The sequence below is a fragment of the Urocitellus parryii genome, chromosome 14, assembly GCF_045843805.1.
Source record: "Urocitellus parryii isolate mUroPar1 chromosome 14, mUroPar1.hap1, whole genome shotgun sequence".
Taxonomy (NCBI): domain Eukaryota; kingdom Metazoa; phylum Chordata; class Mammalia; order Rodentia; family Sciuridae; genus Urocitellus; species Urocitellus parryii.
Genome location: NC_135544.1, coordinates 65,296,901 through 65,584,240, shown reverse-complemented (window position 1 = coordinate 65,584,240; position 287,340 = coordinate 65,296,901). Strand labels below are relative to the sequence as shown.

At 48.0% G+C, this 287,340-nt stretch overlaps 2 protein-coding genes and 1 pseudogene across 3 annotated transcripts; 2 read left to right on the top strand and 1 right to left on the bottom strand.

The window, feature by feature from the left end:
- The first annotated feature begins 44,418 nt into the window (after positions 1-44,418).
- LOC144250154 (mitotic-spindle organizing protein 2B pseudogene) lies at positions 44,419-45,399 on the top strand (annotated as a pseudogene).
- Positions 45,400-74,145: 28,746 nt separating this feature from the next.
- Positions 74,146-265,283, top strand: Mcph1 (microcephalin 1). 2 transcript variants are annotated; one of them, XM_077792557.1, is made up of 14 exons: positions 74,146-74,218; positions 75,697-75,788; positions 80,192-80,310; positions 96,667-96,754; positions 99,626-99,740; positions 100,455-100,565; positions 103,024-103,119; positions 105,584-106,678; positions 114,964-115,061; positions 138,659-138,696; positions 141,097-141,259; positions 157,487-157,564; positions 252,373-252,610; positions 264,952-265,283. In XM_077792557.1, the coding sequence occupies exons 1-14, from the start codon at positions 74,179-74,181 to the stop codon at positions 265,002-265,004; spliced, it is 2,424 nt and encodes an 807-aa protein (XP_077648683.1). In that variant the 5' UTR covers positions 74,146-74,178; the 3' UTR covers positions 265,005-265,283. The 2 variants fall into 2 exon arrangements, with proteins under 2 accessions (XP_077648683.1, XP_077648684.1); XM_077792558.1 differs by lacking the exons at positions 74,146-74,218; positions 75,697-75,788; positions 80,192-80,310 and adding an exon at positions 98,049-98,115 and having other exon boundaries at positions 96,678-96,754.
- Positions 159,165-210,314, bottom strand: Angpt2 (angiopoietin 2). The gene is made up of 9 exons (XM_026380548.2): positions 209,502-210,314; positions 183,867-184,022; positions 180,631-180,752; positions 175,643-175,875; positions 173,696-173,823; positions 166,778-166,879; positions 166,111-166,277; positions 162,755-162,885; positions 159,165-160,423 (listed from the first exon to the last, which is right to left on the bottom strand). Exons 1-9 carry the CDS (start codon positions 209,787-209,789, stop codon positions 160,263-160,265), a joined length of 1,488 nt encoding a protein of 495 aa, XP_026236333.2. The 5' UTR covers positions 209,790-210,314; the 3' UTR covers positions 159,165-160,262.
- Positions 265,284-287,340: the final 22,057 nt, after the last annotated feature.

The following is a 287,340-nucleotide window of genomic DNA, read 5'->3' as shown; positions in this document are numbered from 1 at the left end:
ACAGTCCATAGATCCAAAGAGCCCATATGAAGCCTGTAATAAACTACAGACTCAATGAGATAGTGCAGGTGCAAGATAAAGGGTAATAAAAATTCATTACCTGATATAATAGTTTTCCCTGAGGCGCCTGCAGGTTCTAAAGGGCAGGTTTGTGTGTAATTAAATACCAGGGAGTGCAAGAGGCTCTTGTCGCCCCTCCTCTGCCTCTCCCTTCAACTCACTACTGTTAGGATGAGACTGTGTCTCCAAAACAACCATCTCTTCCACTTGAATTCTTTTCTCTGCAGCACAGTGAACAAAGACTCACATGGAAATCCAGGCGCAGTAGAGTGGGGAGTGGCCATTAAGATTCAGAATCAGAGCGTGTGACTGCATCACCAGGATCGCCTTGGCTAAAACGACTCCCAGCTCCACCCACAGCCTGCCCAAGACGTTTCCAGAAGGCCCCTCACCTGGCACCGAGAGTGCTTCCCCGGCTCTCCTCCAGCACCCCTCCCACGCGCCACCTTTTGCCCCTGGTGGTGCCCTATGCACCATCACCACTGATGGTGACCTTCCTGACTCTGCTCCAGGCACAGCGTCCTGGCTCCAGTCTGGACTTCAGCAGCCCTCTGTGCCCGGTGACAGTTCCTCCTCCCCACCCCCCTTCCAATGCCAGAGATTCCCACTCTCCTGGAAAGGGAGAAGGACAGCTGGAAGCAAGCGTGAGTCAGAGTCTATGAGTCCTTCAGTGTGTTTCCTGAAGCAACGGCTGCAGACTGCGCTCCCTGCAGCTGAGGGCCAACCTCAGGTGCTGCAGGGCCCCAGAAATGTGTCTTGACTCCAGTTCACAAGCTGGATTCGTGAGGGTTCTCCAGAACAACAGACCCAGTAGGGTGTGCAGATGGATGGCAAGAGACTTATGGTGAGAGACAATCACTCAGAGAACTGGCAGCCAAATGTTTACAGTGTGGGCTGAAGGCTGGAGACCCAGGAGAGCCCGTGGCTCAGAGGCCCTCCAAAGCTGGCTGCTGGGGAACTTTCCCTGTCCTTGTTCCATTCAGACCTTCCACTGATGGACGAGGCCCACCCACATTATAAAGGACCATCTGTTTTATTCTGAATCCATCGATTTAAGTGTTCATCCAAAATCACCTTCCAAGTTTGCACATAATGTTAACCAATGATATTATAGACCTAAAATTCAAACATAAGACAATAAAGGTTTTTAAAAATTGGAGACTTTCTCCTTGCCTTTGAAGTAGGGAACTATATTAAACCAGACACCAAGAAAGTGAAGTGCAAAGAGAAAAATAATTGAGAAATCATCGTATACTATTGTACAATGAAACTCAGCAAGCCACTGGGAAGGAGAAGATACTTGCAAATAAACATAGCCAGTGAAGTATTTGTATCAAAAAGATGTTTTTTAAATGTCTGTTCATCAGTAAGAAAAAAGGCAGTAGCCTAATATTTATAAATGGGCAAATAACTTTAACCGGCATGTTACAAAGGTTATATAAATGGCAGATATTCTCACATAATCCTACTATCCACTACCAGAGGGTCACCCTTGAAAAGGCTATTAATTCCAAGGCTGGGGAGCAGAGCAGGCAAAGGGAACTCTTTGTGGGGTGCTGTTGAGACGGACCCCTGCTACTGGAGCACTCTACCACTGAACTGCAGCCCAGCCCCAAAGGGAACTCTTCTGAGGTGGTGAGGAGGAAACGCATACCACTGGCTTTGGAAAACTGCCTGGAATGTACAAGCAGAGTAGTACCTTTGTGCACCCTCCATGTAACCCTAGCAGGTAGGCAGGCCTATCTGGGTGGAGATGTTTGTATTAGCACTTTTCATATTGACCAAAACCCAAAATGTCCAAATACCCAATAACAGAATAAGGAAATGAACAGCGGCACACTTCAACGAGAGCAGACCAACTGCAACCGCCAGCAGCACAGGGGTTCCTAGAAGGTGGGGGAAAGAGGCAGACACAGAAGCGTCCCTGTCGGAGGCTCCCACCCACAGGACGCTGGCCAGCAGGGAAGATGCATCGGCCAACAAGAGCCAGCCCCCAGCAGGATGCCCACAGACAAGGAAGGGCTGAGCTGGCCCCGGGTATCATGGGTGAAAACACTTCACAAAAATGCCATGAACTGTGCATTGATGATCTGGGCACTTTTCTGAACATGTGCCATAGTTGACTTTTTAATAAAATTATCAATCTGAGCATTATTGAACAATTCAGGGCAATAACTATGTTACCAAGGAACAAAGGCAACAGAGAATCTTCCTAAATTCAGGATAAATTACTTCGGCTGCTTCTGTAGCCCACAGGGTCCCACAAAGCAAGGGGAAATTGAATTAATTTGCATACAAACGGCAGGCGGTTCCAGGAGGCCTCACGTGAGACGCTGGCAGGTGAGTTAAAGGCCTCTCAGGAACTCCGTCCTGCTCCGCTTTATTTATTTTAATAAGACAACAAACAGAATTAATAATTTAAGGAAGAAATTTTCCTGAAGATAAGATAGTCTCCAACGAACTTGATTTTTAAATGACACTCACAAATTACCTAATTACCTTACCCCACTGAGACCAAGAGTGGAAATACCTGGGCCTGTGCTCAGTGAGTTCAACGTGGGCTGTGTGGAAAGGGGCCTGCGTAGGTACCAAAGCCTCAGAGCAGGGATAGGAGCTTCACCCTTGAGGAAAGCAGCCCTTACAGGAGACAAAGGCATTCGAATGCAGGGAACTGCCATCTTCTTATCCTGACGCCAGGTGTTCTGTTGTATTTGTGACAGAAAACTTACCGTCTTAACCGTCTTAACCGTGTTCCAGTGTGCAGTCGGGTGGCAATAAGAACATTCGCATGTTGAATAGCCATTTCCTCCAGGGCCCTCTTCAACTTGCAAAACTGCACCCTTCAAATAGGATCTCCCAGTCCCCCTGAGCATGCCACATGAATGGAATCCTTTAGTATTTGTCCCTTTGAGACTGGCTTCTGTCCCTATACGTGATGTTCTCACCATTTATGCATGTTGTAGCATGTACCCGAATTTCTTTCCTTTTTAAGCCGAAATAATATTCCATTGTACGTATGGATCAAATTTTCTTTATCCACCTTCCATCGTCAATGGATATGTGGAGTATTTCTACCTTTTAGATTTTGTGATACATTTTTAATTTGAGGTGTTTCATGATCAAATGAAGGTGGAAAGCTGGGGATATAGCTCAATGGTAGAGCACTTGCCCAGCATGCCTACCAAGCACTAGATTTGATCACCAGAATCCCATAAATAAAATCAGAGATGGCCAAGCTATTTGACACTCCTCCAATTGGAAGGTGGGATTAACCTTCTCTTCCCTGGAATCTAGGTGAGCTCCAAGCCCCTTAGACCAGTGGAGTACAGTAGAGCAGGAAGAAACCCAGTATCCGTGTCCAGCCCTGAAAACCCAGCAGCCTCTCTCCCCACTCACTTGGAGACCCCAGTGCTGCACCATGATACTGGAGTGACCACATGCAGGTGTCCTGTCCTCTGTTCTCACTGACCCTGCTTTCCCATCATCCCAGCCAAGACCCCCAACAAGTGAAGAAAGCCTCACGGGCCCTCCCAACCAGCCCTTCCGCCATAGACAGAAGGAAACAGAGTCAGAGCCAACTACAGCACAGTCCCCAAGTCGGCCATGCCTACAAAATCCCCAAGTATAATAAAATCTTTCTTCTAAGACACCAAGTCAGGGAGTGCCGCAGTCTGGCTGGGCACAAAATCACGAGCCACACCTTGTAGATTCAAATAGCAACTCTTTATTCTCGAACTGTCACCGGCACTTTACACACACGTTCTGGGGAAATCCACGCTTTCACTGGGCTCTGCATCCCGAATACTCTCTCAATCCCCCAAAATTTTGGAAGCTGTTTGAATAAGCCTATCTACAAATTCAGCATAAGGTTCATTAGTTCTCTGTATTACCTTAGATAGCTGACCTTGTAAATCTCCATGTCCTTGTAAAGTCTTCCATGCCCTAACTGCATCTGCAGTAATTTGTGCATATATAGCAGGATCATATTCAATTTGTTGCCGTTGACCCTCATAAGGTCCTTTTCCTAACAACATATCTAGATTTCTTTGAGGGTAACCAGCTGCTGCATTTCGCCTAGCTGTCTCTGTGCAAAATTCCTCATTGGCAACCTTCCATAACAAATATTGTCCTCCATTTAGCACAGATCTACACATGCTAGCCCAATCTGCTGGAGTCATGTCCAAGTTAGTAATGGATTCGACCATGCTTACGGTGAAGGGTGCATGAGGACCATAGGTTGTTACAGCCTCCTTTAACTGCTTCACTGTTTTGAAATCTAAAGCACAGTGAATTTGCTGCCCTACTACCTGTTCAAGTACAGGGCATGCTAATCTTTGAGGTCCTGTCTCAGGATCCCATTTATCAACTACGGGGGTTGAGGGCCACTCAGCTGTCTCCATAGGTGGGGCTGTTGGTTGAATTACGCCCTCTGGTGATAAAACGGAGTTAGTAACAGCCTCCTGTTGTAGCCTTTTTCCTAATAACCCCTTTTCCTTTAAATTTTCTTCCTCTGACTAGCTCGAGAGACCTTCTCTTTTGCTTGATCTAAAATGTCTTTCTCCATGGTCTGAACCTCTAACAATTTACTTAACACCTTTTCTGTTTGTTTTTTACTAATTTCTAATCTACTATAAAGATAATGCAACCCAATAAGATAACACAAAACAAAACCGAAACTGAATGAAACAAAAACGGAATAAAAAATCGTTGTATCAATTTTCTCTTCCTCAGGGCCGACAAACTTCAAACCTTGAGTCAACCATTTTTCCCAGTTTGCCTGAGAAAGTTCTAGGGATAGGCAGCTTGAAACAAAAACAAAATAAATCAAAACAAGAACATATTGTTTTTTGAAATGGTCACCCATTCTTTCGCCTTCCCTCAGGGGCGAGCAATTTTACTTACCTCCAAGTTTCAGACGTTCTGCGTACAGGCCACCAAATGCCGCAGTCTGGCTGGGCACAAAATCACGAGCCACTCACACCTTGTAGATTCAAACAGCAACTCTTTATTCTCGAACTGTCACCGGCACTTTACACACACGTTCTGGGGAAATCCACACTTCCACTGGGCTCTGCATCCCAAATACTCTCTCAATCCCGCGAGAACTCAACAGGAACTCAAGGAGCAGGTGCCTAGAGGCAGCAAGATACACCCTATTCCCAGCAGGATACACCTTAAACCTGGAACTGCCCTAAACCCAAGGAGTGCCCTAAACCCGGATCCACCCTGGTCCTTGAGCAAGGTCACCTTACATGCAATGTCACTGCAAATGACCTGGGTCATACCATGCGTCATTCCTACTTGGCAATGGCTCTCAGCAAGGGAGTACATTGTGAACAGTAATAGGTAACAGAACAACCATGACTGCAGAACTTCAGAAAATCCCCAAGGTTTGCAGGGAACCTCCCACCAAAGAAGGATCATGGGATCTTTAACCATCCAAGCAGCCACACAGGAAGGCCCACCCAGGGCCAGGCGATGAGACACCCAGGCAATCTGAGCCACCAGACCACAAGAACACTGGATTTCTATCCTAGGTTCTTAAACTTCCTCTCATTTAACAAAGCTACAACAAACACAGGCTGTAGGTAGACACTGCTGGGCACCAGGGTGGCCAGGGTGAGGTCACGGTGCACCTGCCCTCCCTACCGACATCTCCTGGTTCTCACCAGCACCTGAGCCCAGCCATTCCCTCCTCCAGGTGGCTGTCCTCCCTCCCCGACTTTCCATTCCCAAATCAAGATGTGCTCCAGAGGTGGAGACTACTGTGAGCCAGAGGTTCCGGCACTGCTAACACCACCGCTGGGTGCAGCTCTAAGACCACAGCTGTCTCCCAGGAAGAGTCATTTCACCTTTGAAAAAATTAAGTGAAGCAATGATATAGCCAGGACTATTTGCAATTGGCGTTTTCTAGTATCTGCTAACGAATTGTGCTCATTCATTTCAAACGTACATTCTACTAGAAGTTTCCCAGGGTGCGTTTTAGAATTCATGGGAGAGACAGAAACTCAGTGTTAACTTCTTTGGTCTAAGACAACACATTGAATCCAAAAGGAAAAGTGAGCAGAATACAAATAGCTCTTAGGGAAAAAGTTCTCTCTCTGCAGGAAGACAGAGCCAGCGATGGCTTCCATTAGGGCTTGGAGAGATCACGTTACCATGTGTAGATTTGCTTTATTTACTTCAGAAGGGGCCTTGCTCCAGGGGTTGGGGGTGGGGGCTCACTTACATGGTAAAGCAGAATGAGCTCATCCTGAAGTCACAAGAAAAGTCCACTCCCCCTGGCCTTCCACGGGGCTGTCACTGTGTGTGCACCCTGGTGACTTCAGTGCAGGGACTCAGCCATGCCTGCTCCTAGGCCATGTGGGTCCAAGCTGGGAGGAGACCCATCCCCACCAGCAATGCGTCTCTAGCATTCACCTTGGTGATATCAAGGGAGACAGGCCAGGAGGAGAGCCCCTGAGCTCTGGCACCCCCTCTCCTTGCTCTTACTTACAGTGAGTTGGGGTAGGAACCTGTGATGAGCTAAGTCCAGTGGAGTCCACACCACCCAGTAACAGTGCTTCAATGGTCTTAGAACACCCCAAACATACTAGGGCTCCTCATCCCAAGTATCCCCCCCCCAAAATGTGAGTAGAGCATGCATATTAGGGTTTTCCAGAGAAACAGAACCATGGGATATACAGAGGTAAAAAGCTCAGGGGCTGGGGCTGGGCCCAGGGGCAGAGCGCCTGCCTGGCATGTGTGAGGCACTGGGTTTGATCCTCAGCAGCACATAAAATAAATAACTAAAATAAAGGTGTCGTGTCCATCTACAACTATAAAACCAACTTTTAAAAGGAGGCTTATTGTCAAAGATTAGCTCATGTCATTATGAAGACCAAGAGTCCGACAGCCTGCCATCTGGAAGCAGAAGCCACAAGAAAACATGCGGCATAGTTCAGTGCATGACCTCAGGCCAGAGAACCAGGGAGCCAAGGGCACAAGTCTCCAGCCAAGTCTGAAGGCCAAGAACCAGGAGGGCATGGGGCTGGGGTTGGGGCTCAGTAGTAGAGCGCTCGCCTGGCACGTGTGAGGCCTTGGGTTTGATCCTCAGCACCACATAAAGATAAATGAATTAAATAAAGGTATTGTGTCCAACTACACCTAACAAATAAATACTTTAAAAAAAGAAAAAAATGAATGAAGGGGGCTGATGTCCTTGGGCTGGAGAAGATGTAGTAAGGCCTCCCGACTCTGCCTGGACTGGACGGCACCCTGTCACGTTGGTGAGAGCTCATCTTCTTCCCTCATTCTACTAATTTACCTGACAGTGTCCTCAGAAGACACCCTCATGGACACACCCAGAAAAAATGGGTTCCAGCCACCCTGGCACCCTTTGACCTAGTCCCATTGCCACCAGCGTGAGCCCATCCTGCTTCCAGCACCACCTCGGACCTCAGGCTTGCTCTGGTGCACAGCCCACCCTGCGGTCCCCTGGGATGTGACGCCCATCGTGGGCTCTGAACATGGATTAGCCCACTGCCCAGAGTCCCCCACACCCAGACTGACTCCCACAGCTCAACGTGCACCTCTCTACCTCCCTCCCTTTGCCCTGGCCCACTGCTGGGATTCTGTGCCCTTCCTAACAGAAGCTTCTGGAACCGTGACCGGTATACCCATCCACAGACGGGCTCACAGTGAGCCAGCTGGGTAGCGGAAAGCAATCACTGACAGTTCTTGGCTTGTTATTACACCACTGTGGTAGGAAAAACTTCTTAACATTGTGGTAAGATTCTCTTAGCCAGGTTCCTAGACTTGAAGACCTGAAGACAGGAAATGACTGGTTTCAGAGGTGTTGTGCAGCCTGGTTCTCCTCAGCGCCAGATATAAATCTCAGGAGTCACAAGCCACGGAAGCTGGGCCAGACAGCCCTGAGCCTCCACACTCCCTCTGCAAAAGAGGCAGAGATGCCTCTGGGGGAGCTGCTGTGAGGACGACAGGCAGCCATTTCTGTGAAGCAGATACACCGTCGAAGCCAGAGTGTGAGAGTCCCTGTGACTCTCCGCGTCTGCTAGTGGGTGGGGTCCGTGTACGCTGCAGGCCCCTGAGGCAGAGAGAGCCTGACTGAGTGGTAGCAGCTAATCCATGCCAATGCCTGCCAGCGTCACCTCCGAGCTCACAGCAAAGCCAAGCCTGACTCTCTTCCACTCCCATGAAGTGGCATGTCACAGTCTCCGTGTCATAGCCCTGAAGAGTGGCAACAGACCCCAGCAGCTCACCACCAACTTCTTTCCAGATTCTTGTCTCATAAATATGAAGAATGAAATTCCCAGGATCATGGAAAGTATGAGAAAAGAGAGAGAGAGAGTTACTCAAGTGAGACTAGACACAGAACTCTCACAGGGACGAGAAGCCACCTGACACCAGGCTGTCACTGGAGCATGCTAGTCTAGGGGTCTGTGTAGCACTTAGGTCAACACTGTTGGTCCAAATGTATGCTGATAGGGTTTGGAAAAGTGCCCTGCTTATGGTGAGCCCTGCAATCCCATTCAGCTTTGCCCACTACCATTCTCTTGCTGCTCCTGGAAAGTGTGGATGCTCAGGGCTTTGGGGCTGTGGTGCTGGGTGGAGCGGCCGCCTTGCCTTGCCAGGCCACTGCAGGGCGGTAGGTGGTGTCTTACCTCAGCTGGTGCTCACGCCCCCTTCCCCAGCAATCCTGGCCCACTGCTCCCTCCCCCACGACTTCTCAGTGGGGATTATGGCTTGGCTGCAGGGAGCCAGCTCACAGGAAGGAATCGCACAATGCAAGTCGTCATGTTGTCACTGTATCCTTATCAGCATTGGCCAGGTTTTTCTTGGGGAAACAATCTTAATTTATGAACCTCAACAAACTGCAGTGTAGACAGAAGGACCAAAGGCAATAAGAGCTCCAAGAAGGGACTTGGGTATTTTGCCTGTTGAACAGGATTACAGCAAAAGGAAAACTGATTGTGTAACAAGAACCAAAGATTCTTTTTTTTTTAGAGAATTTTAATATTTATTTTTTAGTTTTTGGTGGACACAACATCTTTGTTTGTATGTGGTGTTGAGGATCTAACCCGGGCCGCACACATGCCAGGCAAGCATGCTACCACTTGAGCCACATCCCCAGCCCAAGAACCAAAGATTTTACCCCAAACCTCAAGGAGGCCTCAAGGCCTTCTCATGGGAAAAACCAAGAAGAAGGAAAAATTGGTTCTGATGTAAAGGTCGGGCGAACGTCGGAGGAAAAGACCACCAAGAGACCGTCTCATGCAACAGCAAGGGGTTTATTGGGGGTCCAGCATGCTGGGGCTCAGAGCTCATTCCAGAGGAGCGCAGAACAAAGAGCCCTGAGAACCACTTGAGCAGAGTTTTTATACATTCTTTAGAGAGGGCAGGGACTTTACATATATCATAGCTTCCTTCAGCAAATAACACCGCAGGAAAATCAAACAACAACTCTCAAACATGATTAGCACATTCATTGGTGGAAACAGGTCGGGCGGGGGTGATAGGTCAGTCCTATGGCGGGGTATACATTCAAACTGATTGGTTTAGGCCCCGGGGTGTGTACGCGCTGAGCTGCACGGTGTCGGGTTGTTAAGCAACTAGGTAGTCAAGGGGGGGGGGGATTTCGACACACATCTAATGGGCAGTTCCGGGAATTGTCTTAACTGCTACAGGAATTTCAGGCTTTGAGTGCTGCCGCAGTCTGGCTGGGCACAAATCACGAGCCACTAAAGCAGGAACAAATTTTATTTTTTCTACTGCAAGAAAAAACCTCACACACGCTCCTGGGGAATCCTCCCGAAAAGCCACGAGGCTCCTCCAGCAACCCCCAGCCGGAAATAACTCTCCGGGAAAAACCCTCCTCCTGCACTTCGCCAACCAATGGGAACTCCCGGGGAATCCCCGTGAGAACTAAAAATAGCGCGAGAACTCAAAATTAGCGCTAGAACTCAAAAGTAGCGGCAGAGGCGGATATTAACGCCTTGCCTGTCAATCAATACTGTTGGCAAAATGCCAGGGGCCATACAGACTCGGCTGTGGCTCTCAGCATCTCCCCCCTTCTGTTTAATTAAACAACAAGTAATGTGGCTTAGGGACCGTGCCTGTTAGGTAGTCCAATTCAACATATGGTCCTTACCCGTCATCGGATGAACTGACCTCTAGGCGTCAGCCTCCTGTCTTAGGTTGGTACCACTGCAATCGGATCATACCCGTCACTGACTACCGGTCCAGCATACAGCCATACTTGTGGATAGGCCTTTGCACCAGTGGGGGGGTGAGGTTCTTTGCCTCACCTCTGTTGGCCCCCAAACTTGTCCTTGGTGCCAGTGGGGGGGTGAGGTTCTTTGCCTCACCTCTGTTGGCCCCCAAATTTTAGACCATCACTAGTAGAAGGGAGGAGGATGAAAAATGCCATGACACCAAGCCAATTGAGGGCTCCTTTGAAAAATTGTACCACCAGTGACACCATCAGCAAAGATGCCAGCATTACCACAATTCGCTGCACCAACAGATAGTTCACAATGCATACAAGTGATACATAGTCCAGGCAAGTTCTGCAAGCAGTTCAAAGTAGAGGAATCTGTCAATATGTCCATTTCCTCCCAAAGTAAATCTACTCCTTGATTGAGCATTACTTGTTGAGTTATTATTCACTGATGCATCAGTTTATACAGTTTGTTGATAGCTACCGAAGAAGCTGTAGTTTGGTTTTATCTTTGTCTTCACCGGCACTGGGATGAAGATAGGAATTCTGGCAATGATGCTAGGAAAAAAATTATGTAACATTCCAACAGGCATTAAGAAAACAATTTTTTGAACAATTTACATTATCCTGAACAGAATTATTAAATATAATGAGAAGGAAAGGTGAAAGCAAACAAACAGATCTGTTAACCTCCTTATTTGTTCACATATTAAAACAATTTTCAACAGCTGTTTACCCAATCTAAATTAAACCATAAAAATCACGTGAATAAAAAAATTCGGATCCATTTATTCATGAGCGCTCCTCATATAAGATATATGGACATACACACATACAGACATACAACACAAAACAGAAGTGTGCGCACATAACATACAACATATAAGACAATAATAAAGGCCTTGTAGCTTTACCTAGGTGAAATCTCCATTGCAATGTTTAAAAACTCCACAGTCAAAAAATAAAACACAGTCAAAAAACAAAACTGATCAGAAAAACATTAACCTAGGTTTGTATGAGCTCAAAAAATAAAATAGAACTTTATGATGTGGGAAAAATGCAATAATAAAATAGATATTGAAAAAAGGCACCGTGGTTAATCACTGTCGCAGATGTAAGAATAGCCAAGCTGGAGCTCTGGATATCAGCTGTTATGGATTTCAGTCAAATCATCTTCTTTTTCTGTAGAAATTGTTTTGGTTAACCTCTCTGGAATCCAAATCGGCTGCTGTTCTCCCTGTGGGAACACACAAACGGAACCCCGACTCCAGACAATAACTGGGTCGGGACCTTTCCATTGTCCTGTTAGAATATCTTTCCAAAGTACCTTAGGCTTATGTACATTTTTCGGATACATATGTCTTTCCGCAGCACTAAGTCCTGATGAATCCAAATTTAGAAAGTTTAGAGTAAAAAGGGTTATTTTAAGTTTATCTTTGGGGGATATATACCCCTTTCCAATTCCCTCTTTTTGCTTTAATAAGTACGTTTTAATAGTTTGATGAGCTCTTTCAACTATGCCTTGTCCCTGTGGATTGTATGGGATTCCTGTTATATGAGTAATACCAAAAGATGAGCAAAATTGTTTAAAAGAGTTAGAAGTGTAACCAGGACCATTATCAGTTTTTAACTGTTTAGGAACACCCACAGTGGCAAAATTTTGTAAGCAATGAGCTATAACATCTTTAGTTTTTTTCTCCGGCATGAAGGGAGCCCATCAAAAATCCGGAAGAAGTATCAACTGTAACATGTAAATATTTTAATTTTCCAAATTCTGGCAAGTGTGTGACGTCCATCTGCCAAATATGGTTAGGTATCAGTCCTCTAGGATTGACTCCAAGATTAACTTGTGGTAAAAAGGTCACACAATTTTGACATTGTTTTATTATATGCCTGGCTTGTTCCTTAGTTATTTTAAAACGCTTTTGTAAAGTATTAGCATTAACATGAAACCTTTTATGAAAATTTGTAGCTTCTTCTACAGTAGAAAAAATATGTATATCATGTGTAGTTTTATCTGCTAAATCATTGCCCAAACTAAGGGCTCCAGGCAATCCTGTATGTGCCCTGATATGTCCTATAAAGAATGGATCTTTTCTATCCCAGATTAGACTTTGTATAGTGGAAAACAAAGAGAAAACAGTAGAGGAAGGGGAAATCCTACCAGCATCTTCAAGGGATATTATAGCATTAACTATATACTGACTATCAGAAAATAAATTAAATACAGAATCTTTGAACATTACAAAAGCTTGTAAAACTGCATTGAGCTCTACCTTTTGAGCTGATTGTTTGGGAACTAAAAATGTAAAAGTTTGATCAGGGGTAACTACTGCTGCTGTACCATTATTAGACCCATCAGTGAATATATTTGGAGCATTCACGATAGGTGTTTTTCTTGTCATTTTAGGAAAAACTACAGGATGCTTAGACCAAAAAGACAACAAAGGATTAGATGGTAAATGATTATCAAATGAAACATTTGATTTACACATGATTATTGCCCATGTATTTAACTCATTAGCTAACTCATCAATTTGCTCCATAGTATATGGAGTAATAATTTTATTGGGAGAAATTCCAAACACTCCCTTTGCTGCTTTTATTCCTTTCAGTATTAATTGTCCTACAGCCTCAGGATACCTAGTAAGAATAGTGTTAGGAGAGTAAGATAAATGTATCCACAATAATGGACCTTCCTGCCAAAATACTCCTGTAGGAATATTTTTTGTTGGTATTACAATAAATAATAAAGGCAAACTTATATCAATTCTGTCCAAATGCATATTTTCCATATATGTTTCAATAATTTTTAATGCCTTTCTTGCTTCAGAAGTTAATATGCGGGGTGAATTTGGATCTGATGGACCTTTTAGGATATCAAATAAAGGTCCCAACTCTCCTGTTGGTATGCCTAGATAAGGCCTTATCCAATTTATATCTCCCAACAACTTTTGAAAGTCATTAAGCGATTTGAGTTGATCTACTCGTATTTGAATTTTAGGTGGACGGACCATGGTTGAGGATAATAGAACTCCTAAATAATTAATTGGAAAATTTAATTGTACTTTATCTATTGCTATCTCTAGATTATAATTTTTTAACAAATTTGTAAGTGTGGCATAACATTCCAACAATGTGTTTTTATCTTTGTGTGCTAACAATACATCATCCATATAGTGAAATATTTGTAGTTCAGGATTTTGATTTCTAAGTGGCTGGATTGCTTTATTAACATAAATTTGACACATAGTTGGGCTGTTAGCCATCCCTTGAGGGAGCACTTTCCATTCATATCTCTGATCAGGACCTTCATGATTCAGTGCAGGGATAGTAAATGCAAAATGTGGACTATCCTCAGGATGAATTGGAATTGAAAAGAAACAATCTTTAATATCTATAGCTAAAACATACCAGGTTTTTGGTAAAGCAGACAATTGAGGAATCCCTGATTGAGCAGGTCCCATAATAACCATCTCATTATTAATGGCTCTTAAATCTTGTAATAATCTCCATTTACCAGATTTCTTTTTAATGACAAAAATGGGAGTATTATAGGGAGATACAGAAGGTTGTATATGTCCCTCCGCTAATTGTTGTTTGACCAGGTCATGGGCTGCTTGTATCTTTTCTTTAGTCAGGGGCCACTGAGAAACCCATACTGGTCTATCTGATTTCCAAGTGATTTTTATTGCCTCAGTGACCCCTTCTGAAAACCCAGTCCATGTCTATTTATTCTTTGATCTATTTGTATTGGTGCTGCTATACCTTGTTCTTGTTTTTCTAATCTTTTTCCTTTCCTAAAACCTTGTCTAGCCATAATAGTGGGTGCATTTTGATTGATATTATTTGTTAATGTCAAACCTAATTGATCTAAGACATCTCGTCCCCATAAATTTACGGGAAGATGATCCAATACATATGGCTGTATAGTTCCTTCACATCCTTCAGGATCCTTCCAATCTAAGACCATTGCACTTCTATGGGGATTAGTTGCCACTCCTAGGCCTCGAAGCGTTTGAGTGGCTTGTTGTAATGGCCAATGTTTTGGCCATTCTTGACGAGATATGATGCTAAGGTCTGCACCTGTATCCAGTAGCCCATTAAATTCATGTCCTTGAATATTTAGTTTTAGCATTGGGTGAGAATCTAAATTCAAAGACAGCATAGCCCAATCTACACCTGTGGAGCCTAAACCCCTGGAACCTCTTTCCATAGTAGTACTGGAAAATTTATCATGTAGGCTGGATATTATTAATAACTGTGCTATTCTATCTCCTGGTGAAATTACTGATATACCCTTTGGAGAACTAGCTATAATTTTTATTTCACCTTCATAATCGGGATCAATTACCCCGGGACTTATCATAAGTCCTTTTAGCGTAGAAGAACTACGTCCTAACAATAAGCCTACTGTTCCTTGGGGAAGAGGTCCTTTTACTCCTGTGGGAATGATTTGAACTCCCATCTCTGGAGTTAGTACTGCTCTGGCGGAGGCGCAGATGTCCAACCCTGCGCTCCCTCTGGTTCGTCTGATGAGAGATCGGATGGATAATGTGTCCTGGGTACTACCCTGATGGGGTTGCTGGGTTCCTCCATGGTTTTTCTGGGTTCCTCCAGTGCCCCGTACATTTGTGGTCGTGGGCCCCGGAGCATTGGGCCCCCCTGTCCGTTTTTTGGCAATGGAGCCTGATGCCTTTCTCCACGATATCGTGGGTAACCACCTGGTCCTTGTCCATTTTTTGATAATGGAGTACCCTCTATGGTGGTTTGAGAACGGCATTCATTAGCCCAGTGTCTCCCTCTACGGCATCGTGGGCAAATATCTGGTGTTCTATTCCTTTGATACCTAACTTTGTTATACCTTCCTCCTATGGGGCAACTGCTTTTAAAATGTCCTGTTTGTTCACAATTGTAGCATGTTTTTGGCCTGGCATCTAAAGCCTGTTGTACTGCTGCCAAGACTTGTCCTTGTTCATTAATGTCTCTACATAATTTAATATATGTGTTTAAATCTTCATGTTTCCATGGTCTAATGACCTCTCTGCAGCAACGATTTGCTTGGTCATAAGCCAGTTGTTTTATAAATGGCATTGCTTGTTCTGTGTCACCAAAAATTTTGGAGGCTGTTTGAATAAGCCTATCTACAAAGTCAGCGTAAGGTTCATTAGGTCTCTGTATTACCTTAGATAGCTGACCTTGTAAATCTCCATGTCCTTGTAAAGTCTTCCATGCCCTAACTGCGTCTGCAGCAATCTGTGCATATACAGCAGGATCATATTGAATTTGTTGCCGCTGACCCTCATAAGGTCCTTTTCCTAGCAACATCTCTAGACTTCTTTGAGGGTAACCGGCTGCTGCATTTCGTCTAGCTGTCTCCCTGCAAAATTCCTCATTGGCAACCTTCCATAACAAATATTGTCCTCCATTTAGCACAGATCTACACATGCTAGCCCAATCTGCTGGAGTCATGTCCAAGTTAGTAATGGATTCGACCATGCTTACAGTGAAGGGTGCATGAGGACCATAGGTTGTTACAGCCTCCTTTAATTGCTTCACTGTTTTGAACTCTAACTCACGGTGAATTCGCTGCCCTCCTGCCTGCTCAAGTACAGGGCATGCTAATCTTTGAGGTCCTGTCTCAGGATCCCATCTATCAACTACGGGGGTTGAGGGGGTTGAGGGCCACTCAGCTATCTCCATAGGTGGAGCTGTTGGCTGAATTACGCCCTCTGGTGATAGATCGGTGTTAGTAGCAGCCTCCTGTTGTTGCTTCCCCCCTGATAGCTGTTTCTCCTCTAAGCTTTCTTCCTTTAAATTTTCTTCCTCTGTCTGACTAGCTTGAGAGACCTTCTCTTTTGCTTGATCTAAATTGTCTTTCTCCATGGTTTGAACCTCTAACAATTTATTTAACACTCTTTCAGTTTGTTTTTTACTAATTTCTAATCTGTTACAAAGATAACGCAACCCAAAAAGATAACACAAAACAAGACCGAAACAGAATGAAACAAAAATGGAACAAAAAATCGTTGTATCAATTTTCCTATTTTCTGGACATGTGCATTTGTGGTCTATTTCTATCTCTTCCTCAGGGGCAAACAACTTCAAACCTTGAGCCAACCATTTTTCCCAGTCTGCCTGAGAAAATTCTAGGGATAGGCAGCTTGAAACAAAACCAAAACAAATCAAAGCAAGAACATATTGTTTTTTAAAATGGTCACCCATTCTCTTGCCTTCCCTTAGGGGTAAGCAATTTCACTTACCCCGAAGCTTCAGACGTTCCCCGTCCGGGCCGCCAAATGCCGCAGTCTGGCTGGGCACAAATCACGAGCCACTAAAGCAGGAACAAATTTTATTTTTTCTACTGCAAGAAAAAACCTCACACACGCTCCTGGGGAATCCTCCCGAAAAGCCACGAGGCTCCTCCAGCAACCCCCAGCCGGAAATAACTCTCCGGGAAAAACCCTCCTCCTGCACTTCGCCAACCAATGGGAACTCCCGGGGAATCCCCGTGAGAACTAAAAATAGCGCGAGAACTCAAAATTAGCGCTAGAACTCAAAAGTAGCGGCAGAGGCGGATATTAACGCCTTGCCTGTCAATCAATACTGTTGGCAAAATGCCAGGGGCCATACAGACTCGGCTGTGGCTCTCAGCAGAGTGCAGCTTAGAAACTTTACAATACCTGGTCCTTTACATTTTAACTTCAGTTTCTTTTATCCTTTCACTGACTCCTATAAGCCTGGGTGTTTTTAACATCACAGTGACGAGGATTATTGTAAATACTCTGCAATTAGATGGAGTAAGAAAAATCCACCAAAAGAAAGTATTTAGTAAATTTTTGTTTACTAAAGAATATTTTACCTTTTAAAATCATAGCCAGATCTTGACAGAGGATGAGGAAGAAGTTTTGGGGGAAGGAAGATGCCAAAGTCCAAGGCTTGTCCTATTGGTCTGCATGCCCACCCCCTGCTGGACAGGAGCGTGGGCCTCAGGCCTCAGTCCTGCACTCTGCCCCCGGCTGGGCCAGCTCTGGGAGGAGGGGGCATCTTTCTCCCTGGCCCCCTGCTCAGTGTATTTTTTTCCAGAAAGTGTGCCCCCACTCCAACCAGCCTTTTAAGTAGTGGTGAGCCTTTATAGAAATGTGAGCACAAACCGGCACCTACCAGGAGAAGACGCAGGTCCTGCTCTCCAGATGTCAGCCTAGGAACCGACTTCCCCAACAAGACACCTAAAGCAAAGAAGTAAAATCAATCAATAAATGAGATGGTATCACATTAAAAAGAAAACAATCGCTTCTCGGCCTTTTGGCTAAGATCAAGTGTACAAAGGAAACAAGCACGTGAAGAGAGAGCCTACAGAATGGGAGAAAAATCTTTGCCGCCTGCACCTCAGATAGAGCACTAATCTCCAGGATATATAAAGAACTCAAAAAACTTAACAGCAAAAATCAAAGAACCCAATCAATAAATGGGCTAAGGTACTGAACAGACATTTCTCAAAAGAAGAAATACAGAGGGTCAACAAATATATGAAAACACTTTTAACATCTCTGGCAATTACAGAAATGCAAATTAAAACTATACCAAGATTTCATCTCCCTCCGGTCAGAATGGCAATTATCAGGAATACAAATAAGAGTAAATGTTGGTGAGGATGTGGGGGAAAGGCACACTCATACATTGCTGGTGGGACTGCAAATTGGCGCAACTACCAAACACTGTATGGAGATTTCTCAAAAAACTTGGAATGTAACCACCATTTGACCCAGTTATCCCACTCCTTGGCATATACACAAAGAACTTAAAGTCAGCATACTATAGTGATGTAGCCACATCAACGTTTATAGCAGCTCAACTCATAATAGCTAAGCTATGGAACCAACCTAAGTGCCCTTCAACAGATGAATGGGTAAAGAGAATGTGGCATATATACACATGGAATATTACTCAGCCATAAAGGAGAATGACAGTTGATGGATGAATCTGGAGACTATCATGATAAGTGAAATAAGCCAATCCCAAAACACCAAACCTCAAATGTTTTCTCTGATATGTGTATTTTGACACACAATAAGAGTGGGGGCAGGAACAGAAATTCACTGGATCAGATAAAGGGGAATGAAGGAAAGGGAGGGGGTGGGAATAGAAAACATAGTGGAATGAATCTGACATAATTTTTCTGTGAATCTTACCATCATGTGCATCCACAAGAATTGGGCCCGAGTTAGAATAAGATATACTCCATGCTTGTATAATTATATCAAAATGAATTCTACTGTCAAGTATATGTCAAGTATAACTAAAAAGAATCAATTTTTAAAAATAAAAGGAATATGAGCACATCTGAAGTGCTCCTGATAAAATTTTAGCTTCAGCCAGGCATGGTGGTGCATGCCTGTAATTCCAACAGCTCGGATGGGCTGAGGCAGGAAGATCACAAGTTCAACACCAGCCTCAGCAAAAGTGAGGTGCCAAGCAACTCAGTGAGACCCTGTCTCTAAGTAAAATACAAAGTAGGGCTGGGGATGTGGTTCAGTGGTTGAGCATCCCTGAGTTCAATCCTTGGTTATCCTACACCCCCAAAAAAAGTGCAAAAAAAATGAGCTACAAACATGAAGAAGGACATTTGTGATAAGCACCTCTGATTTCCTCTTTAGGGCTAAAGGAATTCAGACTGAAAAGACTCATAGCTATGACCCTATTCCTCTTGTACTCAACTTGACAGAGGAATTTTCATTTCCTCCACCCAAAACTCTTTATGTGGGAACAAGGGAGTAGAATGGAAAAAACAGTCATCTCTCAGTACCCACATGAAGTGGATCCCCTCCCCCCCTCTCCCCCCCCCACCCACCCACCCCTGGGGAAACCAGAATTCAAGAATGCTCAAATCCCTTATATAAAATGAAATAATATTAGTTCACAATCTCTATACATATTCCTGTACACTTTAAATCATCTCTAGGGCTGGGGATGTGGCTCAAGCGGTAACACCCTCGCCTGGCATGCGTGCGGCCCGGGTTCGATCCTCAGCACCACATACCAACAAAAAGATGTTGTGTCCGCTGAGAACTAAAAAATAAATATTAAAAATTCTCTCTCTCTCTCTCTCTCTCTCTCTCTCTCTCTCTCTCTCTCTCTCCTCTCTCACTCTCTCTTAAAAAAATAAATAAATAAATCATCTCTATATTACTTAATACCTAATGCAAAGGAAATGCCTTATTAATAGTTTTACACTGTGCTGTTTGGAGACTAAGGATAAAGAAAAGAAGTATGTACGTGTTGAGTACAGATGCAATTATGTAAAACATTCCTGCTCCATGGTCAGAGCCCATTGTCACAGGTAGACAGAGTCTAGAAACAGGGATGCAAAGCCGAAGAGAAGGAAGCCAGTCGAGACCGCCTCATCCCCACTGGCCGACAGCCTCCGCACCTGTTCCTTTTTGTCGAAGACTTATTGGGCATCTCTAGGATTCAGATGCAGGTGAGGCTCTAGAAAAGCAATGAGGTACAGTGCCACATCTGGGCACATGTGCCACAGCCTTGGGGAGGCTGGGCTCTGTGTCTGGCACCAGGAGACCCCACCGCTCGGTTACACACAACTGTCCCCAGTCAGAGTCAGCTCTTGGCGAGTGCTGAGAAGCAGTGGGGAGGAGAAACCACCGCCTTGGAAACATGGGAGGAAACAGAGGCTTAATTGGTGCTGCAATTTCAGCATTTTGGATTTTTTGCCACTAGATGTTTATAAGCTTTTAGATTTCTGGTGACAGATATTCTTTAACAAAATACACTGCAAATACGTGGGAATAGTTCCTGTCTCTTTTCCCAAATAAATGCTCGCCTTGATTCATGCCCATATTAACAGAAAGATTTTTCCCCATCACACTCCTGAACACCATGACACCTCAAATGAGAATTCTTGTTTTTATCAACCAGAGCCACTGCAGGGAGAATGTGTCTTTTTATTTAGCTTCTCGGGTGCTAATCAATTGCTAATTATCTTTAACCATATCGACCTTCTCCCACTGGTTTTGCCATATAGATTAATGAGTGACATTCTAAGGGGCACAATTTCATGCATTGAGAGGAATGGGTTCATGCATTATTCACTCCACATAAATACATGCACTTTTATTTGGAATTTTCAAAGATCTCAGAAAGAAGCACAGAGGAGAGACAATTTAACAAAGGCAAGAACTGGGACAGGAAGATTATACACAGTTGAAATGGAGAAAAATAGACCAATCTGTGCAGAGAGGAAGCAGCCAGGAAGAAGCAAGAAGACAAAGACAAACAAGTACGGACCTCCCGCGACCCCGGAGTCCTGCCTGGGCAAGGGTCACGTTTGCAGGCCCTCTGCTGGACCTCCTGGGTGAACACACCAGGACAAACCCAGGCACATGCAGGCTCTGTTACAGTCCCCACCACCCCCCACCCGGGGCCTCCTGCCCTCTGGCTGCTTCCCACCTTGCAAGAGCAGAGCCAAACCATCTTAAGCATTAAAAAAAAAAAAAAAAAACCTTCTGCCAGAACTGAATACACTGGCTTCTTTCCCCTGAATTTTCCTCTGCTCTCTACTTGGCCAACCACAGAAGGCAGAGAAGGTTGGTCAGAAAAGAGAAAACCCAAAATGAGAATCCATGGAGAACCCTCCAAAACAGCCGTGGTACGATGAAGAATGAAGCTGGGTTGGTCCCCAGCTCCTGGCCCAGAGCTTTGTGACCTTGAAATGCTGTTTTGGTACCAGAGTGTTCCTTACACTAATGGATGCCTCCTGGTTGCTGCCAGGAGTCTTGAAGGCCCCCTGGACTGGTCACCAGGAAGACCAAGATGTGACTAGAGTGTTGGGACTCTGGGCTGCCCAGCCTCTGGGAAAGAAAGCACAGCAGGAGACGGGGTTCACAGAGCAGCCAGTGAGTTTCTCAGTCACCGAAGCCCCCCAAAATCTTTGGCAACTAAGGCTCAGAGAAGCTTTCTGGCTGGAGCAAATACAGAAATGCCAAGGGTGTGACATTCCCTGATCCCCCCACCCACCCCGCAAGAAGGGGATAAAGGAGGTCTGCCTCTGTCTTCACTGGGCTATTCCTCGTCTGAGTCCTTTGTTATAAAGCTGTGGTCCTAAGTATACCTCTCTTTCCAGATTGCAGCAAACTCACCAACCTGGGCACCGTGAGCACCACAACTTGTAGCCAGGTGGCTGACAGTACCAGTGGCCTGGAGACGTCTGGAATGGGGCTGGACCCTAGCAGGGGCCGTGTTGTCGGGGACTAGGCCCTTATCTGGCAGAGGAGCCTGACACTAACTGTGAACGGCAGCTCAGAAGTGGACAGCAGCCCACCCACTCAGGGTGCAAGCAAACAAAGGCCCCGGACCCTTTCACCTTCGGCTTTCCCCTTTGACACCGTGGTACCCTTGACCTCGACTGCGGAGCACACGTCCCGTCTCAGAGATGGAGTGCAGCAGACTAAGGAGCCCAAGTTCCCCGTAAAGGGGTGGTTTCCAACTCTTTCACTGAGCACCAGGATCCCTTAACAAATAGAATCTTATGAAACCCATAATACATAAAACGGACAAACACACCATCTTACCAACACTACCTAAGAGTGATGCTCCACTTTACATCTGCACATGTGTGACTCGACAGTGATTCATGACATCAGCAAGCTAGTGTGCCAGTGGTCTCCAGGGTGGTGACACTTGCCTTGACTGTGCAGGTCACAGAGGCTGAATGGAGCAGCTCTGCCTCTAAGGTACACTGCCACATCAAGACGGGGGTCTGTCTTGTGATATGTTTAGGAATGAATGATTTTAAAAATAGACATTTGAAGAAATGAAGGATCTTTGACTTTTTCAATGGAATTATTTTCAAAGACTTGTGGAACACCCGAGAGCACTCTCCATAACAGGGCTTCAACACCCAGCCTCATCCTCATAGACAAAGAGGACTTGGGTGAAGTGAGGACAAGAAATGAGACCACAGGGGGTCATGATGACATCACAGCAGGACATTACAACATCGAATGGCATTGCGGCAGGTCATTATGACATCGAAGCAGGTCATTATAACATCGAATGGCATTGCGGCAGGCCACTATGACATCGAAGCAGGTCATTATAACATCGAATGGCATTGCGGCAGGCCATTATGACATCGAAGCAGGTCATTACAGCCTTAGGACTGAAAACCCCTAAGGATGAACACACCATGAGAGTCAGGCAGAAGAAACCACCCACTGCCACAAAGACACCACAATGAGATCGTTCCCTCCTGGAATTTGGTTTAAAAAAAGAAAGAAAAGTTTCTCATAAAAAACTGAAAACTGAGTTTATTTCTAACTAGAGCAAAGATGAGCCAGTATTTACTCTCCACCCCATTCTGCACACTTTGACAATTCCTGAACTAAAGCATGGGGGTTCCAACTCACTCTTCCTAGATTATTCAGAAGTGCCCAAACAGAGACGTTAATATATGAAAATTAGCCTCAGGATTTTAAGATCACTGAGATACGAGGCAGATGCAAACACAAAATCGTTCACAGAAAAACTCACAGCCTACACCACATGGGATTCCCAAAAACAAAGGGCCACTGAGGATGAGCTCACCATCAAATCCTACAAACTTGTGAGAAGGGCACCCACCCAGAGCACAGAGACATCCCGGGGTCAGTCACACATCCCCAGGAGACCCAGCAAAAGAACAATCCAAAATAATGAGAGGATTAAAATACTCAAAAATTCTTTTTAAAAGTTGAAAAACATGAAAAGACATTAAAAATAACCAAATAGAACTTAGTTGGAAAGAGGAAAAGGAAGGGCAAAGGGCCTACAGAATTCTAAGTTCCATCATTTATCCTGTTTGATAAACCATAGGAGAGAACAAAGAAAAAGAAGCATGCATCAAGCATATTTATTAAACTTTTAAAAGAAGAAAATACAGAATATTTTCAAAAACTAAGGGAAAACGTAAACATTCAGACTTTAAAGTTTCATGTCCTGGATAAGAGGATCGTCTGAATTGGCTCCTACTGATCCCTGTTTCTTGTACTCTCATCCTAGAGTGGTACCCGACCCTTGAGTGCAGGCTGGACACAGCTCCTCATTTCCAAGAAGCAGAAGGTTGCGGGGTGGTGGGGTGCCACTTCCAGATTCAGCCTGCCTGCATCTTCTCTTTGGCTCTCATTTGCTTATCCCCAGAGGGAGGTCCACCAAGGAGGAATTGTGGGTGGCCTGAGCCCACGGCCAGCTGGGAAGGAGGTCCTCAGCCTAAGAACCCAGGGGTAGGCGTTGAAGCAGGTCCTGCCCCGATCGGGCCTTGGCATGACTGCAGCCCAAGCAACAACCAGATTGCAGCAGAGGACCTGGAGAAGCCGGCTTGGATTCCTGACCCACAGACACAGTGACATAATAAATGTGTGCTGTTTTCAAGTGGCTAAATTTGGGGATAATTTATTATTCCATAATAGATAGCTCACATGCATCCCAATAAACAAAAATAAATATTCAAAAAGCCACTTCCTTGTGAAACTTCAGTTTAGCAAACACAAAAAGAACATGTGAAAAACAAACATTAAGGAAAACATGGTGCATGTACAAATGAACAAAGATCAACACTGAAGGACCCAGAAGATGACCAGTCCACAGCCCCCGCCAGAGCCTAGACCCAACTGCCACCTTCCTAGAGGAGAGGGAGAACGAGACACAGAAAAGAGCATGAAAAAAGGAAGTTATTGATCAGAGTAAAATACTCTCAAGTCTTCATATTGTCCAGTGGAAGGATGGAGAGATTTGAATAACTTCAGATTTTGTAAATACACTGTGCCTAAGTACAATCCCTAAGAGAATAGAGTACAGGTGTTACAAATCAGTAGCGAAAAGGAGGTAGACAAAGAAAGCCTAACCAATAGAAAGAAAAATCAATATAAGAAGGAAAATAAAAGAATGAGGGACAAGTTAAGTATCCCAGGTTGAGTGGGACTGTGTTTCAGATTTCAGAATGTTTTAGATTTGGGGACAGTTGCATCTACATAATGAGCTCCCTTAGGGAGGGACCCAATTGGAACACAAAATGCACTTGTTTCATAAATACCTCATACACATAGCTAAAAGGTCATTTCATACAACACATTTAATAATTGTGTGCCTGAAACAAAGTCTCACCATATGGAATTTTCTACTTGTGGTGACATTTCTTGTGATCCCTCATTTCTTCTAATATTTATTTTAAAAGTTACATATTCTTAAATAAAACTTGAAAGTTTCAGATTTTGCAGCATTTGGGATTTTGAATTTGGGGATTAGGGAAGCTCAATATGTATAAGTAAATGCAGAAATACCACATTTCTTTTAATTATAAAAATATTCTTATGAGTTCCACAACAAGAAACAGGGTTGGAACTAAGAAACTTGCTACTGGGCTGAGGGTGTAACTCGGTGGTGGAGCACATGCTGAGGATATATGCAAGGTCTTGGGTTCAATCCCCAGCACCAAAAATAAAATAACTCACACTGGAATTAAGGGAATAAAATTTAACAGATATGTAACTATACTGAAGTCTTCACACATCTTCCTGTGAAAATTGATAAAGATTGAATCTCTGCCGCAGTCTGGCTGGGCACAAGATCACAAGCCACTCACACTTAGTAGATTCAAACAGCAATCCTTTATTCCCGAACTCGCACCGGCCCTCTACAAACAGGTTCTGGGGAAATCCAAGTTCTGCCGCCCAATTCACGTCCCAAATACTTTCTGAATTCCAGGAGAACTCAACAGGAACTCAGGCAGCAGGATACGCCCTATTCCCAGCAGAAATAATCTTAAACCTGGAACTGCCTTAAATCCAGATTGTCCTAAACCGGGAACGCCCTAAACCCAAATTGTCTTAAACCGGGAATGCCCTAAACCCAAGGAGCAGGATACTTCCTAAAACCTGCAGGATACACCCTAAACCTGGATCCACCCTGGTCCTTGAGCAGGGTCACCTTTCTCAAACACACATGCAATGTCACAGCGAATTTCCAAGGCAAGTCCATTTAACATGGGGTACGCTGGCAAGGAAATTTCGATGCGTCATTCCTACTTGGCAATGGCCCTCAGCAAATCTCAGCCAATAAAGTTAGGAAAATAGAGAAAGAATGGTTGTCATTTAAGTATACAGCTGAGACTTAAATATAAGGATTAAAGTAGTAAACTGCAAGGTATGTGTTATATTCCTTGACACTGTAAAAAGGATTCAAAGTGTGTGTGTGTGTGTGTGTGTGTGTGTGTGTGTGTAGAGCAGAAGAAACAGTGCATTGCAAGAGATCAATGTCAGAGTCAAAGATTAAAGAGAGTCACACAAGAAGGAAAGAATCAATCCACCAAGCGAGTTATCACAGCCTGTGTGAACTCATTAACCTTAACAATGTTGCCTTGAAACCTATACTAACAAGATGTAAATTTTTTTTTAAGTTCCAGGGAAAAGGTTTAAAATCATAATGAAGAGTATAATGTGCATTCTCTTAGCAAATGACAGAACAAGCAGAAAAAATAAAGGATCCCAAAAATGTGAACTAAACAATAAATAAGCCTAATGTAATGAGTGCATGTAGAACCGGCTCCAAGCAACTGGAAAATACATTTTCAGCACACGTGGAACATTTGCAAAGATTGCCCACACACTAATTTGCACAGGAATTCTCAACCAATATAATTGAATCGATATCATATTGACCATGTTCCTTGACCATAAAGCAATAAAATTAGAAGTGTCCAAAAGCACAACCAAAAGAAAGCCACGTATTAGCACTGCCCCAGAAACATCAGGGCCAAGCAAGCCTGTGAGTCAGCGCGTTCCCCTTCTCCTCCTGGAAATCATAAGAAAAGCAATAAGAAGAACCAAAGTCATTTTGCAGACTACATTTTTTCAGTGAAACTAGGAGGCCCGCAGACTACAAATTAGGTATGGAAGCTGCCCAAAGCCACCGATTTGGGGCAAAACCACTCAACAGGGCCGAAGAGAAGACATGCAGCATCAATCACAAAACACCCCTCGTGCAGCCTTTCCTGGGGGAGGGAGGACAAGGGCTGGGAACTTGGGACCAGCCACAGCCTGGGCAGAGGGCCCAGCAGGGAGGGAGCACTCCTGCTCCCCTGGGCTCAGGGACTCCAAAGGCAGTCTCTGCTCCTGAGTCACGTTTGTCTCTGTGGCCACCACAATTTGTCTTCCAAGTCATAAAAACGAGAAACTGTAATAAACATACAAGAACCAGGGAACATTGTTCCCGTGAGTCTTCCCGAGAAAATGAACAAAGGAGGAATCTCAGTCAACCGAGGTAAGGAAATAGCAGGGAAACAAAAGAGGGCTGTGGTGTTTAAATATAGAACTAGGACACAAACAAACACCAGATTCAGGTGGAGCTGCAACACATCTGCTCGGAGTCCAATTAAAAATGCAGCAGGCAACGGAGAAGAAGGCGCGGACGGTGGAGGAAAGTCACTGAATGCTTAATTCCAAATATCCGGGAGTCTTAAATATACTTTAAAACTAATGAGGTAATTAAAGCATAAACACACATGATAATACTAAGACAAAACTACGCATGATAATATTAACAACCCTGAATGGGTGCTTAAGAGTGGGATTGGGTGAAAAGGGAAACAAGCCAATGTTATTGTTCTCAGAAGGAACTTAAAGAGGGCTGGGGCATGATGGGTAAAAGTACCCTTCGAGTAAAAATGGCAACTTTACTAATTATCCAAAGAGCTGAGCAAAGAAACAAACAGTTCAAAGTTCATAATACATTTTAATAGACTTTGTTATTAGAGCAGTTTTAGGCTCACAGCTAAACTGAAGAGGAACTGCAGAGAATTCCCATATACACCCCTACCCTGCATATGCACAGCCTCCCCCAGACCCATGTCCCCTCCAGAGGGGTACTTTTGTCACCATCAGAAACACATGGACTCATCATTACACCCAAGCCCCTGGTTTGCATGTGAGGAGCATCCAAGGCCTGCACCTATTCATCCCTCCCTCCCCAACACCTGGAGCCACTGATCCTCCTAACAGTCTATGCCGCTTTGCCATTACCATGTCATATGGTCTGTCACCTTTTCAGGCTGACTTTTCTCATTTAGTAATGTGCCCTTAAGATTCTTCCAGTCTTTTAGTGGCTTGATACCTCATTTCTTTTTATTGTTTAATGATATTGTGCTGTTTGAAAGCAGCATGTGTTATTTAACCGCTAGCCCTATTGAGGCATCTCAGTTGCTTCCAAGTTTAGGAAATTATGATTAAAGCTCTTATAAACATTCATGTGCAGGTTTTATGGACCTAAGTTTTAATTCCTTAGTGCAAATACCAATGAGCACAATTGCTGGATCTCCTGTTACATCGAATATGTTGGGTAAGAATAAGAATATATTTTGGGCTGGAGATGTGGCTCAGCGGTAGCGCGCTCGCCTGGCATGCGTGCGGCCCGGGTTCGATCCTCAGCACCACATACCAACAAAGATGTTGTGTCCGCCGAGAACTAAAAAAAAAAAAATAAATATTAAAAATTCTCTCTCTCTCTCTCTCTCTCCTCTCTCACTCTCTCTTTTAAAAAAAAAAAAAAAAAGAATATATTTAGTTTGGGGCTGGGGATATAGCTCAGTTGGCAGAGTGCTTGCCTCACATACACAAGGACCTGGTTTCAATCCTCAGCACCACAAAAGGAATTAGATTAAATTTTTAAAAAAGAATATATTTAGTTTTGTAATAAATTCCCAAACTATCTTCCTAATATTTTTAAAACAGAAAGCAAAAGATTAAATGCTCTGAGCCACGACCTAGCATCACTATCATCTAGCAAACACAAAAAGACCTCCCTCATGAGAAACAGATTTTCAGACCAGACCACAAAGCAAAACCAAGAAAGTGATAATAGAAAAACTTGGGTGAAGTTATATCCCACACACGTAATGCAGGATCGCCCCCTCGTGTCCAACGAGAGCTTCGGAACACTGAGAAACCACTGAGTGAGTGAGCAGCGAGGCCCTTCGCAGTGGCACGGGCTAAATGCACACTGGAGACAGCAGTCCTGACTGTCCAGGTCCCAAGTTCCCAGCAGCAAGAGAACACGCAAAACCAGGAAGTGCCAGGCGAGCAGGCAGAAGTAGTGGGTGCGGGACACTTTAAATTCATCTCTCTCCATCCATAACAGATAAAACACTCCACAGCTCGGTAACAGTGGATAGAGAAAATCCAACTTTGGTAATGAGTAAGGTACATCTTATTGATGTATTGGTATATGTTAAGTTCTACACCCCAGAAATAGAAAATAAATCTTCTCTCTGAAATGCTCATGAAATGTTTACACAAGAAAAGAACATCTAGTAGGTCTTGCTGGATGTTATTGATAATTAGTGCATTGAACATGGACACTCTACAAACAACACTAAAACAACTGGATCATTGAATGTTATCAGAAAAACCAAAATTTCTGAAAAATATGATGTAGATCTTTGTAAATGATTTCTTGAATTAGACACAGAAAAATCACAAACACTGAAGGAAAAGATGGTTAAATATACCTATGTTAAAATTAAAAATTAGAATTAAAAATGTAAACATACATTTAACAAAAGACATCATGAGCAGAGAGAAATGAATCCACAGATAAGAAAAAGATAGATTTAGCTCATATAATCCACAATGGATCTATATGCATAACACATTAATCATTCATAAATAAGTCAATATGAAAGAGATAAATGACCAATATTAAAATGCACCAATGATACCGCAGGCAATTCACAGAGGAACAGACCCAGAGAGGATAAATATGCAAATAGAATTTAACCTCACAATATTTAGAGAAATGCAAATGATGAGACAACATTCCAAGCTCTGCAGATTGGTTGACATTTAAAAATCTATGTGTTTCTCTCTCTTCTTACTTTCTCTGTCTTCCATGCTCTGACATCTTGGGGCATGGCTGACCAGGGAAGGACTGCTCCTCCCAGGGATAGCTGGTCCCTAGACACAGCAGACCCTCTCTGTGAGCATGCCTCTCATGGCAGACCAGCAGCTCCTGACCTCCCACTCCTGACGGAACACCCTCTTGGGTCAAGAGTGTCTCTTGCGCTCCAGGAGGCAACAGTCCTTCCTCTGCCAGGTCCCAGACAACCAGAGACAGACCCCGCAACTTAGAGTCCACTAGAATCATTCAGACTGACCACCCTATACCTGCTCGCTCTTCTTGCTTTGCCTTCCTCATGGAAGCCACAGTAAAGGCTCTGACTCAAGCCTGGCCCTCCCTGGTCTTCCCAGAGAGGACCCACAGGGTGTGGCATGACCCCATCTCAGGAGCTGCAAACTGTCTTTTCCATGGCAGTAGGTTCCTGATCCTATTTGAAAAATAATGAAATCTACATTTTAAAACATCTGCTAATACCAATTCTTTACAAGAGTGTAAATTGTTAAAAACACAAAAGAGCAATTGGCAATATCCAGGAAATCGACATACATGCCAGGCCTTCTCCCTGTCACTTGTACCTGTTACTTCTAGAAAAACTCATGCATATGTACTCCCCACCAAAAAATAAATAAGTAAATAACGTGGACAGGAAGAATCAATTGAGAGGCCTTTTGCAAAAGGCAAAATCGTGGAGACAACTTGGCTGCACCTGGGCAGGAGGAAAGGTGAACTGCTCCAAGAGTGCTGTGCCGCAGTGGAAGGGTGTGTTGATATCTGTAGCACAAATCTATACCTTCATGCAGCTCAACAGCCCTGATGCATGGTTCAAACTAAAACTTTGTTTATAAATGCATCCATGCATGAAAACGGCAGAGGTACTGTGGATGCAGCCTATCGCCTTCAGGCAGGCACGTAGCTGGGGAAGGGAGAGAGATGCCGTGAGACTCCTTTCTTTCCCCAAACAGGAGGAAGGAGAGCTCCCAGGCCAATTATCAGCAAACCTTAAGCCTAACTAGGTTCACAGACATCTCATATGATTTTCTACTTAAAATATTGCACAATTTTTCTCATTGAAATACAGAAACATTTTTTGCCACTTGAAATGTGTGTGGCTTATTATTTTGATCTTAAAGAGAAAACACATGTTTAAAATTCAGCATGGAGCCAACAGACAGACACTTCCCATAGGCAGCTCTTTGGAGACAGCCCTCTCCACTGGAGTGGCCACAAGCATTGTGATGTATAATTAAAAAGGGTCTGTCCTACTCACGTACTGTGGAGCGGACACAAAAGCCAGACCGAGGCACACCAGGGCAGCCCAGGAGTCAGACCCGGCCCCCTCCAGTTACAAGTGCTCACAGACCCTCCCCAGACTCCATGTCCACTCTCCCCAGACCTTTTTCCTGCCCTGTACTCATCTCCCAATCTTTCTGTGATCTCTTGGGGATCAGTTCAGAAATTTATTCCTCTCAGAGGCATGAGTGAGACAGTCTGTAAGAAAACTTGGACAATGGAATACCACTTCACACCCATTAGCATGGTTATCATCAAAAACAAAACCAAAATATCTATGTCCAATGGGTGTGGGATGTGAAGAAACTGGAACCCTCGTGCACCATGGTAGAAATGTAGAATGGGCAGCCATGGTGGAGAGCGGGGTGGTGTTTCCTCAAGGAAATGAACACAGAACTGCCACACAACCAGCAGCTCTCTTTCTGGGTACCTATCCAAAAAGTCTAAAGCAGAAGCTTGGCCAGATATTTCTTCCCTCGAGCTCACACAGCAGTTCTCACACACCCAAGGCAGAGCCAACCCGATGTCCATCTCCAGAAGCTGAGAAAGAGAATGTGGCCTGTGAGTCCAATGAGATACCACGACACTTTAAAAAGGAAAGAAATTCTGACATGGGCTACAGCAGAGATGAGTCTTGAAACCACTGTGCAAAGTGGAAATAGCCACACAAAGCAGCGGGCGCCAGTACTTAGTGGCAATGACTGGAGGACAGTGGGTCCTTGCTGTCACACTTAAAATGGCTAAAATTTGTACATACTGTTACGTATCTTTTACCACGATAATAAAAGAGAGACTTCAGGCACCTCAGTCTTGCTTGGTTTTTTTACTCCAGGCAGACAGAGGGAAGAGGCTTTGAACAGTATTGGGAATAGTGCAGTCTCCGTTGTTCAGTAACGGGCTTAAGCATCCACTCCAGACTGCATACCAGAATGGGAGCTCTGTAGTTTATTTAAAGAACAAATCAGCCCCCAAAAAGCAGGTATAATGCAGAGAGATAAGTACTGTCAGAAGATAGGCCCGGCTAGCACCCTGGAGATGCCTGACATGAGGACCTGCCCGGACAGCACCTGTGTGTGGAGCACAGAGCCCGGACCCACAGGCTGACCCTTCTGAAGAGCAGTCACGGGGGCTGGCAGGGCCCGTCCATCAAGCCACGTTTCCAAGCTTCCATGGGCAGACCAGACATGAGCTTAAAATTTAGGTCTTTGATATGAGTTCTGAGCTTGGTGTTTTCTCTGAAAGAAATAAGCAGAATCTTTTTCCTCTAAGCCACAGATGGAAAATCTCATGGATGATGTTAGTTGGCTGGTTGCTGTAGGCACAGCAGTGACCTGGCAAGGGCACAGTCCCCACAGCAGCAGCTTGTCTTCTGAAAAGTGTTGGCACCTCCCCCTGAGCCCCTTCAGATGGGTGGGGGTGGTGGGTGGAGCCGATTTCCCTTGACAGTTCCTGCTCCATTTTACTCATGGATAAAAATGAGGTTGAGAATGAAAATAGAGAGTTTGACTCCTCCCTTGGTTTGATACTAAAATCACTAAAATCATAGATGGCCCAGGACTGGGAGTATTTTTCTAGATTTTCATTCCAGCACTTCCTGCCAACTCTAGAGAGAAGAAGCTTGCGGGTCCAGGCAAGGCACGGGCCCAGCAGAGCTGAGAGGAACCTGGGCTGGGTTCAGGGGGCTCCGGAAGCTCCTTCTCAGGCTTCCAGTGTCTCCATGTTCTGAGCCACATTCTTTTTAGCAAGTTGGGCCTTGTTGCTTAAACCATTCCTCTTGCATATGTCACGTCTTCCATTCTTGGCACTAAATCCCCAGCCAGATGAGCGCTAGGTAGCCAAGTATTAAGCACCACTTTATATTTCCATTTCTCTGAGTGTCAGCACTAATAAGCCACAGCATCAATATGTGCTTTCCCGAGTCGATGGCACCAAGCAGAGGCTTCTGGAAAAAGCCATGGGGGGAAGATAAGTAAATGGTGGAGTGCTTCAGACAGTAGGAGGTTTGACACAAAACAAGGGCCTCTCCAAATAGCAGAGGAAACCCAAATTCCTGCAGTTGAAAGATGATCTGTGTAACATGGAAAGATTTTTAATCACATTTCAAAGAGGCATTTTTCCTCTTAAATTGAGTAATAGTATGTTCACTGTTAAAAAAAATAAACACAGAAAAACACTCCTTCTAAAAATTACTTTTAGTCTAAGCCTTGGGAAAAACATTATTAACATTTCAGTGTAGGTCCTTTTAGTATTTAAAATGTTTATGAGTATGTGTAATGGCATGTGCTTGTATTTTTTTAGAGATGTATACCTACAAACCACATTTTTCCAGTTGTTTTCTTTTCACTTAGCAATACATTACAAATGGTGCCCATCTCCAATAAGTCTCCTTTAAAAGTATTTTAATGAATGTGCACTATTTACAACCATATATCTGGAAAAGCAGCACCCAAATTTACTTTACCAGTTCTCCTTTTGCTAGAAATCTAAATTATTTCCAGTGTCTCACTTTCATAAGCAAAGCCAAGACAAGTGTACTCACACATACGTCTTTATGCAACTTCACAATTGCTTCATTAGGATCAAGTCATAGAAGTGGGGTGAGGAAGTCTCCTGTCTTTTATTTAGGAAATTGGCAAACCTATAGAAAAATGGTTACACTAGCACAATGAGTGTCCTTAGACCCTTCATCTGCAGTCTCTAATGGCTGACCTACACCCAAGTTAACTTTGCTTCTCTCATTTCTCACTTCCACCCTCCCCGGCCCCCTGACATTTCACCCCATGTACTTTAGCATCTTTTTTTTTTTTAAAGGATGGATTTCCTCCAAACCACAGCACATCAGTAAACTCAGGGGGGAAATGATATCAATGCTGCACGACTATCTAACCTGGCAACCATGTTCAGAGCTCCTCAGTTGCTCCAAAGATAGCCTCTGTGTTTTTCACCCAGAAGCCAATCGAGAATCGTGTTTTCGTGGAGCAGTTCCATCTTGGCAGTCTCTTTTAACCTTATCAGTTACCCCAGGCTTTTTGTTTTTCATGAAATTGATGGTTTCCAGGCCAGTTGCTCCACAGAAGGCCCTCAGTTTAGATTTGTTTGCTCACGATGGGATCCTGTTAACCCTTCGTGGCGGCAGTGTTCAGGAGCCGACAGTGTCTTTAGACTCCCTCCGGGAGGGGGCAGTCAGTTCCTTTCAGCATGCTTGGGATACATCTGATCGTTTGGGGAAGGTGTGTTGTCTGCAGCATTTTCTGATTATCCAGGCACCATTTTCCTTTGGAATTAGAAGATCGTGTGTGGGGTGACAACTTTTTTAACACTTTGCTTCTATGTTGCCAAGCTCCCTCCAGGAGGTTTGGATGGCTCCTCGGCAATAAATAGGAATTTGGGGCAAGTGATCGGGGAAGGACACCGGGAAATGGGTTGAAAACTCTTGGTGTTTCTAAAAGGTAAATCCATTGAATTTGTTTGAGGACGTGTACACACCTGTGTTTTCTTACCAAGGAAACAGGAGTTGCAAGAGCTCTGTCGCTGCTGTCTCAAGAGAGGTGAATGTTGGTGGGTGTGTGGTTGTCGTATCCATTTCCAATAATGTAAGAGTTTGACAATGAAAAGAACTCTGGGCCGCTACAGTTTGGTCTCAGGTTGATTAATTAATCTATTTTTTTAAATGCCTGCCTAAGGCACCTTCAAACAGCCTGTCTCCAACTGCCCTCTCCCCTTATTCTCCTGGTGACCCCAGCCAGCCGTGGCGTAGGGCCATTTCCATCTTGCTTCCTCTGAGGTTACCTCTCATCCCATCCCTGTCTGTCCCTCTGCTCTCCACCTGTCCTCACTTTGGATTGGTGCCTTGCTGCTCCTGTTCAATACTGCCCAGTTCTCATTCCTCGTGGTACTCCCCAGACCTGGAGTCCTGACCAGCAGCTTGCTCCCTCCCCCAGGAGGATCTGCTCTGACCCAGGATACTGAAGCTGGGCTGAGCCCAACTAGGATGGTCAAAGAGTACTTTCTATGTTATGAACTAAATAACATGGAATGAGATATGGGGAAAGGGCAAGGGTTTTCCAAAACTTGGCCCTAAGTTTCCCTTTTCTGCAAATAATAGGAACAGAGAGAAGCTTCCCGGTTGTAGAGCTGAAGTTCACATACTAGACCACAGAACTCCTGTGAAGTCGTCTCACCCTGGGCCAGGGCCAGGTTCTAACAGGGGCAGTTTTCTCCACCTCCTCCTCTGGGGTCAAGTGCTCTACCCAGAGCACCCTCTATTCTTTCCACCACCCCTTAATTCCCACTTACTTTCTCCTACTCAAGCCAACAATCCTAACTTCCAACTCTGAACCTCAGACTTGGAACCTACCCAGGTCCCTCCACGAAGCAAAGTGTAATAAGCTCAATGACCAAAGTGTGTCACGATACTCAACTCCCCTTCAGCGCTGGGGTCTCCAAGTCCCTGTGGCCTGACACCTGGTCCTTGGGCTCTGATCCCTCTTGTGCAGTTCTCATGCCGCTCTTCCTCCAGACTTCCCCAGCTGACACTGCCCACGTTCAACTCAGAACACACACTTCCCTAAGCTGGCTGGCGTCCTCTGATACGTGTGCTAGTGAGTGTTCTAAAAATAGGGGACTAACTCTCTGTCAGGGGATTAACCTGATGATGTCACTTTCATTCCAAGAATAATAAGCCAATACTTCTGGTCAATTCTCTCACACCCTCAGTAAATATGTGTTAGCGTCTGTAAAGGACCAGGTAGTAAATATCTGAGATTTTGCAGGCCAAGAGACAATATCGAGGATATCTAATAGGTATTATTTAACAAGAAATAAAACTGATTTCTATAAAATTTTTGATAAAATTCAAAATATAATAATTGAATACTTCTCTAATGTAGATCTACTATTGAGAAGAATGCAATTCTTCCATGAGGAGTAGGTAATGTTTCACTTAATTGAGGATCCAAGTTTATGTTCTCTATCACCCAAATCCATGTGAATGTTCCTCATTAGTGTTCGCCTGTACTATGATTGGATGTGTTTTGCCTTTGAAGATGTTGTTCCACATGGATAGGAACTATCAAATACTGAAATAAATCCATGGACATTCGTTTTAAATGAGGCTATTCATCACTTTAAATGATATTTTAGAATTCTATTAGAGTTTTCTCCCAATAGTTTTAGTATTTCGCTGCATTTCAGGTAGATCACTTCTATTGAATGTTAGGTACAAACTCCTCAACCTCACAGTTAAATGGGTTTTGAAATATGAGCATTTCCTTTACATTTGCAATGGGGCCTAAAAAATGTCACTGATACTATAACGTGATCTTAGAAATTATATCCATACTAGAACTGTGTAGGAATAGCATTTTCACTTTTTACTTTAGCTTCTGGTATCACTGCAAATGTATAAAGTAACTTGACCTTATTTGTAACCCAAAGATTAGTTGTTATCAAAATGACTTTACAGCAATGTAAGTTTCACACAAAAACATTGTTTTGTCTTGTAATTTTAGGTTTGATTCATTTTTTAAATGTTGTCAAGTCTGTAGCAAAACTAATTTAAAAGTCATTCAGTGTTCCATAATAATGGTTGAGAGTAGTTCTTCTCATTTAGAAAAATTTTAACCTTGACCCTAAAACTTTACTATTGCTTAGCTATTAAACTACTGCGTGGTAAGACAGATGAGAACATATCACTTTTATTTCTGACAACATTTTACAGAACTGATCTCTACAAGAGCAAATGTAATTTAACATTGACACTACTTATCCAACAATGCATGGTGTAGTTAGATATCATCAACATTGCTCCCCCTGATCATAATAAAATAAGTAACTACAGGGTTTGAACACTTTGAATTAAAAAGACAAGCTTTACAGATTCGTCCAACTAAGACTTTTCCTGCCCCCCACATATTTTTGCTATCATTAATTGTAACACATCTTATCAGATTCCACTTCAGATTATACTTAGTGGTTTCTCACTTCTTTAAACATAGAACACATCCTCAGATGTGCTCGAATTATTCATGGAGGCTAATTCTTCATTGCTTAAAAATTAGCTCAAATCCCTCAAACAACTGAACAATATTGGTAACATCTGTCTCTCCTCAAGAATGGTGGGGGTGCTACTCAAAATCACTTGTTTTGTTTTTTGACTATTGACATTGGTCCTAAATTCTTCAACTCTGCACACAACTCTTCCTGATCAAAGGATGATAGTCTTAAACAAGTTTATTTTAAGACTAAAATAAACAAGTTTATTTTAAGCCTAGTTCCTTAGGCTGTCGACAATTTAATTAATTTACCATCAGTAAACAGCTTACCTTGCTCGATGAATCAATGAGCAACTTGGAAACTACTTTGTTTGCAGCCTTATTTTCCTTGTTCTTTTTTGTGAAGAAATTCTTCTTTAATATTTTAAATTTTCTAATTTTTTGGATATTGTTTTCCTTCAAGTTAGGAACACTGTAATGACAGATTAGTCTAGTTATGATAATACACATTGGATTTTTTAATACAGCTTTAATCATCATTCTACCACAAACACAATCCTTTGCCATCTAATTGAATAAGAAAATAATCAACATTCTACTGTGTCTGAGGTGTAATCTTTCTAAAGTCCACATTTTCTTTCCCTTTTTTTGTTTTTTGTTGTTGTTAACATGATGACATGTATTTGGTAGCAAATGAATAACATTTGGGTACAGTGATATGTATGGCACTTGAGAAATGGTTGAGATTCAGCTGAGTTCACTGTGATTTGTAATGTGATGAGCAGGAGTGGGAACAATGAGAGTGTTCAGATGGTATGTCAGACCACACAAGTCACATAGTCACACATAGTCTGACATTGTTGCCCCAAAGCATAGATAGCATGTAAATGAATAAGCATTACCATACTTTAATAAAACTTTATCCACCCTAGAATGTGAAGTTTATATAACTTTCAGGTGTCACAAAATATTTTTTTATTTTAAATTTTTTTTCAGTCATATAGAAACTACTCTCAGCTAGATTTGGCCCACAGGCCATGGTTCACTGGCCTCTGGCTTAAAACAGAAGGCAAAAGCCAGCAAAAGCTAAAATTATGTGAGGTCTGGCGACATAGGATCTGTGCTAATTTGGGTTTTTAATAGTTCTGATACAAGGAAGCATATATGAAAGTCAAGATGAGAGAGGAAATGAGAGGGCTGGTGTCCAATCTGATTCCCACATTCAAGAAATTAGGCTGTGAACCTGCCAACAGTCCCTCAGGTCCCAGAGCCAGCAACTGTGGCTAATTAAGAAAAAAACATCTTTCAATTTGGGGGTTTTTACAAATGGTTGCTAAGTTGGTGGTTCATACATGTTTATTAATTCATTATAATATCTCTACTTAATAAACAGAGCCATTAAATATATTTTTGAGCTTAAGGACTCCATGAAAAAAAAATTACTGAGACATTTAGGGATCTGTGAACCTGCCAAGTTTGGGAACCTGTCACCTAGTCTGTGACTCAAGTTGGGGCCAGCTCCTTCCAGAATAGGTGGGGCCTCTTGGGGGAAGCCCAGAGTCCTCCCACTCAAGTCAAACCCTCTACCACAGAGAAGGCCTCGAGGGTCCCTGTGCCTGGGACTCCTCTTTCCTGATGACTTGAAACCTGTGGGTAAATTGAAACAACCAAAAGAAAGTAAGTACTAGGAACAGTCAGTACTAAGAACAGCGAGAAGCCAATGGAGAGTTGAAGACAGGGGCCCCATGTCTCCACGGCCGGGTTTTATTCTTTCTTCTCCAGCTTGTTCTCGGTGCACATCTCACCACCACTGCGGATCCCAGGCTTGTTTGTTGATTTGCTTAGGCTGTTACCGTGGAATTTGGTTTTATTGAATTCTCAGCATGAAAACAATCCTTGCTGAAAGCACAACTGTGTGTGAAAGTGTCTCTTCCTTCCAGAGGAGCAATGTGAGCCATCTCCCCGAGGGAACCGATCTGTTTCCTGTAGGTGGGCTGCAGGAGGCCAGCTGGCCGGGAATGGCCCTCCCCTGGAGTTGTGCACAGAGCCCAGCACACCCACAGCTGAGGTGGTGGGGGTAGCAGGTCTGACAACAACCTGTCAAGCACTTATTCCACGTCCTTTGTCCCTAACCCATGGAGGTCTGGCCACCTGCGCTATTGGGAGTGTCAGAGAGCCCTAGGCACTGGGCTCTCCTCAAAGGCCTGAGCGCACACCATCTTCAGCCTCATGGATCACCCTGCATCAGGAGCACAGCCAGCCAGCCCTCCGCCTAGACTGCCCACGCCTGCTGTCCATCTGATAAAAAGATATTCTTCTTCCCAAAGCAAGCACAGGGACTCCTTGACCCCCTGAAGTCAAATAAATGTGTCCTCCCGTTGCACTGCCTCTGAAGCCCGAGCCTCCTGACGGGATTGGCCGCAGTCAGGGCGCAGCGCGATCCTCCGCTTACATTTCTGTCCCCTCCACCAGGCTCCGGCCTGCTGGAAGATGAGCCTCTCTTTGATCTTTGTCTCACAGTTGCCCTGAACAGCTACTGACATGTAGGAGGCACTGGATGAATACCTGTTGATGGAACAAATGAATAATTGAGTGTGCTGTCCGCATCTTCAGAGCACAGTGCGGTCAGGGAAAGCTGTAGAGGGTCAACTCGCCCGCCCACGGCAGCATTTGGGCAGCATTTGTGAGCTTCACAAGCTCAAATCCATTTAGGTTTTCTAACTACCCTAGGCAAAAGGGTATTACTATGACCAGTTTCATATAACATCTGAAATGGAATTTGAAACAGTATGGGACCTAGCCAAGGACAGACAGTTATTAATTGGCAGATGTAGAACTTGAATCCAACCTCAGTGAAGACCAGTCCACATCCTTCTCTCAATAGTGATATTTGCTCTATCAGACGTTGAGCGCCACGCTCGCTGGCTCTTCCTCCTACACGGTGTCTGAGGGGGAGAGGGGAGAGTTCAGTCGGCCTCTTTGGCCATGAACAATAGAAACTGACTCCGACTAATGTATGTAAAACATAACTTACTCTCAGCATGTTGAGAACTCATAAAGTCATGAGTGGCTACATACCTGGGCAGACCCCCTAGGAAGTGGGGTGCCAAAGCCACAGCGTCTGTCTTGAAGCAGAACCAGACCTGGCAGGACATCCAAACCAGGGTGAGGCCCCCACAGTGACTCCATGCATCCTTGAGCTACGCTTTCAAGAGTCAAGTCCAGGGGTTGGTCCAACTGGCCACTGGCTCCTCTCTAGCTGGATGTGGTAGGAAAGGATCTAGCCACTTCAGCTTCCACAGAGGGAGAAAGACACCCACACTACTGTCCCCTGTGACTGCACAAAACATGGGGTGAATAATTCCCCAAAAGGAAAGGGGGGTAGACTGGGAGCTGGTAAATGCTGGACAATGGTAAACAAGTCCATATAACACTCAAGGTTAACATTACCCATGTGGAACACTTTACATAGACAAGAAACAGAGAGGGGAACATGCTCGTGTCGATTGTTCTCCTAACTACAACTACGATGATCCTAACAACCAGCAAGGTCATCTGTACCTAAGAGCCAGATAACAGGGGCTGGGATGGAGCTTAGTAGCTGAGCAGTTGCCCGTCGCAGGAGGACCCTGGGTTGCACCCCCTGCATTCTAGGCAATTTTTTTGAAAAGTAAAATTCAAATAACAGTGTTCTCAAACTCATAGAAAAAAAAATGTAAACATGTAAACATTCAGTCTGCTGTGCTGGAGAAACTTAGTGAGGTCTGCTGCTTTCCTCTCCCTTTTCCAGGCCTGCTGAGATAGAATGGACAGATCATCTCTCTTTTCAAGGACCTACATTCCATTATACAGTGTCGTTACCTACATTTGGGTTTCTCCAAAATCTTTCCTAATTTGATGGTGTCTCTTCTTATCAATAACATTTCCTGTGTGTCTGTCTGGCAAGTTTGCTTTCAGGATATCAGCACGCCCGACGACCAAGTTTTCTGGAAGCTGTCAGGAACAGTAGCCCTTGATACCCAGCCCTGGCAAAGTCCCAGCTCGCCCTCAGCCCCCTCCACAGGCGTGATTAGGTCCCTATTTCTCATGGACTTGTAGGCAGTTGTGACCTTCAATAATTTCCCATTCGAGGTTATTTTTTTCTTTGTTGGAAGGATTACTGTGGAGTTTGTTTTGCCGAATGCTGGTTGCAGAGACCGGCTACAGCAAATGAGTCCATTCTGGATGTTGCTCAAGTTTCTATTGATCAGTGAAATTTCAGGGGAAAATCAATGATTAGCAATTTCTTTTTCTTTCCGAAATATTGAAGAAAAGAAAGACATGGGACCAGTTATTTACTATTCCAGTTAGTACATCACAGTTAAAAGCTTAACCCATAGTCACTTAATCTTTCTCTGCTTTAATAAAGCTCCTGCACTGTCTTCAGCTTCGGGTCAGTCTGACTGATGGCCATTGGGACTCGCCAAAGCCACCTACCACTCAGTTGCTTAATTCCAGAAACCGGAGAATGACTCTGGAAGGCAGCTTTAGCAGGAGAACTGCTGTCCTCTAAAATCCAACTTCCACAACCCCCTTCACTTTCTTCCAGATGCAGGAGATAAGGCTGGAGGTAGCTAAGCCAAATCCAACACCTTCATAGATCCCAATGAAGGACCCATTAGGTGTTCAGCTTTTAGTTGAACCATATGAAACTGCCACTGTTATTGGTGGAAAACATTCAAATATAGGCAATTTCATATGTTCCAACCTACACAAGGCCAGCTAGGCTCTGGAAATAGAGCAGAGCGAGTTAGATGTAGCCCTTCCCTGTGGCAGGAAAAATAGACACGTTTTTCCATTACACATCCTTAATGACATCTTTGGGGTTTTCTAAGAGACCAAGTGAGAAGAACTTTGAATTAGGGGCTCGGGGACAAAGGTGAGGGGTGAGCTCGACTCAGAACTGGGAGTGAAAGCCCAGCAGAGTCAAGAAAAGCATCTCAGGCTGAGGGGGCCCCTCAGGAACTTGGGGGTGGTGATGATCAGGAAGACCTACCGTTAGGACACGCCAGGGACCACGTGAGTCCCCGAGACGCCAGCCCTCAGTCACTCTCCCAAGGCCATGTTGCAGAGCACTGAATGCTGTATACTAGCGTTGTCTCTAGAGGCAAGGAAACCGCGACAGCTGATGGAAAGATCAGGCCGAATCAGAGAGGACGTCAGCAACTTGGCACTAAACGGTCTGCTGGAACCCATTCAGAGTTTACAAAACGGGGATTTAGGTCCCACCTGACTTAGGAGCACTACCTCTTGCCGATTTGATTGTAGAGATTACCCAGGTGAGCTGAAGAGAACAGGAGGCAGCCAGGCCCACTCTAACCCAACTCACGATGCGGCTTTCAAGCGCAGGGCTTTCATCCAATACCTGCCTGGATCTATTGTTCCCCAGGCGACTTAATCCCCGTTTCCTGGTTTAAGACGGTTCCCTTCCTGCTCAGCTTGCGGATCTCTGGAGTTGTTTTATTTCTTGGCTACCATTATTACTAAAGATGTTGGCCCAAATGGGCCTCTAAACCAAATCTGTACACACTTCTTCCAAAATTCAGGTTCATTCTGGGGTCAGAAGCTTTCCTTCTTTAGAAGGCCCACAGAACAGAGTCATTGGAAATAAAAACCCCACACACACAAAAACGACTGTGCCTTGATGTTGACTGGGCTTCAGTCCTCAGTGCTGTGCCGGGGGCTTGGCACTTGACCACTCCAAGTCACACTACTCTATTTTTAAAAAGGAGGAGAGTAAACAATATCTGGGTAATAGTGTTTCACAAACAGCAAATGGGATAGTGTGTAAATTCACTTAATAGAAAACTTGGCACATAGTGTTTAAGAAACAGTGATCATCATTTTGTGGAGTGTTATCTGCAATTTCTCTTCATGATTTTTCTGAATAATGGAATAGTAATTACCTTTATTGAACCTGTTCTCTTAGTCTAGACCCTGCTCTGAAATTTTTACATTTATTGCCTCACTATTTTAAACCTCTCCAAGGTTGATCTTATTTTTATCAGTTTTGAGACTAAAGCAGTGAGGTGCCTTTTAGGAATAGTTTTTCAGAGGCAGAGAGACTTGAGTTCCATCGCCAATTCCATAATTTACTAGTAGGAAGACCTGGGTCAATTGTTCAATCTCTCTAGGTCTTTGATCCTCATCTGAAATTAGTTACATAATCACAGGCCTAGATGGATTGTGGGAACTGCGTGTGACATGTATGTAAATTACAAAACACAGCTCTTAGTGCATAACAAGCTTGAATGGACCTTACTCTTGTACATTTCCCCAGCAGGGGGATGCCAGCCCCTCTGCAGTTCTGCTCTCCAGGCTGATCAGCCCACACTGCCTCTGATTCACCCCCGCCTGCTTGCTAGTGCCATCACCAGAGTCAGCTCTTCCCTCTGGGGACTCCCAAGAAAAATGGAGTCTCTGGCCCTGTGGAGCTTGCCTGTGGCAGCCCTCCCACCGCCCTGCACCCTGCGCAGACTCCGGAGCTGGCAGCAGGCCTGCCTGCCCTGCCTTCACCCAGGTCTGTGTCTGTAAGATGTGTCTGCCTCACCAGTGTGAAGTCGGCCCTGGTGCTGGAGAGCACGCGTGTGCTCGGCACTTCCATAAAGAAGTCAGCTAAGGCTCACGAAGCGCCTCGGGGCCCAGACTCCAGGACACAAGGCCGAACACCGAGGTTTATTTAGCCTCTGACTCCAAGATGAATGGAGTCCCCCTCTACCCTCAAGGAAACAGCCATCTAGCACAGGAACTCCGAGTCGAGAGAGTGAAACCACCCGACAAATCAAGAGGGGTCTGTTTTGCTGTAGAACAGAAGGGAGCTCCGGGTTCACTAGTCCTAATGTGATCTGAAGCTGTCATGGGAGCAAACATCACACCCTGGGCCTAGGGAAAGGAACTGTCACCTTGCTGCGTGGGCACAGACACAGAAGCCTGGGCTCCCCACTCAGTCTCTGCTCATACCCCAAGGCAGGAGGGACCCCTCATTGCTGCTGAAGGCAGGACTGGGAGGCCCCTGGCACCTGATGTCCCTCAGGTCCTGAGTGTCCTAGCCATCTGCCCGCCCCCACCCTTCACAGTCTTCCTGTCTGTTTTGCGTATCATGTTCAGGGGTTTAGCTCACGAGCAGGAAGGAGAGAGAGGAGTACTTCTGCTCCATCCCCCAAAACCATGCCATCCAATGCCAGCCTGCCCCTCGGGCCTCCACCAGGGGAGCACGAGGCTCAGCTCTCTGCGATGAAGAGGCCCCTGTGGGCTTCCACCGCACCCCAACTCGGCCCTCCATTCATAACAGAACCACACACCACAGCTACCAGTTCCCAGAAAGGCGGACAGGACAGGAATCAGATGAGAAAACAGTCATTCGTCTCTGGACTCCATTCTGTGCTCTCCAGCCACCAGCATCACAAGCCACGTGCTGTACTGTGTTCCTGGCTAATAGCCAGCAAGAAGGAAATGAGCACATTTATGAATTACTCTGTTGATGTTCTTCAATGTGCAGATCCAAGTGTTATTTTAAGTATTATCTCTGCCAAAATAATCATTTCCCACCACTGATGTTTCATTTTGAAAATAACCTTAGAAACTGTCTTCTTAATATTACATATTCATCTTTTTACATTTTTAATCTACTTTTAACCTACAAAGTTTAATTTCACAATGACTACTGACTTGCAAGATTCAATGCAGCATTAGTTAGCTAAAAAAAATACAGTCATTGACCTGTACGCAGAGGAAACAGAAGACATTATTACCAAGGTCTACTCGGATAGTCAATGCCTTTTCAATATGTCAAATAATAGTTGTAGGGGGAAAATAAGCAAATTAACATTTGCTTACGGACTTGGCGGAGCGGCGGCCGGGTGGGCAGAGCCAGGGCGCGCGCTTTCTTACCCGCAGCTTACATGGCGGCTGCCGGCGGAGGTCCCGGACTCGGGGCGACCCCGGTTCTGGAGGCTGCAACTCTGCAGAAACTCGCGCTGCGGCGGAAGAAGGTGCTGAGCGCCGAGGAGATGGAGCTGTATGAGCTGGCGCAGGCCGCCATGGATCCCGACGTGTTCAAGATCCTGGTGGACCTGCTGAATCTGAACGTGGCCCCTCTCGCCGTCTTCCAGATGCTCAAGTCCATGTGTGCCGGGCAGAGGCTGGCGAGCGATCCCCAGGACCCTTTGGCTTTGTCTCTGCCCACGTCGGGCGTGTCGGAGACCCGAGGGAGAAACAAAGGCGGCCCTACTCTCAGTGGAGCACCTACACTGGCAGAACGTGGAAGCCGGGAAGGATCCAGCCAAAGGATGCCCCGCCAACCCAGTGCCACAAGGCTGCCCAAGGGAGGCGGGCCTGGGAAGAGCACCTCTAGGAGCAGCACATAGGAAGAGAACAGACTACATTGCCAGCGTGCTGGAACCATTGTTCTCCCAGCAAAGGCTATGTGCCATCTCCTTCCACTAAGTCTTTCTAAAAAGCTGAAAATCAAAATCATTGTTCTCCCCACAAGAAAATATCAGAAATAAGTTTAAAATGATGTAAACATTTATACCTCCCACACAATTTATTTTAGTAGGTATCTTTTTGACTTTAAAGGCGTCTTTTATTCTACTTTATTAGAGCTATTTTATTTTTAAAATTATAGGATAGATAGTATATGACATGGTCTCCCAAAACTTCCTTACAATTCAGTCCTTATAATACATTATAAACTAAATATGTCCCTTTTTAGGTCTTACAGCTACAGTAGTAGCACATGCCACCACACAAAAACAAAATTTTTATTGAAATGAGCCACTAGACTAAAAGTTCTGTTCAAACACCAAAATTGTCCTATATTTTCTCCATGTGTCAGCCCTCTGGGTCAACAAAACACCTATAAACATTGATTTTATTTAAATTGATTTGAATATATAAATATTGCAATCTCATGATAACTTTTATGGACAAGAGAACTGTGGAAATAGTAAAAATGCATATGTAAAAAAAAAAAAAAAACATTTGCTTACTAAAAAAAACTGTCTTTGAAGTAGAGGTCAATAGTAAATCCTGGCAAGCACATGATAGAACAAAACATTCTCATATATAAAAAATTTAAAAGTCAGAAACTAAGCAGAAAAGGTGGATTTGCTCTTCACCCTCCGGTGCCTCCAGGTCTCTCGGCTCTTCTAGGTGACCACTGGTGATCGTGTATCCTCTCTCACACGCTTCTGAATGAGGCCTCCTTTACCAACATGCTTTGTTAACACGGGAACCTCAGGAAGCAGCTCGCAACCTGAGACACTGTCACCTCCTAGCTGCTCATCCCCACAACCCCAGTGGTTAGACCGAAGACCAAGAGGCACAGTGAACACACACACACACACACACGCACACACACACGCGTGCACTCAGGAGTGAGGCACCCAGAGCAGGCAGGTGCAGCTTAAGTAGAGGAGCTCCGGGTTCACTAGTCCTAATGTGAGCCAGCCACTCACGTGCCACACGCCTTTCTAATCTCTTGTGAAACCTCCCAAGAGCAGTGGGTCTAGCTCAGAGTCCTGCAGCCATGAGAAGAACCCTCCAAAACGAAAGGCCTCCACTGCCAGCCTCCACCAAGCATAGCAAATTAACATCACCCTTCCTTCTTCGTAATGGCCACCTTCCCTGACCCTCGTATTTGCTCCCCACAAGGCTTCTCCCATGGATCAGCCATTGGATCCCCAGCACATGGCATCACACACTCCCTGAAGCATCAGCAGTAGGTGGGGTGCCGAGCTAGAAAGGGAGGGGGAAACCGAGAGCTGTCCCCGGAGCTGCGCACCTTCTGCACACGATACTGGTGCTCTGTGCCTTCCTCCCCGACACAAATCCACCGTCTCCAGAGGTTCTGTTTCCTCCGTGAGAAACATGCTCTCCTCCCCACTGCATGGTACAGGATGCTCTCCAATATGCCCAGTGCACCTGTCCCCACGAGCCTGCCACAGACCAGGAGAGGGTTTCTAGAGGGGGGTTCACGTCCCACAGCAGATTGCAGAGTCAAGGTCCAAACCCCGAACGCTAGGAGATTCTGGAGAAGTGGGATGGCCGTGTTTGCCCCTGGGAAAGGGTGAGGGAGTCCTGCAGGACTTTCTGTGCAAGTTTCAGTCCTCCTGAGCTTTGTCCAGGCCATTCCCCTCTGCGCTCCTCTCTCACTGTCCCGAGGTCAGCTCACAGGACAGCTTCTTCACGGGGCCGTTTCTTTCCCTCCTTCTCTATCCACGTGTTGGATTTCCTCTTCCTTCACTTCCTGTGGCTCCTTGGGAACTATGGCTGTGTCAGAGTCTGGTCTTGGGTCTGGTCCTGACATTGCACAGTGAATGTTCAATAAAAGAATTAACTCATGAATGACAAACAAGTGAAGAAGCAGAGGCAGCCTTTCTTCACCCCCACCCTGCCTGCTCTCCTTGAAGCCAACTGAGAACCACGCCACGTCTCCCCTGAGTGTGTTCCCACAGTCGTGCAGGAGTCGTTTCCATAGAGGCCGCGTACACTGCCACCCAGGAGAGCGCCAGCCCACCCCTCCTTCCCAGGCAGAGCCTGGCGCCATGCACCAACCGGACACACTTGGAATTGAGCATCTTGGTCACCCTCCCAGGTCATGCTGGATGCTGAAAGCCAAGGGCCAGTGCACGCGCTGCAGAAGGGCTTCGCAGGGCCCAGGCAGCTCCATGTGCCCTGAAAATGCAGCCCAGGACTTCGCCTGTGGGTGAGCCAGGCCTGTGCAGCTCGGCTCTGCTGCCTGGGTCTTTTCACTTGATTCACAATTAATGAATTTAAACACCTGCTTTGTTGGGAGCAGAAGGAAATCTTGCAGAGCACGTATAGGACATTTCTTTGCAGCTGATGCTAAATACATTTTAGGGGCATCCCGCACGCGTGCGCACACACACACACACACACACACAAAACACACACACACATGGTGATCATGTAAACCCCAGCATGTCATCCTCATAGCAAAGCATGGACCTACATGTGTGTGCTTTTCCTACAGATAGTCCCCCACATCCCTTCCCTGTACTGCCTTGGGCAGCAGAGCCTGGTGTGTCAAGAGAAGGGAATGTGGTCCTTCCAATACCCTCCATGGGCCATCTCAAGTCAAATCCCCAAAACATAATCGTATTATTATTTGATAGACCAATTAAAATATTCTTAATTTTATGTTGTGCAAAAAAAACATCTTAAATAGTTGCAATTTATGTTGATTAGTACCATGTGATCCAAGTTAAAAGTCTTCATCTTATTAGCCAATGTTTTTCTTTTTATTGGTGCATCATAAATACACATAACAATGGTATTTCTTGTTCCATATTTGCTCGTGCACAATAGTATAATCTCATCAATTTCTTGCACTAAAATCCAGTGTTACAACAGATCCACGAGCCCCTCTCCTCATCTTCCTCCATCCAAATCGCCATGTCACCGCACCAGCCCCAGTGAGGGCTGCCCAGGGCCAGGAATAGAGATGGAGATCCTGACAAGGAGCTGACAAAGCCTAGCCCAGGAGCCAGCCATTGCTTGATAGAGGAGGCCCGTGATGAGAGCCAGGCTGACTCAAAAGGCAAGGGGAGACAGGTTGGAGAAGACGAGTGGAGAGTGGGGCCCATTTAGCATGGGAGAGCCCACGGAACCAGAGTTGGCCCAGGAGAAGAGAGAGGGGTCGGGCTGTGGTCAGACAGGGGGACGTCTCACCTGAGGCCTCCAGGAAGCTGGAGCCCCGTGCCTGGCGACCAGGGAGGCTGTCCACACAGAGAGAATGAAAATAAGGAGCCACTCTGTGTCGGTTCAAGAGGGAAAAACGGTCATGAGCAGAGAAATTCTGAGAACAGAACTGTAGGACCACAAATGCCCAGGACAGAGCCAGAGCTGCAGGAAGCCGTGTGGGGTGAAACAGAAAGACAGCCTCACACAGAGATTCCAAGGGGAGCATACTCCCGTTTACACCCTCACACTCACCTCCAAAGTCTTCCCGTTTACACCCTTCACGCTCACCTCCAACGCACTTCTTAGTCTTCCTCACCTTGATAAGCACAGCAAGGACAGAGAAAAGTCAAAAGTCAGCTGCAGTGGAGAGAATGTGAGGTCAGCTGAGACGGAAGGGCAGGGGAATCAAGTATTCACAAACCAAACAATAAAATCAGAGCATAGAAAAATTATTTTGAGGGCTGGAGATGTGGCTCAGCGGTAGCGCGCTCGCCTGGCATGCGTGCGGCCCGGGTTCGATCCTCAGCACCACATACCAACAAAGATGTTGTGTCCGCCAAGAACTAAAAAATAAATATTAAAAAACAAAATTCTCTCTCTCTCTCTCTCTCTCTCTCTCTCTCTCTCTCTCTGTCTCTCCTCTCTCACTCTCTCTTTAAAAAAAAAAAAAAGAAAAATTATTTTGAGCATAAAATCCTTTTTTTAAAAAGTCATACCAAGTTGTTTTTTCATATCCTTCCAGGCAATATTTTTTTTTTTTTAGAGAGAGAGAGAGAGAGAGAATTTTAACATTTGTTTTTTAGCTTTCAGCGGGCACAACATCTTTGCTTGTATGTGGTGCTGAGGATCGAACCTGGGCCGCACGCATGCCAGATGAGCACGCTACCGCTTGAGCCACATCCCCAGCCCCTCCAGGCAATATTTTTAAGAAAAGAAAAAAAAAAAAAGAGTGTTTCTTAGCGATTCATTTTGGTTAAAATATTGAAAGAAGTCTATAACACAGAGAAAATTAGCTTTTGCCTTTATTCAGTTTAAGAATACAGATTGAATAATCACAAAGCTGTCTCATTAATGTATAAGTTTTTTAAAATAAATATGTCATGGGCTGGCGTGAGACTCCGTGGTGGAGCACTTGCCTGGCATGGGCAAGTTTATTTTTTACAGTCCTGGGTTCAGCCTCCAGGACTGTAAAAAATAAACAAATAAATCAAAAATGTTGTCCTTTGAGTTCTAGGCACAGAGCAGTAGGGACAAAGAGCTTGGCTGGCCCTCAGCCTTGACCTTATAGTTAGAGAAACGTGGACTGAAGGCCTTCTCCTCCGACCTTCTCCTCCCACCTGCAACACATGGGACCCTGGGCCACGTGGCTGTGCCTCCCTGGGCCAGGTCCACTGGCCTTGCCTGGCTCTCTTTCTGTGCTGGGGTGTGACTGTCAGCACTCAGCTCTACCACTCTAGACTAACACCGTGAGGCGGCCTCACGACACCATTATTCATCCCAGCTCTGGTGACTATGGCCTCCACTCGGTCATTTCTACTGTGTCCCCCCAGGTACCACAGCATGACCATGTCCATCCCCCAAACACACGCTAACTTGTCATCCTGAGACCCTCGCCCAGCTTTGAAGCTATAGTTTCAGATACGCCCGACTCACATGTGTTCATTCCCACAGCCACATCTTCACCCCGTGGGCCTCTAACCACAGACCCTTCCACCTCCTCCACCATCACCCTCCTCAAGGCTAATGCACTTCAAGGAGCAGCCCCAGGGGGCCGGTCACGTCAACCCCCTCCTCCAGCTGCAGACTCCCTACACATGGTGGTTCCTCCTGGCTGAAGGGCTCTGCCATCTTCAAGGAAACGCCTACTCACCCTGCAAGTCCCAAAAGGGTTCCCTGTGACTGTATTCAGATGCTCTCTCCTGGGAGGAGAGACTGCAGCTCATGGTTTCCCACCCATGATCTGGTTGCTTCTCCTTCCTTGCAATAAAGTGAGTCATCTATCACAGGCCACACAGAACGTGGAAGAAATGGGAACCCTCATTACAAAAACTCAGCAGGTCTCCATGTGAACTATTCTGGACGGTGTATATGTTTGCAGTTTAAGTGAAATTACAAACAACTTCAGTTCCCTTTGCAAAGGCTGGAAACTCAATCATATAAGGTAACTGACATGGCCAACATGAATCTCTACAGCTATACACGGGTGACAAATGAGGAGACATAGGCTAAGCGGTCCCACCCTGTTGAGACCAGGGGAGGAAAACAAAGTCCTCCCTGTCAGCAACTTTGAGTAAAGAGAGAGACTTCTCAACACCCCCTCTTTACCTGCAAACCTCTGATACAAAGACTAGGAAGAGCATTATTATTTAGTGTCCAGTGGCTGGGCCAAGCTCAGTCAAGCTAAATGGAGATTTCACAAATACCTCATCCTTGTCCTGGAACAGCAAAAACACTCTCTGCTTTGTCCAGTTCTTGCCCCAGAGCCTCACTCCCTGGGTAAGCACACAAGTCTCAGGGAGATACGGGAGAGAAGAGACCATTTGTTGGTTGCCTATAACTATGGGCCAAAATATTTCCATTTTCTCTAATTCTCAAAAAAAAAAAAAAATCTCAAATGCTCCTAGATGGATGACATTACCCCCATTTTTTTTAAATATTTATTTATTTATTTAAGTTCTCGGCAGACACAACATCTTTGTTGGTATGTGGTGCTGAGGATCGAACCCGGGCCGCACGCATTCCAGGCGAGTGCGCTACCGCTTGAGCCATATCCCCAGCCCACCCCCATTTTAAGGACATGGAAACCTGGAAAAGATTGAGCGACTTAGGTGAGACCAGAACAAGTTCCCTGGTGAATAAGGAGAAGGATTGGACCTAGAGCCATGGCTGGTCCTCACCCCACTCCCTGCCCTCGCCTGGTTGGCTCCCCATCCTGGAGGAGGATGTCCCATGTCTGCCAATCTCCAAATGCCATTAAGCTCAAGAAACTTCTGGGAAGTAAATTAGTCCAGGAATATCATCAAGGCCACGGCAGAGACCGACACCACACATCTCCTCGTGGACGTGTTTATGTAAATGGGACAAACAAGCCCGATTTGCATCAGTCTGCTCAATGAGCGCCGCCTGACTTTGCATAATGAATCTCAACCTTCAACTCTGCAGGTGAAACTCAGACACAGAAGTCAAAGCAGTGAAAGGAGGCCTGCCTCAAGGACAGGGAAATGCCAACGCGACCCTCACCAGGCTCCAGAAGACCAGAGAAGAAAGGCCACCAGTGTCCTCCAGGTCCCAAGAGGTGAAAATGAGAAAGGAGGTCACAGGTGACGAGCATGACAGGCCCTGTGGACCCTGGCCTGGTCCACTGCACAGTCCATGATGCAGTCACACCCAAAGGGACAGCAGAGTCCGGATTCCCGACTCGGACCACGAGCAATGCTGGCCCTCTGCCCAGTGGATTTTCACCTCTCAGAACCCAAGGGCACCTTGGGAAAGTCAACCAAGGGACAGCTCTTCCCAAAGGGGAGAGAGTACTGGCCAGGTTAGATTCCGATTCAGATGCCCTTGTCGCAGTTTGAAAGCCACGCTTTCACAGATGTTCTCATAATGATTCCAGATGACGAGCAGACCATTTTTTTCTTCCATAAATCATCTATATTAACATCCAATTTATATACAAAAAAAAAATGCACCTACTGAAGGTCTCACTTGAGGTGTCTGAGCAAATTCGTAAACCAGTGAGACCACCAGCAAGCCAGCGGGCGGGGTCTCTCCATCCCTCCAGGAAGCCTCCTGCTGCCCGTCCCAGCCCCAGGCGACTGGTCTCCAAGAGTTGCTGTTGCCTTCTCCAGGCCTGGTAAGGGATCCCATTGTATGAACGTGTTTGCGTTTAGTTTCCTTCACTCCAGTCTCCATCTGGAGGCTCACCCGTGTTGAGGCGTGTAGTAGCGACCGCTTGCTGCGCCATGTGGGTCTACTGTTGTGGATTTACCCGTCTGCCGGCTGCTTCTGGTTGGGTCTCCTGAGTTCACACTCCATCAGCATTTGAGAACAGTCTGTGTGTGAACACAGGTCATGATGTGCCCCAAGGGAACTAGGGGAGTGAAACTTCCGGGTCACGCAGCGTCTATATGTACAACTTGTAAGAAACCATTTCCAAAGCAGATGCACTGCACTGTACTCCTGCCAGAAACCACGGAGGCTCGGATCACTCTGTGTCCTCATCAACATTTTGAATTATTATTCATTTTAGCCACAACTCTGGCTGTGAAACGCCATCTCACTGTGGTTCCCGATGGCAAGTGATGCTAAGCATCTTTCACTCGCAGTTTACTTGATTTCTATTCAAATCTTTTTCTCAGTTCTTCTTATTGGATTGTCTTCTTAATCAACAATGTAAGTTATTTAAATATTTCAGTACAGGTCCTTTGTCTAAGAATAGAGAATAGTCTCTCTCCACTGTAGCTTGCCTTTTTCTTTTTTCCAGTACTGGGGATTGAACCCAGGAGTACTCTACACACCCTTAACCCCCTCTATTTATTTTAAATATTTATTTTTTTAGTTGTAGTTGGACACAACACCTTTATTTCACTTATTTATTTTTATGTGGTGCTGAAAATTGAACCCAGGGTCCCAAACGTGTAAGGCGAGCCACAACCCCAGCCTACCCCCTCTATTTTTATTGTGAGCCTGGTGCGGAGGAACATGCCTGTAATCCCAGTGGCTTGGGAGGCTGAGGCAGGAGCACCACAGTTCAGAGCCAGACTCAGCAACTTAGCGAGGCCCTAAGTAACTCAGCAAGACTCTGCCTCTAAATAAAATATTAAAAAGGGCTGGGGATGTGGCTCAGCGGCTAAGTACCCTGGATTTAATCCTGGAAACCAGGTACCAAAAAAAAAAAAAAAAAGTGAGGATTTTTTTTTTTTTTTTTGAGACAAAGTCTCAATAAGTTACTAGGCTCAGACTTGCAATCTTTCAGCCTCCAAGTCACTGGGATTAAAGGCATCAGCCACCATGCCTTGCTCTGCCTATTTTCTTAATGGTTTCTTTTGAAGAACAAAAATTTTAAATTTTGATGAAATCCAATTTATCAATTTTTTTATAGTTCATGCTTTTTGTGTCTTGAGAAATCCTTGCCTCCCCCAAGACTGCTAAAATGTTTCCGCCTTTCTTATCAACATTTCATCATGTTTATCTAGCTTGAGTCCATGTCCATACTCTGTGTATGGTGTGAGGGGGGGATTGGGCTCCATTTTTCTAAATGTACATCCAGTTGTCCCAGCACGCTTTGCTTTAAGACTCTTCTATCCACACGGCACGACCCTGGCTCCTTTAATGAAAATCCACTGGTCACACATGTGTGGGTTTCCTGTTAACAAAAACAAATTAGCAGGAGAAAAAAAAAGTGACCTATGCTGGGTCTCACCATCACCTTAACTTGTTTAATGATTTTTATTCCCAGTTTATGAAAATGCTTACAGCATAATAGCCAGAGGCTCTTTCCTTGTCTGAGACTGCCATGCTGTGCAGGAGACGATGCCCATGCTCTGTCTGCCAATCAAGTGTCAAGTCCCCACCATGGCCCAGCATTACTCCTGGGACTGAGGATAGAAAATTGATAGAAGTAGAGTCCTCTGCCCTTGAAGAGCATCTATTCTAGTAGAAGGAGACAGAGAATAAACACTCCATGGATAGATGGAAAGACAGGGAAAAAAAAAAAACAGGAGTAAAAATTTCAGGCCCTGACACATTCCCAGAATAGGATTAGGCCAAGCAAACCAAAGAATGATTAGAAAGGGCTGCCACCCCTTAGGAAGAGGTGCCCACGTGAGAAAGACCCAGATGGTGAGGAGGAGTGGCAAATGGCAAAGGGAGCAGGAGCGCAGGGTCCTACGGGAATTTGGTGTGCCTGTGTAAGACGCAGAAGGCAGGCTGGGCACACCCTGGCACACCCTGGAGACGGGCGACGTGGGCGAGGTGTGCACGAGCTCACAGGCCACAGCAGTCTTTGCAGTTTACTCTGACTCACGAGAAGCCACTGGAGGGTTTCAGACAGGCCGGGGGGCCTCTGACTGATGCTTCGGCAAGGTCACTTGCAGCTGTTGTGTGGAGGCAGGGAGACCAGCGGGAGCTGGTGGGCAGCGGGGTGGAGGCGAGGTCAGGCAGGAGAGTGTTTTGGCAGAGAAGAAAGAGTCCGGGGGATATGTGTTCAGGTGGGAGGGCCTTCGGGATGTGCTGCAGGTAGACGTGAGGAAAAGAGGGATCAAGGAGGCCGCCCAAGTAGTTGCATGCAGTCGCCATTCTGAGGAGGGGCTCCAGGGGGGAATCGGATGGAGGACGGGAGTCAGTTCTGTTTGGACTGGGTGAAGTTCAGGACACTCAGAGACATTTCAACGTGGATTCTGAGTAAGCAGCTCGATACACCAACAGGGCCCCAGGAAGAGGTCTGCCATAGAGCTGGGAACAGAGATGGGATGGTGGACGGAATCCCCTAGGGCGACAGCTGACAGAGGACCTGTCTCCTTATGTGAAGATGGAGGAGGGAAACAAGATGTTTGTGTGACAACTACAGATACGTCAAGCAGCATGTTCAAGATCTGCAGAGTGAATTGTGACTTCTCCCTGTGTCCACCTACTGTAATGTCTGACAATCAGTGACCCATCAGCACTTGTTGCCATATTATGTGACTAGAATGTCCCTAAGTGGGTTTCAAGGATTATCTCCTAAAGAGATAGCCTCTGTGAGGTTTTGTTTTCCTATGAAAGAAGGATGAAGACAGTGTCTAAGTAATGTTCCCAACCCAGACCGTGCTGGTTTGGGGTCCTACAGTACTGAAGTCAGGAAACTTAGCCACCACATTGTAGTGTTAGTATAAAAATCAGGAGCTGGGGCTGGGATTGTGGCTTGGCAGTAGAGCCCCCACCTAGCACAGGTGGGACCCGGGTTTGATCCTCAGCACCACATAAAAATAAAGGTATTGTGTTGTGTCCATCTACACCTAAAAGACAAATAAATATCTTTAAAAAATCAGGAGCTTACACCTGCTACCTCTAGTCCATCTGCTTTAAAATGCACCCTCACCTGACTGTAAGATGCATCTCAGAAGAAATAAAATTCCTTCCCCTTAAACTAAGACACAATCACTTAGGACACTCATAATTCTTGAAAAAACTCATTTAGACTTCATTAGACAGTTTTTTTTTTCCTATGTTAATTTGGTACATTACAAAAGAACAATTATAAGCAGAGGAAATTTTCTCTAAATTCTTTTCTAAAATTTTTTATGTTTGAGTGCAACTCTTCTGAAACACTATTTTTTTTCTCAGAGATGTCAATGTCAATGTATTTTTTTTTTATCCACAATCGTTAAAGAGTGGGGGATACCGTCTTTCTTGAGAGCATCCATGATTCAAGTTAAAGCTACTGGTGGGCTCGCAAGCCTGCTCTGCAAACAGCAGGACTCGGCTGCTTCTGGTCCCCACGCAGAATGTTGGTGACACGCCTGTTCTTCCGTCTTCCTGCACTGGACCTTTGGTCTAGAGGAGTCACAGACAGAGGCGTGCTTAGCCCTACAGTCTTTCTTCAAGCAAATGTCACTAGGGCTCTCCCATGCTCAGGCGATAACAGCCACCGCACCACTGCCACCTGGCCCACAGAGAGGGTAAAGCAGAGGGTCAGCAGGACGTGTCCCAGATTCAGAAACATGGATTACTAAGCCATGTGCATCCACGCCCACGAGACCTGTGCCTACGGCAGAGGTGAGGGGCACCAGGAGGCCAGCACAGGGCGATGTGAAGGATCAGCAGGGTCTACACAGGCAGCCTCCTGTTTCCTAGATGTCCATCGTCACCAAGACGCCAAACTCGAAGATTTGAAAAAGCTGTGTTGAAAGGCTATAGAGAATTTTGTTGTTTTTTTGACTATCCACCTTTCCCAACTTTCCTGAATGGAACCTAGGTTATGTCTGGGTATTTTGAGAGCAATATTCTGGGTGATGTTTTCTTGTTCCACCTAATTTCTTGTTCCACCTAACATCTCTATCCCCAGAGTATCCGTGTGCAGAATTACCTTATGGTGGGAGAGGCGGAAATGTGCTTGTGAGTCCCTTTGCACAGTGATCACCTGTTGCAGGTACGCTGTGGTCAAGCACCCTCCTCAAGGTGGCAGGTGCTGCTACCTGGCTGTGTCACTAGACTGCTGTTTGGCAAGTTGCGGTCCTTGACATTTTCACAGGGGAGCAGCGCCATCTAGTGTACAAGCCCGTACTGCTGCCCCTTCCTCCTGCCCAGCCTGGGTTTTGGCTTGGTGTGGCAATTAAACAAGACCTCTTGTCCAGCTTTCCACTTGTTGAAGAGAAGATTGTACAGTCCAGCTTCTGCTTCTGGTGGTGACACAAGCTTTATAAACCACCACAAAAATGCTAATACTGCAAATCTTCATCAGTTCTGGCTGTACATCTTGTGAAAGTTCTCAGTGACTTTTCAGATCTTCACAAAATTTGGATTCTGTTGGCAAGTTCTGACACATTTCACCTAAAGACAAATGCATTTCAATGTTTTCTTATAGAATTATATCAGAGAGTGAATCTTGGTCTACAGCTCTCCTGTCCTTATTAAATTATTTTTCAAATTACCATGAGAACCCTATCACTAGATTTATTTTCTTATTACTCATCCATTAATTAATCTTTAGAAAATTTTAACGGCATAGGGGTTCTGCAGAAAATATCTCCCATTTAATCCTTTCTTGAGCTAGACCCTTCCTGGGAGTTTAACAAGTGGCGCTTCTGGGTGTGAAACATGACGGATCACCAGTTCTGCACAGGATGTTACACTGAATGAAGTTAAGCCGCTTGCCAACAACACCTGCTTTGCTTCCATTTCAGTTTCCTGGTTCTTTTTGGATTCTTCACCACAGCTTTGTGCCTTTAATTATCTTCCTCTCTTTTCTGCAGTGAACAGCAGCAACAGCACTGCGAGATTTGCTGGAAATGTCCGTTCCTTCCCTGTTTCCAGAGTGATAAGAAGGGTGCTCATGGGCATGTTCCATGCCAGCAAGACCCCACGCTGCTCGTCCCCCTTACCACACGGCCCAGGGTTACTGTTTCTCTGCATTTCCCACCAGCTAGCAATCTGGAAGTCACCAGGCGGAGGGCAGCGTTAAGAAAAGTCATTCCAAGCTGGAGTACAAGACAAAGGGCGAGCAGCACATCCTCATGGTCAGAGGAGAGTGAAGGCCACAGGTCACTCTGATTATACTGAGTAAGGTTCCCAGATTTGGCGAAGATGTGTGACATCATGGGTCTAAAAGTGACTTACAAATATGAAAATAACTTCTGTCCAGAAGGAAAAGTAGTTACCAAAATACCCATTTACTGTCCTGCACCTTTACTAGTTTGGGGTCAGGCTCTGGGATCTTATCCTCACACCTCTCCGCTACATTGTTCCAAAACACATGGCTTCCCAAAGGGCCTTTGGAGCAGTTTTAATAACTTACTGTTTTCCCTGCTGATTAGCAAGTTGAGTAACTTCTCTGAGAGGTGTTCAGATTTTAGATTTACAGAGTTTTGCCTTTTGAAAACTTTGTTAGCAGTTGGGACTGTGATTGGGTCCACCTTCATACCCTGAGATCAACTCTGTGTGTGAGGTGCAGATGGAAGCTCCAGTAAAGGCATGTGGGGTGGGACCGTACAGCTGAGGGGGTGGTCGCCACAGAGAGCCCTGCTCCCAAGGTCAGGTCTCCCTAGTCCACTTTCCTGCCTCTGTGTTAGTTTCTGTTGCTAGAGTAACGAGTTGCCATACATGCAATGGCTTTAAAGAATTCAAATCCATTCCCTTCCAGTTTCAGAGGTCAGAGATCCACCAGGGGTGTCCCAGGGCTCAGGTCCAGGGAAAGTGTGGGCTGTGGACTTTCTGCAGGCTCTAGGGGAGGACCTGCCCCTGACCTGTTCTGGTATCTGGATGCTGCCCACACTCCTGGCTTGTAGCCACATCGCCCAGCCTCTGTGTCCATCGTGAGTCCTCTTCTGACTCTGACTAGCCCCCCTCCTTCATGCAAGCACCCTGTGATGACACTGCACCCACCCGCTGAAGCTAATCCAGTCTAATCTGCCCAACTCAGTTCCCTTAACTTAAATCCTGCCGCAGTCTGGCTGGGCACAAAATAACCGAGCCGCCACAAGGCACTTGTAGGTTCAAACTGGAACTACTTTATTGCCCGAACCCTCACCAGCACTCCACTTGCGCTCCCTGGGAACTTTCCCAGCCCTCAACCGGCTCCGGGAGAACTCAAAAGTAGCTGGCGCCAGGAGGCAGCAGAGCCGCCCTATTGCCGGACAGCAGGGGTCTATATAGAAATGAATACACAGCCTGTTTCAATCCAGCATCATCCAGTCACAGCAATTATACACAGCTTAACTGAATTTCCATCATCTTAATGGCTCGCTGGCATCACCTCTCAACCACTCCTTCTGGTAAAATGCCAGGTGCCACTCGGCTGTGGCTCTCAACAAAGTCTCATCTGCAAACCCCATTTTGTCATAAAGGCAACACCCAGTGTTCCAGGAATAGGACGTGGCCTCTTTGAGAGAGCTATTACATGACCTGCCCACCACAGGTCCTAACACACTGACAATACTCATGGTCATGCTTTAGAAAAGAATGATGGGTGCCTTACCTGTCATAGGCTATGGCCTTTAAAAATTCCAAATAATTTAGTTCACCCATATAACAGATAATTTAACACACCGTATTTAGTGGTTAATTGCTGGCTTCTGACCTTAACAGCAGTTATTACATCTCTCAGTACCTTCTACAAATTTTCTTTAATTTTGTGGAATGTGGTATAACATACTTATGGAGGCAAAGGTCTGAGGTCAAGCAGATTCCATCCAGTCCTGGCCGTAGCATTCCATCTTGGTCAAATTAACTAACCTCGTTAGCAGCAGTGTCACCGTCTATTCAAACAGCAATGATGGTGCCCACAGGAAAGGCAAAATGAGCTCGAGCATGCAGGTGCTAACCAGAGTGGCCAGCGCACAATGGACTGTCGGGAAGTCACTGAACTCTGCCCCTCGTCCACTCTCCACCACCACCACGTCTCAGCCATCATCATCCTTGTGCAATAACTGCAATATGCACTTGCTTTTCCACGCCTCCTCCCACACACCTGACAGTCCATTCTCAAACAGCAGGTGGAATAATCCTGTTCACACTTGCGTCAGATCTCACCACCTCTGTTTCACACTGGGCTCTGACTCTCCATTTCCCTCAAAGTCCTCCTTGCTCTCTGCCCAGCAAGCCAGGTTTGCTCCAGCCTTAGGGACCCGGGAGGGAGTCTGTGTGCCCTGCGGAGGCTCTGTTCCCACCCACCAGCACCCCTGAGAGGTCCAACGCCACTCCTTCTCTTGAGGTATTTTCTTCATCTCCTTTGCTCAAATGCCCGTGGACCCTGTGCTTACTGCCTTTGAAAAGTGCAGACCCCCTCTTCACCTCCCTCCACCAGCATGTTTAACCCCTTTCCTAGTTTAATGTTCTTGGTAGGATTTCTCACCACCTAATAGCTTACATTCCACTTATTTATTCTGATTACCACATATCAACCTTGGCTAAAATATAATTTCCACGCTAATAAGAATGACCATTTTTTAAACTAATGAATATCCACAGTGCCAAGACCCTGACCAGCACATATGAGGGGCACAAAAATGTACTTCCAGAATAAGTGAGCAGAGAAATCTGTATTCTGATTGCCGAGACCATCTTTCCCAGTCTTTCCTTCTTGCCCACCCCACCCCACCCCACCCCAGACACTGCACAGGGCCCCATGACTGTGGACATGAAACCCTGGACTTCACCTGGGGTACTCAGGGGATCTTGGAAATGTAAAAAAAAGTCCATGTCTCTTAGAACTGCAGTTCTTCCACCTGAGAGGTACTGGCCTGGGCATCGATAAGCGGAACTGTGTCACTTGGAAGCCATATGTGTTTAACTGGTCCCTTAACTCCACGGTCTTCATTTCCCCTGAGGAGTGGAGACGATGCCTTTGCTTAAATCTCACCATCCTTGTTGCATCAGGTCCTATGTGAGGTGCCTTATGAATATTAAGGTGCTATAAAATAAGCTTTTCAAAACCATTTATTGTGGAAGTTGTCCAAATTCACACACACATACACACACACACACACACACACACACACACACACACACTGACCCACTTCACACTGCCCACAGGGCTACGATGAATGAGGTGGACAGGAGCATCGTGCAGGAGGACGTGGGAGACGAGAGCGTCCACACTCTGGGGTGGGAATATGAAGCCACATGCCCTGTGGGAAAAGAGTTTCATAGTTTGTCTATGAAAAAGTCAAACACAAAACTCCAAGGTAAGGGTAAAACCATGGAAATAAGACTTGTATTGGATCATTTCAAGAAGCACTATTTCTGAAAAAAGCTGGAAACCATCCATCCATCAAATGGAGAGTGGGTGGGCAAAATGCATACCCACAGGATGGAATACTACCCAGAGATGAAGCCAGTGAGCTGCTGCCAGGTGCCACACCACGGGCAGAACTCGGGAACACTGGGCCAGGACACTAGCAGAAACGGTAGAGGGAGGATCCCCAAACAGCTGCGTAAAAGCAACAGAGAAACTGGCAAAACTGCCAAAGATCAACCTGTTCAGCACTGTGCAAATTAACCAGAGACTTGCAACAATCTGAGACAAGTTTATTCAAGAAAAACAGCTGAATCTCAGTAAGAACATCTGATGTCTTGTCACAGTAACCAGCCCTATTCCCAAGCCCCTCGCTCCAGCTGTGCATTAGCCTTGAAAACCAACGGCCCCAATCAGATAAAAACATCAGCATAGCAACCAGTGGAGAGGAAGAATGGGCTTGGAGCTTCCCGAGTCCCCATTCCCAATAGGTTGTGATTACCTGTTCCGTATGGCAGTTCCCTGGGAGCCTGCACTCACAGGGTTTATGTTTACTCCATTTCATTCAGAACTGGCTCAGTGAAATGGCCTTACTCCAGGGCTTTTGTTGAAGATGATCAGAGACAATTTTGATATGTAACTCCTATTTTTTTAACTATGTAAATGTATGAGGCAATATTATCAATTGGTGCTATCTGGAAGCCAACCAAAAAATGTAAAAGAAAATGGTTATGAAACAATATTTCCACAGGGGACTTTGAAATGCTCCGACAGTATTCTTAGTTACCCAGGAAGCTGCAGGGAGTGCTTTGCCCATGACAAGGACAGACGGGAGAAAGCCCTGACCTCTCACCTCTGAGCTGCAGGCTGAGCCAGCAGGAAGGGAACATGAAGGCAGAAACAGGCGGAGGGCCAAAAGCAGGCTCCAGATGTGCACAGAACACCTCCCCCCACCCCCAGAAGGAGAGCCGCTCCACGCAGGCAGGCAAGCAAATCTCTGTCCAACTGAAAGCTGACCACTAGGCTACTCGGGTAGGGAGAAGGAAGAGCAGGAGGAGAAAGTGGGAGAAGAAGAACAACTTATGGATTTAGTTCAGAGAAGTCCCTGAACAAATAACCATTATAACAACCACAACAACCACAAACAACCTTGAAGAGGGAACAGAACTCGATTTCCATAGTGATCACATTATATAACATAAAATGTTCACTTTTAAACAATTGTTAGACACACGAAGAAATAAGAAGCAGAACTCATACACAGTGGTAGGGTAGACCCTTAGCAGAATTTGTCCATAACGAAAGCCCAGATGCAGATTTATTAGGCAAAGATTTTATCAGTTATTTTAAATATGTTCAAAGAACTAAAGGAACCTTTGTCTAAAGAATGAAAGCAAAGGATGAAACTTCTGGGTCACGAAAGGAAATATCAAGAAAGAAGTAGCCACTATAAAAAGGCACCAAACCGAAGTCTGGAGTTGAAAAACACAGTGATGGAAATGGAAAATGCCCCAGAAGAGCATGATAGCAGACTCCTACAGGCAGAGAAATCTGGACAACTGAAGATCAACTGAGTATCCAGGAAGGGGGAACAGAAACAAAATGAGCAGAGCCTCAGAACCTTATGACTTGCCAAGGTTAACAATGTGTACACTGGAGGGCCAAAGGGAAAGGGGAGGAAAGGAGGCAGACACAATATCTGAAGAAATAATGGCTGAAAACTTGATGAACTACATTAATCTACATACCCAATCAGTTCAACAAATTCCAAGTAGCATAAACTAAAAGAGATCCATGCCTAAACCTGTGTCAGTCAATTGTCAAAAGCCAAAGGCACAGAGAGAATTTTGAAACAGCAAAAGAGAAGAGACTGGTCACACATAGGGATCCTCAATAAGCATAACAGCCAATTTTTCATCTGAAATTGTGGAGGCCAGAAGACAGGGGGACAGGTTCAAAAATTCTAAAGAAAATGAACTGTCAACCAAAAAGTATATATTTGGCAAAACTGTCCTTCAGAATTGAATAAAAATTAATAATATATTTGCTAATAGCTTAAATATTTATTCACATTTTACATTGTATAAAAATTGGGGGAGAAACATTTTAGAAAACATAAGATTCTAACATGAGTTAGATATACTAGTTAAATATTGATATTAAATAAAAATTTTTACTTTAGTGTAACAGACACTTCTTTCAAAAAGTAGAGTACTGAACACCAAAGTCATTTCAAATCATAGAGGAAGGACCAGGCATGGTGGTGCACACCTGAAATCCTAGCAGCTTGGGAGACTGAGGCAGGAAGATCACAAGTTCAAAGTCAGCCTCAGCAACTTAGTGAGGTCCTAAACAATTCAGGGAGACTCTATCTCTAAATGAAACACAAAAAAAGGGCTGGGGACGTGATTCAGTGGTTAAGTTCAATCCATGATATTAAATAAATAAATAAATATCAAATCACAGAGGAAGAAATTTCAACATTCACCCACTTGTGGCTTTCATAAGTCCCAAATAGAGAGAAACAATATGCTACCTGGTCCAAGTGTTTTTGCCTCAAATCAAAATCAGAATTCTTTTTTGTTGGTGGTGTTCTTTTTTTGTGGTGCTATGATTTGACCAAAGATTTGTTTGTGTTATTTAATTTTTGTACTGACATTATTCAAGTAATTCCTTGTGAGATAGCTATACCAATATACTTAGAAGTGTTTTGTATATCCTGAATAACACACACACATACAAACACACTGTTATTTCCTGTGATATTATATCTAAATAAAAAGCAACTGAGTTGACAAAAACCTGACTCGAATATAAAGCAGCTGATAAACTTTTTTTTAAAAAATGCCTTGGCTGCTATTGATTTAGTTAAGTGTATTTTCACAGACCAGTAAATTTAAATTCCAAAGCTGAACTAGATTATCACTACTGTTACTATTTATTGAAGATCTCCTTGGGCAAGATCTGCAGCATTCATTATTTCTAATTTTCCCAATGACCCAGCAGGTGGGTTTCATTATCATTCCCAAGTTGTAGAAGAACAGAACACGGCTCCTGTCAGTGGCTGAGGTCCTTGCCCAGGAAATGGGAAGGTTCAGGTCTGAGCTAGGCCACGAGCCTGTGCTCACTCTCCCTCACCACACAGCCGCCATGAGAGGATGTCCCCCTGAGGTTTGCCCCCACGGTCTCCCTGCCACGGAGCTTGACGTGGACACCCTCCATCCTGCCCTTGGCTGGCCCTCTGGCTCTGGCCACAGCTGGCCCCTCTCTCCTAGGCACCTCCACCTTCCCCTGTGCTCCCCAATTCCAGCGCTCCTTTGGCTTCTTCCCCCCCTCCCTCGGACTTTGCCCGCTGCACCTGCTCTTCCTACCTGCGAAAGGTTGAAGTGCTGCAGACATTTGTTGGAAGCTGTTGTTCTCACTGTTTCTTTTTTTTTTTAATATTTATTTTTTAGTTCTCGGCGGACACAACATCTTTGTTGGTATGTGGTGCTGAGGATCGAACCCGGGCCGCACGCATGCCAGGCAAGCGCGCTACCGCTGAGCCACATCCCCAGCCCCCTTTTTTTTTTTCTCACTGTTTCTTTGTTCATCTTGTCAATAAGTATTTGTGGACCCTCTGCTGGGGGTGAGCACGGACCCAGCCTGTGGGTCTGGGGGTGGGCACCGAGGCCAGCGTGACCAGAGGACAGCAGGAGGAAGTGCTTCCTTACGGCTGAGGAAATGCTCCAAAGACTGGGAAAGAGCTCAGGCTTGGACAGTGCCAGAGAGGCCGCTGCTTGAGGGCCGCTCTCCTGAGGAAGTGATGCTTAAGTGGACGTCTGAAGTTACCAGGGGGAGAGAAGGGGGTCCCAGCCCAGGCTGAGGGAAGCAGTGGGGAGGCCCCAGCAGGTAAGAGCTCAGGAAAGGGCAGAGCCTAGACAGGAGCCTGAGGTGAGCGAGGGAAGGTCAGTCCAGCCTCAGGCGGCAGTGAGGACCCTGCATGTTCCCTAAGGACGGCAAGGTCAGTGAAGGACTTAGTTGTGTTCTCGTCAGACCTCTCTGGCTGCAGCAGTGATGGATGGGGCTTGAGCTGCCTTGGCTTTCGTGGCCTTCAAACGGTTTCGTCATCTACATTATTGCTCCTCTCCAATGTGGCCATCTACATGAACAGGTGGATATCAAAACCCAGACTCGCCTCTGGACTGGACACAACCTTTGGTATCATATCAGCTGTTCTGCCGAGAGCCTCTGATCTTGCAATCAACACCTCTCCACCTCTGTGGAGTCGCAGAGATGCAGACTTGGAGAAGGACTCCTGTTCTTGTCCAATATCAAACGACAGGCCTCACCTTTCATTTCTGCCTACTTCTCAAGTCAGCCCAACTGGTCGAGCTGCCAAGGGTTCCATGAATCATGCATTTCCATCTGCAGCTGAATGCTCCACACTAGAAGGGCTTCGGGGCAGAGCAGAGGTGCCCTGAGTTGGCCTGTCCCTCTGATAGTCTCAGGGGCTGATAGGCTTGAACTTCAAAGTCTCCATTCTGATGCGTCCCTCGTTATGTATGTAATCAATAAGCCATGTTTTGAACAGACCCTTCACTAAAACCAATGAAACTTTGCTGCTCTGATTCTTCAGTTATAAGTTTTCGAAGGATTGGTATTAGAGTATGAATTATCTAAGTAATTTCTCTTCTGGAAAATACAAGTGAAACACTACCAAATGAAATTCAGATTAAAAGAGCAAAAAAAAATTGAAAGCACCGTTGACCTGTTCAGCACTTCTGCGCTGGAGGAGAAAATGAAGACAGCTGCTGGCCCCGCGGGCTCCGAGAGCCTTAGGAAGAGCTCGGTTTTTAGAAGCACTTTTATATTACTTTTTGATCCAAATTTTATATGAAAAAGTCACCTAAAAATTTAAATGGGGACATAGATAACACTTCCCTCCACAATTGCAAGGTAGTGTTTTTATCTTCTCTCATTTTTTTTTTTCTCTTTCCAATCATTCCATTTTCTACCCAGTTTTTATTTGGCTGCCTTTAGTTCCTTGGGGCTGTGAAAGTTAGCATTGCTCGCTGAGGTGTGGTGTTTATAATCCTCTTCCCTGGTTGACTCGTGAACTCTCCTTTTCGCTACTGAATTGTCAAGAGTAAAGAGGCTCAGCAGTGGTGACCAGAAGAGAAGAGTGACAAGATAGCCTCAGTATTGTACCTACGTATAGCCTTCGAATCGAGGTTTCTGCATGAATGAATAATGACAATGACGGTGCCCTGTCATAGGCAGAGTACTTTCACAACCCTAAATACCCTCTGGGCGCCACCTGACAAAAGGCCAAGAGAAGGTGCAGACCTGCCGCAGTCTGGCTGGGCACAAAGCACAAGCCACTCAAGCAGGAACAAAGTTTATTTCCGAACTCCACCAGCAAACTCCACACACGCTCCCCGGGAACATCTCCCGAACACCACCCACGTGGCTCCTCCCGGAACATACCACACACCAACCAGAACTCCCTCCCCTGGGCTGCGCGCATACTCTCCGATCCCCACAAGAACTCAACGGGAACTCCAAAGTAGCGGCCCCCCAGGCAGCAAGAGCTTCCCTATTACTGGTGTAAAGGTCTAATATACAATTGAATCAATCCAGCATCATCTTTTTATTTTTTATTTTATTTTTTTTAGTTTTCGGCGGACACAACATGTTTGTTTCTTGTATGTGGTGCTGAGGATCAAACCTGGGCCCCTATGCATGCCAGGCGAGTGCGCTACCATCTGAGCCACATCCCCAGCCCCAATCCAGCATCATCTTAATGGCTCCCCTCTAAACCATTACTTCTGGCGAAATGCCAGGGGCCATTCCGACTCGGCTGTGGCTCTCAGCACAGACCCAAGCAAAAGCACCAGACTAATTCCACAGGGGGGCTCTGTACTATAAATTGAACCTCAAAAATTGACCCCGAGAGCCAGCTGCAGGTGAAAGGAGCCCGTCAACCAAGACCAGCTGTCAGAAGAAAGCACGGTGTGCCTAGACTCCTGCTGTTGAAAGCCCACACCCTCCCCCATACCATAACATACACGCTCGCACACAGGAAAACAGGAACGAGAGGTGACCTGAGAGCACCACAGGGCCCGGTGTGGTCACATGAGTCAGTCAGTGGGCATTCACACACCGTTGCACAGTGTTTAGTAGAGCAATAATGATAGCATCACATGTGCTCGTGTGCACATTTTCATGTAAACATGCACACGTAGTATCTTTTAAACGGAGGCAACCATTGCACTAGTTCTCCTACTTGTGTCCTGCTTGCCCGACCAGTTTCTGAGAGGGGTACATATGAATCTCCCACTAGAGCTGCTCATTTATTTCTTCCTTGCAATTTTGAAAGTTGTCATTTGGAACATTTTGAAGCTGTATTTTTAGGTGCATATTATGCTCATGGGAAATGATCTGCTCCATTTCAAGTCTTCCTTGGGTAACCCAAGCTTATCTCCCTTATCAGGAGCCCATTGGCCTTTGGCACAAGCCATCTTCCATGACCAGGTGGCTGCCACAGTTAAGGTGTATGGCCTGGTGGAAGCATCTTGCTTCTGGGAATAGAGTTGGGGGGACATAGCATTTAGTGGAGTAAGTCAGGCATAGAAAGACATCTACAGCACCCTAGCACTCTACAGAATCTAAAAAGAGTTAACTTCAGAAGTAGGGAGCAGCGTAATGGTTACCAGGGGCTCGGTAGGGGAGGTGTCGGGGAGATGAGACGTTAGTTAGTTGGCAGAGCTGGAGAGGAGGAGGAAATCTTGGTGTTCTACTACACAAAATGGTAACTATACTTGACAATATTGTACAGCTCAAATAGCTTAAAGAGATGATTTGGAATGTTCCCACCACAAAGAAATGACGAATGTTTGAAAGAAATGATGGATAAGCTAATTACCCTGATTCGATCACTGCACAATGTATACATGTCACATCAGACCCCATAACTATGTTAAACTGATTATGTTAATTAATTTTTTAATTTAAAAAAATTAAAGTAGGAGACAAGAGCAGTTGCAGTTAATTTTGTTTTACAATTGTTTCTGCATATAAGCAGACATAATTATACAATACTTAACAGCTACTATGGCACAGGCAGTGACCACTCAGAGGAGACATCTGGGGCCAAGTGTCCTAGTCTCTGCCTGGACAGCTGGGAAACTGGGTGAAAACCAAAAGAGGCCTTAAGGTGGCTAGAGCAGCAGATCCATTCATATCAAATGACAGTAGCAATCTTCAAATGGAGCAAGTATTGCATATTTTAGCAATGCCCTGGCTTGAAATTGGGGGATAAATGTTGAATTTTACAGTTGAGGTCCTACCCTTCCTAACTAGGTGCCTTACTTTGTTCAGTTTCATACCGTTTGGGGACCCTTGTCCCACAGCTGGCATTTTCTACGTTTATCTTTTTGCTTTGGGAACAGCAATTGGGGAGGCGTGTTTTTACCATGATTATTCCCTTGGGAAGATATTTTTCTTACAGTTACTTCCGGTTCCCTGGACCTTTCCCTAATCTATTTCTGGGTCTTTACAATTCCTTTCTCAGGATCCTCTAAATTCTTAGGAAAGCCCTCTAAACAGTCTCCTCACAGCTCCAAGGCATCTGAGAAAGAATGCAGACTCTGGCCCTGGGAGGCCCAGGCTCCCTTTGATGTGGTAAGGAGGCAGCCTTGAGGTGGAGGCCAGGCAGAGTCTGAAAATGGATTTCCTGCCGGTGTCCCGCTGCACCCCCTTCCCTCCGTTCACACAGAGGGAAGCTGTGGTCTCATCCGTGGTCCCCAGACCCAGCTTGGAGACAGCAAGTTTTCCTCTGCCTTCCAAAGCCAGCTCGAAAGAACTTGCCTCCGGATCTTGGTGGGGTGCAGCAAAGCCTGACTCCCGGTGAAGGGGATTTAACCAGAGCGTTGAGGAACAGTTGCCTAGGCCTCGGAAAACTCTTTCCACCACCCGCACAACAGGGGATCCTCCTCCCTGGCCCTGGGGTGCACTGGTCCCTCCCTGCCCAGGGCCCAAGGGAGGAAGTGGGTAACACTAGGAATGAATGCAGGGACAGAGGCCTGGTAAGTGCAGTAGGAAACAGGAGGCAAAGAGCTCACTCATGTTTTTAAATTCTGGTTACCTGGGTAACCCAAAAGCTAGCATTTGCAATTCAACCAATTCCCTGGCAATCTGTCTTGCAATTTTCCTTTATTATACCAAAGGGTAACAGTTTCAGTTTTCCGAATGAGTTTCACATAGATCCTACCGGGAATATAGAATGTGGGCTGCGCATTTTTCAGCATCTAAGTGAAATGGCTAGTCAAAGTAAAAACTTCTTTCCTAATAAGCCCTAACTGGAACTCACATTCCACTTCAATAGGAATCACAACTCCACTGTTATTCATTAGGAATAACAACTTGATTTAGGTATTAAGTTCCATTTTTTAAGTGCTGTGACACATTGAAAACCAAAATTCATCTATTTTTTTTTTCTAGAGTGGAACACACTCCTACGATGTGGAAGGTGCTCAGTAAATACCTATGGGAAGGATATCGACTAAAAAAAAGATGGAGAGAATGAGCCTCGTGGCAACATTCTGAGTTCCAAAATCATCACATAGCATCCTCATTTTAGAACATATAAGACCTTTATTTTGCCAAGTAAGTGGCCCACACCTGTGATCCCATCGGCTGAGGCAGGAGGATCACCGAATTCAAAGCCAGCCTCAGCAAAAGTTGAGGCACTAAGCAACTCTGGGAGACCCTGTCTCTACATAAAATACAAAATAGGGCTGGGGATGTGGCCCAGTATTCAAGTGCCCCTGAGTTCAATTCCTAGAACTCCTACCCCCCAAGAAAACCTCTTTTTAAAAAATTTAAAACAAGGGTATTTTGCTAGTATTAGTCAGAAAAACTGCTAGATAAGCCTCTAACATAAATAGCAATAGAAAGCTGTTATTTTAATATAAAATTTAAGTTTTCTATCAGATTTAAGGTCTAGGCTCTCAGCTGGCTGTCTTCCTCCCTCGATGTCTCCCTCCTTTGCTTTTTGTTTTATTTAAAAAAAAAAAAAAAGTAAGGGAAAGTGTTTTTGCATGGTCTGTGCCTTACCTTTGAGATCATGACTCCTAGGAACCCAGAAGTACCACCGCCTTAAGTGTTTATGCTGCTGAGGTTGAGAATGAAGCTTCTACGGGGCACTTCAGACTCCAAGGCACCAGGATTTTCCTTCTGAAGCTGAACCTTTTACCTGACTTGTTTGCCAGGACTTCTCAGAGATGTTTGCATCCTGACTCTGTCCAGTGCTGTCAGCTTGTTAGGAAGAACTCTGAAAGCCTTCCACCTGCTGAGCCAAAGCGGGTGCCTCACAAAAGTCAATATTTCCAGCTTTTTCTCTGCCTGAATCCACTTGAAAGGACTTTCTAGTGTACAGTCCTTTTATTGCAGGTGAGTATTGGTAGAGAAAATGGCTTTCATCTTTTTTCCTTCGGCAGAGAGTAGAGAACGTATGAACAGAGTCGCATCATTTTAGTGTTCACCCGGTCCCTTTTTAAATGGGATTATTTTATTAAGATCCTGAAGGGAAACACAATGACAAAAAAACAAAACTGCAGCGTATCAGCGCATAGTCAGATTTCTCGCATGTATTAATTTTAATTGCCTTGCTCAACACTGTTTCTTAGTCTTGTGCTTTGAAGATGGATAGTCCTTCTAAAATAATGAGGAAGTCAAGTTAGCTTTATTGTCACATATCTGAAGTCTATCACAGCTCCTACGGTGTAGGGAAATACCTATGGAAAGACTATGGAATGAAAAAAAATGGGCAGACTGAACCTCATAGCACTATCTGAGCTCTAGAACTGACACTTGTCATGGGAGAAGAGATGTCTCTGAAGAAGTGTCCCAGGAGTCCCCCAGAGAAGCAGGAACTCAACTCTGGACCTCAGCAGTTTGTGGCAAAGGTGATGGAAAGAATGTCAGAACATGCCAGTCAGACGCCAAGGCAGAGGGTTATTTAGAACCCAGGCAAGGGAGAAGGCGGGCTGCCTCGAGAGCAAGAAACGTGCTTTTGGGGTTCCCAGCTCTTCTTTTTAAGGGAACTTGGAGAGAGGTGGGTGTGGTGTGGGAAGATCTGTAGGAATGGCATGAGTCTGGTGATCCCAAGACCATTGCAGGTGGTCTGGTCAGTCTCGGGACCCTCTGGCTGACATGGTCTTCCTTTTCTGATCAGTAGATCACACCAAAAAGTCATTAATTATAGAGTCCTCAAGCTTATCTCCCTTTATTTATAGATGGGCTAATAAATCAACAGTGTGCAATTTATAGACCTCTTAGGAATTTGGGAGTAGCAGCCTGGAAGAGAGATAGGCTTAGTATTAGAAATACTGAGGAACCCCAATAAATCAAACAGGTGCTCAGAAGCAGGCAGGCGAGGCCAACGTTACTTCTGCCAGAAGGGCGCACTACCAACCCTGATTAGCAAGCACACCTGGCGGGCAGTCTGTCTGCTTTTACCCCTACCAAGGTGTTTCCCCTTGCCCTGATAGAAGCTCGGGGTTACAATCTACACAATCAGCTGATTTTAAAATTGGCACGGTCAAGGGAAGGGCTATAATTAAAATGGCTACACATGGATCTTAATCCCAATTAAGGGTAAACACTATATTTTGAAAACAGACCACCTAACTTTCTGTTTCTCACATTAGGGAGTTGTAAGGGGACAGATAGATGAGCATGATGGGAACACGAGGTTAAGAGAATAATTCTAGGGGCTGGGGCTCAGTGGTAGAGTGCTTGCCTACCATGTGTGAGGCACTGGGTTTGATTCTCAGCACCGCCTATAAATAAATAAAATAAAGGTCTATTGACAACTAAACAGTATCTTTTAAAAAAGAGAATAATTCTATAAAATGAGCCCACTGTGCTGATTCCTCACATCCTTTTGTTACCGCTGTTGCCTGGTGACAAGTCCTTGCTTCCCCAGAGAAGCTCGCCGAGGCAAGTTTAGAGTGGAAAATAGAAGTTTATTAAAGGACAGCAGAAAAGACTTCTCCTGGAGGAAGAAGGGGCCCCAAGAGGTGGAATCTGTGGAAGTGCGGTTGTTTCCCCTTTTTATAGTTCTTTCAGTGATGGAATGTAGGTGGGAAGGCCTGAGGGGTGGACACAGGTGGGCCAAGGAAGTAACCTGGTCAGGAAGGACTTCTGAGTCAGCACCTTCAAGTTTGCTGGGGGCTGTTCATTAACACTTCTTTGGGATGGGCTCTGGCCTTGGGCTTTTTCCTGGGCTTCATTAACATTCCATGAGTTGTCCTGCGTTTTCTGGAATTCATTCTCAACATGGCCTCCATTTTGGATCTTACTCGATATTAGACCTGATCTACCTAACTACACTGACTCCCTAACTTTAAATCTGGCTTCACTTTCTTCACCAAAAAAGCAATCTGCCTGCAGCCCCACCTGGCCTGAGTAGAGGACATATGTCACATTCTTCAGCAAACTGAGGCAGGGGACAAAGGTAGATTGTGAGAGTCACCAGTGGTTATCAAACAGAGGACAATGGGTTGTTAACCTCTGTGGATCCTGCTCCTGGGCACTCTGGGTTGCTAACAACCTCCAGGTCCCTGCCCTTGGTCGTATATTGGGGTAAGAAAGAGAAGACGATAATTAAGGAGAAGGGTTCTGGGGTCCATAAAGCAGGACAGACCTCCTCCCAGACGCCCAGCTCTGGGGCTTCTCCTCTCCAGAGAAGTCTGTGGCTGTTCCTTTCTTTAATAAAACGGGCTTTCTACCTTAGCCTCAGCGTTTCTCTCAGGGGTTTAATCTTCCACATCAGGGCAAGTTCAACACCAATTCCTGAGCTCCAAGACTGGTATCAGAGTGACAGGTTTAACTTCTGAATTAAGACCGCTTTTACTGGTCCTTCTTTATGTCTCCTTCCTACCGATTTGTTTCTTGTATTCAACCCAACATTAATGTAAGTGGGTCTGTGCTGCTCAGCAGTTACCCATATTTCCCCAATCTGTGAAACAAATAGGTTGGATAGAAGAACATCATTTAAATTGGGTATTTTCTTGTGTCAGGGGCAGGCCTTTCTCCAAATGATATTGCTCACTCAAGTCTTTTTTAACCCCTTCCCCAACAAAGCTCTTTGACATGTGCTAAAACTGCCCTTAAAACAGCACAAAACCCAAACAAACCCAAGTCACACAAAACCCAGATGCTGGTAGTAGGAGATGATTAGGTCCAGCAGGTGGGGGTCCTTGGGAGATGGTTAGATCATGAGTATTGGGGGGCCTCCTGAGTGGGATTGGTGCCCTTATAAAAGAGGCCGAGCGAGCAAGCTACCCCTCTTAGGAGAAGACGCGCACAGAAGGCCCTTTACCAGGCGCTGAATCCGAGGCACCTTGTTCTTGACTTGAGCCCTCACAACTGGGAGAACTGCTACCTAATTGCTGGTATTTTGATATGTTATGGCAGCCCTGACCAGACTAAGAGATTAAGTCAATATCTTTAATATGATTGATTTGACGTTTTGCTTGCACATTCTTGGACCCTTGTGGGAGTTTCTTTACCACTGTGCTGGTAGCCTCAGGCCCCTAAAAGTCCCATCTGTTTTAATTGCAAACAGTAATGGCACGCTAGCTGATCAGACTTCGCAGGTTCCATCCTGATCCTCCTTACCGAGGTCGCCTTCTGCTACCTGGCCCAGTGGGAGTTCCCATCCTGCTTTTGAGGCCAACTTGACATCTAAATAGTTGTGATGGTTCTGATTGAGCCAGTCGAGGCGAATTCCCGCCGAGAGGTGGCCAAGTGCGGGCACTGGGGCTCCCCAAGGTCCCGAGTGGAGGCGGCGCTGGGGCGCACTGGTTACAAAGGAGCCCTCTAGCTTTCCGTGGGGAGGAGCACGTTTTCTGATGCAATAAAGATGTATTGAGGGCGAGGGTAGAGGAAGGTGTTTTAGTTTAGTTTTTTTGTTTTTTCTCTCCTTAGCGCTTCAGCCGGGTGCTTCAGGAAGATTCAGCAGAACTTTATCAACCAGCAGGAGCCTCCTTCCCGGGCGCTCACCGGCGGCTGGCGGAGCTGATCGCGCCTCGGGGCGGGACGCTTGCCGCCTGGCCCCGGCCCCGGCCGCCCCGCAGCCCTCCGCTCCGGAATCTGCGGCTGCAGAGCCCCCCGGGGAGCGGCACCCCCCGGATCGTGGCTGGAGGTCTCGGGGCGCCCCGGGCTCTGGGCGGAGGAGCCTCGCGGACGACCCGGAGGCGGTTCGGCTCACGGTCGCCAACAGCGCCCGAAGGCCACCCGCCGGCAGGGCGCGATCGCTGGGCGCGGAGGCGGGAAGCGGGAGCGCCGAGCCCTCCCAGCCGCCCCTCCGCCCGGCCCCGCGCTGCGCTGCGCGCGAAACCCGAGCTCGGACTCGCCGAGAGCGGAGGGGCGGTGCTCGGCCCGCGCATGCCCAGTGCGCGTCTGTCCGTTCGCCCCGCGCGGTTTCCCTGGGTCGCGATCAGCCGCGCGGCATGGCCGCCCCCGGAGACGCGGGGGGCGCCTTCCTGAAAGGTGAGGGGTTCCCGCTCCGCGCGCGCGAAGCCGGGCTGCGCCGCTGAGGGTGGATCGCGAGCGCGCGGGAGCCTGCGGGGAGCAGCCCGGCCGGCCGCCCGCCCCTCCATCCCGGCTCGCCCCATCCCCTTCCACTCGCGCTCGTCCCCTCTCCGCCCCACGCTGGTCTCCTACCCAGGGTCCCCCCAGTGTCGTCCCCACCCCGACAGGTCTCTCTCCCTCCCCACTGGTCCCCCCTCCGCCCCCAGCCGGTCCCCTCTGCCCCCGATGCCCTTCCCCCCGAATGCCCAACTCGGGGGGCTGCTTCCCGCTCTGGCAACTGGTATCCGCGGCCCCAGTGTAGGGAGGCGACTGAGGAAAGGTTCGGACTCGCCCTTCCCAGATAGCCCGGTGCCTCTGAATGGCCGAGTGACTCTAGGGGCGTGGGCAGTTGTAGAATCCGGAAAAGAAGTGACACCGCCTCCCGGGCTTGCTGCTCTGACATCCAGAGTGACCGTTCAGTGTCCCGCAGGGTGCGTGCCTTGTGGTAGTGGCTCATTCTGCCGGCCGCAGAAACTGGCATTTTACAAATGGAGAGGCTAGAGCTTGGAGTTGGGGTACCTCTGTTTTGCACGTTGGCCTGCAGAGCCCGCAGGGGGTGAGCCCCTTGACGGATCTTCTGACCCCCACCCGCTGCTCTTAGTTCTGCTGGCTGCACACTTGCAAGAGCTGAGGATTGAGGCAGTGGCCAGGTGCTGTTGCTTGGCACTGGAGGAAAGGAGTCTGTATAGGCCAGCTTGGGTAGCATAAGATCTGAGTCAAAAGACCAGTGATTTTTACATGCCCTCTAATCTCCTGGAGTTATTTTCCTAATACTATTCAGTATCTTGTAAAGTGAACTTGACCTTCCTGTTGCTTGGCTCAGTTGTTTACCAGTGACACAAGGAATATTCTTCTAAAACACCAGGTTTTTAGAAGTTATCAACTAAAACAGAGGTACTATGTTAGTGCCCTAAGCCAAGGCCAGATCTGGCTTGTTGCCTGTTTTTGTAGGACCTGCAAGCTAAGAAATTTTGCCATTTTTAAGTAGTTAAAAAGAAAAAAAATGACAAATTTTAATGTATGTCCCCATGTTTTTTTGAACACAGCTATGCTAGCTCATTAACACCGCCTGTGGCTAGGCTGTGACCATGAAGTTAAATAGTTGGAAGACGCTCTTTGTTCCTCAAAGCCTAAAATACTTACTTTCTGTCCCTTTCCAGAAAGGTGACTCCTGCATTGGAATAATTAAACCTTGTTTAGGAAATTGGGAAGAGCATTGGGTATTAGAAATGCAAAATGTGATATCAGGAAAGGTGTTGGATTAAGTTTTTGAGTACCATAAATAACACTGGTACTATTAAGTTTTAACTCTTCAATAGAACAAGAGTAAAATCTATTGGGCAAAGGGATGCTGAAATGACCAGTGTGTATTTCACATGAGCGTCTTGTGTTTTCAGATGTTGTGGCCTACGTTGAGGTGTGGTCTTCCAGTGGGACAGAGAATTACTCAAAAACATTTACAAACCAACTCTTGGATATGGGGGCAAAGGTAAGAATTCATTTTACTGGTGTTCCATATAACAGTTTTAGAAGTAAAGAGATGCACCTGCCTTTTTTTCCCCCCTGGTACTGGGGATTGAACTCATAGGTGCTCAACCACTGAGCCACATCCCCAGCCCTTTTTTATATTTTATTTAGAAACAGGTTCTCACTAAGTTGCTTAGAGCCTCACTGAATTGCTGAGGCTGTCTTTAAACTCGAGATCCTCCTGCTCCAGCCTCCTAAACTGCTGGGATTAAAGGAGTGCTCCACCACGCCTGACATTTGCCTTTTCTTCTATCAGGTGTGATTACTTAGAACACGAAGGACCAGGTAGTGGGAAGTGGTGGGAGGAAGAACCAAAATAGGAAGCGTTGAGAGCTGGTCTGGTAGGTCTCAAGTATAGAGGGATGGTAGTGAGGCCTGGTTCCGGCATTGGTGTTGGGTGCATAGTGCTGTTAAAGCAGGAAAAGGGGTGCGTTTCTGAGGGAAAGGTTGTGAATTTGGGCACGTTGGAAATACCTTGTTCCATGCTTGGATGTAGAGATCTGGAACTTGAGATGTTGAAGGCTAGAGACATGATAATGGGGGTCAGATGAGGCCATGAGTGTGGGTATTGTCCTTCTTGCATGGTTAGGAGGAGCAGTGCTTAAGAGGCCTGCTGAGCATTGAGAGGCAGGCAGAGGAATGTCAGAAAATGAGGGGGCCGTGCTGAAGGCAAGTGGGGGAAGGAGTTTAAAGATGGAGTCTGAGGCCCTTGTGATGGCACACCTGTAACCCAGTGACTCCTAGAGAGGCTGAGATGGAAGGAAGCTCAGCGGTGAAGTGCCTCTGCTTAAATCCCAGTACATAAATAAATTAAGATGGAATTTGAAAATGCACAGAGCCCCAAGACACATAGGATGGCACATATACTTTATCAAAAATTTGTCCTCCATGCTGGGGATCAAACCCAAGGCCTCTAGCACACTCAGCAAGCACCCTGCCACTGAGCTATATCCCCAGGCTGCATGGCAAGTGTACTTCAGGTTGAGAACTGGAAGGTTATTGTTGAACTCAGCAGTGCCAGTTTTCTGTGAAATGGGCGAAGGGGATCTAGATTGGTCCAGGCTTTGACATTTGAGGAAACGGTGCAGTGAACATGGACTACTCTGCTGGCAAGTTTAGCTGTGAATTAAGTGTGTTTTTGGCATCTGAGAGGCTGGCTGGTATAGACTGAGTCTACCAGGGTGAATTAAAATGTAAGGATTAGGATGAGGCAAAGGGTGCCTGGGGCATAAAGAGACCCTTACCCCCACCAGAGTTTCTGAATTTCACACAGGGGAGGGGCCTGTTTGACCACCCTAGCCACTCCCTGGGGAATAAAGGATCAAAGGCTGAGATCAGACTTGCAGGAAGAGGAATTGGATTATAGACCCTCCCACCCCCGTGATGAGCTTATGTTCTGCTATAAACCCATTGTAAATACGGAATGTCAGAAATTCCTTTAACACAGCACAGCACAGCACAGGGTCAACTTGGTGATAGTGGCCGGTGGGGAACCACTGCAGCATCCCGCTGTCCGGCGTCTCCAGAGTATTGTTTCAGTGCCAGCCAGGGCAAAGGCCAAAACTCCTACCGAATGTGTTCCACTCTTGTGTATTTCTATTTAGGTGTAGTCGGACACAATACCTTCATTTTTATGTGGTGCTGAGGATCAAACCCAGGTCCTTGCACATCCTAGGTGCGCGTTCTGCCCTGAGCCACAACCCTAGCCCCAGTTTTGTGTATCTTAAAGTCAAAAAAAAAAAAAAAAAAGTGTAATCATGGTAAATCAGGGACCAACTCTATAAAAATCCAGCCTGCAGTGGAGAGAGAGATCTTACTGGATATGGTAGTGTTAAGCAAAGAGACCTGGCTGAACGCAAACTTCACAAATAATTTCAGCCTTTTTCAGGAATAGGACTACAACTATGGGAATGAACCCGCTTTCCCGTGGAAAAATGAGTCACCGAACAAAGGAAGGGACTGGGCTTATAGGTTGTGAGTGACTTGGTGAGCATGTCTGGGCACTCGGGAGTTTGAGTCCTTGGGCTGGGGTCAGTGGCCAGCACCTGGAGGAGTTATCTTGGAAGAGATTAGTGTTTCCTGGAGAATCATTCTAGGTTTGATGAAACACTTTCTCCCTGCCTGCAGCCAGTGTCTGAAAGGGATTTACCTTGAGAAAGACTTGTCAATGTGTGACTTTCCTTTTCATTCCCCTTTCTCAGGCCACACTGCCTTGGGGTTTTTTGTTTTCCATATCCAATAGGTGGAATGTGGGACTCGGGTTTCCAGCTTACAGGTGCTTGACCTGGTTCCTAGATGCAGCCCTTGGCTTCTTTTTTTTTTTTTTTTTTTTTTTTTTTTTTTTTTTTTTTAAGAGAGAGTGAGAGAGGAGAGAGAGAGAAAGAGAGAGAGAGAGAGAGAATTTTTTTTAATATTTATTTTTTAGTTCTCGGCGGACACAACATCTTTGTTGGTATGTGGTGCTGAGGATCGAACCCGGGCCGCACTCATGCCAGGCGAGCGCGCTACCGCTTGAGCCACATCCCCAGCCCAGCCCTTGGCTTCTTGACACCAGACCTGGGGATTTCATTAGACCCCCTTCTGTTCTGAGGCATGTGTTCCAATTTTCACCAACCTCACCTCCTTAAAAGGTGTTTAGAAGTGCTGCTAGTTTGCTAAACTCGATAAAGGCCTTGGGAGAAATGGCCCCAAATGCTTGAGTGGCTATCTGGGGTCAGTCTTGTCCTGAAATCTCAGCCCAGCCATTCCTGACTGCATTTCAAGCTCCCCCTGTGCGATATTAAAAGGACAGATGGGCAGGGTGTGCAATGGACAACACAGACCTGGCAAAGCAACAACCCTTTGTTCCCCATGTTGAGCAGCTTGCTTAACCCCAGGGAACACATTCCAAAACCCCAGGGGATGCCTGAATCCACTGATAATACCAAACCCTGCTTAGACCGATTTTCCCCATACAGTCATTTGTTTTATTAATTGAGCATAGTAAAAGGATTTGCAGCAATAATGAAGGAGAATCATCCTAACGGTGTCCTGCAGTAAGTTGTGAATGGCCTGTGTCCTTCTTGAAATGCCTCATGTACTGATCCCCCTCCACCATGTGAGAGGGCCTAGGAGATGAGAAGTGAGGCCAGAGACCTTGGCCTTGGGGTGCGATCTTAGGCTGCTTTTGACCTTTGGGCAGTGTCAGTGAGGACCCTGGAGCCTGGGCAATGCCAGTGGTGGCCCGAGGGCAGGTATTCCTTCAATAAAGTTGAACCTACAAAACGGGGGTGATTCCACATCCAGAAAGGATACCTAAAAGACTTATTTTCTGATGCTGTGGATGTTGGAATTGTACCATCTCCTTTGGTGTCTTGCTGATTATAAAATGGTAGCACATATTTTTCCCTGGAAGGCTTTTTCATTATTTCCTCACTTCCAGTGTTATTTCTTACTATTGGGGGGGGCTACTTTCCCTTTTCACCCCCTTTCTAAGCCCTTTGGAAGACTGTTCTTTATTCCAGACATCCTGAAACCTGCTGACTTCTTACATGTGCTTGCCATGGCCCTGCTTCTACCCTGGTGCTGGGCCCCTGGGGGATTTCCCGTGATTCAGTATGCATGTCCTGAAGTTTAAGACATTTTTCTTTGATTATTTCTTTTGTAATTTCTTTAGTCCCCTGGGTTGGCTTGGTCCCCGCCCCCCAGTCCAGTAACAAAGATATTTTTCATCTTATTTTTCCATTTTTTTTAATTGGTGCCGTCCAGTGGTGGGTCCTGCTCTGCCCTGTGCTTCTGATGTTTCTTTTACTTCTTCCCCGTCTCCTGTGTGCTCTGCTCTCGGGATATTTCCTCAACCTCATTGTCCAATATTTATGTAGAATTTTTTTCTCATTTTAAAAATTTCGAGTACCTCCAAGTCTGATCCTTTCAAGAGGTAATCTTCCAATCTTATCGGGAGTGCAGTGATTGGAGATACTAGGTACCTTTAATATTAGATATGAGATTCCTGTGTCCTCTGAGTTTTTTGTCTCACTTGAAGGAGCGGTGGTTCTCGGGAGCCTTCATGGTCTGATGGTTCCCTCTGCCCTGCCCCTGAGCCGTGTGCCTCCTCTGGTCCACTTTTCCCCTCATCTGTCCTCGTGCAGCTTCGACTCTGCCTTTTTGGGGGGAGCAGAGGTAAGCGGGTGGCAGACACCCATTCTAACCAGCTGCGTCAGTAGCAGCAGTACACAGTCGTCAGTGTGCCAGAATGGAACATGGGGGTGTAGGGGCTTTGGACACTTTTATTGACAGATATTGATTAACATATCCTTTTTGATCACTTGTGCATAAGAAATTGAGCAAATAGTAATGTACTTTTGGTTTTCTGTGTTTTGTCTACAGGTATCAAAAACTTTCAACAAACAAGTAACTCACGTTGTTTTCAAAGATGGGTACCAGAGCACTTGGGACAAAGCCCAGAAGATGGGGGCCAAGCTCGTATCGGTGCTCTGGGTGGAAAAGTAAGTACCGCTCTTCTGTTGACGTTATCTACTAGTAGAAACCTACTGCTGATATTTTGCATGGGTTGGAAACTAGGTAGTTTTCCCCCTACCTCTTATTGGACATTTGACTTCTTCAAGCCCTCAGTTTCTGCAGCTGAAAATGGGTATGGTGTGAACCAGTTCTGTCTAGAGGGCAAGTGGTGTGAAGACCTGAGGGGCAGTGTGCTGGGTATCAGGGACGGAGCATACTAGCCAACTCCTGCTGGGATGGCCACATGCCCTGGCCTGGGGAAGGCCCCATGTCCAAACTCCAGGGGTCCCCAGGCTTGTGTCCTGAGGCCTCTCCTTGACTTGTGTAGAGCCTGCTTCTCCCCTTCTCTTGGGTCTTCCCTGTGTGTCTGTGTCCCAACCTCTTTTCGCCAGGACGCTGGTCAGATTGGATTAGGGCCTAAATCGGTGACTTTGCTGTGGCTGGTTGTCTCTTTAAATATCTTGTCTCCAAATGTGATCACTGACTACATTCCTGGGGGTGAGGACACATGAATTTGGGGACACATTACAGCCATCGCAAGACTGGGAGGTGGAGGTGGAGGCTGAGTTCAGAGGGACGTGGGAGCAGAGTGTGCAAGGCCCTGTGGTGTAGAGAGCAGGCCGGGCCAGAGGCCAGCAGATCACAGGGAGGCTTGGAGTCCAGGCTGGACCTGCTGGCCGCAGTGTGGCACTGAGGGTCAGGAGGTGTTTCTGAAGGTAAGGGCAAAGCACATCCCCTGAGGATTTGGTCTTTGTAGAGAAGAAGAAATCGGGATGACTGAGAATTTGAGGCCAGAGGAACCAGAAGATGGTGTTCCACCTACTGACTGGGGAGGCTTCGGGAGGGCTTACTGGGGGATCGGGGGTTGTTTGGACACCGAGTTAGAGACGTTTACTCCACATGCTGTGGAGATGTCAGGCAGGCAGATGTCTGGAACTTGGGGGGAGATGGGAATGTGGGAGTTCAGTTTGCAGATGTCAAAGCCGGCAGCTGGAGGTGCTCCTTGGTGGACATAGAAGGGAAGGGAGAGGTTTGGGATTGAGTGCTCCTGGGTTTTGGAGGCCAGGAACCGAAGATCAGCAGCCAGGAGGAGGGTTCTGGAGGTCTGGTGACACTTTTAAAGCAGCAGTGGGCCGAGTAAAGGAGTTCTGAGAGGTCACCCCTGGAATCGGCAGCCGAGTCACAGGGCATCTTGGGGAGCAGATTTGATTTGTGGGAGTAATAAAGATGGGAGTCCCTGAGATGGAAGTTGGGAGGAGAGGGTTGCAAGTGCAGCATGCTGGCCACTCAACGGGGCGAGGCGGGCAGCGTAGTGAGTCTTGTAGCATCCCTGTGTGTGGCCTGAGGGGGTCCAGTGCAGGGCTCAGTGATGCTGAGGCACGGGGAGCCGTCCACCAGTGCAGGTGGGCTGTGGGTTACCTCACTGGGTGGGCAGGGTCAAGGACAGGTCGTTGGACCATCCTCCTGAGTACAGGAGGGAATGCAGATGTTCTGGGCAGTTCCTGTTAAGTGAGCAGATGTGGCAGTCAGGACTTGTGGAAATCTTTTATTTTGAATTTTCTTTTTGGTACTAGGGATTGAACCCAAGACACTTCACCACTGAGCTACATCCCCAGTCCCTCTGTTGTTTTGAGATAGGGTCTGGCTAGCTTGCTGAGGTTAGCCTCAGACCTGATCATCTAACTCAGCCTCCCCAGGCTCTGGGATCACAGGGAGGTGCTTGTTTGTTTGCTTCCTTGGTGAGAGGAAGTAAGGCTTCCCTCTGAGCATGAGGGCAGGGTAAGTAGTGTCAGGGGGCTAAGGATAACACTTGAAATAGCTGTCTAGGAACAGGTGAGAGTGGTTAGAGAAGGTCTTACCCCAGCTCTGTGCTCGGGGCTTGCTTGAGGACGTCTGTGAGGCCAGGGGAGCAGGACAGTGGTTTGTCCAGTGGCCCTCAAGCAGAAGGGAGCAGGGGTCTTGTGCTCACCAGGGTTGGGGCTTTGCCAGGCAGCCATGACCGGGAGAGGGAAGGCTGTGAGGCCCCTGCAAGGCGGTGATCCAAGGGGTCATGGGGCCCCAGCTCAGGAGCACATGGCGGGGGAGGCTGTGAGGTAACAGTGGATGCCCTTGGATAGGTGGAGGGGTGGTTGGCGCTGCAGAGACTGGGTTTGGAAGGAAAGGAGGGTGTGCCTGGAGAGCGTTAAGCTTGGAGGGTGGGCCTGAGTCCACAGGGGACCCTTCTGTGTTGAGCCACTTATCCTGGAAGTGGTTCTGCATTCAGCAGTGACCGGCAGAGAGGTACACCAGGTGCTCTGGAGATCCCAGGACATGATAGACCTCAAATAACTCCTTACCTAGGGGAATGCTAGACCTGGAAGCCCATCTTCCCTGTGGCATCGTCTGGAAAACCTTTAGAAGGTCATGTCCTCCCAAGAGTCTTGAGGCTGCACCCTACTGTTGTCCATGAGTGGACTTTACGTTTGGGGACACACACGCTTGGTGTCTCTGTGGTCTTAGCCTTCTGATACTAGGTGTTTGCAGTTTCTCCATGTCAAGCTGTTCTCCAGCACCCTGAGCACCAGCTGGGTGTCCTAGACTTTGGTTCACTTCTCTGGATCACACAGCTAGGGGTGTGGTCCCATGCGTTTGTCCCCACCTGAGATGCAAACTGCAAGTCTTGGCCTCTGCTCCTTCAGACCAGGTGCCACCCGGTCCGGAAATCTAAGTTTGCTGATTACTTAGAACAGCTCACAAAACTCGAGAAAATGCTTTCCTTTCCGTGATTGGCTTCTTCTAAAGGATACAAGATAAAGGACGCATGGGGCGAGGCCTGGGGTGTCGGTACAGGTGTGCCAGCCTCCTGTACCTCCAGCCCTGTTCAGCAACCCAAGCCTGTTAGACTCCCCTTTGAAGAGCTACAGAGCTTCATCTCCCGTCCCCTCCCTGAACCCTCGCTTTTCTGGAAGTGTGAGGATGGGGCTGAAAGCTCCAGGCCTCTGGTGTTCACCAGGCTTCCCAGGACCAGCCGTCCAGGGCCCCACCCCGAGTCAGTCTTGGCACAAGCGCAGGCCTTGTGAAAGTGGACCCACGTGAACAACAGAAGACCCCTCCTTTGGGGATTTTCAAGGGTTTTAGGAGCTCTGTTGCAGGAAATGAAGACCAACTGTATTTCAAATTAGACCAGTTTTAAGGTCCCAGTAAGATTGATGGAAAGTAGGCATTCCTCATGGCCCCTCCAGAGCTCCTGGACCCTGACCTCACACAGCCTTGCTCCACGGCCCCCTGGGCCCTATTACTCAAGGCTTTCATTAATTTAGTGAGAATGTAGAAGAGTCTTGGGGCTTAATTGCTGCTTGTGATCTGCTTTAATTCTGTGTGGCTCTAATAGTGGATGTTTTATGTGATCAGTTTTGGGAGAAGCAGTTACAGGAAGCTAAACTACGACTAAGATGAGCATTGTCGGCTCACATTAGTACTATATGCCACCAGAGATGCTGCCCAGGAAAGGTCAGTTTGCTCCTGGTCTTGGAAGCTGAGTGCAGGATGAGGCTGGGGTGATTGCTTTTACCCTCTGGTCCTCGGTATGTGGGACAGGAGTGTTGAGGGCCACAGCCGAGTGGGGATGACCATGGCATTTTTGCCAGAATGGAGTGATTGAGAGGTGATGCCAGCAAGCCATTGAGATGATGATGGTTATGTTAAGCTGTGTATTCAATTGTATATTAGACCCCTGCTGTCCGCTGCCTTGGCCTGCTACTTTGGAGTTCTCACAGGGATTCTTGGAGTTCACCTTGGTTGGGGAAGTGCTGGAGGAGGGATTTCTGGTGTGTGTGAGTGGTGTTTCCCCGGGAGAAGGCCAGGTGCGTGGTGTTCGCGGGAGTGCAGAGAATAAAGGAGTTCCTCTTTTGAACCTACAAGGCTGTTTGGCGGCTCAGTTATCTTGTGCCCAGCCAGACTGTGGCACAGGAGCATGTGGCAGGGCAAACTGCCCCATGGCCTAAAGCAAGAGGAGGAGCTGGAGTCCCACAGTCCAAAGGAGGCCCAGGACCTCTTCCACCTCCCCCCACCTTGGGGACCAAGCCTGTAACCCCTTTGCCTTTAGGTGACACCACAGCAGAATACTTTCCTCTGAAAATTTCTTTTTGAAATTTACATTTGAAGATGTCTTGGGAAGTACACTTTGAATGTGTGAGAATCCTGCCTCGTGGTCCCAGCATCCTTTTGTGTAAAATGGGTGCTCTTCACTGGGTTGTCCTGAGATCAGGTAGTCAGAAGCTCCCTAAGTGCTGGGGTGCCCCACCTGCCCTTGGTGGTCATGTTTACTGCAGTCACCTGGCAGAGTTTGAGTTTTGCACTGATGTCCTATCTACGTGGTACTGGGGGTTGAGCCAGGTGTTCTACCACTGAGCTACATCCTCAGCACTTTAATTTTGGGACAGGGTCTCATTCAGCTGCTTTGAACCTGTGATACCCCCTCCTCCAGCTCCCAAGTAGCTGTGTGGCAGGTGTGGCTACCACACCATTGATGGTTTAGAGCTGCCAGTGGGAGGTGTCATCTAGCGCCCAGGCCTTCTGCTCCTTGGGCATCTCCCCAGCTCTCCCTCCCTCTGGTGCAGCATCGTGCCTGATTCTTGTCCAGTCTTACGTATGATTCTTGGTTATTGTTCTCCACGCCCAGCACCACCTTCATGTGTGCCGTCCACCACCCGCACATGCCTGCTTGCTTCCGTGTTGAGGATGAGTATTCCCGACCCATTTATGCCTGTTTTTCATCAACTCATCAGTTTTACTCCCTGGGGCTCCTGTTGCTCAGGTCTGGTAGTGGCAGCTTTGAGCTGGTTTCTTGGCACTGTGGGTTTTGCCTTTGGACCACTTCTTTACTGCTGTCACAAGGTGAGATAAGTCTGTCTCACACCTGCTTTACCCTAGCTGTGGAATCCGCCACCTGCTCAGGGGCCTGGCTCTTCTCTGGGGCAGCATCAGACTAAGATCTGGGCATTGGGGTGCTCACTGACCCCTGGGCATTGCTGTTCTTAACCTTCCGAGCCTGGAGAGGTAAGCGTCTTATGCTTTTCTGCCCCTTTCCTATTTGGGATTATTTGAGCTGACTTTCAAAGCTATAGCTCTTGCCATTATTTTTTTTTTTTAAATAGTGATTCCTTTTGAGGATTACAACATATCCATTTCTAAGTCTGCCGAGAAGTCAACACACACGTGTTGAGTATCCCAATTACAGAAGGGACCGGAGGAAGTATCTGATTTTGGAAAATTTTTGTAGACTTTATTGATTGAATATCTATAATCCAAAAATCTAAAACTTGGAGTGTTACAAAATCCAGTCTTTCCATTTTTCTGTAGTTGTAGGACAGAATGCCTTTATTTTTATGTGGTGCTAAGGATTGAACCTGGTGCTTCTCGCCTTCTAGGCAGGTGCTACAGCCCCAGCCCCCCAAACCCAAATCATTTTAAGCAAAATATTGATGCTTAAAGTTTCGGGTTTCAAGTTTTCTGATCATGGGTGCTCGTTAGCCACAGGAATTGGGTGATGCACATCTTGCCTTGTGTTAGGGTTCTCCTGTGGATTATACACGTATGCATTCTGAATTCTGAGATATTGTTGTAAATTTTGCTTTAAATAGTTGTCTGACTTTGAACATTGCTTGCTTATGTTTCTGTTGGTCTTCATTCCTGAAGATTTCTTTCCTCTGGTGTTTTCCTTTCAATGAATAATTCTCCATCTCATAATTGTTCAGCCTTTGCTATTTTGAAATAAAGTTCACATCAGAGCCCACCCGTCCTTTCAGAGTTTCTTGTACCTTCCACATGCAATTCTGGTCCCTCCTCTACTGGGGAGAAGAACCCTGAGCTGCTAGGAGTCGCACCTCGAGCCCCCTCCCTAGGAAACTGGGACCCAGCTTGTGCCTCTGGATTTGCTGTTCTGGTCGTGCACACTCGGGCTTGTCGTGATGATTTTTTTTTTTTTTTTTTTTTTTTACAAACAGTGTGTTGTGAAGAGCCATTGGTGTGGCTAGTGCAGTTGCTGACACTAATGGCTTGGTAAAATCGCTCATCGACAGCTTCTGGCTGCTGTGAATGCGGCTGCTGTGCACGTCAGTGCACAGGTTTTTCTGTGAGTGTGCATCCTCAGTTTCTTGGGTAGACGTGTATTCTCCTGGCTCTCATGGGATCCACCCGTGTGCTTAAGCGGTTTGAGGAACCACCCAACTGTTTTCCACAGTGGCTGTGCCATGTGATGTGTGAAGGTCGACTTCCCCGAGCCCTTGTCTTGAGGCAGCCTTTGTAGAAGACTGTCTCCCTGTCAAAGCTGTTTCCTAATGACTGATGACGCTGAGCAGCTTTTAGTGGTAGTCTTGTTATTTTCTTTGGCGAAACATCTATTCAAATACATGGTTCAAATTTTAAAATCGGGTGACTTGTCAGGTTTTTTATGTAGTCTGGTTATAAGACGGTTATCACGTGTTATTTGTAAACATTTTTTCCCGTTTTATGGGTTTTCATTTTCTCAATAGTATTCCTTTGAAAGAAAAGGTCTTAACTTTGATTATATGTAGTTCATCTCTCCCCCCACCTCATTGTGCTTTAAATGTTGTGTCCAAGAAATCGCTGCTCAATCCCAGGACACACGGATTCGCACAGGTGCGCCTACAGACTGGTCTGTCACGCTTAGGTCTGCGCCCACCCGAGTCGGTGTTCGCGTGATGTGAGTGGACTTCGACCTTTGCTGTTCTGCATGCAGTCACCTTTGTTGAAGAGATGGTTCTTTTCCCTTTCAGTGGTCGTGGCACCCTTGTTGAGAACTGGTTGGCCATAAATGCATGAGCTCTTTCCTGGAGCCACAGTCCCTTTGAACTGTAAGCTTATCTTTGTGTCACTAACACATAGTCTTGATTTACTATAGTTCTGCAGTAAAATTTGAAATTGGGACAAGCGTCCTCCAACTTCATTTTTCTTTTCAACATTGTTTACTGAGGGTACCTTGCATTTCCATGTAAATTTTAGGATTGGTGTGTCCGTTTCTGGGGCAGAGGATAAAAATGGGGTGGTGGAGAGCAGCTGGGAGTGATAGATTGTGTTGAGTCTGGATTAATCAGGAGCGTGTTGCTGTATTAATGTTTAATCTTTAAATCCATGAATGTTTTTCTGTGTATGCGCTGGTGTTGAACCCAGGGGTGCTTAACTACTGAGTGACACCCCAGCCCTTTTCATATTTCATTTTGAAATGGGTCTTGCTCAGTTGCTTAAGGCCTCGCTGAGTTGCTGAGGCTGGCTTTGAACTCGTGATTCTCCTTCCTCGGCCTCCTGAGCCACTGGGATTATAGGTGTGTGCCACTGTGCCTGACAAGATGTATTTTTTGCTTTGTGTTTTTTGTAGTTCTCAGTGTACAAACTGTGTACTCCATTGATTAAGTTTATTAGAGAGGTCATCTTCTTGGCATCCTGGCTGCCTTGTGTTTCTCTTCCTTGTCTAATTTCCCTCACTAGAGCCTCTAGCATGTTGAACAGGTGTGACCTCGGGAGAGGAGCCTTCGGTGTCTGAGTGTGACGATAGTCGGAGGCTTTTTGTAGATGTTTTAAGGTTTTTAGTTGTAGTGGACACAGTACCTTTATTTCATGTGCTGAGGATGGAACACGGGGCCTCGTGTGTGCCAGGCAGGCGCTCTGCCACCAGCCACAACCGCTGCCCTGTGGGTGCTTTTCCCGGTTGAGGAGCCCCCCATTCCTGGCTTTTTGTTCTTTCTTCCTAATTAAGTGGTGTGTTAAGTGCTTCCTGGGCATCTGGAGGATGCGTGCACTTTCCCTGCATTCTGTTAGAGTGGGCGCATGTGGCCCTGTGGGGGAAGCACCTCGCGTTCCCAGGGTGAGACCCACTTGGCCGTCTTGCATGCTGTTTCTTCAGTTGCTAGCTTAGATGGCTTCTTAGTTGATGATCTGGGTATTTATGGAGTACAATGTGGCCATCTGATGTGTATGATAAAGACCAAGTCGGTGTAGTTCTCTGGGAGCCTTTGAATTCCTCCCTCCTGGCTCTCTTGAGACGGTCCTGGCTGTAATTGTGATAGATTACAGTCAACCCAATGTGCTGTAAATATTGCGTAGACTCTAGAGTACCCATGTTTTTGTTTGTTTGTTTTTGTGTGGGGGGGGTGCTACTGGGGATTGAATTCGTCTCCAGCCCTGTTTTGTGTTTTATCACTGTCAGCACCTCACTTTTGCTGAGCTGGTTTTGAACTCGATCCTCCTGCCTCGGCCTCCTAAACTGCTGGGATTACAGGCGTGTGCCACTGTGCCTGCCCGTGTTTTTGTTTTAAAGTTCACTCCCTGAAAGTTGAAGTGTGCAGACTGTGATCTTAAGCCTGGGGATGTTCTTTTTAGCCTTTTTAGCTTTAGCTGCAGGTGGTCCGCCTAGGGGACTTGACTTTGTCCTCTGAGGTGTGAGGTTCTTTCTGGTCCTTTATTCCCTGAATCCTTACCTGGCCCCTGGTGGTCCTGGCTGTGCAGGCTTCTCCCTGGTCTGTCCAGCTGAGTGACGGCAGGTTCTTCTGGTGCCTTGAGCTGCCCAGCGCCATTGCTCCCCCAGAGACTGCCCTCCTTCCGTGGAGAGGAGGGAGTGGGGACCACAGAAGCTCCCTTTAGGGTTGCCTCTCCCCCCCTTCAGAGCTCTTCACAGTGCGGACTGTACTTGGGCGTTGGTTTGGGAAGAGGCAGAAGTGGGACCTGGAGTGCCCTCTGTGAGTGTCTGGTACCAGTGTAACTCTTTTCGTTGCTGGTTGTCTGATCTCTTCACCGGGAACTCCGGGTTTCTTCCTCCCCCCTTGTGGTCTGACAGGCTTACTGTGATGTGTTTTGAACTGATCTTTTCAGTCTGGTAGGCCCTGGATTGAACCCAGGGACGCTTTACCACGGAGCCTATCCCCAGCCCTTTTTTAAACATCGTACTTCACTCTTTAGTTACATATGACGGTAGAAGTGTTTTGACAAGTTATACACACACAGAACATACCCTATTCTAGTTAGGATTCTGTCGGGGCTGTACGTGATGCAGAGTTATAGAAGTGTTTTGTGATAGATCTGCAGACTCTGCCTGCCTGTCGGGGACATAACTCTTCACTTGCCTGGCCTCGGCCTCTGTCACAGACGTAGGAGTCCTTCCCTGGTTCTAGTTTGAGTTCAAAGGGTTTTATATTCATGCTTGATAGATGCTGCCTGTTGCTCCTGGAAAACTGCTCATCTCCCCTGTTTCAAGCAGGTCAAAGGACACCTGTTTTAGCACCTTTCCTTCCTAGTGTGTAGGTGAGGAGTGGTGTTTGCATTTGCGTTTCCCTGACTGTCCTAAGCTTACTTGAGCTCTCCAGGGAACACGGGTAAGAGCCGCGATGACCTCGCATCTGTCACACATCAGCCTATTCACTGTCCCATGACCCCTGTTTCTCCTGTGGTGTGTACATTTTGTGTGAGGTCGCTAGGTGTCACTAGAATCCCATTTTGCTGTCTAATAGCCACTGGGAGGATTCTGACATTTCCTTTGGACAGCAGAAACGTCTATATTGAAAACAGAAGAAATCAAGGTCAGCTGGGCTCTCGCCGCCAAGCTGTGAAGGAAAGCTGATCATGAAGTTAAATTTCTAAACTAATCACTGACCGCGGGGAGGGTCCTTGCCCATCACCCCTGGGGTGGCTGTTTCCCAGGCTGGGGACGGGTCCTGCATGGCCATGGGCAGTGTCCATGGGAAACCCTGTGGACGCCTCCTACCTTGGAGCCCTGAGCCTGTCCCTTACTCTCTGGCTTCCTGAGGCTGGCGCTGTGGAGGACTGCCAGTTCCCTGTGGGCAGTGTTCCCTGGGAAGCCCCACAGCTCCTGTTCTCACTGACCTCAGGTGGTGTGCTGGTGGGGCACTTCCTCATGGCCAAGGGCTCCCTGTTCAGTGCACTTGGCGTGGGCAAAAGCCCTTCCAGTGGGTAAATACCCGGTCCTCCTTGCCCTCGCCAGGAGTGTGCCCATGCAGTGTGACCTGTGTTTGATCTTGGGAGACTCCCAGGTCACTTGGGATTTCTCTCGGGGGATGGTGGTATTTCATTCTAAGGAGGCCACCTGGATGGCTGTGGAGGACACTTCTGAGAAAGCCTAGAGCAGGATGGGGGGAGCTAGGAAGGTGGGAGACGGTCATCAGGCTGCCTCTGACCAAGCCCGTAAAATCCCGAATCCACAGGTTTTGGACTTGGGCCTGTCAGGGGGATGCGCCGGCTGCAGTTGCTGAGCGCACCTTCCTTGCTTGTCTTATCAGCTGCTCTGGGGATCCAGGGACTCTTGTCCTGACTTACGGGCCTTAGCACCGTGGCCCCGCCTGCCACCCACACCCTGGGACAGGCTGTCCTGCCTGAGGGGAGGGGCTTCTCGCGCAGCTCCAGTCCCTGATGGACACTCGTCCACCCCAGTCGAATCCTGACCTCCGGTCCTGTGCACTGCCCTCGTTCTGTGGCTCTGGTTCTCTGGGCTGTGCTCTGCATGGGTGCCCCTCTGGTGTGGTCCTGTCTGGTGCCTCTGCCCCATGCCAGAGTCGCCGCTCCTTCTGTCCCTGTGCCCTGGGTCTGCATGCTGGAGGGAAGCGGGCTCCAGGTGCTGTGTACTCGGACATGGAGGGCTCGTTGGAGGTGGTCGGACAGGCTGGCCATCGGAGTCAGTTCACTTGTTCTTCCTGCTGCAAGCTGCCAAGCCCACTGTGTGCTGAGAAGTTGTGTCAAAAGAACAAATGGTTTTTAAACCTGCCAGATTCTCAGGACCCAACATTTTTCATGTCCAAATGCTTAAGAACTGCCGTCGGTCAGTATGGGTGATGGCCAGCTGTGGCTGTCCAGGTCACACCTCGGGCACTTCTCCGCAGTGCCCACCCACTCCTTGAAGGTCAGGGTCTGCCCACGATGGCTCTGAAGCCCCGTGAGTGGGGCAGGGTTCCTGGGGAAGCAACAGGATGGGTGGGGCTCGGGCTGAGGTCTGAAGGCTGCCTCAGCTGGAGGGGCTTCTACGCTCGGGGTAAGTCTTGTGAGTGGCTTTGGAGGGTGCTGAGCACTTCTGCCCCAAGTGGGGGAAACGCCACTTCACATGGGCTGGCTTTGTCCCTGGAGGGTGGTGCAGCATGTGGCAGCCATTGGGAAGCTGAAAGGCTTCTCCTCCTGCTCTAGTCTGTCCAGTTCCAGCACTGGCCAGAGCTCATCACTCATGGCCACGGCGTTTGTGTAGCTCAAGGCAAGCTTATTGGGATCTGTGACATACTGAAGGTGTCACCAGATCAGGAACTGCATTGTCCCCTTTATTGAGGAGGTTTTTACATCCTAGGCGTACATTCCATAAGATCCAGGATGGAGTCAAGCCTTCTGCTCACAGCAGTACAGAAGCCCCTGCTGCAGACCCAGGAGGGCTGCTGGCAGGAGCCCGTGGGAGGACAGTGTGGCCAGGCGAGTGAGTGTGGAGGGGAACTGGGGCCTTACAGAACTGCTCACGTGTTTTCAAGAAAAGTCGGTGAGCAGGAAACTTGCTGCCTTCACCCTCTTCTGTCTGCCCGCCCTTCGGAAAGTCTGCATCTCCACAGTGTTTGCACCCCTAGTGTGAAGGTAAACGAGCCCTCGTACTGTGGTCCCTTATGGAGGAGTTCTGTGGGCCTCATTGCTCTGGCGCACGTCAGGAACGAGGGTTGCTGAGCAGCAGATGGCCTAGGGGCAGCTCTGCTGTCCTGCTCTAGTTACCTGCTGCGGTGTTGCCTTCCAGTGCCCTTCCCTTGCGTGCCCTTGTTAAAGTTCTTTCCTTTTTCACAGGCTGAGTCCTAAGGCTGTCTCCCGGTCGTCTGTCCAGGAGGTAGCACAGTGTTGTGGAGATGCCCACTATGCTGGGGCCCCACGGGACGCGGGGTGGGGCTGCCCAGGCATGCGAGCTCCTGGAGCCCGACCACAGCGGGGGCTCTGTGCCCACACCCAGCTCAGGTTCACCTGTGCTTTCCCTGTGCTCCCAGAACTCTCTCCTCCCGGCTCCCAGGGGCCCTGCTTGGGCTCATCCTTGAACCACAGGGACATGTGTGCTTGCAGCTGGAGTCACCGTCCCTGTAGGGGATGAGTAGGCTGCTGAGCTGACGGGGCTCAGAGGACAGTGATGACAGTGGGCCACGTGGCAGTGAGGTTGGACAGGAGAGTCGGGGCAGCCTGAGGGCCAGGCAGGTGTGCCGAGGGAAGCCTGGGGGCAGGAGCTCCGCAGAGCAGGGCTCCCCAGAGGAGGGGTGCCCCTTTGTCTCCATGGGCTCTGGAGCTCGAATGCTAGAGGACCAAGGTCAGAGAGTTGACTTCTAGAGCTTTCTTGAGATACTTTTCTTTCTGACCACTAGGTGGGGGGCTAATGTTATATATAATAAAAACACAATTTATATAAAGAAAATGGGATGGAAGCTTTCTGTCTGACTAGGTCTCCCTCAAGTGCCTGTCGGATGTGGCTTTCCCTGTAGCAGCTGCAGATGTCACTGTGAAAGCTCACGGGCAGGCTGTTCGCATACAGGGTGACGGGACCCGCCTTGAGACCTGTTTGCTTCCTTGTGGGGACAGTAGTTCAGCCTAGGCAGACGGGATCCGGGGACTGTGTCCTCCATGTCTTCAGATCCCGACCAGCTGCTGGGAAGCTGGACCTCCAGGGGGCAGACCGCCTCGTTGCCTGTTATTCCAGCCTTTCCTGGAGTTCCAGCTGGGAAGCCACTTGCCAATGATGCTCTGGGCTGAGCCTCCTGTCCTCAGGTGGAGGCCCCTGCCTGCCGGCCTGAGCAGTGCTCCAGCCAGCCAAGCTGCACCTGTGTGCTCACGGCAGGGCAGGGTGTGGTGCTGGGACAGCTGCCCCCGTCTGTCCATCCTCTCCTCTGTCCAGCTGTGTGCACTGCCCCTCCTCCTCTTACATGTTGTTACTGGCCTTAGTGGTAAATAAGTGATATTTTGCTGAAGTGAGAAGCCGGTAAAACTGTTCAGGGTTGAAATTCATAACTTAAGGGTATTTGAGAAAGGGACCACCTAAGAAGCCGGCCATACCTGTTCTCTTCCACCCCTCCTCCTGGTTTCTCATCTCTGTTCTTGGGGCCAGTATTCTGCTCACCATGCAGTTAATAGGCTTTCTACAGGCTTGCGTGGTTTATCAAAATTGGCTTTATAAAAACTATTTACAGGGCTGGGCTTGTGGGTTGGTATTAGAGTGCTTGCCTCGCATGTGTGAGGCGCTGGGTGCGATCCCCAACACTACATTTAAAAAAAAATTCATGTACAACTAAAATAAAAACACAATTTGTATAAAGATGCTCATTCTAACAGTACAGATTGCTGAGTTCTGAAAAATGCATCAAGTCACCACCACCAAACCCAGAACCGTGTGGTCACCCAGAACCTTCCCACAGGCCCACACCGGCAGCCTGTCTCCTGCCCAGGTCCCTGCATGACAGGGAGGGGACGGGTGGCGCCTGCATGCCGTCTTGGCCTGGCTCCTCTGTTCCTGAGGTCTTTTGGGTGCGGGTTGGGGGGGGGGGCTTTTTACAGCCGAGTAGCATTCTGTTGCTGTGCCGCAGTGTGCTTATCCGCTCCCCAGCCGAGAGGTTTGGAGAGGTTTGTGTTGTGGTTATTTGGATGGAGTTGCTATGGATACATGTTTGCTTTCTTTCCTCTTGGGTTGTTTCCCAGCTTGGTGCCGAGGTGGTTGTAATCCCACCAGCAGTGCGTGAGCATTCAGTTTTCTCCCCATCTTCACCAGCATTTTTCCATCTTTTGGTATTTATCATCTGAATTTTAGCCATTTGAGTGGATATGCGGTAGTGTCTCGTGTTCTTGGTGTGTTAAGATTTAATTGCCTACAGTTCTCTTAAAATATTTCACTGGTTTTAAACATTCACATAGTTGTGTGGCCATCACCACAATTTTAAAACATTTTCATTGCCTGGAAACGAAACCTTCTACCCTCTAGCCATCACCCAACCCCAAGGCATCTAATGACTTGCTCCATCTCTGGATTTTCCTGTTCTGTACATTTCACATAAATGGGACCATGTATGTGCTGCTTGTGGCAAGGTCCAGGTGTCGGGTGAGCAGCTTCATTCCCTGTCCTGATGGAGTGTGTGTGTGGAACATAATACTGACCGGGTGAACCCCCTTCCCAGGTGCATGGTGGAGAACAGCCGTCCTTCCAGACCCCTGCTTGGCTCCTAGGCTTGCTGTTTCCACAGGGGTTGCTTTTGTCCCCTCAGTTCCAAGCACAGGCCATGCTGCTGTCTTGATTTTTGTTTGGATGTTCCCTACCTAATTCTTATCACTCTGACAGGGAGAGGTTTGTAGCTAGCTCCCTTCCAGGGCACCCTGCTCCCTTGTATATGCACCCGCTGTTTGCACAGTCGCAATCTTCCTGTTTTTATTCCAATCTACATAAGTTTTCATCAAATCAGTTGTCTGCATTTGTATTAAAACTGTAAAACTGTACTGGCTCTGAGTCTACCAGGGCACATTTCTCCTCAAGTGGAGCTTTCTTCTCCCAGAGCTTGGCCTGGATCCTTGCATCCAGAGCCAGTCGGTTGGCCATCTTGGGCATTGCTGCAGCCTTGCAGGGTCCAGCAGCTCTCAGCTCCTGCGTGCCTCCCTGAGGTCCAGCAGCCCTTTGCTCCTCCACCCGAGTTCGCAGGCTCTGGCTCCTTCACACCTCCCTGAGGTCCAGCAGCTCTCGGCTCCTGCACTTGAGGCCCCCCCACCCAGGCTCCCGTGTGCCCCTGCCCCAGGTCCAGCAGCCCTCTGCTCCTGGACCCGAGTCCCCAGGCTCCCGTGCGCCCCTGCCCGAGGTCCAGCAGCCCTCTGCTCCTGGACCCAAGCCCCCAGGCTCCTGTGCACACGCCTGTGACCCTTCCTAAGCCGGAGCCCACAGGAGGGGCCCGGGCTCTTGCTCTTGGCCTGCAGCCCTGAGGTGCCCAGTTCTCTGGCCGTCTGACTGCTCATCCCCTCTTTCCAATGGTGTTTCCCAAGAGTGCCACCTGCTCACACTGGTGTCTCTGCCAGAGCTGTGCTTCGGGTGGGATCCCTGTCCTGAGTCTTCCTTCACAGCATTGGGCCTGGGACCTGCTTCGGCCGCGGCTTGTTCTGGCCTGCGGGCGTCCAGTGTGCTCTGCCTGGTTGTGCTCCTCTCCTACAGTTGCTGCTCTTCCACGTTTTTGCAGATTCCTCCTGCATCCTGCTTCCTTGAAGACGGTTGTACTCGTGTCTGTGGGCAGTTTGTTGGTGCCAAGGTCCTGAAACCCTGTGTGCACCCACAGGACCTGGGAAGTTGAAGGAGGCGATGCCAGTGGTGGAACAGTTTTGCTGTTGCATGTGTTCAAAAGGGTGTCGGGGAACAACAGGGGTGTTCTGAGCTCCAGACTCGCCGCCCTGGTCACGTCCTTGTTTTTCTTTTAACATTCTGTTAAACCATGTATATCACACACATCTCTGAAACTTCCTCCTCTTCTGGTGTGTCATGGTGGATTCTATACCCGTGGGCAGGCATTCCTCATTGCACTTCTTTAGTATGTTATTTTTTCAAACATCTGCTGCATATTAGACGCTGACCAGTGACAGGCTTGTGAGAGGTAACCAGAGATGTGGTTAGGGGCCATGTTATAAGACTTGACCGACGGGTGGGTGAGAGCGTCCTGCAAACACAGGAGTGACGGGAGGTCTTTGACTTGGGTTGGAGAGAGAATGTTCTGAGATCTCGGTGATACAAGGGAATCGGAGGTCGCAGGTCCCTTGGAAAGCAGATGTGCTGTCTAGATCTGAGTACGGTGCCCAGGGGGAGGGTAATGGTTGAGGGGATGAGCAGGGTGCTCTGAAGTGGCAGTGGAGGGCTGGGGTGGAAGGCATAGCTCCAAGGTCATGGCATTGCCCACCTGGTGCTCTGGAGCCTCTGACAAGCATGCGAAGGGATTTGGAGGAAAGTCTCTGGCTTCAACTTTGTCTTGTCCCTCCTGCTCACTCATCTTACTACCTGTTCACCCTGATCTTCTTAAACACTGAACAGTGTCTGCTTTACCTTCATGAGTGTCATGCACTGGTGAGTATAAAGTGTTACAAGCCTAAAAATGTTACATAAAAATCCTGCTGCTTGTACCTGCTACTCCTCTTAAATGTACCAAAACGCCGCGTGGAGAAGACTTGGAAAGTTTAATGCATATTGATTTGAATTTGGTGTTGAGTGTGCTTACTTTAAATGACCCATGCCTGAATCTCCTGGATGGGTGACACGTGAGCAGGACGGATGCTGTGTGAAGGTGACGGAGACCCTTCCTAAGTGCTTCTTCATCTTCACCACACAGGTGCAGGACAGCCGGAGCACGCGTCGAGGAGTCGCTGTTCCCTGCCACCAACACTAACGAGCTCTTGCCGTGCCTGATGAGGAGGAAGGTGAGTGTGCCCATCTGCCGCAGGCCCGGGCAACCGACCCCTAGGAGACAGGGCTTCCGGAAGTATCTTCCAGAGTCGTCTGTCACGCTGGTGATCCTGTCATCTTCTTCGCGTGGTGTTTTGGCACATTATAGTTCATCTTGGCCCATGACTGCATTGATTTATGAAAAGGGGAAATCTGTGGTTGACCCAACTGGAAAACTAGCAGTTGCTGACCTCGGGTGCTTCAGGGTTTGCTTAGAACGCAGTTTAGACCTGTACTAAAGGTCTGTGTTCCTTGCAGAATCTCAAGAGCCCAGTACAAACACATCTGAGTGTGAAGAGCCCTTTATTATTACAGGAGGTCTGCCTCACAGCCAGCGTTGAGGACGCTGCCTGCCTTGAGTCCAGTTCACATTTGAACTGCAGCCTCTTCAGTTTTTGACTTGTTTCAAAGTTTTGAGATTTGAGGGTAGCTTCCTATGAAAGTGAAAGCTAGACTAGAATCTCTGCTAGAGACTTGAAGATTTTGTCCAAACCGAATCAGGCACACGTGAACGGCTCACTTCCTATAAATGAAGCAGCCGTGGCTTCTCCAGGTGGTACGTGATGGCCTCTGTGCACCCTGTCGCAGGGCAGTGGTGGAATGAGTGTGGGCTGCGTGCCCAGCAGTCTCCCGACTGTGCCAGCGGAGATAACGTCGAGGAAACCCCGATAACACAGATATCTGTTGATGCCCTTCCCTCTAAATAAGCAACTTTCAGTTTGCGAGGGTCCTGGAGGACCGCCTCAGAACACACGTGTTGCACTCACCCGTGAGCTCTGAGCCTGGGGCTCTGCAGCTGTGAGTGGTGGGTTACGGGGTCGCTTTGCTTTTCCACTTGAGAGTGGGTCTCGATGGTCTGCCATTGAGGTCCTTTGTGGAACTGTCTCTGCACCGTGGTACACAGCATGGATGTGCCTCTCCCCAGGTCAAGTGTGTTTAGGTCATTGTCAGCCTCTGCGAAGCTTTTTACTTGTGGGACGTGTTTGAGTTTTATATCTCCAGGTTGGATACCTAGAAATTACTGGCTCAGAATACACATTTTACATTCTATCAGAAGTGTATTTCTTGATGCTGATCAATGCTGGATATGATCTTTTTTTGCTGATCTGATGCATAATGACAGCTCATATACTTGAATTCTGTCTAAAAATAAAACTTTCCTTTTTTAAATGCAATTGCAATTTTTATTTTTATCCTAGGAATTGATCCCAGGGGCTTGTTATCACTGAGCTACATCCCCAGACCTTCTTCTTTTTAATTTTGTAACAGGATCTTACTAAGTTGATAAGGCTGGCCTCAAATTTGCTATCCTCTAGACTCAGCCTCTGATTAGTAGGTATGCACCACTGTGCACGTTTGTAATTTGCAAATTAAACATGACTTGAGACCTTGTTTGGAAGTTCTCTGCTTTCGTCCATGTCAGTTCTACTCCTAGCCTAACAGTCTGGCTTGCTGCTCAAGACATACCAGGACTGTTTCTGTTTTGAGCCATTTATTGCATTATCTCCTCCCTCCATTTGGAACATGCTTCTCCCAAATCCATCCACACGACTTGGTTTCCAGCTTCCTGAAGGCTCTCTGTGAATGTTACTTTCTCCCTGGCATCTCCTCTGACACCCTGCATGCTGAAGCTTTCTTTCCTCTGGTGCCAGCTCTCCGGTCCCTGTCTGTAGAGCTTGCGATCTCTCCCACTGCAACCGTGGTGACAGATGGGCTTCAGTTACCAAGGATTCACAGAAGCTCAAAGTAACAAAGGCTCCATATCTACAGAGCACCTTGGAGCCAGGAGCACAGGTAGAGCCTGTCCTCTGCTGCTTAGTTGACCCTATCCCGTGTAGAGTCCTCTGGGCAAGCCATTAGTCCCTGGTGGTAAGCACTGTCAAAGGCTATACAGCCTGTCTCTGCACTGTGTGGCCCTATGGTTACAGAGCAGTGTGTCTGCTGAGGTTAACCTCCAGCACCCAGGAGGTATAGTTTGAGCTGTATTTGGTAACCATTTCTTACCAGTAGTGTAAGATTCTTGATCCAAGTATCTTTCTGGGTAACAAGGCCAGTGCCAGACACATAACATTGTCAGTAAATGATTGAATGCGTTACTAAAAGTCGGATCCTGAGAATGCAAGTGTGAGCATTAGCCTTGAAGGACTAAAAGCAGTTCACACTAAGACTAAGGAAGTTGACTAGGTTCCATGTCAGCTAGTTGGGGCTGTGGCTTCAACCTGGAGAGCTCGGGTGCAGGACGGAGGGCAAGTTGGGATATTCATAGGATTCTGGGCTCAAGAGCGGAACAGAAGGGTCAAGCCAAGGACAGAAGGCAGGAAAGTCAGAGCTGAAGTGGTCTCAAAGGGATGTCTGTCTCCTTTTTGTTCAAGGATGGAAAGGCTAGAAAGTTAGCTGAGGCTTTGGATCCCGGGTGTGAGATTCAGGTGTTGGTGAGTAGTTAGGATTTGGATTTCACTGGCTGAATGGAGTTACTGTGGCTTAAAGGCAAGGAGGAAAGACTAAATGATTGTTTCCTTCTTTAGTTATATTAATACAATACAAAGTGATGACTTTATGTCATGATTTTTGGAGGGAAAATGATGTGAGAATAGCAAAAAATATGAAGAAGCTAGTTCTACGAATTTTCGAGGAAAATGAGTGCCGAGAGCCAGGAAACACTGCATGGAACACAGCCTTTCATTTAAACTCTCAAATTCTGTCTCTTTTAAAATTTCCAATTTACATATATGCAAAAAATATTAGTGATATTTAAAAGATTATATCAGAAGCATATGGGAAAGAGTGTTTCCCATCTTAAAACCAATTGTGATTATGGTATTGATTTTTATGTCCCCTTTCCACAGCGTAAGTGTATGCAGCCCAAAGATTTTATTCCTAAAACACCAGAAAATGACAAAAGACTTCAAAGGAAATTTGAGAAGATGACTGAAGAGCTACAAAAGCAAAAGATGACCCCAGGTAGGCCCAGCCTCAGGCAACAGCCCTGGCCCTGGGTTCACTCCTGCCCTGTGGGCCCAGGGGCCACAAGTAAGACCTAGTGGCCTTAGCCTAGGAAGGAGCACAGAGCTGATGTGGGGCCTGCTGGGAGCCCAGCAGACGCCAGGGGCCAGCGGGGTCTCCATCGGTTTACCAGATTGGTGGGACCTTTGGGAGTGATCATAGAAGAAAAGCAACCTTGCTAAGCCTTGTTGAAACAGATTCCATTGGTTTGTCTTCTTATTGATATTAGTTCTTATCTGAAATAAGCAAACCTTAAATGCTGTGTCCTTCCGGAGTTGAGAACACCAGACCTGCTGCCAGGGGTGGCTGTGTTGAGCTTGTGAGCTGGGGTTCCTGGGAGCAGCTCTGGAACCTGGGTCTACACCACGTGTAGGAGCTCGGTTGCTTTCAGCTTTGCAGCCTCTTCATGGCCATGTGATTCCGAGGTATTTCCTCATCTTTAAGTGAGGACGCAGGGTCTGAGGTAGGTCTGCTGAGACCAGTGGGTGCTGTGCCCATCACAATGCCAGGGCATGGCCTGTGCAGTGCGGTGCCAGCCAACACTGCAGTGGCACCCATCTGTGCTGGTGAGATGCTGAAGGAGAAGGCTATGGGGCAGGATTCCTTAAAAGGAGTCACGTTGTGGAAATGCAAAGCTGTTTTCTTGAGCTTACATTTAATTTTTGTTGTCAGATAATGACTCATCGATGTATAGTCCCACAACTCAAATTAGTGACCACCACAGCACAATGGAGAAGAGATTACAAGACATGAAGGAGAGGAGGGAAAATCTTTCCCCTACATGTAAGTGGTCTTAGAAAATGAAACTTGGGCAGGCAGGTGAATAATTATGGTGGAAAGTTTTTAACCTGGATATTTTTAGCTTTTCCTGATTTCTAACACTTTGACCTATTTCAGTAAAGATCTTTTCATTGTTTTTTTCCCAGAAAGTCTTCGTTAAGAATTTTTATTGGGCATACAGTATCCTCCAGGTTTAAAATCCTCTGTAGTGTCTTGTAACATTTTCAACTAGTTGGGTAACAGCTGAGCACGTTCTAACAGAACCCTATAGCCAAGGGTGAAAGTTCCTCTTCCTCCAGTTCCGCCCTTCTGCAAGGGGATCTCTGTCAACTCCGTCTGTTTTTCCAGATCATCTTCACGCCATCACTTATCTGTGTGCACATGATAGAGGCTGGGTTTCTGCGTGGAGCTGTGATTTAGTCTTTACTGCAGTTGGATCATGGTATATACATTTTAATTCTCCCAAATTTTTTTATAACCCCACCTACATCTCTCACAAACACTTATTTTCCTGTGTACTTTGTGTATTTCTGAATATAAAGACGGGATTTAAAACTTGGATAGATTGAAATGACACTTCAAAACTGTGGGGCCTTTTACCCTACACCATTATTTACCATAATGCTCATTCTCCATGCTTGGAAAACTGGGTGGCACTAGCTTCTAAGTCTTTCAGTCTGGAGGTTGAACAACTGTATTTTTGTTAGTTCTCTTGGATTTTTAGTGAGGTTGAATGTCTTCATATGATTGACTTTTTTGATTTGCCAATTTTTTAATGTAATCAATAATTGCCTCTGAATTTTATGTTCATTTGCTTATTATTCTTATGTATGAGCTTTCCATAAGGTCAGACCTTTAACCTGTCTTACTGCACCTGTATCCAAGAGGTTGGTTTTAGCTACATGTAACACAGAAAGAAACAAACTGACTTGGGTTAGAATTGCATTACTCTGTCAAGTCAGAAGTAGGCCATTGGGCTTGACCTTCGGTGGTGTCCTAAGAGTTGAGGTTCCCACCTTCTGTTTTCCTTCCTTGGTGCCTTTCCATTCCAAGATCTAACTTCAGGCTAGTAAGCTCCAGCCACCTTCCCAGAGATGACCATCCATCCCACCCGATACTCCTGCCTGAGTCCGTGGGCGGGACTTAGCTGATGGCCGCTCCTGGCTATAGCCAGGACTGCAGTGCAGCCTGGGAGATGGTCAGGCTGTGTGAAGAGGGAGCTGAGAATGGACCTGGTGGAGCAAGCTGGGCATCCAGACTGCTGGGACGTGTGACCACCTACGTGAGCCAACCCGCCTTGGTCTTGACGTGTCAGTTACGTTGTGGAGTTGGTCCTGCCTCCTGAGTCTGGCGTGGTTTAAAACTCAACGTGGAGAACTTTCTCCAGGGTCACCTTCCTTCCCTGAATTTATTCTCTTTACAACTATTTTTAACTGGAGAATGAACTCGGGGGCACTCGACCACTGAGCCACGTCCCCAGCCCTGTTTTGTACTTTATTAGAGACGGTCTCACTGAGTTGCTTAGCGCCTCGCATTTGCTGAGGCTGGCTTTGTACTCATGATACCCTGCCTCAGTTTCCCAAGCTGCTTAGATTTACAGGCCTGCGCCACCGCACCTGGCTAGATTACTCTGTTTGCATTTTTGTTTGATCAAAGTGTTCACAGAAAAGTATCCTCAGGGTCTCTTTAAAAGACGTCTTTGGGTATAGACCTGAACATGCCTTTGGCTTCTCATCTGTCGCAGTGCGCAGGTGACATACAGGCTACCTTTATTACGTCATTCTTGTTTTGACCAAAACCTCCAGGGCTTCTCGACCCCAGCGCTGCTGGTATTATGGGGTGGGTAATTCTGTTGTGGGACTGTCCTGTGCATGGTGGCATGCCCAGCAACCTTGGCCTCTGGTCACATCCTTCCTGCAGATACTGAAGATCTGCTGGGAGCTCCAAGCTCCCAGTGAGAGCTATGGCTCTGGTAGGGAAGTAGCCGCAGTGAGCTTCCTGCTGACAGGGCCGAGGTCCTCAAGTAGGAAAACGGAGCCTCTGCCTCCCCTTGTTGGGACTGATTAGCTTCAGCAAGTTGAGCTTGTTTTCCTTTAAAGATTTCAGCTGAGCTTTGTGGGGTTTTGAGGTTTTGTTGCTGTGCTGGGGCTCGAACCCAGGGCCTCAGACATGCTAAGCAAAGCCCTGACTGAGCTATGTCCCCAGCCCCTTCTGGTCTTTGATTCTGTGTGATTTAATGCTTTTTAAATAATATGACTGCCTCAGATTATTCACGATTCCTGTCTGAGAGTTTTGACTGGGGATTTTTGTGCTTCCTGTTTGTATTCAGTCGGAGTGGTGGGTCTGAGGAGCAAGTTGGTGTGCGTGTGGCATACACGAATCCATCCCAACTTTGTCTTATCTGCTAGAAAATACTGAAGTTGAAAATACTGAAGCCGAGAATGTTTCCTTTTGTTGACAGCTTCCCAGATGACTGAGCAGTCCCATGAGAATCGAGGTAACCCTGCGTCTGCATGTGAAGCGACTTTGAACATTTCACCTGATATTTTGTGTTCAGGTAAAATTATTTTCTTTGTGATATTTGAGATTTAGAAATAACTTTCTCGCTTCGTTTCTTATAGTTCCGTTGAGTAGAACATCTAGGTATAACTAGAACTCATAAATTTCACCCCCAAATTTGGTATTGGAATAAATTAAGACCTGAGAAATGCATAAGTTAAATCTCCTTTTTGGGTTCCTGTGGGTTTTCTCTTATGCATTTGTTTCCTTGCTACAGAATCAATTGCTCATCTTTAAAACTTGTATGAACTGACCTGCACACTGTTTAAATAGGCCCGAACAGTCAGCAGAGTTGCTCCTCGTGCTGTTCAGTGAACATGTGGGGTGTGTTGAGTGGGGTCAGCGGGTGTGTGTGTGTGTTATTCTAACGGGGCCTTGGTTCACTGGGGATGACGGGTTTTCAGGGCTGCGACTTCTCTGGTTGCATGGGTTTCCTAGATTTCTCATCCATCCCACAAGAGGGCCTGAACGATGGCAGTCAAGGACTGCTAATGTCTGAGAGGTTCCGGGGCCGCCTCATGGAGGCTGCAGCAGTGGCAAGGCCCAGGTGTTGAGCCGTTGGGAGGTTCGGGCCCCTTCCCCTGCCTGGTCGCTCCCTGTCATCCCTTCTGTGTTGGCTGAGGTCATTTGCCCAGTTACCTAAAGTGCCCTTTTTGTACCCCTGGTTTCCCACGGGTTGGAAATGGAGGGTGGAGGCAGGGATCGCGGGTTACCGCTCATGGACGCTGCTCTGCCCAACTTCCTGCTGCATCGGGTCCAGGCTCCCGTCAGCCCTGTGAGTTAGGGCACACCCACCCTGCTGGAGGGGACCAGCATGCAGGGAGGCCAAGCAGCTTGTGCAGGGTCCCCGGTTTGTGAGGGGCAAACCCAGGCTTCTGACTTGAGGAGTCGGACTCAGAATGCGTTCTCTGGACGACCATCATGTTGCAAGTTGGCATTTTGGAAAGTGACGAGCGTATGCACCTCCACAGGCCAGTCAGTGACTTATATTTCCAGCTTCTTCCCCAAAGACAGGTTGACCTAGGCATAGCATGGCCCTGCCCTACAGACTCTAGGAAAGTTCTTCCTTTGGTTCTTCCTCTGGGGGTTGGGGTGGGCATTAAAGATTGATCCTAGGGGTGCTCTACCATTTTTTTTCTTTTAACTTTGAGATAAGGTCACACGGTTGCTGAGACTGGCCTCAAACTTGTCATACTCCTGCCTCAGCCTCCTGAGTTGCTAGATAATAAGTGTATGCTACTACACCCAACATTGAACTTGGTTTTTAAAAGTAGAGGTGGAGTGATCTCGGAAAGTTACAGCAACCTATGTTGCTTCCAGACTGTGTAGCCAAAGTGGGGGCCTCCAGCCAGCCAGCAGGCTGTGTCCACAGCGGAGCCAGGCCTGGGCTAGACACGGCTGTCCTAGCAGTCTGTGTCATGGTGAGCAGGACAGTCACCATGGCAGGTGTGGTGCACGTAGGTGCCACAGGAGAACCTGGCTGACTAGCCTAGACCTGGCTGCTGCTCAAGGGAGTTTGGGAGGATGGATCCTACCCAGAGGGTCCGAGTCGAGGGAGATGGGGAGGAGTGTGGAAGGGTGCAGAGTGTGCAGGTGGTGTGCAGCAGCCCAGCCTTGCTCTCGGGGAAACGGCCCCTGGTCTCACCTTTGAGTATAAAGATATAAGGCCTTCACTGGAGGCAGGAAGGCCGAGGCAAGCTGTGGTGATTGGGGCACTGTTTCCTGGGACTGGCACACGACCTAGTCTGAGTGACCCAGGACACTCTACCGCTGAGCCACCTCCCCGGCCCTTTTGACTCTTTTAGACTGAGTTGCTGAGGCTGGCCTTGAACTTATAGTCCTTCTGCCCTGGCCTCAGAGCTGCTGGGATTACAGGTGTGCACCGCCACACCTAGCTGAACTGTGTAATGGGGGAGACCAACCTCGCTCGTGACCCTGCTGGGCAATGTGGCTTCAGTCACCCATGCTGCTAGACTGCCCTGCTCTTCTAGGGTTCGAGTGGCTGTGTCTTCATGCCCAGGCGTGTCTTCCTACAGCCCCGTGGGTGAAGCTACCTGTTCCTTTGTAATATAACCCCTTGCCCTCTTCAGGATAGAATGTTCCATGGAAGTGCCTTGTGTGTGTCCCCTACTCTTACTGTGCCCTCGGGTGTGGCCTACCCAGATGTCAGTCAACCTGCTGACAGTGGACATCATGAAGGTAGATTCAGCCCCCTGAAACCTGACCTCTTGCCTCATTTGAACAGCTTCTCAAGAGAGCGTGTGCTCTCTCTTTGGACCCTTAAGGTCAGAGGAGCCGTCACAGCGACCCCAAAGAAAATATTTGCCTCCTGTGTGGTTATTTTGCGCATCCAGTTAGCCCAGTTTACCTGGAGTGACCCCTGAGCCTTTTAGTGGCGAACAGAAACCCAGCAGTATAATATTTAAACCATTTTTTAAAAGTTAGGTCTTTCTGTTTTTCAGACGACTTCTTTGCTGGTGGCTCACGCTCACCTTTGGATGCTTTCCATGGAGAATCGAGATGTAGAAACCAGGGAAGCCAATCGGGAAGGACTAGTAATGAAACTAGAAGTGATACGTGCACGTCCTCGTGTGTGTTAGAAACAGACAGCACTTGTTCACCAGCTCTGTCTGGTCGCCTCTGTCCCTCAAGCCCTCAGAGATCCGCGAGTCCTCTTTCGGAGGAGGAGAGGAGTTGGCAGAAAGACGCTGTAGGAGAAGCAGTCGCCCCCGACGGGAGGCCAGCCCAGGGTGTGTCTGGGGACCGCTCCACAGCGCCTGCTTCCACGGTGTTGGTGCACTCACGGCCCTGGAGCGCCTCCCCAAGGCGGGAGAGGGCATCCGTGGGCTTGGGCTCACCTCCAGAAGAGCAGGTGAAGAAAAGGAGACTCAGCCGAAAGCCTGCCACGCCCAGGTCGCAGCTCAGGTTGGAGCGTGGCCTGCTGCTAGCCGCCAGGCCTGCCCCCGCCACTCCTGATGGTGGGGAGTCCTACGAGGACTATTTCTCACCTGAAAACCTGAGGGAAAGGGGTTCGGAGCAGTCTGTCTCCGGATCTCCACTGCCAAGCCCTGCGCAGCTCGGCTGCAGGAGTCTTTTTAAGAGGAGGGCAAGGAGTTTAATAGAAATGGCTGATTTTTCCTGCATTGGTGAAAGCCCCAGATCGGTCCCTGTGACTCAGCTGACAGCAAAAACTTGCTCCCAACTTCAGAAGCCTGAAAAATGCGAAGAGAACCCGGATTCCAGTCGCACAGCTGCCGGGCAGACGCCTGCCGCCGAGGACGGCCAGGGGGGCGCGGGGCAGGCCGCAGACGCTCGCCCACGTGGAAGCCCCGCGCCACCAGAAGAACGCGAGGGCGACTTGTGTCCCCCTGAGCGAAGCGGGGAGGACGTGAGAGGGTCCCTTTGTGTACAAAGCAGGCAGGAAAGAGGCTCCCCCTCCTCAGTGCTGGACCCTGCCAACGCCGGGTGCTTCACCTCCAAACTGAATTTTGAAGCTGATTATAATGTGGAGAAATCTACAGAAGAGAAGGAAAACCTGCCCACGGCATATAGCGCAAGTATGTGCATCTTTTTAATATTATGAAAGTCTGTAACATGTGTCCATACTTAAAACCTACCGCATTCTTCATAATTTAAACCGTTCTTCTGACTTTAAAGAAGTGATAAATCTTAGGGGTGCTTGCTTGCCCTGTGGACTCGTCGGCCAGCTCTTGTTAATACGCTTCCCCAAGCTTTCTCCCTGGTACAGGTGAAAGGGACAGGAGTCCTGGCGGGAGCAGTTGGCCGGGCAGCACTTGTCCTGCCCTTTGTGGGCTCCCTGTGGCACACCAGGACTTTAAAATCTGGGCTCGCTCCCGGCGGCTGTTCATATAGCAGGAAATTAAGATGGCATGAGCTGGTGATTCTGTCAAGGAAGGAGGTGTGAAAGGGGCAACTTGGAAACATCAGCCTTTATTTTTGAAGCAGGTTTGGGTGATGTTAACTTTATTCCTGTCTGTACTCTAATTGTAACTATTATGATGACTTATTTATTGAGCAGCAGAATAGACTATGTAGAGCGTCAGCGAATGCAGAAGTAGTAATGATAAACATTTGGCACTTCATTGAAAATTCTTGGCTCTGACCATCCTTACCTAAAGATTTGGGTAAAACCTGAATAAGACTCGGTTGACTCCAAGTTGTTTCTCTAGTGTCCAGTGGTTTTAACCACCATTTTCAAGAGGGAGAAGTCACCAGGAGTGAAGTCACCAGAAGTGTTGCATATCTTCTCCTGGATTATAAGTTCTCCAGAATTGTCTCACTAAAAATATTAATATAATTTTCTATATTTTAACCCTGATATTTCTTAACATGTCAAATTGTAGCTTGAGCTTAGTGTTTTCAAGTTGTAGACCCGTGTTGCCTCTAAAGTGGGTAGTTCGCAGTGGGCTGTTCCGGTGGTCAGAACACCATGCTCCCCAGCCTGTGCTCTTACTCTGTTTTCACCTAGTGTATTTTTAAGGTTTTGAATAGCTTTTAGTGACAGGCACACAGGAATTACATGGATGAACACTGATTCCAGACAGTGTCGCCCCTTAAATCCCAGTGTCGATGAGAGTAGAGCAGTCCTTGGGACTGACGTGGCTCTTGTCCCAGGGCTGAGCCGGGGTGTCCCCAGCCCTGAGTGGGAGAGGACGAGGGGCCAGGGCTGGTTGCCTCCCTAGGACTTGGAGACGTTAGACTGTGAGGGTGGGTGTGGGCCATCACACGGGTGTGCAGGCAGCTCCTGTGTCCTTGTCTGACTCGGATGGGAACCGTGTGTGTGCCTGGTGTAGGGCATCTTCTGGAGCCTTGTGCCTCTCTTCATTCACATCATCCCCACGAGACAGAAATCATCAGATCCTAGGGCCAGAAGAGACTTCCATGCTGTGTAGCCCGGTCGACCCTCTTGCTTGGATAATGGAGACTCATTGAAGTATCTGCTGTCGGCCACTGGGTCTCTGGTGAACCGCCTCTTGGGGGAACCTACCACTGCAAAACCTTGAAGCCCTCAGTTACATGGACTCACGCTCCTGCCGCACCGTAGCTGTGAGCAGGAGACGGCCCCCTTCAGACGAGGCCTCTCCAGACCTTCCAGGCTGAAATAGTCTTTTCAGTTCACTTGTGCTTTTTGCTGTTTTCAACGTCTCATGTGTGGAAAGGTTTCAAGAGCAAGTTACAAAGACTCAGTGATAAATAAGACTTAATTGTGTTTAAGATGTTGACTTCGTTTCCATGTTTTAACTTATAGGCAATGCACGTGTTTGTTCACATTGTAGTAAAGGTGTTGGGTGAGGTGGCAGCTCTCGGGTGGCACAGGTCACCAGTGCAGAGGTGGAAAAGGGCCAGTGGCTGTTACTGGCATCATTTTGATCCAAATCCAAGGTGACAGCCAACATGAACATCCTAAGGCAGTTTGCAGGAGCAGGGTGGCCAGAGCAGCCACGAGCCCTTGAGCTGGAGCAGGGGATGGCCTGCGTCCCCAGGAAGAGCAGCAGTTTTAATTGGCTTTTCAGTGTGATGAAGTCCCTTGGGTGCTTGGAGCACAAGAGTAGTCAAATGTGATGTTTTAAGTGGACCCTGGATGTTTTGGGGAGCAGACTGGCTTACACCTATTGCTGGAGGCAATCACTGTTGACCTTGTCCTTCAGGCAGACACCTGAGTGTGCAGAGGGACAAACATTAACGGTTTGCTTGTGCATATGTAGAATTATCCTGTTGCCTTGAAATTTGTTGCCTTTTTAAAGTTAAAATGCCATATTTCCATGATGGTATTGATATGCTTCATTTTTTTTTATTAATCTATATCAAGGGTCAGTAATTTTCTGTAATCAGTAAATATTTGGGGGTTTGTGGGCCAAGTCAAGGCTTGTAGGTACTTGGGCAGATAAGACATTTTCAGTTTTAATGAAACAAGCAGTAGGTTTTTTATAATGTAGGGCTATTGAGAATACAACTCTTTAGGTGGGGAGAATAATATTGAGGCTCAAATTGAGTTTTCCTGTCACAAATTACTAAGTGTTCATTAAGGCTGATGTGTAATAAGACATCTTAATAAGATTTTCCCTATTTCACCTGGGAAAAGGCCTTTGCATAATAGGTTTTGTCAAATTCTGATACCAGTCCAGGAGCGAATGATTTTCATGGTGCATGTTTGCTGCTGAGAAAGTTTCATGAAATTTGAGACTGCCCCTTTCTGTGCCTTTCAGAATGTCCTTGCAATACAGATTAGTCAGTTGGAAGTTAGAAGGCAGCTCAGCTGTGCTGGTGGAGGGATTTTTGAAGTGAGAACATCTTTGCTCCTGCATCAGGTCTGGAGAACACTGCTGTAGCTCAAGGAAAATGTCTACAGCAAATTCAGATAGGCATGGAGAGTCCACGAGATGAGGTTTCGGTACGCTGCTGAAGCTGGCCTGGAACTCATGGTCCTCCCGCCTCAGCCTCCTGGGTAGCTGGGGTGACAGGTGTGCACCACTGTGTCCCTGAGGGCCAAGATGGGAAGGCTGCAGAGAAATGTCCCTCCTGCCCGAGGTGCTGACCACGGCCTTTCAGCCACCTGACATTGGTTTGAACTTCGAGCTGGGCTCCTACTTGCCTCACTGATGAAGGGGGCAGAAGGGTGCTGTGTGGCCGTCCGCAGAAGCGAGTCCCCGCAGAAGCGAGTCCTTTTCACACCGCACCCCACTCCTGCCCCCTGGTTTGATGCAGCTTTCTCCTGTGCTGTGTGATGGGAATTTACGTGTCAGCATTTTGTACACGTGGGCTATCTGAGCAACCCGGCGAGTGCAGCTGCCAGATTCTTTTTCATAGCTAGTAGTCGTGAGCTGTTGGAGGTTGATGGTTAACCACTCTTCTAGCTGTCTACCAGGTCTTAATGAAGCAAGTTTCAGACAAAGTGACTCGGGTATCTGTTGACAGGCAGAGGAATCGGTCCACCAGAGGGCAGATGTGCTGAAGCCCCAGTCTGTCCCTGCTTGACTGTCCGTACTTTATCTGAAAGGTTGACCAGTATTCTTGGCACACGTGTCTGATCTTTTCAGCTACCAGGTATCTTCAGTTAGATGCTTAGGATGCCATTGAGGGATGCCAGCTGTAGCTCACTCTGGATTTCCAGGCTCTGTGTGAGCAGGGTTCGCCCCGGAACATTTAAACCGATCCATCCATTTTTGGAAGCCCTTGAATTTTACCAGTCAAACTTTGACATCTACTGTGCTGATGAACCAGCTAGTGATGTCACCAAGTTCAGCTCACTTGTCACACCCCTGTGGCAGTTAACAAAGCCTGCAGTGTTGGCCTGAAGGACTCGAAGCTGGCTTGGAGTATGGTCTGCTAGTGTTGTGGCTGATGCTTCTGGAGTGGTCTGGTGGCCTGTGCTGCTGATGTCACGAGATGCTTCACCTTGCTGGTCCGGTCTGTGACGGATGTGGTGCTGCCTGTACTGACTTCAGGTGGGCGTGGCCCCTGCCTGCATCTCTGCCTGGAAAGGACCATGGGGTGGCACCCTGGCTCTGAAGGAGTGCCTGCCTAGAGGAGGTCAGTAGGGCTCAAGTTGAGGTTTATTTACATCACGACTGAGAACTAGCGGCAGAAATGCTACAGTCATTGTGGAGGGCATGTATGTATAGAATGCGCATAATCCCAAGGCAGAGAATCGCATCTTTACATTGGATCTGCACCACTGGGCAAGCTTGAGAATCCTGGTGTTTTTTAGTCATTAAAATCATCAATGTACACCTTCTTAAAAATTTAGTTAAGGTATTTTGTATGTGTCTTGAGAACTAGTCCATCCACTCATAGGCATGTAGGTGTTCCTATCTGATAGTCTGTACATTTCAGTATTTCTTCATTCAGGAGGAAGTGAGGATTATTGTAGCAAATAAGTGTACATGAATTCCTTAAATATTTTAAATTGAAGAGTAACTATTGCACTTCTGGATGATTCAGATCATCTAAGTATGGCAAGGAGAGCATTTCTCGGCCCTCTTCCCCACAGTCTGCCCCACTCCATGGGGCCTTAAGCTGCAGGCAGTCTGAACAGCTCAGCATGGGTGTCAGCTAAAACAGGAAGGTTGGCTATGAGGCAGGCAGGCTGCAATCCTTTAACCGACTGGTTACGTGTTTTCGTCAGTCAGATGTTTGCATCTATTATGTGCAGGGTGTTCAGACAGATGCAGGTAATGTTAATACGGAGCTCACCTCCCTTGGGAGGTTAGGCAAATAGGAAAGACAGTCAAGCCACTGAATGCCAGGGAATTCAGAAGGTGCAGAAAACTCCCGATGGGAAAATTATGTAGTGTTAAAATATGGGTTTATGTAAGTTAGTTTTAACTGTCTGAATGGAAGTTTCTGCTTTATAATTACCTCAATCTATTGTAGACCATGATTAGATCATCCCTACCCCCCCCCCCGGAAAGTTAAAGTGAACTTGATTGTAACGGCTGAGAGCACAGTCCCAGATGAGGCTGTTAATAAACTGCACATATCCCAGTGGTGGGAAGTGTCTGTCCTGTCTTAAGGTTTTTTCCCCACAGTTTTAAGCTTTTTGCATTCTTAAATTCATTATTCATATCTTGGACTCAAATATTCCCATTTAAAAGTTCCCATTAGGATAATATTTAGATGGTATTATGCTTATTTGCATGTTAAAATCACAGGTTCTTAAATTGCCTTCAGAAGCCTTTTTGGCCCTTGAATTCTGCATGGTGCTCCTACACGTGACTCATTTGTCAGATACACCAGTGTCCTTCACCTGCCTGCTATCCTGGAGTAGGAAGAGGGATGTGCAGAAGGCAGACCTTGGAAAGGAGAGCTCATTTGTTTCCAGGCAGACCTTCAACACGGGCTGCTCTCCTCTTTCTCAGCACCCTCTTCCCCTCTCCCTCCTTCCCCGGGACTTGATTCACTACTGTCCTCATGCTGCCTTAGCCTGGTCCTGCCTCAGCAGGGATCCCATCCCACGTTCCCCCAGTATCAACTCTTTCTTAACCTCGCTTACATGCGTTGAGAGGCGGAGATGGTGATGCACGCTGAGAGGTGAATGACCCTTGGCTAGCTTTCCTTGGTGTAACTGTGATATTATACAAACTTCTAAATGGTGAAGCTTCAGATAATACAGCATGACAAATTCGGCAGTGATGAAGTTCTTTTATCTCTGAATTTGGTTATTCTGTGAAAACTTAGACCTGAATCACTGGAAAGAAGCTAGCATGAGGAGTGGGGTTTGATAAGGAGATGCTGTGCACTGAACTGTGACCCCTGAAAATTCTTGTGTTGGAGCCTTGCCCCTGAATGTGCTGACATTTGGAGTCTGGACTTTGGGATAGGATCGGCTTAGAGGAGGTCATGAGGCTGGGCCGTCATGGTGCCGAACTGCCTTTAAAGGATGAGAGACCCCTGAGGCTTGCTCTTCTGAGCCCGGTGGAGGCGGCTTCTGCAAGCCAGGGAGAGAACCTGCACCAGAACCTGTCACGTCACTCGGATCTCAGTCTCCAGGACTGAGAAAATCCATTTGTTGCTCAGGCCACTTGGTCTGTGGTGTGGGGTCACAGCAGCCTAAGCTGATGAAGATGTCCATCAAACCAGGCTGTGATGGAGGAAGAGGGATGAGGGTGAGACCGTGGGCATGACGCACTACAGTTCCTGAGACTGTCAAAATAGATGTCCAGTAACTCATTGGATATATCCATTCATACCCTACCTGGGATTTCTGGACAAGGGACAGAATCGGGACTCTCCGTAAGGCCCACTTTAAGGGGGCAAAGGGTGAGTGTTGAAGTCATCTAGGGAAGAAGCCTGTGAACGACCCATGACACAGGAGCACTCGGGAGAAGCAGGTGGGAACCAGAGATGGCAGGTAGACCTGCCTCTGGATCTGCAGCAGGTGGACACTGAGCCACCGTGCACACTCAGCTGCTTTCGGCTTCCTGATTAAAATCTACAGAGAAGACTTCAGTAAATCGCTGGTGAATGGGCAGAATGTTGGAAATGTAAGTCTTTTACTTCCATCATTTTGTGACTGCAAGACCTGTGGAATTGTGAAAATGCACCGTGATTGTTGGTCTTGATGTTGAGGTGGTTCTGATGCTCTGCCTAGAGCTTTCTGCCTGCAGAATGCTTTGCCACCTGTCTCTGTTAGGCAAGAACCGAGGCAAGTACTGAAGCACGTGGCTGCTGACCTTTTTTCAGTATACTAGGAAGCTGCAGACTTGCGTGTGATTCAGTATTGAGAGACTTCATCCCTAAATTATCCTTAGTCCTGTTTAATTTTGATATACTCTTCCTTTCAATATATTTTAAAATGAAAATGCATAGTGGTTACAATTAACACTGATTCTAATCTTCTAGTTGTTTTTAGTCTTAGACCTTAAAGATGAAGGGCAGGTTCATCCAGGTTCCACCATAGGGCTTAGGAGTTCTCAGCACTTAAACAAGACTACTGAAAGTCACAGGAGTGAACAGCAGTAAGAAACTCGGCTAGATCTTGGCACAAACTGCATGACATCCTCCCACACAGCCTCTCGCCTCCTGCTCTCTTCCATTGCTTGCTTGGCTGGCTGAGGTCCTAGTTTATGGGATAGTCACCTGGCGCTGAGCAGGGCTTGGGAAGACTGGACACTAGACTGCAGGGGACAGGGCATCACAGTGGCTGCCATTTCCAGAGGGACCAAGTGTAGGAGTTCATAGGCAGAGAATGTTGGTTTCTTGACTCAGAACCTGACCCTGAGATGTATTGGGACCAGGGTCGCGGATGACAACGAGTCTGGATTCAGGAAAATGCCTCACCATTGTTGTCCTGTGTTTTTTGAACTGTTTTTGAAGTTTTCAGATCAGACTCTCCACTTAGTTGTACTTTGTTATATCATGGTGTCCTGTCTGTAGACTTTCTTAAGCAATGTGAACTTTGGGAGTGGTGACATTATTTTTTGCATCGTGTATTTCCTTTCCTGTTGGTTGGGACAGTGTCTCATGCGTTTGCATCTCCAGAGGGAGCCTCTCGTCTTTGGTGTTTGTCGATGAGCACGTCAGTGAATGAGTGGGGTGTGCAGTTAGGCTGACCGTTGCCTGACTAGGGCTGAGACCGTGGCCCCTGCAAGTGCCGGCGTATCAGGACTGCATGATGGCCCTTGTTATATCCTCAAAAAATCCAACTTTAGTTCACCAAGTGGGCGACTTGGGGTGCAGAGAGGATGGAGCGCCACATAGGGCATCAGCAGGAAGCAGGTGCACCCCAACATAGCTCTCTTCATCATGGGTTTTGGGGGAGTCCACTCAGTACAGCACCTAACGGAACCACAGTGCACTCGCTGGTGTGTCTTCATGGCAAGATGTTGGCCTAAGACGGGAATCTTGGGGGAGCGTACCCAACTGTCATCTGCAGATTGAAATCTGGAGCTTTGCACTGTAGACTGTAGTGGAGAAACTCGCCCCAATGCTGAGATCACTTCCAGCCTCTCACCTAGAACCACCTTCTCCAAGGAGCTGCGTTTTGGTGATTGTGGTGCTACATTGCACATGTAAACGTCCCAAGCAATTCACTTAACTGGACAGTCGGGGACAACTCTGCCCATGTGGTTACAGTGTAGCATCACATTTGTCCCTTTGATAATGCAAGACAGGGTATGCATATGTATGCCTTGGACTTTTGGACTCCTGGACTCCTGTCAGGGACAGGAATTTTCAAAGAGCAAGACATGCATGCTGACGTAGAGGCCCACAGGTTCCCGTCACCACTGAACACAGTAAAAGGGACTCCTCGTTGTTTTGCTGACATTGCTTCAGTATTCATTCCACCTACACTCTAACCTTTGGTCCACTTGGGTTTTAGGTGCCACAAGGAAGGCTGCTCCGGATGGCTCTCAAGAAGGCTTTCAGGACTGCGTCCAGCCTCCTGAGGAATCGAAGGAAGGCGGGAAAGGCCAAAAGGTCAGTGTGACATTGTAATGTTCCACCTTGCATGGAGGAAACGAGTCGGCAACTTATGTTCTCTTAAAAAGTTGACTGTGGGTGAATGTCGGAGAGATCTGGATCTGACAGCTGGGGTCTCACTTGGGACAAGCTGGCCCTGTCACTCTGCCAGCAAGTTCCCTGCTGGCAGAGAAGCCTGGAGGTCTCTGGGGCCTGATGGGCTGTGCCCAGGTTAGTTGCCCTTTTGTAGCTTCAGCAAGTGTTTCCTGGACAGGGAGAGAACCCAGACGGCTTTGACCTACGACTCTCAGCCTCGTTTGTATGAGGCCCAGGAGGAATCAGAGAAACTTGAGTTAGAGCTACAGGGGGACCACAGAGCACTGAATGCCAAGACCAGCTTTGCTTCAGCCGGAGAGTTTCAGAAGTGCAAGTCTAGAGAGCGGTGCAGAGATGAGTGGTCACGGTTTATCATGCTGCAGGTGATTGGGAAGGAGGAGACCTGTGTTTAACGTGCAGTTCTAGGTGTGAAAGCTACAACTTCCTGGTACTTTGAGATCTAATGTGGAGTGGGGAGAGGCATTATGTCAGCATCTTAGGTTGTGACCAGCCGACAAAAGCACTGTCCGGTTTCCTTGTATTAGGTCCTCTGCAGAACCGCACAGGGATTGGACTAGTGAATTCAAGACAAGTTTCTGACCTATGGCTCACAGGCCTCGAGGGTCCTTGGTATCTCAGTTATTCCCTTTTGACCTGCGGAAATGGAGGTCTTCTCTGCTTGTTTTTGTTCCCTGTTAGATTTCAAGTTAATTTATGTTAAGCTGAAATTTGAGACTTTTTAACTCAGTCATGTTTTTATGTGGAACTATATATTAAGGGATTAGATTTTATCAAGCACCAAACTTGGTTTTTTTCATTAAAAAACAAAAATAAACCTTGTAGTTGAATTTTAACATTAAGAAAAGTAAGTTCATGACCAGCTCTTCCATCAGCTAATTCCTGGAGGACCTGCATGTACTGCAGTGGAGGGGGCTGGCCCTAGGGTATGGGGTGGCCTCTTACGTTGGTACCACTGGTTACCTGTGGTGATTCCTGCTTCTTCGCAGGTTGAAATAACATTAGAGAAGCACAGCGAGGCAAGCATATAAAGCAGGGTTGACTTAAAAAGGGGTAACAGACTTTTCCCGGGAGGGAGAAGGGGGCCATAGCTGATATCCTGGTATCTCGGTATACCAAGAAGTGAGGGGGATTTGCCTTTTGATATGTCCTAGGCTTCCTTTTTCTCCCACTCTCTTCTCCTTCTTTCTCCTTCCTAGGAAATGCTAGGTGGGATGGCCCTAAGGTGGAAAACAGGTGGACTGGAGGGGCTGGGGAAGGGGATCCCTGCAGGACGGGGCTGTAACTAACTACTCCCTGTAGGGGGATAGTCCCTGGGCAGGTTATCTGGATAAGGTGGAGGAGGAGCTCTGAAGGAATCAGCCTCTCAATCTCTCCATTCTCTGGGTCTGGCCTTGGCCTCTCTGCCTGTCTAACTCTGGCTTCTATATCTTCACCTGAGGGCTGGCTTACCTGTCCTTTCTGAAGTTATGAAACAGATTGAAATTCAGTTGTCCTGTGGCCCGATGCTCTTTTTTTTAAATCTGAAGCTTGGAGTTGTGCATTCAGGTCCTGTCTGCCTTGGCTGCCCTGCAAAGCAGGCCCAGTAGGGGTGGCTTATCCTGAATCTGTGTCGTAGGAAGGTTCAGGGTAAAGATGGGCAGGTCGGGAAGATGGGGAAGTAGGAGCCTGTGGAGGCAGTAGCAGCTGCTGGAGGGGTTGGCCTGGGAATGGATGCCAGAACCTGGCGGAGGAGAGGTGCCAGAGTGGGCCCAAGCGCACCGAGCCTCCATGGTTCTCCGTAGCTTCACTGAGGGTCTTTCTTGAGGGTCACTGGCCTGCCTGTCTTTGATCTGATCTGAAAGTTCCCAGCTGTTACTCCGTCCCTTTTTCTCATGCCTCCGTGGCTGGGGGTGCAGTCACAGGTTGGCCTCTGTGGCCCACACGTCGTGGCTTCCTATGGAGTGGTCCTCTCGCATCTTGTTCATTCTGTGCATTTTTACTGACTTCTTGCCCATTTCATCCTTTCCTCTTCATCTGTCTATTCTGGTGCTGAACACCCCCATTGAGCTTCCACATTTCATACTTTTATCCTTGTAATTTGTCCCATAATTCTCTGCTAAAATCATTAAACCTTATTTTATGTTTTTGAGCACGTGAAGCGCATGTAGTTTGGAATCTGCCTGATAACTCCATTTTGTTTTCTGTCTGTTTCTTAGTTTTCAGTAATGTCCCATATCTCGTGTGCCTGGTTATCTTTGGTTTGTCTTCTAGTCAGGAGCTGACATGATTTGAAGTCGTGCTTCTGTCCCTGAGGCCGGGTGTCCCCAGGGAACTTAAACCTCGTGTGCTGCTTTGAGTCTGTGGTTTATTTTTCCATGTTTATCACCTGGCTCCTGGGCGGTGTCTTCAGGTAGCGTGCGTGTGTGTGCGTGTTCGTGTGCGTGCGTGTCTGTCTACACTCTGGCCAGCTTTGCTAATTGATCACAGTGAAGAGGTTGTATAGGACTATAGTCCACCTTTACGTTTCATTAAAAATGTAAGGTCAGGCAGCGGTGACCAAAAGGAGGCAGATTTTAAAAGGCTGCTTTATTGAGATTTCGCTCCCGGGCGGAACCCTCAGACCAGCAGAGTGGGTCTAAGGAGAAGTGTGGGGAGCGCGACAGGACTGGAATTTTTACTGGGCTTAGGGCAGGAAGGGAGGGCTTGGGACAGGAAAAGGGGTCTTTAGAGTCCGTTGTCCCACTGGGGTGGGTTGGGGGAGCTGGCGAAGATCCAGGATTGACCAGGAGACCCTGCTGATGGGTGGTTCCGCGGCGCCTGCTTGATGGTACTTTGACGCACACAGGTTGCTTAATCACCTCAAACCCACCCAACAAAGATGACTTCTGCAGACAGGGTTTCTGCTCCAGACCCTTCAGAGAAAGGAGCCATGAAAGACCAAGACAAGAGAAGGGCTTTCAAAAGGTGAACTTTCTAGTCCTTGTTTGCAAAAGATATTTGAGATGAACTTAATTTCTTTTAAGAGTGAAAACAATTACTATTCAATGAGGAATTGTAGAATCCGAGGTAGAACTTCTGTTATTAATTCTTATTGTTTATTAGCTTATTAACTTTTGATTCAGTATGTACTGTTAATGGGAGAAGTCGTGAAAGGAGGAACCAGGAGACAGTGAACGAGAAATGACAGACCAGGCAGAGATTCACACAGGAGTTTATCTGTCAGAGCTGACAAGTAAAGGCACATCTCTCTATAGACAAGGGGGCAAACCAGGCTTGGGGTTCGGGACTTTTATGAGGCAGGCTTGGGGATTAGAGCGCAGAGGGTCCTAATGAAGTGGTTAAGGGTGGGGTTAGTATGAGGGAGTGGTTAGCCTTTCTCAGAAAAGCCCTTGGGCAGGAAAGTGAAATTTTTCTTAACATGGCGGCTATCACTTAAGATGGCTGTCCAGATGCTAAGCAAGGACCTTACAGTCACTATATAAGTCAGTGGAAAAATCAGACTCCCCTAATTGTTTTTGGTTTTTGTACCAGGGATTGAACCCAGGGGTGCTTAACCACTGAACCACATCCCCAACCCTTTTTATATCATTATTTTAGAGATGGGAATCTCACTAAGTGGCTTAGAGCTTGGCTAAGTGCTGAAGCTGACCTTTAATTTGTGATCCTCCTGCCTTAGCCTCCCAAGCGACTGTGATTACAGGTGTGCACCACTGTGCCTGGCCTTGTTGAGCCACTTTTGAGTTAAGCAATCATTACCTCTATCCTCTTGGCTTATAAATTGTAGGTCACTGGCAGAGAAAGATGGTAGACCCCGACTGGTGCTAGCACTCTGGTAAAGTACATGAATGTTTTTTTCCTCTAAGGTTTTTATTTTATGACTTCTCGGTTTACTCTTGTTGTTGAAGGGGTTGTTAGCAGTGATTCATCCAAACGGCAGGTGATGTTTGTTATTGTTTTCTTGGACATTCAGCGTGAGTGTGATTACACACTGAGGGTTAGCCACACCTCCTTGAGGACGGCACGCTTCCTAACTGTCCGTGTAGGTTTCCTGTTGTTCATCCTGCTGCAGCAGGGAGATGGAGGCCTCCCGTGTGGTGGGAGCTTGGAGTGGCCCTCACTTGAGAGACGGCTTACCGAGGCCAGAGCCGCTCTGGACTCCACGGGGTCTCCAGTGGGCTGTGATCACTCTGATAAGCCTCTCTTGGCACAGCCAGCCCAAAGTTGGCAGAGGTGGGCTGTGCTGGTTGTGACAGGTGCGGGGGCCAGCAGGTGTTACTTTATAAAGCCCCTGGGAAATCAGCTGCCTCTTGATGGCCGTGGTTGATTTCAATTCCTATTAGCATGCTATTTTTTTCTTTTTATGTGTGAAAGAAAATATTTCTATAGAAAACATTAAATAGAATTTTCAAAGAGCTCCATCTTTTAGCATTATTTCCATGTCCTATACCGAATGGCTGATTTTTGCCAGCATTGTGAAGTATGTGGTTCAGAAATCATCAAATGTGTTTGGACTGGAGGTGGTGGAAGCCAGGGCCAGGTGGGGTGGATCTCCTTAGGCCCTCAGTGGTCATCTTGGGCCACAGAGGAGTGGTATACTCCCTCCTGAGCAAGATCTTTTGGGGCACCGAGAGGAGCCACGTGAGGCTGTCCAAGGTCTACTGGTGGGCGGTCAGTGCTTTGGGCAATGGAGAGTGCACAGGACCACTCTAAATACTTTTAGCTGCTGGTTTCTAAGGTCCAGTTTACCAAATTCTCCACTTGGCAGATATTTGCTAAATGATAATATACCATGGTAATTTGCTTTTAAAAATATCAAATTAATCAGTTTGGGATATGTAGAAACTCGAATAACTTGTTGCACGAGTAAGCCTGAAACCTTGTGTCTAGAAAAATTAAAGTGTACTCAGGAGTGAAGGAACTGGGTGAGAAAATCGGCGCTCAGCCCTGGACCTGCCTGGTGCAGGCACCTGCCCTTCAGTGAGGGGGCGTCCGTTCTTCAGTTCCCTCCCACCTTCCCAGTGTCCCCAGAGTGGACTCAGCTGATGGTGCACATCCTGAATGTGACTCGCTGTGCCCAGTAAGATGTGAAGGGAAGTCTTACGGCCTCCTGGGAGAGTTCTGGAAAGTGTTCCCCCACTGGAGAGTCCTGGAGAGAAGTGACTAGAACGGCTTGCACCCTGCATCAAAGCCAAAAGAGTGAAGTGCAGAGGAGCTGGGCAGGCGGGCAGCTGCAGACCCTGCGGCTCACTGCCCTGACAGCAGTGCTTGCAGACGGGCCACTGAGTCCTGTGAGGCAGTGTGTCACCACTGTGCCTTTGTCCCCAGCCAGACCTCCTTATGGTGAGCGATGTCCCAAGCAGCTGGGGCTAGTGACTGCCTGCCCCATCATAGAGTTTTAATTCTCTGCCTTTCCTTAAGCTCCTTAATGCTAGCTCTTTTTTTTTTTTTTTTTTTGAGAGTGAGAGAGAGAGAGAGAGAATTTTAATATTTATTTATTTATTTCTTAGTTTTTGGCGGACACAACATCTTTGTTTGTATGTGGTGCTGAGGATCAAACCCGGGCCGCATGCACGCGAGGCGAGCTCGCTACCACTTGAGCCACATCCCCAGCCCAATGCTAGCTCTTTAAAAAAAAAAAAAAAAAAAATTAATACAATTCCACTCTAGGTTCTTAAGAAAATTATAGTCCTTAATGCTGGGCACTGCAATAGACATAATCAATTCAAAGCAAACAATTCTAAGTTAATTGTAAACACTGCAAACACTTAATCACGACAAACCTATGACAAACCTATTACAGACATTCCCTTGGCGTGCTAAGCTCAAGAGCCTAAATATTTAGGAATGTAAGCTGTTGGACGTTACTCTAGGATAATTTTTTAAAAACATTTTTTTAGTTATAGATGGACCTTTATTTTTATGTGGTGCAGAGGATCGAACCTGGTGCCTCTCACAGGCTAGGCAAATGCTCTACCACTGAGCCCAAGCCCCACTCCAAGATAATCTTTAATTCTGTTTTTATTCCTTATTTAAAAAAATAATCATCAGTAAAGAGGGTGCATAGAAGAGTAACAATTGAAACCTGCAATTTAAAATCTAGGAGGCATTACTACTGAATTTGTTAGAAAATAAACTGAGGCATTTCAACTAGCATTTTTTGCCATATGCTTCTGAGTTTTGGGACATAAGTTAAGACTTGATTCATATATCAATGGAGAATCCATTAAAGAAATGTCGTGATGGGTAAAGGTACGACTTAGGCAGTTGAAGGGGAAAGAAAGAATGGCCACGCACTTCTGCCCTTTTCAATGCTTTATTCACTCGAATTAATGCAATTCCACTCTAGGTTCTTAAGAAAATTATAGTCCTTAATGCAGGGCACTGCAATAGACATAATCAATTAAAAGCAAAAAATTCTAAGTTAATTGTAAGCACTGCAAACACTTAATCATGACAAACCTATTACAGACACTCCCTCTGTGTGCTAAGCTCAAGTGCCTGATCTAAAGTCTCAAGCCTTAGGCCAAGTCCGCCCTGATCAGGTTAGGGACCAAGGCAGGCTTCTCCTGGGGTGGAGCTGATGGCAGGCTGAGAAGAGGGTTATAAGGAGAAGTCGTGGTTCTCATCAGGATCAAGTTGTGGTTGTGGAGCTTGAGAGCAGTGAGGACCATGCACAGGACCAGGCAGGTAAGAGCTGGGATGTCAGTCATGGTCCTCATCAGGCTCTCTGGCATGTGGGCATCGGTGTCAGCTGGCTGAAGGTCTGTTCATTGGCTCCGTCATTTATGTTAAATTTGGGGGCTTCTGCTTGCCCTTTCAGTCCCTATGGGCTATCACCAGGTTTCTCAGTGACATCTTTCATTCTAGGGTCAGGACATTTGGTGGCTTCCACACTGGTCTCACCTCTGACTTTGTCAGGGTAAAGGGTGAAGATGTCACTCTGAGTTTTATCAGGGTTGTGGAAAGTGACTTATCAGGCTATGCCCGATGACAATATTGGAGGGCTCTGTAGTCGTGACTGGCAGGAACTGCAGTTTATTTTAAAATGGAATTACTTAGGCTGAGGCCCTTCTCAGGTTAATCCTTAGGACATCCTTAAAAGAACACCATGTACAATCACACTGTGTACAGTCAGCTCGGCATAAACCCTTATTATCTTCATTGTCAGTGATCTTTTATTTCAAACACTTGTTTTTGAAGTTATACTATTTCATTTTTATGCAGAATTGTTTTCATTTTAAAATATTTATAATTTGTTTCTCAAAGGCACTAAAATCTGTTAGTATTAATAGAGTTGTTGGTTCTTAGGGATCCCCCCCCCCTTTTTTTCTACATGGTTCTGTTTAGGTGAATGTTAACTAAAGGAAAGACTGTGGATAGGAAACTGGGAGTCAGAAGCAGTTTGAAGTGTAGAATTTGTGGTGTAACCCTGGGAGGATTTGCAGGTGGTGGTTGCATGTGTCTCACTAATCAGGAAACTCCACAGATTTGCAAAACCCCTCCGGGTTTTTTGGTAAGTCTTGGGTTGTATGTAGAGTGTGGCTGATGAAAGGAGTGTCTCTCTGCCCTACATGTAAAGGTAGGCAACTTGACCTGACTTTTAAGTACTAGGGATTTAAGTACTAGGAATGGAACCTAGGGGCACTCTACTGCTGAGCTGCATCCCCAGACCTAGACCTTTCTTTTTCTTTTTTCTTTCTTTTTTTTTTTTTTTTTTTTTTTTATTAACAGGACCTCACTAGGTTGCCGAGGTTGGCTAGAATTTGAGCTTTTCCTGCCTCCAGCCTCCTAGGTTGCTGGGATTACAGGCGTGCACCACGGTGCCCAGCAAGTGTGGCTTTTAAAGTCCACATCAAATGATTGACAGTGTGAAAGCAATGTGGGCAGAGGTTCTGCACTGTGTGGGGCAGTGGTGTCCCTACAGAGCCCCAGGTTTAGCCTATGAGAGCCCCCTTGAAGGCGCCCTTGTCCCACACACTGAGGCACATCCTTCGGCACATCCTTTCCAGGAACAACGAGGCCTCTCGGCTCCTCCTTGCTACCCACTCCCAGGGTCTGTTCTCTGGGATGGAGAAGGGGTGCAAAAGCAGGGTCCAGGGCCAGGTGCCACCCTTGCGGCAGCGTCTACCCTGCCCCTTGAACCAGAGAGGGAGTGTGTGTTGACCCAGGCCAAGGGTTGGGTTTCGCAGCTACATTTGATAAAGCATCTTGGATCTCTAGCAACGTGGCATCGGTGGTGACTTACTTGGTTGTACGCTTTGTTTGCTTTTCACTGTAGAAATCCACCCTCATCCAGGCCAGTGGGCCTTCAGAATTTACAATGATGCTGTGCTGATCACTATTATCATAGCTGAGAACATATAGAAAAGATGCTATGCTTTTTAGGAAAAATTACTCAAATATTAGGAGTCTCTGGAATTCTAAACAAAGATTCCATATAAGGAAGGAAAATGAAGTTATGAACTATTGATATAAAGAAGTACTTAGGTCCAGTTTTCAGCTTTGCAGGGCGTGAAATCCATCAAGTGAAAGGCGGGGATCAACAGCATGAAGGACACATTGTGAGCTGCTTGGTTGTGAGCATGGAGCCTGGGGACATGGGCAAGGCTCTTTAGAAGAAAAATGACGTGGCCTCCAGGACTCTGATCAAAGAATATCCACAGGGAGAGGTGTGAGGGCACTTCTCCAGAGTTTATTTTTTGTCATATTTGACTCGGTCTGTTTAATTTTCTCTCTAGTCAAAATTCATATAATTGATTCTGATAGTGCTCATATATTTACATGGACTTATCAGTAGCTTATCAGTAGTGAACAGATCACTAATCTTTGCACATATGTGGACTATCTCCTTACTTCATTTCTTTTAAAGGAAAAGTAGCTTTTACTATTTACCTAAAAACTGGTACCTAAACCCAAAAGACTTCAAAGCATGTTTTAATTTTTTTTATTGCTAATAAAACAAGTACATTTGTTTGACTTACCTTTGATCTTAGTAAAAGAAATCAACCACCGCATTTCCCAAATGTCATGCTCTCCCTTCCCTCCCTTCCTCACCCCCTGCCCCCCCATTTCTGGAGCCAGTGCAGTGATCCAGGTGCCCACTGGCTTCTGGTTGGGGTGTCTCCTGGCCTATCGTATCGGGCTTTGTCACTGCATGGACCAGCACCTTCCCATCCAGGAAGAGTCCTGCCTCTTCTATTTCCATTGAATAACAATCAAAAACATAAAAGGCTTGTTTTCTTTTTGTAATGGGTACTTCAAAAAGGGAAAAGTTGTGACCAGAGTGGAAAATAAACGTTATATGAATGCACTTGCAAACAGCAGCTTCAAGTTTCTAGCTTTTCTGGGGGCTGTCTGCTAGTACCATCTTGATGTTTTTCCATATCTGAGACCTTCGTGCAGTAGGCTGGATGTTAGCGTTGTGTGCTTATGCATTCATTTGTTCTTGGGTTGCATAAATATAGTGAGCCTGTGAACACACATAAGCCTGTGGGGCCCCAAGCCGTGTCCTGCTGCCAGCTGTGCCCTGCTGACAGCGTACCGAGACAATCAGTGGACCCCTCACTTTGTGGAGGCTTCTTTTGGCTCCATTAGTGGCAGATGTACAGATGGTTCTTAATCTGTGACGTCCCGGGCTGGGGAACACCCACGGCACTGCTGTAGGCCGTTCCTTCCTTCCTAGTAAGATTAGGAAGGTCCCCCTTTTCTCTGAACTCGTCCATTGCCAGGTGACTAGCCTGATTCTCTCTCCAATTCTCTGCACAAGAGTTGGCCACGGTCTAAGGACTGCTGTTAAGGTGTTGCCATTGTGGAGAAGTAAAAGATGTTCATGGCTTAATCCTCCACGGCTATACTCCGCCAGAAGTAAACAGATGTCCTGTTGCAGTGCTGGGGATTGAACCTGGGGCCTCACACTGGCAGGCTAGTGCTCTACTACTGAGCCATATCCCAGCCCATTTTTCTTTTGAGTTGGGGTCTCCTGGAGTCGCCCAAGCTGGCCTCACCCTCGCAACTCCCTGCCTCTGCCTCCTGCCTGGCTGGGCTAGCAGCCCTGAGCCTCTGTGTGGCAGAGAGAGACAGCCCAGGAGGCCCTCTGTCACCCATGTCCACCTGCGCAGAACCCCTGCTGCCCTTGGGCGTTGCCACTCCCGTCATGGAGTCCAGCGTCCCCTTTTCGTCCTCATGGGTGTGGTGGCACCTCCACCCTTTCCCATCCAGGCTTTTGTGGGAGTCGCCTCTGTCCCCTTAACTCCACTTGGGACAGTTATTTGCTGCCCTAAGAGCTTCTACAACGTCTGTCACCTAGGCAGCATCTTGGTGAAGCCAGGGGCACCTCTCCAGGCTCCCCGGAGCCACTGTCTTTCACACGCGCCCGCTGCAGGCCTTTCCCATCGGCCAACTCCTCTTCCTCCTCGCAGCCTGAGCTTGTCACTTGTTTCTGTAAGGTGCTGGGCAGAGTTCTCTTCTCTCTGCACTCTGGACTGTGCTTGTATCTGATCATAGATATGATTGGATTGTAATGGCTTGAAAATGGTCGAGGAGGCCCTCGGAATCCTAGTGGCTTCTCGAGGGCAGGGATGACCTGACCACCTCTGGATCCCCAACCTGGTCCTGTGATTGGAGCCTTGCTGTGGCTCACATGTATGTCAGCCCTGACTGGGCCATGTCCAGGGACAGTGCCCTTTCTCAGAGGGAACCTGAGTCTGTCTACTCTAATTATGCCAGGGCTTCCTCCTCCTTTGTCAATTTTAATTTGAAACCCACCAAAGGCAAACTTGGAAGTTTATTTATGCTATATAGCTTTATAAGGTTTCAGTGAAAGGCCAGCTGAGCCAGTCGTGTCTTGGTCTTCACAGCCTTCGTCAAACCTCTTCCCAGGTGTGTAAATAGACATGCTGCAAGTACAGTGGCAGAGCGCACAGCACAGCTAGGGGTTGTTCAACAGGCGTGCGGCACAAAGGGTACAGAAGGCACTGCACAGCTAGGGGGCGCTTAACAGACGTGGGGCACGTAGCGGGCAGAGGGCACAGCACGGCTAGGGGGGCACTCAACAGGTGTGCGGCACATAGGGGACAGGGCACCGCACAGCTAGGGGGCACTTGACAGATGGGACACGTACAGGGCAGACTGCACAGCACGGCTAGGGGGCACTCAACACAGACGTGGGGCACTTACGGGGCAGAGGTCACTACATGGCTAAGGGGCACTCAACTCAGTCGTGTGGCACGCACGGAGACAGAGGGCACTGCATGGTTAGGGGCACTTAACACAGACGTGGGGCACGTAGGGGTAGAGCGCACAGCACAACTAGAGGGGCACTCAACACAGGTGTGTGACACATAGGGGCAGAGCACTGCACAGCTAGGGGGCACTCAAGATGTACGGGGGCAGAGGGAACTGCACGCCTAGGGGGCGCTCAACACAAACATGCGGCACGCACGGGGCAGAGGACACAGCGTAGCCAGGGGGTGCTTAACACAGACGTGGGGCACGTACGGGGTTGGAGGGCATGTACGGGGGGTGGAGGGCACAGCAAAGCTAGGGTGCACTTAACACACATGGGGCACGTATGGGGTTGGAGGGCACTGCATGGCTAGGGGGCTCTCAACACAGACGTGGGGCATGTACGGGGGCAGAGGGCACTGCATGACTAGGGGGCGCTCAATACAGACGTGGGGCACATATGGGGGCAGAGGGCACTGCACTGCTAGGAGGTGCTCAACACTGGCATGGGGCACGTACTGAGGCAGAGGGCGCTGCATGGCTTGGGGGCGCTTAGCACAGGTGTGGGGTACGTATGGGGGTGGAGGGTATTGTACCGCTAGGAGGCGCTCAAACAGACGTGGGCGCATCCTGGGGCAGACGGCACAGCGCGTCCAGGGGGCGCTTACCACAGATGTGGGGCACGTACGGGAGCAGAGGGCACTGCATGGCTAGGGGGCGCTCAACACAGATGTGGGGCACATATGGGGGCAGAGGGCACTGCATGGCTAGGGGGCGCTCAACACAGACATGCGGTGTGTCCAGGGGCAGAGGGCCCAGCGGCCAGGGGGGACTTAACAGACGTGCGGCATATAGGGGGCAGAGGTTGCAGCACGGCTAGGGGGCCGTCGACACAGACGTGGGGCGCATAGGGGGCAGGATGTACTGAACATCCAAGGGCTGGCTGTTCAGATTGGGGTGGTGTTTGTGCTCACAATGGGGAACACCCGAGGCAAGGACACTCGACCCTCACAGTCAGGCAGATCGTGGTCAGTAGCCTAATAGCCGTCAGAGGGTGAAGCTAGGCCTGAAGAACCTCAGGGCCGAGGGGCAGGGCGGGGCGTTGGACCAGCCTGAAGCTGAGATCAGGTTGGAGGCAACAGCTGTTTGAGGGCCCCCGCCATAAATTGGCACCTTCCACAACAGGAACCCAGGTGCTTTGGGGCCTCTTGTGGACACTTTTTTCACCAGGTAGGGGCCAATGCATAGAGAGCTCTGACCCACAACTACGGTCTCTCACACAGCACCCTTTTTTGTCCTGGCCGACACGTTGGTGCTCATATCTGACCTGTGTCCTGTTTACACTGACCTGGCTATCTCTTTGGTCCTGGGAATGCTTCTTTGAATGCTCCCTGACATCCCAGGGGAGTCCAGCGGGGGGGGGGGTGCGGGTAGCCCTTGCTGTTCAGCTGGAAGCTAACTTCCGCATACCACCACTTACTGCCTCAATAAGGGAATGAGGTCAAAGACATTACCTACACTTCCTGAGCAGTTTGCTGCAGATCAGGAGGGCAGTCCTCCATCCCCAGGTCAGGTGAGGAAGGATTGAAGAACCAGGGACATACTAAGGGCCCATTCCTTGATCTGGGTCTAGGGTGTTACCCAAATAGGATTGCCATGGAGCATTTCCTGGCAGGTTTAGAGAAAGCTAGAACAAGCTCTGTGGCACCAGGCTGTGACTGAGAGATGGTCACTGTGGTGTAGGTGTGAGCGTCAGTGGGACTAGTCAAGTAGGCGCATATCCATCTGTCTTCTGGAGAGGTCCTGGCCTCTCCATCTCATGGGAGCGTAGAAATTACATGTGCCAGTGCTGTGACCCCAAGAGTGTCAGCACAGATGCTGGGCAAGTAAAACGTTTACTCATTCCTTAAAATCTTGACTTGACATACATCCTCATTGTTTTCAGAAACTAGAAGTTGAGAAACGTGTATGAACCTTGCTAAGAGTAAGGAGGAGGAGGTTGTATAAGGCAACCATCTGGAGACCTGGAGGAGGCAGGTTTAGACCTGGAACTGTTAAAGGTGATTGAGCGCTGCTTGTGTACAAGAAAGTTAAACTTATGTGTGTTCACTACAGTGTTGTGTCTGTAGTACAGGCACATAAACACATAAAATAGTTTATAGCTTTAGTTCTAGAATTTCAGTCGGGATCAGGCATATGTACAAAAACAAAAACCCTCAGTGTATCTGCTTCCTGGTGGTATGAAATTCTTAGTTGTTTTGAGCTTAATTCAGAAAAGAAAAGAAACTGACAATTTTCATGAATTGGATTCTGCGTTGTTTTCACCAACAAAGACAAGATCTCTCTAAACTGTCTATTCATAAAGATCACCAAAAGGTCAGACCATGAAGCCAAAAGAAGCTGACAGAAGACATAAGAATTTAATTTTGAATATTTTTTTCTATCATGCTCCCAACTGACAAGTCTAGAGCTCAATATTAGGAGCTGGACTCTGCCATAGGTCCCTGGATCTCCATTCAGGAGTGAGGCATACTGGTCACCTAGGGTCCCCTTTTCCTGGACCAGGAAGCAAGACCTCAGCCAGAGCAGCCAAACTGGGAAAGTCAAATGCGCCCATTAAGATGGTGCTGTTCAAACTGCTGCAGTAGAGCTGTTCCAGAGGAAAGGAAGGGGCTCTAGGAGCAGGCCAACGGCATCACTAGCGAGTCTTACGCCCTGGGGGAGGTGATAGCTGTGGTCTTCTGAGTCGCAGACCAGGAGTGGAGTGGGTGTCGGCTTGGACTCTGGGAGAGCAGAGGGGTCCTTTGGATTAGCCTCTTCTCAGGAGGCAGGCCACGGAGGTTCCTTGACCATTCCTCTGTTTTCTAGGGACATAGGGCTCAGTTAACTAAGTTCAACTTTGTTGCAGAGAATTGACTTTCAACAAAATAGGCATATATAACGTACCTATCCAAGACTCAAATGTAAAGATCTATTCGATTTTTCAGCACTTAATTTGTTGATCTTTATGTTAGTTTGTCCTTTTGGTCTTTTCCAGTGACATTACATGAAATTTACTGACTAGGTTTGTGCATTAGTACTATCGTCTTACACTGTAGATGGCATTGGGAGTGGGAGGGCCAGGTTACCCTTATTAAAGTAGTTAAATTTCCCAGCTTCTTCATCACTGTGGTTAAAATGTGACGAAGAAGAGGTTATATAGATAAATTACTGCATTGAGAAGTGGCTCATATTCCCCTGTAATGACATATGATGAAGATTGTGGTTTGCAGAACTCCTATTGTCAAGGCTGACTTTCAGCAGAATCATTGATCTAGTGGTGCTCTGGGAGTGATCTAGTGTGGCATCTCTTAGATGAGACCTGAAGACGAGGTGGCCGTCGAGTGTGCACCCACACGGGAGCGGCAAGCCTCCCTGAGCTGGGCTTGTTCTGTCTACTGGCAGCAGAGTTTCTCTGTCTTCTGAATATTCTTGTGTGATTGTGGGGTTTTGGGGTTTCCAGTAGTGATAGCATTCTAAGCTACAGGCATGCAGCCTCTCAATTTCGATTGACCAAAACCTTGAGCGTGAATTCCATGGTCTGTCACTGTTATGGATGTATTTGATCTCCGTATGGAACTCACGAGTTGTCGTCACATCAGTTGAATATAATTCTTTGTTCTTATTTATATGGTCAAAGTGTGACTCCCAGATGGCTGCATTCAAACATTTAAGACCTAAGAGTTTGCAACCCATCATTTTGTCAGGCTCAAAACACAGAGAGTAGTCCTACCAGAAGCCCCTGAGAACCAAGGGTTCAGTAGCACTCGGATCCAGTTATCGCAGTCCGTTGGGACTGTTGTCTGCTTTTCCTTGCTGACAAAACAGATGAGAAAAAGCTAGAGGAGGGGAGATCTGTGCTGGCTCATGGTTTCAGAGTTTTAGTCCGAAGTCAGCGCCTCCATTGCTTTGGGCCTGTTACAAAGCAGAAAATCATGATGGGGAGGGCTTGGCAGAGAAGAGCTGCTCACCTCAGGTGGTCAAGAAGGGGGGGGCACCACAGGTCCCTGAGGACCTGCTCCTTCAAGTAGCTCCTGCCTCCTACAGCCTCCACCCTGCTCTGCTGTGAAGCCCTCAGGTTAATGCACTCAGAGGGCAGAGCGCTCATGATCCAGTTTCCCAAGAGCTGTCCCTGAACACTGCTGCCCTGGGGACCAGCTTTCAAGCCGTGAGCCTTTGGGAGACGTTCCAGATCCAACGCATGCCACAGTCTGATGGCAGATATGGACCATCATCTGCTGAGAACAGTCTGGCTTAAAGGGTGTCCAGTTATGTTGTTAACCTGGTGACTTGCATTCCAGTAACCCAGAGACTCAGCAGAAGAAACAGGAGAGACTCTTGGAAGCTCAAGGTTGTCATCTGCCGTTATCTCTTCTATTAACACGTGTTTCTTTCTCTTGATAACTTTCTTTAATGTATGTGGCAGCTGTATAAAGACAGGGATAAAGCAACAACACTACCAGCCCCCTTCGTAATTAAGCCTTCTGTAAGAGCAAAGTTGGGAGAACGATCGGTATGTTGTGTTGTTCAGTACCGTAACTTCTCGTTCTTCTGGTTGTACATGATGTAGAATTACACAGATCATGTAATCATATATCCTACCCTCCCTTAAGTCCCCTCTGTCTAGTCTGAAGTACTTCTATCTTTCCTAGCCTGCACCCACCCCCCGCATTGTGAATTAGCATCCACATATCAGAAGACATTTGGCCTTTGGTTCTTTGGGATTGACTTATTTCACTTAGCTTGATATTCGCCAGCTCCATTTACCAGCAAATGCCATCATTTTTTCCCTTATGCCTGAGTAGTTTCTTATGTGTATATATACCATGTTTTACTTACCCAAGCAAATGTCGAGGGGCACCTAGGGTGGTTCCTATAGCTTAGGTATTTATTGTGAATTGAGCTGCTGTAAACATTGATGTGAGTGCATTACTGTAGTATGCTGATTTTTAAGTCCTTTGGATATAAACTGAGGAGTGGGTCAAATGTCAAATGGTGGTTCCATTTCTGGTTTTCTGAGAAATCTCCATACTGCTTTCCAGACTGGTTGCACCAATTTGCAGTCCCACCAGCAGTGTATGAGTGTGCCTTTTCCCCCATATCTCTGCCAACGTTTATTGTTGCTTGTATGCTTGATAATGGCCATTCTCTCCCTCCCTCTCCCTCCCTCCCTTCCTCCCTCCCCCCCTCTCTCTCCTCTCTCTCTCTCTCTCTCTCTCTCTCCCTCTCCCTCTCCCTCCCCCCCTCTCTCCCCCTCCCCCTCTCTCTCCCCCTCCCCCTCTCTCTCCCCCCTCTCTCTCCCCCTCCCCCTCTCTCTCCCCCTCCCTCCCTCCCTCCCTCTCCTGAAGCTTAAGATACAGTCAGAGCCATCAGTCAGCATCAGTCTCATGTCAACTGAGGTAGAGGCACCTGGACTCCCTGAACTCAGATGGACCCATCTTTCCAAGCCAGTCTTGATTTCTGTCTGACCCACATAAATCTACAGCCTCTAGCAGGGTCTAGTCCTGGGCTCTGTGCAGTCCAAACGTTGCTCTCATGAACTTGTAAAACTTAAAAACACAGTATGTCGGGGTGGGAACCAAGAGGACTGACCGGCACCCCAGTTGCTGGAGGAGTCACAGACCCTAAAGGTGCTTCACCTGTTGGCTTGGTGCAGCTGCTGGCAGAATGGGCTACTTTGAATCCCATTTCTGACTTCAAAACTGTAGAAATTAAGACTTTCTTTTTTGTTATTTAATGTGGTACTTGGGATTAAACCCAGGGCCTTCTGGAGGCTGGGCAATGCTTTACCCCAAACTATATACATATATATATATATCTTGTTCCTAAAGCTTTCAACAAACTATGACAAAGAATAGTTTGCTGGTTGGACAGCCCTCAGAACCAGAAGGTTCAGAAAGCTCCGCTCCACAGCAGGGCAGATGGTGCTTAGGGACACAAGACCTGATTGGCTGCCCACTGGCAGCAACAAAATTGGCCGGCTTGTGCTGGGCTGGAACTCAGCTGTCCATTACAAAAGTGGACCCTGAGTTAGGCCTTCATCTAGCCCATCACATGTGGACTCAAGATACAAAAGCCACCTTGGGCCAAATTTAGCAATTGCAAAAAATATAACTAGATTCTCTGTTTCTGCCACCAAAGAGAATAGATTTCTCTGATGCTTAAATTCACTTGTGTGGAACACCCAAACGATCAGCTCATACAAGCCAGTTTCTGCATGTCGCTTTCTCCATAACTTATCCACGAAGGAAGCAAAACAAAGCTAAAAGCTAGCAAAGGGGAAAGTTAAAGGTAGAGAAGGTAGAAAAATGGAATTCACTGTTCTTCTACCACCACTGGTAGGATCCACCTCTGCAGGCAGGGAAAGCCTTGCCTGAGCTGAGCCTCCCTGCAGAGCTGAGCCTCCCTGCAGAGCTGAGCCTCCCTGCAGAGCTGAGCCTCCCTGCAGAGCTGAGCCTCCCTGCAGAGCTGAGCCTCCCTGCAGAGCTGAGCCTCCCTGCAGAGCTCCGCCTCCCTGCAGAGCTCCGCCTCCCTGCAGAGCTCCGCCTCCCTGCAGAGCTCCGCCTCCCTGCAGAGCTCCGCCTCCCTGCAGAGCTCCGCCTCCCTGCAGAGCTCCGCCTCCCTGCAGAGCTCCGCCTCCCTGCAGAGCTCCGCCTCCCTGCAGAGCTCCGCCTCCCTGCAGAGCTCCGCCTCCCTGCAGAGCTCCTCTCAGCCCAGGGGACACCTTGAAGACTGTCAGAGTGACTCCATGACTAAAATAAATACATCATAAGGATTCCATTTAATTCATTAACTTACAAGCAAACCAGAAAACCGTTTTTTCCTGTCAAAGGAGAATCAAAAGAACACAGTGACAGAAATGCCAAAGACAAGAATTATTTGCATTACTAAGAGTTTTCTACTTAGTTGTCACTAGATCAGAAACAGTGACAGACAGGGAACCCTACCCCTGAAGCGTGTGTGGTGAGCAGTGCTGTGTTCCAGTTTTCCCCCCAGCCCTGACTTCATAACTGTTACCTTTGGGCTCTTTTTTCAGATTTTTTTTTCTCTTTAGTTACGCATGACAGTGTATTTTGATATACATAGAGTATAACTTCTATTCTTGTGGTGTACATGATGTGGAGTTACACTGGTCATGTGTTCATATATGAACGTTATGTCCAATTGGTTCCGTTTTCTCCATTTCCATTCCTCCTCCCTCCTTTCATTCCCCTTTGTCTAATTCAATGAATGTCTATTCTCCCCCCAGCACACACACACACTCTCGATTGTTAGCATCTGAATATTAGAACATTTAGCCTTTGGTTTTGTGGGATTGGCTTATTTCACTTACTATGATAGTCTCCAGTTCCATCCAATTACTGGCAAATGCCGTAATTTCATTCTTAAGGCTGAGTAGTATTCCATTGTGTGTATATACCAGTTTCTTTATCCATTTATCTGTTGAGGGGCACTTAGATTGGTTCTGTAGCTTAGCTATTGTGAATTGAGCCGCTATAAACATTGATGTAGCTGTGTTGCTGTAGTATGCTGACTTTAAATCCCTGGGGTATAAACTGAGGAGTGGGATAACTGGGTCAAATGGTGATTCCATTCTAAGTTTTCTGAGGAATCTATACTGCTTTCCATGGTAGTTGCATCAATTTGCAGTCCCACCAGAAATATATGAGCATTCCTTTTCCCTATACCCTCACCAACAGTTATTATTACTTGTATTATTTAAAAATTTTTTTTTAGTTGTAAGTAGACTCAGTACCTTTACTTTATTTTATGTGGTGCTGAGAATCGAACCCAGTGCCTCACGTGTGCTAGGCAAGCACTCTACCACTGAGCCTGTCCGTTACTTGTATTCTCGATAACTGCCATTCTGACTGGATTAAGATGGACTCTCAGTGTAGTTTTATTTGCATTTCTGTAATGCTAGAGATGTTTCACGCTTTTTCATATATTTGTTGAGCACTCATTTTTCTTCTGTGAAGGGCCTGCTCACTTCCTTTGTTGGGCTGTATTTACCATCTCTCTCTCCATGTCTTCATCCACCAAGCTTCTCATCTTTCAGTTTGTTTCCAAGTAGTTGCAGACATCAGTAGCTGTCATGTTCTTAGGAGCTTCGTTGATTAGCCAGAGGAATCATTCTGCATATGTTTTCCAATCTCTTGCTCAAACTATCAGGAAGCGGATCCACGTGCTGTTACTGTAGATTGCTCTTTTTACTCACTGGCACACGGGCCAGGTCATTTGTCTCACAGCCTTGGCAGGTGCCATCTCTCTGGCACACTCCAAGGGGGTACGCACCACACTCTGTGGGCACTTGCCTCTCAGGTCCTGTAGCTGGCCTGAGGAAAGAACCTTGGGTCTTCCAGATTTCTCTTTAGCTATCTGCAAGCCAGAGGGATGCAGAAGAACAGTATTCTTTTGTATGATCACTTTCTTACCTTCCCTCTATTTTTTCCTTCTCTTTAGGGTTTGGAGTTTCTTTATAGAGATAGTTGCTCTCCCAGGGCCTGGGACGTGCTGCCGTGGCCCTGTTGACTTGGAATTGTTCAAGCTGTACTTCACCCCCGCCCTATGGAGGTCTCAATTTGTTTGAATGATATTAACAGATACGACATTAGAGACTGATAGGTAATATGAAATATATGCATTGATCTGTAGAAATTGACTTTCATCTCCAGTTTTTCATTGATGCATTTATGATAAATATCAGACAAATGTTTGCTGTCCTCCAGGCCCTGCCCTGGGGGTTGGAATGCAGCAGTGCTTTCTGTCTGAGCAAGTGCCTGCTCTCAGGAGCTCACGGGAGGGGACCTGGACATGCTGTCCTTTTTCCTGGCTTTTCCCAGTGGGTTTTCAAGGTTCACCGTGTTGGAGCACGTACCAGAGTGCCCGTGCTTCCTCAGCCTGGGTGGTTTTCCGTTGTGTGTCTGCCAGCTTTTGTTAGTTCTTCATCTGTTGAATGATGTGGGTTGAGCCCAGCTGTGACTGTCTCAGTTTGTGTGCTGGGGACTTTGTCCCCAGTGCCCGGGGTGGGACCTTCGTGAGGATTAGTGTGTTCATCCCTAGAGCACTTCTACTGCAGCAGCGAGCCCTTCTGCCTTCTGCCATGGGACGCCTCCCCAAGAAGAGCCTTCCAGGGCTGGCCCCCCAGTTCCAGTCTTCCCAGTCTGCAGGACTGGGTAGAATGAATTTCTCCTCTTCAGAACATACCTGTCTGATGTCCCAGCACCACAATCAGAGGAAGCCTGGTGTTCGGCCTTGGGCTGCCCCCACTGTCACTCTGGTGGAGTCGCCGTTCCCTTTGTTGCATACCCAGCCCCGCAGCACAGAAGGCTTCACCGACCTGCTCCTTCCCGCTGCTGTCTTCCACTCTGTTTGTGGGTGTTGTTGAACAGCCGACCTGGCGGGCTGGAGGCTGCTGTCACTGAGGTGGGATTCCAGTTCCGGGAGAGCATGTTTTCTCGTGCTTGCTGCCCGCGTGCTTGTCTTCTCTGCCCACTTTTTAAATTAGGGCTTTGGCCTTTTTTACCACAGTCCACGTGGCCAGCCCATCAGGGTGTGGCCGGCAGTGTTGGCTCCCGTCCCTGGGTTGCCCTTTCCCTCTCCTGGAGACTTCTTTCCTGTGGGGCCTGTCTGGTTCCACAAGTCCCAGTCCTCCTCTGCCTGAGCTCTCGGTCCCATATTCAAGGGACCGTTGTCAGGTCTAACACCATGAAGTTTTTCATGTAGGAATTTTATATTTTTATTCTTAAACATAGGTATTTGGTCTCTTAAGTTGATTTTTATACATGGTGTAGGGGGAGGGTCCGGCTTTCCCTTTTCCATGTGTATGTCCAGTGTTCTGGCACCATTTGTTGAAGACACTGTCATCACCCACTTGTGTCCTTGTGAAAAGAACCCGCTGACCCAGAGGCAAGCCTTTATTTCCAGGTGGCTTGCCTGTCCCTGTGCCTGCCCCCCGTAGTTCAGATGTGTCGCTCTGCAGCCTGGTTCTGGACCTGGGAATGTGGGACTCCTGGAATCCCACAGGAGTTTGGGGGAGGCCTTTTTTCATTTCTGCAAAAACAGAGTAAAAGACCATTGGGCTTCTGACGGGCCTCGGCTTGCCTCTGTGGGAGCCCCTGGGGTGTGCTGCTGTCTTAACAGTGTCAGCTCACATGTGAACGTGGAACGGTTTCCTGTACTTGGGTCGACTTTACTGGGCTTCAGCAATATATTTTTAATTTTCAAGGCATAAATCTTGTACCTTGGTTAAGTTTATTTTCAAGTATTTTATTCTTTTTGATATTTTAAATGGAACTGTTTTCTTAGTTTCCTCTTTGAATTGTTTCTCATTTATACTAATATAATTGACTTTTATGTGTTGGTTTTATATCCTGCAACTTGTTGAATTATTAGTTACTGGGGTTTTTTTCTGGATTCTTCAGGGCTTTCTGCATATAAATTAATCTCATCAGTGAGCAGATAGTTCTTCTTTATCTGGATCTCACTGGTTTCTTTTTCTGGCCTCATCACCTGGTGAGAGCAGAGGTTTATTTTGAAGGCGTTAGATTTGAGATCCTTATTAGACTCCGGGGCACATGCCAGGAAAGGGGAACACAGGGAATAGGGCCCTGCTGCAGATGTGACGCTGGGAACTGCCTCCAGGTACTCTGAAGCTGGTGTGTAAGCCAGAGGGCCACCACCAGGAGGGAGCTGGGGTGTAAACCAGAGGGCCACCACCAGGAGGGAGCTGGGGTGTAAACCAGAGGGCCACCACCAGGAGGGAGCTGGTGTGTAAGCCAGAGGGCCACAGCAGGGGCTGGTGTGTAAGCCAGAGGGCCACAGCAGGGGCTGGCGTGTAAGCCAGAGGGCCGGCAGCAGGCGGGGGGCTAGCGTGGGTCAGGGGGAAGCACGGGGAGGAGGCCTCGACTACACAGCTCCAGTAATGGAGAGTTCCCTTGTCAGTGTCCCATTGCTGGTGTCCTGAGATGGGCACCCCCTACAAATGGAACACCACAGGTTTCTTTAGGGTGGTGCCACAGAGCCATTTTGGGTGGTGCATCACGGTGCACCTTTGATTCCTGTCTGGATGGTACTGAAGAGCAGGCCTGGGTTTTGGCCACCGGTGTTTGATAACCAGAGATGCCGTGGAAAGCCCTGGTCTCCACCTGACCCAGGGAGCTGCGTGTGGGGTTCCACGTGTGGAGTATGAAATACAGAAGAGCTAACTGTGGAATATTCCGGGAGGCTGGCAGAAGGACGGGCAGCAGTCGCCAGTCCTCGGGTTTGTGCTCCCCCCACGTTCTTCCTCTGCCTCCCAGACGTCGGGTCCCTCCAGGCCTGCCGTCTGTCAGCCTGTCTGTCCCTCATGTGCTGCATGCTGGCCATTCAGGACATGAGTGATGTGAGTGCCTGGCTAAGGGTCATGCCCCACAGTCGGCCACGTTGGAGGCACCTCGTGTGCACCAGGGAACCCACGGGTCATGAGGATTCAGGTAAATACAAGCCATAAAACGTTCAGTAATAAATGATTCAGTGTAGTTGCAGGATATAAAATCGACACACAAATCAGTTGTACTTTTGTTAGTTTCCATTTTGTGTTGTTTACTACAAAGATTAAAATGTACACCAACAGACTCCCAGAGAGTGTACTTTGGGCTCAATAGGTCACCAAATTGTCAGGAAAAAAAAATATATATATATATATTATTATTATTATTATTATTATTGGTTCTGGCTGGTACAGTTACAGAGGATTCATATTTTATTATTTTCTATAGCGTTTGAGCTTTTTTACAGTAAGTGTGCATTTATTTCTGAGTATTTAGTCTTCTAAGAAAACATGTACATCTCCAGTCGGTAGCAAACGCCAGCACTGTAAGCAAGGCCCGTGCTTCTCTGTGGGGCCTGCTGACCCACACCTACATCTGCAGGGCTAGTGTGGTCACCAGGGAGCCTCGGGCAGGCCATCCTCGAAGTTCTCACCACTCACAACCAGGTCTGCATGTCCATGTGGCCAGAGGCCCTCCAGCCAGTAGGTGGACATCTCTCTCCTACTTCATGTCTGGATTATTTGGGATGGGTTTGGGAATAGTATCTTAATTTCTATCTTGTGGGCTGTTTCTCCCGGGAATATAGAGGGTTTTTTTCTTTGATATATGTTTTAATGTTTGTTTTTAAGTGATGTAACTTTTCAAAAACAGTATTAAAGTTTATTTCTGTGAGAAAAACATTTTTTTTACTGTTTTTTTTTGTTCCTTCTCTTTTGAAATCTCTAGCCAACGAGAACATTAGTCATGACCAGCATGTCATCCGAGTAAGTCCTTGTTCTTTTCATAACTTTCTGTTCAATGTGAAATCTGGTCGTCCTCCTTGCTTGCATTCTGTAGTTCTGTGCGCTTTGGGGCAGTTACAGGTCTGTACTGTGTCACTTTTATTGGATGTAATTAATATGTGAGTTAGAAAATCATTGAAAACTAAAACTGGCTGAAGGGGAGTCCATATTTGTTCCTAGATTTTAAAAAAGTTCATCACTTTCTCATTAAAGAATTTAAAAAGAAAACTAGTATTTAGGCCATAGTCTTGATTTTTGTTTTTGTTTTTCCTAATCCTGGAGAGCTGAGGGGTGTCCAGGCAGTGTGGGGGGGGTGGCCTGTCCTTGCTGTTCCTGGGCCTGCTGAGCTCCTGATGGCATTGCCTGCCCTCCCTCCCACACAGGTTCAGTGAGTGGAGCAGCACCAGCCGGCACTTTGCTGAAAGGTCTCCAGGAGCCCTGGGTAGAGCCTTCCTGAATCCGTGTCAGGCAGCCATCTTCGCATCTTGCCGAAGGGTTAATGGCTTGCTGGCCTGCGCTTATCATCTCCCTTAAACATTTAGTGCAGCAGAGAGCATCCAACAAAAACACAGGGCTATATTCCCTGGGACAGATTGTTGAATTCCTATTTGAAGGGGAAAACGATGTTTTTTATATACCATCATAGGTTTTGAGGTTTTAAGATATGCACCAAAACATTCGGCATGTTGCTGAAAAATTCACTGCAGGAGAGCGCATGTGTGGGCCACATTCTGAAGCAGGCTCCTTTTCCTGCCCGTGGTATGGAAATGAAACAACTGATTCTTTAAAAACTGGTCATCATGTAGTTGTGGGGGGGAGCTCGCTTTTAATTTTTGTAAATATATTATGAAATATATTGAACATTTTAAACAGTAATACAGATGTAATATTGAATACGGGCATAATGTTTTAAAAGTCCACATTTGTTCCTAGGTTTAAAAAAAAGTTTATCATTTTCTTATTAAAAAATTTAAAAAGAAAATTTTCATTTAGGCCATATTCTTGTTTTTTTTTGGTTTTTGGTTTTTTTTTAATCCTAGAATGCTGTGTGCCTTAAGAACGAGACCTGGGCAGTCTGATACTGCAAGGTCTGTCCAGGTCTAAAGCTACTTCTAGTCATTTGCACATCTGCTGGTAGCCGGCGGACTGGCAATGGAGAAAATCAGATATTCAGAAATTAGTTATTTAGATTACTTTAGAGGGGTTTACTTATTTTTGCTGTTAGTTTCTTTTATCTTATTTGTCCTTACTTTTTTCTATATTTAATAATTTTGACTACATTCTTGGCCCCATCTCCCCTGGTGCAGATGGTGCTGGACTGGGTTCTGACCCTCTCGTCTCTGCCCTGCAGAGCCCAAGGTGTTACAGCCTTGCCTCACAGGTGAAGCACCTGACCACCAGAGGTGGACAGTGCATGGAGATCAGCTGAGATCAAGAGCCACACTCAGGGGGGGAAGCTGTGCCAGCATGGAAGACTGCCTCTGCCCCCTAGTCACCTGTGCAGAGGGCAGACGCTCACTTCTTAACCTGCTGAGTGGGGCTCGGGTGGCATTTCAGGTCCTGGCATCTCCCCACGGATTCCCAAGCCGTGCTGGGAGGGGGAGAGAAGGGCACATTAGAACTGAGAGTCTTGGGAAGGTCATTGTGAGATAGGAGAGACCTGAGAGTCATTTGCTCAGAAAGTTAGAACATTTAAAAAGAAAGTTTGTAAGGCATTAAGAGAAGATGATGAACAGTACTTTGTGAAAGGTGCTTTCTGTCAAATTTGCTCTAAGCTTTGGTAGGATGACTTAATAAAAAGTTTTTTTCCTCCTTTAGGAGAAAAACTGAGTTTGACACTCAAAAAGTGTTATATTTTGGTTGGGTTTGTGGCTCAGCAGTAGAACACTCGCCTAGCACATGCGAGGTCCTGGTTCGATCCTCAGCACCACATACAAATAAATAATACACTAAAGGTATTGTGACCAACTACAACTAAAAAATAAAACAAAAAAGTTATATTTTCACAATAAGCATTTGGTGCTGACCATGCCCACGTGGGATCACACATGCCCAAGAAGTGGGTAATTGGGTGGAGGGGAGAGCTCTGGGCTGGTGTCAAATGTTTCTGATGCTGACTCTGTCCCTCCTCCACCCAGCGACCCTGTGAAAGCGTGTATGACCTTAGGGCCTTTTTTTCTGGGCCATTAAAACAGATGAATTGGAATTGAGATCTGAAGATTTATTCTCTAAATCTCATTTCACTAATTTTTTAAAAATTAAGGCATGAACACAATATCCAAAACTGGCTTAACACCTTAGCTTCCCTAAGCTTCTAATTATTCAATGTAACCACCTTGATTTATGTGCAGCAGACGTTCATTTTGTGTCCTCCTTTGACAGGAAGCAGAATATCATCATCCAGGTGGTGGATAAATTAAAAGGCTTTTCCTTTGCGCCAGAGGTCTGTGAGACCACCACCCACGTGCTGGCCGGGAAGACGCTGCGCACCCTGAACATACTGCTGGGCATTGCACGTGGCTGCTGGGTGCTCTCCTACGAGTGGGTAAGCCCTGTGCTGGAGCTGCTGCTCTTATGGGTGTTGGATGGGTGCGGTGGTACACAGCGATGGCCCTGGGAGCCGACCAGGGCGCCCTCCAGCCAGTGCAGAGGAGGCCGTGAGGCAGGAGGGCAGGGCCACTGGAGCCCCTCAGCGGTGATGAGACCTGAACACACTTGCACTGGGAACGCCAAGCACGTTTTCTTACACTCAAACGAGCCTTGCTCTGTTGTTTGACCAAGAAATAATGTGACCTGTGCTAGTGACAGTTTGGAAAGCCAACAGAATCCAGCAACTGTTTTCACAGATGGACTTACTTAGGATGGAACATGTTCATTCAATCCCATTGGACACGATTGTCTTGCACACATCTATCTGTGGCATTATTTGCCCTTATTTCGGTGCATTAAGGTTACTTTTTAAAAATCATCATTTTCAAAACTCATAAAGATTGAAGTGTTCTGCTCTTCCTCCTGTTTTTACTTTGACCTCAGCCTGAGGTCACTGTGGACATCCCTTTGCTGGTCGGGTACTTGTTGTGTGTTCCACTGTCCACCCTCCTCTACCCCCACGGATGTTATATTAATACTTTACTCATTTAAGCCAGTGGAATTATACTGTGCACACAAACCACAGATGTGCTTTTAAGAATGGCCCTAGTTGTTTTCCTTTGTTGTAACTTGGCCCTGAAACACTCTTACAAGTAAGAGGTCCAAGAGCTTAGTGCTTAAAGTCACAAAGTACGAAAGGTTGGAATTCTAGAAAAATGTGCCGTTTGCGTTGGTGGCAGCTAGGGATTACCTTACCTGAGTACTAGCACAGCTTTTTGTTTGTTTTTATGAGATAGAACTTAATTCTAGTTTCAGTGCATGAATTCCCTGTTTGCTTCCAATTTAGAAAGTGTCTTCTTCACTCAGCTCCTTCCTTCATGCTTCAGAGGAAAGCCATCTTCGTTTTTCATGAATATATGTGTCTGAGCTGGATCCTGTACCCAGGCTATTCTTCTGAGACTTTGAGCTGTCCAGAGAAAGCAAACGAGAATTTAGCATTGGCCGTTGGCCCTGGACATCTGTAGGCCTCTGCTCAGGTCTGGCACTGATCAGTGCTTTCCACTGATTGTCCATGAAAGCAGAACTGGAAGGAAATGTAGATGGTGCTGACTCTGCCTGAGTTACCTGCTCAAAGTGGGCAAGGACATTATCAGTGTTATTTGCAGTAATGGGGACAGAACCCAGGACCTCGGGCATACTGGCAAGGACCGTGCCACTGTGCTACACCCCCAGCTGTCAAACACATTATTTAATAAACTAATGTTTGGGCTACACTCCTGCCTGGAATGAAGAACATGAAGCAGAGAAGTGAATGATGGCAGCACACGTGGAACACGAAGGAAAAGACAGAAAAAGCTGTGTTCACAGGCATCACGGCGTCCGTGTGCTCAACTGCAGGAAACCTGCTGAGAGGTCTTAGAGCCAGGAACTGAGTTTAACAAGTCGTCAGGATGCAAGTCAAAATAACAAAGTGTAAGCCCATTAATGTGTGTGCAGGACCTGTATGTTGACAATGCTATAATGCTGATTTAAAAAAGATCGAACATCGATAATTAAACTCCATCAAAACGGGAAAATTTCACTCTGTGAGGAACATTAGAAAGGAACTGCAGAGGCCTTTCAATAGTACTAATATTTGCCAATCTAGTATCTGACAAAAAACTTACATCCAGAATATGTAAAGAACTCTCAAAATTCAAGAATAGAGCCCAAATAAATTTTTTTAAGCAACATCTCACCAAAGATCCACAGATGGCAAATAAGTACGTGAACAGATGCCCAATTCCACTAGTCATTAAAGAAATGAAGAGTATAATAAGATACATTACATTTCTACTAGAATAGCCGCAATGATTACTCTGGGGCAGATATTTGTCCCAGAGATATGAAAGCTTATGTTCACACAGAAATCTGCATGAGTGTGTGTAGCTTTTGTAGCTTTACTTAAAATCACCCAGATATGATTATGAACACAAATGTTCCTGGGCAAGTGAATGGATGAGCAAACGGGTCCATGCATACAGTGGAAAGTTTGTGGGTGGTAGAGACATGCCATGTGAAACTTGGGTGACCCTCTGTTGCATTATGCTGAACGGAACTCGCCATGCCCCGAGGTCAGGTATGGTGCAGTCCTGTCTGCCTTGTTCTGGAAGGAGGGAAGCACTGGGAGAGAAAGGTGAGTGGTCCAGGAGTTAAGGCAGGCGTGGGTCTGGATATAGAAGCAGCACCGAGACGTCCGAGGAGCTAGAACTGCCGTGTTCTGTGGGTCAGCCCACAGAGGACTGTGCACACGTGCTCACAGGAGCAATGAGTTGGAAAACCTGTGAAAAGTTCACGTAGCCTCTTCAACCACTGCCTCTGGCCTGGATGCCTCCCGTCGGCATTTAATGTTGACATCATCCCTTCTACCTTAAATTTAATTTAAAAACAACTTTGCCTGGATTTCTTGACCTTCTGTGTCCCTTTCTCCTCCTCTTACATGGCAAATGTCACAAGTCCTTGTCTCCTTGACCCCAGATCTGGCTTCCAGGCAGTGATCCCATGTGGCTCTCCTGCTGTGCAGGATAGAGGGTGACCTCTATCCACTGCATCCGTTTCTTAGTTACACAGCATCACAGACGATTCATAAAGCCTATACATGAGCTGGACAAAAGATAAAGCCAGCATCGTGGTCTCCCCCCAGACCAGGGCAGAGCCTGTCCACACTCTACAAGGCTCGCGTATACTCGTCTCCACTGCCTTGAAGGGACTCTGTCTTGACTTTCATGGGGATCAAGCCTTGCTTTTAGCATTTGCAAAACATAGCTCAGTAGTCCTGTTTTTCTGCTCTTTTCATGATGCAGTCATACTGAATTTCGTTGGAGTTAGCCCAATTGCAGAAAGGAGTCCTGTTCAGTGTGTGGTACCCATGTGAACCAGATCCTGAGGGTGGGAGGGTCCACTGCTCCCAAATGTGGCTTCCTGTGGGCCTGCCCTTCTCCCCACAGGATCCTGGGCCTCCAGGTCTGGGCTGTGCAGTGCCTAGGGAGATCCTGTAAAGATCTGCCCCAGGTCCAGACGGGGAGGGGTACATTGCTAAACATGCTGCCTCCCAAGTGACAGGATGGCTCTGCTTGTGCTGCGAGGAGGGAGAGGGACAGAAGCGCCCCCTCCTAAGGGGGAAGTGGTAGGGACCCACTGTGTTCCACCTCTGGGGCCCTTCTCCGTGGCTTGGGGAGAGGGTTCATGCCTGTACCGAGGCTCCTGACCGCGACGTCCAGCTTCCTCTCCTAGTAAGCAGATTCGCTAAGCACACGGTGTAGCAGTCCAGTCTGTCCCCAGCCCTGGACCGGTGCAGGACAGGATGCACGTGGCACCCTCCGAGCAGGAAAGGGACCTGAGCTTGTGTGTCTGACTCCTTCTAACCCACTTAGTATTTTCACATTATTGGACAGATTTATCACTTGATGTTTCAGCAGCAGTTTATTTACTTTTATAAAGAAAAGCTGATTTTGGCTCAAATTCAGTGTTTTAAAAAGCCGATGACAGTTATTTCTTAAGTACCCATCACAGGGCCGTGGTGTTGCCACCTTGCAGATCCTACCCCTCCACGCAGACTTGGGTGCTCCTCCTCATCTCCCTATGGACTTCTCTCTCCCACCATTTCCAGTGACAGGCTGCCCCGGGCTTGTCCTTAGCCCCCGTCCTTGTCTTTCCCCCCTCTCTGGTCTCGCTCAGCCTAGTTCACCAGGAGTTACAAACTCGGAAGGTGTCTTCAGGAGCAGAGCAGGTGGGGGACTTCCCGGGGCGGGGCAGGGATCAGGACCTTCAGTTACACAGGGAGACACAGCTGTATCAGTGTCGTGGAAGCTCCTCCCACATGCCCTTCTTGGTGAAACCCCACGTCGTGACTGGGGTAGCATTTAGTGCTGGTGCTCACCTTTATAGCCACAGCACAGACGGCCTCCGTCCCCAGGTCACTCTGACAGCTGCTCACTGAGTTTACGAGGATGTCCTGTGTGCCCGTCTAAGAAGGCATCTGACCCCATCATCACCCCGAGTCGCCAGGCTGCTGCAGAATGCTGCCCACACCTGCTATGTGTCCAGCTGCACTGCCCACCGAGAGCTGCCGTCCCTCTGCACGTGCTGATCTCCTTTCAGCTGTCCCTCTTCCAGGAGCTGAGGAGCAGGCCCAAGGTTCCCATCCGCAGAAACCGCTGGGAGCAGTCGGTGCCTTTTCAGTAACACTGGTCGACATTGAGGTGGTGGTTTGCGTGGTTGTCTGGTGTCCATCTGCCTGTAGATGGTAGCCACATGAGCACAAAGACCCCCCGTCTGGCTGCTCACCCTCTCCCCTGCTCCTGAGTGTAACACTGAGGAGAGCTGATGGCGCTCCTCTCCTGTCTCACTGTGGCCGGCCGAGTTCTCTCCAGGAGGCTAAGGAAAGCCCACAGCAGTTACTTAGTCTCACCAAAGTGGAGTTTGGTGACAGTCCGTCTAGGTGCCTGACACATGTGTGTCGAACCCAGCCCCCACCCACATCAGCAGGCCACATGCCCCTCCCCCGGGGGATGACACAGGATGGCCAAGTCTCCTTGATGACAGGAGCACTCTGCCTCCCCGTCACCACCATTTGTCAGGAAGCAGCATATTCACAAATGTGGGTCTTATTCTGTGCCCCCCACAGTTACTAGTGCGTTAATCCCATACGAGCAGTAGACCGTGGTTCGTGGAGTTCGGGGTTGATAGCTCTTAGTTTATTTGAATTGTATAAGAATAAACCCTCAGAAGGTTCAGAAGGCCCCTGAACACGGAGGCAGAGCCCGAGGTGACGTGTGGACAGGCCAAGGAGCACTGAGGAGTTCCCAAGCTCAGGCTGGGGGAGCGCCCAGGGAGGTCCCCTAGGAGGGACCAGCTTGCCAGCACTTGACCTGGGACTTCCCACCTGCCAGAAGACAGGGCAGGAGCGCGGACGAGGGAAGCCTGAGGAGGCAGCCCCGCAGGACGGCTCGGCTGCCTTGGCCACGGGGCCTTCCATGAGAGGTGCTGGCCGGGTGCAGCCGCAGGGAAGGGCAGTGCTCTGGCCCCCAAATGTCCTGCGGCCCTGGGGCCCGAGAGCGTCCCTTGGGGAGCGTGTCTGACACAAGCCGCATGTGTGGCAGCGTGGGGTTAGTACACCAAAGACCACCAGTGTGTGCGACACAGTGGCCTCAGGAGCAGTAAGGCGGCCGCCTGGAATTAACCAACTTCTGCTTTACTAAGCCACCGACAAGCAGGGTCCTCCGTGGACTTGACTCCTGGCAGGCCACAAGTTTTATCTCGTGCCTCACCAGGGTCCTGGTGAGGAATAGCTGTTCAGAGAACCGGGAATTGTGTGTAAACGTGACACTGAGAACACACATCCACACACTCGTAGACGTGCACGTCGGCTCCCCACTGAGCTTCCTGCGTGTTTCTGTTCCACTATCGCTGTCATTTACGGAGTTCAGGCAGCAGAGCATTTACATCAGAGTTATTCTGAAATAGCAGGAGCTCCTCAGAACTGTAACTCAAGACCCAGCTGTTTTAACCCTTCCAGGATGGTGACGTGAAGCAGTGGAAACACTCGGCACACTGCAGGTAAGAGCCAGCCTGCAGCCGCTGCCATGTTCCTGCCAGGTGCTCAATGCGCATTTGTCCCCAGGTGCAACGGGAACGCACATGCTGAACAGCTGGGTGCTGGCGCTTGCCACATCTGGACTTGGTGGGATTCTCAGGCTGACAGCTCTTTGTGGGGCAGAGCCGATCTATTTGGTAGACTGTGCCACCTGAGGGTGAACCTGCACGGTGTCGTGACAGACTGGCGAGGACTGAGAACACAGCCGCTGTTACCTTCTGGCAAAAATAGCTTTCTGATTTCACCCAAACAGGCTACTAAAATCAGTGGCCATCTGTCGTCACCACAGTTGTTATACACAAAAAGAATGCAGGATTCTTAAAATTAAAAAAATGTTCTGGACAGTGAAAGTTCTGCCGTGGACCTGCACAGCCATGGCCAGTGCTTGGGCTGTCCATCAAAGCCCATAACTGCTGCAGCCCACAAGAGAGTAAGCCCTGGTACCTACAGCAACAGGAGACACTTGGCAGGGGAAGAGGACTCCGCAATGAGGCTGCAGGGGGGTGCAGCAAGGTGGATGGCGGGCTGTGTGTCTGGGCCATCCCTTAGGGGCCAAGAAGAGGGCTGGGTCCTTACCTGGAGCTAGCTCAGCATTGTTGGAACCACTCGCCTCAAAGCCGCCCTAACAGACATTCCTTTCACTTCTCTGAAACCATCAAGCGCTGTCGCTCAGGCCACCTCTTAGGATCCTGAGAATGTGGTCCTCCTTCTGTAAACAACTGTGGGCGTTCCCCCAACTCCACCGGCCATCGCAGGTGAGCTGTTCAAGAAGGATCAGTTGCACCACGGCTTCAGGTAGAACCATGCTGTGCACATGTGTGTCGACTGTGAACACTGACAGGTGTGTCCCTGGCTGCATGGTGTGCGTGTTGGTGCCAACAGGCTCCCGTGACTCACACCCTTCAGAAGCCGTGTCCCTTTGGATTGACCTCAGTCTTGAGTGGGGTTCATATCACCCCTACCTCTTGCACGGCCTGCCTCAGATTTTTGTTTTTTTAAGAAATTGATAGTATTGGCATAATACGTTTTTTTTTTTTTTTTTTTTTTTGAGAGAGAGACAGAGAATTTTTAATATTTATTTTTTAGTTTTCGGCGGACACAACATCTTTGTATGTGGTGCTGGGGATCGAACCCAGGCCACACGCATGCCAGGCGAGCGTGATACCGCTTGAGCCACATCCCCAGCCCCGTAATACGTTTCTTTGAGAGAAGACAGTTGCTGTCACCATCAAGAAAGCCACTCCACATGATTTCTAGAGCTTAATGCCCAATTGGATGCTCATTTGTACGTGTGTAACTCGAGATACGAGCTTCACAGGGTGCAGTTTCCTTCAGGGTCGTGCCTCCAAGTGTTCCTATTATATACGCAGGGGATCTCGTTCACTCCCTCGTAGAAGAAATCCCCCCTCCCCCCTGTCCTCTCTCCCCCTTTCCCCTCTCCCCTTGTGATCCTCTTTCTTCTCACCCTGCCTCCAGTGCAGTTGGGGATTCTTAAAATATTCTCTTTGGCCAGTATCAGAAATTTGCCTCCAAGAAAAACACTACTGAGAATGTTTTTATTTCAGGGCTTGTGTAGTGTTCTCTGGAAATTTCTGTAAAGAGCGTTGTACCCATTCTTCAAAATCTGATGGTGGTCCATGGTGAGTGAGTCATGTAAGAAGCTGTGATTTTATAACAAAATTCAGGTTGAATTTTAATCTTTTTTAAGGGCTTCGTGAGTGATTTCTTGTTCGTCGCACTTTGTTCCTCAGTGTAACCTGGTTCTCAGGAAAGACAACTCGTGCTGTTCCTGCTTTGTGACCGTCTGGCCTGGCAGAGGCATAGAAACAGAAAATTGAGTCGGGAGTCGCTCTGATTCCTCTTGGTGGGAGACAGGAAGTGAAGGGGCTGGGGCAGCCAGGGTGCCCCTCAGGTCCAGTCGTGTTGGCTCTGCAGGAGTGTAGAGCTGGGTCCCTCTCTCGGATGCTGTTTCCCACGCTCTGAGGACTGGCCTGCAGTTCTCTGCCTTGGCTCCCCACTGGTCCCTGAAAGGCAAGGGGAGTGTCCCGTGGCCAAGACGTCCTGCTTCCCAGTCCAAGTGGGGTGGCAGCACATGGCCAAGTCTACATTCAGGGCCCATGCAGATCTGGACACCCTGCAAGTACAGATAAATCCATCCTAAGTGCAACTACATGGTTATAAGCTAAATTAGTGCCTTGCAGAACTCTATAAACAGGTTGGCTGTCAATAGATCGCCAGGTGTCTCATAAATCAAAAGGACACTATAGGGGATCAGTTGTCTGCACACAGTGTGATTCAGTTTGGGCCATGTCACGAGGGGATTCAGTAAGCATGAGGGGACATGGCTTGTGGGCGAGGAGCATAGGATCAAACATGATCAGCGTGAACTGTGATGTGTCTGCAGCCCCGCCTCTGGTCACAGTGAGGCACCCTGTCATTCTGCTAAAGGTGCAGCCTTGCAGAGCGGCCCAGTCCGTGTTCTGCTCAGCTGGTGCAGACATGAACTCCGCGGCTCCTCAGGAGGAGTCATCTCAAGGCCTTTCACTTTTTATCCTTAAATTGCAGATTAACTACTTTTTTTTTTTTTTTTTTTTGGTACGAGGTGTTGAACCCAGGGGATACTTAACCCACAGAGCTTCTTCCTAGCCCTTCTTATTTTTTTATTTTGAGACAGGGCCTTGCTAAGTTGCTGAGGCTGGCCTTGAACTTGTGATCTTCCTGCCTAAGCCTCCCCAGCTTCTGGGATAACAGGCGGGCACCATCATGCCCGGCAACTTCTTAGACATTCTAAGAGTCACTTCTGATTGCTGGTTCTTGGCGCGTCACCTTTGCAGCCAGAGTTCACTGCTGTTTCATGGGGTCTTCTCCAGCAGACGTGGCAGCCCTGGCCATCCCAGCCCGCCAGGGTCTGAGGCTCATGCTGGGAACTTTCATGGGGTGGATTCCAGAGTTCTTTCCCCTGGCTTAGATCATGTCTTGGTAAAGGAGTCACATGATGCAGAGCAGTTGAGCAACCTCCGCCCCTTTGGGTCCTTACAGAATACCTTTGCAGTGGGGAAGGACCTAGCAAGGGTGTCAATGTTGTGTGCGGGGATGGGGACACAAGGCAGAAGTTGCTGTCTAACTGGAATGTGGGCCCTTTTTACAGTCTTGGTGAAGGCATTGTCCTTAGTTGGTGAGCATGAGTAGTTAGCTCAGAGCCCCCTAATTTGTAGATTGCCATGATTAAATTGTGGACAGCCAGCCAGCCTGTGGAGCCCATCTCCTCTGGGTGTCCCTGAGCAGTGCAGGAGCACTTGCTCTGCGGTAGAGCAGGCACTGACCTGTGAGTGGGTGGTTCTTTCTGGAGTGCTCTGCTTTCCCCTGACCTCCCTCTGTTCCTCCTGGCAAGACCCAGCGTGCTTTCCACCTCCTGACCTCATGATTGAGGACAGATAGACACGTGATCTTCCAGGGAAGTTGAGGGTTGGTATTGCCCCCAGGAGAACGGTGGAAAGATGGAGGAAGACTGACCACTGCCCAGGATCTGTGGTGCGGAATGCCAAGGAGCTGGCCTTACTTTTTGGACAGAAGACTTCAGTCACATGAACAACAGCCACAGACTTTATTAGGAAGGAACTTCCATCATTTTCCAAGACTTACAGTAGTACTTTTTTCTTTAATGTAGCCAAGGCACTTTAAAAAAAAAAAAAAAAAAAAAAAACAACCTACCTAATATACCTGGCACAGAAAAGCAAATACTGAAGCTGCAACTCTGCAAGGAAGAGAAGGACCCAAGGCCTCTGAATGCGGACACCTTTTGGAGAGGCCACCATGGACCAGGCATGGGGCAGGATGGTGGGGGCCATTCTGGTGCCTGCACAGTGCAGAGGCAGAGCAAGCAGCCGGGATGGTCCAGGTGAGAAACAGCCTCACTGTGCCGACGGCAGCAGAGGAAGGTGTGTGGGGAGGAGAGAACATGTCTGCGTGCTCTTAGGAAGATCCAGCAGGATTTGATAGTGCGTGGCAGGTGGGAGTGGGGGAGGCAAGGCCGCTTCCACCTCTGTTCTATGAACAACTGAGGGGAGTGTGTGGAGCCCTTGACCTAAGTAGTGCTGCCAGGGGAGGGGTGTGGGCAGAGTTTGGTACAATAGGAGTTGTGGCTCAGGCACATTGAGTTGGAGTTCCCATCAGACATTCAAGTTGGGATACAGACTAAATGCATATGTAGGGGAACCGTTAGGACTGTAAAGGTGCGTTTGGGGACTGTTGGTGTGTGGCGATGTTTGCAGCCCTGGTACCAGGGAGTGTAGAGTGAGTAGAGGCGCCAGGGGAGGACTGAGCCCTGACTGTGTGCACCGGGGAGTCTGGGGAGGAGGGGGCAAGGACACCACGTTACACCCTGGCAACAGGTATTTTAACAACAACCAAAAAAAAATACGCAAATACCTTATTTTACTAACAGGATTTTTCTTTCAAAATATATCTAATATTCTACGTGCACTTTATTGTGGAAGGACTTTTATTTTAATTAAATTTTACAAATTATTTTTGAGAGTGTAACTTAGCAGCCGTATCTGCTTGCACATGAGAGAGAGTGTTCCAGAGATCACAGCTGAGCCTCTTAAGCAGACACGGGTCATTTAGTAATTCAAGCCCTGTGAGGGCAGTCTTCACTTATGTGGCCCCAGAACCTGGGACTGGACTTGAGACTCGGTACTTAAGTTTTAAGTGAATAAATGAGTAGGTGAGTGGTTTATTTATGTTCTAAATCTCAGAATTTCTTCTTGCCTCTAATGAATATGCATTCTACATCATTCCAAATTACAAACATACCATGTAGTTAGTATGTTTCTTGTTAAAAGCCATTAGGGCAGAATAGCCTGCTGTGCACTTTGATTCAGAGTCAGGGAAAGGACAGACGCAGCAATCCTTGTGGTTGCCAAGGTGCTGGCTGGGCCGGTGTGGTGAGAATCATTTCTGCCTTATTTTCATTCAGTGAAGTGGTGCTTCTGCTATTTATTTTAGTTACATTGGAATTTGTTATACTTATTTCTTTGTTTTCATTTTGATAAGACAAGTACGTGCTTGTGTTATTTATAAAGCTGTTTGGACTCCGCGTGTAAGTACAGTGGTGAAATGCTAGGTCAATGTGGTCGTTGCTTAGAGGGATTTAAAAAGCGGCTCTGACCCAGCAGTTAAGTCTTAGAATCTGGGAACAACCCATTTTCATTTTTGAAAACCGGAAAGGATGGGGCAAAATACAAGCAGAATTAATCTACTGAAATATCTGGATGAACAGAGCTGGACTTTTTTTTTTTCCTTTTTGGTACCAAGGATTGAACCCAGGGGTGCTTAACTACCGAGCCACATCCCCAGCCCTTTTTATTTTTTTGAGACAGGGTCTTGCTAAGTTGCTTAGTGCCTCACTACATTAAACTTGCAATTCTCCTGCCTCAGCCTCCCAAGGCACTGGGATTACAAGCGTGCGCCGCCACAGCTGGCTCAGCTGGACTTCTTGGGGATACTTTTCACACACATGTCAGCGAGTGGCTGGCTGTTCCCTCACCAGCTGCCCTTTAGTCTATCAATTCATATGTTTTGAAAATGGGAAAGAGCTCTGAACTGAATAGTTCTCTATTGCTTAAGTTAAATAGATGTGTTTAGTTTCTTGCCACTTTTTAAGACTATAACATGAGTCATCCAGGGATGCTTCTGAAAACAGAGTCCAATTTGGGAGATGTGGTCCAGAGCTGCAGGCTCCCAGGTGGTGTGTGCACACCTGGTCCTGGGACCAGAGTTGGTGTTTGTGTGTGGACATGGAGCTGCTTCCTGGGGCACTAGTCACTTGGAAAAGTTGTCAGACGCAGAGCTGCTCTGTCATTGGTTTACATATCTGAGTTCATTAGTCTACACAGTCATCTGTGGAATTGTGGCCTGAGTGCTTAGAGCAAATGCCTCTTGGTCACTTGATGCTTAGGAAATGATGTGTTTGGAATTTGAACTCAGATCTTCCATAGTCTGTAGCCCATATTCTTCTTCTATCTGCTTCCACAGACCTAAGTCGAGAGCACATTTTCATCTTCCGTAGTCATTCTGAATTACACACCGCCTGTGTGTTCTCAAAGACTGATGGTAAGGGGTGGGTTTTCATGCCTGCCCTGCCATTTCTTAGCTGTGTAGCCTTGAGTCAGACAGTTAGACCCCAGGCCTCAGTTTCCTTACCAGTAAGAGGGTGGGAAGACCAGCCAACCAAAGGGCCCAGTGAGCACTAAGTGCTAGCATTCAACACACATTTTTGACACCTGTCACCGATATTAAGATCATAACTTGGCTGTACCTTGCTGACATCATGCTGAGTGAAAGAAGATAGAGAAGCCCACACATGGTGGGATTCCTTTCAGATGGCATCTCCGGGATGGGAGTAATTACCAGGGGACAGGGCAGAGGGGAGAGTGGGAGGCTGCCATGAGTTGACGGGTGCACAGTGCTTTCCCAGCTTGATGAAAACGCTTTGAAGCTAGAAAGAGCTGGCAGCTGCACAACCTTGTGAATGTGCTAAGTGCCACTGGCTTGTGCCCTTTAGCACTATTACTTGTATGTTTGAAAATGTCACTTAAATGAAGCAAAGTCATATGAAAACTTGCTCTACTAAGGCAAGCGACACATCTACCAAGCACACTTATGTTTTAAAATGAACTTCATGGAATCGCAGGAAGCATTTCTTGACGTTATGATGAGATGGGTTGGAAATGCAGAGGAACGGCTTATTTTGGAACAAACAGTATTGCCTTGAACCTTTGCCAGTTCAAGCTGGTTCTTTGGAACACTAGAGCTCTTCTGTTTTCTGGCTCCAAAGTACCCACTTATTTTGTTATGAAAAATTATACCATTTGCATCTCTTAAGTTTTTCCCCTGAAGTTCATTGCCAACTAAAAATAACTTCATGGACACACTGTTTCCTTAACTACATGATTGCTTTTGTAGTTTATAATGAGGGATAATGTATTTGTGTGGCAGGTTAACAAACTTGCCCTTTGTCACAAAGCTGTGACGTGGTGGAGACTGGTTTACACCCAGTTGCCTGGATGCTGTGGGTTTAAGCAGTGCATTATACTGTCCAGTTGGGGAAGAATCAAAAGCTTATTATCCTTTCCCCAGAAAAACAAAACTGTACGTACTAGCAAATTCTTTTAAGTTGTGTTGTTTGAGAAAATCACTGTAATAAGGAGACAATCTATAAAATCTGGTGAGGAAAGTATTTATAATTGGATTTTTATATTTTGAGCTTAAAACAATAAAAGATTAATAAATTACTTCTGTTAGTATCATAATAGAGAAGAAATCTGCAAATGCAGCATGTTGTTATACCTTTACCACCGTGGGTGGGGGAAGGACAGACAGGCAGACCGTGGCAATGGTGCCTCAGCCCTTGTCATGTTAACGGAGACAGCTATGTGACAAAATGGAGAATAAAGTGGACTGTTGGACTGTGTGAAGTTAACTAGAATCCCTTGGGTTAAATCTGGCACAAATTTCTAGCTGTCAGATTTGATTTTCATTCTTTAGCCTGTATCTTAGGCAACTTGAAGCCTGCCATATGCAGAGACCCTTGTGGACTGTGGTCTCCTCTTGTCCCTGACCAGTTGGTACCCACAAGTATTCTTCATAGCTGCCAATGAATTGAACAGTCGGGCACATGGTGGCCTGGAGACTGGGCCAGACCCAGAGATGGATCATAAACTTAATGTGAGAATGACAGGAATTTTGCTTATCAGACGTTGTCAACGTTAACATGTTTTCAGGGTGACCAGTAAAGCCCTCAGGTGAGTTAAACTGGTTTCATGTTACAGCTGAGTTTCTCCTACCTGAGGTGGTGAATCATCAGTGCAGTCGTCAACCTGAGAACCCCCCCACACACACACGCAGACTGCTCCTCCCCTGCAGCCTCGGCCTTCTCTCTCTGCTCCTGGCTAACAGAGGGGACTCGGTCCTTTGTGTTCACGCAGCCTCATTCCTCACTTTATTTAGCTTCTCAGTTATTTTTGTTTTCTCAGATATGTTATGGGAAATGTGTTGGGTCAGCCTTTTGTTTTTGAGTTCACGTGCTGCCCAACTGTGGTCTTACAAGTCGAGTTTTCTATTTTGGATACTCTACTAAGGTAGATACATTTGGCTAATGAGAGTCCAGAGCTCGAGGTTTACATTGCATTTCTTACATGATGATTTTAGAGCAATCAAATTAGCATCTTCTGTTTCGGTGATATTAATTCTTAAGATGCCTATATAAATCAAATTTATCAATTTGCCTACCAGAATTCTAATAGCTGCCTTATGCTTTTATTTTCTTAACATTTAGAAAGGGATAAATTCAGGAAACATGAATATTCTCCAAGTTTGTTTAAATTCAGTTGACATTTCAGTGTGGTTTATATTTGAACTTCAGGGCACACGCGTTTTTAAGACTGCTCATTCCCTGGCTTCTCTCACCAGCACGTTGTTTCCCAGGGCCTCCTGTCTGAAAGGAGCCTGATGTTGAAACTTCTTCGTTTTATTTCCTGGACTGATTATATGAGTTTGTAGAGATCCATACAAATTGCTTGTGTCTCTCTAAATGATAACATACATGGGCTGATAAAAGGAAGATAAAGACTTAACTGTTTTAAAACACCCATTAACAGCCAGATGAGAACATGATCTCATGTTATCAGTTCTCTATACTTTCTTTCACTGAACTGTTTTTTTTGTTGTTGTTGTTGTTGTCATTGTTTTTAAGGTTGTTTAAGCCATATAAACTAGGGGAAATGGGAAAGAGATTTAAATGACAGAGTACTCCTGTGTACAAGGTTCTAGTGAGGACTAGCAGTCACACGGAGCAGGGTCCTGAGAGCACAGCGGGCTGTTTTCCATCTCGGCTGGGGACAGATTTGCCCACATTATACTCCGTTCCCGTTCGTTGTCTTGGGCCCAACATCCCCAGAGCTGCTCCTCCTGCCTCACAGGACTGGGCTTCCGGCCCTGGTGCCCTGGGCTGCTTTTGCCATTCCTCAGTGCCACTCCTGCACTGGGGTGGAAACAGTATGCTCTCACAACTCACCCTGGGGACCCAATCAACCCCATTCCCTCGAATTTTTCCAAAGCACCATCTACTTCTAGCCAAAAATAAGTACATAGCGCCTGTCTCCTTTCCCTGTCATTCTCTGTGCCTAATGACCTTTTACACATTACGTAAGATGCAGCTTGAAATGTCAGCCCTGCTTGTCTTGACTCTCCTGCATCGAGGGTGTTGGGGAGCCATCTGGGATTATTGTAAGCATTATAAGCGTGAGCTCAGCTCAGTCCAGAGCAGTCTTGCTCAAATGAGAGCTTAACACCTGTTGTCTATTCAGGAGGTCACATGTGAGAATATAAAAGTACTCCCTGAAAGAGGTCTAAGAGATGTGGTCCTCTCCAGAAATTTAATTGTGAAGGTTCTGTGACACTGAGTGGGAAAACCAACATGGATGGTTTACATCAGGCTCCTTACCAGAGTGTGGACTCTCTAGTTTGGGGGCTGTGGTCCTGGGACCTGGCTTGGGTTTTTATTTGTGGTCTCACTAAATTATTCACAGATGAATAGATGGTGCAGCTGTTGAAAGTCAGAACTGGCAGGTGCTGAGGATTGCATTCAACTTCTGAATCCTGTTCTTGTCATTTGTTCCACAGTGACGCCCACTTTCTTGGAAAAAAATACGTTGCTATCTCACATTGAATATGTATTAGCTTTAGTATGTGAAGGAGGAAAGACATCTCCTGTAGGTGGTACTGAGCCTTAGAAATTATCAAAAAGAAGAGACAGGTCTCATATCTTGGTCATTCATCAAAAGGAGCTTAGACTTTGGGTGGAAGGATGGACTTGCTGAATGTAAGAATAATGCATGCAAAAGACTAGCATGAGTCTTTTAGCTGTAAAATTCCACTGGTGTGTGGAAACCCATAGATTCCAGGGGTTTGGTGATAGAATACTGATGCCTGCAGAATGATGCCTGAGTTCAAAATGAAAATGTTTTAATCATTTAAAAATGTGTGGATTCCAATAGTAGTTATTGATGGAATTGTGGTGAAGATGAACATGAAACTTATTGATGAGACGCTTAGTCTTCTGCACTCGAGGAAGGGTTACTTCCTGACACCTTCTCCTGAACACATCAGCTAATGCTAGCAGCAAGTCCTAATCCTAAAGGATCACTTTTTAAATTTGGCTTGTGTTGTATCTTCTCCCAATTTTTAAATCTCATTTACTTACGTGTTTCTTATTTCTGTGACACAGAGACTCAAACCCAGGGTCTTGTTTAATTCTTTGGCTCACTAAGATAATGTCTCAATTTCTAGTCACTCTGAGTTTTTTCTTGACCAAGTGTTAATATCCTTAACACATCTGAGTACACATGGGTGTTGGAGATACCTACATTTCAGATCTGGGTCCTCGCTGTGGTGCTGTGTCTGTTTTTACTGTCATCAGAGTGGCTGTTGCCCACGAAGAGCCTGATGGATGTGTAATCAATGTTCTGCTTGTTGTGTCCTTCACAGGTCCTGTTGTCTTTGGAGATGGGTCACTGGATTTCCGAGGAGCCTTTTGAGCTTTTTGACCACTTCCCTGCAGCTCCCGTAAGTCAGATAATGTTTTGGATGGTAAATGCAATCTAGTATTGCTATAAGCGTGAGCTCAGCTGACTAAGTCCAGAGCAGTCTTGCTCAAATGAGAAAGACGTAGCCGCAGAACTTCACACCTGTTGTCTATTCAGGAGGTCACGTGTGAGGATATGAAAGTAGTACTCCCTGAAAGAGTGTCTCCAGAAATTTAAATATGAATTTAAATTTAAATATGAATTTAAAGTAGGGGTCCTGGGGACCTCAGGAACACAATTGAGGAAAATAAGCAAACTGGATTCTTGACAGTGTAGCCTTATATATTGCTGTTTTAAAAAGTAATCATTTTTACTGTTATCAGAGACAAAACTGATAGGTATGAAAATTGTGGCTTGCTATCATTATTATGTGGTCTTTATATTTTGATTTTCCTAAATTCACTTCAACTATACTGACTTTTAAATATTTCAAACAGTTAATGGAAAATTTCCAAGTTCTAATTTAAAAAAATAATAATAGTGAAGTGGGTTAATTATGGCTTGTTTGGAAGCAGGATTATAAAGAAGTTGGCTTTTATTTTCAAGAATGTTGACTGGTTTGTGGCAGTTTATTATTTCAAAAGATTATTATCTGGAAGATAAGTGATGGTTGTATCTGCCATTTGTTGTGTATTTGCTGACCGGCCCTCTGACTGTAATGTAGCAAGAAACTGAACTCTGCTCTCCAGCCATTGCCGTTATCTGGGTTGTTAAATTGTTTTTGTTTTCATTTTTAAGATTACTGTTTTGATTTCCTTTCAACTTTGTCAATGTTTTCTTAAGGAGAGAAAAAAATTCCTCCTAGCAAGACTGTTTGTTTGAATACTATTAGGAATTGAAGTGTAAAGTGCAAACAGATTCTTCTCATTTCTGTCATAAGAGAATAGAGCTCTGAGTAACATTGTGAGGTCTGTTTTGGAAATCCATTTTTCCTGCTGCCTGAGAAATTGATACAAATTAATCATGTTGCTGCCGGTTTTTCCTGTTACCATTTCCCCAAGTCCACATCCATCATTGTAGTCATTGAAACACCAGAAGCTTACTGTATTGTGAAGTTGTGAAATTTTCTTATGATCACATTTTTTTTTAACTTGATACAAAGCCGTGATACGCCTGTTGAATTTTTAAAGCCTTCTTAAATGCAGTTGTGGAAATAGTTCTCAGGAGCGTTCTTCACCCCCTAAATCTTTGGGAAAGTGAGACATGGCAGAGGGGAGCAGTGCCCACAGTTTAACTCAGAAGGCATAGTGAAATGTGAGGGCCCCCAGGCTAAGTCTGGAGGAAGGTAGGAGTGAAAAGGAAGAAAAACTGAATAAAGAAAAAGCAGTGGTGGAACACTAGGAGGCGGAGACAAACTCGGGGCACGCTGACCGCGGGTGAATCCAAACTTCCCAACATGGACTCGAAAGTGAACATCTGAGAAATTGCTCCTAAATTTATTCCCCAGATGTTCATTGTATTAATTCTACAAAACCTTTAAAAGGAACTGAAACAGTGGGACCTAAGGTTTTGCAGTTGTGAGCATAAGCTGTGTTCGTTAAATGCTCTGTAAACGTTTGCTTATTTCATGAACATCAGATTTTATTTTTGCATTCTAGAACACTTTTTTTTTCAGTTTGCTGATGAACACTAATGCAAATATTTTTTCTTAAATAAAATCAGAGGTGAGTCTATAACTTTGTCAATGTCTTAAATGGAATGTTTTTCTAAACCACAAATTAAATTTAGCTCAGTTTTCTAAAATAGAGCTTACTAGAAGAGAAAGTACATGTCTGTATTAGAATACTGAGAAAATCCTATAGTCTGAGAAGATAGTAAAGTGCATAATTTTCTTCATTGAAAATCAAACTTTTCCTTGTAATAAGGCACAGGTATTTTGTAACCAAATTACAAAATTGTAAATATTATTATAAAAGTTAAACATAATCATCTCACCTAATAAGTTATATTTAATTACTAAAATACCTTCATATTTAACAGCCATACTGGAAAAAAAATAGTACAATCTTCATAGAAACTAAAATGGCATACAATTTGAAATATGTATTTGAGCATTAACTTAAAACTAAGCTGTCAACAGATAAGTAAATACGCTGTTTTGGGTAATGAAAATTTAAAGTAGCTAAGAGGAGTAAAGATGCACTGTTATTTCCAAATATTAAACTGCTAATAACCACTAATGAGAAAATCCCTGAATATAGAGTGTATTTTTATGGCTTAGAGAAGTTTGTCTTCCTTGTAATTGTGATAGTGTTGCTGAATTCAGGACACGTGAATATTTACACAACCCATAAACAGTGCTTAGAGGATCCGTTCCAAGATTATCTCTACTATATAGCACAAGTGTTCTGTTTTCCAGTTATTTACTGATGAACTCGAGCATGACATTCTTGGTTGTGACAGCAGAGTCTGTGAATTGTCACTCTCTCAGCCGTGAATTCATCTTCGCATAGGTGTCCACCAGACCACAGTGCCAGGTCCTGGCTAGTTTGGGTTTTGCTTTGGCTCGTTAAGTGGTGCGGGTCAGCGATGACGTTGAGGTTGTCGTCTGGAGCATGGGTCCGTGGGCACCCAGCGCTGTCTCGGGTGAGGGATGGAATGCAGCAGTGTCTCTCAGTGCTTTGGGATTAGCTGTGGGAAGAATCCAGCACAGTCTTTCTGGGGTATGCAGACGGCATTTAGAAATCTGCCGGTCGAATCATCATGGTGGTGGCCTTAAGTGAGTAGCCTGACCCCTTCCAGTAGTACCACTTAATACCATTGAATTTATTTGTGTTCTGCTTCTGTGGATAGTACATTCCGTTCAGGTTGGAAGGGCCACATGCATCAAACCACCAGCCTGTGGAGGCAAAGCACAGAAGGAATTAGGACCCAGGGATGCCAGCTCAAGCTCCGTGCACCGGCGATCACGCCCAGGCCTTCCAGCAGGCCTGGGCATCTTCACGGGCATAGTACACCACAGTGTACTATGAGCATGCTCCCAGCCACACACCCAGGTCCCAGTGCTGACAGCTAAGTGTTCTCACGCGCTTTCGCACTCCTTTCCTCTTGGGCTACGTGGAAAGGCACCTCGTCCATGGGCACCTGCTTTAGAAGAGACCTGGTACATTGGGAAGTAAGGGTCCTGGGAACCTCAGGAACCCTGAGATGGCCATCATCAGGCCAGGACTGCATCCCTCCCAGCAGCATGGGGGCTGAAACACCCAACGGAAAGGACTTGTTGCAGCTGGTTAAAAAGGAGGGTGGGAGTGGGTGCTGTCTGAGCCGGAGCACAGCGAGCAGAGCATGCCCTCCTGCCTTCACTCTGGGCAGGGCCCACAAATGGCAAACCAGGGCCAGGGCTGGCCAGAAGAAAGGACCTTGGTTTGCATGTGTAAAGATTTGAGTTTGATACCATGTCTGTTAATTTTTTTAATACAGAAAACTATAACATGACTATTTTTGATACTTGGTAAAATAGATGAAGCGAGTGAACCTCAACTCGGGGCTCCCCCAGCGGAAGGTGGGGGGGGGTATCCATGGGGTGGCCTTTGACTTATCTGTAACATTTTATTCCTTTAAAGAATTCTAATGCAAAACATATCTTTAACGTATACACATTGGATGTGAGTGCTACTTATCTCCCTAGTGCCTGACTGACTTCCTGCTGTGGATTCTGTTCCTTGAGATGCCTCAGATTAATGGAAATGTGGTGGGAAGCTTGCATGTTCCTGGAATCCTTGTGATATTGCAGAGTGACAGATGTGGCCCCACCAGAGCCCACCATCTGCCCCTCTACGGAAATCACACCCAAGCAGATATCTGGCTGCACATTAGGCCACAGCTTCTTCATGGCCACACCACTAGGTGCAAGTTGGCCCCTTCATAGTCTGACCCCACCCCACTGTCACCTTGGGCTGCCTTTCTTCTCCCATCTCTCCTGTATTTCCCCTCTCAGCCCCTACATCTCTATTTGTATAAAAAAATATACTGTTTCCTTGGTCGTTTATGTGACTTCCCTGCTCTTGAGTAGCTATTGGGCCTGTGGGAGTTCTGGAAAGCCCCCCAGAAACAGGTCTAGCAAGTGGGGGAGCAGTGACTGTCTCTCCTTAAAGCCTCTGAGCTGGGGGACGTTCCGTGTTACCAGGCAGCAACTGCCACCTCGGGCCGAGTTCTTGAGGTGGTAAAGGCATGAAGTTTGGAATTATGGAAACTACTGGGTTTCACTTTATTTCCATAAAAACACCCTCCTTTTGACTACGAACGGTCCCTTAGGAGCCAAATGGCATAGGCTGGGCTGAGCGCTGCTGGTCTCGTGCCCCTTGTCCTGAGAAGCGGTTGGCCACCGCTCTCGCCTTTGCCTTTCCTGAGTGTAGTGAATCCGTTTTTGCTCATTCAGTTTATGTTCTCACGGATTAGTCCCTGCCAATTTCTGTGTGCATTGTTGGCAGAACTCTTGGTGCTATTTTAGTGTTTTTAAGAAGGAACTTGACAGCGCTTGTCACACTTCTCCCTTATCTCAGTCACTACCAACTGGTTCCCGTTATTCAATTTCTAAACCTTCAAAAATCAGAAGGGTGAGCTTTCTAACAGTTGGTCCTCATCACTGCACTCTTAAGTGGCTCTGAAAACTAATCTGCTATCTAAGTGACGGCTGCAACAGCCTTTGGCTCCTGGGGATGGCTTCCGTTTCCGTTTTTAAAGCAATCTGACACAAAAGGTGGAAAACAAGAAAGGCCTTGATTTAAAGTGAACACTCACTCATTTACATCTGAGGCACTAATCAAATGGGTTGATAGTTTCTTTGTGTTCATAAGTCTTTGCTGTTATTCTAGTGAAATTCTCACCAATAAAAGACAACTGAAAATTCCTTGTTCAAACATTGTTGATGACTAGAAATAAAGCGAAATGGGACTTGGGCATCTCTGTGACGTCTGATGTGCAGCAAGAGCACACTCGGGAAAGCTCAGAGAATACTGAGGCCCCCCAGCTGCCGACTGCCGGCCCTTCCAGCCCTGCATTCTTACTCTAAACTCACCGTCTAAAAGAGTGAAAAGCAAATTTGCCTATATCAAGGTAGTATGTCTATTTATGAAATTGTGGACATTGTTACTAGTCACATTTGGAGTCCCAGCTGCCAGGCTTTTGCACTTTCAAAGTGTCCCTTGCCCATACAGAAGAGTCGCCCTACCTCCTGTCAGCATTTGCGAGCATTTGCAGATACATTTGTCGTTGTCCGCATCCTTTGTGCTAAAGTCATTTCCTGGCTGGCTAATGCTGCTTATTTTGCCGGCTGTGCCTGAAAGTCCTTTAAGGTGAATCCTGTAAGCATGCAAAAGGAAAAAATAAAAACCGTAATTGGCTCGGGTCCTTGGTTTACCGTAGTGGAAAATTTCTCATAGTGAAGAATTCCATTCTACAGCAGCGTGCTGTGGACTGGCCAGTGCACTTCAGTGCCTACCCTGGACAAAATAGTTTGCACTGGTATAAACAGGAACCAACTTATCATCAAATCCTTCAGCAAAGAGGGATGTTTTTGTGAAAACTTCAACACATATCACTTGCACAAGCATCAACAGGGACTGAAGGGCCCTGTAATTGATTTTCCTGCTGCTTTCAGATAAACAGAAGAGTGGGCTGCAGCATGGAGGGACCTCCCCCCACCCCGGGGGGGCACCAGTCCCTATCCACACGGAAAGGAGTGCAAGACGCTGACCAGCCTCAAACTCATTGTTTCCAGTGGGGGTGGCACAGAAAGGGTAGCAGGCAAAGGATGGTCCTTGAGTTTGGAGTAGAAATCAATAGAACTGCATAGAAAATAAACCATGTGCCTTGCTTTGCCCATTTCTCTACTGTGGTGTGATCAACCTGTTCAGCCATGAGAAAGCAGGAAATGTTATACTGGGACACCAGATAGCAGCACATGCTTGTAGAATATTGCACAAGTATGGCGTTCATCGTCATCACTGTGCATGCAAAGAGACCCTGAGGAAAGGTGGAAGACTGTGTGTGGTTTGTAAAATCTTCCCGTAACTGTGCCCTAGTCACTGCCTCAGAAAGCCCACAGGTTGATGGTTTGGGACAGATCAGAGCTTGCTTTCCATGATGGGCATGGCTGTGGGAGGGGTGAACCAGAGCACTAGGCTCCGTGTCATGGAGTGCCATGACCTGATGGAGATACGGGAACAGGAAGACCTGGGCCAGGGCCCTGCCATGTTGCAGGAGAACGATACTTGAAGCCCCAAAGTTGTGCTTATTTTATGAGACCTGCTGACAGTTGCTAACCACCTCCTTGGAAACTGCAGAATTTTTAAGTGTTCCTGTTGGCAAAGAGTTCCAGGACAAGGGGGAGGTTGGCTGGTCATAGGCATGCAGGCAGGCGGGCGTGTTGAGTGCTCCTGACAGCCCCAGAGCCTCTTACATAGGAAGCCATCAGGGTTCAGAGAGACAAACTTGCCCAAAGTCGAGAGTAAGTTGTGGCCCTGGGGCCCGCCCCAGGTACACCCTCCTCCTCTGTTGTTTCCACGCCGGTGCCCGCCTTAGCAGGGGTGTAGCTGTAAAGGTCAGGGCGAGGGGCTGTCCAGTGAGGTCCCCAGGTGTGGGTTCTGAGTAGCTCTTGTGTCAATCACTTTGCTTTCTTTTAAATTTGACTATAAAAATAGCTGTACTCTGGAAATTGCTTTAAATTGGTTGTTGTTGACTTTTTCATGACAGTGGGGTAAGGACGAAATGCAACATTTAACAGTTAAGTCTCAGTGTTTGCATAAAACTGCAGTGATGTTGTTGGTGAAAACTAAACAATATTGAAGGTTTCATGTACAAATACATTTGAGTTAAACAGAATCCCATTCTGTTGATGAATTTATCCATGTCTTATAATGTGTACTTCACAGTTTTCCATCACTGAGGGACATTTCTTCATGGGGGAAAAGCACCTGCTTATACACAATTGACATTCTGAAACATTGCAGCCATCAAAACTCATGATCCCATCACGATTCTCCTCTCTCAGTAGCATCATGTTTCTTAGGATAGTAATTTTTAATCTATTTTACATTTCCAAGTATATTAAGTTTTCAACCCATGTGTGTTTTTAGAGTGGCATGTCCAAAATTTGATTACATTTCTAAAGGAAATATCTGTTAAGATCCATCTCCAGTTTAAAATGTTTTTACAGTGTCAGCATACAAGGGTAATGACCCATTTTGTAAAAATCTTCTTATCCAAACAGTCTAATCCTTAATTTTTATGTTTCTTTTTTAAAAAATTCCTATTGTAGATTCCTAACTGTTGCCAGTTGAAAAAATATTTAACTTGGAGGTAACACAAGGACTGACCACTCATGTCTCGGATCGCATGGACGTTCTGATGCCTTTGCAGTTGAGTGGGACCCACGGGAGGCCCAGACACTATCTCTGTTCATCTCCAAGGGAGCCTGCTCTCTAATGAGAATTGATGGACTGCGCTCCATGGACTTTTTAGAAGTCACACCGTGTTTATCTGCTCTCAAGGCAGGCTTCTGAATTCGGGTCCGCTGCCTTAGAGCAGGGCGCCCTGGGCGTCCTCTATCACTTCCAGGGGTCTGGTCAGGTACCTGGGCTTGCAGCCAGCTCCCTAGGAAGCGACCCCAGACCTGCAGGGGTTGGGCATCAATGAACAACTGCAGGCCAGGTGACAACTGTGTCTGTGATGCTCTTTTGGGCTCCGTTTGTTGCTGTGGCCTCACAGTAGATGCTCCATGGTTACCAAACCCCAGGAGCCTGCGCTCTTTGCGCTGCTGTGGGGTGGCATTGGTGACTGCTTTCCTCATATGTGTTCCTTGGGTGCCACCAGTCCACTGTCCCACATCCTCCCAGTGGCTCCCTGCCACATACACTGCACAGGGAGTACCTGGGGGTGCCTCTGCTCCTGAGCTGCTCCTGCACCACGTCAGGCCCCTGAGCTGCCTGGTCTCGCCTGCTGGCACTCAGAGCCAGAATCCTGGTCAAGTTTCCATACCTCATTGGAACATTTAAGATTTTTGCCACCAAATGTGTGGAGACAGCACGAATATTAAAGGGGTGCTGTGGATAAGATGTACTTTAGAGAAAAGAGGAAACCTAGTAAACACTCACCTCATTTTAAACTTGTCAAGTAACCCCAAATTTGAAATTGAACACAACAGTTAGATGTGTTTAAACTTCAAAAAAAAAATATTAATATCCTTTGGGAGAAAACAACATAGTCCCAGGTGTCCATCTGTCACGACAGCCACGTTACATGTCATCATAGGGACACTCGGCATTCACTTATTGTTTGGGTGGGTGTGGACACCACCATCCGCCCTGGAGGGTCTGGCCTCTGAAGATACACAGGAAGCACAACCAAAAAATTCCAAAAAGTTTCCCTAGTATTGTCATAACAAAGTTAGGTTTGAAAACTGGGAAACTTAACTAAAGACAGTAATGAGTCAGAGGAGGTCTGTGTCTAGATCGTGGCTAGTTCAACGTGGATCTCAGGCTCTGGAATAGGAACATCCCCCAGTTCTTTCCGATCCCAAGGGCTTACCTGTAGTTGAGCTCCTCGCTGGACAGGTAGAAGTGCTCGTACAGCGAGTACGCCTCGCCGCCCTCCCAGTCCCGCAGGTGTATTCTGAGCAGGTAGCGCTGCCGGTTCGTCAGCTGTGAGACCAGCTCGTTCCCCAGCCAGTACTCTCCAGAAGGGTCGCCAAAGCCCTGGGCCCAAGCAGAGTTCATTCACTTCATGAAGTTTCTCTTTGTGTGCTTGAAATCAACAGTGTATCTCTTTCCCTTGGACAACCTGCCAATCAGCAGAGCCACCCGCTCCCTGTGCTGCACAGACGCAGAACCTTTCTTAGAGGACAGTGGATTTCTAAAACATCAGTTTTAAGGGCTAAGGTGTTTCTGGAAGAAAGCCAGTAGTGACACAAGTAGCCCAACCAGGGACACTCGAGGAGCACCTCAGGTGCACCTACCCGGGTCAGCACATGGTGCTGCTGCTCGCTTGGGGCTGGCCTGAGAGCAAACGCAGCCTCACTTGGGTGGACCCGACTACTCCTGAGTGGGGAGACAGACCCTGGAAAGAATCTTTCCTAAAAGTCTGCCTCAAAGTCATTGGTTAGTTTTGGGTTTGCAACTAAGGCTCTGAGGACCTTGAAAGCTAGTATGCACAGAGGAAATCACTTCTTTCAAGCTGCTTTAAGGGACATGCGTACCATCCTGTACTCTTTCCACGACCTCTGGAAGTCGACACTGCCATCCTTGCGGCGCTGGATGACGGTCCACCCGCCGCCACTGGTGTCCATGTCGCAGTAGGCCTGTGAAAGGGAAGGGCACAGTCACCAGAGACCTGGGACTCCATCCCGGGAACAGAAGTGTGGACACCTGCTGGGAGCTGCGTCCACAGGGTCTCTGGGAGAAGGATGGGGTGAATCTTAGCCCTTAGATGACCCCCATACAGTTTCCTGAGAGATTCTTTGTGAATGAGGCATTCCAGCAGATGGCCCTCCATCCACACCTTCAGCAGGTCCAGAACCCTCAACTTGTGTCCTCAGCCTTGCAACACTGTCAGTGCTTGCCTGTCCCTGCCCTCCCTGTGGAGTTGGCAAAGGGGATGCTCTTCCACTGAAGAGTCCCTGGACCCTGCTGTGTCCTTGCTGGAGCTGAGGCTGCCTCTGTGTGCAATAAGAACCAGGTTTCCCCTGGGGCACCGGTGGGCCAGCACAGTGGGCCAGAGCCTGGCCAGGCGGCCGGCCCCCGGGTTCAGGCCTCTCTGCACTGTGCCCATCACCCATGGTATTTTTCTTCCTGACACTCTTTATTTCTGCCTTTGAGCTGGCTCAGTGGTTTTAAACTTTGTCCAGAACATAGAATTCTTTCTTGGGCTAAGTGCATGCATGCTCAATTTCAACTCAGCTGGAGTTTTATTATGAAATTAAAAACCCCTGAAAATAAGATTACATAAACAGTTTTCAATAATGAGATTATACTAGGACAATAAGAAAAATTTTTCCAAAAGTAAGATGATTTCTTTACAGCATACGAGGTAAGAAATATTAAAGTTCAAGAACAATCATAAACATTCTTCCTTTGTTGTTTTCCACGGTCTTTTGGAGAGTAAGGGAGCCAGTTTGGGCAGTGTAAGCTTAAGTGGGAGCTGTATTTTTGAGTTAGGATCTAGGGGTGAGAGCTAATGAGAACCAAGGAGCCCCTGGTCCTGCTCCTGTGTTGTACATGTGAGGAAGCTGGAGCCTGGAAGCCACGCCGGCGGCCTGTACATCATCCCCATGGAGCCAGAGAACTGTGACTGAGCCACCCTGATCTGCAAGGACTTTTCTCCCTCACAGTCCTCTACCTCTACAAAGGTCACAGGTTCAAGTTGCCCTCTCTAGTGAACCTTGGGAAAGATAGGTGCCATGAAAGAAAATCACAATTATGGGTAAGAAAATTATTTCCATAGATTAATCAACTCTAAAAATTGGATCTGCTAAAGGAATCCCCTTATTATCACATTGTATTGATGTGACTTCATTAATTGTCACGGGAATCCCACTCCCCTCTTCCAGCACTGTGCCAGACCCTAACCCTGCATGATTGCTGAGATACGTTCTGCATTTCCAAAAGATCAGTTGAAATTGATCGACTGATCAAGGCAGGCAGCTGCACCATAGCATACAGGGTCTGAAGAGGCCCCTTTAATTCCTGCATAATGTATTTACATTGCATCATGCTGCCAAACACAGAGAAGCTCGACCCTTTGTTAATAGGCCAAAAGTCCCTCTGTTCGGCTCAACTGGAAATCGGCTCATGAGTCACACTGCCTCCTGATTTGCCTGTGGTCAACAAAGTGGACAGTGCTGCTCCATTCTGCCCACGGGCTTTGCAAATCCATGGAATAAGTAGGTGAGTGAGCACGCTGGTGTGAGGAATGTGTGTACACAGTGGTCAGTCCTCTGGCACCTAAGGGCTTGGTGGTGGGGGGAAGCATTAGCATGGCTCTCAGTGGGCCTGCCCTCATTCTGGAACCTTTGACTCTTCAGTGCCAAGAGGCACCATGTAACTAGTGACACCTAAGGATGTGCCCTCTCTCCACGGGAGTCAAGTCTGCACAATCAACTTGATCCACGCCACCATCTTTCTGACTCCTTTAGTCGTCACCATCAGCTTCTTAGAACATTTTTTTAATACTTCGTCTAGATTTGTCAAAAATCAGAGGATTTGTAAAAACAGATGTATTTGGTTGAAATTGGTCATTAAACATGCAGAGGGCGTGTTCGGCTGTCCACAGAGCCAGGAGACACGCCAGGGATAATGAACAGACTGTATCAGGACTGGAAAAGCACAGTGCTGGCTGGCGATGCCCTCGCCCTTGCCAGTCCACACATGGCAGCCTGCTTCCGTCGGTGTGCGGGTGCACTGTCTTCGTGCTCCTGATAAATGCCCTGTTGCCATGTCTATCTTCTACAGAAAACTAATTAAATTTCAAAAATTAAAGTTGCAATACTTGGGCCTTTTGGAAGAAGATCTGTCCAAAGAGCTATTGAAAATTCATTTCTTGAATTAAATGACCCAGGGCAAGATTGGGTACTCTGCTGTGCAGGGCTGTCCCATGTTCTTTGGGGGAAGCCCCACTTTTTAAAAAAAAATTTGATTTGTTGTATATGACAACAGAATGCATTACAATTCACATTACACATAGAGCACAATTTTTCATATCTCTGGTTGTATACAGAGTAGAGTCACATCCTCTGTGTCTTCTTACATGTACTTAGGGTAATGATGGCCATCTCATTCCACCAACTTCCCTACCCCTTTGCCCCCTCTCTCCCCTTTTCCCCTTTGCCCTATCTAGAATTCATTTAATCCTCGAATTCCCCACCCCCATAGCATATTATGGATCAGCATCCTTAAATCAGAGAAATCATTTGGCATTTGGTTTTTTGGGCTTGGCTAATTTCACTTAATGTTGTATTCTCCAGCTTCATCCATTTGCCTGCAAATGCCATGATTTTATTCTCTTTTAATGCTGAATAATATTCCATTGTGTATATATGCCACATCCTCTTTATCCATTCATCTACTGAAGGGCTTCTAGGTTGGTTCCACAGTTTAGCTGTTGTGAATTGTGCTGCTATAAATATTGAAGTGGCTGCATCACTACAGTATGCTATTTTTAAGTCCTTTGGGTTTAGACCAAGGAGTGGGATAGCTAGGTCAAATGTGGTTCCATTCCCAGTTTTCCAAGGATTCTCCATACTGCTTTTCAGAGTGGTTGCACCAATTTGCAGTCCCACCAGCAGTGTATGAGTGTGCCTTTTTCCCCACATCCTCGCCAACACTTATTGTTGTTTGTATTCTTAATAACTGTCATTCTGACTGGAGTGAGATGAAATCTTAGAGGAGTTTTGATTTTCATTTCTCTAATTGCTAGAGATGTTGAACATTTTTCATATAATTGTTGATTGATTGTATGTCATGAGTGTGATAAGAATTTGTTCCCAATTAGTAGGCTCTCGATTCACCTCACTGTTTCTTTTGATGAGAAGAAGCTTTTTAGTTTGAATCCTTCCTATTTATTGATTCTTGATATTGATTATCGTGCTATAGGAGTCTTACTGAGGATGTTGGGAGGGCTTAATCCGACATGATGGAGATTTGGGCTTATGTTGTTTTTTTTTTCTAACAGACACAGTGTCTCTGGTTTACTTCCTAGGTCCTTGATCCACTTTTGGTAGTATAATCATTTTGACAATATTAATTCTGCCTATCCAAGAACAAGGTAGATCTTTCTATCTTCCAAGGTCTTTTTTAATTTCTTTCTTTAGCCTTCTATAGTTTTCATTGGAGAGGTCTTTCATGTCTTTCATTAGGTTGATTCCCGAGGTGTTTTTTTGTTTGTTTGTTTTTAATATTTATTTTTCTTAGTTTTTGGCAGACACAACATTTTTGTTTGTATGTGGTGCTGAGGATCGAACCCCGGCCGCACACATGCCAGGCAAGCGTGCTACCGCTTGAGCCACATCCCCAGCCCTGGTTTTTTTGTTTGTTTGTTTGTTTGTTTTGTTTTTTTTTTTTTTTTTTTTTTTTGAGGCTATTGTAAATGGGGTAGTTTTCCTTTCAGGGAATATATCACTGATATACAGAATTGCATTTGATTTATGGGTGTTGGTTTTGTATCCTGCTACTTTGCTGGCATTTTCTAGGTCTAGAAGTTTTCTGGTGAAGCTTTTTGGGTCCTCTAGGTATAGAATCATATTGTCAGAAAATAGTGCTAGTTTAAGTTCTTCTTTACCTATCTGTATCCCTTTAATTTCTTTCATCTGTCTAATTGTCTGGCCAGTGTTTCAAGAACTATGTTAAATAGAAGTGGTGAAAGAGGGCATCCCTGTTTTGTTCCAGTTTTTAGAGGGAATGCTTTCAATTTTTCTTCATTTAGAATGATGTTGGCCTGGAGTTTAGCATAGGTAGCTTTTACAATGTTGAGATATGTTCCTGTTATCCCTAATTTTTCTAGTGTTTTGGGGGGCTGTATTTTGTCAAATGCTTTTTCTGCATCTATTGAGATAATCATATGGTTCTTATGTTTAAGTCTATTGATGTGCTGAATTACATTTATTGATTTCCATATGTTGAGCCAACCTTGCATCCCTGGAATGAACCCCACTCAATCATGATGCACAATCTTTTTTGATACGTTTTTATATTCAATTTACCAGAATTTTATCGAGGATTTTTGCATCTATGTTCATTAGATATTGGTCTGAAGTTTCCTTTCTTTAAAGTGTCTTTGTCTGGTTTTAGAATCAGGGTGGTATTGGCCTCATAGAATGAGTTTGGAAGTGTTTCCTCTTTTTCTATTTCATGAAATAATTTGAGGAGTATTGGTATTAGTTCTTCTTTAAAGGTCTTGTAGAGCTCGGCTGTCTATCCATCCGGTCCTGGGGGAAGCCCCCACTTTTTATTTCAGGGTCCTGCGCTTCTCCAGGGCTGGGTGTTGTCATCATGTGGCAGATTAGGAAACAGCTCAGAGAGGTGAAATGATTTGGTCTGAGCCTTGGATGCGCAGGGCTGGAATTTAAACCCAAGTCTGTCTGTCTCCCCAGATCAGATGGTGAATTATAAAGTCTTAAATCTGGGAGGGAATTCAGAGGTAACTAAATCTAGACCACTTATTTTAAAGATGGGAAAGTTGAGGTTTTGAAAGATTATTGTTTCTTGCCGTGTAAATGGATTTATTTTTACTGCAGATATTTAGAGGGGATATAAATCCTTATGTTTCCAACCACGACCTGACACATAATCCCAGTGTGCTCAATGTTTTCCTCTTTCTGCAGAGCGTTTTGGAGGTGGGGGGCAGTGTGGGGGGGGTGTGCCGTGCATGCTGCGAACACTGAGCCAAACCAGAACATTCCTACAGCAGCAGGATGGGGCTGTGCCCCCAGTGCTGTCCCCGGGATCTGCATGATCAGCCCGCATTCTCTGTCCTCCTGGACGTTCCTGTCCCCATTATCACTAGGCCAAGAACATGCAAGCCTCTGGTGAGGAGCAATCACAGGAGAAGACTTGTCATGCAGACCCGTCACAGAGGGGATTTAGAGGCTTAGCCTAGCGTTGATGGCTTCTTCATCTGTAGCAGGCTGTTTTGTGTTTGTTTTCTCCCCTGATGCATTGCTTCTAGGCCGCTGGGGACATTAACTCATTTTCAAGGTTGATTTAAAGCAGCATGAATGAATTAGAGATTTCTTTGGAAAGAATTATCTTAAATAGCACAGTATTTATCTTTAAATTCACAATCAAGGTTTATGTTACTGTTTCAAATTCCACATCTTTAAACCTTTAAAGCCTGTGTTTTTCTTTGATACTATGTTAAATACCAAGGATAATGATGGGTTCAAAAAGAATATACTTCCAGAAGCCTGTCAGATGTCCATTCTGCTCCAGTATTAAGTGGGTTTTCTCGAGTGGTGTTTCAGTATGCAGCATCTACCTTTAGTTGCAGCCACATTGGTACACATTTAGTGTATACAACCATCGAGCGTCGACTTAACTTCACACTGATTCTTCTGTAGTGTCATCGTATCTCATGTGTATCTCCATCCTTAAAAGAAGCCACACTGAAATATTTCCCAAGAAAGTGGTTTTCTTCTGACAGTTAAGACTCAGAATCTCCCAGAGCGGCTTCTGGAGATGCGCTACATCTGTAATCAGAATATGGAAGGGTGGCTGTGTTCAGCTGGGAGCCTCCTTGGCCTGTGGCAAGATGCTGATGGCACTGCTTCCTAGGTGGTAGTGGAACACACCTGCACTCCATAAGAAAAGCAGTTGCTCTCTGGGCTCTTCCAGACTGTGTTAGGAGGGGCCACAGACGACCCCCCCATCTCTGTGGACTGCAGACCTGAGTGTCTGGGCACCTGTCAGCAAGTCCAAAGAGTGAAGCTACTTCAGTGGTAACACGGAGGTGCCCTTGGCCTGTGGCTCAGGGTGGCATTTGTACCGATGGCGCAGGGCAATAGTGATTGATCACAGCAGGGCAGAAGTACCAATGGCACCACACTCGCGGGTTAGCGAAAGCAGAGCATCCCCCCAGAATTCCGTGGCAGTGCAGTACATGTCACTGGGCCTTCACTTCTGTTGAAACCCAGCCTCTGTGCTCCCTGGCTCTCCCATTCCTGGGCTCAAGGTGACCGTCCGTCTCAGTAAAAATTCCTAATTTTATTAAACCTCTGGTGCACATGTCTACTCTAATAAGATGGGAAATGTGTGTAAACATTGGCTCAGAGAGTCACTGTGCATGCGTGAATGAGCCTCTTCCTTCATGGAACACAAACATTGCTTGGAAAAATGATCAGAAGACAAATTATGGTTATGTAGACTCAGGTTTTGTAAGAGATTTTCTATAAAATCAATGAAATGATCCTGGCCTCCAAGGAAAGCAGCCATTGTTCAAGTACAACTTCTCCTGTGGAGGATGACATGGACGGTCTACTCTATTAGCACATAGTGGCCCAGTGTACTCATAGCCCCTTATTACAGGGCGTGGGCTGCGGAGGGCCCTGGGGCAGGGTTCTGCTGGGGAGTCCTCAGCCCACAAGGCCCCACAGCCAGGCAGGCGGTGGGGGCAACTGATGCCATACCTTTCTCTCTTCTGTGGAATTGGGAAACGTCAGCGTGTAGACGCCAGAAGTGGTGAGTCCGGATTTGAATACTTCAGCACAGTCTCTGAAAATATTCCGTTCCTCTTTATCAACAATAGGGTTCTTAGCTGTGTTAAAAAACAAAAAAAAAGCATTTAAATAGAATTTACAAAAAGATAAAACTTGTTATTTCAAGAACCAATCATTTGGTGACTTATTACATTTGAATTTTTATAATAAAAAGGATATGCTAGGTTTTAGCTTTTCTAAAAAAGTCACCTGTTTTCCTGTGAATTCTGAAATCATCCTTACTTTTGTATTATCAAGTGCATGTAACGCAAGTATTTCACAGCCCAGAATCTATGCTTTTTCAAAATTTCTCATCTTGAGTACAGTCAGGTAAGATTTATTATACATAAGTAAGAGAAGGACCCTGAGAGTGCTCCTTCTCTGGGCCCCTGTATGTCCCTTAGGCCATTTTTCCACTGGGGCCATAGTGTGTGTTTTTCCCTTTTACACACACACACACACACACACACACACACACACACACACACACGCGCGCGCGCGCACACGCGCACACACACGCGCACACACACGCACACACACACACAGCTAAGCCTAATTTGTTTTTAGAATACCACATGGGAGATATTTAGTAGTCTTTGGACTTTTAGCAGCTGTACCGTGGGCAGCTAGTATTTTGAAGGACGTCATGTTTACCTGCATGTTTTGAATTCCTCTACTAAGCCTAAAATTTCTAGGACTATGACATTCTTCAAATTTCAATTCTGTCAACATTCACATTTCTGCCACATTAAAAAAAAAAAACAAACAAACAAAAAAACGGTGGTCTGTCTTTGTGGAGCCCTGTGGAGGGAGCAGAGCTCTGCGCATCCCCTGGGGCACAGAGGCGGCCCTGGCTGTGGAGCCCAGGAGAGGAGGAGCCTCTGCTGCTCCTGGTTTTCTGCCAGGATCTGAGCCAGGTGGCTTTCTCTCCTTCAACTCATCAAAGCTGGTGACACATACCGTCTGGTCCCTGCAGTGTTAGATGACTGACTACCTTTGCTTTTTCTAAGAATGTGAAGAAAATGTGATTTTCCCAAATTGTGAGAGAGTAGAACTGCAGTTGGAAGCGTGAGCTGCAGCTGGCAGCCCAGAGTCGTCAGCTCTCGAGTCGGCGTCCTGCCTCTCTGTCCTGCGGCTGGGCACCCTCTGAAATAAGCCCTCTGCTAGTGACTGTCGAAACTGGAGTAACTGCAGGACTCCAGTAAAATGTGGGAACAGACGTCTTTTATGGATTCAGACATACGATCCTCTTGTGTGAATTCACGACTCACATGCAAAGGGCATTGAGTCAAAAGAGCCTGAGTTAAGACCAACACAAGATGAGCCACAAAGAACCAGGTCAAATTCATTCAGGAAAAAAAGCTCAGAATGTCCCAGAGATTATATATATATATATATATATCTTCAGTTAATGACCTGAGTTCCTGTGCCCCTGCAGCTGAAGGGCTAGGGAGTAAGGAAGGTGAAGTGTATTGCAGGACGGCATGAGAAAGGGGAGCTGGCACCTCCTCAGTGCCTGTCACTCAAAGGATCATCTTATTAGTCTCCACAGGTGATTGTGGGTCTGGTTATGTGTTCCCATTTAAATCCCAGAGAAACAGAGATCCGCTGCCGTGTAGTGACTTGCCAGGCTCGTCTCGGGCAAAACAGGCCCTGTGCACCCTCAATCTGAAGTGTGTTGGGTGCTCTGCCTCCTGATAGTGGGGATGACCTGTATCTCGCCCACCTCTCCTCTGCCTCCTCCCTTTCTCCTTGGCTCTACGTTGAGACCGATCGAGCTTTCATATGAAATACGTGAGAAAGGTGCCTCTTCTGAAGGAGTGTGCTAGGGCTATGAGGGGTGCCGACACCCGGAGAGGGGGTGTGGGCCGCACTTACAGCCGGACACCGACACCAGGGTCAGCAGGTTGTGCACCGTCTCCATCAGGTCACGCTGCTGCTTTTGGAGGGCCGAGTTGTTGACAGTGGCGGTGACGAGCTGCTTCTCCAGCTCCTGGATGACGGAGCTCTGCTGGGACACCAGCACCCGCAGCTGGTCCTTCTCCTCCCGCATGGACCGCAGCTGCAGCGTGTGCTTGTCCTCCATGTCCAGCACCTTCTTCTCTAGGAAGCTGAAGGGAGAGGACACACTCCTTAACGAAGGGCCTTTGGGGCTGGATTGCCACTGAGGGTAGGCGCTTTAGAAACATAGCCCATAGCCCTAGTGACATCCCTCACGGTTTTGCGTTTCTGTTCTGCCAAGGCACTCTGTGCAGATGCCATGTGAGTTATAAAGTAACAAGAGGTTGTCACAGCCCTAAATAGTCTCTCACATTCGCCAGGGTTACACGTGACACATGCCAGGTACACATATGTGTCATGCTAGCCACAGAAGTGGAACACGAGTGTCACAGCACAGGGTACCCGGGATCCAGAAGAAGGAAGCATTGTTTCAGGCATGGTGCTCATGAAATGCTCTGCTTGAGAAGGAGCAGTTGAGGTGGACCTCGGGGTAGTGTGAGCTGTTTATGTTGGAATACTGATCCTAATGATGATATGACAGCTGATCTTTTAGTACTATTTGGTAAGTACTCCTGCGTGAGAGGGATGAACACTTAGCTTAGGTTCAGATCTGGCTTACTGGCCTGTGACCCTGGCAGCTTACCTACTCACTTCTGCCTCAGTTTCCTCTTGTGTATATGGGGGTATCACTTCCCATTTCCAATGGACAAATTGCATTAAATGTAGGCATACTAAATCACATGCCTGGCCTGTCATGCAAGTGGAAGAGTTCAAACCCAGATCTTTGAAACACCCACCTTCCTTCCTTTCTTTTAATATAGACCCCTTTAACCAGTACTGTCTCTTAGACTTGTTGCCAACAGTCACAATGTGAGATAGACCCCTGAAAAACAATCTAAAAATCACTTTTTTACTCTTATTATATATGTCAGTAGAATGTATTTCGACACATGTGTATGGAGCATAACTTCCCATTCTGGTTGTACGTGATGTTGGTCATGTAATCATGTATGCACTTAGGAAAGTAATGTCAAATTCATTTCTACTACCTTTCCTATTCTCACTCCCCCTCCTTCATTCCCATTTGTCTGCTCCAAAATTCTTCTGTTCTTCCTTCCCCCACCCCCATTGTGATTAGCATCCACATACCAGAAAGAACATTTGGCCTTTGGTTTTCTAAAAATGATTTTGATAGTGATAAAGCTATGCCATTTGTCATTCTAATCTCAGTTCCTAAAGATTATGTATGTCACAAGAAGGTCATGTGGACACTGAAAAGTCACCAGTGCTACGGGCACAGTGCCTGAGTGGAAGGAGTGTCATACGAGATCCCCACCTCTGCGGGGCCTTCCTGCCTGTGTGTCACAACTGTCTGTGTGTCCTATCCAAGTAGATATCTAAATAGAGGCTAGTTGATCGTTGGGCCTTTCCATTCAGTCAATCTGTGCATCCATGTGCCTTTCTGGCACTAGTATTTCAGGAACCTTTAGCCCTGCAAACGTCAGCCAGGCAAAGAACTAGACCACCCCTTACAGATCTTGCCCATAAGTAGTAACAACAGTATTAATGATTATTAGAAATTGAATTGTGGCTCTTAAACTTATCCCAGTCCTCTGGTCACTGTAAATCATTAGTGATGACAAACGTACTGTCAATATATTAAGTCCGTAAATAATTCATTTTGATTGGATTTTTTCATCAGTTTTACCATGTTTTTCAATTATTATTTTTCTTGATATCACCTAACATTATTTTTTAAAAATGTATGTCTTAAAAACCAAGATGACTTGCCATAAGCAGAAAGTCACCTAAAACAAGTGTGCAGCTGTCTAGTCCACCTGCATGCCCGTGGCACGCTTTGGGAATCACTGCTGTGGTCTGAGGTGCCTGGGAACCCTGAGTCTGCACTGCCTTCAGTGTGGCCTCACTGAGACTTGTGGCCCACCCACCCTCCTTCACTGTTTTTAATAATCTGAGAGGTGTGAGGGAGGGTGCTGGTCGTACAGCCGCTAAGTTTGGAAGGAGCAGCCTGTGGGCTGGACAGCTAAACACAGCACCTCGGTTCCCCCTCCAGGGCCCGCCAGCCTAGCTCCTCTCCTGATCAAATGAGTTGTCTCGAGATTAAAGACGAGAGTCCTTGGCTTGGGGGAACGCCCTTAGAAGGGTTAGGGGACTCTCATGGAACCCCTGGGCTCCCCAGAGCAAGCTCGTATAAGTGAGCTACCTCCCGAGTCCCTCTCTGGCTCTCCGTTTGGAAAGGTGACCTCTTCCTCCCACGCACTGTACCACCATGGTGATACCATTTGCAGTTAGGTCCTCCCCAGAGGCCAGACCAATGGGGCCACCCAATCTTGGACTTCTAGCCTCCAAAACTGAACTAAATAAACTATAAAGTTATAGTCATGAAAAATGGGCTGTCAGTGTTTATTTTATGAGTTTCTCTTCATCCCCTCAGGAAGAAATATCATTGGCCACATGTTTCAAGGTCAGAGCAATTTAATTGAAGTGATGCATAGAGTCCCTAAATTAGTCACTTATTTTGAGAAGAAAGAAGAGTGAGATGGGAAAAACAAAACAAAGGAAATGATCATTTTCAACTTCAGCTGTGAATCTAAAAAGTGTAGTAGTGGCAGTTTTGAAAGAAATGTTGATCCCAGTATGTATTTTGACTTCATTTGAACCTATTGTATAAAGAAAGCAATTGTACTTTTCTGGAAGCTTGTTTGAAAAGTGCTTATATGGAAAAAATATTGTGATGTTTAAATTTAACTTTGTAAAACTAGATTTGAATTATGAGAAAAGTATGTTATTGAGCCATGTAAATTAAAGCAGAGGAAATGTGAAGGATTTAAATTGAAAAAAAAGAAATGCAGTCATTCTTTCTGTTCCCTGGGGACCAAATTTAATTTATTCTGGGCCTCCAGTTTTAAAAAGCAAACAGATTTTTTTCATTCGAGTAATTTTTATTCATGTTTCAAATTTCTGCACACTAGGGTAGAAGTTTGAGACCAACATTTGAGATAAAAACAATCTTACAGCAAGTTCACGTGGTACAGGAAAAGCTACTTATGGCCACCACTCACCTGACTGTCTCTGGGAAACCTGGGATGGGCTCAGGCTGTTGAGCGTGCTCTGGTAACGAACATTGCTTCTCCCTATAGTTTTCAAATTTAGTATTCTATAATGCTAAAATATATATGCATATGCCAACAATGTCACCTGACACCATATTTGTAAATTTTGCTGTCCTTCAATACCCACAGGGTGGATTCCAGGACCCCTTCCTATTGAAATCCATGGATGCTCAGTCTCTTATATAAAATGGCACAGAATGTGCATGTAGCCTACATATGTCCTTCTGCATGCTTTAAAGCACCTCTAGATAATCTAACACCTAACCTAATACAAACCTATGTAAATAGTTGTTAACATCCCATTATTGACGGAATAATGACAAGGAAAGCAACATGTTCTGCACAAATGTACTCCCTCCCCCCACTCCCTACAAACATTTTGGGTCCAAGCTTGGCTAACTCTGGGATGCAGACCCAGAGGTCAAGGATGGCTGGCTGTGCTGTCAAATCTCCTTGCCTTTTACTTAGAAGAGCAGGACTCTCAGCTTAGCTTGGATCTACTGCCGAGAACAGGCACTTCACTGGGCAAAGCCACTGCTTGGAAACACAATCAACTCTCACAACATTTTTCTGATCTTACAATTTAGTGAAATTTCTTTGTAACTCAAGGTTTTGGGATATATAGATGGTGGATTCCAACTGTACTGTGGTTTGCTGTGTTTTGAAGGTCATTCCTGCTTAAATTTGAAAACGACAGAGAGAAGCAGTGTTCAGTCCCAGGGCACATTCAACAGCCTGAGCCTATCCCAGGTTTCCAAGAGACAGTTGAGTGAGCGGTGGTGATCAGCAGCTTTTCCTGTGCCACGTGAAATTGCTGTGAGATTGTTTTTATCTCCAGTGTTGGTCTCAAACTCATATCCTAGTGTGTAGAAATTTGAAAGAAATGAAAATTACTTGAATGAAAAAAATCTGTTTGCTTTTTAAAACTGAGACCCAGAATAAATTAAATTTGGTCCCCAGAGAACAGAAAAAAAAATTGCAGTTTCGTTTTTGATTCACAGTAAATAATGAGTATATACAACATTTATCACCATTTCTGACTAAGACTAAAGAATCACTTAGGTTGAGAAATAGAAAAGATAAATTATTGTGACTATTTTCCATGCCTTAATTAAAACCAAGGACACAGCACACCAAATATGTATGCAAACTTACCTTCACATGTCCCCATCTAGTATCAACCTAGGAAAACGATCCCCACTCACCACCTGAAGTTTGTGTTACCATACTTCTTATCCTGGGACTTTTTTCTAAATTTAAGTATTAATTCAGTAATTTTAGCACCAACTTTTGTTTTTACTTGACCATGGTTTTAAGAGGAAATAATGCATGATGAATGAATGACAATATAAGAAACCTTCCTACTGTAAATTATTTTGTATAGAAGACACAAAGTCCACAAAGGCAAATGAGCATGGTGAAGCCACCATTAAAGCCTCGGCCAGCGTCACACACCGCAGTTTTCACTGACAAGCATGCGTGCTATTGAGGCAGCTTGGAGGGCCACAGTGACAGCAGAAAGTGGAGACCAGGATCAGGGACAGGGGAGGACTTCTGTGTCAGTGCAGCATGTTCCTGGACCCTCCCCTGCCTTTCCCTGCACACTGTCTCTTCCGTGTGTGTGCTGGACACGGAGAAATCCATCATTGTGAGAACTACACCAGCAATTGACAGTCAGCGAGGTAGGCCCTGTGTCTTCAGAATGTACGATGTTTTTATACTGGTGGTTACCTGTTCTTGTCCTGCAGTTTGTTTATTTCACTGGTCTGGTCCAAAATCTGTTTTTCCAATTTGTTTGTAGAAAGGGAATGTTCCAGAAGCTGAAGTTCAAGCCTTGTTGTCTGGTTTAAAACCTAAATGTAACAGAATGAAATTCCTATTTATCACTTTTAATCAGTTTAATTTCTTACCTTCTAATTATCCATATAATCAGAAAATAAACACATTGTTTATCAGCCCAACTTCCTTATTTTGACCTATTTTTCATGTTCAGAAAAAGCGAGGTGTCTTGGATTACTTCCATGTGTGGTTTTTGTGGGTTTTTTTTTTTTTTTTTTTTTTGGTGGGGGTGGTCGGGACTGAGCCCAGGGCCTTGTGCATGCAAGGCAAGCTGAGCTATATCCCCAGCCCATCCATGTAGGTTAAGCCTTTTTTCTCCATGTTTTTTATTTTGAAAGTAGTTAATAGTTATGAATATTGATGTTTGTATGAAATTATAATATTTTTCTATAGTTCTCTATTTTATCATGTTACACTGTGAGATTAGTAGGAGCATCCAATGCTCAGATTTCAAAGATTAAAAATTGTGGATAAATAAAAAGTAATTCCGCTGGCCCAAACAAGCACCGTTGTGGTATTTATCTGGTGGTCAGTGGACGCAGGGATGCTCAGTAAATAGACACGGAGCCTGGCATTTCCCGGACAGGGCCACGGGTTCAGCCTTGGCTGTTTTCTCTTTCCTATTCTAATGGTCCACATTGAGAGGACCCGTCTTGCTCTGTGGCTTCTGGTCTGTGGCGTGTGCAGTCTCGCTGTCCCATTCTGCCCCAGGAGCCTGAAGGATGGATTCCTTGGTGTTTGGCTGCCTTGCAGCAGGAAGAATTGATTACTCACATCCTCCGTGTCACGGTGATTCAGGATGTGATATCACGTGTAAATGTGAGTCGGGATCGCGGCCAAGGAATTGGCGTCCTTGAAAGAATCACTGTTTGCTGGGTGTCTTTGTGGTGTGCCAAAGCGCTGGCCTGCACGCTGTGCAGGTCTCGGGGTTGGTCCAGCCCTCCGCCCCAGCTGGTGGGAGGTCTGCACACTCCCCCAGAAGGGAGCAAGGCCTCGGCCACACCCAGGCCTGGGTGCTGAGGTGGACACCTAGGGTACAGACCTGGCCTGCAGGTTCTTGGGCTCAGATCTTCCATGAAGGGAATTGGGTCTCCTGCTTAATTAATGGGAATTATTAGATGAGCGCATTTAGAGAGGCAGAGGGGGATGGTCTGTGGGTCCTGCTGGCCTGGGATGACTGCTGTGTCTCACAGCCCTGTTTCCTTAAGGCAGCCTCCAGGCCTCTGTCTGCAAGTGACCCTGTGAGCTAGTCAGGCCTGGCCATTGTCCTCTTTAAGATCTCAAAACTCCAGCCACCACTCAGTGCCCAACCCGGTAGTCTCATTGTGTCAGGGTAGACGATCTCGCGTGGACCAGAAGCTTTCACGTTGGAGTTTATGCCTGCTTCGTGCAGTCATGACCCCTCGGCAGTGGCTTTGAGGGGACTGGGGACATGGGTAGACTCTTGCTCAGCCACGTTCATATCTTTGGTTGGACTTTATAGGCTGTTTTCTTCCCACTCATTTTCCTATTTTCCTGTTACCCTGGATCATATGATATCTAATTTCACAACAGGCTTTTTAAAGAAATCATGTGACCCTGAAGCACATTAAATCTGACGTACACAGGATGTGGCCAAAGTTTACATGGTTGTTCTCTGCCTTAACACTTTTTTATTACTATTATCTAAAAACATAAAAATGATATTTATAGGACTCTTTATTTTGGGATGAGCTTGATGGCCCACTGGTTTTACTATCCAAAGGTAGGGAACGTCACTTAATAACCACTGGCTTATTCTACTGACTGACTATGGGCATGTGGGGAATTTACTTCTAAATTATTTCTTTTCAATTTTAGCTCTTACTAACAACTAGGATTAAATTTTAGTACTCTATGGTGTACCCTATAAAAATTTGTTCATATTTTTCTTGAAACATTCTGATTTTATTGAAAGTCTTGGTAATCAAATAATTGGTTACTCTGTCCTAAGAACCTCCTGTTCTTCACTCTCCCACCGTGTCCTCCACCTCGCCCAACAGCCGTCAGGGAAGGCGCCAGCGCCGTTGGAGCCTCGTGTGGGCACAGGAAGCCTCTGACTCCCTTCCCATCCCCCACTGGTGTGACCCCTTCTCTGGGCTTTGGCAAGTAGGGTTGATGTGTCGCAGGAATCGCGTGCAGCTCAAACGCCCCCCCCACCTCCCCCCCACCCTACCCCCCCCCCCACACACATGGTTTTCTGGAGCCTTGCTTCCAGCTCAGAGTGGGCAGGGACCGACCTGGTGAGCCCATGAAGGAGCCTGGCTTTGGGTCCAAGGGCAGACCAGCTGAGGCAAGCCTGGGGCCGCTCCATCCTTGCGGCCAACAGCGCCTCCCCCACACCCCCGACCTGTTCTTTTGGGTCCCAGGTTGTATATTGTTAGCATGACTTCAGAGATTTTGTTTTTTTAACTGGCTTGATAATTTAATGTTTTGCTGTATTTAATATTTTCATATTCCTTATTCATTTCTGCTGTTAAGCCATTAGCTCATAGACTCCTAAAGCTAGAAGAGAAGTCGGCAATGATTTGTCTGGCCCAGCCCTTCTTCTGACAGTTAAAACCACCGAGACCCGAAGAAAGTGTCAGTGCCCCGCCCCGATGGATGCGTCCTGTCCTGGTGGAACTGGACCACGATGGACTGGGCTCTCGGCTCAGGGTGATGCCTGTCCCTGCCACAGCGTCCACTCTCACTGTTGCATTTGTTTCTTTCCCTATAAATCAATTCCACAAATTGTGTAAACATGTATTCGAAATTTAGATTTTATCTTAACCTGGAGTTAAGATTTTGTGGCTCCCTGCCTCTGTGCTTTTCATTTCTAAAATGCATGAAAAGTTTAGGGCTTGGAAATGAAAAGTGCTATGTAGCATCCAGAGAAGACCAGTGAGGCAAAGGACCGTTGACCTTGTGGAGATCAGGTGTGCGCAGTGGGAAGGGGACTTGGAAGTCCTTACCAGACGAGCATCGTCTGCCCTCAGGACTCAGAAGGAAAGCACTCAGGGATGAGTTCTCGACCTTTCTTGATTCCTTACAAACCCTTTTCTCCCGCCATCGAGCGCCTGTCCCCGCATTCCATGGAGGCTGACCCTGGCAGCTGACCTGGTCCTTACCTGGGCCTCCACGTCCGTCAGTTTCCTCGTCTGCTCTGCTGTCTGGTTCAGGAGGTTCGTGCCGATCTCGATCATCACGGCCGTCTGGTTCTGCACCGCGCTCTGCTGCATCTCCACCATTTCCTTCCTCATGTTGTCCTGGATGTAGTTCTCGAGCTGGGGGGAACCCGAGCGGGAGGGTGCTCGTGAGTCACCTGACCAGAAACCCCTCCCTGAGTACCTGTCATCCTTTCCTCCTTCCAGTGTCCATCTGAAGACCTGCGGCTCACTGCCAGTCGGCCTCTGTGTCCTGCCACTAGTGACTGTCCTTTGACTCAGCAACTGGCAACCTGGGAGCATGACAAGCACCCACTGTCCCTACACCCTAGAGGCCAGAGCCCAGCAGGCCCAGCGAGGTCAGCCACACCCACTGGTGGGATGAGGTGCAGGCAGCAGGAAGGATCCTGGGCTTAGCGGCGGTGCTGCCAGGCTGCAGCTCTGCCTCTTAAGAGGAAGTAAAGTTTGGCCTCAGGAGACCCTCGCCACAGTGTGAGGGAAGGGCCCCTTTGAAGCTCCCAGAGCCACAGAACCCCACTCAGCTCCGGGTCTGTGGTGCCCTCCTGCTTTCTGCTTAGTTCATGAGGATCAGTGCCCCTCTCACAGGTGTGGGTTAGGTCACTTGGGACTGAACTAGTTTCTGGAGAGAAAGTTGTCCCTCAGTCCCTTGCACACATCTACTTCTTTGCCATGTTGCAACCAGAGTCCAGCAGGTGCCGGCACTGTGCTCTGGGACTTTCCTATCTCTAGAACTGAGCCAAAAAACCCCCTTTTCTTTTTAACTTACACAAAGCCTCAGGTATTTTGTTATGGTAACACAAAAAGGATGAAGACAGCAACTAATCTTAGCATTAGCTTAAACACAAAGATAATGAAGAAGCTAATTTCACTCTCATGTACATATCTTTATCTGTGGCAATAAAATTGGATAATTAAATATAAATACGGCACTTGGTGTGTGGGAGGAGCATGTGGGCTTGGAGCCAGGGAAGTGTTTTAAATAATTAAGCTATGTTTTTAAAGTCACTGTGCATTCATAACTTCAAGTGCTTTTTTTCTTTTTAATAATCTAATGGTGGAAGGTGCTATTCTATTGGTTGTTACTATCAATTCATGAGGTCAGAAGACACACACACACACACACACACACACACACACACACACACATATTTTGGGGCTGGAGAGGTGTGCCAGGGATTGGACCCAGGGGCACTTAACCGCTGAGCCACATCCCCAGCCCTTTTTATTTTTATTTTCAGACAGGGTCTCAATAGTTACTTAGCATTTTAAGTTGCTGAGGCTGGCTTTGAACCTGTGATCCTCTATCCTCAGCCCCCCGAGTTCCTGGAATTACAGGCATGCACCACCACGCCTAGCTCAAAAATTATATTTTTTATTTCTTTTTCACATAGTATAGCAAACAAAAAAAATTTAAAAACTGAATTTGAAAGTTGACCTTGAAACTACCTCTATGTAGTGCATTTCTTTAAGACTTAAGAGTCTCCTCAGAGATGCCATGCATAGACAGTCATCAAACATGGTTTCTTCTCAAATGTTAATGGATCACTAATTCTGTACGTTGACTTTAGAACCTGAGAAATAGGTGTAAGAAGGGTTCAGTCTCCGGGGCTCCTGGCCTCCTTTGTCCCACGGTGGCTGCAGTGTGGTCTGAGGATCCTTGGTCGGGTGCTGGGCCTCTGTCTGGACTGCCTCCTGGCTGCCCCCACCAGGGGTCCCAGCAGTGAGCTGTCATCCTGGTGATCCTCTGCTTGGCTATTGGAGGTCACAGGACGCTTAGTAGAGCTCTGGTGGTTTATAGAATCATGGAGTTAGAGCCTTTCCTCTCCATGTGACTCCAAAAGAGAAAATGAGGTGCTTTTCCTTGACGGTCCAGCCCCCTCCCTCCTGGGCCAGCTCAGCCTGTGTGTCCAGGATCTCAGTTCGTCCTACCTTCCTCTGCTTTACAAGTTAATAAATGGGACCTTTATGATTGAAATGACTCATAGGTAGCAGTTTGTCACCCCCTCCTCGTGTGGGAGTGGTGGCACTTTGGAGGTTACGGTAAAGCTGTGTCTTGGTTATGGTTACTCCCACCACCCAACGGAGGTAATATTTAGAAAGTTTATTCTGGGACGTTCAGAGCTACCAAGATGTACTCAAGCTGTAGTTTAGTTTAAATCTATACCCAGAAGTAATACTTTACAAACTGGTACAAAGAACAGTTTTGTCTTTGTTTATTTCAGTGTTTAAAAGCTAAATCGCTGTGTTCTTTGTCATTCTGAATCATATAACTGGAGAGGAAAATGTACCTTTTAATACCTGCCTCCCATTATTTGAGCTACTGGGTCAAATGTGGTTATAACCTGAGAAACGAGAGGATTGTTTATAATTTGAAAATTTGAAGTCAAGTTCCAAATTAAAATTAGAATCAAGAACTTTTAAAAGATGTACATGCCTAATTTTTAGAAAGAAAATTTCTTAACTTTACTGTCCTAACTTTGCATATACTTGAAATCAACAGAATGACAATATGTTTTTTAAACTACCACTGGTCGGCTCCTCAGGATGACGGTGGTGTGGTTGTGTGTCTGACTCTGGGGCAAATCACAGCTCCTGTGTTCGTCCCATGTTTGTGTGACACTCTGATGCCATCTGTGTCACATCTGCATACCGTGCATACTGTTTTTGAAGACATGTCATTTAAATCATGACATTTAAAGTGCTCTAGGACATTGATCCAGTTGGTAACTAATTGAAGCCTTTGGCAGGAACATCCGGTGGTAGACGTTGTGCGTTGATGTGGAAAGAACAGGAAGAATGCATTGTCCTTGAGGAAAGCTCACAGCCCTGGCCCCAGCAGCAGGGCAGGGTCCACTGGTGCTGCATGGGTCTCCTGTGCACCCTGGAGGCTGGCTGAGAGCTGCTGTGCTGTGAGCAACGTGTCCAACTCGAGGCTGCTGCACACCCACCCACCTTTCATCAGCCAGAGGGCTGGGTCCCAAAATTGGCTTGAAGGTACTTTCTATTCCAAGTACCAGTGCCATGAGCAGCAGGCGGAACACCCACCACTCAGATAAGGGCAGTTCTTACCAACAGGAGAGCCTAGAATGAAAACCACCAATGCTGCTTTATCTCCTGGGAGCATCGTGGCAAAAGAACCCTGTTTTCTCTCCAGAATCCAGTACTGATGCTTTGAGAGAGGAAGGAGAGGGATGATCACGCTGACACATGGGAGATGCTCACCTGGAAACGCTCCTATTTCACATGGCTTCTCTGTGTGTCACAGTGTCCCAGATGGAGAAGGAAAGCCCATATGCCTGATCCTCATTCAAAGACACACCTTGAAACGTCCCTGCCTCAGCTTCTACAATGGGTTCTCTTGTAGTTTACTGCTGCCCTGCGGTGTCTGTGTGCTCAGCATCTCTGTTTTCACTGTGTGACAGCAGCCAGGAGTAGAGACACTGCCCAGCGTGATGCCATCACAGCATGAGGGGGCCTCAGCACAGGGGAAGGTGAGGGCCGGGCGCCGGTCCTTTCTCCCTGGCAGATGCTTCCCGTCCTGTCGTCCACAGTTAGCTGCTCTTATCAGAAGTGGTTCCAAGACACTCGAGCCTCCCGTGGGAGGGGCCATGGTCCTTCCTGATTTCACATGTGGCTTCCCACACAGGTATTAAAAAATGTCTGGCATCACCTTCCTGTCCAGAGACAGCTGCACAGTGTCGGGCTTCGTGGGCACCAGGACCCCTATGCCAGTGTGAGAGGGCAGCGGGCTCTGACTGTGGCCCCTTCTGAATGGCTCGAGCCCTCGGGAAAGTGTGGAGCCAGGGTCTGGGGTGAAGCTTAGTGGGGGAGCGCTTGCCTGGCACACACCAAGCCCTGGGCCCCATCCCCAGCACCACAAAAGAGAAGTATGGTCAGGAGCCTCTTTTCAGGGTGCAGATGAGTTTCCCAAACTCAACATTCGGAGGCTGGATCTATCATTGTACTGTAGCTGCCCAGATTGTAGCTGAGCATCTGGTTTGCTAAGGAGCCATGCTCCACAATCTGTCAAACTTGACGTCACAGCAAAGCCCAGGCAACCAGGAGAAAATACTATGACATAAATGTTCTAATATAACCTGAGGTAAAGCATGTTCTGGATTTTATTATTATTCCCCTAATAGGTGAATGATCAAATTTGACAGGGAAAAAGCAGTGCGTTTGCCAGGCAAACTGGGGCCCATGGAGAAGCATGTTACTCTGTAACCTTCCGTCTCACGACAGTCGTCATCCATGTCTTTTATACCAAAGCAAACGTTGTCTTGCAGTTGTCTCAGGAGAAGCAAAGGGTCCCCAGCAGGAGATTCTGATGTGGGCCCCTCCGCAGCTTCAGATGCTGCCTGAGAGGCCATCTCCGTCTAATGAAGCTGAGTGTCCTTGACCCTTTGGCTCGGTTTTGTCCATCTCAGGGACTTGGTTTCCTAGAAAACCAAGAGCTCCAAGTTTCCTTGGAGACCTTTCCCTGCAGCATCTCGGTCTGCAAGTGAGACGGGCCCTGTTCCCACACCCGCCCAGGGGTGCTTCTCTGCCTCTGAGCCCTTCTTCCCTCCCAACTTCTTGTCTGAATCCTCTCGCCGCCGTCCTACCAACTTCAGAGTCAAAAAGCCAAATGCACACCTGAGGTTCACATTGTCCTCTACCCACGCCTGCGGATTCTCTCTCTGGGAAACACACAACCCTTTGGATGGACGTCCCGTGGCCTCCTCAGCCGCCTCATCAGTCTTCTCATTGCCGTAACAAAACTCCTGAGGCTGGGTACTGTGTAAAGAAGAGTTGCATGTAGCTCACAATTTTGGAGGCTGAAAGCCCACACAGCCTGGTGCCAGCCCTGGGGAGGCCCTCTGGCTGGGCTGCATCATGGAGGCTGGCACTGTGGGAAACGCCCATGAGACGGGAAGCCGGAGCGCCTGGGGGGGTGCCAGCCTTGCCCTTCAGAACAGCCCTCAGGAGAACTACCCAGGGTCCAACCCCTTCCCAGGACTCGCCCCCAGTGATCTCTCTGCCTCTTCGAGGTCCTACCGCTTCCCCAGATCACCACACTGTAGGCAGTTTTGTCACCTAAACCCTCAAGGGACGCTCTCGGACCATAACCAAACCACAGCAGCCCCCCTGCCTCCGGTCCTTGCCCGCCCAGGCTCCAGCGCCCCCGTCTCTCCCTCATCACAGAAGCTGACTACGTTGGTGTCGCACATTGATGCCAGAAACCTTTTGTGTGTGTTCCACTTTGTTTTCCGTCTCCCAACACCGCAGTTCAGTGTTCATCCTACACATAAGTAGGCCCCAGTGACAACAGGCAGAGCGCTGGCCCTCACGATTAGCGTGAAACTCCAAGCACAAGGTTATTCGATCCAGGAATATTCTGTTTGGAAGGCTTTTGACCTAATGTTCTTGGTTCTCTGTCACGAGGGATCTCTGAAGCATCATTTGAGGTCTCCAAACAGAACTGGCAGCCCTGGGCTTGCCTCCCTCCTCATGGGGTGTCCTGTTGGCTCCCCTCCTTACGGGGTGTCCTGGGGCTTCCTGTTGTAAGGCTAGGGATTCTGCCGCCTCAGCAGTGTGCTCGGCAGAGCTTGAGAGAGATGCTGAGATGGAAGACAAGTGGCCGCGAGGCTGTGTGGGGGCAAGCCTGGGGCCTCCAGCACACTCCCAGGGCCTGGACGGCTGCCTGCCCCGCCACAGGTTGGCGGTCACGCTCGGTGCCCCTGAGCTGGGCAGTTTGTGCTGAGCCGGGCTGGCATCACACAACTTGGGGAAGTGCTGTCACCGGCAGCCCTGTGGTGACCCGGCGGCGCCCCTCACCATGCAGGGCGGGGAGTGTAGAAACCAGGGACAGGAGGGCCTGCCTGCCCTACTGCTGAGGGTCCACACTTTCTGCCGGCTGACTCCAGGTCTGGACACCAGCCCTTCCCTGCTTTCATTAGTACAGGGGACTCCTTCTGTTGGAGCCCACTGCGAACAGGAAGGTGCGCTGGAGTTGTAGCCGTAGTAGTGGCAGGGTCCCCTCCCCCTGAGACAGGGACAGTGATTTTCAGTGCTGTGTGCTGTGGTCCATCAAGTCGCTCCTGGCCTGGTCCCGCACTGTGGCCGAGTGCTGCAGAGCCCACACCTCAGCCCCTGGTGGGTTCCCTTATCGCCACTCCAAAACCTAAGAAGGAAGTGTGCTGTTCCCCTCAGAGCCCAGCAGTCACTTCCTCCTGACACAATGGCTCTTTTCATGACAGCCATTGTCAGTGTGTAGGTCTGGGGAGCCTGGTGTAGTGGCCTCGGGAAATGTGTTCCACGTTTCATGTGGCACAAGATGGTGATTTCACACACAGGCATCTTAGAGGGCTCTTGGAGCATGTGTGTGCATGTACGTGTATATTAATATGTGCTGTATATTATATCTAGCAGAGCTCCAGCTCCTGGCAGCTTACACATACCTGGCATTTGTACTGACACCAATAGGTCAGTGAAGAAATGAAAGGTAGCAGGCGGTGTACAGTCACGTATACACGTGCACAGCAATTCAACCCAGAGCAGGCTACAAGAGCAGTGAAATAAAGAAATGTCTATGTGTGTGTGTGAGAGACGCACACACTTTTAATCTCAGTGGATTCTCACATTCTTTGCCTGGGCTTCCCCAGGAGCAGAGCCTGAGACCAAGGCAGGCATGCAGGAAGTTTATTTAGGAAGTGGTCCCAGAGAGCAGCGTGGAGGACAGGCGAGGGAGGAGGGGTGGACAGTTCAAACACGTGGCCTCCATCGGCCACCACTGCGGCAGCTGGTGAGAAGTCCCTCAAGACTTCTGGGAGACCCTGGGAACTGTGTCTTGGAACTGTGGACTTGGGATATGAAGAGAATGCTCCCGCCCCTCGCTGGGCAAGGGTGGCCCTGTGGGCATTGACCCTCCACCCCCAAGCTTTGGGGATGTGCTGAGGAGTTTCCAGCTGGCGTCCCACGGCAGCATGGTGTCGGAGTCCCGGCCGGGGATCTGTGGGAAGTCCCACAGGAAGGCCCCGGGTGAAGCCCACGGCAGGGCCTGTCTCTGGGAATGGCCCAGAAGGCTCAGAGTGGTCTCCAGAGGTGTCCCCTGAGATGGCAGGGTGGTACTCTTGGCCTTGTATAAGGCAGAACTGAGGATCCGAACACTTAGAACTTCACCCCCACCGTCTGGCAGACTGTGGTGGGAGCTGGGTGGTCCATGCTGGTGTCCTTGCGTATCCACCCACTCCGCAGCTCGCGGCAGTGGCCGTGGGGGAGAAGAGAGCGGTGGCAGAGCCAGGGTTCTGGAAGTGGCAGTACTCCTGGCAGACAGGAGAAGCGTGGCAGGAGTCAGAGCCGGAGCTGGGGAGGCTGCAGCGGTGAGAGCACTCAGGAGAAGTGCCAGGGCCTCCGTGGCAGGTGAGAGACTCTGCCACTGGTGGACTGCCAGCCCAGGAGACTGGTCCTGTTTCCTGCAGAGGTGGAGGGAAATGTGTTCTGTCTCTTTAAATGCAGGGATGGAAGCAGCTGGAATTCTGCTCTGGGAATGAGAAGGTTGAGTCCGGCTACTGCATTACTGATTTCTTCTATAAAATCAAGTGCTCTTTCTTTTCTGAAGTTAAACACACTGAAAGTAAAATAAAGTGAGCAGACCCCTTACCTTCCATGCTAAACTGAACCTCTGAAACCAGGTACCTGTGGCGGGACGTGCCCATGGCGAGATGTGAGGTCTCTGCCCTTCTCTGTGGGGCAGCAGAGCTGTGTGGGGCCAGGAGGCTTCAGAAGCCAGTCTTCTCCCACTGAACCCATGACACTGGGGCCTGGGACTCAGAGCCTGGTAGCAGAGAGCCGCCTCTCCCGGCACTGAAACACCTGTTTGTGCCTTTAAGAAGTGTGCCTTTCTCACTCCTGAGACCAGCATTCAGACAGCAGGGGCTCTCCGCCTTCCCCTCCTGCTGTCCTCTGCCTGGTGTGGATCTGCTACAGCCCAGGCAGCCCTGTGTCCCGGGAGTGTCATCATCTCGGAGCTGTTTCCTTTACTTTTAGCATAAACTGGATTTACATGGTCATAAAGACTGTCCAGAAATGGGAAGAGGCCAGGGAAATTCAAATGATTTCTGTCTAGAAGACGCTTTCAAAGCAGACCAGTTTGCTGTCCTGGGTCCAGAGGCAGGAAGCTTCTGTTGTTTCTAGTTAAAGGTGGGGGCGGGCTGGGGATGCCTGGGGCATGCATGCTTGAGGAATCTCAGAACTGGCCCTGTGTGCCCTGCTGGGTGCTGCTGCCTCTGGACAGACCCCTGCCGAGCCCTTCTGCTCCATCTCCTCTTCCTGCTAGCACAAAAAAAGGCAGAAAGAATTCTATGGAGGGAATTTGGGGATGACCCAGGAAACTGCCCTAAAGACTCAGGGTTAATTCACAGGCAAGCTCCACAGAGCACATGCCTTCACAGATCCCAAGGTACAAATGTGGGTCCCCCAGCAATAGCAGACCTGACACAGGTGGCGTGTGGAGGGGGCTGTGCCGACTGCCCTGACCTTTCAACTCCAGATGCTGGGGAAAGCCACCCAGACCTGAGCGAGACCACTGCAGCTCCGTACAGGGCGCTTTAGATGGAAAGTGTTCTTTTTGTTTTCATTGTCATGTTCATAAGGCTGCAGCGGAGGCTTCTTCAGTGATTTTACTGTAGCTGGACTTGATGCCAGAGTGAACCATCTGGGAGAGAAAACCACTCCTGCTGTCCTCCTTCTATTGGAGGAGACCGACCGTCCCCCCTTCAGGCTCTGGTTGGGGGCCCAGTCTCCCACTGTTTGCAGCTACAAGTGTTCTCACAGTCTCATATTTGTCTGCGTAAGCTCAGTCCCCACATGTGCACGTCCTTTTCAGAGCCATACGTCTGCCTGTGCTCAATGACCATCATTTTATGACTCACGTTAGAAACACGTATTACTTGTTTAACAAGGCCCCGTTTTGCACATTGCTCTTTAAAGTTGTAATATATTTGTAAACGCTTTAACAAGCTAATCATAAATCCAATCAGCAGGGTTTTTGTTTTGTTTTGTTTTTAAATGAGAAGCCATGCAGCAAAAGCAAAATGCTATTCAGCACCCCAGCTATGTGGCCACACATAGACTGGAGTGGCCCTTTCCTCCTACAACAACTTCTCTTCATTTCTTGACCTGAACCAAGATAGGAAGTGTCTTACTGCGTATTAACATATGGGCTGTGCCATGTAATTGTGGTAGTTCAGCTGGAACCACGGTTCACTTTGGCAGTCTGTAGAAAACTCTTCAGCGTGTTCTTCTTCTGTCTGTGGCTCAGGGTCCAGCAGAACTCTTCTGAAAGCCACTTGCACTGCGTCTGTAGACAGTTATGATTTGATTCCACTGAGAGGGAGACTCAACTGGGAACTGCAAATGGTGATTATGACTATGGGCAAATCTCTGAGCTTCTAATTGTGTCTTCCAAAACCTCCTTACCACAAAATATGTGTTGCATTGCACTGCTCCTTACAGAATTTCAGCTCTCGGAGCGGTTTGGTTTGTTTCTGACTGGCGTGAGGGGGCAGTTTATCAAATTTCTGCTCAAGGCTGTGGTGTGCCTATCAAATCAGGAGAGGCGCCTCTTTCATGCAGTGACAAATTGGACTAGATACAAAAAATTTGACCATAAAATTCAAATGGAGTTTAACACTCTTGTTTTATTTCAAAAGCACTAGTCATCCTAAAGCAATCTTCACACAGCTGCATTCTAAGAGGAGTTCATCTAAGGAAAGGCACAGATAAGGCATTCAGAGTCACACTGGGCCACAGGAGAATCTTCTGTCTTCTGCTTGCTATACACGACACCTCTCCAACTATGGGAACCTTGAGGACTTTAAATGTTGGGGGCCAGTTGTGTGATTCCAGTAGAACTTGCTCAGTAGCTTCCTGAGTAAGCAGTTTCACTGGTTCTTACACCTGGATCCTTGCTTTGGCTTGTGAATGTTTCTCCGTGGGGACTGGCCAGGTGTGTTTATGCCAGGGACTCAGTTTCTAAAAATAACCTCATACGTTGTTGTTGATATTAAATATCATGCAGAGCAAAAGCCACACACAGAGTTCTTCCTGTATGATCTCGGTCATATAAAGCTCCAGAATAAGCCATATCCATGGTGGGGTGGGAGGTCTGGGGGAGTGAGGGAGCCTGCGGTCACCTCAGATGCAGTTTATCTTGATCTTGCAGCAGTGACCTGAGTGTATTCAATTTTTAGAAGTTCATTCAATTGTAGACTTTAGATCTATATACTCCATGCATCTCCTGTGCTTTATATTTCAATAAAAAATATTTTTAGGGGCTAGTGTTGTGGCTCAGAGGCAGAATCCTTGCCTAGCATGTGTGAGGCCCTGGATTCGATTCTTAGCACCATATATAAATAAATAAAATAAAGGTCCATTGACAATTAAAATTTTTTTTTTAAAAAAAAGGCCACAGGTTATCTGGATGCCTGTGCCAAGACATTCTTTTAAAAAAAATAAATAAATAAAAAGATATTTTAAGAGGAAATGCTTGATAATTTTTACTGTGAATCCATAATCCTAGTTAGAGTGGGTGATTTTGTCTTTGTACTGTTCATCTTTGCGTACCTAAATAATGCCTGAAAAAGTGAACTTTGGAAAAGTCGTTTTAAAGTCCTTGTCTGCAGAGAATGTGGATTATACCATTGCATCTCCCTAAAGAAGGTTAAAAGTATCCAGTTAGGTAAATTAGTAATTTAATGTTCTGAAACATGATTCTTTCCGGATCAAGCATAAAAAGGTATGTGCTCTTGGAAGCCCAAGAAAGAATTCATGCAGTTCCCATTAGTCTAAAAATATATAATAAATAAATAAATGTCTGAGTCATGTTTCGCATTTTGTTGGAGTGCAGTGGCTTCGAGTGCTCTGAATATCGTTCTTCCCAGCACCCAGCAGAACCAGTGCAGAGTTACTATGAGAAACGCAAAATACATGCATCAATGGAATTCAGTTCTATTTTGAGGTACTTCCATGCCAGCATTTCTTACTTTTGAGCAACAGTATAAAAACCTGAATAAAATTGCTTTCTTCATGTTGCGTCTGGCTAGGGAGGAAGTTACTTCTGTGGTCTTGGAGTCTGTCATAGAGGCCTTATTGCAGCACAGGTGTGGGAATTAAACAGCTAGGAAAGAATCCCAGCTCAGTCCATGGGAGCTACTGGCTTCACATTGTTTAACTTTGTTTCTCTCGGAAAACAAACAAAAAAGCAACCAGCCTGTAGGTGCTTGCTCTGCTGGGTTAGCTTGAAAATTAGTGAAACAAATTAGCACAGCTCCCAGGCTGTGTACAGAGGCACCCTAGGTCCCTGCAGCAAGCTGACAGCACCGGTGGGAGATGGTTTCGATGCTCAAGAGAAACCAATGCCCAGCAGCGGTCAGCACTGGGAGAAGTGGGAGCACAACAGCTCACAGTTATACTGTTGTATTTTACCTCCTGAAAAGCTGGGTTTCCCGCGGTTGGTGTTGCAAAGAGCGAGCACTACAGGAAAATCATGGAGCTTGAAAGCAGGAGGGAGGGGGCTGGGGCTCAGCGGTAGAGTGCTCGCCTAGCACCTGCAAGGAGCTAGGTTTGATCCTCAGCACCACGTAAAATAAAAATAAATAAATAAAATAAAGGTGGGGGGTGCAGGGAGGGAGGTCTCAACTCTGATTCCAAAGTTTGTTGAGAAGCCTACACGCCAGTCTGTTCCATTTCCCAAGTTACTGGGATTACTTAAGAAACAGTATCACATTTTCCTTTCTAATTATGTGTACTCCTATTTCCAGGTAACTACTGAACATTTAAGTCATTTGAACCTGACTTCTTAGCAAATGCAATTGTTAGGCACTTTTGGCCTAGAGGTGCTATGAGATAGATGTTCAGGGTGCTGGGAGCTCAGAAGGTTTGAGAACACTGTAAACCTCGAATTTGGTACAAAGGAAGCTCAGCCCACTCTCCCTTCTGTCCTTGTCCCCAATCAAGATACTGTCTTTAATAGTAGTATTTATGGTCTGTATATTTATTGGAAGACTAGAAAATGAAGAAGAACTATTAAGTTGCATAAGACCTTCATTAAGATGTGCACTTCTGTATTTCCCTAGCTTCTGAAATCACTAAGGAAAACAGATGGGTTGACTCATTCTCTTTGGGGCAGGTGGGGTTTGTAAGGGGGCTCTCCTCCAGTAGAAGCACTCTAGGAGCCTCGTGCATGTGCTCTATCTAGGGAACTCTGCGGTTGCCCCCAGGCTGGTGCATTTGGAGCAGGGAGGAAGTATAGAATATGTGCCCATCTTGCAAAGTATTGAGGTCCAGTTCTGCTTGTGATTTACAGTCCACATGCTAACCCTCCTCACTTGTTCTGAGATGAACCAGTTTTATAACATTAAGTTATACAGAAAAGCCAAATTGACTTGAACACCGCAGAAATTTGGGAAGTAAATGTTCAATGTGGTTCTCCAGATGCTTGTGGTACAAGTACAAGGGCCTGGAATCATTTTCCCATAATTAGCTCAGTTCTGGAGGCCTGCCCCCTCCCCAGCCTGCTGGCTTGGCATGCGTGCCTATTCCAGTGGAAGCTCGTGGAAAATTCCTCTTTCCCCCACCACCAGGAGTTATAAAAAGCATGCCATTCAGAACCGGGTTTTCTTCTGCATGCTTGAATTTCTACCCACAACTGAAAGGGGAAAAACCCTTTCCAGAGCTCTTTCTCTATTTGTCAGGGAGGTGAGGGGCCCCACAGAAGGGCTGGCCCAGTCTGCTGCCGCCTCAGGGGCCCCCTGTAGTCCCATAAACGGGTGCTTCTCAGCGCTGCAGGGACCCCAGGGACCCCAGTCACTGGATACCCACCCTGACTGACTCATTCATGGGAATGAGGGGTGAGCCCAGGAAGACTGCCGTAGTAGACCTTCTCCTGTTGTTCGGTTTGTTGGTTGGTTTCAATCAGAATGAGTCATCTTGCCCCCATTTTTAAACCAGAGCTCACTGTGGTCACTTCTGTAATTGGGTCTTGACTCCGACAAGCCGGTTCAGTTTTATCGGTGGTACTGAACTCTTGAAAGCTTTCCTCAGCTGTAGAAATTTAGTTCCAAATTAAAGTGGTCCAAGTGCCAGGTTAAACTTTGTGGTCCTGAATCTTCATTGAGCCCCTGGCAGAAGGACCCACACTGGAGTTTGGCCGCTCACTGGGATCCAAATTATGGGTATTTGCTTCCCGTGGAATCTTGGCCTCTGCCGGGGTGGCTTCTGGGGCACTTTGACTTCAGGAGGCCAAAGTTAGAACCTAAGTGAAGGTTCTGGCCCAGAGGCTTTCCTACATCCCTGTCCAGGCGTCTCACGGGTCCCTGGACCCCTCGACCATGAGCCCCTGCAGCTTGAGTGCCTTGGGGGCCATAGTCCATGCTAGCCTGGGAAATTCCTCAAAACAGCAGTGAGAGCTCAGTCAGGATTGGAATCCTGTGTCCACCATGTTCTCCAGCGGCCAGGAACTCCACCCGGGCCACCTTCAGAGGGTAGCTCTTGAGGTTTCATGGCACCTTTGCTGTGTGTTTCCGTGGTTCCAGTAACTTCCAGGAAGCAAGATCCGGGGGCCAACTTTGAGAAAGGAGCTACTGTGAGCAATAGGGAAAGTACACCTCGTGGACATTCGTACTGCTGACCAGAAGCCACACACGTTGAAGCATGCTCCTGTGTAGAATGAGTTGAAATAAAGAAGAATCCTGGCGCTCATAGACACAGGCTCTAACCTGGACAGTCGTGGTCATGAGCCCTCTGATGTGCTGGAGAGGAAGGTGCTGGGGAGAGGTGACATGTCCAGGCGGAGGGAGCCACTGCTGGACGCCTAGGCTCCCCTCTTACCCGTCTTCCTGTTCCACTGAATGTCGACGCTGTTCGCTTTCTTCAACGTCCTGTTAACTCTGCACTGCCACCCGAGGGGAACTGACCGTGTTCCTCCCACACTCGAAGTCACTGAAGTGATGTGCTCCTGAAGGCTCTTCCTGGGCACCTCAGGAGTGGCACCAAGACACCTCCTCAGCATGTTTTCTGAAGACTAGGTTTCGTCGGAAGGTAGACTTAACCCCTCACTCAGGGAAGCTTCAAGTCAACCCAACTGCAGAGACCCCAAAGACGTAACAGTACAGGCCAACAGTCCCTGGAGTGGCCAACTCAGAAATATCCAGGTACTGACTTCCCTGAAAGAAGGCACCTGTCTACAGCACTACACGGCTGTGTGAACGTGTTGTACTCAGTCAAACAGAAACAAAAAAGAGCACAGTTTTCTATGCACAAGAGCATGGATGAACCGCAGAAATAATCAAACAGGCCACAAGGAATATGGGGTGTTTTGCTCCGATTACATGAAATTCAGAACTGAGCTTCATTAACCTATGGTGGGTGGTAGAGGGCAGAGGAAGGGCTAGCGGTGGAGGAGGGACACGTGGGGTGGAGGGGCAGGGAGCCATGGTGGTGCTGGACATATCTGCTGTGTGTCCTGAGCTGGGTGGTCATTGGTCGTGTTGTGCGCTTGGGATGGGTAAATTTTGCTCTGTGTGGCATATCTCTCAAAAGAATGTGCTGTGTTTCGCGCAGCAGCACAGAGTACAGGAAGGCCAGGTGTGGCTTCCACAGCGAGCGTGGGGAGTAGGGATGCTCTGTTCCTCCAGTGCTGACTTAGAGGCCACCTTTCCTCCTGCCAGCTAACTTGCTACTGTGTGAAGCCCTCCAGTCTCTGAACACCTCCCAGGTCGGCCATCGCAGAGCTAACTGCCTGTCACCTTGCTGCAGGGCATGTCCTGTCCTGGAGGGGGGGGGGAGCTCTCTTCCATGGGGACCTAGGGTTCTGCTTCTCGCTCCAGGCTTGGGTCCAGAGTGAAGAAGCCCAGCTGGAGGGGAGTGGAGCCTGCCATTACCCAGGGTTTAAGTTTCTGCCAGCCACCCCTGGGCCCAGCGGATCACTGAATGTCCCAGCACTTCTTCAGACTTCCTCGGGGTGAAGATGGTGACACCTGCCAGGAGTGGTCTCCTCACCTTGTTTACGCAGTGACACCTGCCGTGCACGTGACATCATGTGTGGGTGTGACAGACCTGCCTTGCAGGTGACAGCGTGTGCAGAATACACCTGCAGGACCTGGGAAGCAGGCGAGGCCTGTTCTCTCTCCTGACCCTCCTGAGACATGCGGATTCCTTATTGGAGTCTTTTAAAACCCGCTTTCTCCTGAGAAGCCCTGAAACACAGAGACTTCTTCATTGTTTGGTCGGCCGTGCCTTCCACCTCCTGTGCTGAGTTTCATCATCTGTGAAGGGAAAAGACAGCGTCTGCCCTCCACGGCTGTGGGGAAACAAAAGGCAGCCACACTGTGGGCACCTGATCAATGCCACCTGCCATCACCACGCTCCGTGGGTCACACAGGGAGGGGCCTTTGCTGGTCTCTGGTGACTTCAGCCATGATGAACAGACTCTTTTTTGCAAGAACCCCTGGGACTTCAGTGAACAGGGGGTAGTGCAGGCCTGCAGTGAGGAGCCACAAGCCATCCTGCTTCAGAGGAGGTGAGAATGTCACCTCCAGGCCCAGCCCCCTGCCCGCTGACCTCACGGCTGACTTAAAGCTGGACCTCCTTGGAGAGCAAGTGCATGGAGTGCCAGGGAGGAGGGTACCTTTGTCCATCAGATGTCTTCACCAGGGAGCTGCTTGCTTGATAGTGGGAGTGGGGGGGTGAGGAGGGCAGGGGCGGGCAGCATGCCCACTGTCCATTCTGCATGTCGCAGCGGAGCGTCTTTTGTAGTGCAGCAGGCTCAGCATGTGACAAGCGAATGACTGCTAAAAAACTGTCCTACTAAAGGGAAAAGCAAGCTTGGATTCAGAAATATGGACAATCTCACATCACACAACGGCCAGTTGTCCTTCGAGGGGACAGTGTTTTGACTGCTCCTGAGTGTCCCGGTATTTTAATCCCAACCATCTGTGCTCTTTAAGAACATTTCACTGTACACGTTTTTAAAGCTATGCTTGTTATGAATTCCTGTTAGCACCTGTTCTGTTAAAGTCACACAAGATTTGTTTGTTTTGTTTTTTGAATATTTTGGGTTTTTTTTCTTTAGTTGTAGTTGGACACAATACCTTTATTTTATTTATGTGGTACTGAGGAAAGAACCCAGTGCCCTGCATGTGCGAGGTGAGCACTCTACACTGAGCCACAACCCCAGCCCCTGTTCGTTTTAAAGAAAGACTGAAGAATCTACTCATTGGTAGTTAAATACAATAAGGAATTTCACAATCAAACCCCTAATATTCCTACTATAAAGCAGAGATAACCAGCTTGTGGTGGGACTGCGATGGTTCACAGCAGAACATAATGTGATCCCTAGCAACATTTTTGCAACAACGATTCCCCGTTAAGAAGCCCAGTTTTGTTCAGGAAAGTTTAAAGCTACATCTATATCTAAAAATTTTTCAAGATTCCAAACACTAAATAGTCTAGTGAAACTCAGTCCTGCAGTTATCTTCAGACTAATGTTTATGATTGTCCAGTAGATAACCAAGAATTGATATCATCTGTCGATTCCAGAAATCCAATGGCAAAGAAAATGCTTTTAGCCCAGAGAAAATCAGAGGAAGAGGCACCTCTTAGGAATCCTCCATCTTTTCTACCCAGGGTGCAGATAGACTGCTTTGCCCCTGAATGCCTGCTTGTTTAGTGACCCCTTATCTTCACTAACCTAACTGGCTCAGACCACCAGGGTGGGTCTTCAGGAACAGAATGGTTTTCTTGCTCATGCCCTGACTGGGGTTGTCTTTAACTGAGTTCCTGCCTTCTAGAAAACAGAACATGCAGAGACCAGCATTGCAGGCCACTCCTGAAACCCTGGGTGATACAAGTCCTTTGACAGCAGGGTATGGTCACTTTAGTGTAAGGCCCTGAGGCCCAGGCCGGGCTGATCAGAGGAAGTGCCATCTGGTGTGCAGTTTTAGAGGGTGGTGCTTCCAGAGAGCCCTTCTGTCAGGTGGTGTGCGGAATAAAGACATTTCACGCACACTTGCAGTGGCCCTGTTCTCTGTGGCCAGGGAATTCCTTCTGCCCAGGGCAGAGCTGCCACAGTGTGTGGTTCACAGGGGGCAGAAGCCAGGCCATCTAACCTGGTAACAGCGAGTAGAGGGACAGGAGCGTGTTTCAGATATTGTTGTTGAAGTTAATGATAGCCCTGCAGTCTGTAGCATCTTATAGTTCCCCAGTTCCCTGCATGCTTGGGCACCCACCGTATTGCTGGAAACTCCAGTCATCCAAGGTCAGGGCATGAGCAAGAAAACCATTCTGTTCCTGAAGACGCATCATGGTGGTCTGAGCCAGTTAGGTTAGTTAAGATAAGGGCTCACTAAACAAATACTGTATGGTTACTCTGGCTTTTAAAACAATCATTTATGCCAGGTGCTGGAATCCCAGCACTCAGGAGGCTGAGACCGGAGGATCACAAGGTTGAGGTCAGTCTCAGCAACTTAGACACTGCCTCAAAATAAAAAATAAATAAATAGGGCTGGGAGTGTGGCTTGGTGGTAAAGAGCCCTGGGTTCAATCAATAGTTCTAAAAATCAATTAACTAAACATTAGCTAAGTGAAAGCGCCCGGTATGAAAGACCCCTGGCTACATGGTTTCAGGCGTGCATGACATTCTGGGAAACACTAACGAAGAGCAAGAAGAGAGTCAGTGGTGGCGGGCAGGGCAAGTGCAGGGCAGAGCTCGGTGCCAGTGCACACACCCAGCGGGAGGGGACTTCACCGGGCTACAGTCTGGCCTTCCGGAGGCTGGCTCGGACAGGCCCCTGCAACATCTCGGGATATCCGCTCTTCCTTCTCTTTTCGTTGGTGGTCTCCAAGGCCTCGGTGGTTGCTGCCCAGCTCTATTCCAGTGCATGACTAATGCCGGCCTGTGCCTGTCAGGGACGATCCAGCCGGTCCCAGGAGGAAGGCAACCCTCTCGTCATGTGTGCAGCAGAGACCGTTTTTGTGGCAGTGTTCTCCCTTTTGTAGTTTATAGCAAGTTCCGCGAGACGCACTGAATGGTGAGTTAAGGTGTGAGCCTGTGCCCAGGAACACCCAGGAATCCTCAGGACACGCAGGTGGTGGCTCTTACCCCAGACCCACTGCCTGGCCAGACCTTGTGCGGGGACGGTGTACCCCATGACCAGGAGTGCTACCTGCTGCTCAGAGGAGTGGGACCAAATGGAGCACTGGGGAGACGGGCACTCACCTCCTGCTCATGGTGGACAGCATCTGTTCCAAAGGCTGGAGAGGCACTGGACACTCAGCACCTAGACAGTCCCCTTTTCCTCCTGAGGCTTCCTCAGCACCATCAGCAACCCATCTCCCACGCCTCTGGTCTTAGCAGCACTGCCCTTTAAAACATCTCTGCTTTCCGTGAAGATTATAAAATTGTATATTCAAAAATGACAGGCTGTGTTCTTACTGTGTGTTTCAAATTTGTTTTCACTGTTCACTTTCTAAATTCCGGACATGGACTCCATACTTGGTAGCATTATCAGCTGATTCCAAAGTTAATTTGCAGAGCAAGAGGGTTTTCTCAGAAGGAGACCAGGGCTCACTCTGGAGCAAAGTAATTACCCTCAGAGGAGCCTTCTGGGCTGGGAGGGGCTTTAATCAGTTCTCATTGAACCAAAAAGATAATGGTTTTACTGGTGGAAGGAGTGGAGCTGGTAACAGGATTAGATCTGCATCTCGGGAGATTTTTAATAGGTTTCACATCTTTTGTCACCTGGTGCAAGCTGGGATTAGGACATGAAAGAAAGGTGACTTTGTGGGGAAATATTTAATTAAAACATTAATTCAAAGACAGTGGGCTGGCATACCCCATGGCAGCGGGGAGGACAGTGCTCCTTCCCTCCTTTTCAGAGGACAGCCACCTAGTCCTGGTGTCCTGTGGGGAGGTTTGTTCTAAAGCGCCTCCATGAATTGCTCTTGGCTTCTGCACTTCCACCCGGCCCTTCCCCTGGGCATTGCTTTTTCGTTTTAGATGTTAAGACCGTCTGTGGAGCGTGGCCCTGTAGGATGCTGGATGGGGAGAGCTTCCAGTGGCTTCCGCAGTCACACGGGGAAGGGAGTCCACACAGCACTCTGCACCGCAGTGTGGCTGGCCTGGCTCTCAGGATCGTGTTGAAATTTGGGATTCCCCACTCTGTGGACTCCCAGAAAGGGCTGAGATGAGGTGCGCCTTTCTGAGAATGTCCATCTGTGCTCTCTTGGCTGTCCTCTGGTGATTTGTCTGCTCTCCCAAACTACAAGGCAGACTTTGTGGTCATCACTTTATGTAGGGACACCCCCAGCTTCTGTCTTCCCAGCCACGGCGTCTGCAGTGTCCTCACATCGGGCGATGATCTGTCTTACCCATCTGCCTGGGAGAGCAGCACTGTTCTCTGAGCAGCCTCAGATGCTGAGAGTGCAAAGGCCACCTGGAACCCATCTTGTGCAAAGACAGGGGTTGCCCGTGGTGGGCATCCCCTCCCCTACTGACTGGGTTGTCGGCCAAGTCGCTCAACCTCTCCGGCTCGCTTTTTTACTTACAAGTTGTTGGATAGGGATAGCTGTGCTTGGCATTGTAGTGTATGCAGCATGTTCTAAGGTACTTATGTATAGGCATTCATGTGCACGTCGGATAGTAAGAGTAGTTACTTCAGAATGGTAGAATTAGATGAAATATCTATTTTGTGCATTTTTTATAAACTTGGTTTTCTACAATAGCCATATATTACTTGAGTAATCAGGAAAAATGGCCACTTGGAATTAGTTCCAGTTGATTTTGCTTTCATAAAAGAGGCTTCAGTGCAGGGACCGAAGGGTCAGCATCGCCCTCCCCCTCGCTCCATGGCCTGCCCTCTCCCTCTCCTCCCTCCTGGGCAGGGCCTACCTCCTGCCCCATGGCATGTTCTGAGGACAGTGCATGAGCCAACGTCCCTACTAGGCAGGGGTCGAGGGCACTTTCTTCCCCCTTGACTTACCCCAGGCACCTAGAGTAAACACTGCCTGGACACGCAGAGGCCCTCAGTAAATATTTCTTAAACAAATAAGTGGACTTCCGAGGCTCCTTTCCCTAAGCAGAAACACCCCAGGAGGGATGGGGTCTGGGGTGTTCACTCGCTTGCGTCACGAGCTCAGCAGTGTCGTGCCTCCGCACAGGTCCACATCCACTCCCACTCCTCTGAAGGCCGCTGTGTCCCCCCACCCACGGCAGTCGCCACTTGCTCCCAGGAGGGCCCGCGTGCTTCCCCGTGTTTGTTTTCCTCCCCTGATGATCCGCACAGGGCTGCAAAATCACGCAGGGCCTGGGTCTGACCGTGCCATGTGCGAGGGCGGCTGAGAACGTGGCCGTGTGGGGTCCCAGACTGTTGCAGGGGTGTCTGGTGCTTTGATTAGAGGCAGTGTCACTGCCTTCTATTGCCAGCCCCGCCCCAGCACCACGGCCATGGTGACTCGGTGATGACTGTGTGGCCAGGGTGTTGAGCAACTGTCTTTATGTCCGAATTCTAGCAAGCAGGAGGACCTCCTCCTTGTCCAGTAATGACAGAAAGAGAAAATAGGTGTTCTCTCTCTCTGGAGGGTCCTGTTAACCTGACTACGGCTGCCCCGGGAAGCCTGGGTCAAGGTCCGGCATGTGAGGGACACAGGAAACATGCATGGGCAGGGGGTGTGCCTGCTGAGGAGCCATCGCCACAAAGTCACGTTTTCTGCAAACTCTGAACACCTGCTCTGCAGACAGCCTGCCCCTCTTGCTCTCATCTCGGGAAGTCCACAGAGCCACCAGGTCCTGCTGTCATTCCTCGGGCAGATGCATAAGGACAGGAGTCCCCCTTCCTCCCCCCTTCCTCCCCTCCCCCGAGTGCTTCCCTCCTCTGCGGCTTGTTTGACCATGTCACAGGTGGCTGCTCCCCTCCTGACTCCTTTACCTCCATCTTCTGATTTTTGCTTTTTTCTCTAAATAAAATATTTCTTCCAGCCTCTCTTTAGGTCACTTAAGAGCCACAGAGATTCTGATCATGGTATGATGCCATTGTGTGTGTTTTAAGAAGAGGAAAACCATACAATTTCCAGTCACAGTAAAGGGCTGGCATAATCTCTGAGTGCTCATCTCAAAGGGAGGGACCAAAGATCAGGGTAAAAAGAATCTCCTTCTACTTTCTACCGTTTCCATAGTTTGACTTCTTTTTTTTCTTAGCTGATAGCGGGTTTGATCAGCTCATTTTCATATTTTTTCAAATATCAATATGGTGGTGGGATTGGTTTGAAGTGTTGTTTTTTAGTTACAAATATACAAGATTTCAGTTTACTATGGGTTAGAGTTAGTCCTGTGGTCAGCCTGAGTGCAGTGACCGCTGGCAAGGCCAGTACCCTTGTCAGCTTCCAAGTGCAGCAACCAGTGCCCAGGTGAACTTCTAGTTGCAGCCCCTGTCAGCCTAGAAGCACCACATTGACTGAGGTCAGCAGACTTCCGTATTAAGGCCACATGGAGCATGCACTGAAGAAAGAGATTAGGGACATCCATTTCTTAGTTCTAGACTCTGGGCAATTCTTCTACCCCAGTATGACGCCTAAGTAATTGATCCAATGTCAGACAACCTTGTTTAATAAGCAGAGGGTAAAACTGTATGTAATAAACATTTATTCTATCTTCCAATTATGTATAGAAAGCACCTTCTGCACTTCAGGCAGTGCATGAGCACGTGGGTAAGATATGTAGTCAACAACTGTACTTTTCCTTGTCACACTGAAATATAGCTTTTCTCTTCACCCCTACTATCTTATTGGTGTATGATTACTATAATGACAGTTGTTTTCCCTGCAATCTTGAATAGCAGGTTTGATCGGCTCGTGAATGCATAAAATTTGCTTGTAATACTGAAAACAGTCACATTTCCCGACTCGGGATGGAGCTGAGGGACCAGGACAGAGTTTTCCCTCTGCACTGCAGCAGGCCCTGACTGTGGCTGTGATGGGCTCTTTCCCTTCATAAACCCAGCTCCGTTTTTGATCTTTTTGGGGGGCGGGGGGGGCTGGTCCTAGTTTTTGAATGTACAGCTAAGGAATGTTTCACACCCCACTTGATGGAGCACCACCCTCCTCTCGGCAGGTGGCTGGGGCTGCGCGGCTGAATTCCTCTGTGAGCCCCTTGTCCTTACTTCTCCCCCTGGTGGCAATGACGCATTTGTACCTGCCCTGCCCCTGAGCAGTAGCTCTCATACCTATTAAAAGAGTACAAATCAAAAAACTTTTTTTTAAGTATATTTTTAAGTCAATGGAGCTTTATTCTAGTTATTTATATGGTGCTAAGAATTGAACCCATGTGGCTGGGATATAGCTCAGTTGGTAGAGTGCTTGCCTCACATGCACAGGGTTCTGGGTTCAATCCCCAACACCACAAAAAAAAAAAAAGAGAGAGAGAGAGACAGAGAGAATTGAACCCAGTGCCTCACATATGCTAGGCAAGCACTCTACCACCAAGCCACAACCCCAGCCCACATTATCACTTTTAAAGAAAAAAAAAGATTGTGATTCAAGTTTACAGCTCCTGCACTTAATGTTGTTTAAAAGAAGTAGAATTTATATAGCAAAGGAAATGTTTACATCAGTTTAATAGTCATTAGCTTTATTTTTCACATCATTCTGTTTTAAAATGATTGTGGGGCTTGCAGTTGTTTATGAAATATAAGGCATTCATCAGCGTGAAATAGTTGTTTATTTCCTTTTCACATTTCCTCTTATCGGAAAAAAAAAAAATACATTGGGTCCCCTAGCCAACTACACTGTGTTTTGCTAAGGTATTTGTGAGGTTTTTTATGAACTGTGTTTACTATCACTGGGACAGAGGTTCAGAAGAGTTGCAGGGGAAGCCAGACTCCTGTGGCCCTGGCCGGGCAATGGGACTGCTGGGTGGACTGTGGTGAATTTATCTTACCCTTGAGCATGAGCAAGAGCCTCCCTCCCTTGCCTCCCATTCATGCTCCCGGCTCTCCTGCAGCTGGACACTCCTCTGCCTGGCCGTGCTGGGCTGCCGGGGGGCTGTCGATGGTGTGCACACAGCTGTCTGTCCTGGCTCCTGGGCCTGCTCCCCACTCAGAAGCTGAAATACTACTCCGTGGCCTTAAAACTAACCAGAAACTTGGTCTCATTTTCCTTCCTAGCAAGTTTTTAAACTCTTAAACGTATAAAGATTTTCTGGTGGCTTTTTTTTTTCCTGAGTGTGTGTGTACGCCTCTTATTTTTAGTGTTTATCAGGGAAAGAAAGGAAATATGGGACCATAAAAAAATAAACAGCCCCAAAGAAAATATATGAAACAATGAAATGTACGGGGGTCGTGCTTTTTCTTTCAGTGTGAATCTATAAATAGGTGTGAGGTGTGAGGTGGGTCCTTTAATTAGGGGCTTATCGATCATTTCCCTCGGACCTTATTTTTTTCCTTGACAGAAAAGCATGCTTATTATTACAGGTGCCAAAACACAGAGAGAAAAACAAGCAGAGAGTTTACATTGAGCCATCCCAAGCAGGTTTTGTGTTTGTTTTTCGCTTTCCTTCCCAAGCTGGGAGCCTGTAAACCACGGAGTGGGGACCAAATTGCCTCAGGTGCCCACCACCCAGGGAAGGCCCCAGGAACAGGTGCACACCACCCAGGAAGGCCCAGGAACAGGTGCAGAGCCTAGGAAAAGAGGAACTGCAGGCCGCTCTTGACACCTCACTGGCTAGCTAACAAGGGCTTTGGAAATCCCCGTGCACTGCTGCTCACACTCTTACTAATCCACCCTGGAAGGACGAGATGTTGGTCACCTGCTAGAGTCTGCCTCCTCCTGTTCTGTCTCAACAGTGTCTCCAAGGCCTGAGAGAAGGGGCTGGTTTGCCCTTAAAAACGCCTGCACCTTCTCAGAGGGTCACAGGTACACTGTCCTGGGCCTAACCAAGCCAATACGATTGAGTCGTCCTGCCTTTGACAAAACATTCTCTTTATATTTGGTGACTGTTTATTTTAGCAGGTGGCTTGCTAGTTGGGCAGGTTACAGTGTTTACTAGCTCCATGTGTCTCCCCTACCCTACTCTGGGGCTGTCTGCACAATTCACTTGGCCATGGTAGATATCAGAGGTCACTAAATGTGAGCATGCCATAGTCAAAGAAATAGAGGTCAGCAGACATCGAGGATCCAGTTTGCCTTCCAAAGTTGAGACCTGTGCTGCTGCATACGTCAATGTTTAGTGTCATCATTTGCACATGATGAGTTTTACAAGATTTAAAAAGAGCACACACAGTGATCTTCAAGAAGGAGAGAAACCAGAGAATTCACCCAGGAGCAGACCCTGCTGAGGTCTTTATCTGAGGAGCCTTTCTGCATCTGTTGTCTCTGTTCTCCAGTTGAACAGCCCCTCTGTCACAATAGCAGTGGGGCTGGGCACATTCATTCATTTGGACTCCTGGCCTGAGCCATGAGTCAGTGGCTTCCTCTCTGAAGGTAGGGGAGTTAATGAGAAACACAGATTAGGATCCCACACCTACTCAGGGATCAGACAGGGTGCCAGAGCACAGAGCCCGTGCTGAAATGGAAGACAAGAGAATCACCCTCTTCTGGGAGGAAGTGTCCAGGAAGCCCACCGACTTTGAGAAGCTTTTATGTGACTTTAAATAATGACCCTCTCCCGCGTCCGCGTTGCCAGGCAATGTCATCTTTATAATGTCTAACCGTTAACCTACTATTTACATATTTTGTTTAAACTTCCTTTGGAATACATATGGTTCGTATAAAGAAAATTCCAGGGTCACTTGGGGTTTCGTATGAAAACGATCGTTTGTGAAAGAAAAACAGAGCTTTCAGGATCTTATTTTGGTCGCGTGCTCTGAGAAAAGGCTGTGAAGCGGTGGAGCCCTGCCACCGAAGAACAGGCTGTCACCCCGTCCCATTCCAGTCCCACGTGGGGAAGCTCCCAGAGCCCGCAGTGGAACTGAACAGGGCCACTGTGCCTTCGGGTGCTTGGGAAGCTAGTCCCTGTGTCAGAGTACACGCCTGCAGTGGTCGAGCCCTGAGATTCTGGGAAACCAAGGTCTGCTTTATTGAATTTCCTCTCATTTAGCAGGAGTCACAATCTATTTTCATAAAGAAATTCAGGAAATTGGTAAAGCACTTGAGTCCATCCGCTACATATCAGTTATTAACATGATTCTCACGTTTTCCTGACCCCGGGCTGCAAGCTCACAGCCTCCCTCACATGCCTGCCGCCCGCTGAGCAGGTCCTGGTAATGGGTGTCAGGGAGCTCCAGCTGCTCAGACAGAAGAGCCTGCAGCGTCTGCAGGGAAGTGCACTTCCGCTGCCACTCTAGGAGGCTCCCAGCCCCAGAGACCGTCCACACGGGTCCTGGCACACTTTTCAAATAACCCCTTTCGCTTTCTGCCCTGTGGCACGTTACCCCCCCTCCACCGGGCACAGGACAAGAGGGATGGTCCTTTGTTCAGGGTGCTAGTCACCACCTCGCCAAAGCTCTGGCCCCGAGAGCTCCCGAAGCTCAGGGAGCCCAGTTTGCCTACCTTCATCAGCCACTGAGTGTTGTTCTCCATGATGTTCTCTAGCACCTGCAGCCTGTGCACGGAGTCGTCGTAGTCCAGGGGTGCATCCCTCTGCACGGCATTGGACACGTAGGGGCTGGAGGAAGAGCGGCAGCTGTCCGTCTCCGGCAGCAAGAAGGTGTAGCTGCAGGGCCCGTGCTGGACCTGGTACTGCTTTCTGCCAGTGCTGTCCACACCCTTCCGAAAGCTGTTGTAGGCTGCCGCCAAGACGAGATCACAGCCCAGAGTAAAGAAAACAATCTGCCACATTCTCTTGCTTTGGGTAGTAAACCACCAGTTCAGCAGACTTCCAGACGCATGGGAGTCCAAAGCTCTGAGCTGCCGTCTAAAAGGCAGGGCTGTGCTGCATGGCCGAGTCCGTCAGTGACAGCCTGCCTGTCCCTCCCTTCCAGCGGCAGGCTTGGTTTCAGGGCTGACTTCTCTCGGGGCACGCAGTAAACTGTCAGATCGCAGTGGGCAGAGCAGTCCTGCTCGCTCGAGAGGGCTGTGCCGGCTTCAGAGAGCAGCTCTCATGTCTCTTTGTTTCTCTTTCCCTGGTTCTACAGTGTCACTATCCGAATCAATCACTTTCCTTTCCTTATATGATAAGTTGATAAGAGCAGCCAGACATGTGCAGCAAGCGGCTCCGCCCTCCTGGCTCGCCCGTTATCTTCCTGTAGGGGGTCACTAGCCAGGCAGCAGGAAAAATCAGAGCGTAATGCTCGCTGTCCAACCAGGACCGCAGGCTGCAGAAGCCCTCGGGTCGGAACGCTGACCAGCTGTGGGACCCCTGGGCCCGCGGAGGCACCACCCTGACTGAGCATTTCCTCGAGAGAAGTGGGGCTGTCCTATGATACGATGCTCCTTCTCCCGGCTCAGCTGGCAGAGTATCTGAGGTAGTAACTTTAATTTTAAAGTACAATGAAAGTTCCTGTTTTTTCCTTTAGGAATAAAAATACTACAAATATGTCAGGACTTCGGTTTATTTTTGTTATTACAAATAAAGAGGAAGACATTTGGCTCCTGTAAACTGCCTTTCCAGAGGGAAACGGTCTCCTTGGTACGGCTCAATTTTGGAACTGTTCGCTAAGTTATGAAAAGTTTTTATTTTAAACTAGCTTGACATTGTTAACTCCAGTTAGAAAGATCAGTTTGGGAGCCTTGACGTTTATTCTTTTAAACAAAATATTCACATAAGTATTCAAAGTAAACTTAAAATATACTGGTCTGATTAACTACTTCGTATTAAGTTGCAGTCGAAAATCAGAATTTAAAAGTGTGCTAAGAGGAGCACCTAGCCTCCCACTTTCTTACAGCCAGACCTGCCCAGATCTCGTTATCTCATAGCATTATCAATTAAATTGGTCTCACACGGTGTTGGACTCCGACCAATCATGTCCCCTTTTGAATTGAGTTCTAACGTCCTTATCTGTAAACGCAGCAGCAGCTCCAACCGACTTCCCAGACTGTCTGCTCAGTTCCACAGCTCTGCACCCCGTGTGGCGCTTCCTTTGGAGCTGAAACCCCGTCCTTGAAGGTGGGCAGAGTGCTGGCTCCCAGACTGGGGTACTCGAGCCTTGCTCGAGACCGTTTGTGTTTCAGTGTTCTGGACTTATTTCCCAGTTGAGTGGGGAAGTAGCAGAGCTCGTCTAGCTGTGATGGCTGAGGGTCAGTCTGCATTACCAAGGTCAGGTTTCAGAGCAGTGAAGAATTATGATTTTAATTCATAGGTGAATCTGGAATTTATACAGTGAATTTCGTTTTCCTGAGATCTGTTTCCAGGAGACTCTGAAAAAATCCATCCTATTACTGGACCGACTTCACTCTTACCTTTAGAACAGGGGTTTTGATTCTGAGGTCCGTGGCCAGAATTCATTAGGTCCATGAGCTTGGACAAGGGGTAAAAAGTCAGTTTTCCACCATGCTCTTGCCAAAATACAGCCTTTCCTGTGTCTGCGACTGGTTACCACATGGTGGTCAGCATCTGTGACTTTCTCATCCCTGTAGGTTAGAGGTTTCTGTTACAGTGTCTCAGATTCTCTCTCATGTGAGCAGCACACTGTGGTCAGGCCATCCCTAGATCTCGGCCTCAGGTCTTCTGAGGAGGGGTTCCTTGGCGCCAGACTACCAACATTCTCAAGCTCAGAAAGGCCAGAATTCATGTTCAGAGTTTGTGTTGGTAGAAGAAAGAGTTTGAGTTCACCAAGATCCAGGTGCATAGTCCCCAGGAAAGGACCAAACCAGAGAAGGTCATCCCTCCAGTCAGCAAGCCCTCGAGGGAGGTGCCTTGTGTTCAGACAAGCCTGGGAGCCGAGGTACCTCAGCAGATGCTCAGCCCCTCCCAGCCTCAGTTTCCCTATCTGTAAAAAGAGGCCACTCTCCCGTAAAGCCTTCCAGGCTAAGGTGACAGGCAGTAGTACATGTCATTTAGGAGTATTCGTTTCCTTTCCTTCTAGGCACTATTATGAAATGGAAATCAGTTCTTCTACCTTCAAACACTGTAACTAATTCTCTGATTCAGTGTGAAACAGTAGCACAGCATAGACATTTTTTTCTTCTACATTTTTTGCCTGTTTGAAGAAGCATGTTGTGAAGTATTAAATTGCACGTGTGTTTTAAGACTCATTCGGTTGTCTCCCAGGCAGATGGGGTGGTTCTACAGGCCCCAGGAGGAGGTCCCCAAGTGCTGCCTATCCACCAGGTTTGTGTGAGACGCGCTGCCAGGGCAGGGGCTGGATGCTCACACCTCTGAGCTTCTCACCTAAGAAGCTCCTGGTGTCTCAAGGGAGCGAGACCTGTAAACGCAGAGCGAGGAGAGCAGGGACTGAGTGCAGACAGCAGAGAGGTGACAGGCTCCTGGGGACAGCTGGCCTGCAGGTGTCAGTGTGGACACAGTCCTGATCCAGGCCCCCAGGACCAGAACGTGGAAGGAACTGCTCTTTGTGGATTCCTAAATAGAAGTTACTAGAACTGGAGATGGAGGGAAGCTCTGGTTAGACCAGGAGTTGACACCCATTCCTGTGAAGGGTCAGAGAGTAGATTCTTAGGCTCTGTTAGCCGTCCCATCTGTCACCAGCTCTCGGCTCGAGTCCCAAAGCAGCCACTAGCCAGAACTTAGTAAGAGCAGTGGGGACAGTACAGCTTGATCCCAAAGCTGGACTTCATGTGATTTTCACCTTCGTGAAATAGTCTTCTCTGGATTTTTTCCAACCATTTAAGAACGTGAAAATTATTCATAGCTCACAGACAAAATCTGCTGTGGGCTGTCGTTTGCCAACCTGTGAGTCGGAGCCTAGGATGTCCACCGGGGGCTGGGATGGCATCTCTAGGGCCACTGCTCAGTGCAGAGCCCTCTGATGCCCTGCAGCTTCAGACAGGTCAGACGGGCCAGGGAAGGGGGCTTAGAAAGGCCCAGAGAGAGTGCCCTGTTGAGGCCGGGTGGGAGGTGCAGCGGGAGGAGGAAGTGCCGGAAGGGCCAAGGCTCACGTGCCAGGCCACAGCAGGAGCCCAGAGACACTGCGTCAGGGGAGCGAGGGGCCACACCTATGTGCCGAGGAGGGCCCGCAGAAGTCCCCGCAGGAAGGCGGGGGCAGTGAGGGTCCAGGTCGCCTTCCATCTGGGGGCCATAGAGGCACCTGCTTCCGTTGCTTAGGAGATGCCCCAGCGGTGGCTGCTGGCACCGCTCTCCATGGGCCCGGGGTGGCACTGGCTTCAGTCCACATCTCTCCACACTCTGAGGGAGGCCTCGCTGTGGTCCTGTGCATCTCCACTCCTGCTGGACTCTTGAGTGACTTGCTGGCAGAGCAGCCGAAGGCAGATGAAGATGTGAAACCAGGGACGTTGTTCCAGGCTTCCCAAAGCCGCCTGCCCAGCCTCTTTTTCCCCTCTGACAGTTCTGCTGGACAGCTGTGGCGGTGCTATTTGTTTTTTTAATAATGTTTGTCTTCTCCCCGTATTGTATATTATCAGCTGTAACTTCAGAGGCTCCATCTATCCTCTGTAGAACTCTCTCAAGGTCTCATTAAGCTGTTTGATGGCACCAAAAAGACTCAATTACGTGCTCCCATGAAAGAAAGAGGTCAGCTTTACCCAGAACCTCACAACTGGCCGCTTGGCTTTACTTCATCCCGTTTGGCCAAGGATCTCCTGCAGGCTGCAGCCTCTGGCCACCCAGGAGCAAGGCTGATGTAGCCATCGACCCGCCGCTCTCTGGATCCTGGAGTCAGAGTGGCCACAGCCCTTCAAGGCCCTGAGGCACCCAGAGCAGTGTGTGGCTCCCTCAAATGTCTTGTTCCATTTGAATGGTGTCACTGGAAGCAGGAAACCAAACAAGAAAGGCAACGTCCAGTCAGCACAAAGTGGTAGCAGCTCCCTGAGCCATAGATGCCAAGTAACGACTTGTGAGCATACCCACGTGGCCTCTGCTGACACCCAGGGAGCCAGCGTACATCCAGGACTCAGCCGGGTAGGGTGCTGACCACCAGGTGGAAGTGGGCCCCCACCTGGCCTGGGCCTGGGCTGCTGCTGCCTTCCTGCTGACAAGGCTCACGCGCTGTGCTTTGCCAGAGCCCTGCCCTGTTGGCAAGTACAGGAAAGGGCTCCTACGTCCATGCAGGCCACTGGCCCCTGACCTGGAGCACAGTGGTTCCCACAGGGCTGGGCAGCCCCTCCTGTCCTGAGCCAGCCCCTTGTCCTCACCCTCACCCACACAGAGTCCACTCTCCTCATGTCGTCGCCACCAGCAGGACCCCAGGGTGGTGACTGGCACAGCGTACTTGGCCCCGCATGATCTTAACTTTTGGAAAGGGCCGTGTTGGTATATGAGGAACTATCGGTGCTGAATTACCCTAAAATATAAAACTGGGACGCTCTATTTCGCAGACAGATGGGCACACTCGGGACTCTCAGGCGCCTGGCATGCTACCACTGGAAGGCAGCTGAGAGACAGCTTGGCCATCTCTCCTTCCTACCCCTGGCCTCTATAAAATTGGCAAAACAAAGTCAACATGTTTACATATGCAGCTTAGCCTTCAGCATGAGGAGAAACCATCAGGAAGCTCACTGAACATAAAACTGTTGTCAGAAGTTATTTTCACCATTCCTTCCCCCTGAGTTGAGGGCAATAAGGAATGAGAACCGGGGAGGCGTCCACAGCTGACAGCTCAGGAGAGGGTGAGGTCTACTCCAGCCTTCTTCCTAAAAGCAGCCCCAGCATGGCCATCCCTTTGGGTGCCTCCCTGGCTGTTCCGTTGGGGCACATGTTGAACTAGAAGTCCACAGCCACGGGCAGGAACGCAGGTGCATCCACGGGTGCTGCTCCCCAGGGCTGCTCATCATGCTGGACCGAAGGGAAGCCCAGGAGCTGCAGTGCCCCGAGGCTGAGTGCAAGACGAGCACCGCAGGAAAGCCCCTTGGCATTACTGCCCACAGGAAGACAAGGAAAGCTGAGACGCACAGGCCTCCGGGAACACGGGGGCGGCTTTTGTAACGGGGGGGGGGAGGAAGGCGAGGTGTGTGAGGCGCAGAGAGATTCCACCAGTCAAGTGCGTTCTGGGCCTTTCTGTACCTTAATGGTGATGAATCTCAGGAGAACTTAAAGCAATGATTTTCCCTCTGATTTCAACATGGAAAAGCCCAGCCTGCAGGATCAAATCAAAACGCACCACTTAGTACTGACTGCCCTCTCTGCAGCCCAAACATGCATCCCCATTTCACTTCCAGAGTCTTCTGTGGCCTTTGGTCACCTGAGTCGGAGCTGTGGGGTCTTGTGTGGACACTCACCAAGCCTGTGTCAGTATGGCAGACCCATGACCATCTATCATGTGGGTATGCAACCAATTCGCTCATGCAGACCCAGAAGCAAAGAATTAGTGATTAGCCAAGGACAGACCCCTGGAACTTGGTGTGCTGTCTGAATCTACCAGTTCAGCTTTACACACATTTCTCATCCATACTTTGATTTTTCTGGTTTTACAGTTCTTTTCTGCCTTGCCTTTTTGACTTCATCCTATGTTGACAGCTAGAGGATTCTGAGGAGCCTTTTAGAACAGAAGCAGTTTCCCAAATGAAGTGCAGTGCTTAGCTTAGCACAATTTCCTGTTCTCGTTGCAATTAAATATATGTAGGTATATGTGGGGGGGGGGGGTTGACACAAAGTAGCTGTCCCAGTATGTTTGGATATTTGGTGTGCAAATCGTCATGCATAGAGCCACCTTTGTGAGTCGGGAGGGACTGTGCGCTTGCATGAGTCGCTCTCTGCCTGGCAAAGGAGGGAAAGAGCTTCTGCCCCATGTGTTGAGCCACTTCCTTTGCCAGGAAACAGCTGTCCCCACATCAGCAGCATGTCCCCTCACAGACAGCTGGAGACCTCCGCAGTTGAAGGACCCTGACTCAAGCGCAGTTACCTCCCTCACTGCCACTGAGTCATTGGACATGCACCCCAATTATCAGCACACTGGGAGAAGAGGAGGGCAGATGGCATGAGAATCCATGCCCTGGGACTCCAGGTGCCCTGCGTTCTTGTTTGGATTAAACTGAAAAGGTGCCGAGTGCTCATTCATTCCAAGTCCTCAGGGCTTGCTGTGAAACCATGTCCAAATGATATTTAGATAGGAAGATTTTTTTTTTAAATAAACTTAAAAGAGTCTCAAATCTTTCACAGTTTGCACAGCCGTAAACCAGCCTAGCATCTGCTAAAGCACTCTCCTATCTTAGGGCCACACTGTGTGTGCTATGTAACCTTATGGGCTTTGAAAGGAAGAACTTTTTATTTTGTAAAAACTTGGGAAATCTCCAAATAACTATTTTTGTAAGATTGCACCACAAATTCCTTGAATTTTTAGGGATATTTTAGTTTATATAATTATCCTGTTGTATAAAGTTATCTCAAAATACTGTTTGATTTTTAAATGTTTTCATCCTAATATTTTTATGGAATATTTTATCTTCTCATCAAAAAAACAAATGCCAAAAAGGTCAAGATACAAGTCACAGATTTACAAAGGCAGTGGGTGAAATTCTCAAACAATGGATGAGTGCATTAGCCTGACAGTATTTTTGCCAATAATTTGGTTCCTGTTTTCTCCCTAGAAAGAAATACTAAACATTCTTCTCAGTCCATTGATGTCAGCGATTACTGTTTTACCCATGACCTAAGTTCAGTCAAGTAGGATCTTTCCTGTGACTGACATATTTTCTTTGGGATTTTTGAAGTGAGTTTAATAGCTATAGTTTTACATTAAATGTTTCTGAATGCAAATCAACAGAGTTGTAGAAAATTCAGCTTTTGTGACTTCTGAAAAAATGTGTGTCCAGCCTCTTTGTCACAGCCATTACTCCTTACAGAATGAATTTTCACTTGAAAGTAGCTTAATGCCATCTGAATTAATCTTTGTTTAATCTAAATTTATAAAATTTTGTCTTAATTATTGAGAAACACTTTTTAAAAGAGAAATTCAAATGCCCTGTGTGCTATTTACAGTAAGATACATTAACTCTCCTGCCTAAAGGTCAACACAAGTAAGATTATGTCAGAGAGGTAAAAACAGCACGTGACCTCCTTTTGGGGTGCCCTTGCCTCTGTCCGGCCTGGTAGGAACAGCCTCCCTGTGGGAACCTGCACCTGATTGTGGGTCACACACCCCAAGGAGTTCTTGAGAAATGATACCAGAGCTGTCATATTATGCACGAAGTCACAGCTGTGTGCATGATGTTCGCATTCAGCGTGTGACAGTCGTCCCTGTCACTCTCTCCTCACTTGGTCCAGTGACGGCTTGGAGACCCGCTCCTGCTCCTGGGAGGAGAAGAGGGCAGATGGCTCTTCTCCCAAAACCTTCTCGTAGACATCTTGCCTGCTGCCCTGCTAGTGACAGACCATACTTCCCAGAGTGTCCCCTTTCCCGGAAAGGCCCTGAAGTCAAAGACTGACTGACACAGAAGAGAAAATAAAAGGAAGTAAGTTGTACAAAGACTGTAGAGAGGACGGACGTTTATAGCAGTGTCAAGGTACCAAGTTCCTGACACCTGTTTCCCTCAAGAAAAAAAAAAAAATCAGCATTGTTTTTTAAAGGCCATATACTAGTAGAATATTTCCAGGTCAAGAAATTATGTGCTGTCCCCCAAAATCCTGATGCCCTGCAATGACCTTTTTTATGTATACATCAAAAATTCTTGCTTGATTATAGCAGGTACCCGCTGGAAAATACAGTTGTGATGCTCACCTGCTCCCCCTGCTGGACTCATACCAAGTGACCGGAAAATTTATTGTTGAAGGCGTTAAAGAGGAATGACTCTTAATTTAGGACATAAGTCAGTTGCAACCAGTATACATCCTGGGATGCTTTTATTTTCATTTTAATGCAGAACAGCACAGTACATACAGAAGGTAGAATCATCACCCAGTGCTCAGGCGCACACACAGTGAAGAAACATTTTTAGTGTTTGTTTAGAATACATGGAGTCAGAAGCTGTTTCTGGGTGCCCTGAGATAGGGTAACTGCCCAAACAAGGCCCTCCGTGCCATTGTGGCAGCAGGAACAGTAGAGGACTGTTCTGTCAGTCTTCCTAAGGAGTGGACCTGGAGACCCGCTCCTGCTCGCGGGAAGTCCTCGGGCTGACCAGGCAGGCAGACGATCCCATGTGTGGACAGTGCTGGGTGACGTGCTCCTTCGCACACCACCAAGTGCAGAGAAGGCCCAGAAGGCAGGTGAGGACCGAGGGATTGTGAGAATACTGTGTTTATTTCAGATCCAAATGGCTTACTGATTCAAACCCCCTTCCCCAGTACAACCCAAGCGGAGAGAAATGACACACTCCGGGCTACAAAAACTGTACAGTAGAGAATGCCGGGCGTCAGCACCTGGGGCAGGCCACAGCCGAGGGAAGGGAGGGCAAGGGTAGGCCTGCAGCCACCATCCAGAACTAGCTGCACGGATCTGCGTGGGAATGGGACGGTGTCAGAGGGAACGCAAAGCCCCTGAGTCTGAGGCAGAGAGCTCCCCGTCTGCTCTGGGTAGGCCCAAAGGGGAGTGGGGAAGAAGGAGGTGAGGCGCCCCAGGACAGGCGGCCGTGGTAATGCAGGTAAAGCATCACAGTGGCCTGAGCAGTGACACAGGGCTCCAGATGATCAAGAGGGTCGATGGCGCGCCTTCTGCACTGCCTGGGTGTGGGGCTCCAGGGATGGGATGGGTTTGATATTGGGAATGAGCTCCCACTAAACAACTGGAAATGCTAGGCATGAGGGCTTCAGGACTTTTTTGTTTGGTTGGTTTTTGTTTTTCATTACACACACAGTGGGACTTGAACCCAGGGCCTCTCTATCACTGAGTTTTAAAGTATCAACAAAATGTAAAAAGAAGGCTGTTCTGTGCAGGCAAGGGCACCCTCAGGGGCAATGCCACGTGACATCCAAGGCAGAGAACAGGTGTGGTTCCACAGGCCCGGGAGTGCCAGCAACCTGCAGAAGTCGGGGAGAGGAGCCAAGCCCACCACATCTTGATCTCAGGCTTCTGGCCTCCAAAGTTATGAGAGGATCCATCTCTGTTGCCAAAGCCACTCCCTGTGTCGCTGCAGCCTGCCCCCGTGCAGCCCCGCCTGTCACTGTGCCCTCTGGTTCATCCGCACCCTGTTTAACCCAAGGGGAGAGATCCAGGCAGCCCGTGGGCTTCGGTGACAGTGACAGCCTTGCAGAGCTTCATCTGGCAGCAGGAAAGCTGTTTCCTAGAAGTCTGAGGAGCTGTGAGGGCCGCCAGACTTCAGGACGGCCCAGCCCAAACATGCTTCTCCGGGCAGCTGTCCCTGTCTCTGCAGGAAGGACAGAGCATGCCCGCCTCAGGATCCTGCCCTGGCCACAACTCCAGAGTGGCCTTGTTCAGCCAGAGGCTCCTTATCTCTTTCCGTCCTGCTGCTGCTATTTCAGAAAGATGCACGAGGTTCACGAGCTGCGCCTGCTCACACAAATGCAGCAGCATCTGCTATGAAGGAGCCTGAGAGATGCCGGAGCCGGCAGGGCCCTTCCCTTTCCACTGTTCATCTCAGCTGCCTGCGTGAAAGGGCCCCTTTGCCTGCCAGCCTGCGAGCTGTGCCGTAGCATCGTGTCCTAGACAAGTCCCCAGATTCTCCCCACAGCCCAGCTGAAGCTCCTGTTGCAGGGGAGCTGGCCCCAGAGCTGTTGTAGGCCTGAGATTTGTGCAGTCCAGTTCACCTGAGCAGCGAGGCTGCTGTCCCTCAGCATTGCCAGTGCTGCACATGGCCTCCTTACCGTGGGCTTCTCTTGAAGCCACGATGCTCCGAGTGCAGCCTCCATCTTCTCTTCACCTCATGTCCTCCAAGGCCCGTAGCATCTGAGTGAATCCAACAGATAGCCAGGTCAACAGTTCCGAGCTGAATTACATTACCCAGGGCAAAGCGCCTGGCACAAAGCATTGTTCCAGAGTAAACGCATTCACAGATTCTGAATGTACACATGACTGTCCAGTAAATATCCGGGAACTTACATCTAAAAGCAGGTGTGGTCTTTCAAACTTATTTTTCCATATTATGTACTACACTTACTCTGCTGCCCCTCTTCAAACCATTTTAGAAGTTCTTTAGACAGCTGCTAAAAGCCAAAGGCTTGCGTCAGTCTTCCATGAGGATAAATATTCACCAGGTGAGGGAAAAATAGTTTTTAATGTGATCCCGAACTGCAGTGTTATGTTAGGTTGAGGAGGTGCCTAAGCACAGGGCAGTATTACTGTCCTTAGTTTTAGTGTTGTTTCCTTTTAGTCAATTGTGATAGATAGTGTGGCACTACTACAAGGGGGACAAGCTAAGGAATTCTCAGTGCTCTCATAGTCTAAGTGGTCTTCAGCCCAGTTAACCCCGAGCCTCCGCCCTCCACCTGCCTGCAGAGGCACACTGAGGTGGAGCACCAGGCCTCCTCACCCATACGCCCTCCACAAGGCAGTGGAATGTCTCCCACAATTCTGAACTCTGAAGCATGGCTTCCCCAGTTTAGGGAGGGCTCACACTTGCTGGCAGATCAGAATTAGACTCTCCTTCTAGTGACTGCCAAATATGCCACCTAGGCTCTGTCTCCTGGATAATTGGCTGTCCCCACAAACACACAGACCCCGTTCTTTGAGCAGAGTAAGTTGGAGCCATTGCGATGGCTCATGGAGAGGGAAATGGGTGGAATTCTTTCCTAGACTGGTATTTCTAGGGGAGCACTGAGCCAGAACCTGCAGCTGGTCACCATCCAGTATCAGTTCTAAACAACATTTTCGTTGGCAAAAGAAAAGTGAGAAAACAAAAGGTTTGAAGCTTAAAGCTTTGGGAAACCCCTTTCCATAATGTGCTTATTTAGGGCTTAAAAATATGACTGTTTTCAGATCATAAGAACTAATGTTCAGCTTTTCTATGCCTGTTTTTTTTTTTTTTGACACATTTTAAATGTTAAAAGGGAAAGTGCTGTCCCTTTCTAAATATAAGTATCACCGTGTGGCTGTTTCCCCCTGTTTTCAGAATGTCCACCTCTTGTCTATGAAAATGCCAGTAACTTGGAGCTAACGGAACAGGAGGAAGGGGAGGCACAAGCACAGAGCCGTGCGTGGTGGCAGGTGTGCCCTTGGACACGCATCCAGGGTCAACCCAGCATGCTTTGTGGTGATTTCAAAAGTACCGTCATCCGCAGAGAGGGGGTGGGGCTGAGGAGGGTCCTAGACTTCTCAGGACAAGCAGAGTCTCATCAAGGGTCTGAGCAGATGCCTGCCCTCGGGGAGAAGGGCCAATGGACGGTGCCTCGTGCAGCCCAGACTCGGCAGCCGTTGGTCTTGTTTGGAATATGTTAGAAGTTGGGAGCGATTCGACTTCTCCAGCCCGGGGACTTGATTATTCCTGGAATTACCTCACAGAGCCAAGCCCATGGTTTTTATGCAGAAATGGCACAGAATTCCTAGCATGGGACCCTGCATCCAGAACAGAGAAGCCAGGTAGTCTGGACTGGGATGTTCAGACAGGGCCTGTGGGACGGAGGCTGCCAGACCCCAGGAATTCCACAGACGTGGCTGTCGCCACTCCTGGGACACACGTCAGCTCTCCACCTGCAGCCTCCAGCCCTCCTCTGTAAAATGGGATCAGGGGCTGGGGGGTGGGGCGGGGGGGACAGCTGTTCAGGAAGTAAGTGACATTGGCCAAGAGCCTGGTGGAGGGCCCGTTCTCCTCCACTGACTAGTGACTTCAGTGGCACAGATCCATGCTCTTGGGAAGAGGGTAGTCAGCACTGCACCTGTCCATGTGAGCAACTGAACAAATGTCCCAGTGGCCGAGCTGAACTGTCTGGTCCTCTATATGCCGGTTTGCGTATTATTCTGAGAAAATGGGATGGTTTTAGAAAAAGAAAAAGGACACCAGCAGCTCTTAGATCCTCAGAGTCCATGTCACCAGGAGTCCTAGAGGGTTCTGAGTTGTCAGGGAGAGCCGCTGATGTGTCCTGACCCACATGGAAACCAAGTTTACTGAAAAGATATCGGATGGTTAAACAGTGATGGTAATGGGGGTGGGGGGAGCGGGTGGCCAGTGCCAGGCTCATTCCCACCCAGAACTGGGCTGTCCCAACCTGGCTTCCCCCTTGAACTGGCAAGAGCCACCAACATAGCCCCTGTACCACAGCACCAGGCTGCTGACCGTGCTCCTGCCTGGGAGTGGGGTGCTGCTCCCCTCCCGATTCCTCAGACGCACACTGTGGGTGCAGGGGTCTCGCTGGCTCAGTCGGTGGCACCTGTTCCCTTACAATGGGAACAATATAAATCTAAACTATTCTTCACCAATTATGTTTGAATATTGGGGGCAAAACTGTAAGTCCTTTTTAAGTATTTTCACACTCTCACATAGTGTTTATGTGTTCCAAATTTTTCTTTGGCAAATAAAAGGACTTTTCAGGAATGCAGAGAAAGTTCTTCCTAGCTGGGGCTCCACGGGGACAAAGGTATGGGCCTTGCAAAGGCTGGGCCCAGGTGAGTCAGCCTGAGTTCCCTGGACAGGACTGCGTCCACCCCCACAGCTGTCCCGGGAGTTGCATCTGCTGGAAGGTGGCCGGTGGTAGCAGGTGTCTGAGAGCCCTTCCCAGGCCCGGGCTCCCCTGAGTGCACGTAGCAGCCCTGGCCCTGTCTGCTGCCTCAGACCTACAGTCAGGTGCTCGGGAAGCTTTTCCACCATCTTCCCTAGTCTGCCTTTCTAAGGGCCACAGATAAAAGAGCACTGTGAATGCTTTTTATTTTTTTAAAGCTTATTTGTGATATTGGGCATCACCTCCATCTCCTGGGTTCCCAGGCAGTACCCTTCCTGTGCTGTCCACTAGAGAAAGAGTGGCACTGCCTATCCATGCAGCTGCTTCATCTCCTCCTGACAAAGGCTGATGGCTGAGAAAACCTGGCCTGTATTCACTCTCCCGGGACAGTCGTGCCGTGAGGTTGCAGGCAGACTGCTGAACACGAGAGCGAGCGTGACTCCTCTGCAGGAAGGGAGCAATGGCTGTAGCTTCTCTGTCACCTTCCCTCAGAGCTCTGACTACAGAGTCTCTGGTAAGTGAAGCCTCCCTTACGTTAGAATGGTCAGCTGAGCAGTGACACAGCAGGGACCAACTGAAGGTCTCAAGCCCCTTCCAGAAGATGCAGTACAGCCCCTGCCACGGCCACCTTGGAGGTGGGTGGATCCCGGGCTGCCCTCTTGTCCTGCTGGCTCTGCCCTCACACAGTGGTCTCTGCAAACCTAACAAGACCGCTGCTCTTCCAGCAGGGACTGGGCCTCTGCCATCTGCCAGTGACAGGCCTAGAAATGCACAGCTGGGGGCCGTTCTGGCAAAGGAACCAAAAATAAAGGCAGGCCAGAGGTGCTTGCAGGCGTCAGGAGGAAACCAGACGCAGCCCCGTGTGGCTGTGGGTGGAGATACCTAGGGAAGGGAAGCCGCAGGGTGCTGAGCCCAGGGCCGTGCGGGTCGTCGTGGGCAGAGCAGCGGGGTGTGAGTGAGTTTTAGCAAGATGGGCTGGCAGTGCTGTTCAGGACGGGCCGAAGGGGTCGGTGACTGGGAAGCACTTGCTGTGAATCCAGCACCGACTTGAGTTTAACATGACACTCTTTTTGGTCCCTCAAACCCCCCACAGTGTAGACGTCCTGAGTTAAAGCTCCCTGTGACGGTTCCCATCTGGTGGGAGTCCCCCTGCGGCTATGGGAGCTGGCTCCGAGCAGGAAGCCCTGCAGTCTGGAGTGAGGACCTTGCTTTGTCACCCAGAACTTTGCTTCATCCCAGAGCCATGGCCTCTGCTTGTGCTTCCCGGTATTGCAAGGAGCCATGTCTTTGTTGTTGATGATGTATATCAACTTTCCGTGAGTTTGTCTGATGGTCTGGGTTACGTAGAGCGCCACTCTTCATGATAGCTCTTTCATGAAAAAAAACTGAAAGGGAAACTCACCCACTGGACAAGTGCAGAGCCCCTGAGGACTTCTCCCTGGGCCTCGCTCAAGTCCAGCTGCATGTCCTCAGCATTTCTGCCCTGGGGCCCACAGGCCTTGCCTTGTTCTCTTCTGCTTCTGCCCTGGTTCTTGTTCCCCACTATGTTCCTAGTGTCACTTCCTCACTCCCAGCAGGTGGCTTTGGGCAGCTGTGCTCAGCAGTGGGTCGCCTCCACACTCCAGATGCACAGCGGTGTCCATTCCTCGGCTGCTGATGGCAGGACATCCGTGTGCTGTCCAGTTTTCAACCATTAGGAATCTGATTTTGACTTTTGGCGAGGATTTGCATATCGTTATAAGTCACCTGGTAATTTTTCAGGGATATAGCTGTCTTGGGGCCTGAATGGTTTACCGTGGTCTTGGAAAGTTCCCAGTGACGATGGTGTGACCCAGCGCATCTTCACGGGAGCACACTGCTGCCCGCAAGGAAGACATGGTAGCTCAGAAAGTACACAAGTGCTGGCAGAGACTGGCCAGAGGACCACGGACCAGCAGTCAGTACGCAGGACCGTGTGGCGGCACATGCTATCTCAGCCGTGCTGGGGAGGTCCGGAGGCCCGGAGGCCCAGCAGCCAGGTGTCTGACCGGTGTGCTGGGAACAGCCCCTCCAACAGAGGCCCAGAGGGTTTGGGTGCTCTCCAGTCTGAGGCTTCTCTGAACCATTTGGTCCCAGGCTGTTCCGAGTCTGGGCGTCGGGGGAACATTTTTAGCTTGCCAGAGGGGTACCCGTTTTCAGCTTGCCACAGGGGGTGTGCAGGGCTGGAGGTGGGGAGTGATCGAGCTGGTGAGGGAGCAGGCAGGCTGACGCTGGCTCCGAGAGGCTGCTCCCCACCTCCACCCCACCACGTCCTCTGCGCCGTGCGGGTCCGCAGCTGCAGTGCCATTTTCAGAGCCAGACCAATCCCACGGCCATCATTCTGTGAAGGCGCCAACCATGTCTGGGACAAGCACCACAAAGTTCACTTAAAGTGCTTAAAAAAAAGAACAGCAACCAAAAGAAAAGTGTGACTGTGAGAACATTCAGAAAACAAGCTTGTGGTTGGAAGGAATCGTCGGTAAACTCTTTGAGGGGAGGCCAAGGCACCCCCCACTCTCCTCCCAGTGCATCAGAGGAGAGGGTCCAGCAACTTCCAGAGAAGCCAGTTCCCTTGGCTTCGAGAGTGGAGGGCATCAGTTTGGACCAGCACTGAACCACTAGGGCAGTCTGAATGCTCCACCAGGTCTCCAGGGGCTCCTCTCTGTGTTTCCCCCTCTGCCTCGCCTGTCCTCCAGGTAAAGGATGAGCAGACTTGGTCAGCAGCAGTTTTAAATGTGACCTTCCTCAGCCCATCCACCCGCCTCCCAGTCTCCGTCGAGCCCACTCTTTCCTGCATGCTCCTGTCCCCAGCTGTCCTCGTCCAGGCTGTGAGCTGCAGTGCCTGCAGCCTCACCGCAGACAGGCTGGATCCTGAGGCTCGTGGGAAAGATTTGAGTGGCAGACATCACATCCTTCGTGATCGTGGTGTGACGCATAGACCACCAGGACCACGTGGCCAAGGTACAAGAGCAGGAAAGACAGCATTGGGAAGATGGAATGGGAAGGTGTGCCTCTGCCTATACAATTAGATTTTTCTTAATCAGTTTGAAAATTACAATTTGCCTGTTGAAATGGGGCTAATCAACTTGGAAATTAACCAGTCTTCAAATTCTGGGATGGTAAGTTGGCCACAAGGAACCTCTTGTGCCTGTCCTCCCGGGGAGCAGGGTCTGTGCCCTGGTGATGGGCAGCAGGAATTGTTGTAACAGATGATTTTTAGGAGCTCAGGCCTGAAGGCTCTTTTTCATTGACTAAGGATTGTTTTTCCTTCTTAAAGAACAGCTGATGCCTCGATTTATGGGAATTTCTTTCAGTACCAATTGGAGGAGGGTGAAGAGTATTTATGTTCACTTCCTCTCTCTGCTCATATTTTATTACCGAGGATATTGACATGAAAACAGGATCTGCAGCCACTGAGTTCATCCACTGCCGATTTCCCACCAGAAATTCCAGGCTTTGTGACATCAGTGTGCACTGCTCCGGTGTCATTTCAGGAGCAGGCATCTGGAAGTGATGAAATCCTTTGTTTTCAGGAAGAGGAACCAGTGCGGCAGGAGGAAGCCGAACTCCACCGCACCTACTGTGGGCCGTCATCTCACCTTCCTCTCAGTGTGCGGCTCTGCCAGGCTGGGCCATAAACACGGCACGTCCTCGTCAGCCAGCACTTCTCCAGGTTTCCCCCGTGATTTCCAGGGTACACATAAAGCCCCCAGGAGGCAGAGATTTTAAACCAGTGTAGGCTACTCAAGTGCTTCGAGACCCCGGCTGCAAGATTGGTGAGGCATGAAGAAACTCAGCATCTCTAGGAGATGTCTGTGCCTATTGAAATGAGGCAGATGAAAGGTCTCAGTTCATGAAGACTGACTTCAGATATCTTGAAAGACATGTCTGATATACCTGATCCCCGGAAAAGGTCTTGTTCTACTGCTTCCCAAATGCTTCCTTCTTGCAAAACTTTGTGCATTAAGAAGTTCTTTATAATGAGAAGTGGGAGAGTGAGGAATACTCAGACACAGCATCTGAGTACACAATGCCAAATGAAAGGTTCCCTCTGCCGAGCGTTCAGTGGGTGGCACAGTGTCATGAGTCAGGTGAGAAAGGCTCGGCTTCCAGCTGTGCAATCATCACACACAGCGATGGGAGGATGAGCAGCGAAGCTGGAGGCGCAGGTGGGGCAGGTCCCTCCCCTGCCTGGAGGAGCGTCCTTAGGTGTGTTTTCTGAAATGTGTGAACCTAATCCATGAATAAAAAGTGAGAGGGACCCTGGCAAGGTGCTGAAGAGGTTGGTGGCTTCTCCAACGCAAGCCAGGCTGCCCCCGCCACAGAAGCTGTGTAGGCTTCTGGGCTCAGACAACCAAGGGCTCGATGAATCTGACTCTGAGGCCAGTTTTCCTGAATGGCATGCTGGATGCCAGTCTGTTCCGAGGCATTGTCACAAGCAGTATCTCACAAAAGCAAACAAAATGAACTAAGAAAATAGGCAAAGAAAAAATACACAAGTAATAACTTTTGAAAAGTGTAAGCAGAAGAGCAGGTAGAGCTCCCAAGTGCACTTCTGCAAGTTGACATATGCCATTCTCACGTAACGCCAGGTGGGTGAGACGTGGTCTCTGTCACCCACGAGGACTTGGCGGCTGTGGGAGGCCACCTCAGGCCAGGGGCGTGCAACCCCAGGCCCTGTTCTTTCTGATGCAGGAAGAGTCCTCTCCCTGCACAGGAGCGTCCCTCTCCTTGGCTGCACATCTGCTCCTGCGGTGATGGTGCCCACCATTCTTGGCTACACCGTGGCCAACTATGGGGCTGCCGACTAGTGAGGCCTGGGTCCAGGCCGTGTTCGTGAGCCATCAGACACTGAGCAGAGGCCCTGCTGAGGAGCTCCCATCCTCACTGCTGGCCCTGAGTCATGGAATGTCCCCCAGAAGCCACCCCATGTGTGCAGCAGTGGTCCTAGAGGCATAAGAGCAGCGTGAGCCCTGCGGAGACTCCTACAGGCTTCCTTTCAGGGTGCTCCGTGTGTCGGGCAGGGAGCTGCAGGTAGACCCTTTCTTCCAGAACACGTGGCCTTAGAGAAGCAAGCAGTGCTGTCTGTCACCCACTGCCTCTGCATCAGTGGTGAAGTCTGCAGGTTGGATTCACAGAAACGGCTCTAAGAGGTGCTCTGCTTCTGGGCTGCATTTGAACACATGGCATCCGATTTCCAGTGGGGGGCTCTGCGGCAATGCTAGGGTTACTGAAAGGGGAAAGGAAGAGTCGAAAGTGATGCTGTGTCTGGTTCTAGGCTGCAGGTGTGTCTGTCGTGTTCCTGTGAGATTTCTTCAGCTTTGCTCTGCGTTGGAAGTTTTTCAGAGTAATGTGCCAGGGAAACCTCTGGGACAGCAGTAGGGAGATTCCTGAGGCAAACAGAAAGGGAACCATAGGGCTGCACTACAACATCGTCCCCGGGAACCTCACTCCTTCACACCAAGGCTTGTGAAGTATTTTAAGCAAATAGAGGACATTAAAAAAATGTGCAGTACCCCTGTTCCCACCACCCAGCCTCATCAACTCAACACCCGGGATAGGGGTTCCCACCTTTTGGCTCTTCGTAAGTAAGTATCACAGAATTGTACCAAATGTGTAAGTTAGAGCCGCCTCTGCTCCCCTCCCAGGTCCCGTCCCTCGCCCTCACTATCCAGAGGAAAGGCTGCCTCTGGCCCCATGCCGTTGTGGCTGCAGGTCACCTCACACGTACGGCACAAGCCGCGGGGTGCTTGCACAGGGCTGAGCGTGCCGGGCGGGAACACCGGCTTCGGCACATCCTAGGAAACAGATGAGGCTCTTCCCGGCCTCAGTTTCTTCATCTGTCAAATGGGGACGGTGGCTCCTGCCCAGAAGGGTGGCTGTGGTGATTAAGTGTGACATTTGAAAGCCCCTCACAGAGCTCCTAACAGAGGACAGCAAGACCGTAGGCTGAGAGGGTGAGGCTGAGCCATGGATGTCACCGGGCTCACGGGAGAGTGTGTCTTCACCACTCGTGTGTTCCACAGGGAGCCAGCTCCGTGGCACAGGCTGTGACTGTGAGCAACCCCTGAGGGCCTCCAGGGACGTCCAGGTCTCCTGCTGTCCCCCCGCCCCCGCCCCGCACACACACCCCAGCAGGACACTAGACCTCTGCTGGGAACCCCAGCCAGCCCCTGCCCTGGTTTCCTCGGGACCCCCTGCCCTGGCGGAAGCCCCGTCCTAACCTCATGGGGTGATAATTCAAACACACAGTGGCTTTCCTGCAAGAGCCATGAGGTTTTTTCTCTTTCAAAATAGAATCCCTCTAAAAGTCCGGCTGTATTTATTTTAGAAGTGGTCTAGACTGTTGTTCTGTTGCTGGCAGTTTGGGATTGGTTGTAATAAACAAAGCCTGGTGCTTGCCGTCTCAGGCCCTGCCTGGAGCTGTGGCTCACATACTCTTCCTGAGGGCCTGGTCTTGGCTGGTGAGGAGGGGTCTCGGCATCTTGTAAGTCCAGGTGTGGGGGAATATGACCAGTGTGTTTCTTGAGGTGAAACTGTGCCAAGGACTTGGCAGGAGTCAGCCTTTCCGTGCAAGAGGCTTCCTGTGTATAGTGTGATATCACTGCACCAACGTGGGCCCCTGCTCAGCACCCCACCCGGGGAAGGGGCTGTCCTGCTCTCAGGTAGACAGAGCTTCCCAGACCCTCCGGCCACCTCCTCCCTCGAGTCCCCCTTGCGTTTTCGCATGTCCACGCTTGCTCACGTTGGTGCGGTGTCTGTCCAGGCCATGCTGGCTGTTGTGTCCAGCAAGAGGAAGCGGGAGAGGCTGAAGAGCGGCTGTGGTGCGGACGGCTGGAGTGGCCCGGCCTGGGAGTCCTGCTTCTTCCTGGGGTCTGGGGAGGGTTTATGGCAAAGGCGTTGTATTAAGAAAATCCCGGAGTGAATCAGAGCTGGGAGCCGGGGCCTGAGCGGGGCTCATGGCAGCCAGCTACGGGGCTTTCCCCGTGCTTTCCTCGTGTCCCAGCACAGGACGGAACACAGAGGGCTTCCAGGTCCGGGGCTCATGTTAAATTGTCCACTGGATTCACGCGTGGCCCGTGTGGAAGCTCCTAGGGCAACAGCGAGACATGAGCTGTTGACCAGACTCAGAAACAGCGAACGCACAGGAGCCTGTCCACCCGTGCTACTGGGGTGACCGGGGGTAGGAGGTCACCCACCGTGTTGCTGGGGGGTGACCTGGGTGGGAAGGACCTCTCCACCTGTGTTGCTGGGTGGCATTTCACTTAAATATATTAACCAAGAAGCTGTTGTACATCTTAGACAATGACCTGGCCTGAACGGGCAATTTGAGGGGGACTGTGTCACTGACTTAGAGACTGTTCTCCAAATCCTTGGTCCCTGTCACTGCGACAGACATGGTTCACTGCTGCCAAGCTCTGCTGAGTGCCCTCTGTGCCAGGCGCTGGCCTGGTGCTCAGAGGACAGAGGATCCTTGCCCTGGGGCTACAGAGGAGACAGATGGTGAGGATGAATGAGGGGCCAGGAGGATGCCTGGGTGCAGGAGAAGACAAGGACTGAAATCCTGGCAGGGGGTCAGGAGGCAGGGTGTTAATCAGGGTGCCAGCTCTGGAGAAGCTGTCTTCTGGAGGAGACAAAGGAGTTGAAAGGGCAGCAGAGGTTAGCCAGGCGGGGAACTGGGAGGGGCTCTGGGGCACCACCAGGGGTGCTCAGGGACATGGCGGAGGAGCAGAGCCAGGCGGGAGAGGCAGCACAACCTGCCGGGGCTGAGATGGGGACGAGATGATAAGAGACAGAGATGGAGTTTGCAGGAGAGAGGGGTGAACCCCAGGTAAAGGCTCTCTGCAGATGACAGAGCCCATAACAGTGATGTCAGCATTAGTTATTTCCACTTTGCTAAAGAGAAGACTCACTCCCAAAAAGTGTATGAAAGTCAGATGAAGAGTCCACGCAAGGACAAATAATGGCTACAGGGAGACTTTCTCTCCTTCTGTTCAGTTCATTCCTTCCACTCCTGTGTCCCTCGAGACTGTTCACATGTGCATGTGCTCCTCGCTCCCAGAGTGCCCCTCACAGGTGCTGGCCACACTGGAGTGAGCCCTGCACCCGGTTTTCTCCCACCTGACAGGCGTGGGAGATCATTTGGCCACATTGTTGGCTTTAGCCTCAGCCAAGCCACTGACTGGCACTGCACCCTAACCACGTGCTTCCTCCACGGGGAAGGTCTGCCGGCCTGCAGGTAGAAGAAAGGACACCCTGAGCCGCCTTGTTCTTCCCCGAGCTCAGCCAGCTGCTGAGCCCCTGGACGGCCTGTCCTGTGCTCTTTCCCGGAGGGGTCTGGCTACTGGGGACCCACGGGTCGGGCCAGTTGATCATTGCCATGGTGTGGGTCTTCTCTGTGCCTACCCCCAGGGTGGCCTGGAATGTCTAGCCATTAGAATGTTAGGTGTTGGCCCAGTGAGGCAGGATGGGCAAGTTAGAAGGCCCAAATTCTGGAGCCAATGTGGAAAGTGGCATGCAGGCCCACAGTGTGGAACCTCTGGGCTGCAGGGTCCTAAGCACCTGTTAAGGCACCCGGCTTTGTGCTGCAGGCTGCCCGGCCCCGGGCCGAGCGGGCTGGCTGAGCGGGCTGGCTGAGCTCCGCTCCTGCCGCACTCCTGCTGGGCGCTTCCCTGCTGGGCTGTCAGTGCACGCCGGGTTGCAAGATTGCAAGCACAAAAACACAAGCCAGTCAAACTGAAACAAAGTTTTATTTTGTGAGAGGCCGTGTGCGTCCCCTAACAAGTGGGTCCACCCACGTGTCTTCTACCTGAGGGGGGGGGGGGCTCCACTTCCCCCGGAACACCCTCCTACTATCCTTTCCCAACCAATGGGAACTCTCCCATTACAAGAGTGACATGAGTAACCTGAGTCCTGAAACGGGCCCAGGTAAACAGCAGGAGTCCAATTACCATATGAATGTAACTTAACATAATCATAATCTGAATGGCTGGCTGGCAGTCACTAAACCCAGAGGTGCCTGTATCAATATTTTTGCTGTGGCTCCTAGCAGCTTTGTATTCCCAGTGAGCAGCACAGAGCCTAGAATGTGAAAGATGCCAACCAGCCATAAAACTGGAAGGACCCAGCAAGACCAAGGCCAAGATAAATCCCGTTAGAGCTGGAATTCACAGGCTTCTCAACAGGTAATACATTTGCAGTTGGGAATCTACACTACCAACATACAGGGCATAGAGGACAACAGGAGAGCGAGAAAACAGCACAGATACTGTGGTCAGGTTCAGCAGCCAGGTGAGTCTAAGGCAGAGTAATGAGCAGAGTGCCTGGGTGGTTCTGGAGACCCACGCCTACAGGCAGGAACAGCAGTGCCCAGTGGCCCAGAGAAGGGCCAGTGACAGCCCTCCTGGTTCCTGGCACTGCTTCTAGCACTTTCTGAACTTCCCTGCCTACCATGGGGATCACAACAACCCCTACCTGTGAGCCAGCTGGTCAGGGCATCGTGCATGGTTTCCTGGGCAGAGGGCCTGGGTCCTCTGGAGGCTCCCTGAGGATTACCTCCTGTCACTGTCCTTCCCTCCACACAGAGGCAACGCTGAGAAAAAGGCAGCAGGCAGGACACAGGGTTTCCACCTTTGTCTCGTGCCTTTGGTGGACATCAGACACCTGGAAGATATTGCCTGAAGACGAGGCTAAAACATGGCCCCGTAAGCCAGGTTGCAGATATACCCTGTAAGGTAGATTTTATGCTCCGGAAATCCTGGAGACAATGCAGAGACAGGAAACGGCAAACAGGCCCGAGCCCTGGAGCCCACCAGTGCCGATAGTCCGCCAGCTCAGCTGGGGGTGCCCTGGTTTTCTCCAGGGGCTGCTGCTGCTGCAGACAGACCCAGCAAGCTGAAGGCTCAGTGCTGGGAAGGGAGAGGGCACGAAGATGAGCCTTTTCTGGCACCGTGTGCCACAAGGCGGTCTGCTCTCCTCAGCCTCTGGTAGAGCACGCTACTTCTGGACGCACTCCTTCACTAAGTGTGAGCCTGCATGACATCCTTCCTGTCCATAGAGGACCCTCCTGGGCAGGTGCCAACCCTCCGTATACCTGACTCCTTTATGAAGTGTGAGCGCCACAAAGGCAGAGACAGACCCCGCTGCTCTTCTTCCTGCCCTTGAGCCAGCCTTCCTGAGAAAGCCTGGCCGCTGCTCGCCACGTGGGTTCCCTATTCCCCATGCCGTTGTCTTCCCCGTCGACCCTCACTCAGCATGTCTGCAAGTACTTAACTGCACCTGTTCCCCACAGGGAGGTGAGGACATTCCTGTCATGGACGGGATGGGGAGGGGAAGGGGGCAGCCCCGGCACAGAGGCAATCAACTGGCCCCAGTCCTCAGTGTGCGTTTTAGAAAGTTGGAAGGTTCCAAGCCAGACTTGGGGAGCCAGCCTAGGAAATGGTGTCTGCGAACTAGTCTAGGAAGCCACCTGGGAGGGAGCACTTCAGAATCCCAGTCAGGAGCAGAATTTGTGCAGAGAAGGGGGGAGGGGTCAGAAGGGAGCAGGCAAAGCGGAGTCCCTGGAACTGGAGACCAGCAGCCTGTGGAGGAGCAGAGCGCAGCAGTCCCCAGCCTCAGGCACCCAGGAGGGAAGAGAGTTTCAGTGCTCATGGGCCAGAGCCATCCTGGCTGGCAGCCACGTACTGTCCACGTGGTGGGTGCGTGGGCAACCTTTCCTCCTTCATGACCAGGAGGCTTCTGAGAGTGACCATTGTCTCCACAGCTCTCTCTCTGCTGCCCTCCGTGAAAGGGGACATGCACACACGTGTGGGCGAGGGCCTGCAGAGGCCTCTGTGCCAAGCAGAGTCTCGGCGCCTGCATTTCTGCCGTGGCCATCCATCATCAGGGAAGGCCGTGCAGAGCAAGCATCTAGAGCTCCTCCCTGGTGTGACTAGAGCTAGCTGGAGCCTGGGAAGGGGCCATGGGCAGAGCTGGACACGTGCTCTTCAGGGAGGTGGCATTTCTGGTGGCAGCCACATTGCAGCTGGGTCAACATGTTTCCAGTTGGGGCTTTCCTAAAATACAGTGATTCTTCAGTTAAATAAAGGGAGCTTTTGCTCTCGTTTGAACTCAAGTGCCCAAACAGATCCATGCACGTGCACACACACAGCCCTGCTTACCTAGGGAGTCGAGGAAAGCAGAAATCCTGGTGACTTCTGACCCGTTAGACCACATATGTTAAAATGCATGGAATTGACTTCTATGTTTCTTCTTTGAGCAAACACTTCCCAGGCTTTGAAAAGGCTTGCTAAAAGTGAAAATGAACAGAGTGCCTGGGAGGCGAGAACGCCCTTTCAACTCCACTTCCGCAGGCATATATAAATAGGAAGCCTCTTCCTCATCTCGGTACCTTAAAAAGAAACCTTGATGTCCTTACGTGATCACCTAAAAGGAGTGCCTTCCTCCGCGTGGACGGAAGGATATGCTTCTGAGAATGCTGAGCGTGTGACAGGAATTATTGATACCTTTGGAATTCTGTTTCAAGTGACTCAGGCTCCTTTAAGGCATTACCTAGGAGTTAGTCAGGGACCGCGTGACGCCAGTCCCCACCGTCGCAGGACCAAGAGAGACGGTGAGAACCCGAGGAGGCCATGCCGTTGGCCCTTATTCTTGCCATGATGAATGATGCTTGTTTTCCTCCCACTTTAATTAGAATGTTTCTACATTTGCCAAAGAAAATGTTGGAAGGGCGACAAAAAACCCTGAAATCATAGGAACAGGGCTTGATGTAATAGCTTATTTGTGAAGGAAACACAACTTGTTTGGTATTTTGTGGAAGCAGGAAGTTCAGAACCTCAGAACACACAACCAGAACAAATTCTCAGGTGCTCCCTGAGTCATCTGTTGTTGGAAATAGGCTCGGTAGTTTTCCCTTGATGGACTTTTTATCTTCATTCTGTTATTTTCTAAAGTAGAGGGGGTCAGGTGGAGGTAGGAAATTACACAGAGATCCAATTAGAGATTGTGTGCTTTTTTAAAAAAATCCACTCAAAGATGAAACAAACAACACAAGCGGGAAACGCTCTCTCAAACATAGATGTGTTCTTGTCATCACCTGCGTACAAAAAGAGGGAAACCAAGTAAAATGATAATCTGTCTCCGGGCGTTACTATTTTAAAGGTAACCACTAGTCAAAGGAAGGATTGGAAATTAATAAAGACGAAAAGTGTTGTGGTTTTACTTCTGTATGTCCTCTGCTGGTAAGTGGTCAACAGAGTGACTTTTACTGCAGGATCTAGTTGATAGTTTGATTCACAGAGAATTGAGAAGCATCTGCAGCTAAGTCAGTTTAGACAGAAATCTTCAGGTTGGAATTTACTGTCCTTTTGGGAAAAATTAGGATGCTGCTTTAAAATAGGCAAAACCACAGCCACCCTGTGAGGGTTCACTGTTCCCTGCTGTGCCCACAGCTCAGATGGCTACTTCCAGTGGAACTCAGTGAGGAGCCCAGGGAGGGGAGGAGGTGAATGGCCCGGCCTCCTACCTTGCCCTGGATGCTGGCCTGCCCACCCGCCCCTCTGCTTAGCAAGCTCGGGTGTAGCTAGCCTTCCTCTTGGGAGCAGCAGCACTTAGTTGTGAGGCGTAAGAGCCAGCTTCTCTGAGTCCATTTTCTCCTGACCCCCAGCCCCTTGCTGTTGGAGAGCTGGCCTTGCTCCCAGAGTCTGCTGGGGCCTGACCTCCCTGTGCCCTCTGCTGTCCTGGGTCTGGGCCACATGCCCCTGCAGCCTCACACTGGCCACAGCTCCAGCATGCCCCCAGCCAGAGACAGGTGGAGACCTGCCGGGTCTAGCCAGAGGCTGTGGGGAGGCAAAAGATGCAGCTCCATGTGGAAAGACTTTTTTAGTAAGGTCTTGTTCACCGGTGAAATAACACTAAACAGAATAGCATTGCTATGAAAGAGAGAATCGCTGGGGGTCTTGAAACATTGTTTGGACGGTTAAACGATGCCAGAGATTATAAGGTGATTCACGGAGTGCTGCTGCAACCCACTGATGGAAGGTCTCCTCCAGAAGGACACCCACAGCTCCCTGCACAGGTGCAGGTACCTGCAGAGGGACAGTAGGATGAGACAGGATGGAAAGCCACAGGACAGATACCTCTGCTGGACGTGCATCTCATGAGCAGTTCATAGAGGTCAACTGTGTGCTCACAGAGGCAGAGGAGGGGGACCACACCACTGCCAGGTAAGCAAGGCAGACAGTAAGGACAGGAACTCCCATCAAGTTGAGGTGGTCCTGGGAGCTGGCATCGCCAGCCTGCAGCCGCAGCCAACACATATCAACACTTCACCCCGGTGGTGAGCACCTGGCAGCTGCTGCTTCCTCCCACGGCCCCCGCCCTGCTGTCTGTGAGCTTTGTAATTGTACCTTTGGAGAGGAGAACTCGGCCTCTAAATCTCTAGTGACCTCCCTTTGTGTGCAGGTTCAAGTTCAGACTCTAAAGCATGGTATTTAAGACCTTTCCCCAAACCTGCTCTCAGTTCACCTCCCCTCCCTCTCAGAGCCAGCTGCCCACACAGGAGTTAGCTCTTACTCTCCCTCCTACCAGGCCACCATGGCCAGCAAGTCACACACACGTGCATACATGCCATACACACACATCACACATGCCGCACAGGTACACACACGTATACAGACCAGAGTGTACCCCACACGCCACACACATACTTGACACACTCCTAGCACACTTACAGCTTCCACACGTAACACACACATACTTTTTTTTTTTAAGAGAGAGAGAGAATTTTTTAATATTTATTTTTTATTTTTCGGCAAACACAACATCTTTGTTGGTATGTGGTGCTGAGGATCGAACCCGGGCCGCACGCACTCCAGGCGAGTGCGCTACCACTTGAGCCACATCCCCAGCCCCACACATACTTTTCCTAGTTATGTAAAGGACAAGTTTTTCTGTGGAGCAATCCTCAGAACTTCCACAAAAATTCCATCCTCTCTTATGATCTCATAGTAAAGTTTTAATATCACCAGTGTAAATACTAGAGTACAAAAAGGATGATTGATGTGCTGTGGCTTAATTAACTACTTCTGTGTGTCTCTTCTACTAGATCATGAGCTTCCCAGAGGCAGGTCCACATTTTTTTTCTTAAAAACCTGCATTGTACATTGAATATACTCCATAAGTCATTTGAGTGAAAAGTGAATCTGAGTGGAAGGACAAAATCAGGCTCAAATGCTGTGTGCAGGATTTAGGGTGGTCAGTGTCTTTGCACAGAAAGTTCTGGAAGGTGTTAAGGGTGGAGGGGAGTTGGGGCCAAATGAAAGAGGGCCTTAGAGTGCAAACCGAGGGCCTCGCACTGGCAGGGCTTGGAGCAAGAGAGAGGCATGCTCTCCTCGTCTGAGACTCTCCAGGCAGCCATGAGGCCTGAAGTGAAGGAGGTAGGACTGAGCCCTGATGGGGTGGAGTAGCACCCAGAGGTGTCCAGTGAAATCAAGGCCTAGACCTGGTTTCCCTTCCCCAGGCCGGTGAACCTGGAGGTCAGCCTTTGTTGTTGGCTCTGTGGTGGGAGCTTCCCTTGCTGTTTACAGCCTCCAGGTATTTGTAGACAGATCTTATCTCCTTCCCTCTTAGTCACCTCTTGGCCAGGCTCTGCATATTTGGCTCCTTTAAACTTTTCTCCGGGGTCTGACCTCCCGCCATGCTCTGAAGCACATTTGTTTTCTGTTTTCAGATGTTATTCCGTTTGGACTATTTTAAGAGATGCAATAAACTAAATGAGGCCTGGCCTAAATAAGAATGGTCTTGAAATAGAAAAATGAAATTAAAACATATTTGTTCAATGAAATTAATATGTATTTGCGTGTATACCTGTCTGCATAGGCCTGTGTGCGTGTCTGTCATTCATGCATATACACATATATACGCATGTGTATGTGCACGTGTGTGTGTGTGTGTGTGTGTGTGTGTGTGTGTGTGTGGTGTGCATGCACAGCCAGGAAGCTGTAAACTGGCATCCGTCCCCTGAGGGCGCTGCTGTCACTCACTGCTCCTCTCACCCAAGCACAAGTCTACAGCCTGAATTCTCCAAGTTTTGCCAGGAATTGACTTATTCTAAAATTTAAAGAAGAACAAATGAAAAAGCACAGTGGGACCTGCCCACCGCCTGGCTCCCCTCTAGATCATCAGTTCCCTCGAGGTCTGGGGCATGTAGGAAAGTGCCTGTTTCCGTGGTCCAGTTAGTACGTGGAGACTTGAAAGGGGCCAGCTCCATTTTGTCTTCAGTTTTCTCCGCAGCTGCAGCAGCTGTGGGGTGGGGATGGAGGTTGGATGTAAAGGGACACAGTGAGCTCTTTGGGACCATGGGAGTGGCCCTGTTACCTCAGAATGTCAGAATCATAACATGCCCATTTTAAATGGATACATTTTCTTGCTCATAAATGATGCTTCAGTGACGTTGGATTTAAAAGTAATCACATACACGTTGCTAGAAGAGGACCCTTTGTGGCTCTGCAAGTGGTGCAAGTGGCCAGGGCTCTCCCTCCCAGGGACACTCCTGTTTTAAGATATGAATAAGGTGTTAAGCTCGAATTCGGGACCCCCAAAAGACCACCAGAGACCAAGATCGATGTAAACAGCAAAGAGGTGTTTATTGCCAGCTAGCTCGGTCCTCCGTGCGCACACACAGCAACTGGTGACGCTGAGAGGCCCCGAGCCCAGGGTTGGCAGCAGTTTAATACACTCTTTGGAGAAGGCAGGGACCCCCACATACATCATAGCAAATCATCACACACCGCGGGAAAACCAAATAACAACTCTAAAACATGATTAGCACATTCACTGGCGGAACAAGTTGGGGAGGGGTGATTGGTTACTACAAGAGGGGGATTCCTTTGAACTGATTGGTCTAAGCCAAAAGGGGTGTTCATGCTGAACTACATGGTTTCCCAACACCATAAACTACTGGGAGGGTCATCTGGCATCCCAGGTATTTCCCTGTCTCATGCTGATTGGTGGCTGCTAGGGGGTTGCTCTGGGTCCCCACCTAGCCTGACTGAGTCGGGGACACCTGGCGCAGCTGATCTCTCCTGTTATTTGTAGATAAACAACTCAGCAGGGTGGGAATGTGCCTAGGAGTGCTCTGTGGGTCTTTCCAAGGACAAGGGTCATGTTCCTTCCTTGGACAAGCTTTGCTCTGAGGTAGAGGCTGGTTTTTCAAAGGTTAAAGTCCTTGGCAGGGAGGTATGGGAGGGGAGTTGGAGGTGGAAGTACCTTCCTCACCTTCACCATTTATTCTTAAGACTCACCTTGGTTTCAAATTAATAAACAGAAGCAGGTTGTAGCTTGGAAAGCAGGTGATGCAGAGACCCAGCCCGGGGCTTAGTCCCAAGCCCTGAGGCCGTCACTGTTCCCTCAAATTCAGAGTTGGTGTTAGGCAGGACTACCAGTGAAGATAAATATGCTTTTGATAATACTTGCTTTACTCGTCAGTTTAGAAATAATTTGGCAAAAATAAGGGTATTTATGAGACAGTGAGTCAGTATTCCACCGAGTCATTCTGTTCATTTTGGTATGACCTTTTACTTGACGGGCCACCTGCACCTGTCTCCTGGGGTCCTCACAGCCTCTCCGGCCGCAGGAGACAGGCCAAGGCTCCAGTGCCAGCCAGCTGCGCAGCAGGGCTGGGGCCTAGCCCGGCTCTGAGAGTTGGTGGCATCGCACAGTGAAGTGGCTTTCCTGGGTCCTCACCCAGGGCTTGGCTTCATTGGTGAGGACAGCCCCTGTGGCATCATTTGAACAGCAACAGCTTCCTGGGTGATTCTAATGTGCCACTGGAATAAGAGCTGCTCCTGGGGAACAATGATGCAGAACCCCGGGGAGCTGATGGATGTGGCTCTGCTTAGAGCCCCCAACTTTGAACGATGCTATGGACTAGTAGTTGCATACCTAGGGTTACAAATCTCTTGCCATCTATTGGTTTCTAAAGGATCAAATAAAAGATTCACTAAAACCAAGGAGTGATTCCATATGTATTGTATCTCTGTTTTTTTAAAATGAGAATTAAAAGCAGCCAAGCACTCAGAGCCAAGTGTTGCAGAAGGGTCCATATCATGATGGCTAAAGTGGGTGGAGAAGGGCCTCGCGGCCCACACATAGACCGCCTCCACAGGGAGGGCACACCAGGTTCAAGTTTTGACATACTTCTTGCAGTTATTGACAACTACGAGGCATGAAACCCAGATTTATGTTGTTTTAAAAGTTATTTGTGGATTCCCAAGATGATTATGTTCCCATCACTTATGGAGCCTTTAAAACTCAAATGACGCTTTAAAAATCCAAGTTTGGCACACACTGAGTTCTGATGTCCATTGAGTAGCATTCAGCGAACATAAGGGAGAATACCTCTGCCTCTGCCTAACTGATCCTTTGTCTGGAGAACAGAAAGTTCCACTTATACATAACTTTTGGAAAAGCCGAGCCAGCAGGACTCCTGGTGCACTGTTTTGCTCTGGGCTTAAAATGAGAATTTGGATGCAATTCCTGGGGCCAGTGGGCTGCTCCCAGCCTACCAGCCAAAAGCCTTGTCCTCCACACCACAGCATCACAGACTGCACTTACCCGTCACCACGCTCCACCAGGCCAGCCCACCCTGATGAGCTGCACCCCTCCCCTGCCCTCACACGTTTTTCTTTCTGGATAAGGTCTTTGGAATTTCTTTCTATTTTGTTTCTGAATCGTTGTAAAGTATTGTAGTGTTAAAAACAAGGGGTTTTATAAACCTCACTCCCATGCTTGACAGCATAGGTTTTTGCCTGAGGCCTCTCCTGCCAAGAACATAAGGACTCTCTAAATCATTTGCGCCATTTTTACTGGCCTTCAGAGTCTCCTTGCTTTGACGGGTTTTCCTCTCCCTGCTGTCAGCCTGTTAAATGTTCCAAGCATCCATGTCTTAAACACATGCAGATGTGTGAAGCTGGGTTGCTACTAGGATGGAGACAGGCCTCTCGTAACCATTCTCAAGAGCTCAGACCCAAGAAAAATCACTGTCGGATGGGGACTGGTGGTGTCTAGGATCTGGACTCTGGTTCTCCGTTACCAGCTTACCACGTCAGGCAATGTGTGAGAATTCTTGAAGGGTGTGTCCATATCTTTACATGCACACACCTGTGACTCCCCAGCCATACCCTAGTCTTTCTTAAGAATAGGCTTGGAGTCAGCCAGCCAGCCTGGGCTCCTCTGCGGTGCCACATCCGTTTCCTCGCCCAGCTCTCGGCTGTAGCGTGGCCCATGGATTACCAAGCACCTTCTAGAATTCAGTAGAGTTGGGCACCTGATGGCAAGAGGAGCAGGATGAAAGTCGAGCCCCTCAGCAGCTATGGCAGGTCATTGTCTGCTTGTCGCTGAGCAAGCTAAGGTCTAAGCAAGTCATGGAGTACAAGGTCTCATAGCTTAGGGAGGGAAGATCCCAGGCACCATATTGCAGTATCCACACAGTGTCCAGCACTAGCAAGGAGATCAAGCTTGACATCCGACTGTGGGTATGTAATCAATCCAGACTATTTGAAAGGGAAAGTTTTTTGATTACTGCTATTGAATAAAAGACCTAAATCTCTTCAAATAGTTGCAAGAATGTAGAGTCCAAATCCTCAGCAGCTGCCCCCGCCAAGGAACTGATGGCTTTAAGACTGTCATAACTTCAAATTCAGAGGTAGCTAATCCTTTTTGGGTGCAGAGGTCATGTTTTTAAGGAAGTATATTGTGCAGTCAGGGCACAGGCTCTCCATGTACATTAAGTCATGTCTGTTTCACCACATGCCAGTGTGGCACATTGATCCAGTCACTCTGCCCTTCAGTTCCAGCAACTGTAATAGGTGCATAATGAGAGGCTCTGCTTCCCAGAATTTTGTAGCAATTGCATATAATGTGGAAAGTGCCAAGAGTAAATTTAGCAAACAGGTAGAGTATTTGCTTGGTAAGTGTTAAGGATATTCAATATATAATTGTTACTTTTAACAATCTCTCCCCTCCCTCCCTCCCCCCCCCCCCCCCCCCGTGTGTGTGCAGTGCCTGGAATGCATCACCTATAAATAACAGCTCACACTTACTTCATTCTGCTCTGTATGACCAAAAATCCAGACCATGAGCCAGAGTCAGCCTGAGGAGGAGTCGACCCAGGTCCAGGACTGTGCCTGGCCCTACTGGGCACCATGCCACGGGGCTCATGGGTGGGCAGTGTGACCTTGGGAGGAAGGCAGGTCCTCTGCTCCTAGGCCTGGTCCTCACCCACCAGCTTTGTGGCCTTAGGAAGTCACTTATTCCCTGTGTCTTCATGTTCTCCTAGGGAGAAGGGGGTGGCGATAGCACTGCAGGTGAGGCGGATGACCTCTGCCCTCCTAGAGGCTAAGGTAGATTCACAGGAGAAAAGCACGCATGTTAAATGGACCTTCCATGACACCGGAGCCCTCACACAGAAATGAAGACCGAAAGACGTGGCAAAAATGGCATATTTCTGTGTTAGGTTGAACAAAGAGGAATTGGGGGAGAGTAAGTTATGTGGGGAGGCTACAGCAAGATGAGAATTTTTTTTTTTGATATTTCAGTTTTTGGTGGACACAACATCTTTATTTTTCTATTCTTTATTTTATGTGGTGCTGAGGATCGAACCCAGTGCCCTGCACAAGCCAGGCGAGCGTTACCACTTGACCACATCCCCAGCCCAAGAATTGTTTTTAAAAGATCTTTTTTTGTAGAGTACTCTGTGTTTCCAGGTTGGAGAGTATTTCCACTCTCCTGGTCCAGAGAAGTCGACTTTCACAAGGGAATCCTCTCCCCTTTCATGAAGAAAGGAGAGATTCGAATGCCCTTCTTCATCTCCCACCCATGTCCCTCGTGGGCGGTGGAAATGGTGTCGCCCTCAGTGGAATGGGCTGGCTAAAAAATAAAAGCTAGGAAAAGTGGAATGGCAAAAAACACACCGAACCCAGAAAGTGATTTCAAAAGCGGGGGCAGGGTGGGCATGCTGATCAGATGAACCTCTGAACAAAGTGGAACCTGCCTCTGCTTTATTTATATCAGGAAACACCAAAGAGATGCTAGAGAATGTTCTTCTCCAAAAAGGTCAAAGGTTCCCAACTCTGGAGCTACTATGAAGACCCTTCCTAGCAGAGTGGACAGAAAGGTCACGTGCATCGGCAATCTATTGCTGTGGAGAGCCACAGAAAGTTCCCAATGCCAGGCCTCTCTCTCCCTGGCTACATGCCAAGAGAAGATCCTTATGTATATCCCACATGGCTTTCTGCATCCATCTGCTTTCCTTTAAGGGCCTTCACCTCGAAGTAGCTTTGTCACCACAGTGGCATATTCTGCCATTTTCAGTACCGACCCCATAGAATTGTCACAGGGACTAAATAAGTAGAACATGTAGAACATTGCCCAGCACCCAGTAAGTGCTAAGTGTTTATGAATAAAGGCATGATACAGAGTTGGTTTATCCAGGGAGCCAGGAGGGCATCCCTGAAGAGGTGACAAGTGACCAGAAATCCAGACAATAGGCCAGAGTCAGCCTAAGGCAAAGGGAGAGGGTGAGCATGGAAGCAGGGGCCCGGCAAGGCCACCCCGGGGCATCGAGGACGAAGCAGTCACCTGCAGACTCTAGGGGCTGGGCCGTGCAGGGTCTTGAGACCACCAAGGAGTTTTACTCTTTGTTCCAAGTCATGGGAGCTGTTGGAGGTTTGCGAGAGTGTATGTGTGCAGGCCTTGTGTTGAGCATAAGAAGCCAGGTGTGTTAGGACTGTCCAGAGATGCAGGACCCGTAGAACACACAGAAAGGAAAAGGAGAGACGAACCAGGAGGCATTAGCTCACGCAGGGGAGGGGACCGACAAGTCCCTCATCTGCTGTCTACAGGCTGGAGTCCAGGGAGCCAGTGGCCTGGTTCAGCCCGAGTCCAGAGCCCTGAGAACTGGGTGCAGTAACGCAGGTGGGAGCTGGTACAAGCCCCAGAGTCCAAAGGCCCAAGAACTGGGAGCTCTAATGTCCAAGGGCAGGAGAAGATGGGTGGGATGCCCCAGCTCAGTGGAAGAGCTTGCCAGTGAGATGAAGAAGTTAGACTCAGTAATCCCTGTGAGTGCTGGAGTAGTTCATCCTGAATTTGAGCAGCTTTAGAAATGCCTGCACATAGAGATTACTCTAACCAGCCTCCTTGAACTTGTGTGGTTAAACATACTGTGTTTAGTAAAACACACAGATACTGTACCAGCTAGTGTCGAGAGTCCTTCTTGGAGGGTCCTCTGGTCCTTACTTGTCACCTCTGTTCAGAAGAGTCCGGGGCTCTGCAGTCTAGCTGCCTACAAAACTATTCCTGAAAAACAAAACAGATTTCTGTATTTTGGTCAGAACACTTCTGACACCAAGTGCACATGAATTTCCACAGTTTCTGCAGACATGAGCCGGCTGTCCTGTGACTCAATTCCATTCTGTCACTGCCAACCTGGAGTTAGCAGTAGATCCAGCAAGTTCTGGGCGAGTCCCCCACTCTGCTCCCACTTCAGCCACCAATTATAGGTCCTGGTCTCCCTCTGACTCTGACTGAAGCTGTCAGTCGTGGGTTCCCAGAGCCCCCTCCCTGGGTTTCATTACTTGCTGAAATGTCTCCTAGAACTCAAGAGAAACACTTTGTTTACACTTACCACTATATTACAGAGACAGTGTCAAGGGATACAATGAATAGGCATAGGAGATACACAGGACAAGGCACTCTGTGTTAACCAGCCCTGAAGATCTCTGAACCCCTTAATTCTGATTTTCATGAAGTTTCAACCCGTCCACCTGTGCTCATCCAACACCCGACTGCTCTTTTCTGTCTTCCTGGATCAGGCACCCTAGTTGAGGATGCACCCAGGAGTCTCCATGCGGCCTGTGCAGACTGTCCCCAGGCCCTCCTGCCTGGGTGCCTGCTTGAGCTGACTCTGCCTCCACCACGTCACTCTGCCCAGTGCCTTGCTCTGCCTCCTCTGGGAGCTTTGCATTTCCAGCACCTTTCAGGTTGGCATAAGGCTCCCTGGGGGTCTCTCTGTCTCCCACCCTCCCCTCTTCTGCCTTCTTTCACTCCTCTCTGTCGCTGTTGCCCTGATTTTCTCCACAAGAGGAAGTCTTGCTTACCAAACCAGAGTAGAAGCTTTCCTGGAGTCAGACTCAGTAGGATCCCACATCTCCCAGGCACAACACTAAGTGGTTACTCAATACACTTACCAATTCAACAAGCACAGCCGAGCACCTTCTGTGTGACAGGTACCGTTCTGTGTGCTGTATACCATGGAATAAACCAAAGAGTCCCACCTGTTTTAATCTGCCTTTTCACTGCTGTGACAGAAGGATCTGACCAGAACAACTATAGGGAGGAGAAGTTTATTTGAGGGTTCACAGTTTCGGAGGTTTTAGTCCATAGAAGGCTGGTTCCATTACTCAGGGTTCAAGGTGAGGCTGAACATCATGGCGGGAGAGGGTGGAAGAGGGAAGCAGCTCACATCACGGTGACCATGAATCAGAGAGAGATACCCAAACCACACCCCAACTCCCACCTCCTCCAGCCACACCCTACTCTTCAGTTACCACTCAGTTAATCCCTGTTGGGAGATTAATTCACAGGTTGGGTTAAGACTCTCACAACCCAATTAGTTATCCTCTGAACCTTCTTGCATTGTCTCATACATGAGCTCTGGGGGACACCTCGCATCCAAGCCATCTTACCACCCTCGGGCTCCAGCAGGAAAAACACAAAATAATGCAAAATAGCAGATGATTCATCATGTTAGAAGGTGACGAGACTTACGATAAGAGAGAGGAGCCCCGGTGAGGGGATTGGATGTTGGTGAGATGTGGGCATTCTCAGCAGGCTGCCCGGGATTGGCCTTGCTGAATTGGTGGCAGCTGGAGGAGGTAGAACGCCGTGGGAGCCGAAGGAAGGACGTCCCAGGCAAACACCAAACAGTGCGGAAGCCCAGGGCAGAGCTGTGTCGCGTGCTCCAGGAACAGGAAGGCCCGGGTGGGGGTGAGTGTGGAGGGGCTTCAGCCATTACTCTGAATGAAGTGAGGTGCCAGCATTTTGAAAGACAAATGGCATTATCTGACTTGGGATTTCAAAATTCTCACCATGTCAGAAAGCGTCTGTAGCAGGGAGAAGGCTAAAAGGGAGGCCAGTCCAGCAGAGCTAACCCCGGCTGGAAGCCATGTTGGCTTGGACTCCGTGCGTGGCAGTTAGGAGACTGATCTGTTATGTTCTGATAGTGAAGCTGGCCAGGCTTCAGGGGGAGGGGGTGCTGGGAGGTGTGTGAGGTAGTGGGACTCCAGGCTGACCTCGGGGATTTGGGCTGGGCACCTGGGGGGGATGGAATTCCCCAAATTCAGCGTCAGAATTAAGAGGTCAGGAGGAAGAGTGGAACCAGTGGCGAAGAAGCTACTAGTGGTGCTGAAAGGAATCAGATGTGTGGATAAAGAAAGGGCTTCCAGGAGGGGAGGCCAGCGGCGTCCTCCTGGTCCCTGTGGGATGAGGATGGGCTTCTCCTGCTGACTCTGGCAGTGTGTGGTCCCTATGGTCTTAGCAGCTCAGGTTCCTGGGCAGGTTCCTACAGACTCAGGGAGAAGATGGGCAGCGGGCAGTGAGCGTGGGCCACGCTGTCAAGGAGTTTGCCACAAAGCAGTGCAAACACATGGGCAGTGTCTGGCAGAGGCGGCTAGGGAGGGGAGCATCTTTGCAACTTGCTGGTGTGAAATACCAAACAAGAGCTCAGTGATGAGGAGCAAGAGGGAAGAACTGATAGGACAGGCCTCGAATAGGCAAGAGGGACACAGTAGTCGGGTGGAGCGATTGGCCATCCACGTGGACGGTCCGTCTCCATTTGCCCGTGAGAAAGCAGGTCTGTGCAGCATCCCTTGCCACTGTCCTTGCTGTAGTGGAAGCAGCATGATGGCCAGGAGTGAGAAAGGGGAGGCACTGTTGCAGGTGGAGACCTGCAAGTGTGAGGCCAGAGGGGGCCGTTGCACTGGGGGTCCTGTATTGCCGGCAGGCAGAGGCAGACGCAGGCCTGAGGCCTGTGCATGTGGGCAGCCTAGGAGACGTGGGTCCCCATGCTTTGGGCACCCGCATTCCCTCCCTGTAGATACTGAGCCTGGGGGTGGGTGCACACGTCCTTTTAGTTGGAAACCTTAAAGCCTCAACAGCGGAGCCTCCCTGACGTGGCTCCGGCACGTCTTCTTGGCTGACCTGCCTTTGCACACAGGGAGCCGGGGACTCCCCTGGGCTCTGGAGGGTTTGCCCTCTCCTGCCTGGAGCCAGCCTCACCCCACACCCTGCCCTACTTCATTTCTTGTTGTCAGTGTGGGGAAGTGCCTCCTAGACCTGCTTCTGTGTGGGAGGACAGATCTCAGTGGCTCGTTCCCTCCTGCTTGGGCTGCGGGGTGACCCTGCTATCTTAGGGCTTTGGTGGCTACCCTGCTGCTCCAATGCTGGTGGCTCCCCACTAGCCGCTCCCCATGCTGCCGGCAAGCTGGCCCGAGCCCCGCAGCCTCGACACCTGGTACATCTTATACAGTACATCCCCACTGTTGTCACCTGTCCCTCCCCTGCCTCACATTTGCACCCCAGTGATCCTGGTCGGGTTGTGCCAGCGTGATGCCCTCCCACCCTTCCAGTGAGCCAATGTCCTGCTCAGTCCAGCGCCAACCCAGCGGCCACTACAGTCTGCCCAGCTGCCCCACACCTGCCCGACACCTGCTTAGGCTGTTTCCCCCCCCATGAAAAGAAACGTCTGAACTTGCTCTGCTTCTGGAAAGTCCTGAAGAAGCAAGGACGTTCTCCCTCCATTATGAATCCTCAGAACTCAGCCTGACCCTCCAAGGACTGAACAGGTGTTCCTCCTGCCAGGAGACATGGGGGCTGATTTTGTGAATGAAACTCTGTGGCCCCGCCCTGGGCGGGGTGGGGAGGCAAGCGAGCTGGATCACGCACCTCGGGAAATGCAGGAGGGTCTTGCCAGGATCTCCCAGACATCTGGAAAGGAACTTGGTCTCTCTGGCCTCAGTTTCCAGGTGGGCTCCCTGGAGGGGCAGCAGGTTCCTGGTGGAAAGCCAGCAGCGGTGTCTGGAGTAAGTGAGCCATCAGCCCCAGGTTCATTTCTTGGTTGAGGCTGAAGAGCTGGGTCTCCGTGAAGCTAGAAGCTGCCTGGCGCGTGGGCAGACAGATGACTGGAAGGGCCCCAGCCACAACCTGTTTCTCTAGTGGCTGTCCGGTGAAGACAAACACAGGCGGTCTGTCACGGCAAAGCTGACCGACCCCAGTGACAGCACAGGTTCAAACCAAGAGCTCAGGCCCAGGATGACTTCCGCCCACCGGCTTCCTCCCTGATGTCACTGCACACCAGAATAGGGACATAGGCATGAAGGCTCAGTTCTGTCACCACTGCAGAGAGCAGCAGCTATGCTTCCAAACACCTGTGGTTCACCCTGACCCCGTGCCACCCTCAGTGCCACTGGTTTTGGAGGCTCTTGAGCCTAGAGCTGTCAGTAAGGCTACTCGTCCCCTGCTCTGGTGCTTCTAGAAAGGCCTCTGGGTGCTGCAGGGAAAACCTGGGCCTCTGTGAGGAGCTGAACTCACTTGCACTGTGCACGCCGCCCCACGGGAGCCCGGGTCACGTGGTGAAGAGCGTCTGACCTCACAGATGCCTCCTCTTTAGGCACGAAGTGGATTTTGTCTGAAGGGGAGATTTTGTCTGCTGAGGCTCTTGCCCCAGGAACAGCCACTTCCTTAAAGACTCATTCCGTGTTCCCGATCTCTGAATGTGCTTCAGGTTGTCCTGTGAATGAGGGCAGTGCACCCCAAGCATCGTGTCTGTGTGACAGCTGCGATTCTTCCTCTTTTTACCTTTTTACCATTTTTCACTAGAAACTCAGGTCAGCATGGAGGACCCAGGTTATCTCCTAGATCGTGGTTGAGGTGACAGCAGAACTAACCCAGCAGGAGGGCCACTCAGCCATCCCTTGCTGATCCACACATCCCCTCACACCCCGTCCTGCGATACCCACGTGCATGGCCACCGCACTCCTTTTTCTGGTGTGCATGCGCGTGTGCATAAAAATGTTGGGAATGGAATTAGAGTTTAGAGCCAGTAGCTGTGCACTGCTGTGCAGAGGTGGTGGGGAAGGCAATGAGGACGCGTCAACCTTGTGCCTGGGAGGTGGTCCTCCTCTGCAAGCTCACGTCCCTGCCTCAGGGAGGCCGTGTGGCACAGCCCGCCTCTGTGCACCAGCACTCCTTCAGCTCCCTTGCTAACCTCTGAGCACTTTGTGGCCTGGTAATCTCAACTGATGCAAAAGTGTGCTGATGGTGCTCGGCTGGAGAGGAACGTGGGCGAGCCCAGGGCAGAATCCGCAAGGCAGAGCATGGCCCACCACAGGGAAGCAGCTCTGTGATCTGCAGCTTTGGGGGCGCAGTGACATCCGGGAAGGCTGCACTGCTGAGTTTCAAACACTCGGCATCACTGAGGACTGTGCTGTGAGCATTCCAGGGGCCGAGATGACTAATGAGGGCTCTGTCCCCGGAGCACCGGGAGGCGTCCTGTTCTTCGGGCTTGGCTTCTGGAACAGGCCTCACTGAAGCTCACAACAGCCAGAGTCGTGTGTGCTATTGTTTGTGTAGGTAAAATGTGCCGCCTGTCGTGGTTTGTGTGACGGTGAGCTCCAGGGCGTGCAGGCCCCGGTATGCACAGGGCACATTCATAGGACAAACCCCCAGGTTGATGTTTGACTTTAAGAAATCCAGTCTTTGATTAAACTTTCCCAGAAATTATTTCTCTTAGGCATGGAGAGCCAATGCACACGCTGTCTCGGTTATTTTGAGTGACTGGGCGCTGTGGCACACACCTGTAGTCCCAGAGCCTGGGGAAGTTGAGGCAGGAGGGCTGCAAGTTCAAGGCCAGCCTCGGCAACTTAGTGAGACCCTGCCTCTAAATCAAAAAAATCAGGGATGTATGTCAGAGATAAAGCACCCCTGATTCAATTCCTAGTGCCAAAAAAGAAAAAAATGAATCATTTTGAATGAATAGATTGTTGTAGAACTTTGCCTCCTCTGAGTTCAAACTGAATAAATAAGTAAATGAGAGAACTATTATTTGCTGAGTTTGGTCTCATGTGGAGCTGGGGACCCATGCCAGTCGTTGTTTCTCTCCCAGCTCCTGGGCGTGCAGACTAAGTGCTGAGTACATGTGGCAGAGGGAAGACTGGCACATCAGTTAGCTGAACACTCCAGAGACCTACTTCCCTCTTACTGGGCTAGAGGTTGTCCACCGCTTGTGCACAAAATGAGATCTCAGGCCTGACCCACTTTTGCCCACGAGGTACCCCTTTTACAGACTTCGGATAAGCACGGTGAGCTCTTAGCAGTGGGAAGCTCCAGGCTATGCAAACAGGACCACTTGGGCTTCAGGAAACTAAAAGCTGAACAAAGGAGTAACTTGAAGAAGGGCCAGTTGTTTGCTGACATAAAAGGGCCAAGGAAGGTTGATCCCCAGTTTGGTCAACCAGGACATGGAAATGCAACTCGGGACCCAGTCTTGCTCTCTTCCTGCTCACCTTGTCCAAGGCCTCGGTCATTCCACGTGGTTCGTGGGGATGTGATATGTGGGCAAAGAAGAAACATGTTTTTGCTTATGCATTGATTTATAATGGTGAGGAAAACTCCCCCCAAATCCCACCCACTCTCAGGCCACAATGGCCAGGGTTGTGTCATTTGCCAGAAAAGGATCACCTTGATAGTGACCAATTCAAGTCATCCCCCCCCCCCCCCGGAAGGGGCTGTCTGGATTACATGTGCATAAAGAGCCTAGCACCTAAAATTTCCATGCTCAGCCTGCCATTAACAGACAAGACAGGAGTGGCTTCAAGTAGCAGGCACCTGGGAAAGTCACCGTTGACTCTGTCCTTCTGTGCTGTTCCACCATAGCCACTTTTATGATTAATGTTTGAATGTGTGGTTAAGTCCTAGGTGCTCCTTGGGCAGCTGTGCAAGGCAGGTGACCCAGTGGCTCACCATTCAGTGCCTGGTGGGGTCCTGGAGTTCATCTCCCAGCTTGACTCCCCTGAGGCCAACACAGTCTCTCAGCTTGCTTTAGCTTAGCGTCTTCATCTGCAAAATTAAATTAACTACTGTGGTGGTTTAGATGAGGTGTCCCCAAAAGCCCACTTGTGAGACAATGCAAGAAGGTTATAGCCTTAACCCAATCAGTGAATTGATCCTTGATGGATTAACTGGTAACTGGAGGCAGGTGGGGTGTGGCTGGAGGAGGTGGGCACTGGGGGTGGGGCCATGGGGCACATATTTTGTATCTGGAGAGTGGAGTCTGTCTCTGCTCCTCATCATCATATGAGCTGCTTCCCTCTGCCACACTCTTCTGCCTTGAAGTCCTGCCTTATTTTGAGCCCCAAGGAATGCAGGCCACTTATGGCCTAAGACCTCTGAAACCATGAGCCCCTAAATAAACCTTTCCTCCTCCCAGTTGTTCTGGTCGGGTCCGTCAGTCACAGCAGTGAAACAGCTGACTGTCACAACAACCCTTTCCACTCACTGCCTCACGGGGTATTGGACCTTTGCTGGCAGTGTAACAAAGTCCCATATAAATGGGATTGTGTGAATTATTAGGATCCCACTGTCTTTTACTAGTCAGGTTAACGCTGTCCAATGCCCAGTAGTGTGTTGTAAAATCAAAGCAGGGATGAGAAAAGTGGATCCCATGGCCAAACCGAAGTGTGTTGAACGGATCCCACTAATGGGAGCCCAGTTTTCGTAGCAGGGTCCTCTAGTAACACCACGGAGGCGTGAAGACCCCGTGGAAGAACAGCTGGCCTCCCTCCTGTCCTGCCAGAGAGGTGGACTGAGGAATGTGTTCTGACCTCAGAGGGCCCTCTCTCCTGTCCCTGATCAGAAAGCTCCACACAGCCCCTGCCGGGGTTGCCCCCGTCAAACCTTCCCACATACCTCCTAGCCAATCCCCTAATTCCTTGAGCCACTGATCTCAGATATTACCTGCACAGGTAAAGTACTCAGAGAAAATAACAGTTGACATCTCTTGGTATAGGCACTCAAAAAGAAGTCTTTATAGGGTCATGCAGAGGACCACAGCTTTATCAGACTAAGAAGGAGCACCTTCTCACATCCCTGTTTCTCAAGTGCTTCCTGCTGTCATGACACTCTTCACGGGCTTTCAGAAGGACACCCAAACATCCTCTGGACACTTCTCTCCCCACCTGCTGGGTCTGCGAGTGGCTACAGGCCTTCTGCTTGTGCCTGGACTCAGCCTCTCTGACCCATGTGAGCTGTGAGCACCTGAGATCGAGAGAGGCTGTCTATGTGATGGGCCTTCCTGGGGCAGCGGGGTCTGTCTTCCTGGACACAGGCCACCCGAGGCACTGGGTCAGACCTGAGTTTGTAGATGTGATTCTCTCCAATCCATTGATGTTGTTACTTTCCAGCATTTTGGTTTGGGATCTGTTAACAGTTCAAAGACCAACAATGTTTCTGTCTACAGATTTGTTTTCTTGGGAGTTTTATTTGTGGCCACTTTGGAAAACATCAGTCCCATGTCATTAATGCCAATATTTTCTGGGTCCTCAGCATTCACAGTTTGTCCAACAGGCATGGTTACACTAAGTCTGTCCTCCTGGGAGAGAATGTGTGCTTCACCATCAACCTGCTCCCATAGACAGCGACACAGCCCCTGCCTTTGTGACGTTCCCTGTCTCCCCACAGGTCTGTCGACTTGAGCGCCATTTGTCTCCTGAGCAGTACCGGGGAACCCTCTTTGCCCATCAGCCCGTGATGTTCATCACGCCGGACAGCAGCCCGCCGAGAGCCAAGCTGTGTGAGCTGGTCCTCCTGTGTGGAGGCCAAGTCAGCCAGGTTCCTCGCCAGGCCAGCATTGTTGTCGGGCCCTACGCTGGGAAGAAGAAAGCAACAACCAAGTACCTGTCGGAAAAATGGGTCTTAGGTAGGACTCAGGCGCAGAAAGGGCGGGTCCAGGGGGCTCCTGCGGGGGACAGAGGGCTCCTGATGATCCCTAGGCCCTGGCGAGTTCCCTGCAGGGCCACTGTTCTGTGGTTCCAGCCTTAAGGAGTCTTCAAGGGGCGTCACGTGAGCCCCTCCCCGTGTCCTAGACCTCTGCTTCGGCTCACAACTCCTCACAGCTGCCCCTAGAGTCATGTGACTGTCCTGCACACCCTGCTCCTTCCTGTCACTGAGGGAGAATTCAAAAGGAAAAAAAAAAAAAAAACCTGGACTTCACCCATGTGGCTCCCAGCTCGTGTGGAAAGCCTGGTCCGCCCAGCCAATGGAGCTGTCCGGCAGGCGGGTGGTGTGACTGTGGGTGCAGGGCTGCTGTCAGCTCAGCACAGACTTCCACGAGGTTCTCAGAGGACAAGGTGGCCAGCCAGACACCCTGACCGCGGGGTCTGTCCTGCATTGTGGTGACATGGCGGCCTCATCTGTTGGGCCACCTCAGAGGCTGTGGGTCTGCTGGGAGGAGCAGGTGGGGAGGATGGGGCAGCCAGGACACCGGGATGGGCGGGCGCCTAGGAGTGGGGCACAGCCACTGCTGGTCTCACGCCCCGTGGTGGGTTGCACTCGGCAGGGCGATTGCAGGCTCCTCCCTGGGGGTGGCCTCACCTCCTCCTCCTTGGGCTTGTGATCAACTCTTGGTTGGTTGGGTGCCATGCACCGTGCCACGGACTGAGCAGCTGAAGCAGCAAATGGCTGCTCTCCGCAGTTCTGGAGGCTGGAACCCAGGGTGGGGTGTCGGCAGGTTGCCTGCCCAGGCCTCTTGTCTTCTGGCTGTGTCCTCACCTGGCCTTTCCTCTGCTCACGTGCCCTGGGTGTCCCTGGGTGTCAAATTTCTTCTTCATGGGAAGGGTCCAGTCAGATTGGATCAGAACCCACCCTAATGCCCTCATTTCAACTTAATCACTCCAAATGAAGCCACATTCAGAGGGACATGGGGTGGGATCTCAATGTAGGAATTTGAGCCCTGAGTGAACTTGTCGGGTCTCAGCTCCTTCGGCAGCCAAGATCCTTAACCAGACTCTCTCCCCTGTTTCCCTCCCATCCTGCCTCCCTTGCCCCCTGTTCCTTAGGCACAGTCCCTTCCACGTGGACCCCCGGAATCCCAGACTCCTGGTTTTTCTCACCCTTTGCTGGAATCAGCCTCTAACAGAGGAGCGGATTCCTGATTTGTCCAAGTTCCATCTCTATGCAGCCGGGTGCACTTTGTGAACATCTTTTAAACAATTGATGGTCATCCTTGATGGATTTCTAAAGTATGATGATCAAAGGTGATTTTTCACTCTCTGATATCGAGTATTTTATCTTTTCCCTGAGAACCAACTTCAAAAAAAAAAAAAAAGAATCTAATGCTTTTTGCTATAGTCCAAAAGCTGTTTACTCTTTTCTAAATGCTAAGAATATAACCTTCAAACATCGATGCTCAGAGACAGAGGTTCTTGTTTTGTTTTTTACCAGTGTTCATTTCAAAATGCCGTGAACTGCAGACCAGAACTGTGCTTGGAAACATGTTTCTCTGAGCTCACTGTGCACATGATTGACATCAACAGCTAATCTTTCCAGAGTTCGGTAATTGTGTTCTGTACAAAGGCCCCAGTCTGGGTCTGTGCTCTTATTATTTCCAGGTTGGGCAATTGTGAGGGCCCTTCCTGTTGCTCCTGCCTTCTGTGTCGGAGTCACACTCGGTGCCGCCTGCTCAGTTCCTCGGTTATTTCTCCAGCTGGCTCTCTTGCTGGTGGTATTTTAAGAGACGAGCATCTGCAGGCCCACACCAGGGTTTAGTTTGCCCAAGCCCCTTCAGAACTCTACATTTTAGGGCTGGGCTTGTGGACCTGTTTCTGTTGCTTTCCTCTCTCCTAATTGACGTCCTGTTTCTGACCTGTCATTGATTACAACCACCTGCCTGTGCCCTTGGCAGCATCCGGGTATTGTGTGTGCTGCAGTCCTGGCTCATGTGAGGGGGTGCCCCTGGCTGGCAGGCACCCTGACCACTGGGTCCTTCAGCGGACCATGTATTTTTCAAATATTTATTAGCTCATATTTTCTCTTTCTGAATTGAATAACCATTCAGTAGCCCCAGCTGCTGCAGGTGATAGATGGCTTGTCCATGCACACATCTTGTCTCCTGCACAGACCTGCAGGTCACAGCCAGCCAGAGCACTGCACTTCCTCTCCCAGCCCGCTCTGCCCCCAGCCTACTTTTGCCTGATAGCTTCACATGGTGGTCAGAGAAGACCATAAGACAGTGTCCCTCACGGAGACCTGTGTCCTTCAAAGACCTTTCCTCCTGTTAACTTCTGTTACTATAAATACTTCTCTTTATTCTCAAAATATGGTTAAAGTTAAAATTAAGAATGTAGCAAATTGTTTTAAAGTATCAATTTGATAGAAAACTGGTCCTCTTGTGTAAATCATGAAAGGCAATACTCAAAATTTATGAATTAAGTTTATTCCTACTGGAATATCAGCTGCCAGGTCAGGTGATTCCTTGGGAGACCTTTTTATTTTTCTATTTTTATTTTTATTTTTGGTACCAGAGATTGAACCCAGGAGCACTCAACAACTGAGCCACATCCCCCAGCCCTTTTGTGCATCTTATTTGGAAGAGAGGGTCTTGCAGGCTCTCTAAGTTACTGAAGCTGGCTTTGTGCTTGTGATCCTCCTGCCTCAGCCTCCCGATCCGTGGGATAACAGGTGTGCACCACCAGAGCCTGGCTCTTGGGAGCCTTGGGAGTAGTTTAAATAAAGCATTTACTTAGAAGTCTTAAAAGCAACTTTTTGTGCCCACTTTCAGATTTAGAGGCTGCCATACAAACTGAAATCTCCAGGGGTTTCTTGTTGTTTGAGTAGCTTTGTATTTATTCCTATTGTCTGTGGTTTCTGAGCCCCTTGAGGATTGCTCTTTTCTGCCAGGGAGAAAGGTGGATGCCAAAGAGCAGTCTTTCCCCAGGGCCTCCAACAGCCTAGCACCATGACCCATCAGATAAGTTTTGGTCCCTGGACTTTCTGTATTGCAAAAACAGCAACCCAACTTTCATTTTTTTGTGATTATTGTGCTCATAAGATTTCTTCTAGCCTCAGGCCCAGGGTGGCCGCTCAGCATCCAGCCAGTTTCCCCTCCCAGTCCAGCGGGTTGCTGCAGAGAGCAAGAGCCAGTGGACCTTGTCACCTCGTGGGCTCGGCCGAGGTCCACACCCGTTCCTGGGGGATGTCCTCTGTGCCACGCTGCCTCCCAGCCAGGCTGCTTGGAGGGTCAGCAGTGTGTGCCCTGCTCCGTCCCCAGAGCCCGTCTTCCCTGAAACAGCTCTGTACTTGGGCCAAGATTCTTGGTGAATCATACCAGAAGGAGAAATGGGGATTTTTGAGATAGTACACTTGTGGGCACTTGGATATGTATAAAAATAAACAGGAAAACAGAAACCAGATTCCCGGCACTAAGAACTAAAATGCCACCTTTACCTGGGACGGTAACATTCTGTATGTGAAAGCATTTTCGGTGATTGGCTTTCCCCCAGCACTCCTGTGAAATGTAATACAATTCCAATGTTACATATGGAGACAGAAGACCCTGGGGTCCCAAGGAGCTCAGCTGGTGAGAAGGTGAGCCTGGGGGTGCTGGGAGCCTGCACAGCCATGGTCTGTGGCGTGCATGCTGTGGTCATTTCTGTTCACACTTTCGGTCCCCTTGTTGTCACCACGAGGCCAGTTTGGCCTTTCTCGTGAGCATGTTTCCAGGCTCAGGCACCTCTTATTGTCCGGGCTGTGCTCGGGAGAGGAGACGTACATCTGGGCTGCGTGGGCACAGTGTCATGTTCTCAGCAGTGTGGCCAAGCACAGCACAGCCTTGACGTGCATCCTTCATGAAGAGCATCAGCGTCTTCAGGAAGAGGATCCCTGATGGCACGGGGCCCCTCGCATGCTGGCCTGAATCATTCACTGTCTCCCTTGATGACTGACCAGAAGAAGTGCAGTGACCGTGGCATTCCTGGGCCCTGGACTTTAGGCTTCAGGATTCAGTGGCTATGTGGGTGTTGTCCGAGATCCTCTCAGTCCACCTTTCCACGCACAGATAAGGAACTAGTCAGAGAGGCAGGGTCACCTGTGCAGTGGGGACTCTTCCCAATGCTGCCTAATTTACCCTTGCCACAGGGTCCAGCCCGGCAGCCCAGATGCAGCATTTCAGGTACAATTTCAGAATTATTTTTGCTTTGAATTATTCAGAACAAATGAAATCTACCAAGACAGAAATGAATGACAACTAAAATGCAGTATTTTATAATTCCAAAATCTAATGTTTATAGGTTTTTTTTTAAATTCAATATATATGCACATACATATATACAAAGCCTGTGTGTATGTTATATGTGTGTGTGTAGATATATATGTATGTGCAAAGCCTTTTGTGTTTGTGTATATATGTTACATATTGCAAAGCCCGTATTTGTGTATACATGTTGTATGTATTACTAGTAATATTGCTTTAATTAACTGCTTGCCACAATCTTAGTACAAGCTTTGGAAAGCTATGGAAAGCGCAGGCTCAGAAGATGATTGCCTGAGCTCTCCTTTAATTAATATGTTGGCCAGCTAATGATCTTCGATGATTATCTTTGAATTTCCTAACCTGTGGGGTCGCTTTCTAAATTTACACTTAAAGAACTCAACCCACTAGGTGCAGATTCCAATCAGGATGTAAAAGCTAAAGCCCTTTTTAAAGGCAAGCAGGCAAATGCTTGCTGAGAAGTCCATTTCTGCACATTTACCAGTGTGCCAAAGGCACATTCCTGAGCCTCACTTAAAACAAAGTGGAACCAAAACCCACTTGGAGTGTAACAGGCAGCTGTCTGTTCAGCTCAAAACTGGAAATGTCCTCGACGTGGCAACATGTTATGTCCATCGTAGGAAATGCAGTCCTTGGTTCAGAGGTTAAACTGGCCATTTACACCCTGGAGCTAAGCACTTGGGTTGTGACAGTGACTTTTTAAATTTCTTTTTTTTTTTTTAGTTGTCAATAGAACTTTATTTATTTATATACAGTGCTGAGAATCAAGCCCAGGGCCTCACTCGTTCTAGGCCAGTGCTCCACCACTGAGCCACAGCCCCAGGCCGTGGCAGTGCCGACTTTAAAGGCGACCTTGCTGTACATATTCCCGGTGCCCTTTGCACAAGGTCCCAGCTTTGGAGAAAGTGCTCCAGTGTTTGGCAGCTGCCCTGCAGCTCCAGGGGCCTGCAGCACTGAGAAGCCGCTTCAGCTCAGCCTCGTGACGGCATGTGGCTGACAGTCCAGGGCTGTCTTTGCTTATTGACCTGATTCATGGTGGCCCTGGGCGGTGACTGTGAAAGCTTTTCCTGTGGTTTTGGAGTAAGCTGCAGGCCCGTTCCTTTCAGCTGTGGCTTATCAGGCAGTGCCGTGGAGCATGGCGGAGCCTGAGGTGGTGAGCTCAGGTTGGGGCTGAATTGAGTCCCCTTCACATTCAGAGAGTGTGACCATGTTGGGGGATAAGACTCTTAAACAGAAATAAGGTGGAGTGAGGTCATAAGGGTGGAGTCCTAATCCAATATGGTGGCTTTCCTAATAAGAAAAGGATGTACACCCACAGAGAAGGTCACGGGAGGACGCAGGGACAGGGGTCCTCAAGCCAAGGAGAGAGGTCTCGGGAGCAAGCAGCCCTGCAGGCAGCGTGACCCAGGCTTCCAGCCTTCAGAACTGTGAGAAGGTGGGTGTCCGCTTTCTAACCCCCCACCCGTCTGTGGCTCTTTGTCTCAGCAACCTGAGCTGACCCACAGGGGCCAAAGTGTCTAACGCAGTCACCTGTCGCAGTCCACTCACGCACCGGGAAGCCAGGGGATCTGAGTTGCGCAGCCACATAGTGAGTGGCTGAAAGATCCAGAGTTCCAGACCAGTCACCTAAGTCCCAGCCCAGCGTCGTCTTTGTGAAAAGTAAGGTCCTCACTGAGCTCAGCAAGTGTGACTTCTCTCAACTGTGAAACCCCTAACGCTGCTGCTTCTCAAACTCTTCACTACGGAAACTAGGGTTCCGCCAGCAGGGCAGAGACCCAGGCGCCCCCCGAGGGGCAGCAATCACAGACCCTTCCTGGTTTGTAAGAGGAGAAAAGGGAGGGGGACGAAATTATCCCGTGTATTTTCTTAACCAATTTTTCAAAAGTAACCCTGAAGAATGTGGGGGAAAGGAACATCATGTGAATAGTAGCAGAAGCGAAGGAAAGAGAAGGTTCAGCCGCAAGGGGAGCTGAGTTCCCAGCAGGACTGCTGAAGGGGGAAGAGGAGCAATGTTGACAAGGACGGAGGAAGTGCCCGTGAATGATACCACAAGCAAAGCGGGTGCTGTACCCACAGACCCGGGAACGGTGTCTGTAAATCAGGGGAGCGCAATGCACCTGGATGCTGATAAATTTTTTAAAATGGTAAAATGGAAATTTTTATGAAAAAAAAAGTTATCAAAATTGATTCAAGGAATATAAAGTCCACCACTGAGAAAGTGCACAGGTTGTTAATGGTGCGCCTTTGGCCACCCGTCAAATAAGACTCCCACGGAGAGGAGCATCATTTTCTCTGTTCAGGCTGGGGGTACCTGCAGGGCTGACCCTCATCTCCTCACATAACATGGACGGTGGGCAGGAAAGGAGGTGGCCACAGAGGCAGCAAAATAAGAACAGATGAATTGGGCTGGGTTGTGGCTCAGTGGTCGAGCACTCACCCAGCATGGTGAGGCACTGGGCTCCATCCTCAACACCACGTAGATAAACAAATAAAGGTATTGTGCCCATCTACAGCTAAAACAAATTAAAAAAAAAAAACAGATGAATGGAACTACATCAAAAGTAAGGACTTCTGGGCACCAAGCAACAACAGAGTAAAAGGCAGTTTGTGGAATAGGAAAAAACATTGGCAAATATTGGCAGTGAGTATCCAGAAATATATAAACCTTCCTACAACTCAACAGCAACAAAATAATGAGGTTAAAAATGGGAAAGAACTTAAATAAGCATTTTTCCTAAGACACAGATGTTTAATAAGCTCATAAAAAAATGCTCCATGTCACTAATCACTGGGGAAATGCAAATCAAAATAATAGAAAAAGTAGTAAGTAACAGTGATTTCAGGGAAAACTCTCTAGTAATATAATTATGTTCCCATTTCCCAGACAGTAAGAAAAAGCTGGTGTGCTTGGAGTGACAGTTAGGACAGGCTGTCTTGTCCATGGTGTGGCCTGATCCTTTGTACACTCTTGGTGAAGTGTGGGCTGTGATGTCTCCAGTCAGCGTCAGCTGATAGGAACGTGGGACCCAGCCATTGCCTGCAAACACACCCCGTGGTGTCAGGTTGCTGGGTCATTTGTCAGTAGCTATTGATTTTGCGCTTCTTCTGTGCTAACCGTTTCCTAGGCACTCAGGTGTAGCAGTTGACAAGAGAAATACAGTCCTTGCCCCTGTGGGACCTGTATTCTAGGGGAGAAGACAGAAAACAAATTTAAATTCATCCTTATGGAGGTCTATGCTGTGACAAAATTGGATGTGATTATCAGGAGTGGCAGTGACAGCTGACAGCGGCGTTGGAGCTGAGACCTAGATGAGAGGGGAGGACTGGGGCAGCCTCCAGGGCTGGCCTGTCAGGCCAGGGAGCAGTGTGGAGGTTGCGCAGTCAGGAGAAGCAGCGGGCTGGGGGAGCTGAAGTGAAGGGAGGGTGCCGAGGGGCGGTGATGGGGCTGTGGATCCCGCAGATGGCCCAGGATCTTGACAGACAGGGTCAGAGTGTGGCTTTTGTTACGCAGACGTCAGGAAGGGAAACGGGCTGATACATGTTTTAAGGAGAAGCAGAAGGCGGGTGGTTGGGCTCTTGCAGCGGTTCAGTGGCTCGGTGATGGTGTTTAGGATGAAGTTAATATCCATACAGGTGAAGTCACCAGATTCTCAGTCTAAATCTCGGAGCCATTTGCCCTTGCTGAGAAGAATTGAAGGTGACGCCCAGCCTTGAGCTCCAAGCATCCCAGCAGTGGTAGGTGAGGTGCCCAGGAAGCAGGAGGGGGACCCAGCTTGCCTGCTCCGTCTGCAGAAGAGCTGCCTGCAGGACGCCATGGGAAAGCAGGAGAGGCCTGTGCCAGTGGTCCAGGGTCAGCAGTGAGAGGTGCACCGTGGGCAGCTCTGGGCTCACTGTGAGAAAGGATGTTAGGAACTGGGCTCTGCTGCCAAGGGATGTCTCAAGTAGTGAGGCCCCTGCCTGAGTGTCCCCAGAGGCTGGGTGACCTTCGTTCCTCAGGGAAGTAGAGGTGATGCCCTAACTGAATGGGCGTCTGGCTTCATGACTGTTGGTGTTCCTCCCAGCCCTGAGATTCTTGGTTTGTTTTGAGAAGCAAAGATAAGGCTCTTCATAGGGTCCCTCGTGCTCTTGAACTTGGCACCCAGCACCATCAGCCACATTCAGCTGTTGGCAATCAGAGTTTTAACTTAAATAATGGGGTTTGCCTGCCGTACTGTAAGAAATCCGTGTTGGCAGCGGGCTGATTCCATGTCCTAAGCAAGAGACCACACAGGAGTGTGGCCAGTACACTTCAGCTTTCGCATGAATGTGTGCCAAAGCTTGATAAATAGCGTTGTTTTTGTTTTGTTTTGTGTAAGTTTTGGTTTCTTTTTTCCTGGAGCTGCTCGGTGCAGTGTGATTTACTGTGTGTGTGTCCACTTACTAGTACTGGCCTTGCTCACTTCTCTCCTATGGTCACATTTCACTGGGTGTGGGAAGATTATTCCTATAATGTGACTTTGGAATCAGGGGACGTGGCTATCTGCAGATGCCGGATCAACTTGGGTAGAAACCATCCTTCCCGTGTGTGGGTCATGGGGAGCTTGGAGCCGCGGGCCTGGCTCTCCTGCTTCCAGCCCTCACACCTCTACCAAATGCCCCTCTATGGAACCCCCAGGTCTGTCACCCCGCGTGTGGACTCAGTGCCGCCTCTCTGAAGCCTAAGGGTGACTCCCCACGCAGCACAGTCACCACACAGCATGAGAGGCATGAGGGGTCTACACCTGTGTTGTGAGATGACAGCTAGGTGTCTTCCATCTCGCCTAAATTTAAAATCAGTACCTCTCCAGCCAACCTTCCTCCTGCAGCAGAGGAAAGGATGGATGTGGGTGGTGGCAGGCGAGGACTGATGGCATGATCCCTGACTTCATGGTCAAAGAACTCAAACCAAAGTGCAAGGGTCCTCCAGGCCTCGGTTCCTCCTTAAAGTAATGACAATAAAGATAGAACCTTGTCTTCGTGATTTTTAAAAACACATTTCCATGGAAATAAATAAATGTAAAAATTAGGTATTATTGGGGGATTTGTTTTGATATGAATAGTTGACCACATATTTTCCATGAGTTTTCATTTACCTGGGTCGAGAGGATCCTCCCCATTTATCACAGCTGGTTTGTTCTTTTGAGACATCAGAGCTACTGTGTTAATAATAGGCACGACCTATTATTGAGCATTTGGGTTGTTTCCTCTGTTTCTGATACTTTAGCTATGTGTGTGTGTGTGTGTCCATTGAAACAATTTGAACTCAGTTTTTAGAGGTTGTCTTGCTCTGTATTTATTGTAGCCCAATCCTGGGCAAGTGAACATATGTGTGCAGTATATTCATAGGAGAGTAATGGCAGCAGCCTGGGGTATATGCTTTAGGTTTGATACACAAGCCTGCTTTTCACAGCTGTGAATTCCTTTCCTCAAAGATGCAGGGCATTGCCCATATTTGCAGTGTGGCATTGTTTGGATTTGCAATGACTTAAAACAAATCTCAATATTTCATTCGCAGTTCCCCAGGGACTAAGTTACTAATGCATACGAATAGATTAGCAAAGGGATTCATTTTTCATGAATTGTCTGTCCTTATCTCTTGCCTATTTTTAAATGAAGTTATCTTTTCCATTGTTTTATAGTGATACTGAAATGATACGGACTCTGATCATTTGTTATAAATGGTTTAAAATTCTGACACTTTGGTTTTATGTTATGCTCAGTATTACAGAGATTTTAATTTTCAGTTATTGTTTTTGTAAAATCAAATACTGCTCTTCTTCCATGGCATCTAAATTCAGTACTTTGACTTTTTCAGGTCTCTCTCGTCCCTGAGCTTTAAAGATAGTCTCCTGGATCTTCTGTTTGTAGTTCCTATTAATGTTTAGAAAGCTGTTGCTCTGGCTGCAGCCTGTCTATTGTGAGCCCTGATGGGGGCCTTGCCATTTGCTCGATCACACATCCATCTTCCACCGATTTAACTGCCTCCCTGGAAAGCTCTTGTAAATTCCCATGTATGTGAGGGTGCTTCTGGTTATTCTCCTCCATCCATCTATCTGTCCGTTTTGTGCAAAGCACATGTGATTTTACAGTTCAGCATTACACAGGACAATATAATTATTTTTCTTAATTTTTTTTCGTTGTATATGGACTCAATGCCTTTATTTGTTTTTATGTGGTGCTAGGATGGAACCCAGTACATCGCACTTGCAAGACAAGTGCTCTACCACTGAGCTACAACTCCAGCCCCGGTCTAATTATTTTATAGTGTAATACAGAATGATTTTTCTGTATCTGGTTGGTCAAACTCACTCTCATTATTTCTCCTTTTCAAAATTATATTTCTGGTGTTTCCTCTTTCACATACACTTTAGAATGAATATGTCAATTTTCTTTTTTAAAGTTTTAAATTTTTTAATTGAATTTTCAGATTAAGTAGAACATCATGCCATCCGACTTGCAAATGCCAGATCGAATAAGAAATCTAAGTGTAAAAGTTGCATTCATAGAATTATTTATAATCTGGATTGAGGAAACAGCTTACTACCTATGACTCAGGGCAACAGAACAAAATATTGGAATATTTATGAGTACATAAAAAATATAAAACTTTTGCCTGGCAAAACTTTGCACAAGAGAAGTCAAGAGACAAATGACAAGAAGAGAAAATATATGCAACATGTATCACAAATAAAGACTAATATATTAACATGGAAATAATAATACTTCACTGAGATGGATTATGGTATGCCTAATACTAGTAATAGTCATGTATTGTGCGTATTTATGTATGTGAGAAGATGCAGATAGACAGACAGAAGACGATGGATGATAGGTACACAAATGTCCCTGTTCCTCCCTGCTGAAGTCCATCGGAGGACTCCTCACCAGCTCAGACCTCCTGTGTGAGCACATTGGTATTGGGAGGGCCACAGGTAGACCCTGGGGCACTTAAGCCACAGCTCGGACAAGCTGTTTTTTCCTCCATTTTCTCTTCTATATTCATAGAATAAACCATGTTTTTCTTTGTCCCCAAGCCATCATAGCTTTCCATCCTTCATGTTCTTCAGTGTGGCTTCTTCCATGTCCTTCAAATATAACTGTAGGGGCTGGGGAGATAGCTCAGTTGGTAGAGTGCTTGCCTGGCACGCACAAGGCCCTTGGTTCGATTCCCAGTGTGTGTGTGTGTGCGCGCGCGCGCGCGCGCGCACACACACACACACACACACACACACACACACACACAACTGTAGGATGACTTCCTGGTATAATTGGCAGTGGTTGAACTCAGCTGATTGAACTCATCTTGTGATCCAGCCCTCGGTGCCCATCAGCTACATTCTTCCTTCATTCTGGTTATGGGAGCAGAATGTTGAGCAGAGAGCTCTCTGGTCCTGAGGAGGGAGCGAGGGACGCTGCAGCCAGCCGCTGGACAGCCGTGTTGGCACTCTGCTGCACCTGCCATGCTCTCCCAGGCCCACACCACTGGCAGTTTTCATAAAACAGTCGTGTTTCCCACTGAGAGGACCTCAGAGCTCACCAGTGCCGCCTCTGCACTTGAACCATAGCAAGCCAGTTTTGGGATTGTGCTTGACTTTGTATTCCATATAAAGTACCCACTAGGCAGGTAGAATGGCACAGCATGGATCATGTTAATGTCACAATTAAAACGCCTCCGAATGTCTATTTATACCCTGTGTTGTACCAGAGTATTATTTGAGGTGGCTAACTGAGGTTAAAATTCAGGTCTCTGCATTTCCAACGGAATGTTCTGTCATAATAGAAATGTCCTCTGTGTGCAGTAACCTAACAGGACATGTGGCTGTGGCAGTGTGCCTGGCGTTCTGAAGACGTTTGCTTTATTTTAGTTTATTAGAAAGCCACAGGTGCTACCAGGACAGGTGGTACACCTGAAGTCATTACTCTGCTGTGATATGATTCGCTGTCCTAAATGCCTGACTGCTCATCTCTCTCCCTAGATTCCATCACTCAGCACAAGGTCTGCGCCTTTGAAAACTACCTGTTGCTGTAGTGACGAAGACACCAGCACATGGCATCTGAAGACAGCTTGCAAAGCCGTCCTGGGATGCTCAGGTTGGGAGTGGATGGTGAAGAGAAGGAGCCCGATAGCACAGGTCTACCTGGGGGTGAGGTGCTGTCCTACGTCTCACGTGAGGGAGCTCATGTTTCAGACAGGCATAGCCCACCCTGTCTGGGTCCTTTCTATATAAACCTGTTCTTTTTATCTCAATGATAATCACATTAAAAGATGGCAGAATCTTGTCATTAAAGCACTGTACTTTCAAATAAAGAGTGGAAATTCTTTTAAGTTTTTTATTACTCAGAACAGTCAGTGAGCCCCGGCAGTTTCTTGGCTTCAACTCGAAGGTCTTTTTAGCGTATCACATACTAGGTATGAAGGTCGTCTGTTAGTTACTAAGGTGAAATCTGTGCATCTGGCCTCACAGTGATTAAGGAAGACAGGTATGGAGTGTCGTGTGAAGACGAGTTGTGCCGTGTGTGGCCCTGGAGCATCGCCAGGGCATACACCCCACACCCCATCCATTTATCAGCTGCAAGCACAACTGAACTCAGCTGCTGCCCGTGGGGGATCCTCAGCTGGGGATGAACCAGCTAGCCTCCTAAAGGAGCGGCACCAAGACCAGGCGAGGCTGAAGATGCCACCAAGAGCTCGTCATGGAACTGTCCCTTTCTGTTACTTACTGTCACTCATCTCAGCTCTCGTTCCCAGCTCAGATAGATGTCAAATCCCTCAATAGTTATGATGGACCAGTGGTTAGAACAAGGCTTTGAGAGACGAGGTAGCTGTGGCTGGAAATGAGGGTGTTCCGTGTTCCTAACAGCACTCGCCCACAGTCCCCCGTGCTGCTCATTGTCTGGCAATGGCTGGACTTCAGCCCAGCACCCCAAGTCCATGCCCTTCCCCGTGTCCACAGCTCCCAGTACCCAGAGTTCCCAAGGAGGCTGACAAGTCACCACAGGGCTCCCGTGTGCCACCAGCTTCACCCTGGAGGGAATACCAGCCTAGCCTCCGCCCAGCAAGGCTGAGTCCCCATGCCAACCCCAGTTCCTGGTCCTAGCCTGCCAGCAGCCAGTCAAGGTTCACACCCCAAAAACCATGCCGTAGGAGGACAGGCTTGTGCTAGGCATTGCCCCAAGCCGGCATGTGCTGCCCACCTTCTCCTCCGCAGCCCTCTGGGTCGGCTTCTGTGTGTCTGCCATCCCTCACCCAACACAGGTAGGGCTGAACGTTCTTAGAACTATGAATTTTGTTTTTAATTTGGAAAAGTGAGCAACTCTCACACCATCTGTTGAACAGCATAATAGGCTTTCTACCCAGAGAAGAAAGAAAGCAAAAGAATACAAGGCCTACAGATTAGAAGAAGTAAAATTTATGATTCTCAAGATTTCATGGAACTATTGATATGAGCACCAGAAATATTGTAGGATTATTGACTATTGATTATATTAATTATGTGTATGTTGAGTGAATAAGTAAATGATTATAAGAAATGTGCCCAGGATGTAATATGAACTGCAAAACTTAAATAAATTGCAGAACTCAGATAGACTTTAAGTTAGTGATATGAGAGTCTACACCCAGGGCGTACACCCCAGACCCCATCCATTTATCAGCTGCAAGCACAACTGAACCAGGACTTAAAAACCCAGACTTCTGGGGGGCGAAGGGACTAACAGGACCTGGACAGAAAGACCGAGGCCTCCGACACTGTTGTTCCCCCGCACCAGACTCCTGTGGCACCGATTAAGTTCCAGCAACCCAGACTTAAGACACATCACAGGTGAGTGTCTGGAACCCTTGGGTGTAGACTTAGTTAAGACTTAGAAATAGGATGTGTGTCTGAGGTGTGATGAGCATTAGTGACATAGATTTGATTGAATGAGCATTAGTGACATAGATTTGATTGAATGTAACTGTGCCTCAGACTGAATCTATAGTAACCTCGTGACAAATACACATGGAAATTATAAGGAATCAAAGAAAAACTTACTAGAACTAACAAGTTTAGCAAGATTAAGGATACAAAATTAATGTATGAAACTAATGGAGTCATAATTCTGTAATTGTTAATAGGCAGTTTGAAGTGAAATTCAGAATGCAGTTTCATTTATAGGAGCATTTTAAAAAAAAAAAAAAAAAAAAGGACTAAACTTGGCAAAGAAGTTTAAGACCTGTATGCTGAAACATGAAACATTGCTGATGGAAGTTAAAGACCTAGATAAATGGAAGAATATGTGAAGTTTGTGAGCTAGAAAACTCAATATTGCTAAGAAAGCAGTTCTCAAGTGGATATAAAAATGCAGTGCAATCGCTATCAAAACCCCGGGTGGTTTCTTTGTAGACTTGGAAAGCTGGCGCTAAAATTTATAAGAAAATAAAATACAAAGAGACACTAGGAGGCCAACTTTTTTTTTTTTTAAAGGACAAAGTTGAAAGACTGAGAATACCTGATTTCAAAATCGCTAGAAGTGTGATTTGGGCTCAGAACAGACATGTAGATAAGGGAACACAGTAGGAATCAGGTCTCAATCCTCCCGCTTATGGTCTGGTTTTCAACAAAGATGCAAGACAACCCACGATAATAGAATATCGCTTTTAACAACTTTTCGGGGGTGGGGGGGTGGAAAGTTTAAAAGCCCTTAGATCTGTATCTCAGTAGCATATGCAAAAATGTATTCAAATTGGGCCAAAAAGATAAGCTGGGTCTTCCAACCTCAGCACCAGGGACACTGGTCAGGAAGGTGGTGGAGAGGCTGTCCTGTGCATGTGGTAGGCTCAACAGCATCTTTGGCTCCACCTGTTAGATGCCAGTAGCACCCACTGTGACAGTCAAGGTGTTTCCAGACGGTCCTGAATCTCCCCCAGGGCAAAACAGTCCCCAGTTACTGTGTGAACTGAAATCACATAGCATCTGGGAGAAAGCAGAGCAGGACATCTCTGCCACCTTGAGTTAGGGCAGGTTTAGATCCGACACTAAGGGCATAATTCATAAAAACAAAAGTTGGGCTTTATCAAAATTTTAAAATTTACTCTTGAAAATAAACCATTAAGAAAGTGAATAGACAAGCCAGAAACTATCATTGCATATCGGCTAAAAGACGTGTATCCTGAGTATGCAAGGAGCCCGCATAACTCATTAACAACACCTCACACGAGAAGATACTGAGTGATTACTAAGCACAAAAACCGGTGCTCCACCCGTGTCCTTAGGGAGATGCCTGCTCCACTCCCTCTAGAAGGGCTGGGAACGACAAGACTGGGGACACCAAGAGTTGACCCAGATGTAAAGCGACCAGAACACTCATGCCCTGCTGGACAAGGGTATACTCGGTCTGAAGAACCACTTGGCAGTTTCTCTTAGAATCCCACTTGCTCACCACACGACCAGCAGTCGCACTCCCACGGATGAGCCAGGAGACAGGAAACCATCTCCCACAGGACTGCAGGCGCGTGTTCACAGCAGCATCGTTCACATCAGGCCAAAGCCACGCTGCCCACCAGCTGACAGCGGGCTAAGCAGACGCAGTACCTCCGTGCTACAGAAGGCCACTCCACAGCAGAAAGACAAGGCGTGGCCCTGCACAACAAGATGCGTGATCCTCAAAATATGATCCGTCCGAGAATCCAGAGTCAAGAGATTACATGTTGTATGGTGAAATTTCTAGAGCCCTAAACTGGATAGGTAGAAAGCAGATGAGCGGTTTCCTGTGGCTAGCGTAGAAGTAAAAATAGGCAGCAATCACTTGGGGGCAATGGAAACATTCTAAACCTGGATTCTAATCATGGCTGCACAACTGGGGACATTGAATAAAATCATTGAACGGTACTCCTGTGAGTGAAATTTACATCATACATCACTAAAGCTGTTTAAAAAAAAAAAAAAAAAAACAAAGCTATGTTGGCAACCATGGAGCTCTGCACCTCTTGGATGTCCTCAAGACTTTCTGTTGAGCAGTGATTAATGTAGTCAGCCCATACCCTCCAGCCTCCAGCCCAGAGTTCCTTCAAGACCGGCCTCAGCTGTCAAGCCAAGGCCACTTTACTCTTCCACAGCCCTCAGCCAAGGATGGGGCACAGCAGGGCCTGGGGACCTCACCGGCTCTACCCAACATCAGACCCCTTACTTAGCTAGTCTGTGCTCCAGAATCCCACTCGGAGCTGGCCCTTGGGTTGGCTGCAGCTTCGTCCGACCTGCAGCGTGGTCTGAGCTGTCAGAGCTACAAGAGGGCCAGAAGCTCTACTTATCGGATCCTGTTTCCACCTGCTTTGGTTTTCCTAGGAGTGCCCCCAGGATGCCTCTTGCTCTCTCGACTCTGCATCCCACTTGAGAGAGAGATGATGCAGATACAGTCCCACAGAAATTGGGCGGAACCCAGTAGCCAGCACCCCAGTGACACTCAGAACATGAAAAGGCACAAAATCTATTAACAGCCTCATTTATATAACTTCAGGACGGATTTTGCCTCTAATTCATCTGTAGTAATCTGGTTTTCAGTGTTTGGGGTTGTGAAGTGTGGATAAAGGACTGAAGGACTTATATTAGAATCTAGAGAGACTAAGCTTTTTGAGGTCACATAAACCAGTCAACAGAGTAGCTGGGGTTGGAACACGGCAGGTTAGATCCAGTGTTTACACTCTGCACTGTGCTGCAGGTTTGTTCAACTGTAGCTGGAGGCAGTCTGAGAGTGTCCCCCCTAAGGCTCACGTGTGGGAAGCTTGGTCCCTGTGTGACCCCAGCATTTGTGGGGTAGTGGGACCTTCAAGAGGCAGGGCCTGGTGGAGGTGGTTGGGCCACTGGGGTGTGCCCTTGGAAGGGACTGACATAGCCCTCGTGGACCCCAGCTGGCTTCCTATCCCATCCTCTGATCTCTCCCTCTGGAACTTGCTCCTGCCTTTTTGATGACATCTACCAAGAGGTCCTCTCCAGACCTGAACCAGTGTCAGACCATGGCCTTGAGCCTCCAGAACTGTGAGTTCACTAACCCTCTTTTCTTTAAAAGTACCCAGCTTTGGGGCTGGGGATGTGGCTCAAGTGGTAGCGCACTCGCCTGGCATGCGTGCGGCCCGAGTTCGATCCTCAGCACCACATACAAACAAAGATGTTGTGTCCGCCGAGAACTAAAAAGTAAATATTAAAATTTCTCTCTCTCTCTCTCTCTCTCTCTCTCTCTCTCTCTCTCTCTTAAAAAAAAAAAAAAGTACCCAGCTTCTGTGCTTTAGATATGTATCAAAGGCAGTGCCACAATGTCCAAAGGTGGGTCTCTTAGGAAATGACGGGATCCAAGGACTCAGATGTCACCACTGGATTAATCCATTTGATGGATTAATTATTGAGTGGACTCATGGGTGGTCACCATGGGCAGGTGGATCCTGGTTGGAGGAAGTATCTCACTGGGGGCATGACCACAGGGACTGTGTCTCGTCCCTGGCGTGCCCGCCCCCCGCCCGTGCTTCCTGGGTGCCACGCTGAGCAGCTTCCCACTGCCGTGCCCTTCCTCCGTGATGTCCTGCCCCACCTCAGGCCGAGCATGGAAACCAGCCAGCCGTGGACCGAGGGCTCCGCATCCATGAGCCAAAGTAAATCTTTCCTCCTCTCAGTTGTTTATGGCGGGTATTTTGGTCACAGTGATGAAAAGCTGACTGACGTACCAGCCTCGGGTATTTTTTTATTATAATGAAAAACAGACTAATACAAAATGCAGCTATGAAAATGTTTGTTTGGATGGAAAACTAGGGATCGATTTTTAACTGTTTGCTGAGGTCGCTGCCCTTAGTGCTGTGTCATTGTTCTGTGTCTGACACACAGACCTCAGGGTGCACGCACTCTTAAACTTGGGAAGCATTTCCATGAGACCTTAATTGACTTTTGCTTTCAGCCTTTAAATGGCAAGCGCCTCCGTCCAGAGGAGGCTGCTTGGAGAAATACAATAGGTAGGGACAGCTCTCGTCTCATCAGAACTGCTGATTAACCTGGGGCAGGAGTGGTCGTAGTATGAGGCTCATGATCCTCACCCAGGAGTCCCTCCTCCCTGACAAAGGTGACCTCCGTGGTGCCTTTGTAGATGCTTCTGAGATGGTCTGAAAACCACCGGTCTCCACTATCCCTCACGGCATTGATGGGGCACCCAGACCCTGAAGTCATGCAACAAATGAGCAGTTCTGTCAAGGGACTCAAGAGTTTCTGACCTACAGTGTTTGCACCCTTTGCAGCCAAGAGGGCACAGACTAAAATTGGTTATGCATAAGGGGTAAGTTTGGTGAAATTTAGAAAACTGCTTTAAACGTAGCACATCAGGAGATGAGTCACAGGTGAGGTTTCACCTGACATTGCCATCAAAGCCCTTTGTGTGCCATTGAATTGCACCAGATACGTTTGAACATCGCCTCGATGTTTCAGAAATGCTTCACCATGTGCTCATTAAACATCGTGCCATGTTTCTGGAAATGCCACTTATGGGCTTAGGAAAGATAACCCTGGGTAGTTATTTATAATCATGCCCCTTATAATTCACTGGAAGAATGTTTGAGAAAAATCTGAGCATACTAATGTAATGAAGGATTTAGACCCGAGTGCTTCTCCAACGTTAATGGGAATTCACATCACCCAGGGATATTGTTAAGTGGCAGATTCTAATTCAGTCATGCGTAACTGGGATGGGACCTGTTGACAGGTTCCCAGAAGGTGGCAGTGCTGGTTGAGTGGCAAAGGCTCAGAGTACTCACAGGATGTTATACATTTACATTCCACTCACTTCTGAACAAGAATCAGTGATTTGGGGATTTTAATGACTTGTTAAACCAATTGCTGTTTGTAGCAGTATATTGCAAATATGTTGTAAAACTCTTATCAAGGTTTTCAAGAATGGCCAAGATAGTGACCCTCCACTTTAGCCATTAGAATCAACTGAGGAGCTTAAAGATGACACTGTACAAACTCCAGACTCCACCCCCAGGGAGAATGATTTCACTGGACATCCACGTGGGGGGCCGTGTTCTCACATGTGGAGGGAGGGCTCCACCACCATGAGCAGTGAATGCACAGACCGTTCCTTTCACCCTGAGGACCCTCCTGCCATCCCCTCCTACCATCTGCTTCCATACCAGACCCCACCTCCACCCTGGTGACCACTAAGCTGTCTCCCTCCTCTACGGTTTGCCACTCCGATACCACTGTGCCAACAGAATCGTGCAGTATGTGACTCTCAGCCTTGCTTCTTTTCACTGTCATTCTCTGATAGTCCATCCATGTCATGTATAGCCATAGGCCAGTCCTGCTAAGCAGGATTCAGTGGTGTGGAGGTACCACAGCTTCGTTTAACCATGCAAGTAAATGTGAATGCTCTAGCCTGGGGTATAGTATTGCTAAATCTGGATTTGAAGCCCTGGGAAATTGACCAAAGCAAGGGCTTGTGGTAGGAGTCTAAGCTTCTTGGCAGGGCTGAATCAGATGTTGGTAAAAGAGAGTGGGGGGGCCAGTTTCTTGTTATCCCTCTTTTCTGTAATCTGAATATTTGTGTCCCTTCCCAAAATGCATATGTTGAAATTCTGACACTCAGGTGATGGTATTAGGAGGTGGGGACTTGGGACATGATCAGTTCAGGTGGGCGGAGCCTCACGAGAAGGATCAGTGCCCTACAGAAGAGACTCCAGGCCCTGGAGTCTATTCTGCCATATGAGGACACGGAGCGAAGGCCACTGTATATGAACTAGGAAGCAGCCTTCACCAGGTGTCCAGCCTATCCAAGACTTGATCTCGGACATCCAGCTTCCAGTTCCAAATGAACTGCGAACAATACATTTCCGTTACTGTGAGCCACCTGGTCTGGCATTCCCTCGTAACAGCTAGAACAGGCTACAACACCTCCCTAACGGTGCGGGATGCACCAGGACCAGGTCTGAGCGGAAAGGTGCCTGAGAGAGGTACAGCAGAACACGGCAGTGGAACTGGACTCTGGCGTTTCCCCAGTGCTTGGGATTGTTGGGACGAGTGGGCATAACTCCCTGGTCTCCAGGATTCTCCTGTGCATCTTAAGATGTGCTGCACTGCACATCAGCCCGCAGGGTGTGATTGCTGTATAGATCAGAAGTGAACAGGTAGAGGCTTGAGAAGCTGTCGGGCTCCAGGAAGATCAAACTAGGTTGTCCTCAGCCCTGCATTATCAGAAACTCAGCAGTTGGCTTGCTTTAATCAAGGAGGAAACAAAAAATCAGGAGAGACCTGAGAGGTGGCTGAGAAGGAGCCTCTGGCCAGATGCCTGTCGGTGCTGTTTGAGTAAAAATAATTTAGAACTCACAGGGAGACTAAATATTTGCTCCATTTACTTCTGAATGGAAATTAATGATGTTTTTTAATTTACTCTGAGCACCTTTCTGCCTAGAATCACCTACAGTGCCAGTCGCACATGCACGTGCCCACTAAAGAGCTTACCTCAGATCAAGCTGGGACCCTGGGAGAGGAGACTCACTCCGGTGCCCCAGAGCTTGGCCTTCTTGGGAAAGCATCAACAGCAGCGCTCTGGATACACCACACCCAGACCCAAGAGGGCAAAACCACATCTTTCCAAAAAGAAAGAAAAGCAGGTTATTTACTGCAATGAATGAAGACAATGAGATGCAAAGCAAGGCACAAAATAAAAATGAATGCAAATCTGCCAGACCATAAAATAGCCCTGTTGTATAGAGAATATCCTTCTGTGTTGTGGGTCAGTGCAGGTTGACTGTACAGGTAAACACAGACCCCAGGTTCATTTCCCCTTCTCTGGGTAAAGCCATTGATGGTTGGTTATTTTATCATGCATAACAAGTGGTGGATTAATTGTACGAAAGAGTGAAACAATTGCCAACACTCTCTTCTGTGCTTTTCCTGTCCACTGCTTCCTTGTGTGACCTTTCCCTGGTCAGTAAGAGGAAATCATACTGAGAAGAATAAGTATTGTGTAGAGAAAAACTGAAGAAAAAAGAAAAGGAAACAGACAATGGTCAGATTTTTGGCTTCTGAAGTATTTTAAAAATCACTGGGGACACTTAGGAACTAACAACCCTTCTGCTGTAACACACCTAGAAAAACTGAAGAAAATATTAAAAAGTATTACAAGCTGCTTTTCAAATGTGTTGCAGAACTCCTAATGAGGAGGGGGTCCCCAGAACCTTGGTCAGGAGTGAGACGATGCAAGAAGGTTTAGAGGTGAAATTGATAGCTGTCTTGGAGATCAGGACCAGATCCTTATTCTCCCAGTAGTGAAATGACCAGGCAAATGTAGAAAACAAGTTTTATTTAATAGACAAACAAAGATAGAGTGCAGAGATGGCAGACCCAGAGCTGATGCCGTGGGAGGGAGTGTGTCTTACCTCTTTGTAGATCTCAGGTGTCCTTTCCTCCCTCCCTCTTGCTATCTTGCCGCGGTGACCAAATGGCAGGAAAAGAGCCACCCAGGAGGTACTCAGTAGCAACTCCTTGTGTTGGAAGGAGTGATTCTCCAAAGGGGTCATAACCTTGAGAGGGGAAGTACTCTGGATGAACTAGCATTCCAGTTCCTTTTCTTTGAATTAGCCTCCATCCTTCCCACCCAGTCATTGCTGACTACCAGTCCTTTGCCCCTGTCTCAAAATGATTGGGTTATGAGAGCTTTAACTCAATCAGTGCATTAATCTGCTGGTAGGGATTAACTGGATTGTGGCTCCTGAGGAGGTGGGTCCCTGAGGGCATGCCTTGGGGGGTATAGTTTGTCCTGTTGAGTGAAGTGCAGTCTCCCCCCCTCCCCTCACTGCTCCCCCTTCCTGGTGCCAAGTTCTCAGCTGCTTTCCTCTGATGCATGTGGGATGTTCTACCTTACCTCCTGTCCTAAGGAACAGAGCTGACCATCTACGGCTGAGAGCTCTGAAACTGCCAGCCCCCAAAAGCTTTTCCTCCTCTAATTGTTCTTATCAGGTCTTTTAGTTAAAGCAGCAAAAAAGTGGCTGAAACACATGGGGATCGTGAGGGCCTGTCTATGGCCTCCCAGCTCTGTCTTGCTTTGGGTTTGGTGTGACCCCATCTTATTGACAATGTTCCCATTAGAAACAAGTGACATTATTCAGCAAAAACAGACTGAAATAGAAAATTACAAACAAATAGGGTGGGTCTGGGGAGGCTGCAGAGCTGCCCTGAGCTCTCCTGTGAGATTAGGCTCCACATCCTCCCAGCCTGCAGCAGCCCACCAAGAAAGTCTCCTGAGGCTGCTGTGCAGTGCTTTGTTGGGTATCCTAGTGCAGGCGTGATTGATGGGAGCATTGGTTGACTGACCTCAGCCTCCAGTCCTCCCCTGCCTGAGGCCATGGTCACAAAACCCCTCCACATTCCCATAGCTCTCCCAGCTATCTTATTCAACTGGCTAGACCATTGGTGCCCGTTTTGCACTGTGATTCCTAAGGTTCACTGTTGACTTGGGTGAATTTAGTTTCCCTTAACATGCCTTCAGATTCTGAAATGCAAATGAAGACAAATTACCTACTAAATCAACATAAATACAAAAGCATGTTGAAAGGGGTCTTCCCCCCACCCCCGCACCACCCCCCAGCAGAAGTGACAACTTGCTAGTTTGAAGTCTTAGAAACAGTGACTTTGAAAGCAAATACAAGTGGGGAAAACGTATAACCCCCAGGACTAACAAGGCAGTGGGGTTCTTGCCACCTGAGCACCTGTGGTGGTGGTAGAAATTGACACAATGGCTGGGGAAAGCAATCTGTCAATCAACATGGAATTCTAAGAATATCTGTATCCCTGACCCAAATAATTAATAGTAACAAAATGTTCTAAAAGAAGGAAAGTTACCTTTGTCCAAGAATTTTCATTGTATCATTATTTATATTGGAGGGAAATCAGAAACAACCAAATGTTCAGCAATATAGAAATTATTGGTAAAGTTGTTATACACTGCAGGGTGTGGTGGTGCACACCTATAATCCCAGTGGCTCAGGAGGCTGAGGCAGGAGGATGGAAAGTTCGAAGCCAAACTCAGCAAAAGCAAGGCTCAAGCAACTCTGTGAGACCCTGTCTCTAAATAAAATACAAAATAGGGCTAGGGATGTGACTTAGTGGTCGGGTGCCCTGAATTCAATCCCTGCTACAAAAAAAAAAAAAAAAAAAAAAGGTTGTTATATATCAAGCTGATGAACTGTCAAGCATCCATTATAGATTTTAACTATGAAAACTGATATAGGAAATGTTTATGATATGAAGTAAAAAAAAAATTGTATTTTTACCACCATCAGAACCACACAATGCTTTGCATATGCAATACCACCCAACTGTAGGTAACGTGGAGAAACTATTCAAGTGAGATACTGGAACACGATTAATTTCTATGTGATTTTTGTTAATGTTACAATATTTGGTCAGTAATATTACTGATAATTCTGAACTGAAAACTTCAGGCACACACATTCTCAAGACCAGTGGCTCTCAAAGCCTTCACTTCTGAGTGTTGACCTGGGGCTATTTCCTGTTTCTTGGCCTACCTGTCAGTTCCATTTTCTGTTGGTCCAGTCACTCAAGTACCCCTGGCCTGGGCTGCCTGCTCTCAAGTGGGATGGCCACACCTATGCAGCCTCCTCTGGAGACACCTGCCCAAGGACAGCTCTTTGCCAGCTGGACCCAAGCTCCAGGCAACTTCTCCCCTCCCACCTCCCCAAGTTGGCAAAGCCATCATCCCCCTCCCTCGCTGCCCTAGACTCACCAAGTCTATGCCCACCGAGCAGCCGTTCTCAGTGGCTCCCAGGCTGAGAACTCCCAGGAGGCGTTCCCAGAGCTGCAGTTTCTTCAACTGGCTATAATCACAATCCTGCCCGTCCTGGTGCCCAAGAGCAATGCACAAAGGCCAGGAGATGATGCCCTGGGGAGGAGTCTGTGAGCAGATGCCCCTGGGTTTGCATTGTTCAGAGACACACCCACCCCAAACCCAGACGCAGAACCAAGTCAGGAATCCCCAGCACAGCTTAGGAGACACAGCCGATAGCCTGGCTCCCAGCGCTCCAAGCAGCAGGGAGAGAGGAGCCCGTCTGCGTACCCTTCCTGGGCCTGCTCAGCAATTATTTGATGCCACTGACCATGACATAAGGCTAAAATGTGTCTATTTTAGTTACCTTGGTTATAATTAAAGTGTTATGTTCCTGCTGTCAATTTTGCTGCTTCTGCTACTTCACTTAAAACCATAAAGTTTATTTTGGGGGCCAGGGAGACACTATCTAGTTTTATTCCTCTAATATTTGAACTGTTAACTGAGACAGTAATTAAAATTGTTGACCTGAAACTAAACAAGAACATACAAATATCCTTCAGGCTAAACCAATATTTTGTTTGGTCTGAGTTCCCAACTCAGGCCTTAATGTCTCCCAAAGCCTTAAGCCCCTCCAGGGACCCAGCTCCACCTAGAACTCCAGTGCTGGCAGCAGCCATGGCTTTATTAATCTGTTTTCAATTTTTAAGTGTTTGGATTCACAGCTTATCTATGGGAACAAATAGTTGTTCTAGCTTTAATATTCCAGAGAGAGGGCTTGCTGAAACCTTGCTCCAGCATCCCTCCAGAGGCCGCGAGTGAGCTCAGCCAAGGCTGGGGAGAGCAAGGGCTGGGGAAGCTGCGGGGCTGCGCCTGTCAACACAAAGGCAGGACTGAGGCGCACCACAGGCCAGCGGCTCCAACAGCTCAGGGCCCCACGGGGCGGAGCGGGAAAGGAAGGGCCCGCCAGACCTCAGGACTTGGCCCCGGAGAGCCAGTCATCAGCCAGATGGAGCACACAGCCAATAACGTGAAACCTAATCATGAAATTATTGGGAACCCATCAGAAAAAAGAGAAGGACTCTTTGTCCTGAGTGTGTGAAGCTGCGGATGGCAGAGCAGGAGGAGGGCTATGACTCACGGGCCCAAGAAGTTGTGTTCCAGAATCAGAACTGAGGACACTGTGTGGGCTAGGGCCGTGGGCACCGGAGCAGGCCTGAGGCGCAAGACGGACCTCATTCCAGAGGGTGTTGAAAGCCTGTCACCTGGGCCACAGAATCCAGGGAGGACTTGGAGTCTTGCAATATGGTTAGGACTGAGGAATTTGGCTAGTATGAGCTCTCTGGACTTGGCTTTCCTGAGCTATTCCCACCACAGCCCTGATTAAGGATTTACTGGATTGAGGGGCCACCTTAAAATGTCCTTTGAGCCCCAATTCAACCTCAGCACATAACCTCCCTGTGCTCCATGTGTTTGGTCCTCACTTCCTTCACACTGCACCAAAGGGACAAAGAAATTTGGTAAGGCGATCCCTATGGTTCTCAATTTCGATGGACCCAAGAGAGTTATCCTGTTGTTAGAGGCAAAGGGGCCCTATCTGTATGAGGTAGGAATCTCTCCAGGGTTGTGGAGGGAAGAGTTTTGGTCACCACCTGCCTTTCCACCTGGGAACCCCGGTGCTCCCTCTGCCTGCCTGACAACATTCACCTGTAGCCATCGTCTGAGCTCAGCTCCCTCCAGTGAGAAACAGAGTGCCCAGGACACGTACTGAGCACCTATTCTGTGTCAGTCACTGAATCAGGCTCCAAGGCCCAGAGATAGCTGAGAGCATGACCCTCAAAAGCTGCTGGCCTGGAGGAAATGAGGTGGGAAATGAATTAAGATGTGGCATGATAAGTTCAGTAAGGACCAAGGACTGACTGAAGAGGCAAGATTAGTTCCATACAGAAAGGGGAAAGTTGAGAAAATGCTTCCAGAAGAAACTGACACCTGATTCACTGTCAAGGGAAACAGACATCCACAGAGGCAGAGGTGGAAGAGACCAGGCAGAGGCGGGCACCCCAGCGGGTGGGAGGCACGTGGGCCTCAGCATGGCTGGAGTGTCCACAGGTTCTGGGACCGCTCAAAGACAGACTCTCCTAACTCTCCAGGGAAGAAATGTGGAGGCGCTAGACCAGGGTCCGTGGAGGCAGAGGAGGGTGGCTTGGGGGTGCTTAGCAAGTGGAATCAACAGTGCTGGTTGATTGGCAGCAGTGCAGGGTGAGCAGAGGGAGGGGAGCGCTGCAGAGTCCCAGGGCTCAGGCAGGATGATCGGCCCTCTCCAGAGGATCTGCGTTGGTGTCAGTGAACACAGAGGAGGAAGTCTCGTGCTGAAGGAGTTCTTCTGAAAGGGCAGGGAGGGGCACATGCTAAGCCCTACGCTTCAGACTGTATGTCACGCATAATAGACATTCTGCATTTCTTTCTTCTGCTACTGCCTTTTTAAAAATTTCAGTACCAGCAATTGACTCCAGGGGCGCTTCACCACCGAGGCACGTCCCGAGCCCTTTTTACTTTGGGAATGGGTTTCACTTAAGTTGCCAGACTGGCCTTGATTTACGATCCTCCTGCCTCAGCTCCAGAGTCTCTGGGAGTACAGGCGTGCACCACCACACCCAGTTAACCGTCGGATTTCTAAATTTGGCTGTTTGCATTGCTCAAGAGTGAAATTAAAGGCCTATGTTTCCAGCATATGATGCTCATTGCAATGGACATTTAAAAGTGCCCAGTGAAAGATACAGAATGCCCCTATGGGGGCTGGGCAGACCTGTGAGAAACCTGGAGAACTACTCTAGATCTGGGAGCAAAGTGGGAGAGGTAGGTGGACATGGACACTGTGAAATCCCCAGTACCCAGGAACCACATGAATGTGCCTGTGAGTGCATGTGTCTGTGCCTGTGGTGTGTGCCTGTGTGTGCCTGTGTGTGCATGTGTCTGTGCCTGTGGTGTGTGCCTGTGTGTGCATGGTGTATGCCTGTGTGTGCCTGTGTGTGCCTATGAGTGCATGGTGTGTGCCTATAGTGTGTGCATGTGTCTGTGCCTGTGGTGTGTGCATGGTGTGTGCCTGTGTGTGCCTATGGTGTGTGCCTGTGTGTGCCTGTGGTGTGTGCCTGTGTATGCATGGTGTGTGCCTGTGGTGTGTGCCTATGGTGTGTGCCTGTGTGTGCCTGTGTGTGCCTGTGGGGTGTGCCTGTGGTGTGTGCCTGTGTGTGCCTGTGTGTGCCGGTGCGTGCCTGTGGGGTGTGCCTGTGTGTGCATGGTGTGTGCCTGGCGTGCCTGTGGGGTGTGCCTGTGTGTGCATGGTGTGTGCCTGTGTGTGCCTGTGGTGCGTGCCTGTGGGGTGGGGGAGCAGAGTGGAGGAGGTGGAGCATAGACCACCCCCATAAAGCTGGCACTCGGGAGGGTAGCACTCTCAGGAAGAGAGCAAAGAAGGCAGAGGGATAAGCTTTCCACGGGGGCAAATGGAAAGGAAAATGTGTCTTTTCCAGGCCCCGGAAGAGGAAAGCGTGTGTCTTCAAGGAGGAATGAATGTCCTTAGCAGGGCTTCTAACAACTCTTAGAGATGAAGTCACCATGACACTGGGCATGGCAGTGGCACTCACCTGTAATTCCAGCAACTCAGGAGGCTGAGGCAGCAGGATCACAAGTTCAAGGCCAGCCTTAGCAACTTAGAGAGACCCTGTCTCAAAATAAAAAAATAAAGTGGGCTTTGGATGAAGCTCAGTGGCAAAGAACCCCTGGGTTCAATCCCAGTACCCCCCGTCTCCCCAAAAAAGGGACCATGAAGCTGAATGCACACACACCACACAATTTCAAATACACCACACGCCACTGGGAAAAACAAACACCAGGGCTTCAGACATCAGCATCATCAAATGTAAATGATGAAATAAGAATGTTAAAAGAAAAACATGAATAAGCCAGGCACAGTGATGCACACCTGTGATCCCAGCAACCCAGGAAGCTGAGGCAGGAGAATGGCAAGTCCCAGAGTCTCAGCAACTAGTGAGGCCCTAACTCAAAACAAACAATAATTAACAAGGCTGGGAAGTAGCTCAGTGGTAGAGCATCCCTGGGTTGAATCCCCAATACCACAATAGAAACGGAAAACACTGAAAGGACATTCAAATATGAGAAAGGAGAAAAAAAATCCCCCAAACGAGAAGATCGGGTTGAAAAAGAACGTAATAGAATTTATGTAAATTAATAATAATAATAATAAAATTTAAAACATGCTAGTGTTTAAGTCTTTCTGAATCCCCACATAAAACAATTAAAAAAGGAATTTTCAAAATACAGCAGGCAGGAGGACAGCGCTCCCCCAGCCACAGACACGGGGCAGCGTCCCTCTGGAAGAAGGCGTCTCTGGATGGTGGCATCTGCTTGGAGGAGGAACGCAGCTATGGGCAGTGGCTGGTGGACCTGGGACATTGTTTCTGGGAAGCACAGCAGGGCCAGTTGGAGGAAAGGATTGGTTGTGTCCAGTCCACAGCTTGAATGCAAGGGAGCCACAGTAGGGAGCACTTCAAGGTCCAGGAGCCTTCTACCCCCATGAACTACCACCACCCTTCTTTTTGTTTTGTTTTGGTACCAGGGATTAAACTCAGGGGCACTCAACAACTGAGCCCCATCCCCAGCCCTATTTTGTATTTTATTTAGAGACAGGGTCTCACTGAGTTGTTTAGCACCTCGCTTTTGCTGAGGCTGGCTTTGAACTCGTGATCCTCCTGCCTCAGCCTCCTGAGCCACTGGGATTACAGGCGTGTGCCACTGTGCCTGTCATGTGAGTGCCTGCCTCAGCCAGGGCCACACCTGAGGGAGAAATTCTTGGGAGTGGAACCAAAATCAATCAAGACAGGCATGACATGCACAACAGAAAAAGAAGCTTAGGACCAGAGTCAGAAAATCTCCTTGGTAAAGAATCAGGTAGGTACTTGTCAGCTTTGAAGGTCAGCTGGTTTCTTAGCTCTGCAGGTAGAGGACTAAAGCAATCCTAGATAACACGTAATTGAATGTCACGTTCCCATAACACTTCATTTATGGGTGCTGAAATTTGAAGCTTTGAATCTGTTTCATGTGTTAACAAAATGCTATTCTTCTTTTGTTGGTTGATTTCTTTGAATCCTTTTAAAAGGCAAAACCATTCTTAGGTGGTGGCAGGCCAGACTTGGTTTCTAACTCCTGATGTCAATGAGTTTTAAGGGGGATATTCTATCATCTTCTGTGTCTTTTTTTCTTTCCTCAGGGCTGAGGACTGAACTCAAGCCCTTGCACAGGCTAAAGCGCTCTGCCACTGAGCTAAATCCCCAACCCCACCTTCTGTGTCTTTGAGAATTAAATTCTCAGCTACTAAGGAAAGGCCATTACAAAGCCATTGAAAAGATGGTGAGCTTTATAGACTCAACTGCATTGAATTCATGAGGTATTTTATGACATATATCTACATGTATATGTATATGTATATTCCTACCATTGTCCACTGTATACCTCTAGGTGCCAAATTGTGGACCTGAAATACTATTTCTAAATGAAAAGAAATCAAGATTTCATGGAGAAATGGCCAAAAGAGAAGTCTGAGATAAGTCTAGAATGTCCTCCCATACCAAATAGCAAGGAACATCATGTAAGGTCATACATGTCAAAAGCACCCAGGAGCCAACAGGAAGAAACTCCCCGCTGGACCAAACAGAGCACTCTGAGCTTTAGGAATAGTCGTTGCAATGGATGAAAACCCTCCATATGCTTCACCTATGAATTCTTAATGCCACTGAAAATGGCAGGAACAGGAATAGTACCGTGAAACCTGCCAAACAAAGGGAAGCCATCCAGCATTTACACTTTCTCCTTTAAAAGGTGCGTCACGGGTGGAAAACAGTGAACGAGGAGATGTGTGTCTTTATAAAGGTATTCCAAGGAATACATGAAAAAGAAACCTACACTTAGAAGAGGGCCTTTTGTGATTTCACGGGAATGGAACTAGACATGGTATCAGTAGCTACTAAGGTCACAGTAAGAGAGACAATCAGATATTATATGCTCCCAATGGTTTTCACAAAGGGATTGAACCTGAGCATGGCCCAGGCCGTGGGTTCAGCACCCATCTTCAGGAAATGCCAAGGACCAAGGGACGTGTTAAAGTATACCACAAGTATGCAGCCACCAGAACCCACATGACAGAAACCAACATCCAATGACGGGCATGCTGCACAGAGGAATTGGGTAATGTAAGGGAGGGAAGAGGATAGAGGAAGAATATGCAGATTTCCTCATTTTCTGGTACCAGGGATTGAACCCGGGAGTGTTTACCACTGAACTACATCCTCAGACTTTGTTGTTTTAATTTTAATTTTGAGACAATGTCTCACAAAGTTGCTGAGGGTCTTACTAAACCTTCCTCAAATTTGCGATCCTCCTGCCTCAGCCTCCCAAGTTGCTGGGATTATAGGCATATGCCAGTACACCTGGCTAACACAGCCTTTTGTGGTTGGTTGGTTGGTTGGTTAGTTGGTTAGTTGTTTGGTTGGTTGGTTTTAGTATTGGGAATCAAGCCCAGGACCTCCCACATGCTAGGTAAGCCCTCTACCCCTGAGCTACATCCCCAGTCCAAGCATATGTATTTTTAAAAGATATTTCAAATAATTTTAAATGCCCAAGAGTTACAAAAATATTTACTTCAAGCATAATATACAAATTAGACAACAGAGAATTGGCAAACTGGAAGGTATATCTGAAGAAATATCTCTGAATGTACCACAGAAGCACAAATGGAAAACTCTGAAAGAGAAGCTGAGAAATAAAATGAGAGAGTCCAATATATACCCATTTTGAGTTTTGGAATTAAAAGGTGGAATTATGGCAGGAAAATGATATTTAAAGAATACGTAACGCACTTATTTAAGAAATAATGGCCAAAATTTTCCAGAATTGAGGAAGCACTATAATATGCAAAGCAAGGTAAATAAAAATAAATTCAAACATAGATATCTCTTGGCGATGCTAAATAGCATCAAGAATGAAAATAAGATCGCAAAACTCCTGGAGGGAAAATGTAGATCATCTGCAAAAATGTCAATCAGACTGCAGCAATCCTTTGTTAAGGAGATATATATATATATTTTTTGGTAGATGGACACAACACAATGCCCTTATTTATTTATTTATTTTTATATTGTGCTGAGAATCGAACCCAGGTCCTGCCCATGCTAAGCGAGCACTCTACCACTGAGCCACAATCCCAGCCCTGTAGCAGTCTTCTTAATAGCAACCAGCAAAGTCACAAGAAAGGGAAACACCTACAATCTGCTACAAAGTAATTCTAGATCTAGAATTGCAAACCCAGTGGAATAACTTCCAAGAGTGAAGGGAAATAAAAACACTTCCAGATAACAGAAATGAGAATAATTTCTAATAACTTAATAATTGTTATTTTTAATAACTTAATAATAATTGCACAGTCTGCAAGGTTAAAAACAGATAAATTCAAAATGTCACTTCTCAGCAACAGGTGAACCAGAAGCAGTGGCAATGGAGCAAGAGCACCCTCGGGTCTTTGCTGTGCTAGACGATGTCGAAGAACCTCACATTAACTTTAGGCTGCAAAGTAGGTAGAAAGAATTTCAGAGGTAACCATTAAAAGAACAGGAATGTGGCATAAAGACAATGGAATGAAAAAGCAGGGAAAGTTGATGTCGATGGTCTCTCTCTTTTTTTTTCTTTGTGGCACCAGGGATTGAACCAGCGCTCGACTGAGCTTCAGTTTGTATTTATTTATATTTTGAGACAGGATCTCACTAAACTGTGGAGCCTCGAGGTTGGAATGAGGTTGGAATCCTGCTGCCTCCGCCTCCCAAGGGGCTGGTCTGCAGGCCTGAGTCACCAGGCCCAGGGAAACTGACACTGTCTCTACGTGAAGACAGCTTTAGAATCAGCAAGTCAGCAAGCCCCAGAGGCTTCCCTGCTGGCTGTGGTGGTTCAGACTGTCCAGAAAAGCAAGTGGCTGGTGTTCCCAAGGCCCAGAGAGAATGGGGTGAGGGAGTTCCTTAGGCCCTCCTACCTGGAGTTGTGATTGATGAATATTTCATAATTTCTCTGATTATTAAAATACTTTGGATTTATTCTTAAATCTGTGCCAATTTTAAAAACCAAGGGTAGCTCTGGCATGGAAAGGGGCTGTGTGCAAGTGGTCCTTCTGTCCCTCTCTTCACAGCCTCCCCTCTCAGCCTCCCTCGCTGCACACCACCTGCCTGCCACCACCGAACCGTGCTGGTGGGAGGACCTAGGTCAACTGCAATGGCTTCTGTCGAGGAACTGGCTGCTGGACTGGCCTTGGCTCTAGCGTTCATTGAGGATCCTGCCTAAATAATTTATGGTTCAAGGACAACAATCACCCTTTGGTTGATAGCACTGGGCGTTCTCCTGGGCTCTCGCCATCAGGTATGAAGTATTGTCAGACGAGACCGGTGGGTATCTGTCCAGTTGGGGTCCATGTTCCTGGCTCTAGAATTGAGTAAGAAACACAAAAGGGCAGATTCATGGAAAGTGACAGTGAAGGGGCACCCCTTAAGGTAGAGCCGAGTGGGCCAACTAGAGAGGCTCAGGGCCCCACAGCTGGCTGAGTTCTGGGTGCAGAGACCCCACTGAAGACCCTGCCCTGTTTGTTCCCATTGGTTACTTTACTTTCACCTAATTAGAATAAGTTTCCATTGGTCGCTTTATTTTCACATAACTAGAATACAGAACTCTCATCCGTGGAGGAGTTGCCATGGTGACAGGACTTGCTGGAAACAAGATGTGAGGACTCATTTGCTGTTGTGTGCTCCAGCCAGCACCTCTCCTGTACCCTGTACCCTGCCCACCTGCCTCTGCCATTGCCATGTCCCTGAACTCCCACCTCACTAGCATTCCCCTTATGCCAAGCTGATTCCTGTGTGTGTGTGTGTGTGTGTGTGTGCGTGTTTGTGTGTGTACATTTCAACCTGATTATCTGTGGTTCCCCTCAATTTTACACCGTGATTTTGGTAGACAGTGTGTTTTTAGCCCTGCATAGGGAGCTTTACCAACAGATTCCCATTTCTTTGGCAGCCACAAAACATGTCACTGCGAATGCTGAAGTCTCTCTGGCTGCTTGCTGCTACAGCTGCTGACAAGACTAGCTCCAGACTTTTCTAGAAATAAAAGTAAGCTGGAGGAAATTGCTCCTGTTTCTTAGTAGTTACACAACACCAACCGTCTCCAGATTACAGAGTTATATAAGTGAGTGAGCCAAGCATTCAGAAGTCTACAGAAATACTGTCTCCGCTGGTGCTTGCTCCCTGGCCCTGCCATTACGTAACTAGTATCCATAGTCTAATTGAGATGGTGTAGATTTGAGATAAATGTCAGGAAAGAATGTGGAGATTACCCGTTCTTCTTAAACATTCTCCATGCCACCCAGCCCACAGGATATTGGACAGCTCACCTAGATTTAAGGTCTCCTCCTCTGCTGTTGCTTTTTGTCTGGTTTGGGGATTTTTTTTCTTTTTTGGCCTGACCATTCTGATTTTGTCCTAAACTAACCCCCTGGCCCCAGGGAGTGTGTGGGAATGGAAGGACCTGCTGCACAGAGGGTGGACACTGTGTCCAGCAGGGAGGAGGCTCTGGGGCCTCCACCCCAGGAAGGGGCCCTTATCTTTGCTGCTCTGCCCTGCCTCAGAGGGAGCAGGAAAGGGAAGAGGACCAGGGCAGGGGGCAAGTCGGCCTGCAGAGCAGCCAGTCAGAGGCGGGTGAAGGAGCCACAAGGCCAGGTGATCAGGCCCTGGAGTGGGAGGGAGGAGGGAGGGCAGAAAGTTCCCACAGACCTTCCAGAACCTGGAAACTGGGGGAGGCTGAAGCCTCACCTGTTTCATCTCTCGTTGCTCTCCAGGGTCAGACTCCTGATCAGGTGCCAGCTTCCCTTCAACACCCCAGCAGCAGTCCTCCTGGGGGCTTCTGGCACGGCACAGTGGGCAGGGATTAAAAACTAAAGGGATCAAGAAATAGAGTCGGTCTGCGGTGGCTGGGGGAAATGGGGAGGCAGAGGAGATCGACGTGGAGAGGAATCAGGAATCCCCTGGCCGGGCCAGTGGGTTGTTGTCCCTGATACCCAGTGATGGGCAGGCGGTGGATGCTGAAGCTATGGTCTGCCAGAGAGAGGCACAGGCCTCCGTCCCAGGTCTGCTCTGTAGCGTCCAGGAAGCCCGGGATGTTTTCCGGCTGGATTTGGGGTAGCACAGACACTGTTTTCTGTTTCTTCCACACCCTCCGCAGAGGTACCGCGACTCGTATGGAAGTCAGTTGTGCTGGGCCAGCAGTCCAGGAGCAGGGGGCAGGGAAGGCACAAAGCGCTCTCAAGAAAAGGTGACACCTCCTGCAGAGGCCGAGGCCTCTGGGACAGTGGCAGCACGACTCCTGCACAGTGGGACTCTGAGGGCCACTTCTAACTGGGACTCTGAGGGGCACTTCTAACTGGGACTCTGAGGGGCACTTCTAACTTGGCCTGGGAACAGAAGTACCTG

Bases quoted from the DNA above. Each gene is read 5' to 3' on its own strand.
- Mcph1 (XM_077792557.1), top strand. From the start codon at position 74,179: ATGGCCGCCCCCGGAGACGCGGGGGGCGCCTTCCTGAAAG. The intron at 80,311-96,666 runs GTAAGTACCGCT...TTCACCACACAG, and splicing joins TCGGTGCTCTGGGTGGAAAA to GTGCAGGACAGCCGGAGCAC. The intron at 252,611-264,951 runs GTAGGACTCAGG...CTCTCTCCCTAG, and splicing joins GTCGGAAAAATGGGTCTTAG to ATTCCATCACTCAGCACAAG.
- Angpt2 (XM_026380548.2), bottom strand. From the start codon at position 209,789: ATGTGGCAGATTGTTTTCTTTACTCTGGGCTGTGATCTCGTCTTGGCG. The intron at 180,753-183,866 runs GTAAGGACCAGG...TGTTACATTTAG, and splicing joins TGACGGACGTGGAGGCCCAG to GTTTTAAACCAGACAACAAG. The intron at 166,880-173,695 runs GTATGGCATCAG...TCCCTTTCACAG, and splicing joins ATTCCACAGAAGAGAGAAAG to GCCTACTGCGACATGGACAC.